The sequence below is a fragment of the Zootoca vivipara genome, chromosome 15 (assembly GCF_963506605.1).
Source record: "Zootoca vivipara chromosome 15, rZooViv1.1, whole genome shotgun sequence".
Lineage (NCBI taxonomy): Eukaryota > Metazoa > Chordata > Lepidosauria > Squamata > Lacertidae > Zootoca > Zootoca vivipara.
In genome coordinates, this window is record NC_083290.1 from 35019691 (window position 1) to 35305972 (window position 286282).

General features: G+C 44.7%; 6 protein-coding genes and 2 long non-coding RNA genes across 10 annotated transcripts; 5 read left to right on the forward strand and 3 right to left on the reverse strand.

Moving 5' to 3' along the window:
- Positions 1-6301: 6301 nt before the first annotated feature.
- Positions 6302-15387, forward strand: LOC118097113 (caspase-3-like). The gene is made up of 4 exons (XM_035139725.2): positions 6302-6520; positions 7987-8159; positions 10417-10546; positions 12723-15387. The coding sequence occupies exons 1-4, from the start codon at positions 6319-6321 to the stop codon at positions 13016-13018; spliced, it is 801 nt and encodes a 266-aa protein (XP_034995616.1). The 5' UTR covers positions 6302-6318; the 3' UTR covers positions 13019-15387.
- Positions 15388-23870: 8483 nt separating this feature from the next.
- TGOLN2 (trans-golgi network protein 2) lies at positions 23871-31270 on the reverse strand. The gene is made up of 4 exons (XM_035139881.2): positions 31041-31270; positions 28661-29583; positions 26904-26987; positions 23871-26106 (listed from the first exon to the last, which is right to left on the reverse strand). Exons 1-4 carry the CDS (start codon positions 31234-31236, stop codon positions 26101-26103), a joined length of 1209 nt encoding a protein of 402 aa, XP_034995772.2. The 5' UTR covers positions 31237-31270; the 3' UTR covers positions 23871-26100.
- Positions 31271-48393: 17123 nt separating this feature from the next.
- On the reverse strand, positions 48394-126263 carry TCF7L1 (transcription factor 7 like 1). The gene is made up of 12 exons (XM_035140045.2): positions 125918-126263; positions 125675-125738; positions 123237-123367; positions 71808-71891; positions 57974-58106; positions 57599-57701; positions 55415-55498; positions 54351-54494; positions 53105-53264; positions 51887-51994; positions 50799-50859; positions 48394-49505 (listed from the first exon to the last, which is right to left on the reverse strand). The coding sequence occupies exons 1-12, from the start codon at positions 126140-126142 to the stop codon at positions 49066-49068; spliced, it is 1737 nt and encodes a 578-aa protein (XP_034995936.1). The 5' UTR covers positions 126143-126263; the 3' UTR covers positions 48394-49065.
- A 327-nt stretch (positions 126264-126590) lies between these two features.
- LOC118096758 (uncharacterized) lies at positions 126591-138006 on the forward strand. The gene is made up of 3 exons (XR_004693968.2): positions 126591-128023; positions 135767-135828; positions 137774-138006. It is a non-coding gene; the product is annotated as an uncharacterized LOC118096758 (long non-coding RNA).
- A 12947-nt stretch (positions 138007-150953) lies between these two features.
- Positions 150954-155391, forward strand: LOC132593241 (uncharacterized). The gene is made up of 2 exons (XR_009558598.1): positions 150954-154559; positions 154598-155391. It is a non-coding gene; the product is annotated as an uncharacterized LOC132593241 (long non-coding RNA).
- Positions 155392-166055: 10664 nt separating this feature from the next.
- On the forward strand, positions 166056-206042 carry DBNL (drebrin like). Of its 2 annotated transcripts, XM_035139346.2 has the most exons (14): positions 166056-166226; positions 173336-173391; positions 177280-177392; positions 179921-179995; positions 183168-183314; positions 188019-188096; positions 190132-190283; positions 193698-193752; positions 194200-194274; positions 196459-196564; positions 198624-198773; positions 201120-201241; positions 202712-202817; positions 204394-206042. In XM_035139346.2, exons 1-14 carry the CDS (start codon positions 166144-166146, stop codon positions 204531-204533), a joined length of 1458 nt encoding a protein of 485 aa, XP_034995237.1. In that variant the 5' UTR covers positions 166056-166143; the 3' UTR covers positions 204534-206042. The 2 variants fall into 2 exon arrangements, with proteins under 2 accessions (XP_034995237.1, XP_034995238.1); XM_035139347.2 differs by lacking the exon at positions 194200-194274.
- Positions 206043-216657: 10615 nt separating this feature from the next.
- On the forward strand, positions 216658-242671 carry LOC118096986 (matrix metalloproteinase-17-like). Its single transcript, XM_035139497.2, has 11 exons — positions 216658-217246; positions 219870-220325; positions 222751-222883; positions 224957-225134; positions 227046-227329; positions 229715-229891; positions 233875-233965; positions 235723-235805; positions 237651-237803; positions 239332-239589; positions 241280-242671. The coding sequence occupies exons 2-11, from the start codon at positions 220134-220136 to the stop codon at positions 241576-241578; spliced, it is 1848 nt and encodes a 615-aa protein (XP_034995388.2). The 5' UTR covers positions 216658-217246; positions 219870-220133; the 3' UTR covers positions 241579-242671.
- A 1197-nt stretch (positions 242672-243868) lies between these two features.
- On the reverse strand, positions 243869-260563 carry CAPG (capping actin protein, gelsolin like). Of its 2 annotated transcripts, XM_060268303.1 has the most exons (11): positions 260451-260476; positions 259510-259619; positions 255597-255630; positions 253292-253464; positions 252454-252608; positions 250316-250483; positions 248538-248687; positions 247856-247948; positions 246630-246762; positions 246265-246353; positions 243869-244591 (listed from the first exon to the last, which is right to left on the reverse strand). In XM_060268303.1, the coding sequence occupies exons 3-11, from the start codon at positions 255617-255619 to the stop codon at positions 244526-244528; spliced, it is 1050 nt and encodes a 349-aa protein (XP_060124286.1). In that variant the 5' UTR covers positions 255620-255630; positions 259510-259619; positions 260451-260476; the 3' UTR covers positions 243869-244525. The 2 variants fall into 2 exon arrangements, with proteins under 2 accessions (XP_060124286.1, XP_034995957.2); XM_035140066.2 differs by lacking the exon at positions 259510-259619 and having other exon boundaries at positions 260451-260563.
- Positions 260564-286282: the final 25719 nt, after the last annotated feature.

Consider the following 286282-nt stretch of genomic DNA (forward strand, 5'->3'; position numbering starts at 1 on the left):
GCGGCCATTTTTTTCTGATTTGCCCTTCTATGGGCACAAAAAATGACCACCGCCGGCTTCAAAAGTCGCATCTATGCATGACCGGAAGTGCGTAGGCGTGACTTCCGGTGTCAGAAGCGGCCATTTTTGTGCCCATAGATGGGCAGGGCGACACTGGAAGTTGCGTCGACACACTTCTGGTCATGCGTAGAAGCTACTTTTGAAGCTGGCGACGGCCATTTTTGGTGCCCATAGAAGGGCAAAGCAACACCGGAAGTTACGTCGACGCAACTTCCGGTGTCACACGGCTGCCGGTCCCGGATTCTGCAGTCCGGGACTTGGAAGGTAAGTTTCAGGTAGGTATGGTAAAGGTAAAGGACCCCTGGATGGTTAAGTCCAGTCCAAGGCGACTATGGGGTTGCGGTGCTCATCTCACTTTCAGGCCGAGGGAGCTGGCGTTTGTCCACAGACAGCTTTCCAGGTCACGTGGCCAGCATGAAGAAACTGCTTCTGGTGCAACGGATCACCGTAACAGAAGCCAGAGCGCACAGAAACACCGTTTACCTTCCCGCCACAGTGGTACCTATTTATCTACTTGCACTGGCGTGCTTTCACACTGCTAGGTAGGCAGGAGCTGGGACAGAGCAACAGGAGCTCACCCCGTCGCGGCGATTCGAACCGCTGACCTTCTGATCGGCAAGCCCAAGAGGCTCAGTGGTTTAGATCAGGCATCCCCAAACTGCGGCCCTCCAGATGTTTTGGCCTACACCTCCCATGATCCCTAGCTAACAGGACCAGTGGTCAGGGATGATGGGAATTATAGTCCAAAACATTGGGAGGGCCGAAGTTTGGGGATGCCTGGTTTAGACCACAGCGCCACCAGCATCTAGTCCAGGTAAGTGGCAGTGATACCGGTGACAGGAGAGTGTTTCCATCCCATCCAAGGTTGCCCAAATCCTGGTTTATGGTTTGCCTCGCTCTGCACAAACCATGAGCTGCAGCCAATCATTGTTCGATGCCTTACTGCTAATGGTATCTCTGGAAGAGACAAACCATGAGCCTGAATTCAAGCAACCCATTTAAGCTGAGCCATGATGGCTCCTAGCAGCAGGGCCAGAGGAGGAACAAAGCAGTCACAGTCTCTTCAGGAGTCCACACATTCTCACTAAGCCCTCATTTGGTTCAGAGTTTAGAACTGAGCCTATAATTCCATGCCTGGTTTTTAGTTAGGCCAAGACTTAAAAGTTGGCCAATTGCCCTGCACCCAGCTGCCTCGCAACAAGATTTCTGCTCATCAGCTTCCGGTCCAGCGCCAGCGCCGATCGGCGGGGTCTTTGTCTCGCTCCGAGACAGCCCGTCTTCGCTAGAGGAGGGAGGGCAGCGAGAGCAACGCTGCACCCCATAGAACCTCGGGTCGAGCGTCCCGGGGGCAAAACCGCTCAGCGGAGCCCAAATCCGGACTCCCCAACTCTTCGGCTGCCCTAGTAAGAGCGCCGGAGCGAGAAGGGTCGAAGTCGCGGGGGCCATTTTGAGCACCATCGTCGCTCTAGCGGAGAGAAGATCCGAGCCGGAGGCGGAGAGCGCTGGATTTTTCCAAAAGAAAGAATTGGAAATTAAGACTGTAAGTAAGCCTTCAAAAATTGGATTGGATATTAATTTGGATTTGGGAGAGAGGGAGATAAAACAGAAGCCACCCCCTCCCACCGGTAGTTTAAGGAACAGTAAAATAAATACCCGAAGCTGGGAATTGAAGATTTTGGTTAAAAGGTATCCTCAAAGACACAAAAAAGCTCTCCCCTGGATGCAGGGTAAAAGGGGAGAAGGACGATTCCCTGCGGAAAGATGAAAAGGAACGAGGAAAACCTTTCATTTCCCCGGGAGCCGGCAGCCCAGACAACCCAGCGAGCTGACGAGGATTTATAAATGAACTTTATTTTAACTAGACTTTTTAGAAGTTAGGTGTATATGCTTTTGAAATGTTTGGATTGTGAAATGTTGGTTTGGATCTTTGTGAACTATGAACTGGAAAATGCAACTAGTTTGCTAAGTGACTGGGGAAAAAAGCAGTGACCATTTCCACCCCACACGATAAGCAGTGACCTTGACAAGACGGAACTATGTCAACAAAAAGGTATTCGCCTGAGTTCCAGCGGATTGTTTTGACAGCCATGTGGGAACTAAGAATAGGACTATGCCGAGATGAGACTAAACAGCAAGAACTAAAGCAGCAATTCCAGATGGTGATTGCTGAATATGGTTTTTCAGATGATGAAGGTACTGAAATGGAAGGGGAAGATAGTGACAATGACAGCGATAGCAACTTGGATGATTTTGACAATGATGTGGATTCTGATTTGGAGTGTGAAGATAATAATAATGATGACTGTGACAATACAACACAAAATGAAGCTCACCACAAAGGAAAAGTTGACACTGTTTCAGAAAAAGACAAGCGGAGTATCCCTCCTTTGAGGAGGGAACGACAGGAACCAGCGGAATTCCAGATTACCCACAAGGAGAAAGACAAGAACAATTTAAGAAGGGGAGAAACTCAGGGGGGCCCTATGGACGCCTGGAGGGCAAAACATTGGAAAAAGTGGGTGGGATGAAGGGAGAATGGGAGTGTAATCATTAGGATGGATTATTAAGATTAAAATAGGACTGTCGACTACGGAACTTGCTGGATTGGAGGGAGGTAGCCGGAAATTGGGGAAGAAAGGTTATATTGGGATTTGTTAGAGTGTAAATAAGAGTTGATTATGGGAAAAGTTAAAACAAAAGAAGTCTATTGATTTAATAATTTTAAGAAGTCTATTGAGGGGGAAAAATAGGCAAGGGAAGAAAAATTGGATTATGAATTATAGGGATTAAGAGATTTAGTGAAAATGGTATTAGTTAAATTTAAAAGTTTTATGAAGAAGAAAAGTAATTATTCTATAGATAAGGAAACTGTTAAAGAGGATAATAAAGGGATGAAAGCCGGGAAAGGGGGGAGGTAGGGGAAGCCCACAAAACATGGTTTATTAATGTAGATTTGAAAAAGATTATTTTTATTTTTGTTTTCCTTACATTTTTCTTTTTGCTGGTTTTTTTCTTTTTTCTTTTTCTTTTTGCAATTTTTTCTTTTCTTTTTTAGTATAGATTTTTTCTTTTTGGTATGAGAACGGATGGTTGGGTGGTTGTCTTCCTGCTTTCTGCCCCGATACCCTGGAGCTCTCTGGTGGCAGGAGGGGACTCTGGGGTGGGGGAGGGGGGGACATAAACTCAACCACAAAATGGACCACCTTCAACTGTTCGCCTGCATGGGATTCTCCTGTGGCAGGGGAGGGCCCATGGGAGGGGGGTGGAAAGAAGGTGGAAAATATGTTTATGCAAGTATCTTTCTTTTCTTTTTTTGTAATCTGTAAAACTAATAAATATTATTTTTTAAAAAAAACAAACAAACAAGATTTCTGCTCATCTCTGGGCTGTGAAAGACTCAATTTGGACTGGATGCCTTGATCTCCTTACCAACTGCTCCTAACGTTCCTTAGCAGTCAGAACCTAATCTCCTTTGGCCGTCAACATTCCACTGCTAACAGTTGTAAGTGCCCATGACTATACTTAGCTCAATTTCTTATTGAAGTAAAGTAAATCAATACACACCAGATGGAGTTAAGAGTATCTATGTTGGCTATTGAAGGGACCCAGGTGGCGCTGTGGTTAAGCCACTGAGCCTAGGGCTTGCTGATCAGAAGGTCGGCGGTTCGAATCCCTGTGACGGGGTGAGCTCCCATTGCTTGGTCCCAGCTCCTGCCAACCTAGCAGTTCGAAAGCACATCTAAATGCAATTAGATAAATAGGAACCGCTACAGCGGGAAGGTAAACGGCGTTTCCATGTGCTGCTCTGGTTTGCCAGAAGCGGCTTTGTCATGCTGGCCACATGACCTGGAAGCTATACGCCGGCTCCCTCGGCCAATAATGCGAGATGAGCGCGCAACCCCAGAGTCGGTCACGACTGGACCTAATGGTCAGGGGTCCCTTTACCTTTACCTTATGTTGGCTATTGCAACAGCTTAGCTAAATTGGTTTAAAATAACATCTTTAGCTAAGCTGGGCACACTTAAGTATTTACACAAGAGTTGGTGAACTTAGTGTGTCTGCAAGAGACTTGCTTCTCTTATCGAACCTTCTTTGGATTTACTCCACTCCTACCACCTTAGGATTTATCCCTTCGCAGCAGTCGTGGCCTCTTAATATTCCCCAATTCTAAAAGTTAGCAAGAGTCTCCTCTTCCAATGGCCTGTGTCTCAAATGGAGTCTTGGGTGGTGTGGCACACTGTAGAAATAGCTCTGAACTGAATTGTTGGTGGGTGCTGGGCTAAGGCATCTTAGGAGTTCCTGGTAAGATCCTAAATGGGCGTACAGCAACCTAAATGGAGGCTGCAAACTTGCTGAGGTGGAACACTGGCCTGGGAACTCTGTCTGTGCTGCCTTGAGTTCTGTTGGAGTATAAATTCAGCAAATAAATCTAAGGGGGTCTAAGCAGCTATGCTGAAGAGCCGTGTGGCTGAACTTAAAGGAAGAACTTGTGCATACCTGGGAAAAGGTCTGAAATGGAGTATGCACCTTTAAACCACATTCCAAGCACATTTTCCCCTCTCAAAGAATTCTGGTTGCTGCAGTTTGTCCCTCACAGAGTTCTAGTTCCCAGCAACTCTTAACAAACTACAATGCCCATAATTCTTTGAGAGTGTAAATAAGTTTTGATGAATGTAATAATGGAAAGCTGATTGGTATAGTTTTTGTAAAATATGCAGGGTTATAAGATATGTAAAATGAACCATGAAAAGAGAAGAAGGGAAGTCATTGATATCTTAAGTATGTAAAATGTTTATCTGAAACTGTAAAACAGAAAATTTAATAAGAAAATCATATTAAAAAATAAAATAAAAGATAAGTCTCTGCCCACAGGCTCTCAGTCTAATGCCCATGTTACAAAAGAGGAAGGGAATTGGAAACAATAAAAATAAAAGCAAGAGAAATCAGACACCGATTCTACTTCCTAAGCAATTGTCTGCACAAAATCTTCTTTGGTGGTGATGTATTCAGTACACAGTGGATGTACTAGATTTTAAAAGGAAACAATAGAAAAGGTAAATCGGAGAAGCCAAACTTCAGACTGGGGCCCGGAAGCAGCAAACACAAGCTCTTCCTAGGTGCCTTTCAACAGTGCCATTCTGGGATTGTATTGTGGAAGGGAGCTGACTTGTGGGCTGCAGGTAAAATCTCACCTGCCAGCAGGTGCCCTGAGGCAAAGAGGAAGAGAGGGCTGTGCCCTTGCATGTCTGGTGAATGGGTGTGCTCTGTGTGCATGAATGCGCAAGTGTGGCCCACACATGTATACTTGGGCAGTGCCCACTGCTGGCCTGTAGCCCTTGGAGGGACTGCGGACAATGCCAAAAGACACCAGTCATCCCTGCTACATTAGAGCTGCCATTAACACATTAGAGTTCCCAGGCATGGGCGTACCCAGGATCAAAGCAAGGGGGCACACCAGCCACGCCCCCAGCCACGCCCCCCAGCCACCCAATTGGCTAGCTGGCAATGATGTGGCCAGGATCCCCCCAGGAGGCATGGTCAACGTCAATGCCCCCCAGAGGAAAGGGGGCTGTTTGCAAGGCAGCACACGGAGCCACCCGCGCTTGCACTCCTGCCTCGCCCGCTCCTTTAACGGCAGCGGTGACTAAAACGAGGCAGCAGCAGCGAAGCTACCTCCATTGAAGGAACACCTCATTTGTATGCAAATGAGGTGCCATGGAGCATTGTGGGGCAGCACTTTCTGTGCTGTGCTCGCTGTGACTTGAAAGAGTGTGTGCTGAAGTTAGCCCAGGTCCAGGTTTTTTTCAACGGAGGCAGCTTTGCTGCCACTGCTGCCGTTTCGCTTCAGCCAAGCAGGCTGAGGCGGAGCACAGCAGGCAGCGTCCCTGCCTGTCCTCTCCAGCTGCCCTGCTTCTAGGGGGGGCAGCTGCCTCCCCCGCCCCATGCTGGGTACGCCCATGTTCCCAGGATTCTTTGGGGGAAGCCATTGGCAGTTCAAAGAGACATGTTACTGTTTTAAATGTACAGTGCATTTATGGCCTGTGTTCATATGTCCTTAAGGGGGTGGCCTTATGTGTCTAATTGGCACGTCATATCGTGCAACCAAGCCTGCCTAATGAAACACATTGTGGTTTTTCTTTCATAGCCCCACCCTCAAACTGAGTCATAGTACAGCCCAGCAGAGCAAAGATTATATATATATCTATATCTACAGGTGTGCACACTTTCTGTTTGGTGACTGCTGAGGTGTTTCCTAGGATGGCGAGCCAGACGAAGAGCAGGGCTCTGATCATTGTCAATTACAAATTCCACGGAAGAAATGCGGAAAGCGGACTCATCCCAAGACCGGGAGCCAGGAGGGAAGCAGACAGGATTTTCAAAGCATTATCCAAGTGCCATTATGCTGTGAAATTGCGTTTTGACTTGACAGCTAAAGAAATAGAAGAACTTTATGAGGAAGGTATGTGTACGGCTTGGCTTCTGTCGTGTTTGACAGCCTGGAACGTATCCAAAGAACAGGGCTTCAGTTTCTGGAAACCACAGGAGGGGAGAAAGCTCTTGCACTCAAGTCCTGCTATGAGCTTCCTATAGGTATCTGGTTGACTGGTGTAAGAACAGGGTGCCGGACCTGATGGCATACCCTCCAACATTTCTCTGATGAAAACAGTGACATCCTATTCCATCATAATAATACTAATACTTTTACTCTTTATACCCCACCCATCTGTCTGGGTTGCCCCAGCCACTCTGGCTGGCTTCCAACATATATAAAAAACATAATAAAAAACTAAAAAACAATAATTTAAACTTCCCTATTCAGGGCTGCCTTCAGATGGCTTGGGGGGTTGGATAACTCTATAACCTCCAACATTTCTCCGATGAAAATAGAGATGTCCCAAGGACATTCCGGGATCAAATCAGAAACCGGGACAGCTCCTGTAAATCCGGAATTCTGAAAAATAGGGACACTTGGAGGGTCTGATCTGATGGGCCACTGGACCCATCCAGCAATGCTTTTCTTGGGTTCTTAGAGCTGGGTATGTTTACTCTGAAGAAGTGACAATTTTGGGAAGGCATAATAGTGGTCTTTAAATATCTGAAGGGCTGTCATTTAGAATACACAGCAGATTTTATCCTCAGCTGTTCCAGAGCTGGAATAAATGAGTGGAGCAAGATTTCACTTTAGGAGAAACGTCCTAATAGCAAGTGCTGTTCAGCAGCCTTGGGAGATGGCAAGCTCTTCTTTTGCTGCATGTATTGAGGCACAGGCTTCAGGGCTACCTGTCGGGGTGCCGCATTTGCACCCTGCATTTCAGATCTTCCACCAAGCAGGGGTTAGATTAGGTGACCATCAGGGATCCCCTTTCCAGTGCTGTGATTCTAGGGCTGTGCAAGTATTACCAGCTTAATATGCAGCTACATCAAAGCTTTTTCTCTATTCAGATTGAAGCCAGTTTTTTGGGGGGGGCTGGAAGGGGAGACATCAAAACACAGTATTTCATAAGAAACAACAGGATAGATACTGGACCGTGACTAATGTCTTATATACACCACTTCCCAAACCAGCAATGGGTGCACACCGATGCAGAGTAAACAGGAGTGTGAAGCCTATATTCTGTTTGGGAAACAGACTAGCATCCCAATACAGGGCTCATTGGAGGGGATCTGCTTCCTGGTCTGCCAGATTCAGCAAAAATATATTTGTGTGCCAATGCTAATCTTTGCAAACAACGCATCTGAGAGGTTTGTCACGAACGCAGATCGTCAAGATAGCAAGACCCATCTTTTGAACTTCTTGTTTTAAATTACTGTGTGCTTTAATCCGGATCGTGAGCCAACTTTGATACAAGCCTGGAATATCAGTTTGGATATCGTAAGGTAACTTGAATGGTGGCAGAGTATTACTCTGTGCTGTGTCTTTTGCAGAATGTCACGCAGATCACGGGGAGTGTTTTGTAAGCATTTTGTCCAGCCACGGAGAAGAAGGGATTATCTATGACTGTGAAGGACAGCCGGTTCAGCTCACGCGTATTTTCCGGATATTAGAACCTGAAAGGTGTCACAAACTGGCGGGGAAACCCAAAATCTTCTTCATTCAGGTAACATCTGGAGCTGCAAGCTTGTTGACTTCAACGTGTGTAAACAGTCTGTGAGGATGATGGGAAAATTCAGACAATCTCTGTAGCTGCTGGCTTGGGACTTCACTGTTTAAACGGTCACAATGATTATGAGCACGGGGAAAGTCTTCTCTGTCCTGTAAGCTTGCCAGCTTTTCTGCAGCATGGTGTATCAAAACATAATGGTGGTGGGGAAAGCACAGTCTTCAACCTTTCAGAAATTAAACTAGGGACATATTCATAAACCCCAGATCTCTTACCAAAAATCACTGCCTGGAGCACACACATGCGCGCACACACAGAAATGGCACATGTTGCTAAAAGCTACCGATTATTGTATTCATCATTTTAGCAACCATAAGCTAGCTAGAATGTTGGTCCTGCTATAGCAAAATGTTGTGTTCAAGGCTCCTGTTCAGGTTTCCAGCCACTCCATTCTGTTCCTCCTCTCCTTCCTTGGTTAGCCACCCTTCCCATGCACTCACTTCCAGCCAAGCAGTGTTTTCCACTTATATCGAGAAACATTTTAAAAAAAAAAACCCCCACATGAAATGCTTCCTTAACCTTGCATTCTGGAAAAAAGCTACTCAGAATGTGCTTGGATTTGGTTCTAGAGTATATGACTCAAATGCCAAAAGGAAGAGGAAAAGATTTATTTTCTTGCCCATTTGTCATCAGGGACTAACTCATTTTGTTCACCAAGGAATTATCTGCATTCACTTTATTGCATTTCCTAGACTCATAGTATCAACTGTAACCTATATTCTCTGAACCTTCCCGGATGTTTGACTCATCATGGCCGGTGTCAACATGGGGGATTTCCTCCCAAAGGTTTTCAAACAGCTTAGTTTATGAAGACCTTGGCAATAGAACGCTGCAAACCAGGAAGTAGGTGTTCCGGTTTGTGAACTTTGCCTCGGAAGCTGAACATGTTCCACATCCTCTTGTGTGTGTTCCGTTTGTAACTTGAGTCCCCCGCTGCTAATCACAGGCTTCCTGTTGAGTATGTCAGCTGTTGAGTCCTGAGCACCCACATAACCCAGAGGTGATATTTGGAGCTTTTGTTTTTGCTATTTTTTGCATTTTTGTTTGTGTGGCTTTTTCATTTTTTTTGACTGTGACTTGTTCTTCATTTTGTGGGACTGACTTGTGACTGTGGCTTGTGACTTCATTTTTGTGGCTTGTTTTTTTTTTTGACTGTGTGGAACCCAGTTCAGCTACTGATTGATTGATTGTGTGACTGCAGAAATGGATAAAAGGCCCCCATCCAAACAATGACTATCATCAGTGCACATAAGAAAAAATAATACTTTTAATTTTTAACACCTACAATTCTGTCTTATTTATTTTATAGTACAATGCATTGATTATTGCTTTCATTTTATGGATCAATGGTCTTGTTAGATAGTAAAATCCATGTTAAATTGCTGTTTTAGGGGTTGTTTTTTAAAGTCTGGAACAGATCCATTTTGCATTACTTTCTATGGGACGCTTTGGTTTTGGAACAGACTTCTGGAATGGATTAAGTTTGGGAACCAAGGTACCACTGTACCAGCTTCAGAAGAGGCATCCTTCTCAAGACCACAGCAGGGAGGAAAGAGTTACATTTCCCCTTCTCCCAATAATTATCCCCTCTGGGGTGATGCTATTTGCACTTTAAAAAAACAAAAAACCTGCATGTTAAATGAAGCAGCACATCTTAAAGGCATTTGCAGTTTGAGCCCTGAACTGCGCCTGGAAACAAATGGGAAGGCAGCAAAATTGCACAGCAAAGGGATCATACTTCTGATAAATGTGTTTTGGGACAGGGGAAAAAAACCTCAAAGCAACAAATGAAGGCAGAATACAGAGGATCTAGGCTTTATTTATTCTCTGGGTTAGGCACATGGGACAATAAGGATGCTTTTAGAAGCACACACAGAAACACTGAATAGAAATATAACTGGAGGGGAAAGCACAGCCATAAACATTTCAGAAATGAAAATAGGGGCATATTCACAGGACCACCCACCCCCCGTTCTCTTACAAGTAATCACCACCCAGAACACACACCCCAAAAGACACACGTTGCAAAAAGCTCCATTGATTGTTGTATTTGTTTTACCAGTAACAGATTGTCCAGTATTGTTTGTTAAGGGCTAGCTAGGATGTTGGACCTGCTGCAACAAAATGTTGCAGCATACAAAACTCCTGTTCAGGTTTCTAGCCATATAGCGGTTGCACTTGCTGTGCTTTCTAGGCCTGCCGTGGAGAGGAAATTGATCAAGGTGTTTGGCTGCAGACAGACAGCGGTGGAGCACAGACTGAGTGTTTCTCACACTATCTCTCCGTTCCTCAAGACACTGCAGTGATGTATTCTTGCAGTCCAGGTATGTAAGTACTGTGTTTCTCTCTCTCATAATAATAGAACCCAGGGGCTGTCCACTGAAATGGAATGTTGAAAGGCTTTTTAAAACGTGTAAGGGACACAGGTGGCGCTGTGGATTAAACCACAGAGTCTAGGGCTTGCTGATCAGAAGGTCGGCGCTTCGAATCCCCACGACGGGATGAGTTCCCATTGTTCGGTCCCTGCTCCTGCCAACCTAGCAGTTCGAAAGCATGCCAAAGTCAAGTAGATAAATAGGTACCACTCTGGTGGGAAGGTAAACGGCGTTTCCGTGTGCTGCTCTAGTTCGCCAGAAGCAGCTTAGTCATACTGGCCACATGACCTGGAACGCGAGATGAGGGCCACAACCCCAGAGTCGTCCGCGACTGGACCTAATGGTTAGGGGTCCCTTTACCGTTACCTTTAAGCTATGAAATTCATTCCCACAAGATGTCAGGATAGCCATCAACCTCAACGCCTTTAAAGAGTTATTAGACATGTTGAGGGAGAATAAGGCTGTCCATTGCTCATTAGCAGGATTTTTGTAATAACCTGCAGTTTTATAAGAGTGTATATTTACAGTAGATAATTAAATGAGCAACTTAAATCAATTTGGATATGCAGAAGATATTAAAAAAATAATTTAAGGAACTGCAGAAAGAGGGGGAAGTCAAATTTCAAAATGTTAAATGCATTGTCAAACTAATGAAATGTATAAATTTGAAAAGTATAAATAAACAACAAATAAAAATAGGGGGAAATTAGGGGGGAGGCTGTCTGTTGCTACTAGCTTCAAAGCCCCTACCTGCAGCAGTACCCTAGCTATGGAGGGGGGGCTAGCTGGGTCTCTTTGCCCTTGATGAAACCGTCAGAGGGGCACCATTGAGGCTCTTCCCCCCCCCCATATGCAAATGCCTATTGGGGTGTGCGCGCCAAACTGGGTCTCTGACCTGAGTGAAATAAAGCCTAGTTTCTCCTCTTCCTGCAGTGTCAGAGAGGGCATGCCTCTGGATACCAAACTGCTGGGATTACAGAGTTGTAGAGTGGGAAGGGACCACAAGGGTCATCTACTCCAACCCCCTGCAATGCAGGAATCTTTTGCCCAACATGGGGCTCGAACCCAAGACCCTGAGATTAAGAGTCTCATGCTCTACCGACTGAGCTATGGAGAGCACTATTGCACTCAGGTCCTGCCTGAGAGCGTCCCATAGGCATCTGATTGGCTGGACTGGCTTGACCCAGCAGAGCTCTTCTTTATGTATGCCTAGCAACCCAACCCTGTACAAGATCAAAGCAAATTTCACCCAAGTATGCCCAGGTAAGTGTGCACTCTTTATAAAGATTTGAGGAGTGAGGTTACTACCCCTCTATTACCCCTCTAATGGGGGTGGCGCTGTGGTCTAAACCTCTGAGCCTCTTGGGCTTGCTGATCAGAAGGTCGGCGGTTTGAATCCCTGCGACAGGGTGAGCTCCCATTGTTCTGTGCCAGCTCCTGCCAACCTAGCAGTTCAAAAGCACGTCAAAATGCAAGTGGATAAATAGGTACTGCTGCGACAGGAAGGTAAACAGCGTTTTCGTGCACTCTGGCTTCTGTCATGGTGTTCCGTTGCGCCAGAAGCAGTTTAGTCCTGCTGGCCACATGACCGGGAAAGCTGTCTGTGGACAAACGCTGGCTCCCTCAGCCCGAAAGCGAGATGAGCACCACAACCCCATAGTCACCTTGGACTGGACTTAATCTTCCAGGGGTCCTTTACCTTACCCCTCTATTACTGTCCATGCTGGGTCGCTCAACCATTGCTACTGTGTCCTTTCTTTTAGCAGATCAAGATGATCAGGTGACAGCAAAAACTGCAAGGTTTTTAGCAGGGGGGGCAATTAGAGTAAGATTTATAATTTGATTATTGATGCAAAACCCCAGAATGGATTTTCTATAGTTAAGTTTTTACCTCTATCTTCAGTACATTTTATTTTATTGCTATGGCTAGTGGCTGATGCAAATAAAGATTCTTCCGATTCTGAAGTGTGCATATGTATGGGTAGATTTGTGGGGCTGTGGCTGAAACGTACTAGAGTAGCTCCAACAGAAGAAGCATGATTGCTGCAAAGAAATTTGTTTTCAGGGCACCACCTTGCTGAAGACGACCAGTGATCCTCATGTTCTTTTTTCCTGGTGTTCTCAGGCTACGCTTCATTCATCAATCGGTGGGAATCCATGTTCCTCAAGGCCTTACTGGAGCTGCTAGAAGGAGAGGGATGCCATTTCGAAGTTGCCCGTTTGATGACCCGAATTAGCTGCAGAGTCGCCTTGGACTTTGAAGCGAAAGGGATACACAGAGGGGGTAAAGAAATGCCCTGCTTTGTCACCAAGATGGTGAGAGAGGTTTACCCCTTCTCACAAGGAAGACAGGCCTCTCTCCAGTTCCACCAAGAAGATGGCACCGACCCTGCTCCATGGGAAATGTCTCAAGGCGTATAGCAGCAACGAAGCGTAAGGAATCAGCCGCATTCCTCGTCTGGGCAAGGACTCCTGTGAAACCAGGAAGCAGCTCCACCTTGGAAACGTGTGATTGTTCCAAACTGGGCAATAATGGCCTGTTTGCTCTCCAATGAAGGGTGAATAATGCAAGCACATCTGATAGGATGGAGGTTTGTAGTATGTGTGCCTTCTGCTCTTCCCTCAGTTTTTAAAATCTAATTTAATGAACCTGTTGCCTAACATCTGAGCTGGCCTAAACACCCAGCTTGTCCCAGAACTAAGAAAAGGGAATTCCTGCTCCCTCTGCTTCGATGAAGACCTGTGGAACAACCTGCAGCAAAACATTACAGCATGGAGTGCTCCTGTTCAGGGTTCCATGCCTTCTTCAAGGCTACTCCATTCCGTTCCACCACCCCAACATTCTGCACTCCATGCCTTCTGAGCAGGTTTAGCTACCACTGGGCTGCTTTGAGCTTCTGCTAGAAAAAGAAAATATATCTCAGCAGAATCTATTTCCCTCTGCCCCATTGATACCACCCTACTGGGGTGCTATGTTGCATACTTAAAAGATCCACACTTGGAAAAAGGCTTCATGATCAGTGTATATAGAACAAGGTGTCCCCATGTGCTACTGAGACAATTCTGTCCATGAAATATTGCCATGGGACAGTCCTCTGCAGGAAGGCTGTCCAGTCCCAGTCTAGTTTAAAGAGAAGTGTAAGATCAGAGATCAGGAGTGAACCTTGATGTTGTCCATCAACAATGAGTACCTGGACAGCAGACTGAGCAGGTATACAGCTCACCTGGGTCAGTCCTGTTCCTCACTGTGGTAATGTTTCTATTTATAATAATTATTTGCATCTGTACATATAAATTTGTTTATAGAAATGTTATGCAAACCTGTGTCTTTTTTGTGATACATAGACAGCCACCCAAATGTAGGCTTGTGTGAGATAGCCTCTTTGCAATCCCAACTTTCTTGTTTGCTTGCAGAATTCCATTTGCCTCAACCTATCCTGTTTATTACCAGCCTCTATTCTCGTTCAGCTGTTTCCGATGCCTATTTCACCGTCCCCGTTTTTCCCTTTGGAGACGCCTTGTTAAAATCATGTTGCCACGACTGTCCTTCTTCAGGTTTCAGCTTCTTCTGCACGGTCTCCAAAGAGGAGATGGACGCCTCTTATAATCATTGATTTATTATTGCCTTCTGAACAACCCTCCTGAGGCAATTTTGCACATGAAATGATTAAAACCAGTTAAAAACACAATAGCAGCAAATATCTTTAAAGTGAGACTGAAACCATAGCAAAGTACCGTATTTTTCAGTGTGTAAGACTAGATTTTTTCCCTTAAAAATAATGTCAAAAATTAGGGGGCCTTTCATACATGGATACATCTCCCCCCATTTTCTTAAATCTGAGTCCCCCAAAATAGGGGGAGTCTTATACATGGGGGTGTCTTATAGACAGAAAAATACAGTAGATATTTGTGATAAACACCCATTTTATCTAGTTGGGGAAGCCTGTCAGAATAAAATTGTGGCAAAGGGATATTAAAATTATTTCAAGTTATGATTTAAAGGAAAACATTTACAAAATGCAATTTAGGTGGTATTTGAACCCGGTGCGACTGGCCAAGATATTTAAGGGAAGCAACAACATCTGTTGGAGGTGCAAAGAAGAAACTGGAACTTTTATACATATTTGGTGGTGGTGCAAAAGAATAAGGAAATTCTGGGATGAGGTATATAAAGAGATAAAAAAGATAGCTAAAACACCATTTAGAAAAGAACCTGAAATATTTCTCCTGAGCATGCTGAATGAAGAAATAAAGGTAAAAGATAGATGTGTGTTATTCTATGCCACGGTAGCCGCCAGAATCCTAATCGCACAGAATTGGAAAAGCAATAAAATTCTGAAGATAGAAGATTGGCAGATGAAATTAATGGGATATAAAAATTTGGCTGTTAAAAATGGGATCTCAAAAGGATTAGGTAAGGAGAGAGCGGGGAAAGATTGGGAATCCTTCAAAATATATTTAAAAACTAAGGTAGAAAAAGTGAATCTTGTGGCAGATTTATGAAGGGCAAGGAAATCAAAGAAAAAGAGAAATTGGAATTAAGCATGCTTTAGATAAAAGGAAAATAATCAATATACAGGAAAGACTGGAAGTTGGGAAGGTAGGGGGTAGAGGGAGGGAATTTCACTTTTAAATGAAATAATTAAATAAGGTAGTTAAGGATATAGATGAAATATAATTTGATTTTGGGTATGAACGAATGTATGATTATATTTTGAGTTTCTTTTTTATGATTTCTTATATGTTTGCAATTATTATTATTTACATTATTTATTTAGGATTATAATTTATGTATGAATTTGATTTGGGATGTGCAAGTTTTGATTATGAATTTGTATATGATTTTGTATATTATTATTTTCATTATTTTCATTTTGTGCTATTGTTCTGCATACTATTATTTCTATATTATTGTTTCTTTAGTGTGATTGTGAGTGTTTTTAAATTTGAAATCCAATAAAGATTATTTTAATATAAATAAAATAAAATAACATAAAAGACAGAATAAAAATGTCTCCAGTTTTCCCCCCAGAAAGCTGATAGTGGGAACCTGCCATATCTTGAAAGGAATGCTAGAATCATAGAATCATAGAGTTGGAAGAGACCACAAGGGCCATCCAGTCCAATTCCCTGCCAAGCAGGAAACACCATCAAAGCATTCTTGACATTCTACGGAACAAGGGCAACCACACTAGGCACACAGTCTGGGTTACTGCATGTCTCCAATGCAGCCGTGAGGAACTGTTGGTCCTCCAGATGTTGCTGAACTGCAACTCCCATCAGCCCCAGCAGGCACAGCCCAATGGTCAGGGCTGATGGGAGTTGCAGTTCAGCAACACCTGGAAGATCCCCCCCCCCGGTTTCCCGCACCTGCTTAATGTGGGTGGTGTGTGCATGAGCACTACGACTCCAGGCACAACCTTCTGTTTAGCATGTAATGAAGGGTGATGCTCATTTCCAACAGTTGATAATAAGCCATGGCAGGACATTTTTTGTTTTTCAACAAATCTTTAACCATCCACCATGGAAAGAAGACAAAGCCCCTACCAGAAAAGAATGGCAAGTTAAGCTGATGGACTACGCTAAAATGGCAAAGCTGACTGGGAAACTCAGGAACCAAGATGTCAAAAACTTTATAAAAGAATGGGGGAAATTTATAATTTATCTAGGGGACCACTGCAAGCAGATGGAAACATTAGCAGGATTTGAAACCCACTTGTAATGTAACAAATGCTATGGATGATATGGATTGGAAAAAATATAGAATATGGAATGATATGCAGTTGTAAATGTTGACAATAGGACCCATGGAGGGGATGGGGAGAAGTCTCGAGATTCAGAGTAATTTCTATACTGTATATGGATCTGCATTTGGAATGTCATAACTTTATATATTTTTATATTATAAAAATCAAATAAAAATGATTTCCAAAAAAACACAAAACCATCCACCAGGGAACTATGGGCTTCCCAGTAAGGTTGCACTCCTGCCTTCCAGGAAGAACATTACAGCAAGGGGGAAATGATCCTGACCTCAACCACCGCCAAGGGAAGGGGCAAGTTGCAGGGAGTTTGCTCCCCTGCCCCTCTCTCTACCAGAAAGAAAACTCCGCTCCACTGGCTAGTTGCCCTAGCAATTAGATTCTGAATTACACTCTGCTCTCTGCCAACAGCCAAGAAAATCAAAAGACTTGTCATGTGCTTACTAAGAGAACAGTCCGAGTGTAGTTTTATTGGGTGTGGTGCATTATTGTAAACTGGTTTTATTGTGTTGTATATTTTAAACTGTTACAAACTGCCCAAGCCCTACGGGTGAAGCGAGATGGAAATGGATAATTGATTATTCTAAAATGCAGAACACATGATGTTGTTCTTGAGCTACAAGAATAACATTGCAAGGATGGATGTGTTCATATTCAACACTTGGCTTGGCGTCTCCAAATCTAAATTTCAATAGAAACTCCTTAGGATAAAGACTTGGTTTTTGCTTATAAAGAGCCGTGTCTATTGATCTTCCGTAGATAAAAAATGAGTGAGTGAGATGGATGGATCAGAGAGTGAATGAGTCTATTTCTATGCTATCCTTCATCACAAACAATTCCAAGGGTGTTTTACACACACAAATCAATAAAACCGTAAAATATAATAGCATAAAACCCCTAATGGAAATAGCAGGCTGAGATCTAGAAAACCTAAAGGCTTGGTAAAATTAAAACAGTTTTTGCCTGATGGATAGAGTAGGGATCAGGTGGCCCTCTCTGGGAAGATAGGCAAAATTCACAAAGGGTAGCTAATAATCTCTCAAGCAGTGTTAGAAACTGGAATATGAAAGCTAGGGACTTCCGGTCTGTCGCGGCGGAGAGAAGGACGCAGGGACTTCGAGTGCCGAAGTCCCTGGCCTCGCGGAGGGGGGGAAGTCCGCAGAGCGAGCGGACTCCCCGTAAAAGCACCGGGTAGAGAGTCCCAGTGACTCACGCGCCCAGCGGCTGCTCCGTTTTGCGGATCCCCCGCTGCCCAAGAGCTCAGTAGAGCGATCGAGAGCCGGCGGGGTGGAACCGCGGGAGCCATTTTGGGCTATATCTTACCTCCGAGAAGCGAAGCTCCGAGTCCTGACCCGGCAAGCGGCGGATTCTTCCGAATATAATTAAAGGTTTCCATGAAGTAAGTGGAATTTTGATTTGGACTTTAAATTTATTAATTGGAAAAATAGGAGAGACTTTAAAGAAACGGAAGTCGGTCTCTTCCTAATGGAAAACTGGGAGGCGCTTTAAATAAACCTAAGCCGAACGACGAAAAAGTATTTGGGACTGTGGACCCGAGAGGAAAAAAGATCTTTTCGAACCATCTCAGCTCCTGAGTCCGGCACCCCTTGAGGTACAGCATTATTAAGGGGAAGAGCGCTTTGACAGCTGTCAAAAGCTGTCAAACTGTTAAAAGACCGGGTGAATTTATTGCATTGCTGTGAACAGTAAAAATTGATTGAAAACGTGGTAGAACTATTTAAATTGGAATTAAGATTGGATTTGTGATTGAGTTAAAGAACAAAGGAAAAGAACAGCCAAAATGGAGTCGATCGTCTGAGGAAGGAATTTTCCAGCACCCTTTGTTCCCTACCTCCTGTTTGTCTGCAGTTAAGAGAAGTATGAAAACAAAGTACTCTCGAGCCTTCCAGGAGGCTGTGCTGAACTATCTACAAACATGGGAGGACATTTACAAGGAACGGCAACATCCCAATTTACCATCAGTTGAGGTTGAAGTCCAAGTTCAGGACTTAGAGAATAATTTGGATTTGGAGACTGCTGAGTCTGAGACTGTGTGTGAGGAGAAACAACTTGATGAAAGTATTAAAGAGGACTTGGACTATAACAAATATGTTTGGGATGAAGCAAAGCATGGATTTCAAAAGGAAGAAAAACAAGCAGAGCAAGAAATTGAGAAGCAAAGGAATTCAAAGATCAATGGAATTGAAGATCCTGGAGGGGTTAAAATGTGGGGTGGTTTTTTTGAGGGATGGGAAGGACAGGGACAGGGGGGGGGCAAAGGCCTGGAGATGGATTTGGGAAAGAATGGGTGTGGGGTGAAAATTTTAGTTAAAAGATTTTGTCTTGGCTTTTGAAAGACGGTTTTTGAAATTTTGGCTTGTTAACGGAAATGCTGATCCAATTGGGGGGAAAGACTTAGGGAGAGGAGATGGAGTGTAAAAAAGAAAGAAAAAAAGCTGTGTTTTCTTGAGGGAGTTATAAGAATGGCCTAGGAAAGAATTTTTAGGTTAATGCAAATTTTTGTTAAGTTAAGATAGGTGTTTAGGCAGAAAGCTGCCTACTCTCCTCTCCTTACTCTGAGATACTCAGTGGCAGGGGGTACTCAGAGGGGTGAGGAGGGGATTTAATGGAACCTTGGAAATGCTGTGCCCTACAGGTTCCTCTTGTGGCAGGAGGGGGCCTGTGGGAGGGCAGCATGGAAAAGGAGGAGGATTGAGTTAATATTATAAGAAGAGGATTTTGATTTGGAATAGAAAACCCGCCATAAGCATTAGAGTTTGTTAGGAAAACCAGGAGGAAGAGTATCGAGGAAGTCACAATTACAATGTTAAGATAATAAGAATTGGGGAGTTAAAACTCTTCCCTATTGTTGTTATGTTTATATTTGTTTATGTATGTTTTTGAAAGAGCTGGGGGAAACCAGTCCTCAGAGCTCCTCCATTCCTGTCCTTTCAGTGGCAGGGGGGGGGTGTGGGGGAGGAGGGAGGGGGGAGGCCAAACCCAACTTACAAAGGACCCCTTTGATTCTTAAAGCTCACGGGTACCACTGGTGGCAGAGGTGGACCGGTGGGTGGAGGGAAAACGAAGGGACAGTTTTATATTGTATGTTTGTTTTGTTTGTTTTGTTTGTATAAAATCAATAAAAATTATTATTAAAAAAAGGAATATGAAAGCTAGGAGCTAAATGGTACCTTAAACCTGGGTTATGGGCACCGCAATGGAGCGTCTAGGCACACTTTTTAAATAAAAAGAATACAAAGCTGAAAATGAATAAACTGCAGTTAAAATCTTACGTTCATTTTTCACATGCTCTAGTCCTCATCTGAAGACTGCAAAAAGCAAGCCCACACTTCCCCTGCCTGCCCACCCCCCTAATATTCTTATGAGGATCCCTTCTCCAGTCTTCAGAGAGTGGCTGGAAGTGGGGAGTCAGGAAAAGGTCCTCCTTTTCTTCCAGCAGTGGCGGTTTTAATCTGAAATCTTGGGCTCAGAAACTGCTCACATTAATGGAATTCCCTGTCGCCTAGAACAACGGGAACGCTGCTCTCAAATTCACTAGCCCCTTTTGCAACCGGGATGAAGTTCAAAGTTTGTGATTTGGTTTGATAATGTGATTCGATAGTATCTGTATTCCACTTTTCCAGCAGCGATGTTGAGCTCAAAGCAGCTTACAATAAAAACAATGGCATTTTTTTTAAATAGCAATAATTAGTGATGATGACAGAGAGGGACCTCCAGTTTCTACATCCTTATTTCAATGTAGAAAAGGGGTTCGTTTTTGTTTTTTAAGAAAATAACTGCATTTTGTTTGTTTGTTTATATTTTAACTTTCCTTCAAGAACTTCAAGGAAGGCTTTTTTTGAGCCAGTTCTGGCACCTCTCAGGTGGTCACCATTGCTTTTGTAAGAGAACAAGGGAGGCGTTCATGGTGAGTTCTGGCACCTTTTTCTAGAAAAATAGCACTGTGTATCTGGTTATCTAATTCTTCACCTGAGAGACAGTGAAATGTCCCAAGGTCACCCGGTGAATTTTATGGCTGGTCATCCAGGTGCTTGTTATAGGAATTCTAAGGTCTCAAATATAGAATAAATGTTGATAACTGTGCAAGGTAAACACACATACATGAGTATATAAACCACACGTCTAAAATAGTACAGGAGAGCAATCCAAAAGCCATCTTGGCTCTCCTAAAGATTCTGCAGTGTCCCAGAGAACATGGAGAGATCTTATGCACATACAACTTATGCACACTTTGGACACGAGGCACAAACTATGCCTCACCCCCCAATATCTCCTCTCCCCACATCACACATTCAGCCAGCCCTTAATTGCAGTAGTTCTCAAGGCTTGTTTTTGGCGCTACGAGGCAAGAGAGCTGCTGCTACCTAAATGCCCTTGAATCCTATGGTAAGAAAGGCACTTTCCCCCCCCCCTTTTTTGCAGTTATAAAGCTTTTGCAGTGATCAGATGCACGTCAGACACCACACTAGGATCATGCTGAAATTATCCAAGAATTATCTGGGCTCCAAATACTAGATGCCTGCAATCCACTCCAGACTTCATTCTGTAAGGCTGCCATAAACAATTACAGGAACGAGTTTCCTCTCCCTGCTATTTACTGGGGAAATAAAACCAGCAGTTGGCAGCTAAAGCTGCCGTTTCCTGCTCTGCCTTGTGTTTCCAGGAATAACATCTCGGTGATGGTGCCACTATACCAACAACAGGAGGCAAGCACCGGTGTCACCCAGGTTTTAGTGCCCTAAACTTTGCACCCTCCTGACAAAATCTGTCTGAGCTTTGCTAATCAGATCAACCTACAGGTGGCCTGGTTTGCTTTATCTTCAAGCAAATTGATAAAATGGGCCCCAGCTCTTCGTTTAAAGTGAAAGTGTGCTTTAAAACAAATTGCACGATGGCAAGTAGACGATGTTGGCACAGGCCTAAAATAGGGGTGAGTTACCGATGCCCTTTGAGGAGTGGAGCAATGCTGAATCAAGATGATTGCTTGCCCTGAGAGCTCTCTGGAAGTTATTTAAAGCTATTTCTCTTTCCAAAATAAACCAAAGTTCAGCAGAAGCAGTAGCGAAAAGTTATCTGGCAGACCGTGATCGAGATTAGAGAGAGAGAGACATAAGTCAATTGAAAGCACAAGTAGCATCTTTTATCCATTTCACCTTACAGGCAGCTCTGAAGCACAATGGCAGAGGGTGGGGAAGTGGCAGAGAGTCTGTCCAGTCCTTTCAGATCTTGCACTGCAAAAGGCAGCAGAAATTTATGCATTTAAGGACAGGTTGATTTGGAGCATGGAAGGCTCCGCTTTGCTTCAACGGAAGGAACATTAAGAAGGATGAATGAGAAAATGCAGCACGTAATGGGAGCAGGAGACGAAGCACTAGGCCAAACCAAAGCTAACGTCCTTAAAATAAAATAGCTAGACAGATTTGAAATGGGCGGAAGACCGGTGTGACAAGAATTCTAAGGTGCCATAAATAAAATGAAAGTTCCTAAGTGCACAAGGTAAGCACACACAAAGAAGTACATAAACCACATGTCCGAAATAGTACAGGAGAGCAATCCTGAATCAATCTTGACTCTTAATGACCCAAATATTTCCTCTGCCAAAGGAAATAGGTATATTGGGAAAACCTCTACCAATGGTTCTTTTGACTTACAAATCTTTCAGATTAAGGGCATATTTTGTGTATGAACAGGGTATGCCTGTGACCTGGATTCAATAACTAAGGTATTTATCATCTCAAAAGAATGACCCAAACTGGCCAGGTAATGCAGTCAGTGACCATTATCAGGTATCTCAAATTTCTGTTGCAGGCTGCCTCTTTCTGTGCCCCTAGACACCTTGAAAGCTTAAAATCCATTTGAGGTGAACATACAGGACATCCATACCAACTCTTCTTGCGAAGTGATGGTCCTCCTGTGGCACAAGGAGTCAGTGCGTCTGGCTGCTAACCCAAAGGTTTGGTAGTTCAAGCCCACCCAAGGATGGCTGTGGGCAGGATTCCTATATTGCAGGGGGTTGGATTGGATGACCCTCAGGGTCCCTTCCAACACTACAATTTTTTTTCTACCCTACCCCCCCCCTTTGCCCCCCTGGATGAGGCAGCACTGGAACTATTTTATTTTAAAACAATAAAATCAAAGGATCTTAGCTGTTAGCAGGGGCCTCGACCATTCATCATCCTGCATGTAATTTCCTAGGTTGTGGTGGAATTTCCCAGGACCCGACTGGGTTGCAATTACTGTACTCTTGTTGACTGAAACCTAACATAACCTCTATCACTTGGGCCATGTGAGATCCACATCATCGGACTTTCCACTGATGACCTATTGTCATCAGGACTTCCCTTAGGGGAGTGAACAAGCACAAGCTCAGCATGCAGGAGGTGCCAAGTTCATTCCTTACAGTGGAATCTAGACCTGCTGTGGCCTGACTTTTTGGCCCTAGAGTAGGAGCAGCAAACCAAGTGCCTGCCAGACATTGCAGACTACAATTCCCATCATCCTGACTAGGGCTAATGGGGATTGTAGTCCAAAATATCTGGAGAGTACCGTGTAGACTATGCCTGTTCCAGACCATTATCAGCTTGATCCCCCTCCGGGAAGCTAAGATCCTGACAACTAACATGAACACACAAGGTCAATGTGCTAAAACGGCACCAGGAAGTCAGCAGCTTTCGCTTTGTTATGACTTGTACATTTGTTTGTGAACAGGTGAAAGCCAAACCGATGAACCACCTGGCAAGGAAACTGCTTTCTCCACCCTACAAAGTTAATGGAGATTGCATTCACAGGACTAGAAGTAAATAGCATTATATGGTTCTGTAGGGGTGGTTTAGGGTGGCGTGACTTGCCATCTCCACAACTCCCAAGTCCTCGTTTCAGTCACAGGAGTGTGTGGTGTGTTTTCACAACAAAGACGCTTAGATCTCGTAACCTTGCAACCAAAATCAGCACAGGGCTGGAGCAGCTCCCCTGTGAAAAAGCGTTACAACACCCAGGGCTTTCCAGTTTAGGAAAAAAAAAAGGGAAGGGGAAATTGTGATAGTTGGAACAGAGTTCAGAGGCCTGGAGGCAAGATCTCATTACACCTAGCTAGGACGGTTTAGAAATTGATGAACCACGTTTCAAGAAAACAAAAGGTTTCATGTATCCATTTATTTAATTCACCACACGGGGGGGGGGGATACAAATTGATTAAGAACAAGCCTGAACTTATTTTTTCTAAAGTGTCTCTTTTTTTAAAAGCTGCAAAAACCAGAAGCACACTTACGGGATCAAATAGGGAAGGGAATTGACCTAAAAAAAAATGAGGAGAGAAAGCCCCCCTCCCGTCCCCCCCCCAACATTTGAAAGGAATGTGATCCAGCAACGGAACTCGACTCAAACGATGTTCAGCTTTTTAAAAAAGTGAATGCAGAAATAGCAGGCAAGCTTTTACCTGTTTAAAATGTTAGTCTTTTGCCCGAGGTAAAAATACCACAAAATATATGAAAGGGGAGAGGGGGAAACATTCCCAGTTTTCTTTTAGTATTAGAGAAATAAGCACGGTGACAGAATCCACCCACCAGTGCTTATTCACCAACAGCTCGGAGCTGTAAATTTCTGCACTCCATAAATTTACACTATGTGCCAGAAGAGGAACTTCAACTGCTGGTTGCAAACCAAGAGGTCATTTACTGGCCAGTTGGTGGTGGGGACATACAATATCCGTCCTCTCCATTTGTTGCGTATTTCTTATCTGTATGGCCACTTAAAAACCAAATGGTCTACAGCTGGCCCATGGACTTCCATGAGATAGCAAAGATTCATGGGCAAAGCGACTTGGGTCTACTCTACTCATGCGGCAGAATGAGGTGGTAGAATTGAACTGCACCACATCAGGCTGCTGGAGGGCTGCAAGGAGAGAATCGGGTTTGAAGGCTCCCCTGTGCTCATAATGGCCTGCAAATTTATAACTGCACAGTAGACAAAGAGCTGGGCTAGATTCTCTCCTCGACCTCCAACCAGATAAGCAAGTTTTTCGCAGAAGAGCATTCAAAAATGCAATTGCTCCATCTGAAGTGCACTCTATGCCACAGACTGGCCTCATTTCTGCAGGCAGAATCTGTTGAAAGGAACTGCAGAAAGGATGGGGAGCCCACTGCCCTTTGGAGAAGTTTTATGACAACTTGTGGCTTTTTATGACCTTTTATGACAACAGGTTTTATTCCATTTGAGAAAGCAAAGGATTTTGACTGCAAATACGCAAGACTAAATGTGACCTCAGGCAAACATCAAAATTACTTCCTCATTCACATTTCATTTCCACTTCCTCATGATGAATAAAAATAAAACTAGCCTAAATGAACACTTGCAGTGTGGTGAAAGCCACCAAACCTAAACTCACATTACGTAAAACAGGCTGTTGTGCATTACAACCTGCTCTGTGGAATTACCAGAAATTCAGATTTAGGAACGAAAACAGCACTGCTATGCAATTACACATACACACACACACACACACACACACACACACACACTCATGAACTACCATTTTCAGTGGTGCATTGGTGATCTATTTTACACAAGTGCCCTTCACAATCAAGAAGTGGTGCCTCAAATTAGGTTTCTGAAGTGAAGAAACACTTTTAGACTTATGTAACAAGCAATTAAACTCTTGGTTTTCAGAAGTGAGAGTCTCTTAAGTGCTAAGACAGTGCATCTGTGACACCAAACAGCAAATATTTACAGTTTTATTTTCCTTGAAAATGATCGGCCAAGGGTATATAATCTTTAAATTATTTGTGGCCTTGGGTGGATTGGAACAGCCCCGGACACAACTGCCATCCTCCTGTGACATTTTGGAATAGGGATATGGCACGATCGATTTACAAATCAATTGAGATTCTTCTCTAATAAGTTTGGCACAGAGTGAGGGGAGGAAAGGGATTCAAACAACCCCAACCCAAAGTCTTTTACACCAGCAGCCTTCTGATCATTTGACGTTTAGTCTCTAGTGAATCAGAAATATACCAAATCTATCAAGAATTAGGAAGTCACAAGCTGAGCATGATGATCCTGCCTTTTCATGTATTCTGACATCTCTAGCAGTTTTGTTGTTGAATAATTATTTCTCAAAATTGCCATCTACAAACAGAAGACATCCAAATGGTCTGTGTGGCAAAACATGCCTCAACTACCGCAATGGAGCACAAGGGGAACTTCTGGTCAATACCATGGACAGCAGTCGACAGCCTTCATCAAAGTCAACTACAAACTCACCAGATCAATTATTATGAAAATGCCAGGAACCTAGGAGGCGAGGAAGCCAAGCTGTGCGTTCGATAGGCACAGTGCCTCCTAAATCCAGCCCTTTGACACAATAGAAATCATGCACCACATCATTTGAGGAGATGCACACACACACACACACACACACTATCCCCTTTGGGTTCTTCTGTTGCAGTATGGGGGGAAACAGTTCAACTTCAAGTAGCCAAAAGGTGTACAAACATTGGATAGAAAGACTGAGGCATAATCATTTCCAAAGTGCACGTGCACAAGAAAAAGCACTTCTTGCTCCTCCCTCCCCCGGGGCACAGCAGCAGAGCTGATAGGCTTCGGAGCTGTACTCATTCATGACGGAAGGCAAGACTTCTTCCATGTTTTGTTTGTGCCCATAACGGGAACAAGGGTTTTTTTTTTATTCAACACAGCATCATGTAGGAATTTCTGGGTTTACTTTTAGATCTGCACAGAGAGAAAGAAAAGAAAGAAAGAAAAAAACAAATTTAAATCAACTTACAAATGTACTGATGGTACTTTACACCAGATTCAAGAGAGAAAGAGAGACATTTAATCTTACACAGTGTTGTGTATGTAAAGTTAGGTTAACAGATTTCTTACAAGTTTGAAGGAATGTCCTGAAGACCTGGGATGGTTAACCTGCAAGCCTCCACAGGTTGTTAAACACATTGATATTACAGTACAAACGACTCATTCTACTATGAACAAGGATAAACTTGTAAATCTTAATAAGCTACAGATTAATGCTGCATCTTTTTTGGCCTGCTGCATTTGTTGTAATTTACTCAATATGGAATGCTTTGACCTGGCATATCCTTTATTCCAAGACCAGACTTCTTCCCACTCTAGCTGAAGTGCAGTCCTCTGCTTCCACCATAAAGCTTTTGCCAAACTTGCACAATAAGCATTCAACTCCTGCCTCTGGTTTGGTCCTTTCAGTGTTGATTTGCTAGGACTTACTGCACAAACGCAATATGCATTCTCATGCAACTATATTCACGCGCCTATGACTCTCAGTTGGTAATCAGTAAAAGAAACACGCTATTTAAGAACAGAGAGAGCAAAAGGAGACTACAGATGAGGGGTGTGGCCTGGGGCTGCAGGTGGTGCCCAAGTTTGAGGTTCCCCATCCCTGGCTTATATTGTACTTTTGTACAGATTTTAACTGCAGTTACAATCAAATCCAATCTGGTCAATAACTTCAGAGGAGTTGCTTAAGAAGCTACAGGGCAAGAACATACCTTTGGTTCCAGTAGCTGATAGTCACTGGATTTGGGTCTTCGGGTTAACTTCGATTTTTTCCCTTCGAGAGCAAAGGCAATAATCTATGGGTGGAAGGACAAACAAGTAGATAAATTGACAGCAACTAGAGTTAATTTATCAACATTTATATCCCAATGTTTCATTAAAATGTGCAGACCTACAATTAAAACAGAAAACACAGCATAAAACAAGATGAAAAGGAAAGAAGTCAGAAGATAGCAAACAGCAGGGAAAGCCAATCCTCTGGGTGTTCTTGGACAACAATTCCAATCATTCCAAGCCAGTAAGGCCAACAGAGCTATGAGAAATACAGTCCAACAACATTCAGGCTTACTCCCTAGTACACATTTATGACTACATATGGCTTTCATAATAGTTTTCCTCTCTTCCCACTTCATTTCCTTTTATTTTTTTTCAAGAACTCTATATCCCTGACCAAAAAAATAATAATCTCATTTGAAGTTACAAAGCAACCCCAGAAAGTTAGAAAGATTAAGCATTCTTCTGGTTTCACTTCAGAACACACTCCTGCTTATACTTGACTTTGCTATACCCTCAAAATTTCCTGTGACTTTTCTTAAACGTTACAAGCATGTAGCTGGAACAAGAGCACTGCAAGGTGCTTGTTCCTCAAAGAAAGAGGAACTGCATTACACAAACCTCAGGAAATCATATGAATTGACGCAATTATACCACTACACAGTATCTGAATCAAAGTTTCAACAAAAAGCAGCAGTGGTTTCCAGAGTTTGAAATTAGCAGGAAGCCAGACACATTTTGCACCTAAAGATTCTCCATTTGCAAGCACCTCAAAAAGTCTGGGTGCCATTTTTGTCACCTGGATGACACTCAAGGATGACTGAAACGAATGTGTGTTGAAGCTTCCAAGTATATGTTAAAGATAGACAATACGTTAAGGAGTTTAACAATAAAGAGTAGAGCGTTTTGAAAACTGTAGTACCAGTATTTTTTATTGTAAATACCAAATTAAACATGCATGAACAATTTCTGCTAAAAGTGTGATATTAACAATGTGCCATGTATGTGAATTGCATATTAATTCATGCTTATCAAAATAATAAATAAAAAGTGTTGCCAACACCACCACTACCCCCATTTGGCTCCTAACTTTTCTATCCCAGTTTCTAACACTGGCAGTTTCACTTAAGATATAGTGCTGATACACAAACCAATGTATTCTGGCCCTGGTCCTCGCTGATGTATCACCCAGGCCTAAAGCACACCTCTGATTGGTCCAAGAAAGTGGTACCACAACACACCCATGATGCATATTGGAACCAGTGGTGGCTAAGTTTAGTATATTGAAACACATCTCCAAAGGACTTCCCTGGAAATGTGCAACGAGGTACAAATTCTGAAACAAAGTAAGAGAAGGCAACCCATCCCTACACGTCCCACTAATTTAATGGAAACTCTTATATTCTGCACCACTCAGGAAGATGGGAGAAAGTCAGACCAAGGAGCCAATCCTGCACAGAGCAGGGGGATAGATTAAATATGCTATAATTAGAAAAGACAACTTATCACACAAATGTCAATGAATGCTTGTTGTCCCAGCCTTCACTTGAAAATAAATTTGACATGAGAAATATACTGATCCTTCTTTTAATGATAGACCACAGCCCTATTCTGTCCAGCCAAACTTCTGTCACTACTGCACATATTCTGCCTAGCACCAAGACTGGCTCACACTCACAAAAGTTAAAACACCCACCTTCCGTTTATTGTGGTAAGCAATATATAAGGCAGCAACAACAATGGCTGTGGTCACCAAATAGGCAAAGAAGTGGCTGTTTTCAGGTCCATTCTTGGGCGGTGGACTGGCCCGGGAGTTCCCCGTATCATGCTTAGGCTGGGGGTCTTCTAGAGTCTCCTCTCCCTCTTCACCTCCTTTGTCGTCCTCTTGATCTTCTTCAGACTGATTATCTTGAAAGTTTCCAGGGACATCTTGCTGTTGGGAAGGTTGCTTGGAACCAACAGGTTTTAACTTATCAGGAGAAGACTGTGCATGAGACTCATCACCTTGGGAGCGTCCAGGGGCATCTTGCTCTTGGGGAGGTCGATCAGAATCACCAGGTTTTAGCTTATTGGGAGGCAGCTTTGGAGGAGACTCATCACCTTGGGAGCGTCCAGGGGCATCTTGCTGTTGGAGAGGTTGATCAGAATCACCAGGTTTTAGCTTATTGGGAGGCAGCTTTGAAGGAGACTCATCACCTTGGGAGCGTCCAGGGGCATCTTGCTGTTGGAGAGGTTGATCAGAATCACCAGGTTTTAGCTTATTGGGAGGCAGCTTTGGAGGAGATTCATCACCTTGGGAGCGTCCAGGGGCATCTTGCTGTTGGAGAGGTTGATCAGAACCACCAGGTTTTAGCTTATTGGGAGGCAGCTTTGGAGGAGACTCATCACCTTGGGAGCGTCCAGGGGCACCTGTCAGTTGGGGAGGTTGCTTGGAACCAGTAGGTTTTAGCATGTGGTTCTCCTCCTGTGGAGGAGACTCATCATCTTGGGAGTGTTCAGGGGCACCTGCCTGTTGGGAAGATTGCTTGGAATCAGCAGCTTTTGGCTTCGGGGGAGAAGACTGTGCATGAAACTCATTGCCTTGGGAGAGTCCAGGAACTACGCTCTCTTTGGGAGTCCCTGAAATGAAAAAAAGAAAGAACATTTTGTATGTCACACCATTTATTCTGCACACAAATGTAAATATACTGCTGTGCTGTGCACCAGTTGAACCGGTATACCATCTGGTGCAAACCTCCACTTTCTAAATCTATGAAGGTGTGCCTCTGTTGTCTTTTTCCATTCTGCCAAGCGTGTTTTGAAGCATATCTACAACGAAAACAAGCAGTGCAGCGTTCTATATTGCAGTTCAATTGTGCATTCCTCAAAGCTCATTTCATCTTCACAGCGCCCATTATGCCCTATCGCTAATATGCCATGCGTCTCCCATTAACCAACTTGCATCTCACCATCTTCCCAAATGAAAGGAGGCATTTTCCCAGAGAGGATCCAGGTTGCCAACTTCTTGGGGGGGGGGAGGCAGCACCAGGCTTTATAATAATAATAATAAATTTTTATTTATACCCCGCCCTCCCCAGTCAAAACCGGGTTCAGGGCGGCTCACACCAATGAAATTACAATAAAACATAAAAAGCAATTAATAAAAATACAGATTAAAATACAGTATTAAAATTTAAAATGCAGCCTCATTATAAGTAGTCCATAAATCCAAGCCATGAGGGAGGAAAACACAGGGGTCAGACTAAGTCCAACCCAAAGGCCAGGGTTACTTAAGGAGTAACTACTGACTAACAAGCAATTTTAGGCAATGGACTTCATGGCTGACCCAAGATTGCCTCGCTTGTCCCTAAACATGGTTGGAGAGCTCTGCTGTGGTCAGGGGTCTTCTGCAGTTTTGGCCCAACTTCTACCCCCACCCCGGGCTGGATTTAGGTTTGATGAGGCCGTAAGCTACTGAAGGTAATGGGGCCCTTTATATGTACAGGTGTCCTTTGTCAACAACAAATTGTCACTGTTTTTTGTGTTGAATATATGCTATATGGTAATTTATGGACCCAAAAGGTATCTAAAGCCATTTGCACATAACAAATAGGAGTCTACACAACACAAAACACTGTTGCTGTATGTAGGCTTTATTTAATTTGTTTTTTATCTTATATTTTGGAAATGTACATCCAGGTTTTTTTCTTTAAATTTTTTGGGGCCCCGAAGAGAGTAGCTTGTTTTGCTTATACGTAAATCCGGCACTGTTCCCAACCACCAAAAGGCCTGCCCTGACCATACTACGCCGCCGCCTCCACAACCAGTAACCCCCCCTCCCCCACACACACCTATAACACCTTCACTTGGACTTAACTGCAGGCAAATGCGGGTTCAGAGTTCAGATCCTGAACCTATTCCCCACGGAATGGCCAATGGGGCGGAGGGGGAAGAGGTGGGAATACCGTCAAACGCAGGAGGCAAAAAACTCGTTTAAGAGCGACCAAGAGCGCGTGCAGAGAGCGGCTCTCCCTCAACGCCTCTCAAAAGGGGAGGTGGCCTGGGAAAGACTGGCGGGTAACAAACTCCGCACCGACCTGGTGCTGGGTCAGCAATCCGTTCCTCCTTTGAGGCATCCTTCTCTGTGTCCGCCGGCGCCGAAATGCCGAAGGCAACCAGGCCACATAGGAGCAGGAAGCCCAGCCACGCCGCCGCCATGCCGGCCTGATGGAGTTTCTTCCGCTTCTGGCCAAGGAAACGGAAGCGAGACGTATACTTCCGGTGCGCCCCCATTGTCCGTGTTCCTGAAGCCGCTGCTCTCGCGAGATCGGGGCGGGGCGGGGCCCCGACTCTCCGCCGCGAACGCTGGGGAGGAGGAGGAGGAGGAGCGAAGGAGCGGGCCGATAGTAGAACTACAAAAAGAAAAAAAGTGTAGAGTGACACGCAGCCCGGACTTGTTGAGTTTTTTTTATTAAAACAAAAACCCTGAAAAGCTGCCCTTGAAATGGATTGGAAAGCAAGACCCAACGACAGGGGAGGGCGAGCGTGTGGGAGACCCCAGCAGTTGTTGGCCAAAGCAGCGCCTAGGGCAAGCAAAGCGAGAGGATGGGAAGAATGGAGCGGACACAGCTTCTACAACTTGCAATGAATTTGCTTTCAGGAGATTAAAATTGGCTGCTTGCAATGCATGACCATGTACCAGGATCATCCGTAAAATATCCCAGGGCTTGCTGTCATTTAAAGAACACAAGCGATTGCTTCTTGTCCGATGAGCACCCTCACCTCTCCCCCCGCCCCCCATTTGCTCTATTATATCGTCTGAATGGCTGCAGCGCTATTTTGTGGCAACGGTGCTTTTTTCCCTTGCCTCCACTTGGAGAGGGACGACGGAGGTCGATCAAGAAAAGATCGCGGCGTGGAAATTTGTTAAAAGGCTAGCCCTCCCATCAACCCCAAGCTAGCACGGCCAATGGCCAATCAAACCTTTTGCCCACAAGCTGTTTCTCCAAAATTTAGTGTTAAAAAGAGGTCTACAAGAGGAACTTTTAAGTGTATAGATATAGAAGCAGTGCTGCAAAGTCAACCTCCCTTGGAATATGAGATGGTGAGGGGCAATCTTGATGGTGTGACTACGAATTCCTGGCTGAGCTATCGGAAATTTAGCTCCAAATGAAATAGGTAGTCCTCTCCCGAGAACCAAAAAGTATACCGGGTACTAACACCATTGAATAGGTTCCCACTGAAAAGATGGATGGAAGCATTTTTTTAAAGACGAAATTGGATACCTGGACAAAGTGGAAGCGACAAGCATGGCCAATGGTTCTGGTTCGCAACATAATGGAGGGCCCCACGTTGGCTGTCCCTGAATGGGCTAAATCACAGCGTGTGCTTTTTAGCCTCCTTAGTCTTGAAAGGAGCAGTTAACTGTATACTATGGACCAAGGGGCTTAGAGAAGCTCTTCCAACGGGGTAAATGTGCTAATAATCTCTTACAGCAACGCATGCGAAGAAGGCCCTGTGGCAAATTTTAAGACTTAACAGGTTTCTGTTGGTGTGTAACCTTTTGCCAACTAGAGTCCACTGCAATACGATTGGCATCATGGGAGAGACCAGATTTAAAGCACATACTGTACACGTCTGCTATACAGTACATGAAAGCTTGTTAAGGTCTACTCTAAAAAATTACTCGTGACAATGGTAATGGAGCGCCATCTTGTGGTCTATATGCTTCCTGAGTTCTTGAAAATGGGAATGAGTGAAACGCTTAGATTTTACCATAAACTGGTGGGGTTCTTTTTTTGAAAGAGAGTTTTCAAATCTTTGAGAAGTTTGTCCTCGTGCCCCCTCCCCCCAATTCTATGTTATTCCAGGAAAAAAATAATTAACACAAGCTATCAACTTGCAAAGAGGAAAGACAATTCACATTACACGGTTTTTAAAAATGGATTAAAAAATAATACTTGCAAAATCATTTCGATCAGGCATTTACCTTTCTTTGGTTATAGTAGAGGCTCACGATTTTATTCTAAAGTGGAAAATAGAGAAGGGGAAATAACTAGACGGAGTCATTAAATCCTGGCATCATTGTACTAAGATGAAACAATGTAGTCTCCTGAGCCTTTGTTTGATTGAATAATGCTGGGAATGGGTGGAGAGACCATAAGCCTCCAGATGTTGTTAATCCTCTCATATACTATCTTAATTACAAATAATCAATATAAATGTGGGCATATTTATACTTTGTCACAATTTAACAATTATTACAGCTGGTGTAGAGTGTCGTAATAATAAAAGCATGTCTAGGGCTTGCTGATCAGAAGGTCGGCAGTTCGAATCCCTGTGACGGGGTGAGCTCCCGTTGCTTGGTCCCAGCTCCTGCCAACCTAGCAGTTTGAAAGCACGTCAAAATGCAAGTAGATAAATAGGAACCGCTACAGCGGGAAGGTAAACGGCGTTTCCATGTGCTGCTCTGGTTTGCCAGAAGCGGCTTTGTCATGCTGGCCACATGACCTGGAAGCTATACACCGGCTCCCTCGGCCAATAATACAAGATGAGTGCGCAACCCCAGAGTCGGTCACGACTGGACCTAATGGTCAGGGGTCCCTTTACCTTTACCTTTATATGCTTCACACACTCACTCATTTTTGCCCATTCTTAAGGCCAATTCAACACATATAATGATGGCCCAAACTTTGGGGTGCTTCCAGACATGGAAAATTTAGCAGCACTTCTTCATGTCTGTTCTGCTTTAAAATGGAAATAATAGCAACTCTGTTGCAAAATATCTAACAGTGTGTAGTCAAGTGAGCCCCAAATGTTGGAAGCAGGGTGACTGATCTGCACTGGGACCAGAGTTTGTGATCAGAAGTTTCAATATTCCCCCCCACTCAATTTACTTTAGATCACAATTACTCCACACTCAAGCTACTGTTTGATAAACAGTTCACTTTCCCCCCCTCATGTACATAGCAGTAGTGCTCAACTGGATGCAGTCAGGATTTCAAAAGAATTAGAATTAAATGTTTAAAAAATCGAGATAGACCCCAGAACATTGTTGGATCATAATCCTATAATAATGGAGATACGGAAAGATACTCAAGCTATTTTTAGATGGAGACTGAATGAAGAATTACAGTATTAGATGACAATTTTTTTTTTATTAAGAAAAGGCCAAAAAGACTCTGGGAGATTATTTCGAACTAAATTTAAATAATGGAACCAGATTGCAAACTGTATGGGATGCTAGCAAAGCAGTTATGAGAGGACTGTTTATCCCACAAAACTCAACCAAAAAGGAAATAAGGGGAAAGAAAAAGAGAAATTTTGGATGAATTATCAGAAAAAGAGAAAGAATTAATAAAGAAACCTAATAAACAGGCAATTAAATTATTACAAACCCAATATTCAATGTTGATCAATGAGGAAATAGGTTGGAAAACTCAAGCTACAATTTAATGTCGGGACACAAATTTAGTGTGTTCCTTTTGGAAATTTAGTGTGTTCCTTTTGGAAAGGTAAGGCTTAGAGTGGATTCCTAGAGAGCAGAGTTGGACTGTAATGAAGGAAATGGCTCGAAAGCAACCTAGAAAACGATTGAGACATTTAATATAGGCCATAACCTAGTGACAGGTTGGGTCACCTTCACCTGTTGAAGCACAGAGATATTCTATTAAATTTTAAAAGTTGTATTTTCTGAGTGAAAGGGGGAGGAAAAAGGAAGCTGTCACCATGACTGGGGTATGTAGCTTTTCTTGCTGCCGCAGAGCTTTTTTTAACAGGAATGCAGTCCCATTTTTTTTTCATTGAGGGCTGTGTTTCCTTGTGGGTAATATGTTGGCAAGGTGTACACCATTGGAGTTCATGGCCAAAGTCAGCAGTTGGCAGAGCCAAAAGTTAGCAGGCTGCCTTTCCTTTCTCTTTCTGCCACCCCCACCTCACTCATACATGATACACACATGAAATTAGGCTGAATGCTATTCCTTTGGATTGTGGGTTGCCCTCGCTTGATTTAAAGGCACTGGCAAGAATCCGAGCCTTGGTATTTTTAATTTTTAGAAATGAAGCACTGGAGCTCTTCCCATACTTTGGAGGATATACCGTATCCACATAGGTTGGGGGGGGGGGAGAGAAAGGGAGGGAGAGAATCACCACCGCATCTTATTTGAGCCTCAGGAGACTGCTAGGATTTCACTCATGACTTTGTGGTTTTGTGAAATGTCACGGTCTCTGCTAACTCTCTGAACAGCCAAGTATTCCTAAGCCTGCTATGCGAATCCTGATTTCCCCAAAACTGAAACCTTTGCCAAGATTTTTCTGCACGGAGCAGCAGCCAGGATGGGACGGCTCCAAAACAGCCCTACAAATGATATCTAATGGCCTTATCTTTGGTTTCCCCCACACTTTTTAAATGGGTTTGCCACAACCGGTTACCAAAAATATTCATTTCCGTGAACGTGACTATGGGCTATGGGAACACTCCTTTCGAAGCTCCAGCTCTTCCTTTACGATCAGCACGTTTCTTTTGTGTATGCAAGGGGAGACCCTCTTTCGTCTGGAAATAAAATGTAGAGAATTAGCAATAGATTTTATTTTGCAGCTGCGCCTAATGAACTCATCCAGAAAAGTTGAAGAGCTTGGAATAGTTCCGTCCATGCAAATATGCTCCCACATAGAGAAAACTGAGCCAGAGCAGGTGAGTTTATACTGTAGGAAAGAAATTGGTTAGCCAGAGGAAGCTAATTTGGTGCTGCTGAGTTTCAATTTGTTCAGCTACTGTGCATGATGTTGTAAGCCACAATCTAGGACACTGAATGACTCACCTAGAGGTTTATGCTGAACTACCAAGAATAGGGTTTTTTTTCCCCTTGGTCCACCACCACCAGTAAGAGAGACACATCATAAACTATTAATGCTCGAATCCTGTGCACACTTACCAGGAAGAAAGCCCCCCTGAACCCTTAACTATTTCTTACTTCTGCATAAACATAGAATTACATTGCATGATTGTGATCCCATGCAGACTTTACTGGGAATAGGTGAACAAGGAAGGAGCTGTTTCAGAGTATATACAGTATACATGTAAGCTCAGGTGGCATGACTGATATTACATTAAATGATATGAGCCTTGATGCTTGTGCGGCTGAGCCATAATCTTGTCAATGTCAGTATAGGCAATTTTCAAGAGCAGGCATCCCCAAACTTCGGCCCTCCAGATGTTTTGGACTGCAATTCCCATCTTCCCCGACCACTGGTCCTGTTAGCTAGGGATCATGGGAGTTGTAGGCCAAAACATCTGGAGGGCCGCAGTTTGGGGATGCCTGGTCAAGAGCATAGGGACCAGATCCAGCCCAATCGCCTTCTAAATTTGGCCCATGGACGGTATGGGAATCAGCGAGTTTTTACATGAGTAGAATGTGTCCTTTTATTTAAAATGCATCTCTGGGTTATTTGTGGGCCATAGGAATTCATTCTCCCCCCCCCAAAAAAATACTCCGGCCCCCCACAATGTCTGAAGGACAGTGGACCGGCCCCCTTCTGAAAAAATTTGCTGACCCCTGGTCAAGAGCCTAGGCGGAGACAGGATTAACAATCCATTATCTTATATCCTATCTTCTTAAGATCTTATAATTTATTTAAATGCTGCCTTTCAGCCAAAAGAGCCCCTCAAGACCGCTCACAAAGAATAGAAAAACATAACTGTAGAATGGGAAGGGGTCTCAAAGGACCATCTAGTAGTCGAAGCCCCCTTCCATGCAGGAATCTCAACTGAAGCATCCATGACCGATAAACATACAAATGCAAAGGATAAAAATTCAAAAACAATGTATTTAACATTTTTAAAGGTACAGTATTGAAAACCAAGTACATTCCTGTGCCTGAAAAAAGGGCAAAAAGCATTCTCCACCATAGCTGCCAAGTTTTCCCTTTTCTCGCGAGGAAGCCTATTCAGCATAAAAGAAAATCCCTTTAAAAAAGGGATAACTTGGCAGCTATGTTCTCCACAAGAGTGTTGAGAGAGCAAAAGTAAAAAACAAAACACCTGGGCAGCTGCTCTTTCTTATAAGGGTCCCAGGCATCATCATCATGATGTTATAAACTTAGGAGCAGCAACTTTTTGCAAGGTCTGCTTTGTAAATCAGTGGTCTGGGTGGGTGGGATGCCTTCAAAATAAAAACCTGAAAATCCTTGGAGCACCCATGGCTCTAAGTAAATGTTTCAGAAATCCTCGGAATCCCCTTGCTCCTCAGCTTCTCATCATTTGGGCATTTATACAGGAATTTATGTATCGTATCCTTAAGATTGATACAATAATTTAGCTCCGCGTGTGCTAACTCTTAGCATGAATAAGATTTTAACTTTTTTGTAACTGTTAGAAGCCACTCAAGCAGTGAGGGGGCTTGCTTTTCGGGGGAGAAGAAATACACACCCGTATGCGCTAACCCCAGAGTTGGTCACGACTGGACCTAATGGTCAGGGGTCCCTTTACCTTTACGCCTTGCTTATGTACTGTATTGTTCAGTCTATAAGACGACCCCATGTATAAGACTTGGGGGGACTCAAAATAAAGAAAAAGGGGTGTATAAGACTACCCCCCTTTTTAAACATTTTTAGTAAAAAAACAAAAACACACCACCTAGTCTAATGCACGGAAAAGTACAGTAAATTGTTCTAAGCAGTCAGAAAAAGAAACACACAAGCTCATTTTTATCTCTGCTAGCATCACAATGGTCATACAAATGCTACAGCAAAGCTGCCTTCCCAGGAAACAATTTTAGGTCTAATTCAGACCAAAACCAGGCTGTGCACTCACGGGGCCTTTAAAAAAGCATCTTTGAAAGGACCTTCTTTCCCTAAAAGAGTTATGGGCACTGTAGCTTACCACCCACAAAATTATGATTCTTAACTAACTATAGCGCCCAGCATTCTCTGAGGGAAAGAAGGTGCTTTAAAATCAGTGTGTGTAGAGACAGAGATTTAGTTGCCAACAACTTTCTTTCGCTTTCTCTCTCTAGGCCATCATAAAATAAAGACTAACAATGCAACAGCAGGCACAATCTGTTTCCCAGCAGGAATGATAGGTCTGAACACATGTGGAACTCTGGCAGTTAGCTTCCAAATTGTATGTAGCATTACCCCACAATATTCTGTCCACACCAGTGGGCATGGCATAGCTGCTGTGGGTAGGTGCTGGAGCAGTACAATACAATCCCAAAGTGCTATTTTTTAAAAATAAAATAAAATAAACACTTGCTAGTCACTGATGTTTTAGAAACATGGTTAATGGGAGCAACTAGAAATGGTTTTAAAACTAATTTGTAAAAGAGGGAGAGGAGAGAGAGAGAGAGAAAGTAATGAAATGATGTTATAGTGCTATACTCAATTTCACTAGATATATATACACACACACACACACACTTGTGCAAATTAATTGAAACAATGAATTTAGTACAGTAGTTTATTGTACAAACTCACATATACATACATTAGTAACGGATATGACCTCTGCTATTTTTTAAGCAGCAAGCTTAAAAGTTTCAAATAATTAAATTGACTCTTTGGTGCTTCTGCCAGGGGTGGGAGGGATTGCAGAATGTTGGCGGCTGCTTTTTGTATATGTGTGTGTGTGTGTATACACACATGTTTCTGCAGACTGAAAAACACAGGATCTCAATAATTGGATGATGGCCTTGAGTGGATGTCCCAGGGGAGGGGAAGAAGTCAAGGAAGCATGGCAATTTGACACCTGCCAAACAAATATGAGTGCTTTAGTGGACGGATTCACATCAGGGCTTTTTGGGAGCCGGAACTCACTGACACCCAGTTCCAGCACCTCTCAGGTGGGCGCCATTGCCATCACAGGAGAACAAGGGAGGCATTCGTGGTGAATTCCAGCACCTCTTCTTCTAGTAAAATTGCACTGATTCACATGATGCCACCCCCACCCCCCCGGTGTAACTAGCATGTGCTGAACCAACTCTCATAACTAATTTCGGCACAAAACTGCAGGGTTGCATCATGCATTCCTTATACAGAACTGATTTGTCCTGGCTTCCTCTTGCTTTTCTCCAAAACTACACTGAATGCAAGGAAGCCGTCCTATATCCTCTTGCAGATTCCTCTCCTCCTGCTGCCCTGGCAGCCATGTGACTACAATTGGAAGCTCTTTAAGCTATAAATTTCTGCCCAGGGAAGCTGAATTAATTGGTTCCTCCTGCGGAACCCATTCATACAGGCATTCCAGTATCAAACTACAGTACTCTGGGAGGCCACCACGGCAGGAAGCTCATGCACTAGTTTAAAGGACTTTCTTAAAGGCTAGGAGAGAGAGGCAGTCCCATGTGAATGCCGCACTGGTTAAATATGCCTCCATTCCTGTTCTCTAAAATAATAATAATAATTAATGATAATAATATTTTTATTATTTATACCCCACCCATCTAGCTGGGTTTCCCCAGCCACTCTGGGCTGCTTACAACACCTTAAAAATTGTAAAACATTAGACATTTAAAAGTTTGGGAAATGCTGATCTAGTGCAACTGCTTGCAGTTCAAGAATATGCAGCTGCCCCATACAGGGATCGAACCTGCAACCTTGGCATTAGCATCACAGTGCTCTAACCAACCGAGCTCTGTGCAAGTAACATTAAGTCATCTATCAAGGAAGAAAAATCTATTGTGCAGCATCATACAAGCACAGCATATTCGTTGTGTTGCCTCCAGTGGCTACCATGTCCAATCTGAGGTGTGCCCCAGTGTCCCTGCAAAGCATCTTGTGGTCTTCCTCTCCAACTGCATCCTCCACCATGGGCATTTTCCCCCCACCCCATACCCCACCCCCCCACCCCCCACCCCCAAGTAGCTGCTTGGCAGCCAGCTTTGCCCATAGCAGTCTCCACTCCATCACAATGGATAATGAAGTCTTCACCTGGCTGGAAGCGGTTCTAAGGCACACACATATCATCCCTTTCCTTCCCTGGAGGGTTAATTTGGTCAGAAGAGAAGATCAAAAGGAGAAACAATTAGCAAACTGAAAGAGTTTAATGATGCTAATTAAAATGTATTAAGCGTAGCCTCCGCCTCTGCACCAGCTGCTTGGGCAGGCCAGCAGAGGCTGGGGGGGGGGCTTTAGCCTCACCCCAATGTGCAGAACTAGGAAGGAGGACATCTGGCATTCCTCCCCCATGGTATGTCACAAAAGGTGGGTTCAAGGAAGCCCTCGGTTTCATCCTGGTTTTGCATCCAAGTCCCTAATTAGTTCTCTCTCTGCAGGGTCCCCCTGGGACCTCATTAAGCATCTCAGTTAGTGGAGATGGCGGGGGGGGGGGCGAGAGAAAGAGTTTGATTTGAAGAGAGGCTTAGGAGGTGGGTGGGCGCATCTCTGGCATTGACCACAAATTAGTTATGCAAGCAAAAGTGGCAGAAGCAAACCAAAAGAAAGATGCACAAAGCTAGGAGCACAAACCACAGATGCTACCCACACTCAAGAGGGCTGATAACAAGCTCTTGAAAAAGTGCTTCACCTACCCTCAAGCCGCTTAATGAGATGTCCAGTAGCTCCCCAAAGAGGTACAATAATAGTTTTAGGACCTGCCTACCACAAGCTCATTATGGCAGGGAAAGGGGGGGGGAGGGAAACAAAACAACCCCCCCACCCCGCAAACAAAGGCTTGGAGAGGGTAAAGAGAAGAGCAATAAACTGCCACGCAGGCCTGTGTGCCTTTTGACAGCCCAGACTAAGACTATTAAACTCCCAAGGGAAGTCCATTGGGTTTCTAGGAGAGGCATGGGGAAGTAACTTGAGAACTACTTCTTCTGTTATGTCTGCACAGCTGCTGGAGGTAAGCTAGAGATTTACCATTCCAGTTTCTTATAATTCCCCACCACAACCACCCCTGCTCCAGCTGACTATTTCTCCAAGTTGCTGTGTTGGCCTAATGCTCCCGCCCTCGCCCCTGCTCTTGCCAGCATTGATGCTTCTTGGAGCTAGCTACCAGAGACAGGCAAACCACAAAGATACCAACAAGAAGCAGACCGGCACTGGCAGTACCAACAGCAGGATACAAACATTACCTGCCATAACCGGCATAACTGACCAGTGCTTTTAGAGGCTTGTTTTTTTTGGGGGGGTAGGGTGGAGAGCTGGAAGGGCAAAAAGTTATACAGACATTTCACAGATGGAAATAGGGACAAACAAAAGTTCACATTCACAGCATACATCGAAAGCACTGTGATGTCACTTTAAACAGTCTTGGCTCTCCCCCCCCCCCATTCTGGGAGCTGTAGTTTGTTAAGGGTGTTGATTGGTGATCTCTATTCCCCTCCCAGAGCTACAATTCCCAGAGAGGTTTAACAATCAAGCCCTCTTCATAGGGAATTCTGGAAAACCATGCCCTGGTTTTCAGGGAGCCCTTAACCAGGGAGCACTGGTTCATGGGAAACACTGGCTTAAGAAACTAACAGGGCCATTCCTAGGCTGACTTAACCATGGCGTTTCAGAGCAGGATCGTTACAACTGAACTGAGCCAATGGGGTGGATCTAAAGAACAGTTTTCAGAAAGGACGCAGCCCCAGAAATGTGCTGCAAATGCCTGCGCAAGAATTTTCACAAGCGTATACTCCATGTTGCAATGGTATTTCTTGCACATCCACTTGTGCAAGCATTTGACAGGCAAGAATCTGTACTATCAAAGGCACATCCTAGAATTTAGTTTCACTTTTTCTTGGAGCAATTCTTATGTAGTGCAATGCAAGGTGTAAAAACAGCCCTTCCACAGCCAGGAAGCACCTTCTGTATGCAGAGGGGTACACTCTTTTTCTTTTCTTTTTAATCCATCCCATCCCCTGCATGAACAAGTTCACAAACAATGGGTTGGTAGTTCACACTTCTCAAATGCTATAAATAGCACAATCAGTGCCACAGGTTCCCTGTTGGGAGGACTAATGTTGTTAATCTGCTCTTGATGTTTTAGCATGCCTAAGAGAATAGCAAACTTCTGTGAGCTTTAGGCAGCAATCCTGTGCACATTTACTAATGAGTAGATCCCACTGAAGTCAATGGGACATGCTTATGAGTTCCCATGCGCATATGACTGTGCTGTCAGAGAGCCAACAGACACAACCTATGATGCCAAGAGACAATGATGCCTATGGTAAACATATTAAAAGAGACAGTCTAAATTTCAGGGTCAGTTTCACAAATGTTACAAGTCTAAAACCACTGTGTGCTGTCTTTTTCTCCATCAATGCCATTAAATGATGAAGAAGAGCCATAGCTCTGTAGAGCATCTGCAGAAGGTTCCAGGTTCAATCCCCATCAGTCCCCTACCTGAAAACCTGGAGAGCTGATGGCAGTCAAGTGTAGACAATACAAAGGTAGATGTCCCAATAGTCTGTCTCAATACAAGGTAGCTTCCTAAGTGGATCACCAGGAAGTGTATCCTACAGCTTCATCCGGGATGCCTCTTCAATGCCATAGGTAAAGGTAAAGGGACCCCTGACCATTAGGTTCAGTCGTGACAGACTCTGGGGTTGTGGCGCTCATCTAGCGTTATTGGCCGAGGGAGCAGGCGTACAGCTGCCAGGTCATGTGGCCAGCATGACAAAGCCGCTTCTGGCGAACCAGAGCAGCACACAGAAGCGCCGTTTACCTTCCCGCCCGAGCGGTACCTATTTATCTACTTGCACTTTGACATGCTTTCGAACTGCTAGGTTGGCAGGAGCTGGGACCGAGCAACGGGAGCTCACCCCATCACGGGGATTCGAACCGCCGACCTTCTGATCCTGATCGGTAAGCCCTAGGCTCTGTGGTTTAACCCACAGCGCCACCCGCGTCCCCTTCAATGCCATATAACCTGCCTAATTTGCTTTCATGGAGATATCACACACAGACAGTTCCTAGTGCACAGACAGACCCTGAGGTTCTGCAGCAGCTTTCACCAATCAGGTGTCCTCCTGATGTCTTGGACTACAACTCCCAACAGTCCAAGCCAACCCTGGCTGGGACTGATAGGAGTTGTAGTCCGAAACATCTGGAGGGCACCAGGCTGACGAAGGCTGTTCTACACACAAGCAGAATGCAGGAATACTAAAAAGCAATAGGCATCAGATAAATAATACAAACTAATGAGAACAATCATTCCAAAAGCAAGAACACAGGACTGTCATCACCAAAACACAAATGGTATGAGCTTTAGAAAACTCTTGTTGGAGATTAGCAAATGCTTGTTGGAGGAGGCTTTGCAAGAGAACATTTTATGTGCGGCTGCTACAGCTGCTACTAGTTTTCTGGGGCCCGCAGGCCTCTCTCTCTCTTGGTTGCTGCTGTTGAGACAGGCTCCTTACTGTGTGTTGGATCTGGCTAGTAATTCACTTCCTGAGCTGTGACATCAGAGCTCTGGCTGGGTTTTTTTCATCCTCTATGAAAACAATGAAGTGTTGTGTTTCCTCGCAACTCACCTGAGAATTGAATTCTATTCAGTTCAGAAACATAGAGAAAGTGCCTGAAGGACTACTCTCATAGGGGCATTGCAAAGCCAGTCATGAATGAAATCTTGTTATTCAGCAACAAGTGGGATATCAGAAGCGGCAGAGAAATAGCAAAGGATCTAGGCAGACCTTAATTTGTCTTCACCGGGGGGGGGGGGCAGGATGCTCCCTGCTTTGGGATGTGGTGTGAAAAAAGTCTCCAGAACTTGTCATCAAATGGTAACTAGCTAGGTTGCAGTTAAACTCTAGAGATGCTCTTTCCAATGAGAGCTGTGGACAATCCAGAAAAATCCAGGATTCATAGAATTAACATGATGAGAAAAGTGCAGTACTGCTAAAATTCAGGTGCTGGTTCTAAGCTTTTGAAAAATAACCAGCCTGCCATTTTTTTAGTATTCATTTCTGTAGGTTTCCAGCTTACCAAACAGTAAGAAAGACTTGTTCAGGCTGCCTGGTTGAAAAAATTACAATCATACTATGCCACTGTGGTGATCAGCTTAAAGGCAAGGGAGTGCCTAGAACAGCTTCCCCCAACCTGCTGGCCTCCAGATATTTTGGAGTGACAAACACATGCCTGATTATCTTCTTAAAGCCAATTAAATTAACAGGGGCAATTAAAAGATGTTTTTATTACTGATGCACTGGGTGGAAATCTGATATGTGGGCACGTACCCAGAGACAATTGTACCTGGTAGACTGGAAATTTGATTTCTTCCACTTCCTCTTCTGAAGGAAAAATACCAGTCCAAAGGTGGGGCATCGGGCTGCTCTAAGCGTGAGGAGCAAAGAGAGGAAGAATGCAGGGACTCTGTGGGCCTAGCAGCTTTTCTGAGGGTGTGAGAATAGGGAAACTTAACTAAGTGACTTCATGCCATGCTTCCTACTCCAGCCGCTCCGGAAGCAGACAATGTGCTCCTTGGCACAAAGCAGGGCTGTGAGGCTATTTTGCCTGTTGCACCCCTTTAGCTGGGGGAGAATCCAGACCCAAGAGAGCAGAGGGGCTGTGCAGAAATCATCCAAACAGATGTTCTTTTCCGTATGGGAAAATGCAGTGTAAAACAAAGAAATAGTCTCCTGCTGAAGCCCAACATCTGTTTGAAGCTGTCTGGCCCTGGGTCAGACTTTAATTATTCTGACAGGTCGCTTCATGCCCTTAATTTTCCATGAAATCTGATTCAAGAGGCTGCTTGTCTGCAGGCAGCTCTTGGGGTTCTCAGAGCAAAGTTGCACATGACCCAGGTGCTCCTTGCCAAACAGCCAATGTTTTCTTGAGACAAGACTTCTTTTTCTTTTCTTTATAAAAATCAACTTGCGCTTCTCAGGGGGAAAAAAGGCCATTGTTGAACTGTTAACAACACGGAACCCTCGAATCCTGTTTTCTGTGGAAAAATAAAAATGATGGAGACATAGTTTCAGTAGCGCTTGCTGGATGATCTTCTTGCCAAGGTTTTGATTCCTTCTTAAAGCTGCATCCAGAGACACTGTAGAAAATTCAGATAATTTGTACCTTTGCCTCTGGACCTGGCTTGTTTCTTCTTCTTTTACTGAAGATCAAGTTACTGATATACAAAGTTATTCTGCTTCCTTCTCTCTCTCTCTCTCTCTCTCAGCTTTTTCTTCTATCAGGTACTTTTCTGAGGCAATAAATCACAAGCCCCGACATGTAAGCGTGCTCTCTGCTTTCCCCCCCTGGTGTAACTGAACTGGCAATGAGCACTCGTCCTTTTCAACCTCAAAATCCTGGCTTGGGTAAGTCTCATCTTGCTCTAGGAGCATGAAGAGCTTTCAGGAGTGGCTTTCTCTTGGCACAGAATGCGTTTCAGAGTCTCACAGCCATAAGCTTGCACACCGAAATTCTTGGCAGAAGCCACTGAGATGCAATTTGGAAAAAATATCCTTATAAAAGAAGTAGCTATAGTATCATATTTGCCCATTTGCAGCCTTTCCAAAGTGCCAGGCTAATAAAGTATTTGACCCAGGTGGCGCTGTGGTTAAACCACTGAGCCTAGGGCTTGCTGATCAGAAGGTCGGCGGTTCGAATCCCTGTGATGGGGTGAGCTCCCGTTGCTTGGTCCCAGCTCCTGCCAAGCTAGCAGTTCGAAAGCACGTCAAAATGCAAGTAGATAAATAGGGACCGCTCGGGCAGGAAGGTAAACGGCGTTTCCATGTGCTGCTCTGGTTTGCCAGAAGCGGCTTTGTCATGCTGGCCACATGACCTGGAAGCTATACGCCAGCTCCCTCGGCCAATAATGCAAGATGAGCGCGCAACCCCAGAGTCGGTCACGACTCGACCTAATGGTCAGGGGTCCCTTTACCCTAATAAAGTATTTCATTAAGAGTGGAAAGGCCAATTCACCCGACATGGCCAAGAATGCAGTCCTGCAAAATCTTGTAACATTAAAGGAGGGGAACCATACCTGCAAACATGGGAGGGACTCATGCCATGGCCAATCAGGTCTCATGTGTGTGTCCAGCATGTGCCCTCTATCTAGGTAACAGGTATCTACTGGGACACGCACAGCAGACTATTAGGAAACTGACTATTGTGAAAAGTGAGGCTCATTTTTAGAGGGTTAAAACTGCCGACTCTCTCGTGGCAGGAGGGGGCTTGTGGGGGCGGGATGGAAGAGGGCGAGAGAATATGAAATGTATGTCTTGTTTTATTTTATAAAATTAATAAAAATTATTATTAGAAAAAAACTGCCATGGGGGGACTGCAAATCTCCCACCCACAATAGGCCAACTTGAGCAAAATGACTGCAAAGTTACTCCTCTCCACGCAAAACCTGTACTCACTTTTAGCCAGGAATGCCTGTAGAAGAGGTGGTACTTTACTACCGGATGTCACAATCACAGATTTCCCCCTTGCTACAGCCTTCAAAAACATTGCACGTTTTCTAAATGGAAAGCACTTTCTAGTACAACTTTCTAGTACAATGTCGGCAGATTCCCCATGCATAACAAGCACACACATTTTGCTACATACAAATACAGCAAGGAGCTCTGTGTTACCTGATGGTCCAAGGGTGGATTGTTACTGGAGAGACAGATTGAGGGTAGCTAAATGCAGCAAGTACTGAGTATGAAGAGTGGGTAAGCTGTTAACATTGAAGAGTTGGCAAGCAGTCTTGAACGTTCTGATAGCAGTTTGCTTTCATGCGTAGATTAAAGGAGCCAAAACAGAGTCTATGAGGTAGATTTCCACTGGGCAAACACTCTCTGTAGAAGCACTATCACCTGGCCAACTGCACTGGTGATGCCCAGGTGTAAATGGATAACTGGTTAATAGCTTTGCCTTCTGATGGCAGAACAAGGCACTGGAGTCTGCTTATCAGACTCCCTATTTCAAGACCCTAGGTGTCATACACTAAGACCAATTACAATTTTCCCATGTACAATAACTCTGCAAAAGACACATGTGCAATCACCCGATGTTGTAATCTACATACATTTTCCACATGCTGTTTCTAAACGGAAGTGCTTTCTGCACAAGGAAGTCACAGCATATGAAATACTCCTGCTTTGCAATTCTTCATGGTCCAGCCTGCAATTAAAATGCTGTGCAGACTGAATCCAAATCTTAAGTTTCATTTCTCAAGCATTCTAGCCTTCTTTTACCCTTCTAGTTAAGCAGCTGCGGACCAGATGAGTATTGGGATGGAAGGCCACTGGGAACCTCACAGAAAGCACTTCTTGACATTGCTGAAAGGAGAAAGAGAGATACACTGAACTAACCCAACCCAGCTTTTAAAGCAAACAAACTATTATATGCTAGCCAATCAATTATATTCATCTTTGGTACCGAGCTACATGACTTTTTAATTTAAAGAATTCACGTAATAATTTTTGTCCAGTTGTGAGACTACAGCACTGTAGTTGCGGGACTACATGTTAAGATCAGAGATAAGCCTCTGCCGACTTCCATGGATTGAACTTTGGGTGGTAATTAATGGATAGGTGCTTGTCAAAAGGGCCTGCAGAAACTGGGCCAGTTCAGGGCTAGATGCAACTACCTACACTTTCTGTAGTCAACTGAGATAAATTTTAGGCTCTGGGGTGTGCATGTGTCATTTTACTGAGGGGCACTTGCATGCAATATATTACTCACTTGATCGTACTATTAGGGTTGGAGAAGAGTGGGAATTCAAATTGAAGTCATTTTTTCTTTCTTTAAAGAGAACACTGTTTTACATTACATAAATTGAGTAACCATATTTAGTGATTAATAAAATATAGATTCTAGAAATCCCTAATGTGGCACATATTATTTAAGGCTTATAGTTCATATATGGTAAACTATTATGGCTTTGCAGTAGAAGACTGCTTTGCCAGATATACAGTTAGTGGAGCCTCATTATCTTTCAAATGCTTGGTGACTGCTCAGGCTCATTATCTTCCTATTTACATAAATAAAATGTAAACTAATGCAAATACCTATTAGTGCTGTTCATACTGGTTCAAACCTGGCTGTAGCTTTTTATTTTTTATGGCTCATTAGTACTTCCTTAAAAAACCCTGCAGGAATACCAGGAGGCAAAATCTATTCAGTGACCCTTGAGAAGGGTAAGCCTAACCTTTCCAAAAAAACATGCCTGGGTACACCTATTCTCTATTAATTCTTTCTCCTTTTATGTAGCCTTTGAAAAAGAGATTTACAGTGGTGCCCAAAGCAAGCAGGGAGAAGGATGTAACCTAGCTGTGGTTCTTGAGAATGAGGGGGAAGGGGTTCATCACTTCTGGAAAGGGATGACAAATACCCATTATCTCTCTACGACGCGACTAATGCAGATGCTGGAGAGAAAACAGTTGTGGAATATTAGAAGAGGAAGAGCAAATAAGAAGGAAAAATGCCAGTGGTCCACAGGATAAAAATAATCAAAGCTACACCTAGAATGCAAATGGAGTACTAGATGGAAACTCTTCCAAGTTCATGTCACTCTCTCATTGAACACTCGCACACAGCAAATTAAGATGCAGATTTATTTTCCTTCGTTAAAATAACAGGCGATTCCCCAAAGCCTTTTCCCCTACTTCCTGCTACACAAAATAATTCTGTAAGGAAACAGGGTGGATTGTCCTGCCATTTTCATGGATCACTCCAGAAAAATATAGGGGCCTCCCCAAGGCTGGGCAGATCTCAACATGACAGCGAGGCACTGTATTTATCTGGTACTGTGTCTTCTAGTAAACGTTGGAAGTCTTTTATAAAAAATGATGGCACTGCAGGATGGCTGGAGTAAGTAGGTAAAATCAACACTTCGCCTGGCCAAGGGAACAGGGAATAGTAAAAGCAATATAACAAAACATGCAAACACCATTGAGAGATGATCCATCTGTACAAGTCCATGTGCCCAGGGGGCTCTGACAGGAACATAAGGCTTGGCTTTCTTTCTTTTCATCCTGTTCAGGGTTTCATTTAAAAAAAATTGTGGGGTTTTTTGTTTTTGTTTTTTATAAAAATAAAAAAAAATGGTCTTTAGATAGACTACTGAAAACAACTCTGAGAGTAGAGCACTTTCTTCCTCAAGAGTCACCTTATGGAAGAGTTCAGAAAGGGTCAAATATTGACCAATAATGGCTTGTCTGCTTTGTAATCTCAATTGTGGCTTCAGCAGGGAGGCAGGATGGAAATTCTTCCTCATTCAGCCGGTTTGGTTACCAACGAGAGCGGCTGGGCCTGCAACATAGCCAAGGCAGCTTGAGAAGATGGAATGGCTGCAAAGGAAGGAGGCGATGTCAGGAGGGCAGTGTGGGGCATGGAGGCAAATGGAAGGGGCCTCGAGAGGAGTGACGATTGGCTTGTCAGGCTAGAGGAGGAAGAGGAGGAGGCAGCCTTGCTTGACAGGAAAGAAGCAGAGTGCAGAGACAGGTGGGCTCTGCCTTCAGGCTTGGTAGTCAGGGAGAGAGGCTGAGCCTGTTCAGAATGGGTGGCAGCAGGAGCTGCAGGTGATGCCAAGGCTGTGGAGGGAGTGGCTGGAGAATCCAACATGCTGCCATGAGAGGATGCAGGGCTGTCACAGGACTTGTCAGCTGGCAGGTATGGCACACAAGGCTTCTTGCTCTTTGACACCACAGAATCTGTTAGTGACAAAAAGAAAGAAAGTTATTTATCGGTTAATTTGTATCCTTACACGCCCAGTGACTTGCTCATGGCTGCCCCATGAGCGACATGACATACAACTGTTCAATTCCAAATGCGTTACTACGTTGGCAATGCTAGATTAAGCAGCAGATAAATGCCACTTCTATGGCCAGGTAGTAAAAGTAGCCAAATTGTTAGATGGGGGGAAGTTCCTTTGCTACAAAAGCCTATTTCCTGTATTTGAAAGAAGGCATTCCCAGTCAGTGTTGCAAACCGGTGTAGGAACTGGTTTGCATCAGAGCAATATTTCCACAACACCAGAAATATTATTCTCTGGAAGATTCTCTAGAAGGCCACACTGAAAGCCCCTTGAATTCAACTTCAAGGATGCTAGACAGTTTTAGGGATTTTGAGAGTTTCCTTAGTTTTATCTCATAGAATTGTAGAGTTGGAAGCGATCCGTCAGGGTCATAAGAGTCCAGCCCCCTGCAATGAAGTAATCTCAGCTAAAGCATCCATGACAGATGGCCATCCATCCCCTGTTTAAATATCTCCAAGGAAGGAGAATCCACCACTTTCTGAGGGAGTCCATTCCAGCTCATAAAGTCAGAAAGTTCTTCCCGATGTTTAGTCGGAAGCTCCTTTTTTGTAACTTCAAGTTATTGGTTTGGGTCCTACCTTTCGGAGCAGGAGAAAGCAAGCTTGCTCCACAAGTCTTTGCTCTCACAAAAGCTAAAACTGGTCTACATTTTAAAATGTACAGATCCTGGAAGTTCTTGCACGAACTCTAAAAGGTTCAGAACGACCGGCTTCTGCACCACATTCAAATCTGGTTTCTTTGGATTCTCATTTATTTGGAAGTGGCACCCCTCACTTAGAAAATGAGAGCAACTGTTCAAAAGTTCAAATGTAGGTTTTTTTTTATATTAAGGGCATATCTTGTTCATTATTCAAAGTGGGGGGGGGGAGGACTTGCTCAGTGGCCAACTCTTTTCTCTTCTCCACCTGCCTCCTCCATCTGCTTCTCTAATAATCCTAGTTGGCATCTTGCTATCCCTGTGTCTAGAAGGAAGCTATATAATGCTTGTTCTTAAGTGTTTGTCCTGTGATGGGAGTAATTTACACTTCATTTTCTATTTTAGAAGGATTGGAGAGGGGACTGACAAGCAGCAGCAAATATTAGGAATTCCAGACTCTCTGTTTCCCTTCACAGTGAGGGAAAAATTAGAATTGCCATGCCCATTATGGACTGGGGCCAGACTACAGAAGGGCAAGGCATTGGTACTTACTCCCTGTTTCTTGGATTTGTTGCTGAGGTTGTTTCTCTCTTTTTCTCTTCTTTTTCTTACCCTGAAAGAGATAAATTTACAAAAAGTTGTGAAAGGAAAGGAAAGGAAGTCAAGAATATAAGACTACTACCAAGTTTCTCTATTATGAGTTGTAAACTTGAATGAAAACAACAACAACAGTGGAGTATAGGTAAAGGAAGAAAAGCAGAGGGAAATACCAGGCCATTAAGAAGGTTTACATACTATCATAACTACGTTTATTTTGGTTATAATTATGCTTGGAAATCTAACTGTTTTTTGCTTAAATAGGAAGAAGACTGCTATGACAAAGAACCGCCATCCAACCAGCAGCATGCATCTTGAAGAAACTGCCTCGTCACAAAGACAAATTCTTCAAGATGCATCCTGCCAGTTGGATGGCGGTTCTTTGTCATAGCAGTCTTCAATGTGGAGTTCCAAGGAAGCATTAAACCAAGCATAGGCAACCTCAGCCCGCCAGATGTTCTGGGACCACAACTCCCATGATCCCTAGTAGTCAGGGATGATGGGAATTGTAGTCCCAAAACATGTGGTGGTTGCCTGCATTAAACAAATGCTTAGAAAGCAGTTAGCTTAATCCCTCTACAAAAACCCTTGGAAACGTATGTGCAAGTGTTCAGCAAACACTTAGAAGTCAAGTGGTGGCTACCAGCAGGGCTTTTTTCAGCTGGAACTCACTGGAACTCAGTTCCGGCACCTCTCAGTTGGGCACCATTGCCATTATAAGAGGACAAAGGTTCATGGTGACTTCCGCCACCTCTTTTTCTAGGATAGCTACCAGGGCTATCTCCCCCCTCTGCTACTATTCCCCCCCCCCAATTGCCCACCTAATCCCATACATCCATTTCCTTATTTTAACATTGTTGTCATTCCTCTGCTTTCTCCTTGTTCCACTTCTCTCTCTCCATTTTAAAAAATCTCTCCAATAACAACAACACCCATGAAATGCAACTTAACTTGTTTGATCACAAAAGGGTAGAATAGATTTCCTGGAGCCAATTCTTTATTTTTTTGTAACAGAATACATACACCCCTGATTATAAACTTACATAGTTATCTCGTGCAGACCAAGTTGGGTAGAGCTGAGAATGAAGTTGTCGCTCCTTCCGGGCTAGCTCATAGTACTTGGCTTGCTCCTCACGGGACAGCGAATGCCACTAAAGTATGAGATTAGCAGAAAAGATACTGTAGAAAGTCATCTAATGAAATTTGCGGTGCCACCTCCCCTCTCTAAAAATATGACTGAAATCTTTCCTTTCCTTTCTACATAGCTACATAGTTTGAAACAATATCCTATGTTTGGCTCAAGACCTACATATGTGCTATCTAACTAGATATTTGTAGTGTGTGTGTGTGTGTGTGTGTGTGTGAGAGAGAGAGAGAGAGAGAGAGAGAGAGAGAGAGAGAGAGAGCGCCACCCCCCTGCTTTTTTATTCAGGATCATCAGATCACAACAGTGCAGCAACAACTGGTAGAATGACTGCTCTGTGCAACTCTTAAAGGTACAGGAGCCCTTCAGAAGCTATATGCCTCCTTGGAACACAGTGCCCAGCCTTCCTAGTTTGTCCACATATTTCCTGCTGACAATGCAAACCTCCTCATGCCTCTAGGGCCTCTGTGAAATATTACTTCAGTCATATCTTCTTTTTGATCTCTCTTTTCTTCGATGTTGTCTCCATAGCAGGTCCCTGCTTTTCAGAATCCTGCCTGCATTGTCCCATCTTATGTAGCTAACATTTCCCACAGCACCCCTATCCCTCCACCCATAGCCTACAGGACCTCTAGACATTCCATACTGTGAAGTTTCTCCAGGGTTTCAATTTGCCCCAGTTCCAAGCATCCTCTTTTTCCTCAGGTTTCTCCCCCCAAAAAAAACACACACCTAGTTTTCCTTCAGGTTCTCTCTTTGGTCCACTGCCTCCTCCACACCCTTCCTTCAGTCATCCTGCGGTGGGTTCCCTGCCCCTGGGGACTCTGTCCTGGCCTGTTCCACAAAACCTTTAAGGCTTATATGCAAAGTCTTCATCTCAGCTAAACTGACAAAAATATGCCTTTCCCCACAAGAAGCTGGACTTCGAACATTCTAACAGCTTGGTTCCCTGAACAGTTCCTGGACATCCTAAGCCAATACAGGAGCTCAGCAAATCGGTACGTGAGAATCCATTGCTACCAGAACAACAGACTATGGATGAAACTACAAGCCAACTCTGTACACGCAGCCCAGTAGCCTAGATGTCGAGTAAAGAAGCCAATAATTTGTTTTGTACCCTTCTTCCTAGAATCTGGTTGATAGCTGCACTCTCTTTCAGTGTACACTCTGCCACCACCTTGGCCCGCATCTCCTTCATGTACAACATGAATGCATTCAATGGTTTTTTTATATGGGGTTTCTTCTCCTCCTCCTTCTTCACAATAACAGGCGTTTTTCTGCAATAGTAATATCTTTCATTACTGTCCCATAGTCCCAATCATAACCCACAGGCTCTCTCCTACCAATCATGTGCAGGCAACAAAGAACAAGATGTTCGGTGAAGAATGCTCTTTCTAACAGGCAAAGCACCTCTACTAAAAACCAGTCAGGGGGTTAGACCACGTGCATATTGTAATGCTCTTTCAATTTGTTCCATGTCTGAGTTAAGAGAGCATGTTAACAATGGAAATGGCATCTTTACAGCAAGTCCCCCGTCCCCCAAGTATTTAGGAGCTCTAGCTGTGTGAAGTGTAGCAGTCATGTTTTTGAGAATTCTTGCTCTTGGGTACAAAAGAAAAAAAACATGCTGCATAATGGCTGTAATCATATGTAAGAGTTATTAAGTGTTACAGCTGGAGTTGGGCAGAGAGATTGTGCATGTGGGCAGATCTTGTCGCAAGGATGCAGTACTTTTGTAATACCTCCATGGGAAGAGTAACTTGTGCTCCAGTTCATGCACACTGCTTCTTGCAACATATGTAGACCAAAACCCTGCTGGTGCTACCCTGTGATATAAAGTAACTGAACCAGCAGCCTGGATGAACAAAAATCTCTTCACCCACTGCCAAAAATAATAGAGAGAAGGCAAGCCTCTAGGGAGGCTATTCTATTACTGGGGTGCAATCACCAAAAGGCCATCTCTTTACAAGTCACCCACCCCACTTTGCTTTATTAGCACCTCTAAAGAGGATGTGTGTTCTGGAATGTGAATGCCTCTGCCATGTGTCAGTTGCTTCAAACATCTTGTATAGATGGATCTTTTTTGCCCAGGCTTTCCCTGAACCGTACAATTTGACCCTGTTACTACTGGATTATTATAGTTTGTTGTTTTTTTGAGGAAAAACCCAGAGTGTAGAATAAAAAATGGCAGTTACAGCAGCCTTCCACAGCTAGGCTAAGTTGTAGTGACCTTATGAAAAGGGGTGGAAATTCAAAAAAAAATAAGGTACTTTGAGAAATAATAATTACACTGCAGTGATAGTGGCCCCTTTCCCATTATATAATAAAGTATCCAGGCAGCACCTGGCTAGCCTATTACTTACGAGCTTCCTTCAGGACTCAAGCTGGGTTGTGTAGGCTCTTGTTTTACAATGGGTGACACAATGGTGGGATGTGGGATTCCTGAGGGATGAAGTCCATGACCAGGAGGAGGAACCATATGAGGAGAAAACCTGCTAGACATCAAACTGGAGCACAATTAAAAGTGAGATGCTGAAACCAAATACCTCTAAGCTTAACCATTTCAGACTCTAATCATCATCATCGTGATCCTATTTCCTCATGCCCTGCTTTCCAAAAATACTGAGTTTCCTAAACATTTCCTATCTCTCTTTTTTGTGGTACCTTGCCAAGCTTCTAGAGAACAGTGAAGCAGATGACCCAAGGATTATGCAGAAGGTCAATAGCAGAGATAGGAGGCAATACTATAAACAATCAACTTATTACTGCCCCTACTGAATCACAGATAACTTTCATCAGAGCTAACACTTGAACTACAAGGGGGGAAAGTGAATATACACCTGCACATTATATCTTTTTGCCTTTATTCTGAAGCAACAACATACATTTCTCATACTGAGTATATTTGAATGCTAATTTATTTCTGTTCTGTTTATCTCTGTTCATTATTAGAAATATGTGTTCATTTTTCCTTTACAAGCCAAGACTTGGCTTGACATTGAGTATAAACACAGATTAATGGGCTAAAAAATGTTCCAGTTTTTCTATCCCCTGTGGCTTTATTTCCCATTCAGTATGCAGTCCTTTTGCTGACATGACAACTCCATGCAATCTAACAGACAGTAGCATCTCCTGGAGAAAATGGATGATTTACACACACATGGAACAGTAACCATTTCTGTAGGTGGGAGCTCACATGTCTGAATGCTCTTCCATGGGGGAAAAACCCTTCACAGAGAAAACTAGATGCCAGGCAAGAAGCATCTGGCTTAGTCCTCTGACACACTGTTTTTATATGTGCTGAACTCTTTTTCATGAGAAAGCATGTCCCCATGTAAGCTCTTCCCTGCCATCTAAAGTGGTATGTGACAGACATAAGTTCACCACCTCAGTGAGAATTAGGCCTCTTTCTCCTACTTGAACCCACCTGGACATTGAGGCATTCATAGCCAAGGCAGGGTATGGATGTCTGAACCCACCTGGAGGAATGGAATACACTGGCTGTCCTTGCCTAAAACAAACAAGAAAAACAAAATCAAGAGCAGGTTCTTCAATGCAATTGCCAGCCACACATCCAAATACATTTATAATCCAAAATTACATTTTTTTAAAAAAATCACTGTCTATGAATTTAGGTATCAATCTAGAAAATGTTCGTGTGTTAAACTAAGATTAGGCCTGTCAAGATTCTACTCAGCCATGGAACCACTGAATATGCATGTAATCTACTATCAGGCAACAGTTTTTCTTATTGAGAATCACAGCTTTCAATGTTTTTAAAAATATAATTTTTGCAAATAGTGTGGCAGTTGTTTTGACTTGGAAAATATAATATTAATGGCCAGGGAAGGCTTTTATATACATTAACTGTTTGTTTATATATTGTAAGTTGCTTAGAGTTACCTGGGTAAAACAGTGACTAATAAATTTAATAAAATAAAATAAAATAAAAAGCTCTCCATATACTCAATGTAGTTAGTGTTGCTGATCCTATTCATCATCAGACTCCAGACCACACATCTTACCCCCCCCCCACCCCAACTTCAATCCTCTCCACAACCACATTCCATGGCCGAAATGACAAGTTAACTGAAAACCTGAATTTTGGAAACAAAACTTATTATACCAAGTAAGTGAACATATACATTGACACATATCTACACTTACGTAGTTTATTCCAAACACACTTGCTAAAACAACTATCACCTCCAGCCAAGGACTCCTTGAATATATGAGAAGCCCAATACACATACAGAGCTTCCACAGATACATACTCTATTCACTTCAGTGGAGGGGGTCATTCCCTACATGCAAAGGAATACATGCAGAGAATACTCATGGAACTCTGAATAAGGGCACTGTCTTTTAACCCTTTATGGTGTCTCGTCTCCCCTCCATTGGGATTGCTGAGGGTGTGTGTGTGTGTGTGTGTGTGCACAACACGCTCAATTACAGCTACATCAAAATATTGCATTTCTCCACTGATTTAAGGTGAACATGTCTCAAATCCTTTCTTGGGGGCATTTAAAAATAGTTTCTCACTGTGAATGAGGAAATATCCATATTAAATTGTTTATTCTGTCCTTTTTCATAAAACCATGCCTCTTTCTTCCTTTCTATTTACTCCGCTCCATTTCATTCCACCTTCTCCCTGGCTCCCAAGCTTTCAGGTTGTTTCCCTTTTAGTCAGTTAGTATCCCATGGCCAATGAGTCCTTCCCTTGATTATTTTTTCCTGACTGAAGATTTTTTTAATATTCCTGCAAACTTCAGAGTAACCCTGAGTCTGCCAATACCTCCCTCTTCTACATGGATAGTGCCATTTTTGTTACATGTGGATGAGCACAAGAAAGCTTGAATCGAAAATAGAAGAAATGATGCAACAGACTCAAAACTTACATTAAAAAAACCCCACCACTTAATTGTCACTTCTAACATTTTTATAATAATATTTTATTCTTTTTCCATATAGAAAATTACATTTGTTACTCAACAATTATATTCTAATTCAACAAAACTAATGACTTTCTGCCCACCCAACATCAACTTCTGACATTTTTATTGACAGGAAAATAATGACTTTCTTGACAGATAAGTAATTTAAAAATTAACACCTGTAGAAGGCAATAGAAAGACCACTAGCCATGTGAAAATATAGCAAAGTAGTCTTTGTCTCTAAATGCTCTTGATGATCAGAAATCATTTTTCCCCATGAATAAGGGACTGGGCTGGCCCAGTCTGTGCTGTTCCAAAGCTCTAGGGAATTTTGGAACCTTCCAATCTTCAATTACTCAGTTGGGTGAAGAAAGCATAGGATACAAATGTGATAAGTAAATAAATAAAATCTAGCTCATCATATTAATCTATAAGGTTTAGTACCTTATTCATGTGACTCATCCTAACAAAGCAAAAACCACAGAGGTCCCTTGAGCAGATGAAGAGCTAAGAACCAGAGATTGTGGTTTTATGCAACTGCAACAGAAACTTATTTCAGATTCTCGCTGATCATAAAAAAAAAACAACCCGGGGGGGATTTCCACAAGACCAGAGAGGAACAGTTCCTACTGGGCAGGGGAGCAAGAAATGAATAGATTTAAACTGGTGGTTCTTACTGTGGTACGAGCCACCCCAAGGGATGAGGAATTTGTCCAATGGCGCCAGGAGACAATGGGTAATACGGAGACAGCTCTGAAGGGTGAGGTGGTCGTGGAATTCCTGGTGATGGGAAAAAAACAGTTGTGATGCCCCCAGTCCAACTTTCAGTTTCTAACTGGAATCCTACCTTACCTGAATTTAGAAAAAATATAAACATGTTTCCCCCCCAGGAATTTCACACGGTACTGTAAGCATGTAAACTTGCATGCTTCTTTTAACTTTGTTCTGTTTTGATTCTCATAACTATCTAGTTAACAATTATCTGGCAATTTACCACATGCTGGCTGGGGGTTTTCTGGGGCGGGGTGTTTCCAAGCGTTCTTAAAACTCACCTGTCTTGGGGTCAATTTCAGGGGAGAGATGGGAAGGTGGTGAACCTGGTGAGAAGTGGTCATTACTGTAGGTGATGAGTGGCGTCAGCGGGTGCATATGATGTGGATGTTGCACTACAGGAACTTTGTTTGACTACAAGAGAAAAGCAGAACTTTAATGCACAATTGATTTGCGTTTTAAAATCTTCTGTGACTTTAGAGAGAGAAAGTCAGCCAAGAAGAGAAATAAATAACTTTTATTCATACCAGACTTCCTGTAATAATATCCAAGAACTTTTCTCAGGTAGAATGTCCATTATCAGCCTTGGCAGGGATGTGTGCACTATTAAAATGGGCTATATCATTAAGTATTTTGTCATGTATTAAATATAAAGTAAATGTTTAAGTTTTGAAAATGGCAAGGAATAGTTTTATTCAGCTAAAATCAGTAATCTAATTCTTTTCTAAAGGACAAAATTACCCAGTTTGGAGAGATCCTTCCGGACCTCTCAACTAAGGTTTTCACAATCCTGAATCTTGCCTCCAATTCCAGATAATCTATGAACAGGTTAAATACTACCAGTCCCCACATATATCCTTGGAGAACTCCACTGCTGACTTCCCTCCATTGTGAGAGCTGTCCATTTACTCCTGTCCTCTGCTTCCTGTTTAGCCAATTACAAATCCATTATCCCATGACTGCTAAATTTATTCAGGAGCTTTGGCAAGGGACACAGTCCAAAAACTTTTGGAAGTCAAAGTATATAACGTCTACCAGATCCCAGATCAGCCCTATTTATTTGCTTCATACTCTCAAAGAATTCCAAAAGTTTGATGAGCTAGATTTTGTAGAAGTCATGCTGATTCTTCCACAGTAACATTTGTCCTCCTATGTGCTTAATAATTCTAGTTTTAATGTTTTCCAACAATGTACTTCAAGTACACATTATGCTCACTAGTCTGTAATATCCTGGCTTCCCCCAACTCCCTTTTTAAAATTGTTATGTTGGCTAGCCTGCTCTGGCAATTCTTTCATTCCTTTGTCATCTAGTGTTTCATCTGCATACATTCTTTTTCCACTTGTCTTATTAATTCGAATTTACTTTGCCATAGCTTATGTTCCTGTTTATTCTCCTTGCTTGGACAAGACTTCCACTTTTTAAAGGTGCAAGCCTTCTTGGCTTTCAGTGTCTCCTTTACTTTGCTCATGAACATCACTGGCACCCTCTTGGATTTGTCTATTCCTTTCCTAATCTGTACCAGGCCTGCTCCGGAGATTATCCCCTCATTCTACTGCACAATCCAGGAGTAGAACTCAAAATGAGACCTTAAAATCACTTCATGAGAAAATCATGAAGTCAGACACAAAAAATTGAGAAGAACTTTAAACAGGTTCCTTACAACTGGAGATGAATTGAATTATATATTTTTTTAATTTTCCACCTACAAAAGAAAATCAGGATCATAACCTGAAATACTCATTCTCTTTAAATCAATCTGTTCCTGGTAAAATTTGGGTCATTTGACAAAAACTGTATAGAATGTGATGGAATAACATTTGCTTTCCAGTTACTAGCACACTGTAAAACTGGTTGAACAGTGTCAGGAGTATGGGCAGGAGTCAGGCGCTGGGGCCTGTAGTGCTTTGCAGGACTGGGGCCTGCCTCAGCTTGTGCTGGGGAAGCAAGGCGTGGCCACACAGGTGAAGACCTCAGCTTGTGCTGGAGAGGCAAGGAGTAGTCACCCAGGTGAGGCCACTTGAGATCTCACTGCACCTGGTGGCAGGAGCTGGGAGGGTTAAAAGCTCAGCTTTTCCCTTCAGCTCTTGGCCACAGCAACGCTATCCCTGCCTGGTTGCATCTGGCCTCCTGCTCCTTGGACCCTCGCCTTGTCGACGCCTTGCTCCTCGACCCTTGGACCTTCGCCTTGCTTCTTGTTCCTTGGACCCTCGCCTTGCCGACGCCTTGATCCTCGACCCTTGGACCCTTGTCGATGCCTTACTCCTTGGACCCTTGCCTTGCCTTCGCCTTGCTCCTTGACCCTTGGACCTTCGCCTTGCTTCTTGTTCCTTGAGCCTTCGCCTTGATCCTTGCTCCTTGGCCCCTTGCCTTGTTGACGCCTTGATCCTCAACCCTTGTACCTTCGCCTTGCTCCTTGCTCCTGGGACCCTTGCTTTGCCTTATCCTTGCTCCTCGACCCTTGGACCTTCGCCTTGCTTCCTGTTCCTTGGACCTTCGCCTTGCTTCTTGTTCCTTGATCCTTCGCCTTGCTCCTTGCTCCTGGGACCCTTGCTTTACCTTCGCCTTGCTCCTCGACCCTTGGACCTTCGCCTTGCTTCTTGTTCCTTGAGCCTTCGCCTTGCTTCTTGCCCCGTGGACCTTCGTCTCTGCCTTGCTCCTTGACCCTGCAACTGCCTGCTGCTGGACCCTCAGCCCTGCACCTGTTCCTGCTTCTTCACCACCATCTTGCCTCTGGTCCTGACGCCCGCCGACCGGACCGTGACAAACAGCACACAATTTACCAGTCTTGAAACAACTCTGTCTACAAGTCCATTTCTGAGCACAATTCAGTACTGGTTCTTAAAGTCTTAAAGTAACTCAGGACTTTAAAAGACACCTTCTACTGCATGAACCTGCCTAGGTTTTGAGATGGTTTTTGTAGGCCCTGCACTATATTCATCTGTCTTTGGAGGCAAGGCAGCTGGTAACCAAGTTGGGACCTTTTCAGTGGTAGTATCTTGATTTGGAAGCTTCTGCCCAGGAAGACAATCCTGGTACAATGCCCTTACAATGCTGAGTAAAGGCCCTTTTATTTGCAAATGTTTTTGCATCTTTAGTTTTACTTTACTTTTATGCAGTAGGTTTAGTTTTAATGATTTCAATAATTTTACTGACATTGTTTATTATCATTTTATTTTAAAAGCTGTTTCTAAAGCTCCTTGAGTGAAGAGAGGGTAATCAAATCAAGTAATTGTAACAAAATAAAATGAGTATCCCTCAATAACTATTCTCTTGCAGTGCTTGGAAACAGGATCCATGCCACAAGACATGCATGACTCCAGAATTGTGCCCCTCAAGGTGACTGCCATGACTGTAACAACTACTGTGAAATCTCCCTGTGATGGGGGTTTCTCCATATTATTACAAATTTCCTAATGATTATTTTATTATTACAACTTCACTAATGATAAAGGGTACAAAGGGTTTTAGGCAAGGGGTAGTACCTTGGGGAGGGGACACACTGTGCTCCTCCTGGAGTAGTTTGTCCACCTTTGGTCCCCACCATGCACTCAGCTCTCACCTGTGTCTCCTAGAAGCAACAGCGTCCACACCCTGTGAAACAGCTTTGACTGGCCTGCTAAACCAGGTGAGGGTAGCCAGTGGGTCTCAAACCCTTGGTGATTTAGGGACTTCCCCTGTATGCGAAGACAGGCTCCAGTGGATTGAGCAGACAGGATCAATAGTGGGCCCAACGGTCAAGAAGGAGGTAACTGCACATGCTGTAGTGAAAAATGAGGGGCAGATGGGGCTCGTCAACCTGGGAAGGTAGCCCATCTGGTAGATGGAAGACCTCTGCTGCCTTGCAGCTATTACTCATTCATGAAAAAGCCTTTGGGAATAAACCCTGAGGAAAAATCTGTACCTGCTACCTTGTGGGACATCTTCAGGAGAAGAAAAGGCTAAGGAGTAAACCCTATAAAAATCTGGAGTCCCTAAGACAGCTGGATGGCGCCTTGTGTGCCTCCTTCCAGGAACTCCTGCAGCCAAGCTGGTGCCAAACATATTGCTCTGCTTTCCTTTGGACCACATCAGCAAGGCTGAAAGTGGGTTGTTGTCATCTGGGCAGCCCAGGACCTCCATACATCCTGCCCAGGCTTGCCCCCCCCCCAGAGGTCACTTTGGTGCTGCTAACACAGTGGTTTGACTTCACACCCAGAGGCACACTCCATTGTTTCAAGACAGAGAGACGCCAACAACAAGTGCAAGTATGCAGCGTGAATTTGTGCAATTTCAGTTTCAATCAATGTACTGTAGTTTCAGTTTCAATCAACTTGTGCTTTCTCAAGAAGGTTGCATATGGCAACAAGATGATTTTCAAGGAAACAAACAATCCCTATATGACAGTAGTGGTAAAGCCAATGAAAATAGTTTGTCCACACATATACGGTATGCCATATGGCATTTAACTATATGCTTCCAACTTTCCTATCACCAAGAAAACATGGATGGGAAAGATGGGAAATGGATTCATGATAATGGGTCAACAATTTACCAATTTTAAAGATGGGAAAGTGCCTAGTTCAAAAGACAATCTGTTAACTGCATAGCACAGAGGTTTTCAACCTTTTTGAGTCCACGGCTCCCTTGATCAACTATATTTTTCTGCAGCACCCCTGTGGGGCTCAGGAGTCCTGTTATGTCACTGCTTGCTTGCAGAACTGTCAGCCTCTCATCCTTTTTTCAACACCCTCCCTATGGGAGTGTTTCATCAGCCTTCTCTTCCCCTCTCCTTGGGAGTCCTCTGGGCAGCCAGAGCTGCCACCCCTGGTCTCTGAGATGCTTCCCCCCCCATCCTCTCACACTGCCCCACAGGGGCCTGGGACTTGTTTGTCCATTACCAACAGCAAGGGCTGGCTGGCTGGGCTCCCTGACTCATCTGCTTGCTTACTCCAAAGGCCACCTCACCTCCTGGCAACCAACACCAGAGACACCATTCACCTGGGGAGCTTGTAGCCAGGGCTGCTGCAACAAACAACTGTGCAAACCTTTGGGAGGCAGAGATGCAAGAGGGCAAAAGAGGAGGGAAGGAAAGAGGGACAGAGGCCAGTGTTGCCCGCAACACCCATGACTATCATTCAAGACACCCCAAGGTGCCACGGCACACTGATTGAAAACCACTGGCATAGCAGAAACCTCAAAACCAATGCAAAGTAGAACCCTCAAGGGAGCGAGCCAATAAAGCAAACCCACAGCAAAAACCTCAAAGCCCAGCGATCGTTCTCCTTCCCCCTGAGAAGACTGAAAGCCCAAAAAGTCCGTGGCGTCAGAGCTGGTGGGAGTAAAAATTTGCTGCCAGTCCTCCCCTGCCTCTGACGTGGTTGACCTCGGAGAAACCCACACCTCTTCTTCAGGATCCTCAAATCCCGCTTCCCACCTCCATGGAGAGCTGCTCTCTGTGACCTCTTCCTCCGGCCCCTCCCCCTCCCCCTCCCTTTCCATGTGCCAGGGCTTGGGCCTGTGGGGGAAGAGGGCGTGGAATTCTTCCACTAAGAATTCCTCCTGTATTTCCGTGGCCGGTACCCACTCATTGTGGGATGGCGGAGTGTCTTCCCATGCCATGAGATACTCCAGCCCTCTCACACCTCTCCTGGAATCCAGAATCTCAGTGGCCACGTTGAGTTGCTGGGTGCCTCCCCTCCCCCCCCCTCCCTCGGGGGGCTGTTCGCTGTCTCTGAACCTGCTGCTTTCCCTGTACGGCGACAGCAGCGATCTATGAAATACTGGGTGCACCCTCATGTCTTCCGGCAGTTCCAGCCTGAAGGCTACCGGATTAACCTGTTGCGTGACCGTGAAGGGGCCCAACCTTCTGGGTGCCAACTTTTTGCACTGCCCTCTGGTCGGAAGGCCCTCAGAGGACAACCAAACCTTGTCCCCCACCCTGATGACCTCCCCCGGTCGCCTGTGGCGATCTGCCCCCTTCTTGTACGCTTACTTGGCCCTCTCCAAGTGCTCTCTGAGCTGCTGGTGCACCGTCTCCAGTTCCTCTGCCCAATCCTCTGCCTGTGGGCCCTCCTCCTCCTCCCACTCCCTCTCTGGGAAAGATCTGAGGTCGCGCCCGTAGTTGGCCTTAAAGGGCGACACCCCTGTGGAGACGTGCACTGCATTGTTGTAGGCAAATTCTGCCAGTGGCAGGCGATCCACCCAGTCCGTTTGCCTCTGGCTGACGTAGCATCTCAGGTACTGCTGCAAAATGGCGTTGACCCTCTCCGCCTGTCCATTGGTCTGCGGGTGCCGGGCCATCGACAAGCTGACCTCCACCTGCAGGAGGTTCATGAGCCGCCGCCAGAACCTGGAAACAAATTGGCGGCCTCGGTCCAAAATAACCCTTAAGGGTAATCCATGCAGTCTGAATATGTGGTCAACAAACAGTTCGGCTGTCTCTTCTGCCGAGACCGCCCTGGCACATGGGATAAAATGGCACATTTTGGACATGAGGTCCACCACTACCAATACTGCTGTTTTGCCCCTGGAAGAAGGCAGGTCTGTGATGAAGTCCATGGACACCACTTCCCATGTCCTGTGCGGTGTGTCCAATGGCTCCAGCAACCCGCTGGCAGGTATCACAGCCCCTTACATAGTCCCGCACATCCTCCCTCACCCCTGGCCACCAGAAGTGTCTCATGACTAAGTGAGTGGTCTTGTCCCTTCCAAAATGACCCGCCGTTGGGTTGTCGTGCATCTGCTTGAGGACCTTACCTCTGATTTGGGTGGTGGGCAGGTACAGGGCTCCCCTGTAAAAAAGCAACCCCCTTCGTTCTGCAAAGTCTTTGGCTTGCTCCCTCCCCCCTCGCAGATCTCTGAAGATGCGGGAGGCGAACTCATCTGCTGCCGTCAGTGCTGTGAGTTCCGCCTCGCTCACCACCGCCGCTCCGCAGGACCATGCCGACAGGGGAAACACGTGTCGGGGTGCTGGTGGCAACTCCTCCTCCATGTACTCTGGCTTGCGGGAGAGGGCATCCGCCCTGACGTTCTGCTCCCCCAGTATGTAGTGGATGGAGAAGTTGAAGTGTGAGAAGAACTCTGCCCACCGTATCTGCCGCTGGTTGAGCACCCTGGCTGTTCTCCAGAACTCCAGGTTCTTGTGGTCCGTGCACACCTGAATGGGGTGCTTGGCGCCCACCAGGAAGTGTCTCCAGTGTTTAAACGCAGAATGGATCGCCAAAAGTTCCTTATCAAACACCGTGTAGTTGCGCTCTGGCTGGGTCAGCTTCCTGGAGAAAAAGGCACAGGGTCTCCACTCTCTGTTGGCATCCAGTTGCAGTAAGACCGCTCCCACCGCTCGGTCCGACGCGTCGGTCTCGACGCGTAGGGGCGCGTCCTGCACCACGTGGAACAGGTTCTGGTCCGAGGCGAACGCTCTCTTGAGGCCTTCAAACGCTGCTTGCGCCTCTGGTGTCCACCTGAACTTCTGCTTGCCTCTCAGGCAGTCAGTGATGGGAGCCGTAACACGAGAGAAATTCTTGATGAACTTCCTGTAGAAGTTGGCGAAGCCTAGTAGTCGTTGGGCATCCTTGCGAGTCCTGGGGCTGTGCCAGTCCAGGATGGCCTGCACCTTGTCTTTGTCCATCGCTAGCCCCTTGTCGGACAGCTTGTAGCCCAGGAAGTCCACCTCCTTGGTGTGAAACCTGCACTTCTCCAGCTTCACATACAGGTGGTGCTCCTTCAGGCGCTGCAAAACCTCCCTGACATCCTTCACGTGTTGTACTGGGTCATTTGAGTAGATAAGGATGTCATCTAGGAAGACCAAACAGTTCTTGAAGAGGAGGGAGCCTAGGACGTGGTGCATGAAGGCCTGGAAGCATGCTGAGCCCCCTTGCAAACCAAAGGGCATCACCCGATATTCAAAAGAGCCCAGAGGCGTGAACATCGTGGTCTTCCACTCATCGCCTTCCCGGATCCTGATCAAGTTGTACGCTCCCCGCAGATCGAGCTTGGTGAAGATCTTGCCCCTGCGCGCTGCTGTCAGCAGATCGTCCACTCTGGGCATTGGGAACGCCACTGGTTCCGTCATACTGTTCAGGCGCCTAAAGTCCACCACCTGTCCTTCCTGTCCTTGTCAGGAAGAATTTCAGTTGTGAAAATGAATGTATTGCCAAGAATGTTATTTTTGTTTCAAACGTTGCCAATTATAGATAAGGTGGAATGTTTTAAAGAGTGGCAAAAGGTTCTATCCAAGTTTATATGGCAAGGGAAAAAACCGAGAATTATGGATGGCATGCTTATTTATGGTATGACAAGGTCAAGAATCATAAAAGTTTCAAAAATCATGTAATTAGGAAATCATTGTTAAAGGTGTGGATCAAATATAAAGATTTATTAGAGAGGAGGACACCCCTGTGGATTTCACCGCTGGAAGCTAAGGCTCATAAAAAACTGACCACGGAGGCCAGGTGGCCCAAGTATAGAGACATTTTGGTGGAGGAAGGAGGCCAGTTAAAGTTAAAAACATATGACCAGTTAAGAAGTAAGGTAGATGACTGGCTCCAATACCACCAGATAAATGAAATGTATAAGATAGATAAGAAAAATGGTTTTTCACAGGAAAAATCCAGGCTGGAAACAGAACTGCTAGACCCAAAGACAAAGAATCTTTCCAGAATGTACAATTTGCTGCTGCAGTGGCATACGAAAGATGAGCAGACAAAAAAGGTAATGATAGACTGGGCAAAAGATGTGGGACATAATATTATGATGGAGGATTGGGAAAGGTTATGGAAAAAGAATATGAAATTTACTGCATGCACGGTTTTAAGAGAAAATATGATGAAAATGATGTATAGATGGTATTTGACTCCAGTAAAACTTGCAAAGATGTATCATAACCAGGACAATAAATGCTGGAAATGTAAAGAGGCAATAGGAACATTTTATCATATGTGGTGGACGTGCCCATTAGTAAAGGACTTCTGGGAAAAGATTTATAATGAATTGAAAAGAGTTCTTAAGACTACGTTTATTAAGAAACCAGAGTCCTTTCTTCTGGGCATAATGGGAAGAGAATTACCTAATAAAGATTGGAATTTGTTTTTGTATGCCACAACTGCGGCAAGAGTTTTACTAGCAAAGTACTGGAAGACATCCGAGTTACCTACAGTGGAGGAATGGCAGATGAAAATGTTGGACTATATGGAACTTGCTGACCTGACCGGGAAACTACGCGACCGGGGAGAAGAGAAGTTGCAAGAAGATTGGAAGAAATTTAGAATATATTTTAAGAAGTATTGTAGACTTGACATATGAGGGAGATTTTTAGCAACTATACAGGCTGTAGATTATGAAATAAGAGATTTAAAAAGTGGAACCTGTAAAGTGGAACTGATATTGGAACCGTTAAAAAGGGGACTCGAGGAGGTCCATTAAGGAACTATGAAATCTACAATTATGAAATTTTAATATAATATTCTTTTTTGTAGGTTATATGTCATTATTGTTTTTTATTTTTTATTTTTCTTATCTGTGTTTGTATTTCCTTTTTTGCTGTTATTTTATGTTACACATTGGATGTGGTTATATGGAGCTGGAAGTATGATTGTCATGATTGATCTTTATTATTACTTGAAAAATCTAATAAAAAATAATTTAAAAAAATAAAGTCCACCACCAGGCGGCGCTGTTGCGTGTCCTTCTTGTCCACCCAGAAAACCAGGCTGCCCCTGCTGCCTTGCTTTCTCTGATGAACCCCCGCTTGAGGTTCTTGTCTATGAACGCACGCAGATCCTCCAGTTCCTGATCCGACATGGAGGACAGCTTGGCAGGGGGTAGCGTTGCCCCTGGCACCAGGTTGATCTGACAATCAAAGGACCTGTGCGGGGGCAGGTGGTCGGACTCCGCTTCGCTGAAGACCTCCTGTAGGTCCCAATATGGTTTGGGAATCGCCTCTCCCCCCTTGACGTGCATGGTGGTCACCGTGGCTATCGGTGGCCCCTCCCCTTGTTGGCGCTGCATGCAATGTTCCAGACAAAAGTCAGACCCAAACGTGATGCATCTCTGGTGCCAACTGATGGACGGGTCGTGGCGTGCCAGCCAGCTCATTCCCAGCACAATGGGGGGGGTCAGAGATGGTGGTGACGTTGAATGCCAGTGTCTCTGAGTGCCTTCCCACCGTCATTTTCATGGGGGGGGGGTCTGGTGGGTGATGGCCCCTCCCAGCAACTACCTGCCATCAATGGTGGAGACGTGCAGGGGGAAAGTCCAGCTGCAGAAGTTGGATCTGGTGTGCTTCTGCAAAATCTCTCGAAAAAAAGTTGGCAGAGGCACCCGAGTCGATTAGCGCTAAAACCGTCAGTGGGTACCCATTAGGGAGTGTCAGAGTCACTTCTAGAACCACCCCTGCTCTGGGGGGTGTGGGCTGGCGCTGCCCCTCTGTGGAAGGGAGGGTGGGAGGGGGCTGGTTTCTGTCGATTGCGCCTGGCTGCTGCCCCTTGTCTCCTGCAGCCAGGCTGTCTCGTTTCCCTGCTGTTGCGTTGAGTCTGTGGGGGCGGGCATAACAGTTCCCGCCCTTCCCTGCCATTCCCTGCGATGCGGACAATTCTTGACGAGGTGGCTGGGGGAGTGGCACAAAAAGCAGTTCCCTCCCCTTCCCTCCTTGCGTTTCTGCGTCGCCGGGGTTTGAAAAGCCCGCGCGCTCCTCCGATCTCCATCGGTTCCGGATCTGGGACGGGTCTGGGTGGGGTTTGGTGATGTGGTCTGTCCTGGGAGCGTGGGAACCAAGGTCGGACTGCGCGCGTCGCTTGTTTGTCGTTCCATCTGGATTCCTGTCTCACCCCCACCGCCAGCGCTGCTTTACTCAACTCATCCATATTCCGCGGTTTCGGACCTCTCGCGAGCTCATCCTTAACGTCTGCGTGCAAGCCCAGATAGAAAGCTGATTTCACTGGGTCACTGTGCAGATCCCACCCCAGTTTGTGCACCAGCATGGTGAATTTTGTCCAGTATTCTCTAACTGTTAATTTCTCTTGTGTCAAATGATGAAGTTCCTCTTTGGTCGCTTCCATTTCACTGTCGCTAGCGTACATTATTTTTAAAGCTTCTAAAAATAATTTTGCGTTCTTCATGCACTCATTTTTTTGCGCGATTAGCGGTCTGACCCATTCGCGTGCGGCACCGGTCAAATGCTCCACAATAAAGGAGACTCTGTGCGCGTCATCTGGGAATTCCGCCTCATGCAATTCCAGTGCATAGTTTATTTCCGTCTCAAATCCTAGGTACTCTCTAGGGTCTCCGCTAAACTTGGTGACTAGGGTCTGCCCCCTCCTCACTTGGACCAGCTGCTGTTGGGGCGCCCCCCCCCACCTCTCGCGGCTTTTTCCTCATCCAACTTTTTCTGTAGCTCCAACACCATCACCCTTAGCTGCTTCTCGGTCTCATCTTTTGTTCTCACCTGCTCCACCAGCTTGTTCAGCTCCTCCCGCGTTCCGCGTGCTTCCTCTTGAGCGGCAAGCAATTGCTGCTGGGCCTGCGCTGTCAGGTTCCGTATCTCCTGCTTCGCTGCTTCGGCCTCCAGCCTCCAACGCTCAGCGTCTTGCGCGCTCATCGCGGCAACTCCAAAGTAGCCAGAAAGATTCGGAGGTAGCTGTCAGAGATGCTTATGCGGCTACTCTAGAGTAACGACTCCTCACAGCATAGTCCTTTCAGGCTTTTATTAAGTGCTGATTATTTACAGTGCTCAGAGCGATCTATATACATGTTGTCTGTCAGGTATCAGTACCTCCGAATGGAGGTTGGCGCGTTTTCCTCCAGCAAAGAAGCTTGGGGAGACCCAGCCTCTTCCCCCGACGTTTCTTGCGCATTTCCGGGGTCGGCGGGACTGGCCTTCCCCCCTTGCTCCCCCCCTTCCTGTCCCACCTTGGTCAATGGCTCCGCTACCTTGCCTGAGCCTCGGACACCACTTCCTGATTCTCCGCTGGAGGCAGAACTCTCCCTGCTTTCCCCAGCGCTTGGGGATGGGCTGGAACTTAAGATGGGAGGGACCTCCCGGTATCCCCTGTCCCTCACAGATCCACATATGTACTCATAAAGAGGAAGGTAAGCTTGTTGTCAGCAAAAAGCATGTTTAGATTTCCATGTTACAAAGAATAAATTTAAATGGTATAAATGAAAAATATCTAATCAGCTTATTTATAAGGAAAGTATTGATATTGCATTGAATTCATGTGCCTTCTTGTCATCAGTCTGTTATGGTTGTCTTGCTCACAATAACTGCCACCACTTGACACTAAAAAGGGATTGTAAGGTGAACTGAGTAAGCTTGTCTTCATTGTCAGTGCTTTGGATGCCCATTACAAGTACAGAAGCCATTTGATGGTTTGAACACTTGGGCCCACACTATTTCCTATGGCTTTTTAACCTGTATTGAGGGGGGTTGTTTTTGTTTGCTACTATTGTATGTATTGCGTGCTCTGGTCCATGGGGTCCAGAAGAGTTGGACACGACTAAACGACTAAAGAACAACATAGTATGTAGTTTTTGTGTTTTTATATTGTGATCCTCGGATGAAGGGCAGTATAGAATATTAATTAATTATTGGTTCTGTCTCCTACAATGGTGGTAGGCATGTGTGCATAAAACAAATACAACATTTGGAAGTAAATAGGGAGTTGAAGGTGTGAAAATGGTTCAATCCCACTTTCCCAGAAAAAGAGAAAAGGGAAACAGCTGATAAAAAATCAACCAAGCAAATAGTTGCATGCCTCCCCATCTATATCATTTGGATCAGGAGGAGAATAGCACATAGGCACAGGTTGCAATATACGTTTGAATTGCATTCATGCAGAAAATGATAAAGTAGTCTTTCAAGACATAAACTACAATTCAGGCCAATGAATGTGGACTTGGGAGAATTTTGAAATAAACTGCTTGACTAGTGAAGCTTATGGGTTGCCTGAATGGGGAGTATGCCTCTTTTCACCCTTCAAGAAGGGGGGTGTTGTTGTTTTGGTTGGATCAAGCCATCAACTTTTCAAACCGCTCTTTTTAAAGGTAGAATTTGAAAGTTTTGTACCCATTCTTTCTCCACAGTAAGACATCAATAATATTAATTTTCTCAAAAGGTTTTGCTTAATTTTTTATATTGATTTTAGATTAATTATCAATGGACTACAACTGGGAACACCTCTCTCAACATGAATGCGTGGACTGCATTTGTCAACAGGTTTGCAACTGTAGTGGATACAAGCAAGCAGATAATGTCTGTGAGGATTGGCGCAAGAGGGCTGTGGGAGAACTAAAAGGTACTTTATATCACTTATATTGAGAATAGAGGGGTGGCTTTTATCGTTCATTGAAACAAAAAGCTTCCAGTGATGTTTTTGCCTCATGAATTCCCAAAGCCTATGTCAAGGTATCATGGCTTGGGAATGAAGTGCCTCAGTTTTCACTCTTTTTGAATACTTGTGCTAACTTTAAAAGTAGCACATGAAGTTAACTATTGGTGAGAAATGGTCATCAGTTATTTTCACATGGGAAACTCAGGTTCTGTCTATTCTACCTTGCTCTGTGGCAAGTAGGGGGGGGGACTGAAATGATTATCACAAAAGAGGAACCTGAATGCTTAGCAACTTATTATATGTTTTCAAGGACTTTTACTAAGCATTGGTACCTTGTACTATACAGGCTCTTGAAAAAACAGCTAAAGACTGCAAAAGAATCCTGAATATTCACCCAAATGTCTACTTCAACAACAACTTTTCTGTTTCTTCTAATTTCTTGAATTATTATTTGGTGGCAGAATGTAACAATTTAATTTAAAATAGTTCTTCTATAGACTTACAGTCCTTCTCTTTTATCCCTAAAGAATAAGGATTGGGGTGCCCTGTCAACAAAAGTAGATGCTGAAGAAAGAGTGTTTTCAGCTTTTCTGTTGCACAGTATCTGTATCTTTGTGCAAGCTCCTAATACTGTCAAGAGCCAACAACGATAGTGATTCTAATCTGACAAACCTTCTGATTTTCAACAGTCTTCTTTTTCACTCCTTTAGGCAGAAACTCCTCAAACTTTTTTGAGTTTACATAAGAGTATCCCTATAGATACTGTCTGATGAGGAAGGGTTAATGCAAAACCAAGCAACAAACACTTACTAAGTGTGCAGGAGAGGGCGACCTTGCATCCTTTAGTGTAGCTCCAGCTGGTACATCTAGAAGTGGCCACTTTACCTGCAGATACTGAAAGATATTGAGATAAATAAGATAAAGCCACAAAATAAACAAATTGACAACAGATTTCACAATAATTTCATGGCCCAAGAAACCAAACAAATGCAACTTATAGCATCATTCAGATACAAAAAGGCTGGTAGCGCAGGATTATGTTTTTCATATCAAAAACCTCCTCACTAGTTATGATGCACTTTTTGTCCATCTCACAGGTGACAAAGATGGCATCATAGTGACGGGAAAACGCTTATGGTTGCCTCCCAGATCACCTTGGTAGCATATGGAAGCTCAGATCATATGTTTCTTCTTCCAACACAAGCTACTGACACTGGATTGGAAAGAAAAACTGTGACTGGCCCAACCCCATATATTAAGAACATCTAAAATGTTGTGGGTGGCGCTGTGGTCTAAACCACAGAGCCTAGGGCTTGCCGATCAGGTCAGCGGTTTGAATCCCCGCAATAGGGTGAGCTCCCGTTGTTCGGTCCCAGCTCCTGCCAACCTAGCAGTTTGAAAGCATGTCAAAGTGCAAGTAGATAAATAGGTACTGCTCTGGCAGGAAGGTAAACGGCGTTTCCGTGAGCTGCTCTGGTTTGCCAGAAGCGGCTTAGTCATGCTGGCCACATGACCTGAAAGCTGTCTGTGAACAAACGCTGGCTCCCTCGGCCTATAGAGCAAGATGAGCGCCGCAACCCCTAACGGTCAGGGGTACCTTTACCTTTATCTTTAAACTGTGTAAAAAAAATTATTGATCAGCTATGCTGACTAACACACACACACACAAATACACACACAAAGAGAGATTTGCAAGATAAGGATGGAAATATAAAGGAAAAAAGAGGGGGGAACATATAACCAAACTTATTCCCAGCAATATTGGTGTAGATGAGCTTCTGACACTAACTTGAGAATAATACCGTCCCATTTAACTCAGTGGGGCTTCTGAGTACAGGCATAGTGTCCTGTGAATGTGCTAAGGTAACACAGTGATCCAGCAAATTCTTGTGTACCCTGTTTCTCATATTTTAAGACATACCCATAAAATAAGCCATAGCAGGATTTTTAAGCATTCAAGGAATATAAGCCATACCCCGAAAATAAGACATAGTGATTGGCGCAGCAGCAATGCCGGCCGCGGCAGGAGGAGGAGAAAAAAAATAAGACATCCCTTGAAAATAAGCCATAGTGTGTTTTTTTGAGGAAAAAATAAATATAAGACGTGTCTTATAATATGAGAAACACGGTATGTTGGAGCCTCCACAGAATTTAAGATTAGGGAACTCCATATCTCAAAGACAATAAACGTGATTTTCCAGAAGGTACTTAGTTGATTATTTTTTAATACCAACTATGTAAAACTATCTGCCAGTTTTTTGGTTTTTTTTTAAAAAAACTGACATTTAATACAGCATGGCACTAAATTTAATTTAGACCAGTTTCAATGTAGTGCTAACATGGAATTTTTATTTTCCTGACACTTTGCTAGCAAGAATACTAAAGCAATTTAAATTAACTTGCACTGTTGGATCTCTCACACAATCAGTTCCTCTAACTGTAAGAGATAATGTATCTTAGAATTACAACCAGTAGGTATTTTGTATTTTTAGCAGAAGAAGAAAATTATTCCATGCCCTATAGCTGAACGCAGTATGTCCTGTGAAATGCTGGAGATTGGGAATGTGGACTGGATGAGTTGCAGCTGTGCTCTGGAATTTCCCTAGCACACAAATCTTCATGATGTAAAACAGCTGGAAGGAAATCCCAGCATGCTCTATTTAGAGGCAGAACAACCAATAATTTAAATGGAAGATTAACCCTTCAACTTAAAACAAACCTTCACATTTCCTCCAACATATATTTCCACTATCTACTGCAAGTAGAACGTGATGAATAAGTGCTGATCTGTTACGACAGGCCATCGGAACAGATTCAATCCTAAGAAGGCCACTATCTTCTGAAAAGCTTAAGTTTGGCAATCACAGAACAATACAAGAGAAGCAAAAGCTGTTTTGCTTCATCAGATGGGCTGCATTTCTCCTGCCACCTAGCCCATTCAAAAGACCACACTCGCTATAAATTGCTATAATCATTTTAAGAAGTCAGGGCTTTCCCCAAATACATATAGAAGCTGTAGATTGTTAAGGGCACTCAGAGTTGTACGTAGATCAATATTCCCCTCACAGGGATACAATTCCCAGAGTATACTGTGAAAGAACTGTTAAACCACTCTGAAATTCTAGCTCATGGGGAATAGGGGTTTTATTATGTGAACTGCCCTGAGAACGTCGTCTTCTTCTTCTTCTTCTTCATCATCATACCTTATAGTGCTCCTGTACAACAAATTGTGCTTGTAATATACACTGACTTTTGTAGTGCCAGAGACAGTATGCCTTTCAGTATCAGTTGCTGGGAATCACAAGTGGAGAGAATGCTGAGGTGTTTGTTTCCTGCTTGCAGGTTTCCCATAGGAATCTGGCCACAATGAGAGCAGGAGGCTGGACTAAATAGGCCAGGTATGAGGAACTAGATCTAGTTTCCTCCAATAAAATCATTTCTTCCATTGAGATGCTTGGCTCATGAGATAAAAATTAAATGAAACAAGTAACAAGAAGTTGAATTAATAACAGCAATATTTTACAATATATAAGAGTTATCCTTTTTTGGTTGTGGAGACACTTTTGCTTGAAATGCAATAAAGGGATCGCTGCTGTTGTGCCCAATGCTGCCACCCACCACCACTGCAGCTCACCCTAGACTATTCCTCTGAATTTGCTTTAGTTGCTTTTATGTGTTTTATACTGCTGCTTTATTGAGTTTTGGCTATACACTGCTTCAAGATTTTTGAAATATTAAGCCTTTTATCAATGCTTTTAATTAATTAAAAATACACAGGCCTTTCTAGGGAAAGAAAAATGAGATAGAGCGAATTTCTGATGTGGCTCTGACCCCTTTTAAACCCCTCTTCCCTAACAATACCCACCTTCATGCATGAAACTATGTGGAAAATGAGAGGGCTGCAAACGAAAAACATATCAGCACATCCTTGTATATGCACAATGCTTTAGGAGACATCTAGGGCTATACAAAGGATAGCTAGCACTCAAAAAGCAAAATAATAGTTTCGCCCTCTTGCAAGAACCCTCCACGCACTGCACTGTGCCAGGAAAGGCATAAAAAGTCCAGAGGCCAAGCTAATGATCCATCTGGTTTCACTCTGTGTATTGGGACAAAAGCAGGAAAAAGACAACGGGTTGTAATGATGCAACAAGCCTACAAGCAGAAACTTCCTGAAAGGGTGAAAAAATAACCTTTGGGCTGACCCATGAAAAAAGTCCAGAAAATCAGGTGGCTGGGCAGGAGATTATCTGGGGGTTGAAGCAAGGGATTCCCATCTTGAATCAGCACAGGGAATAGGTGGAAGAGGCTGTAACAGAAGTTCCATCTCTCCACAATCAGATGGGGTAAGTTTTAATTGTGTTTCTAGTTATTTCTCAATATTTCCCCCATATATACTTATTCCACTTACCTTAACCTAAAATAAAACTCCAAAATGTACCATGAAGAATGAAGCGGCCTAGACTGGGAAAGGGACAAATGTGGCTTCCCTGGGAGCAAAGGTCAGCTAGGTAAAGGCTTGAGTGGGGCTTCAAACTTCAGACCCCAAGTGATCTGATCTTTAGGAGGGCAAGTGGAAGTTCACTTATGTCAAAGTGGATCTCCTGTATTAAACGGCCATCTACTGAAAGCAATGGATGATTATTTTGCAACTGCTGTAAACAAAGGACATCCATTCCTTTACACTCTGATTAGGGTCACAGGAGAGAAGGTTATGATACACTCTCCATTTGTAAACGTCACTCAGTATTCTGTGATGCCTATCACTTGGTAGAAGGGGAAACACTGAAAAACATTGCAGGGTGAAATATTTATCCATAAACCCTGTTCTTGTAATCTGAAATTTGGAAAGAGATGCAGAAATATGCATTTTTCTCTGCAAAAGGAAAGCGAGTCCAAGGCCAGATATGCATGGCTGTGAAATGTTCCCAAGGCCCAAACAACATTGCACATGCCATAGAGTTTGACAAAAACATCTGGTTTGGGTTGAGTTATAGCACATGAGACATATGAATGCTCCTGACATTGTCCTTACGATGTATGCATCCCTGCCATCTTCAGGCAATGAACTGACTATGACATAATATCAAGAGAGAACATGCTCAATGTTCAACTCCAGCCCAAGCAAAATTATACAACCAGTATTACTACATAAACACTATTGTGTGTACTGAGAAGCTTGATGACTGTTACAGTGCTTGAGCGTGAAAAGAATGGTACATCTACGCTGACTGATTAATAGGAGGCATGATGTGTTGGAACTTCCTGTTTTTCTGATTTAATGCAGCCTACCAGAAAGGTGAAAGGCTTTTCTATGGGTTGTAGTGGACAAAGACCTCTCTGTACTTCTGAGATGTAGTAAAGATATAGTCAACACCTCCACAGCGGTGTTGAGCTCCTATGGAAGGCTGCTTTATTTGCTAACATTTGCACCATATCCAGGCCAGATTCACATTCCTCTGCAGGAACAGAGCAAACATTTTAAAATAAAGAGCAATTGCCAAAGGTTTCTGAACACAGAAGACTCTGGATTCTCCCCCACCCTTGCTTTGGAGATTGAGAACAAAAAATTGGAAGGCAACCAATATACCAAGCACCTTTGGACAAAGGAAGCAGGATTTGTGTACGTTTGACATGGAACAGGAAGAGAGCTTATCTCATTCCTATAAAACATACAAACAGTCCACTGTGACAGACCAGTCTTGCCCACAATGCAGAACTGTTTCCCTTCAACCTTTTACATTTTAACTGTAAAACTGAGCCTCCAAACTCAAAACAGAATATAGCCAAAACTAACAACTCCATAGCAAAAGTGAATGAAACATACAAGCGAGGGCCCTTGCCCTGAGAGAAGGAAAAGACAACTGTAACAGCAGCCGCTGCCACCTGTGAGCGAAGAGGAATGTTTCCCGAGACAGAAAACTCTGGAAAATATTTAAAGAGCACTGTTCACATTTTACAAAGTCTGTCTTCCCTTGGGAAAAAGACAATGCAGGCTACTGCATTAATTATACCATATTCATATAAAATTGGAACCAGTGACACTTGTAAGCTCTGGTCTGCAAAAGTTTAAGGCAGAGCTTTCCAAACTGTGTGTCGCGACACAGTGTGTCGGCTGCAGTTTGTAGGTGTGTTGCGTGACCGCTCCCCTCACTCCTCCCGGGGCTGAAAAGGGGTTAGTTTAATCTCCGGTTTGCTAGTAAAACTGAATTACTGTGTTACAAAATGATGCATGTCTAAAAAGTGTGTCACCAACGTGAAAATTTGGAAATCTGTGGTTTAAGGAGATAGTCTCCACAACTGTATGTGTGTTCTCCTAATTCACTCACTGCAGTGATTTACAGAAGCTAGATGTCTGGCTGTACAATCATAAAAAGTAAATACATATAATCTGGCAGCCTCCAAATACTATCCCATAGTCCTTCAAAAGCTTACTTGCTATGTGCTGTTTACTCACTTACTCGCCTTAAGAAGGTATATTGTAAATGTTAAACCATAACTCAATTTAATCCTACATACATTCCCACGTAGAGTATGGAAATTCAACATGGGCACAGCACAGACACTACCTGTATATCTTATGCTTTAACCCAGTTGTTCCAGCAAAACATACATACATATATATATATATACATACATATATATATATACATACATACATACATACAGTATGTGTGTGTGTGTATATATATAATATTCTTTGCACACAAAAGGACAAACTGTGGAATGTATCCGAATCCCTACCTCAAGATGTGTGCGGTTAAAGAAAGTTCTCAACACACAGTGGCTCAAATCACATACTATTATTGTCAGTATTAGAGAGTATATTTTCCAAGTTGCCCCTTCTCCTACTACTAATTTGGTATTTCTGAAAATGGTTTTTCAATGGTTTAAGTTTGATTTATATGCTTTTTTAAAAAAAAATTGTCTATCTTAATGCTCTTTTTTAAAACAGAGTACAGCCCATAACAGTTAGGCAGAATGAAAGGAGCAAATACTTTAGGCCATTACTTTATGACAGAGTGGAGAATCTGTAGCCCTACATGTTTGCTGGACTAAAATTCCCATCATCCTTGGTCATGGTCGTGCCAGCTGCGGCTGATTTGAGTTGGAGTCCAGCTGCATCTGGAGGGTCAAGTTTCCCCACCCCTGCATTAGGAGGACAATGAAGTCAGAGAAGGAAACGATGCATTTGCACACTGGAAAACTGTGATGATAAAATGTTACTGTGAGATTCATACAGCTAGTGCTGAATTCTTGCCCTTTACATAAAACTGGGCTGAGGATCTGTAATCAGATCTTAGTCTTCAAGGCTCCCGTAACAGCCAATTGTGGAAAAGGCAGGGAGCCAGGGCTGTCATCTGTACAAGGAGTATGTTTGGTATGCAGCTGGCCCCATGACCCCCAACTAGCTAGCGCAATGACCTACAGTACACTCTGGGCTCTGAGTACAGTAGAAGTAGTTTCCTAAATGACTGCCTTTGATCTGCTCTCCAAGCCCTAAGATCAAAGCATCTGGTTAGATTGGGGAAGTCCCTGAATCTGGCTGCTGTACAGCTCCAATCTGTTTCCAAACATTGAGTGGTGATGTGAGCTCACTTGCAGTTTACTGCAGAGTCATTTTAAAAGACACTCACACCACCCATAACTGCTAGGACACAGTGTGCACCACCCCATTTGGTGAGTCAGCTTTCTAGGAAGCACTGGCAAGAGCTGAGAAGCCATGAAAGCCAAAATACCCACAGAAGATGTGCAGAAAGTTCTACCCAATTAAAAGTTCTCTGTATTGTCGTTTTCCAGCTGGTTTATTTTATGCTCCACTCTTCAACACTCTTGGTCACAAAGGGTGCTTTCTAATCCATTTGGTAAGCAGAGAAGCTGCTGGCGAATGGGGCGGGGGTGCCTCTACGAAGGTTGTATAAAGGCTCCTTCTCATTTTAAACAATTTAAGAGGGCAGCATGTGGGGGTGGGGAAACACTCTGAAAAATATACAAGCAAAGAGACTAAGCTAATGGTACAGGGGCAGTGTGGAAAACTGAGCACCCCCTCTAAGTATAAGACTGTGCCTCAAACAGACGTTCACTGTACAGCCATGTGTGTATATAAAAAAAGAAGAGTTAATGGCATATTGAAGCTATAAAAGTTTCAAAATGGTTACATTCCAGAGAGATTAGAACAAGCCCTGGTTGCTTGTTACCTTCCCTCCTCCTCTGCTAGTGGGGGAATGAAAAGGATTTTAACCATTTCTCTCCCACATGCTGTTGTGCCACACACACAGTACAATGCACCCTGCTGTCTGCACATTAACCTGCCATTTGCCAAATAGCTTCCCCTCAGCTGGGGATTAACATTCATCAATTCAAACAACAATCCAGTGGTCCTGCAATCCTAGGCAGGAACAATGGGGTGCAGACAACAGGCCTTGGCTTGCCCAGGACTGCTGTAGTCACTGCATGTCAGCAGTCTCTTCTCTAGGCGAAGAAGCCTGCAGCAAACCAGGAGGCGGAGGAAAGGAAAAACAAAAGAAGAGTTGCTACAAAAATTACAAACATTAATGACCAGATTTCCTGCCCTTGCTACACACATGGTGTAGATGTTATCTGGACATGAGCAAATTTTACTCTAGTTTTAAACACCCTAATCTAGGTTACAGTATTCGGAACTGAATATACATGTTCTTCTCTGTATAGACCAGGCACTCACAAGCACCATTCACACATCTCATAATGTATGACCTTTATTATTATTTTTTGCAAACAATTTTAATATTTCTCTCATATCTATATTCACAGTTGGGCAATACTATAGATTAACACTCTTTATAATAAAATTTATAACCAGCATTTTCTTCTCCAAATGGAGCATTCAAAACAGCTAAAAGCACAACATATAAAAAGTAATCGAGTCAATTAAAATACAAATGCATGCACTCGCACTCACACCCAAAAATGATTTTTAATATAAACCCAGAAAGCCAGAGCTAAATAAATAAATAAATCACAATTAAACAACAATAAACTTGAACTGAACTGGAAAAGAAATGTCTTCGAATGCCAGCAGAACACAAAGAGAAACGTCAGGGTGTTTTACATATGAGGTGCACCGCAGTGAAAGCCCTTTTCTACAATGCCACCAACTATGCCTTAGAGAGCAGTGGCAAGCACATGATGTCATGTTCACATGGAAGGAAGTGGTCCTTCAAGTTGCCTGGTTCTAGGTTGTTAAGTACTTTAAAAGGTTGTTAAGTAGAACTTTGAATTGCACTTGAAAATGAACAGGCAGGCAGTGATGCTGATATACTAAATGGGTCACATGATCTCAATGCTTGGCACCAGTCAAGATTTTTACAGCATCATTCTGCACTGATAGAAGTTTCTAAATGATCTACATAGAGCATGTTGCAATAAAACAGTATGATTTAAAGTTAAAATCATTCTCCTTCCTAACACCAAAAACAAAGAAGAAATGCAAATCAAGCGTACTATCAAGACATGGCAAAAGATACTGGGTTGTATTCAAAAATGGTCACACAACGATCAGTAGATCTGCTGACATTAACAGATGTGTCTAACTTGGGTCTATTAATTTCAATGGGTCTACCACAAGTGTAAGTTAGTTGGATACAGCCAATAGTCTACACAGTTTCAGAAAAATAAAAAGCAAAGTTGTTACACTATTTTCTAAAATGACAGCCACAATTTTGCAACCAAATTCTATAAAACCAAATTCCTATAAATTTCCAATGTACTAGTAGGGACAAAGAAGTGATTAGGAATTCAATAGCTTTACAAATTAAGCTATTTTGTTTTTAAGCAGCTAGCCTAAAACGTGTCCTCAGTGCCTTTACACTACCCAGCCCCCGACATCCACAAGAGGCACTTTCTTTGCCTGTTTACATAGCTACAGTATTAGCTGCTGGGTCACCAGGTTTTCACCCCCACCCTTAACAATTAAATAAAGCATTTAGAGAGGGTGGCGTAATTCAGCAGAGCATATTTGCTCCTTGAGGGATACAAGCTAAAGTTTAAACTGCAGTTTGTTTGTTGATGTAACGTGACAGATCACAGGTCTGCATCCTAACAGCTGCAAGAGTTCTAGCAGGACACTCTGCCTTGGGACTATTAACCCTAGGAATGAAAATGTTTTAGAGCTGTGAATTCCAAAAGCATAACAACAAAAGAAAAACTTTTCCAAATTGGGTTATGTGTGAGGAAATGCAAAATTCCAGGTTATAAACCCGCAGAGTCGCTTACATTCCTTAACAACAGCAAATAGACGGAATCCTTGGGCCTCTGTGGTTGTTCATATTTAGACCCTGAAGAAAAGAAGTGTGTGCGCCTTTCCCTCAGTTTTCCATTATGGACAGCATAGGCCCTTGTTTTTAGATTTTCCTCCCTGCCTCACAAGACAGTATAGCATGCATAACTGCACTTGCCTCAAATGGGAGAAAATGTTTGTCCTCCCTGCAAATTACTGTTAACTTCTAATCTAAGGCAAAACAAAAACCCTCCAAAGGTTTCATAGCAACTATCCCTGTTGCATGTCAAAATTAGGTCAGCTATTAAATTTAATATCAAATCTGCTGCGTGAAGTGAAAAGCTTGTCTCTTATGTGCAATGAAAGGGCTGCATGACCTATGCGGAGAAGATAAACTCACTGGGGGAAGGACTGGAAAAAAAAACTGATGTTGTGGCCATAAGCAGAGCTGCAGGAAGCCTCTGAAAGGCAACAGGGCCTCTCAACCCATGGGAAAAGGGAAGAGGCAGAACACTGGAGCTTCAAATCCAGGCATACCAAGGTTGAACAGGATGGTGGCAACAAGTGGGTCAAAGGTCAACCAGCCAGCCTGCTCTGGTTTCCATGGATATGTGGCCTATTCATACAGTGCACAGAGGGCTCTTCACAGCCACTTACACACAATTGAGTTACTACTCCAAGCTCTGCAGGCCTCGTCTTGGTAGCACAGCACATTAGATGGTAAAGTTTAATGGAGTCAATTAAAACAGAGAATTAGCACTGAACTAGTCCTAGAGAACTACAGAGACACTGTCAGAATTGTCTCATCACAGGAGAATGTCAGTGCAGCGTGGACAGAATAATCTGAATATCATACTCTGGTATGATATTACCTGCATGTCATCCATGTTATGTGTTAAAACCAAACCGGGTATCATCAATAGCAATAAGTGCTTGTGGGACCCTAGACTCTAGGGTCCCACAAGCACTTATTGCTATTGATGATTAGACCTTGGTAGAAAGCATTTTTCCCACCTTGAGAAAACCTTTTTTTAAAAAAAGGGGGGAAATCATTAGATTTAGATTTTTAGGCTGTTTTACAAACATAATGGCATCTAAAGCAGGAAGTATGAAGAGTGATAAAATATTGATTCTAATATACAATACCTAAACATTTCCACATTTTAGTTCACATTGAAACAAAAAGAATCTTAGTTCTAAGAAATCTTGGGAGAATAAAAATGTGTTCATAGCAAACTCAGGAAATTTCCATGGGGAGGGAATTACACAATGAAGGTACAGTAGCTTGGGGGGGGGGGAGAGCTATTTTCTATTAGATGTTAAACTTATCTTCCAGACCAGGGTTCTAGAACCCTCTTAGGCCTTGAGGTACCACAAAATACCTATTTCACAGAAGAAAAACTCAGAACAGCACACAACAGGCAGAACCCTACACAAGGGGTCAGCAAACTTTTGCAGCAGGGGGCCAGTCCACTGTCCCTCAGACCTTGTGGGGGCCGGAATATATTTGGGGGGGGTGAACAAAGTCCTATGCTCCACAAATAACCCAGAGATGCAATTTAAATAAAAGGACACATTCTACTCATGTAAAAACACGCTGATTCCCGGACCGTCCGTGGGCCGGATTGAGAAGGAAATTGGGCCGCATCCGGCCCACAGGCCTTAGGTTGCCTATACAAAGAGAGAGAGCAGGCAAACCCCACCCCCAAAAGAAAACCAGGAAGCCCACATTCAAATAACCAGTCAAAGCAAAAGCCTCAATTTAAAAAAAAAATAATAATTGGGAGGGGGGGGGTGCTTTGGCACATGCCATGAAGAATGTCTGAGAATTATGTGGTGTCCACTGATGCCATACCAGGTTCTTCAACTCCAAACAGTGATTGCAGGCAAAACATGTCTCCTGCAGAGAGGGAGGGGAAGAACCTATATGAAATCATATATTCCTTTTAATAGCCTGGGTCCATACCATCTAGGGATGGGGAATCATTGGCCCACAGATGGCCATCACCCTCAGACACAACCAGGGATGTTGAGAGTTGTAGCCCAGCAACATTTAGAAGGCCACATGTTTCCTACTACTGATTTGAGCCTACTCCTGATTTGAGCCAAAAAGCAGCAATTTCAGTTCAGGTTTCATGCAGATATTCAAGAGACTACTGTACTCCATAGATTAGGTCCGAAGCTTCAAATGTCAACATTTTTTAAGCCTACACAAAACTTTCTCCCAGGGACCATGGATCACGTTTTTAATTATACGTTTGTATTTAAGACATTAAAACAATAAAATTAAGCACAGACATATACTGTAAAACCCAATGAAAGTGTTTAAGACTTCTGGAAAAAACATAACATATACTTTAACAAGCTACTGGTGCATGTTTACCTAGTATGCCTTTGCAGCCTGCAAAATACAAAGCTCTTTAGAAGTGCCTAGTCCTAAAATATTTGCTTGACTTTAGCAAAGCTGTCACTTTTCTTGATTAATCAGGAAACAAATCTAAAGCGGCAATTAAAATTTACCTCCCCCTTCATGTCCTTTACTTATCTCCCCCTCTTTCCTATTTTAGACCATACATATGTCTACATTGCCCCCCTTCCAAAGCCTTTAATAATCCTTATCCTCTCTCTTCAAAAGAGGAGAGCTTGTAGTTGTCTGTGAAATTCACAATTTCACAGACAGCACCGGCAGTAGGGAAACTCTATTATTTCCTTTCAGAGGATTTTGCAGAGAAACATTCATGCCAGTATCATAGACCCAGTAAGACTTCATGATCCCATGACACTGTTAAGCTCTCTGCAACCTCTCTTCCTTGAGAAGCAAATGACATTTACTACCAGTGAAACAGGAGCAACAGAAAGAGCCTCCCTCCACTTCACCCCAGCTGAGAGAATGTGCAGAACTGTGGGCAGCTTCAATAAACCACTCTATTTCCAATCCTGTAGTTGTGTTTTAGGCAGTAGGATTCTTGCCATTCCAGTCACAAGATCCTCTTGAGATAAGGGGACAAAGAGAGTATACCCCTCCCACCCAAGATATAGATTGCCCCACCTCCTCCTTATTCAAAGCCTGGGGAAATGTCATTCACATAAAGAGGGAAAGTGACTGTGTTTTGCATGATTCCCTTTTGTTTTATGAAGAAAAGGCATCATGGTACACAAGCAGAAATGAATACAGTGGTACCTCGGTTTACGAACTTAATCCGTTCTGGAAGTCCGTTCTTAAACCAAAACCCTTCTTAAACTGAGCCGCCTTTCCCTAATGAGGCCTCCCGCCGCCAGTGCCCTTCCACCATTTGGGTTCTGTTCCTATCATCTGACCACAGGCCATGCTGGCTGGGACCTATGGGAGTTGTAGTTCAACAACATCTGGAAAGCCATAGGCTAGCCACCTCTGCTATAAAACCACTTCACCCCACAAGAACTCTTTAGCCTATGTAGTAGCCTATGTATGTAGCTGACAGGGCATGAGGACACAGATCTATTAGTTCCATAATCAAGTACAGGCAGCTCTTGACAGCTTGTCACTTTCCTGAAAAGCTGCTTTTTCTCAGATCCATAGAGGTGGAGGGGTGTGTGTGTGTGTGTGTTACCCCCAAAAAATATGACCAACCCCCACTCCATTTACACCTTACCTCTCCTTCTTCCATTAAACTTGGCTGCAGTAATGTTTTTGGGGGTAAGCTTCACAGAACAGCTTGCAAAGCTGTTTCCCCTGCCCAGTTAAACCTTCCTGTAGCAGCATTTAACAGGAGGGGAGGTGTTTCATACAACTTTCTAAACTGCTGGGCTCTTCACCCTTCCTTAAACCTTGCTGCAGGCACATTTAAAAGAATAGGGGGTGCTTTACAACCCCTCCATTAAACAACTTGGATGGGCTGCAGTTGGCATGGCCACCTATTGGTGACCACATGAACCAGAGCATGACAACATTTTACATTTTTCTAGGAAGCTAAGAACACAAATCAACGTTTTGTTTATGTGAACACTAATGCCACAATCATGTTCTAAGTTTCTTTAGGTATTGATGGTTCCCCATCTTGAAGGGTAACATTATTTAATCCAATTAAAGTTATTTCAGTTTTACATAAAATATTTTTGCAGCCAGAACACAGAATCAACCACACAGAGTTGGAAGGGGTCTTGTAGGTCATTGAGCCCAACCCCTTAAAATCCAGTAGAATATCTCCAAGAGATAGTTGTCCTCTACTTCAGGACCTCCCAAAAGGGTCTGCTTGCCTCCAGCTAATTGATTTCATTGCTGTGCTGCTTTTACCATGAAGATATTTCTCCCTAAAGCCCATTAGATCAAGCCCTGTCCCCTGGAACAGAAGAGAACAAGTCTTTATGTGACAGCCCTTTGTGTCTCTGAAGAATGCCACCACATCTCACCTCTGTATTTTTTATTCAGACTAACCATACATATCTAGCTCCTTTAATCATTTTTATAAGATTTGTTTTCAATATTGCTGATCATGTTGCCTTCCCCACCTAAACCCTTTCCAAATTTACATCCTTAAAGCACAGCACCCAAAACAAAACACAGTACTCAACATTAGGTTTAAGTAGTGCAGAATGAAATGGAAAGGTTGCGTTTCATGGCATGGAAAATGTGGTTCTATGAAGGCTGCCTTTTGTCTCAAATTATGTTTTTATATATGTTATAAGCCGTCCAGAGTGGCTGGGGAAACCCAGCCAGAAGGGCAGGGCATTAATAAATTGTTGTTGCTGTTGTTGCATTAGCCCTTTTTTTCAGTCACATCACACTACTGAATCATAAAGGTAAAGGTAAAGGGACCCCTGACCATTAGGTCCAGTCGTGACTGAATCTGGGGTTGTGCGCTCATCTCGCATTATTGGCCGAGGGAGCCGGCGTATAGCTTCCAGGTCATGTGGCCAGCATGACAAAGCTGCTTCTGGCAAACCAGAGCAGCACATGGAAACGCCGTTTACCTTCCCGCTGTAGCGGTTCCTATTTATCTACTTGCATTTTGACGTGCTTTCGAACTGCTAGGTTGGCAGGAGCTGGGACCAAGCAACAGGAGCTCACCCCGTCACAGGGATTCGAACCGCCGACCTTCGAATCATACTCAGCTTAAATAAACTAGATATCCCAAAAAACCTTTACATCTAAACAGATTAAACAGATTACATATGTATATAGTTCTGATTCTATTAATGTTTAATTGTTTTTAATTATAGTTTTTCCTATGTTTTTAGAGATTCTTGTTTTTATCTGTAAGCTACATTTAGTCCTGTCAGAGGAAGTGACAGGGTATATAAATATAATAATGTACTACTGTCAACCTACCGGTAGGTATTCTCCATCCTATAGCAGTGCTTCCCCCTGCCACCTGCACTAAAATGCAGAACTTCACACTTATCTCAGCTGAATTCTATTTCATTAGTTTCCACTCAGTTTTTCATTATATCAAGTTCATTTTAAATGTTATTACTTACTTCTTATATTAGGTAAAGGTAAAGGGACCCCTGACCATTAGGTCCAGTCGTGACCGACTCTGGGGTTGCGCGCTCATCTCGCATTATTGGCCAAGGGAGCCGGCGTATAGCTTCCAGGTCATGTGGCCAGCATGACAAAGCCGCTTCTGGCAAACCAGAGCAGCACATGGAAACGCTGTTTACCTTCCCGCTGTAGCGGTTCCTATTTATCTACTTGCACTTTGACGTGCTTTCGAACTGCTAGGTTGGCAGGAGCTGGGACCAAGCAACAGGAGCTCACCCCGTCACAGGGATTCAAACCGCCGACCTTCTGATCAGCAAGCCCTAGGCTCAGTGGTTACTTCTAGCTATCCCTCCTAGTGTTATTTGAAAATGTGCTAAGGATTCCCTTTGTCCTCCGATCTAACCTGTGGTGGGGAACCACAGGTCCAGGAACAAAATCTAACTGACCCTTAGGACTCTCCCTAGGCCACACCCCTCACCAGCTTTGTTCCACAACCTCCTTCAGTAGCTTAAATGGGTGAATTGTAATGCCTCTTGCTTGTCTGGGTGGTGAATGGAGAAATCTGACTTTTGTGTAGCTGGAATGTGGCCTACTCTACAAAGATAAGCATATCATCCATTTCTCCACCCACTTTTGCCTCTGGACCCACTCTCCATAGGTATATAGTTCCTGGAAGGGTCCCTATGAAGGAATGTGGCCTCCTGGGCCAAAAAAAGTTTCCCTATCCTTGGTCTAAACTGCTAATAGAGAGTCCTGAATCATCCCAATTTAAAAACACACACACCCTCTTTTGTTTAATGAGAAACCAGTGGTGAGCACTATCTGAACATGGTTTTCCAGCCATATGTGAATCCTATAAAACAAAAAAAACCTGTAAAAGCAAGATACTCCATAGTATACCCACAATCTATTGCACTAATAACTTAATTTAAAAGGGCTATTATTCTAGCAGAAGTTACTATTGACAGATCTATGGGTGGCATCCAATTATCAATGTGTTGCTATCATTGTAAAGTTCCTTAAGAAATGGACTCTCTTGCAGTCTGTTCTAAGAACATAAGCCCTGCTGGATCAGACAAATGGCCCTCTACTTTCGCATCCTGTTCCCATAGCAGTCAACCAAATGCCAATGGAAAGCCAGCACACAAGCACAACAGCACTTTCCCTACTGATATACATCAACAACTGGTATACTGAGGCATCCTATTGGAAGTAGCTCACAGCTATAGTAACTAGTAGTCACTGATAGCCTCATCCTCCATTAATTTGTCTAAGCCCCATTCAAAACTACCGGTATCAACATTGGTAGCCAATGCTACACCTTGAGATAGGGAATTCTATAATTTAACCACGCACTGTGAATAAGTATTTTTGTCTGTTCTGAACCTTTTCACATTCAGCTTCACTGGATGACTGAGAGAAAAGCTTCTCTCTATCCACTTTCACCATACCATGTATAATTTTATGCAGCATGCTGCACAATCATGTTCAAATCACAATTTAGTTTAACTGTGACATAAAAACACAAGCCAGGCCAATGCCATGTCTTACTTTTCAACTACTGTATTTCCAAAAATAACTGGGGTGAATGCATCAAGCTGTATATTACAACTTTTAATAGGCAGACTCTTTTGCTATTCTGATTGGTCTTTCAAAAAACATTTTCTTATGCAATTTTATTAAAATTCAACATTATTTTTACTGGACTTTCCTTACCACAGGAAAACTTGATCAATCTGATTAAGAGCATCTAAATAGCACAATTATTACCTAAAAATGCAAATTCAGATGATCCTGTGCCTATCAAAATGGTGCCATCTAAAAACAAGATATATACTCGAGTATAAGCCTACATTTTCAGCACCCAAAATGTGCTGAAAAAGCCGCCCTCGGCTTATATTCGAATGAGGCGGACAGCGGCGGAGAAAGGCACAGGACCGGGGGTTCAGAGAACCGCTGCGCTCACTGCAGCTCTCCAAACCCCTGTCCTATGCCTGCTCTGTGTGAGGCGGCGGGGAGGGAGAAGCGGCGAGGAAGGGATCCTTCCTCACTGCATCTCCCCCCCACCCCACCGCCGACAGCTGGGAAAGGCATAGGATGGTATTTATTTTTATTTTTGAAATTTACCTGTAGCTGCTGCATTTCCCACCCTCGGCTTATACTTGAGTCAATTAGTTTTGCCAGTTTTTTAAAGGTAAAATTAGGTGCCTTGCCTTATATTCGGGTCGGCTTATACTCGAGTATATACAGTAATTGTTTTTTAATACTTTGGGGGCTCCCTAAGTAAGAAGCAGCATGTTCGTTTATAAATTAAAATAACACATTGCTATGGATACTTCAGCAGAGGATGGCTAGCCCTATGCATTCCTGCACTAAGAAGTGGGTTGTGCTTGATCACTTCCCTTCAGAGCCTACAATTCTATTTTTAAAACTTCTGAATATTCCAAGGAATATTCCAAGTGTTTGCACTAAGAAAGAAACAGCTCAGACCAGACCAGAATTTCCAAGATTTTTTGTACAACATCAGCATTTGTAAGAATCAGTGCAGGACTTCTATTGAAGTTCCACCCCTTTTAATAGAGAGAAAATATTTTCTCTCCTAGTAAGAAAAGCCTGTATTATAGCCCCTAGAGCAGGTCTGAAATCCTTCCAAGGCCAAAACAATACATCAAGGTTGCCAAACCTTTTTTGCAGAGTTTCACAATAACTGAGACACCATCACAAGGTATGGAGGCCTGCTTGCTGATATATACAGCATATGATCAAAATGACCTACCTCAAATCTTTCATCCTTTTCTAGGCCTCAAACCACAACCTGCCCACAAAAACCTGGCCTCTGGTGTTTTTGAATATCAGATTCCTTCAACTGCACTTGGCGGTTTACTGCCTGAACAAATTACATTAACAATGCAGAGAAATGTATACATGGCCTTAAATACACGATTGAGCTGGGACCAAAACAAAAGGCAACAGTAACCTAGCAACAAGCCTGAGCCTGCTCCCTACCGGCTGAGTTTCTGGACCCTGCTATGAATTGGGAACCATTGAGTTTCACTCTTTGCTGCAAACAATTAAGGACCGAGAAGTCCCAATTACAGTTGGGATTTACAGCCAAAGAAACATTCTATAAATCACTGCCCCAGTCCCCCCACTCCTTCCCAAACCAGATAATCTCATCCAGATGTTTAGCTACAGCTGTCTAAATGTGTGGTATATTGTTAATCAGTAAGACTGATTTTCTCTGTAAAATGTCAAGTACTGAAGCACAAGAGCTTCATATAAGGAGACAAGCCTGAAGTCATCAGCTACAACATGTGGCGATGATCGAATACTTATCAGGACGGCGGAAAGGAAACTTGGTTATGTTTTCCATTCTCAAGTAACATAATGTAACTAGTCTCTGCTGTAAAGAACCCTCCTACTCTAGCCTCTTCAAAAACTATTCAATTGTGCTAATCCCTTCAATCAATGGATACAACCAGGGCTCTAAATTAAAAAAAAACAACAACCCGGACTTAAAAAAAAATCTGAATCTAGAAATCTGATTTGTGACCCAAGAAATCAGAATTTTGTAGCAATTTATGGAAGCAATTTCTTACTAATTTCTTGATTCATTTTGCACATTTATTCTGATTTTCCTAGTCATTAGAAGCAGTAAGAATATGTAGCACACTGAAACCCCATTCCCAGACACTGGGGATCTTATTCTGCAACCCCTTTCCAGTCTACCTGCAAGATCACCTTTTGCATTTATAAAAAGTCAATATTTTAGTGTTGTGGCACCTACAGGGGCGGAAGGGGGGCGGTGGGGGCAGTTCGTCCCATGTGCCACCACTGAGGGGGGTTACAAAATGCCAGGCGGCACTCACTGCGGGGCCTGCAGCGTGCCCAAGCCACACGTCTCTCCTGGGAGTGACACGGTGGTTTGGGCGCCCGCAGGCTACACACTGCCCCAAACAGTCCGTCGCCTGCCTTCCCCTCAGCTGTAGGACGGCTGAGTGGGAGGGGGCAGGCAGACTCCTCGGAGGCCCCGCGGAGCATCCTGCCCCAGCCTCCCCCACCCCCGCAGGCGGCTGGCCCCACCCCTGGGTGCAGGGCATGTGCGCAGCACCAGGCACCCAATCGGCTTGCTCCGCCGCTGCAGGGAGGCACCTTCATTGCACTCTTTGGCGCCTCCTAAAAACACTGTTGTTTGGACAAGCCTACTCAGATATTTAGAATGCTAATGTATTGCTAGTTTATTGCTAGCTTTAATTTTTGTGACTGTTTAATTGTTCCGACAGTAATGATCTTACTGTTTTATTCTTTTTGTAAACTGCTTTGAGGTTTTCTACAAGCAGTGTATAAATTTATGATGTTCTTTTAATTATAATAATTACATTTATGATGTTCTTTTAATTATAATAATTAAATTTCTATCCTACCCTTCCTCTCAAAGGAGCAGAGGGCAGCAAACATCAACATGTTAAAACAATTTAAAATAAAATAAAAAACATTTTCTTTTTCGCGCTGTTGTTGTCGTCCCCCCCCCCTTAAAACCCCGGGTCCTTCTTCTTTTTTTGTAGTTGCTCGTAGCCAGTTATTGGTTTTTTAACCCTTTTCCGTGCTGTTTTTTCTGGCACTTTGGTAGACAATGGTTGGATGCAACAGCATTCATTTTTAACCCGTTCTGTGCTGGTTTTTTTGGCACTTTGGCAGACTATGTCGGTGCTGCATGTTAGTTCCAGCGAAGGTATTATTCGTCATTTATTTCTGTTCTCTTCCCCCCCCCAAAAAAAGCGCAGCAGCTTTGGGGCACCCCCCCCCAAAAAAAGCAAAGCAACTTTTGCACCCCCCCAAAAAACCTCCAAAACTTTGGTCAGCAGCTCCCCCAAAAAAGCTCAACAACTCTGGGCACTTTGTGATAAATAAGGGGTTTTTGGTTTGATTTGGTTAAATAATTAGTTTTTGGTTTATTAAATAAAGTTACCGTATATATTACAATCATACATTTTTGTTATTTAAACTATAAATATCACAAAATTATGGGTTTTTTTTTCTCATAGTGACACACCACTCGAGTTATGCTCGGGTTTTTTGGCGAATTTTGACACACCAAGCTCAAAAGGTTGCCCATCACTGCTGTAAAATCACAGCATACGGTATGTAAGTATCTGCCTATGGTCAAGCCCTTTATTGCTCAAGTTAGTCCATCAATACAAAGGTCCTAAACACCAGCTAACTCCAAATGAACTTTAGTCTTTAGTCATTCGGTAGTTTGCACTTAGTCAGCATGTCCTGTCAGTCTCTGAGTTAGATACTTAAAATTTCACTAATTCTGCAACCAACAACTAAAAAGCTGCCCTTAAGGTGTTATCAGGTAGTAAAGTATTACCGGTATCAAAACACTAATACCAAAAGATCCATTAAATAATCCCACAAATCCCCCCCCCAGCCATAAAAGTAAATATTATGCTCCTCCTCCTCCTGCTGCTGCTGTTAATAATGATGATGATGATGTAAAAGCTAACCATTTGCTACTCCTTTGTTCACTTAACTCCATAATTCCCAAAGTGGGTGGTGCCACCCCCTGAGGGGCATCAGGATTAACTTGGGTGGTGCTAAGAGGCAAGGAAGTGACAGGGAGCACTGGAAGTGTAAATGGCTACGGTATCACTTTGAAAAGCTAGTATCACCAGATCAAGTTCATAATTTTTGTTGACTTAATTAAGCTAAATAGTTTTAATTTGATAAATGTAAAATTAATTGTAACTATTTTGAATTTTATTGTTCTATTATCTTCCTTGGAGTGTTGTGTAAACTGCTATTCTAAATAATCCTTTTTATAGTGTAGGGGGCACTGGAATTTATGGAACAAAGTCGGAGTTGTTTCAGAATCACTGATTTAACCTGTTGCAATATTACCATATACCCAATATTTGCAGCACAAAACTTCCAAAGGTTTGGAAGAGATATGACAAGGTTGGGGTTTTTGGAGGCAGTGCAAGGTATGACTGTTGCATGGTTGTGGGTGCTGTCAGAAACCTGTGGGTTGTGACTCAAAACTAGCACAAAACGTTAGCACCGATTTGGAGGCAATTTGACAATGTCGTTTTGGGGGATGGCATTAATTACAAGCCTCAATTTGATCTGTCTCTACACACTTGTTTGTTGTGGCACAAAACCAGAGGCTTGAAATGAAAAACCAGTTCAAAACTTTGGCATAGTTTTTTGGGGGGAAACCAGATGTGGGGTGTTGTAGTTAATACAGCTCTTTAAATTACTTCCTTAAGACCACTTTTTGTAAGTTAAGGGACTTACGAATTTAATCCATTCCAAAGGCACCTTCATAGGTCGAAAAATTCATAAGTCGAAAAGTGCCATTGGAAACGCGATTTCCCATAGGAATGCATTGGAAATGGAAAAAATTCGTAAGTCGAAGCAACCCCATCTAAAAATTCGTAAGACGAAAAAACCTTATCTAAAACCGCTGCGGTTTCCGTTCGGATGTCGAGAAATTCATAAGCGTGCGGCCATTTGCCCCATTTGTAAGTCAAAAAATTTGGTTGTCGAGTCATTCGTAAGTCGAGGTACCACTGTATAAGGGGAACGTCTTACAGTGGATGAGCAAAGTGAGAAAGAAACTTGGGATTGGGGAACCCAGAGACACTTTAACACACCATTCATTCATACATGACACATATGGGGGAAAGTGCTTTCTGGGGTGGGGTAGCAATCATGTGGGCAGTGTCAATGAAGTGGGTCTTTTCCACACAGCAGCTGTGCAGACTGGGTAGAAAAAACTTACACTATTAGCCTTGTACATGTAATTGTTTCATTCCATACTCTCCTTCCTGACAAAACAGGAAGATGGTGCATGTGAATGGGATTCAAGGGACAAAACTTGAAGCCAGATACATTGAGGCTGGGGGGAGGGGGCAGAAGAGGTATTGGGCCTGTGAAATGAAGAACAGCATGGAGTATATGAATGAGGCGAACAGAAGGAGGCCAGAAAGAGGGTTATTGTGAGCAGTCACAATTATGGCCTCTGTTCTCCAGTATCAGATTTAATGGCAGAGCTAAATACCGTGTTTCCCCCTTTTTAAGACACCGTCTTACAACTTTTTTTCCTCAAAAAAGCACACGGTGGCTTATTTTCAGGGGGTGTCTTTTTTTATTTAAGTGCCGGTACAACTTGGCGCTCTCTCCCGCGCGCATTTTCTGCCTCTTCTATTCTCTCCGTTTCCCCTCCTCCCCCATCCTGAATCAAGGGCTCTCCTTCCTTGGAGGCTTCTAAGCTGAGGCTGGATGGCCACCTGCCTAGGAGACAGACGTGCACACGGGGGGGACGGGGGGGACTTCACTCTGTGAGGTGGAGCAGGAGGTATACACGAAGCTGCCCACCGTCATGTCAGTGTAGGTGGGACTGCGCTGGTCGCAGTCGAAGCACTCGCGATTGGGTGGGAGCACTGGGAGGCTGCTCATCTCCCTCAGCAGCTTTAGGTGCTTCTCCTCCTGCTTCGGCTTGCCGCTTGCTGCCATGGCTTCGAAGGCAGCGGCGGCCGTGTGTGTGTGCGCGCAGAGGTATAGAGGCTGCTCCCCGGGCTCTCTCACGCTGGCCGGGGAATGAGGAGGGAGGCTGGGACCCGTCCTGCTCCGAGATGTTAGTGAGGGAAGCGCGAGGGGGACGAGGCTTGGGACTGCGGCTCTGGCGCGCGCAACCCCAACTGACGGACCGACGGAAGGAGGGGGGGGAAAGGGAAGGAGGAGGAGAGGAGCGGCGTCAGCTCTCGGCGAGGAGGCTGGGGCAGCTGAATGACGAGCCGAAGAGGAACCTGCGCGGCACCTTTTCTCTGTCGGGGGGGGGGGAGAGAGACGCGATCACAAACAGAGAGAGACAGACGCGCACACAGGGGGGGGAGAGAAAGACGCACGGGGGGGGAGAGAGAGAGAGAGACGCGCGCACACACACACACAGAAAGAGACTGACACCCACACAGAGAGGGAGAGCGGTGCTGCTTCGCGCTTTGTCAGCGCTGCAGCCGCCGCCGCTTCCGAGCGCCAACCCGACCTGGCAGGCTTCCTCCTCCTGCCACGGCCGGCATTGCAGGAGCTGGGTCCTGCTGGCTTGTGCCCTCAGTGTTCCGTGCGGCACTGCTGCACGCTTTATCGGCGCTGCAGCAGCAGCAGCCGCTTCCGGGCACCGACCCAACCCGGCAGGCTTCCTCCTCCTGTTGCGGCCGGCGTACTGGGTCCTGCTAGCTGGCTGGGGCGCTAGGTGGTCTTGCTCCGCACGTCGCGGAAGTATGGCTTATTTTCGGGGTATGTCTTACGTTTCTCAAACGATTAAAAACCCTGCCATGCCTTACTTTTTGACTACGTATTAAAAAAGGGGAAACACGGTATTGACCTTAGACTACTTTCTTAAACATCAGGCTGTTCCTTTCCTATCAGTCAGAAGCAATGAATTCCTTCCTAATTCCAGCCCAGGCCATTGTTTCCAATGCGTTTTGGCAAACCCAGTTGAGGGAGGCTGAATATCTATGAATTTCTTATACACCTGGTGATGGGGAGCCAATGAAAAAAGAGAGGAGACAACAAACACAGGGAAAGAAAGGACAGGAGAAGCCTTCAGGAAGACAGGAGAAAGGTTTATTTATTGAAAGTCCAATGAATTTTGATCAGTTGTTTTTCCTCAGGAGTATAATAAAGAAAACAATATAAAATCATAGTACAAAAGATTTGTCCAAGCTTTGCTCATAAAGCTATACACTCTCTCATGATTTCAATAAAGCAATAGAAAGGGACAGTCAAAGTATTAACCATTTTAATATACCAATATTATGTTTTAAATAATCACATTAAAAACTAATTTAAATTCAGACAACATGTACCTTACCAACAGAAGTGCCAATAAAATGACCTATGGAACAGACTATAAATAAAACAAAACATAAATGGCTCCAAATAAACAATCACTGATTGGTTTTCTTTTTTAAAAAAAATCCCCATTACATATCAATCTTATATCAAGAGTGAAAATCTTCTGAAAAGATTGAAAACCCTATTCTGAAGCTAGTATTTGCATTGGACGGAAACTTGCACTATTGTGTAGCTTGGCCAACAAGTTTGCAAGAAGCTTGCACAAAGAAGGTAGGTCTCATAAGACAATGTAAGAGTTAAATTTCCTATCCAAGCCTGCTTTCCATCTCCATGACTCTTCTGATCCAGTGAATTATCAGTGCTGCCCCCCCCCAGCTGATGCAATTTGCATTTCAAAAACAACATCTGCACCTTAAATGCAAGGCTTTTGCTGAATATATTGTCTCTGCTTCCTGAGTATCAGGTAACTTACAATAAAGACACTTGCAAACTGGATTAAGTGGGACATGTATTTTAGATTTTCTTTCATTAAGAGTTTGTCTGTCATTTCACTTAGTTGCATATTCGCTAGCATATTCGCTAATTACTGTACTTAGATGTGAAATTCACATTTTATACAGTTAAAAGTCTATACAAAAAATAGGTACCAATATAAAGTAACCAAATATTTTGAAGAATCACAGCTGACAGTATCACAGAGGTCCTCTAGTCCAGCCATCCCCAAACTGCGGCCCTCCACTGGTCCTGTTAGCTAGGGATCATGGGAGTTGTAGGCTAAAACATCTGGAGGGCCGCAGTTTGGGGGTGCCTGGTCAAGACAGCTCTTGCTACAGTGGCAACCATTTAAACAAAAATTACTAGCAAATGAATGTTTTACAGCATCCATATTGTACGGAATGCAAGGAGGAAATTATGCCACTGTGTCCAGGTGAAGCAGACTTGTAGAGATAGCAGATTGCCCCGATATAAAATTTGGCTCAATAGAATATTTTAATTGCCTCAAATTATCAGGGCCTCAATTTATCAGAATGTCAGCTTTTGGCACTTAAAACAGCTCTCAACCTCACACTACTAAGTACATTCCAAACATAACTTTTTACACCATATAACTGAGTCACTAAAGAGCTGACATATTTATAGAATAGGCAAGTTGAGTCTAGGCACACAGAGAAAAACACCTTTAAAACTACTATAGTACAGCTTTTTTGAAGAAGAAAAAAGAATAAACGGTAATGTCATTTAAAAAATCTGGTAGGTGAATTAATTCACTTACTAGAACAGTTATAAAGTTTGGACACATGTACATAAATCCCTGACCTCAGAAGAAAATTGTATTGCAATAATGAACTTCACTGAAATATTTAAATGGCAAAATGTGTTCATTAACTGTACACATTTGTTTTAATACTATCAGGATGACAAGAAAAACGGGGGTTTAAATTTACTGAAACTGATGGTCCTATTAAATGTCTTTGTTCATCTATTTAACTATTATTATTTGACTATTGCATTGTTATTATTCCTGAGATTTATTTATTTTTTTTGACTGAAGGTGTGGGGTACAAATAGTAATGTAAATAAATAAGACCCAAGTACCCTTCCACTAACAAAAGCCTCTTCCACTTATAAAAGGACTGATTCCAACCTAGTGGAAGAACACTGTGGGAGAAAAGTGACCCCAAATCCAGGAAAGCTACTTGATTTTCACCAGCTCTTTCAGAGTCTGTTTAGAGGCCTCTAGAGTTCATACACTACAGTCTATTTCTTCTTTATTCACCACATATCTAATAGGCTGTGTCTGTGCATTAAATCATGTTTAGGAGTTATGAGGATAAGCCACAACAAGCTTTGGGTGTTCATGTTCTTCTCTTTCCACATCCCAGCATGGCCATAATAATGAAACCATAAGCTTCCACTTCCATTTCAGATTGTCTTCATTTTATCAGAGTAACGGTAAAGGTAAAGGGACCCCTGACCATCAGGTCCAGTCGCGAACGACCCTGGGATTGCAGCGCTCATCTCGCTTTACTGGCCGAGGGAGCCGGCGTACAGCTTCTGGGTCATGTGGCCAGCATGACTAAGCCACTTCTGGCGAACCAGAGCAGCGCATGGAAATGCAGTTTAGCTTCCCGCCACAGCGGTACCTATTTATCTACTTGCACTTTGATGTGCTTTTGAACTGCTAGGTTGGCAGGAGCTGGGACCGAGCAACGGGAAGCTCACCCCGTCGCAGGGATTCAAACCACCGACCTTCCGATCAGCAAGCCCTAGGCTCTGTGGTTTAGACCACAGCACCACCTGCATCCCAGGTGGTACCCCAACCCAAAAATGAGTTTGATCTTAGTTACGGTTCATTGAAACAAGACAACTTCACAATCCATGGTTTGAAGCTGGTAAGAGGCTCTGGCACCTGTGCATCCAGAGATGGGCAAGATCCAGTAGAATCCCCAAACTGCATACAGTACTGTACTTGGTTCTTTAGAAGGAATGCAACCCTGTCCTTAATAGGTTGCATACCTCCATAGTGCAATATATAATCTGTTTTGCACTCAAAGCAAACAAATGACTGTTTCTCTCTCTGAAAATATAAAAGATGACTGCTGGATAGAGATATAAAGTATACCCTAAGAGGCTTCTAAAGAGGCTTTCTATAGCTTGCCCCCTGACTCCCCAAATTTTCACTTTAAAAAACGTACTCCTCCCATGGGAATCCCACTGTGATTCAAAAGATTAATATTGGCCATGCTTACTTTTACAGTCCAGCCAATAAATTTTACATTCTTGGAGGGTTATGACCCTTGGCCCAGAACAAGCTGATGTCACACCTAGTCTAAAATATAAGCTACAGTTCATCCAATGTTCTAAAGTAATTTTGGGAAATGTTGTGTGACACTCAATCGTGAATTTGCACGACATTACATTTTGGGAGATCTAAACTACTTTAAGACTTACCAATTAGCAAAATAAAAAAATGAATTAAGTAGATAAGTCTCATTGGTCTCTCACAATCAGGTGCATAAGAAATCCATAGCCATTCACAATCCACTGTCATGCTTTGCCAAAACACAATGGGAAAGGCTCAGCTATGATTAGAAAGAATCTCACTGCTTGTGTGTGATGTGAAAGGAAACTCCTAATTGATAAGGAAGCAGTCTGGGTCCAGGGTCAATCTATGCTCTGCTGTTCTTCCTTTCTTGTACTTGCTATTTTCCTAGTTCGAAGCCTCCTCTGCCCCCTCACTCTTCTTTCTCTTTCATAGTACTTTATTTTTAAATTAAACCAAAACTGAAGATGCTACACTTGGAGGTACAGACTGGGGCAGGAAAAGAGAATAGGCAAGAATGCAAGAATGTTCAAGGTCTCCAAACAAGCATCAACCTTGAGACTGGGGCTCCTAGCTGCTAACTTGCAATGTTCTGTATTTAGTAAAACTCCTCTCTGGTGACACGGAAGCTGCTCCAGTGTGATCCTATCTCAAGTAAAGCAAGACAATGGTATCTTGTCATATAGTGAAATAATCCTTTGCTCCTGCTTCCTCAAGCATTTTACATCAACAATTTCCTTTGGCTTGCAGGTAGTACTGTAGATTTAGAGAATCTGTTAACTATCTAAAAGCTAAAAGGACACACAGGCATGCAGCAGGCGCAAAGCAGCTAATCCATAATATACTTCAGATATACATACACATGTGTTCCCTCTCACAAGGCTGCACAGTTTAAGTATGATTGTATATAGTTGCTTGTTTTGTTGTCTGTGGCTGTCTCACCATCTGACATTCCTTAATCTGTTTTATGTAGTTTGCAGGAATGATCGGAACCGTGTTCCCGTGTTTCAGGGAAATCCAGACATTTAAACATTGCTGAAGTAATAGTAGAGAGTATGAGAAAAAAAATGTGAAATAAATCGGTTAGTATGAAACCTACATTTTTTCCAAGCACCCACCTACACTTTCAAGCACCTGTTTCATATTTCTTTGAAGAAAAGCCTTGCATTCCATCAGTGTGGGCAGAGAAATAGGTTTTAAGGACTTCTTGCAAAATGAACCCTCAGTTGTCATCATCCACCAACAGGTTCCACAGAAGCTTGAAAGGTGCTTCTGTTGCAGAATTACTGAAGGTTACATGCAAGGTTACATTGGCCGATACATGGAAATTTTTCAGTTCAAAAAGAAAAGGTAAAACTCAAACATTTACTCAGAGCATTAAATTTCAAATGTTAATTTTCTACTATTACATAGCCCTTGATAACAAGGAACTAATATATTAACTCCTTCAAATGTCTACCTGAGTTCACCTATTGCCCAGTTTGTACATCTCAGTCAGTAACCAACCCATAATTAATGGCTTGCCATAAACATGGAGATCACTCCTGGTTTGCTCCTATCCCAGAATTAACAGGTGCAGCAAACCACAAACCATAGCTTAGTATTGTGTTCAAACGAGGGATTGCTGTTTGTTGCTATCATCAGCACTAGGGGAGGACTAAAATGGTTTTCATCTGCATACCTATGGAAACTATGGCAGGGTTGGGAAACATCAAATCTAGAGGGCTGAATGCAGCCCTCCAGGCATCTCTGTAGACTTTCCACAGACCACATCTCTTACTCGCCCTCACTCTACACCAGGGGTTCCCAAACTAAGGCCCGGGGGCCGGATGCGGCCCAATCGCCTTCTAAATCCGGCCCGCGTATGGTTCGGGAATCAGCATGTTTTTACATGAGTAGAATGTATCCTTTTATTTAAAATGCATCTCTGGGTTATTTGTGGGGCATAGGAATTCATCCATTATTATTTTTTCAAAATATAGTCCGGTCCCCCACAAGGTCTGAGGGACAGTGGACCGGCCCCCTGCTGAAAAGTTTGCTGACCCCTGCTCTACACCTTCATTGGGTGCCCTTTGCTCAGTGGAATGCATTTTTGAACAGTGTTAACACTTCGTGCTTCAAACACACACACACACACACACACACACACACACACACACACACACACTTGACTTTTGCATGGTCGTAATGTAGTTTATTGTACAAAGGTTACATCTGTTGGTCCACCTACTGTTGCCACTGGCTGCTGAAAAATGTTCAGCAACTCTGAACTATAGTATGTGCAAACATACAGAGTGGTCTTCTTTTCCCTCCTCACACACTGTGAATGGCAAACTAATGTAATTCAGATAAATATACAGAACAAGAACAACAAAGTAATAAGGGCACAAATGCGAACTTTCCCATTGAAAGTAATGGAAAGTGGATTAATCCGTTCCAGACACTGAAAAATACCCCCTAAAACAGCAATTTAACACAAATTTTACTGTCTAACGAGACCATTGATCCATAAAATGAAGGCAATAATCAATGTACTGTACTATAAAATAAACAAGACAGTATTGTAGATGAAAAAAATTAACATTTACAGTGGTACCTCGGGTTAAGTACTTAAATTTGTTCCGGGGTGCCATTCGCACCCCGAAAAGTACTTAACCCGAGTGGTGATAGCGCGCATGCGCAAAGAGATTATAGAGCGCTTCTGCACATGCGGCGCAACCCGGAAGTAAACAATTCCGGGTCCACGGAGTACTTAACCTGAAAGTACTCAACTTGAAGCGTACTTAACCCGAGGTATGACTGTATTAGGAGCAAGTCATGTGCTTGTTGGATCTGCGTTTGCCCTATCCCTTCTCTTCTCTGTCTCTGTGCCTGGTTTTGGCAAAGATGTCCTGACTTTTTCAACTGCAGTTTCCATCAGTGCCACTGGTGTAGTGGTATCATGCAAGATTCCCATTCTTGCGACCTGGGTTCAATTCCTGGGCAGCGCAAAAAGCATTTTTTATGTTTCAAGAAAAAAACTAATCAAAGTTAAACTGCAGTTTCTAATGACATCCAAACAATCAAATTCTGATTTGGAGGGAATATTTAAACAACAGTTTCTCAATTTGGCTTTTACAAGAAAGTATAGTTTAGGAAATCTCAACCAAAGCTGGATGTACAAGCAAGGAAGGGAAGGAATGAGGAGATGAAAGCATCCAGACACATGGATTGTTCTTGTATGAACTGGGCAACAGCGTCAATTTTGCACGTCCAATGAAGAATTTTGTTCCTTTCTGTAGTAACATGCTTGACAAGCGATCTTCTATCTTCAATAAATTGTTACAGCATAATCACGCTCTTAAAACTCAGTAAAATATTATGGGGGGGGGCCTTCAATACCACCCCTTTCCTCAGGGAGACATATTATAAATACTGTAGCTTCATTCCTGCAAACTACATAAAACAGATTAAGGAATGTCAGATGGTGAGACAGCCACAGACAGCAAAACAAGCAACTATATACAATCATACTTAAACTGTGCAGCCTTGTGAGAGGGAACAATTTTTAGCGTTATTTGTACACTCAGACAAGTCCACATTTAGACTTTCAGGCACGTGAGAATCATCCCTCATCAAAAACCAAATCTCTTTTATATCACTTTTTAGTGATACATCAGGCAAACACTAATCAGCATTAGCCACAGAATGCTACTGGCAGCTGCTTTTATTTTATCAGCCACTTTACAAGACATCCAGTTTGCCCATTCTGTCCCCCTCCCCTTCCTGCGTGTGTGTGTGCGCACACACACACACACACACACACACACAGACCCCTCAGCTTCTGCATCCACAACTGATTACATCATCAGCTACCTGCCATGTCCATTGCCTTTCTGGGTGTGGGGAAATGGCATCAACTCAAAGCCCCAGTAAAGCTTGTTCACTGTTCTTTGTTGTTTATCATCCTTGCCTTGCTAAGGCCTAATGCTGAAGCTGCTAGTTCTAGTGACTGCCCAGTGGCTTTTGTGTGCAGCTTTCAGCCCTTGTCCATCAACCTGAATGGCTCTATTCATGCCTATTCAGACATTGTCACTATCCAAGCCAAACTAGATACAATCAGTTGGAAGAGCCTTGCCCAGCAAATGGAAATCCCACCAGCCAAAAATGCCTTCAGAAGTCCATGATTGTTACTCTGTCTTCAGTTTGTTAGATAAACCAAAAGGAAGTGACGGAATGAACATGTGGAACCATAAACAGTTTACAAATCATGTAATAGCTCATTAAGAATGCTGTATCTTACCTGGACGTAGTTGGGGCTGTTTTTTTGGGGGGGGGGTTAGGGGAAAACTTTATTTGTTTGCTTGTATTTGCTTGTATGTTGTTCGTATATTCAATAAATAAAATATTTTAAAAAAGAATGCTGTCAAAGCAAGTAGAAATTATTAAGAAAAATATCCCTTCACTCTAAGACAGCAATAAGGTGTGTGCTCAACCACCTGTATAAGTGTAAAACCACCTGTATATTAGAGCACAGTGATTATGCCTCCATTCCAGTAAGTGCTGAAGTGAAGTTTTGTTATCTTTCACTCACATACAATCTCTCCCTACTACTATTTAGCTCTAAAAATACAGAATCATTCAATTTTAACTGGTGCATTTGTGGGATATATTAGGCTTAAAGGGTTCTCTCTCCCCCTCCTCAGAATGATGAAAGACTTTCCATCATTATAACCGGATATATTTCTTGGATCAGTAATTGTATCCAAACTTGTCCATCAGCATTTGACATACTGTACAGGATTCACAGGCTAGCTCAGTTGGTTAGAATGTGGTGCTGATAACACTAAGGTTGCAAGATCGATCCCCATATGGGACAGCTGCATGTTCCTGTATTGCAGGGGTTTGGATTAGATGATCCTCAGGGTCCCTTCCAACCTTACAATTATATGATTCTGATTATTTCTCACAATATTTAGTTCTCAACTCTTATTTCCCTTCTACAACATACTCTTATGAGAAAGAGCTGTATCACTGTGGTTTAGCAGAAAGAGTACTAGACAAGGAGTTGGAAGATGAAGATTCATATTTTTATCCTGACTTAGATTCTATTGGCAGCCACCTTAAAATAATTACAGGAATATATTTTGTAAAATTCCTACAGTTTTCATTGAAAAAAAAGAGACAGAAATAGCATCGGGGTATCTTCCCCCACCACAGCCTTCAGTTATAAGAACAAATAAGTTATATTGAAAGTGGTCCAGCTTTTCCAGCATTGGTGTGGATTTCTATTTATGAATAGATGGATTTCTGTTCTTAGTAGAAAACACGCCTGCTATTTCAAATGAACTTTGCTTGTTTTTGTTTGTTTGTTTAATTCGTATAATGTCCTATACCTGAAGATCTCAGGGCAGTTCACAGAACAAAATCAGAATATAAAACCACAAAATATATAATCAAAATAAAAACAGCAACCCAATACCCCCCCAAAAAAACCCACATTTTAAAAGGGCATAGGATTGAGACCTACTGATCTGGTTTCCAAGCCCTATAAACAATTTTCATGCAACCCTGTTGATATTCTACTAGCAGGATTCAGCTACAAAACTGAAGTAAAGCCCTCAACCAGCACAACATTCTAGAATCTAGCCAATTCACTTGATCACCTGGCATTTTGAGAGTGTGCATTGAGTGGGACCAAGAAGAGTGAGTCATGGGTGAAGAAGTCGCATAACTGCCTCAATGCGTATCCAGCTTATAACTACTATTTTTATTTAAAAGACTCTCAGAGCCTTTTGCAAAAGCTGTGCTGTTCTAAAGGTAAAGCAAGGAGTCAAAAGTGGTAAAGATGCAAGAAAGGCCTATGGAAAAGGCAGAAACCACCCAAACAGTACACAGTATCACAATACTATGTAGGCAAGTCCCTGCTACCAAAGTCAGGTCAGGAGAGAAACAATGGCTGAGTTAAATAATCTAAACCAGCTGCACAGAACAACACACATGCACAACACTCCTCTAATGAGGCCGCTTAACGTGAGGTACAATGAAGGGCAGCCTGAAGCACTCTGCTGCTGTAAGCTGAAATAGAATTGGGGGGGGGGAATGTTGTAGGTCTTCTTTAGCCAAATGTTCAAAGCAAATTTTTAACCAACTAGCATAATGTAACAGCAAACATATGTTAAATACCAAGAAACATCTAAAAAGTATCAGCAGAAGTTTTCACCTTCTCTACAAGAATTTCAAAAGGTGACATATTTCAAAAAGTTCAGAATAACAGAAAAAGTCACAGAAAATTCAGTGTGATAAACCTCTACCAAGAGCTCTGTGCAAGAAGTTCATAGACGTGAACTTAAAATTAACATCACAGCACTCCATGAAGCAGGCATAAAGTACTGATGGGATTACCCCATGCACGCTCCTCCTCCCTCCAATGACAATGGGTAGATCACCTCCAGTTGTAAACAATGAAGCATATAGCACAGCAGTACCTGCAGTATATAATATTTGATGGTATGTAAGTCATCCTACCCTCCCCTGCTTTTCCTTTTTTCTATCCCCTCCTTATTTCTGTTTAGTTCAACTATGTGCAGTAGACAATTAAAGGATGGAAATTAAAATATGTAAAACCAAATTACTGAAGGCTTAAACTACTGCTTACCTGTGGTCACCAATCTAAATATAATATGCTACAGCACATATGGGACGCGGGTGGCGCTGTGGGTTAAACCACAGAGCCTAGGGCTTGCCGATCAGAAGGTCAGTGGTTTGAATCCCCGTGACGGGGTAAGCTCCCGTTGCTTGGTCCCAGCTCCTGCCAACCTAGCAGTTCGAAAGCACGTCAAAATGCAAGTAGATAAATAGGTATCGCTACAGCGGGAAGGTAAACGGCGTTTCCGTGCGCTGCTCTGGTTCGCCAGAAGCGGCTTAGTCATGCTGGCCACATGACCTCTGCCAATAACGCGAGATGAGCGCCACAACCCCAGAATCGGTCACGACTGGACCTAATGGTCAGGGGTCTCTTTACCTATACAGCACATCATATCGTAACTGCTCCAGCACTTTCTCATGATCCAGTTTACAAAACTTAAGACTTTAGTTTTATTTTAATTTTTCTGTGTTTGTTGTTATTTACACGCTGTAAGTTATGGTGTTATGCAACTAAGTTCATATAATTTGCAAATAAAAGCCAATAAAAATAAATTTAGAAAAATCCAACATGATGGTGTGTTCATGCTATTTCCTACCTACAGGAAAGAGAAAATCATACAGGAAAATTGTCTTGTATAGAGAAGTTGTAAGAACTTTAAAGACTTTTTTGTAACTTATAAGACCTTCTGATGCACCATTCTATCAAAAATATTCACCACAAGAAATGCAATATATCTTATGGTCTGATGGGGACAGAATGTAAAGGTGACAATTTAAATGGCTGGCTCCAAGTACGATAAAGAGTTGCTCCACCTTATTTTGATAGTTTTCTGCTGAACAACAATGGCATTTTGCTAAACTTGCAAATAGGATACACAAGTATCCAGCTTACTCAAGCTGTCTGAGACAAATACAAGAAGGACTCTGTCTGTGATGAGGATTCCGGGAGGGAGAGGTAGGCAAGCAAAAACAGCACTAGGAGCATGCTTCTGCTTCAACTGGACTGCTTTTTGTTTTCATTGTATGGCTTTAAATGTATTCATTTTATAAATGTTGTGAGCCACTTTGAGGACTCTACTGAAAAAGTGGGATATAAAGCAAAATAATATTTATTTTACTTCCCCCAAAACCTTAGTTCTAAACATCAATATTCTCAAGTTCTCTTAAACAGAAAAAGATCAGCCAGAAGGGGGAAAAGGTATGCACCACTAACAACACATACTCAAGGCTAGTAACCCCAACAGCTACTCTTGTCTAGTCTCAACCTGTTCTCTGAAAGCCAGGTCTATATTGTTCTCAACTTAAGATAATAGCAGGTGATGCCCATGTTATTCATCACTTGGCAGAGCTATGTTCATTCCCAAAGAGAGATTGTTCTGTTAACCTTACTGCCGCAAGATAAGTAAGCTAATCTACTTTAGTTGCAAGAGAAGGAAATACCAGAACAATGGAGATAGATTTGGAGAGTATAGTGTGAGTAACACAATATTTCCACACTGCCAAACACCTGAGCTCCTAAGCATCACACATTAACCCTCCATCAACAACAAATGGTGCTTTCAGATATGATTCCCAAAGGAGGATTTTTCTATTAAGCTCTTAAGTCTATAAAGTCACCATGGTACCACTGTACTCTTAAGCAACACTGGCCTGGTTTGTATGTAATGGCAAGTCAAAACCATGGTTTCCCATGAACAAGCAGTGCGCTAATGCGAGCGCCTTTATTGCGTTCACCCCTTATCTCCCTGTGCCATGAGGAAACAAACCAGATCACTAGCTTAGCATTACAAGCAAACCAGTGCTTGTGATTTCTCCCTAAACAAACCACAAGTGGCAAACCAAGAACAAATCTTGACAACTACCCGGTACTTGTGGTTTGCTTGAAAAGAAATGAAACCATGAGCACTAGTTTGCACATAAAGCTAAGGCAGTGTTCGCATTCCTTTACTCTCAGTGCAGCGCAGGGAAGAGAGGGGCAGGTACAATAAAGGAACATGCACCAGCACAAGGCTAGTTTTTTGTCTTTTGTTTAGCTAGTTTTTAGTCTTCAGCCAGATAAGTTTTTATACAGTTAATCATACTCTGGTACTTTTGGGAGGCTTTGAAAAACCTCAAAGACTATCGGCGAGGTCAAACAGCTCTGTGAGCAAGCAGAATAAATTCTCCCCTGACTTGGAGAAGACGAGCAGCAAGCCAACACTTAATTATCTGAGTTGCTTTAACATTCATATCTCTAGGCCAGGAATACACAAATCATACCAAAGTGATGTTTCAGGTGTTGATGTTTCAAAGCGGGGGTTCTGGCAGGCAAACAGGAATAGAATTGTGGGGAGGCGTGTCCCGTGACCAACAGCAGACCCTATCAATTATACACAGGGCTGGTTCAAGTCATGGTTTGTTTTAGACCATGGCTTACCATTACAGAGGTTGATTTAGGGCACTGGGTGCCAAGCCTAGGGAGGCACTACAGGGCGCCGCAACTATGACGTAGTGAATTGAGCAGAACAGAAGGCAAGAGGCAGGGGGGCACTGAATTATGACCTCACACAAAGTGCCACAGAAATTTGAAAGACAAAAGTCCACCCCTGACCGTTATGTGGTAACTGAACCACTGATGATGTTAGAGTCTGTAGAACTTCAAAATGAATTCCGATATTCTCTCTGAAAGCCATACAGCAAAAAACTAGCATTTGTACCAGACTTATAAAATGTCATGATCCAAGGAGTGAGCAGCAAGAGTCCAGGGCCAGTATGCCAGAACGAGGGTATGGGCGGTGCTGCTGGTAGCAGAGGCAGGCCAACTGGCAGATCTATGTTCAGGAACAAATCCAACAGAGGTCATGAACAAGAGGAGATCAGGATGCGGGATAACTGGACCGCAGAATCTGGACCTGGACCTGGGGCTATGGCAAAGGCCAAGGGGGAAATGCAGGCCTTATATAGTCCTCCGGAGCTCGCTCCCAGCTGCAGCGCATCTCATCACCTGACTGTGCTTGTTGGCCTGTACCTGGTTCCCATAAAGCAAGCACAGCCAGAGCCTGATTCCTGCAAACCCTCACAGGTTTTATATTATGTAAATCACCATTTCTCAGATATCCTGTGACAAGTTAAACAAAAAACAAAAAAATAACTTCCAGGTAACCAAGTAGGGAAGCTTTTAAACTGTAACATACTGTAGTTAGTTGGGTTTTTTACCTTTTAAGTTATCAATGTATAATACCACAAATTACTAGTGTAAGCCTGTGTAGGTACCATAAGTAGACATAAAACCTCTGCACACTTATTCTGCATGGCAGGTTTACACATAGCACTAGAAAAACATTTCCATTATATAGATTCTAATATGTCCTAGAACTATGCTCTTGTAGCCACTGTAGCTCAGTGGCAGATTATTTGCTTTGCATGCAGAAGGTTCCAATTTCAATCTTTGGCATTTCCAGGTAGGGCTGGGAAATTCTAGCAATACTGAGCTAGATGGACCAATGGTCTGCCTTGGAATAAGGCAGCTACATGTTCCTATGTAGAGTAGTACAGAAAAGGATTGCAAATATGACTTTGAACAATATGTAACTCTCCACACCCTTTCCCAACTATAGCCCGCATGGGATTATATTAGTCATAATCCTATGTCAGTGAAGTTTACAGAAGCAAAGTGGTTGAGTGAGGGTTGTAGAAAACAATAAAATAAATAGTTTATTATTACCATTGGCTATGCACATCCACCACCCAATTTATGTTATACCACAGAGTTACAGAAAAATATGTACTGAACTCCCTTGACAAAACTACATGTGATCTAAGGTTTCAGAAGATGGGGAGAGTTACTAGTACTGTATATTACTACCGGTAGCTGTGAGCATCATCTGCATTTATTAAAACTACTATTAATAGAACAAATTGTGAAGAGAGAGAAAGGTAAATAAGAACCATTTCCTTCCTCACTCAACCCACTACTGCATTTATGAATTGGTCCAACACCTGCACAGACCCACCAATTCTGATAACAATGAAACGGTGATCAGCATACTGTTGGCACCACACACCCAATTACTGATTATTTCCACCACAAACTAGTGTTGAAGAAGCTGTTTGAACTGTTCTCACAGTCAAGAGTCACAATTAGAATGAAACTGATCTATAGAAAATGTAACTTGAAAAAAGAGACATTGCACATAGTTCTGTAAACCAAGAAATCTTTAATAAAAATACATTTTTTAATTAAAAAAAAGTCACAATTAGGGTTGCCATATTTCAAAAAGTGAAAATCAAGACACAAAAGTTGTTGAGTTGTTGAGCTTTTTTGCAAAATCTAAAGGAAAAAATGAAGTTTTTGAGCTATTTTTAAGGAAATCTACACTTCCGGACATATGGCACCTCTAGTAACAATCGTTTTCTCTTTCCCAGTGAAATTGTTCAGCAAACCAACCAAGGAAGTTTTGATCCTCAAACCAGATCTGAACCCAGAATAAAATATTCAATTTCATTCAACAGTGCCTGAAACAGACCACCACCACCACCCTTCAAGCACTTGTCCAAAAGAGAACATAATTTTAACTACCAGCTTGTTTGCATTTTAAGGCAATTCCAAAGAACACTATTCCAGCAATGTTCCTTTCTCCTATACAAAAAGAACTACCGTGTTTCCCCTTTTTTAATACGTACTCATAAAGTAAGCCATGGCAGGATTTTTAAGTATCTGCGAAATACAAGACATACCCCGAAAATAAGACATACCTTGTTGCTTTCCTTTAGAGCCTCAGAGAGGCTTGAGACCAGGTGGGAGGGGGTGCATGAATTGAGCGCGTTGCCAGGCGAGCCGCGCTAGGAGGACTCCCCCCCCCGCTCTTCCCAGGACTTTTTTCCACTCCGGCCGAGCGCCTGAACGGGGAAACCCCTTGGCGTCGGGAGGCCTGCCGGCCTCTTCTGTGCCGCCAGAGCGTCATGGGCTGCATGGCCCAAGGCTGAGCGGCGGCGGGAGGCCCGTGGGCCCTTCCGCGCTGCCGGGGCGGCGGATGGCGGCGGGAGCGCTGCTGGCCCCTTCCGCGCCGCTGGAGTGTCGTGGGCTGCATGGCCCAAGGCTGAGCGGCGGCGGGAGGCCCACGAGCCCTTCCGTGCTGCCGGGGCGACAGGAGCGCTGCTGGCCCCTTCCGAGCCGCTGGAGCGTCGTAGGCTGCATGGCCTGAGGCAGAGCGGCGGCGGAAGGCCTGCAGGCCCTTCCATGCTACCGGGGCGACAGATGGTGGCGGGAGCGCTTCTGGCCCCTTCTGCACCACCAGAACATCGTGGGCTGCATGGCCGCCGGGGCGATGAACGGCAGCGGGAGCGCTGCTGGCCCCTTCCGCGCCGGGGGCGAGTTGGCAGCTGATTGACAGGCGGCCTCGCCAATGCCTGGAGGGAGAGGGGCGGCGAGGAGCACGTGAGGGAGACCCCACCCCACCCCCTAATGGAAACGGCTCGGGGTGGGGAGGCAGGAGCACTTCAGGGAGCGCTGCCGTGGCGCTGCCGCCGCCGCTTTGCCCAAGAAACCCGGGGGGGTGCTTGTCGGGCGGGCCATGACGAACTCTCCCCGTTCCCTCTGGAGACAGGGTGCCACCGCCACCGCCTCCTCCTGGGGCAATTCTGCGGGACTTCAGCATAAAAGCACATTTCCTCAGAGATGTCGCGTGTGTGGCTGGCTGGCTGGCTGGCTACTTGAGTTTAAAGGCGCAGAGGATTCCCGAAGGGGTTCCCCTCGCGTACCCTCGCCCGCCTCCGCACGCGTTCAAGCGGGAAAGGAAGTTTGGCTCCTTGAGCTGCCGCCCCTTATGAATGCGTGTTTCGGTGTTGTGGACAAGGGTCTCGTTTCCCCCTCATGGGACCGGGATTACGCAGGCATCTTTCCGACGACCTACTTGCCATTCACCCCGGAGCCTTTCGCGTCTCTCTCATCTCCCCCCCCCGCTCTCCCGCCTCCATTTCGCGCCCGTCGGCTCCCATGTTAGCGATGGGATGGATGGCAGCACCCCGAGCCAGTAAGGTACCGTACCGTAATAAAAACCTAATAAAAAATTAAGACATCCCCTGAAAATAAGACACCTTGTGTTTTTTTGAGGAAAAAAAGTTATAAGACGGTGTCTTAAAAAGGGGGAAACACGGTATTTACCTTACCCACTGTATATTGTATGCCACCTTTAGCTCCTTGGAGGAAAGGTGGAATATAAATGATGTAGATGTAGTAGTAATAATCCATGACATATATCTGATGACATCAGGTGTGAGGTTGGTATGCATGGCTTGGGGAAATTGCCTTACAAGTCAAATTTAGGCCCCTATCGGGCCTGCAGTTTGGAGGTGCCACACTACCGCCCCATATGTTGGGTACAGACTTCTCCCACACCTTTCCACATTTACTTCTATTGACCTCTCCAGCTAACTTGACTACAGAAACAAAATTTTAAAAATCCTTTTTATTATTTTATTTTATTATTTCATTTTATTATATTATTTTATTTTGTTTTGTTTCGACTACACCAGACCAACACGGCTACCTACCTGTAACTTGACTACAGAAAGTTAACACACTCTCCAGTTCTTTTGAGTTCACCTCCTGCTACTCCCAGATTGAACTTCTCTCCCCATTAGTCTATTCAGACAGCATTCCCTCACAACTTTCCACAACCGATACCGTGAAATGATCATCCTCTTTAGGAAGGCTTAAGTGTCTCTCACTCCCAGCTGGCAGGAAGTAAGTACATGGCCTGGATGATATTCAGGAAGCCTAATATAGCACAGCCCTGTTTGTTCACAGTGCCTATTTTAGTTATTGGGTCTGTGGAAGAAGAAGATTAGCACCATGCCTGACTTGGCTAGTGAGGAAAGTGCTGACTTCATGAGCATGCATCTCCGCAAAGAAGCACACCTCACAATTTGAGAGCCTGGTTTGTTTATTTATTTGACGTAAAGGAAACCAGAACACTAAAGCACCAAAATCCCACATTATTGTGGAAAGCTTTGACTGCACAATTTGCATTGCTATGCTGCAAATAAATATTTATCAATAAAAGAGTAGTAAGCCAGCATTATGGTACTGATACAGAACACTTTTAGAAAGTTGTTGGAAAAAATGTTAAACTACTGTATCTGTTTTACTAGTAGTAGAGGTTCCTTCCACACAAACTGACATCCATGTATCCAAATCAGAGTCTTAAGTTACAACAGAAGAACTTTCCCAGAGCACTCTCATTCTGCATTTATTAGGTAAGAAAGCAGCTGCAACTCATCCCAGAAAACAATTTTTTAAAGGCTACGCAGAACTTGGGGTTTATCTAATGCCTGAAGCAGTTACAGAAAGAATAAGAATGTAACAAAACAATAACTCTAAATAAGAAACAGACTTTTTACCAGGAAAAAAGAGAAGGCTTCCCCGGAGACAAAGCACTTAGGCTTCTATCTAACCTTCTAAACCCTTTCCCAATGCAAGGCACTCAAAAGAGCAGAATAAATTAAAATAAAGCATCCAGCAAAATCAGCTCCTCCAAGCACAGCAAGAGACTTAAAACATGGATCAATTCCAAGTTCTTCTATTACAGCTGTTTTTTTAAAAAAAACCTTTGTCATTCGCAAATGACATTCTAGTGGGCTCCAGCTACGTATCAGTGCCACACATAACATTATCACTACATCTATCCTAAAAGTTTTTTTTGAAGGTAACATTATCTGGTATCTTTGGGGAGAAAATCCTCAGAATTCTGACCTTCCAATCCTACACAAGCAACTGCTGTCCATGCACCCTGTAACAGGGTGAACTGACAGGTCAGTGGATGCAGAATATGAGCCCATTAGCGTTTCAGAGATGTGTACATTTTGCTACTCTTGTAGGCTTGGGAGCAGGGGTGCCAACTTGATTAAATATTGGGGAGCTCAGGCAAGCCCCGCCCTGCGCAGTCAATCACATGACACAGTGCACGCACACCATTTGAATGGCAATGCCATCAACTGGGGGGTCTGGCCCCCTCAAATATTTTATTGGGGGGACAAAGACCCCTCGGCCCCTAGGATTTGGCTCCTATGCTTAGCAGTGATCCTGTATACAAAGGATATGAGTTTCAGTATATGTGGTTGTTCAGTGTGGCTGGTTTTGCTATGAATGCTTGGCTTGTAGAGTTGTTGTAGGAGACAACGAATGTTGTAGTGGTTGTGTAAATGAATGATGAGTGTGACACTGTGCAAGAGATTATTCTTCATTAGACTTGTTAGTCTGCTGCAGAGTTCTCCAAGTGACTTACAACATATTTTAAAACATATATTCATTATTATATCGATACATTCATAACAATACACATGCAAGTCATAAAAATATATACAAAATCCCACCTCACACCAGTCGCAAGAAGCTTTGGCAGCCCAATGCAAGCTTTGGGGAAAGATATGTTTTTATCTGGCTTTGAAAAGATTTCAGTGAAGGGGCTATGTGAACCTCATTGGTTGTGTGAATTGTGTGTGTTATGTCTGCTGGGAGTTTGTATCATCCTGATGAGTAGTTTTATTCAGTATTAGTTATATTGATATGGTTTTATGGATATTGGGGATTTATGTATTTTTTGTAAAGTAAATCAGCTGAAATTGCACTTTCTATAAATCTTTGTATTTTGATTTTCAACCCACAGGAAGGCTTTGCAGACCTTCCAATGGCCAGAGAGGTAAAGCTCTAACATGCTTAATGTAATTTTCTTTAAAGTGAGTTTCTTCTTCTAATTGAAGGTAAGGAACATTCCAAAATCAAATAACCATGTGATCACTCAGTTTGGGCATTAACTTCTCTTCATAGTCGAGAGCAGGAGCAAAACAAATAGAGGGATTTATGCTGATTGTCAAGCTTTGTCCCTACATAGCTGGAATCTTAGTCAAGCAGTTTCCAATTACTGAGGGATAGATCCCCAATCCCTAGCCAACATCTTCAGAATCTTTTGTCATGTGCTTCTGGCTCTAATCTATTATTATTATTATTATTATTATTATTATTATTTATTAATTTTGTGAAAATGAAGGTATGTTTAACATATATTACATACTGAACAGAATTGCAGCCTTAATATTTATAACTTACACAACAGTTTTGTTTGTTTTGTCCATAAGCCATATAATGCTCAAATACTTGCAGAACAAAAAGTCTAAATGTTAACAGACACAATCAGAACCAATCTCATGAAATTTCTTTAATACTAGATGCAGTGGTTCTCACACTGGTGTGGCAGGATAGGGTGGCAAGTGTGACAGGAAGATTCAAGGACAATCAAAGAAACATTTTTTAAAAAACCAGTATAGTATATTTTAGCATACTATAGTAGCAAAATGATTTCTTTTGTTTGCAGACTATGGATAGATATCTTTTCAGAATGAGATGAAAATCATCAAGTGATACTGACAGCAATCCTAGTTGTGATCCAGAATCAGCGTTCAAACAGAGAGCTGAAGATTTGTTTAATTTGACACCAGTAGCAGGCCCAAGCAAACATCCCAAAAATAAAGATTGTAGACAGTATGTGGCTAGCTATCTGAGTCTCAGGTTCACATAGACTGGAGATGAAAACGTTCCTCAGCCTATGTGTTTGATCTGCAATGAGAAGTTGTTTCTTTTCATTTTAAAATGTATTTCTTATCAATAAATAATTCAGTGTGGCATGAGCAAGTTTTTATTTTGAAAGTGGCCCAGAGAAAAATGTTTGAGAACCACTGCTTTAGAGACTGCTAGATCACAAATGTGAATGCCCAACAACTTGTTGGGTGTCATTCCCTTCAAAATCAATTATCCTGCCTATATTTCATTTTCTAGATGAAACCAGCATTTTAAGTTTTGGTATGAATGTTTTCTTTATTTCTTTAATGCAGGAAATATAATGGTTGTACATGCTGGTACCAGGACACTCATGAGGCAGCTGATTCACTCATGCTAGTCACAGTAGAAGGTGCCTCTACTGCAGGCATCCCCAAACTGCAGCCCTCCAGATGTTTTGGCCTACAACTCCCATGATCCCTAGCTAACAGGACCAGTGGTCGGGGAAGATGGGAATTGTAGTCCAAAACATCTGGAGGGCCGGAGTTTGGGGATGCCTGCTCTACTGTATCAATAAGGCTAACCAGACATACTCCTTTATGGCAATCAAGGCAGCCAGACCTCCCTCAATTTTCAACTAAGAAAACAAAGTAGGTTCTAAACAAAGTTTAGAAACTTTATGGTACAGCAGGAACAAAGCCTTACAGTACTGAAGAGTGGTTTCTTTAAAATTTGACTAATAAAGCAGGTACTTCTTTCCAACATGAGCTACCAAAATTGTAGAGAATTGATCTTATATTATTGGACCTGCAGCAAAAAAAAAATGCATTGCAGTGTACTAAGGAGGTGCAGAACCACTATAAAACTGCTAGAATAATTAAACACACTAGGCTACCTGCATTTAAGTGATGTAAATGGCAATCCTAACACCACTTTCCTACTAGGATAAGCCCCAGACAACTTCACATGACTCACTTCTGAATAGACATGATTTTACTATACTGTATATTTTATAACTTCCTAGTGAGCAATCAGATAAAGCTGCCTGCATATTTTCACCAATATCTCTGTTAAAAATATGGCATGAGACTTAATTTATCCACAAAAACGGAACATCCATGGAAGAAAGCCTAAGGCTCTTTTTATCCCTGCTAAGTATCCTGATGTTCAAGCTTCTATCACATTTATTATATTTTTATCCCATTGTTCTACATGGAGACGTGTCTCTCAGGAGGCTAACACATTTCCATTAAAACAATTACAATAACAATACAAATAAAATCATGATCAACTACCAGCAAACAACAGAACAAAAATAGCAGTAGCATCTGATGCATGAAACTGGGGAAGAAGTTCAAAGTCTGGCTGCCATGCACCACAGAAAAGACCCAAATCACTCTGGCTACCCGCTACCCGCCTTATCTCTGAAAGGCAGGAGAATACCGTACTAGGCAAGAGCCAAGTACAGTGGGAGCTCGGGTTAAGAACTTAATTCGTTCTGGAAGCCGGTTCTTAACCTGAAACTGTTTGTAACCTGAGGTACACCTCTTTAGCTAATGGGGCCTCCCGCTGCTGTCGCACAATTTCTGTTCTCATCCTGAAGCAAAGTTCTTAACCCGAGGTACTATTTCTGGGTTAGCGGAGTCTGTAACCTGAAGCGTCTGTAACCCGAGGTACCATCGTACAAGATATTAATATACGGGCAAGTTCTTGTGGGAGCAAGCCTGATCTCAAGCCATTTAAGCATTAACAATCATGTAAACCCAATACAGTGCTACAAATTAACATAGTGTTTCCCACTAATACTCATACAAAGCTGGCAAAATTACTATAGTTTTCCAGCATCTGTTCATTATTAGGGATACAAAGTTCAATTGATTAGGTGTTTTAATAAATCGATCAGCTAAAATATGCCTGGATAACTTGGGCATATTTTGAAAATATGAGTACTTAAAATCTGTGGATACCTGCCACCATCTTAAAAGCATTCCCCCTTCTCTTACACACAGGGGCATGCTTCTGGGATTATTGCTTGCTATAACACATGCCTACATCTTATTGAAACAAAGTACTGTATACAGTAAAGCCCACTACATACACGGGGGTCACATTCCAGCGATCCTGCCTACACCCAAAACTGCATGTAGTCATTGGGTTCAGTCGCAGATGGAACTGCCAAAGTCTTTTTTCCTGGACACCCATCGCTTTTTTTCTTTCTTTCTTTTTAATTTGCCATGGCTCCCAGTACATTTCCAAGCACAATTCAAAGTGTTGGTGCTGCCCTTTAAAGCCCTAAACTGCCTCGGTCCAGTATACCTGAAGGAGTGTCTCCACCCCCATCGTTCTGCCCGGACACTGAGGTCCAGCGCCTTCAGACGGTTCACTCGTTGTGAGAAGCCAAGTTAAAGGGAACCAGGCAGAGGACCTTCTCGGTAGTGGCACCCGCCCTGTGGAACGCCCTCCCATCAGATGTCAAAGAGAAAAACAACTGCCAGACTTTTAGAATACATCTGAAAGCAGCCCAGTTCAGGGAAGCTTTTAATGTTTAATAGATTATTGTATTTTAATATTCTGCTGGAAGCCACCCAGAGTAGCTGGGGAAACCCAGCCAGATGGGCGGGGTATAAATATTATTATTATTATTATTATTATTATTATTATTATTATTATTATTATGTGCGTTCAGCTGAATGTGTACCAGTTAAAAGCGTTTAAGTTGCAGGCTTACATACTATACTTTTTGTCCCAGAGCTATTGCTTCTGCTCATAAGAAATGTATGCAAATAAAATCAATTAATTCATTTATTCAACTAATACTCATGATTGAGCTACTGAGGTTTCTTTAATTGAGTGACAGCATCATCATCATCATCATCATCATTATTATTAAACTTTCTGGCACCACCAACATCTTAAGATTTATGGATTAGTCTAAAGGGAATTTCTTACTCTTCAGAATGAAGCAGTTTCTGTTTCAGTGTATCTGAAGAAGCGTACATGCGCACGAAAGCTCATACCTAGTATGACAAACTTAATTGGTCTCTAAGGTGCTACTGGAAGGAATTTTTTTTTTGGACTACATCAGACCAACACGGCTACCTACCTGTAAGCAGTAAGGCTGGTGATCTTTGAGGGGAGAACAGATCACAGATAAAGTGTTCATGGCAGAATTCAGAATAATAATAGGTTTATGTTTAAGTATGATGAGGATGCAAGCAGGGAATCCCAAATGGCCTAAATACACAATGAGCTCCTGAGGGTTACGGCATTTGCAGAGTTTGGAACTGGAGTTGAGATATTTCAGTTTGTGCTTAGGGGGATTCAATTTGCTGTCTAACTGCTTGGTCAATTTCCTTAATCACTTCTTTTAATGTCAGTGAGGACACACAATGTCAGCCCATTAACAGCTTTTAAAAGTCTTAAGTCTCCTGCTTAAATAAGAAAAGCAGTGCAAACAAGAAAGGTTGCAGCTAAATTTGCCACTGTGTAGTAATCCTTTTGTTTGTTCCTTTCCAATCAAAATTTACAGTCAAATGATAAGTCATTGCAAAACTTACTTCCCCACCCCTCCAAAAGTGGGGGACAATTCAAAATATGGCAGAGATTTTCTCTTTTAACCACTCACTAAAGAAATATTTTAGCAAAAATAGCCAAGTCATGTGGCACTTTAATAAGGAAGAAATTCTTTATAATATATTCTTCTAAAGTATTATAATAAATTTACTATTCTTTAAGATGCCAGAAAATTAATTTGTTATTTTTGTGAAAGATATGCTTACAGAGTTGTTTTGATGGGGCTTCTTGGTTTGGTTTTTTGGCCTTTTGTTAAGCAAGTTTCTACAGGACATAAATAAAATAAAAATAAAAAATCCTTCCAGTAGCACCTTAGAGACCAACTAGGTTTGTCATAGGTATGAGCTTTCGTGTGCATGCACACTTCTTCAGATACACTGAAACAGAAGTATGTAATAAATAAAATAGTAATTGCAAATTTCCTATATAAATCAACTTCAGTGGAACACTGTACAGTTATAACTGTGTGCAACACAAGCTTTAAGGAAAGTAGCTTCTTTTAGAGGAAGAAAGCATTAACAATGAGTTTATGACAATTGAATCATAGAACTGTAGAGTTGGAAGGGATCCATGAGGATCATCTAGTCTAACCCCCTGCAATGCAGGAATCTCAACTAGGTCATAAATGACAGGTGACCATCCAATGTCTGATTAAAAACATCCAAGGAAGGAGAGTCCACCACCTCTCGTGGGAGTCTATTCTACTGTTGAACAGCTCTACATAAAACACTACAACAATATAGCCCATTCTTTTTCTATTTCTGAAGCATTTATATTGATTCATTTTCTCTTACATGAAATATGCATGATATAAAAACTAAAACTCAAATATAAGGAATGAAAACAACTTTTGAAATTCACAGAATCAATGACTTGCAACTTTAATTAAAATTGATAAAGGCAATCAGTGCATTATTTCACTTCTGTTCTTTCAAGGAAATACCCTACATGCTTCAAAGTTATGTATCATCAAAGTTATTACTGAAAAGTGTCCAAACAGTCCTCTGGAACACTGATGGTTACTCTTTGCGCGTCTATTGCTATGTTTCAATTGCTAGATTTTGGTGCTTTCATTGTTTATTTTGAATTGATAATATTACATTGAGATTGATAAGCATTTGGTCTCTTGTATTGATAAGATAGTTGTTCACTTCAAGCAGTCTTCCTTGACTTGCTGCCCCTCCAGATGCTTTGGTCTACAATTCCTATCATCCGTATGATAACCGGGGTTGATGGGACTAGTTACAGGTAGGTAGCCGTGTTGGTCTGAGTCGAAGCAAAATAAAAAAATTCCTTCAGTAGCACCTTAAAGACCAACTAAGTTTATATTTTGGTATGAGCTTTCGTGTGCATGCACACTTCTTCAGATACGATCCAAAACATTTGGAGGATGCCAGATTGAAAAGGCTGGTATTACAGTTAATCTTAAACATAGTAAAAAGCTGGGAATGGGCCACTGAGTCATTCACTCTCACCTCCTTTCTTGCATACAAATTCCTATTTCCCATCTATCAGAATGTACCATGATGTAGCATTACATCTGTAGTTAATTTGTTTTCAACTGTTTTTAATGCTATATCCCACCCTAGGACCTTCTGGTGAACAGAGTGTAATAAATAATAACAACAATGACCAGGATTAGCTTTAACAAGGACTTGCAAACCAGCTCACTCTTGGTCTATCCACGATCAGCAGAGTTATATCTGCATAAGGCCTTAGAACACTCTGCTCATCATTATAGTAGCTATAATAGTTATAAATAATTATAATAGTTCTTATTGATTGATATTAGGAGGACTGAAGCTTAGTTATACAAGGTACTTCTTAAACCCTTCTCCAAATTGCAGACCTTTAAATCCTGTTGGATGAACTTTACCTTCAATAAGCACAAATAGAGATTGTTTCACTAAGTAGCTATAAAGGTAAAGGTAAATGGACCCCTGACCATTAGGTCCAGTCATGACTGACTCTGGGATTGCGCGCTCATCTCACGTTATTGGCCGAGGGAGCCGGCGTACAGCTTCTAGGTCAGGGGTCTGCAACCTGCGGCTCTGGAGCCGCATGTGGCTCTTTTACACCTTTGCTGCGGCTCCGGAGCGGATACGAGGGGAGGAGGCGTCCGAGACATGCGCCGCCTGAGCCATGCGGCGGCGCCCGCCAGGCCCGCCAGACACTCGCGCGGTGCCCACCGCCGCCGGAGCACATAGCTGCGGCGGCGCGCTGTGCGCCTGCGCCCCGCACGGCGCCCGCCGGAGTCCACAACTCTGCTGTGCGCGTGCGCTGTGCAAAAAGGACGCAAGGTGACGTTAGCAGCCCGGGGAGCATGGTCGGCCCCCTCCCCATCGCATTTCTGCAGCCAATAGGCTCATGGGGGCGGGGGGCGGAGTTATTTATTTTTTTAAACGGGTGCGCTTCTTCCCGCCCAGCAGCAGAAAAGGCTTGCGGGCTCAGAGCGTGTGTTTGCTGCTGCTGCTCCTGCCTGCGGCCTGCCTGTGGCCTCCTGCCGGCCTGGTCAGGAGATTGAGGTAGATGTATCAATCAATGGGTTGATTCAATATGAGGAAATTTTATAAGTTCACTTGATGGGAGCAACACACATGAAACCATACAGGTGTCCTAATAAGGGAGTCAGAGTTTTGCCCATTCCCAGTAATCAAGGCAGCCCAAACTCATAAGGCAGTGGTTGCTGGTGCCCATTCCCAGTACAGTGGAACCTCGGTTTATGAACACCTCGGTTTATGAATTTTCGGTTTACGAACGCCGCAGACCCATCTGGAACGGATTAATTCATTTTCCATTACTTTCAATGGGAAAGTTCACTTCAGTTTATGAACGCTTCAGTTTATGAACAGACTTCCGGAACCAATTGTGTTCATAAACCGAGGTACCACTGTAATCAAGGCAGCCCAAACTCATAAGGCAGTGGTTGCTGGTGCCCATTCCCAGTCATAGCTGCCAAGTTTTCCCTTTTCTCACGAGGAAGCCTATTCAGCATAAGGGAATTTCCCTTAAAAAAAGGGAGAACTTGGCAGCTATGTTCCCAGTAATCAAGGCAGCCCAAACTCAAAGTTATTTTTATAATGACGAGGATGACATTGGGCCCTCATTATTAATTATTATTTACATCAGGCACTGATTATGATTTATGGTACACTGATTAATTTTCTATGGCATTTTGGGGCATTGATTATTGGGCATAGCAAATTTTGCTATGGGGCCCTCTGATTTATAATTATGTCCCTGTTTTGCGGCTCCCAGTTTATTTTTTTTCTTCGGAAACTTGCCAAGTACACGCACTCAGAATTGCATTTTTTTTCTTCGGAAACGGGTCCAAGTGGCTCTTTTTGTCTTAAAGGTTGCAGACCCCTGTTCTAGGTCATACAGCCAGCATGACAAATCTGCTTCTGGTGAACCAGAGCAGCGCACGGAAACACCGTTTACCTTCCCGCTTGGAGCGGTACCTATTTACCTACTTGCATTTTGACGTCCTTTCGAACTGCTAGGTTGGCAGGAGCTGGGACCGAGCAACGGGAGCTCACCCCGTCGCGGGGATTCAAACCACCGACCTTCTGATCAGCAAGCCCTAGGGCCTAGGCTCTGTGATTTAACCCACAGCACCACCTGCGTCCCTAAAGTAGCTATAATTTTTGTTAAATACTGTACAGTGGTGCCTCGCTTAACGAATGCCCTGCTTAACGAAAGGTTTTTTCTAGTGGAGGTTGCCTCACTAGACGAATTTGTTTTACGAAAAAATCGTCTAGCGAATCGCGGTTTCCCATAGGAATGCATTGAAATTCAATTAATACGTTCCTATGGGCCAAAAAATATCAAAAAAATTCAATGCATTCCTATGGGATTCGCTAGACGAATTTTTCGTTATAAGAAAAGACCCATGGAACGAATTAAATTCGTCTAGCGAGGCACCACTGTAAATATAAACATGTGGGAAAATCCCTTACCCTTGTGCAACTAAACAGGAAAGCAATCAGAGATTCTTATGTCATCCAGTGGTTTTTTTGTGACAATATAACAAGTGCAGGTACATACTTTCAGACACTGTCTGAGCAGATCATATTCATTAAGGATCTTTGGCCACCCGCCATGAACTAGTCTACACAAGAACCTCCATGCATCCAGTTTAGAACCCCTGGATACACAGCAGGGGATTCTAGATGGCAGGTTCTAAGAAACACAAATATTTTACACAAATCCTCAAATATTTGTTTATTAATCCTCAAATATTTGTTGAAGATTACTGTTGGGATGCAAGAACCCAGAGTGCATCCCAAATCATAACCAAAGCTCCTCTGTTGGTGCATAATGTGTGTGATGCACAGTGATAGCATAAGTTCCCAAGATGGCATGCCTAAACTAAACAAGGTTTCTTTGGAATGCAGTTTGAAAATGAGTGCTATAGAATAATGCTTTTAAGTTGGCAGATGAAATTAGCATCTCTTATTTGCACTCCAATAAAAACAAACTTCCTCTCTAAGCCTATCAGTACCTAAATAGACTTTACATGTGATTCGCTGATATTATTTACTTCAACAATGCCAAGGGTAACTTCTCTTAGATCTAATCCTTTCAACTGAATTCTAAATGGACACACACACACTCCTTTCCCTCCCAGAACTCTGATCACAAATAAATGAGATCCACAGAAAAACTGAAGAAAGATGTTGAAATTCGCACATTTCTTGAGCCTATCAACTCTCTGTAGCAACAGCCTACACACTCATTTAAACAGTGAAATTGGGTGGGGTAGGGAGAGAAAGGATAAAACCCATTAAAACAAAATTTATCTTCAACTTAAACAGATGAAAACTCTTCGGCACTGTAAATCATTAAGTTGAAAATTGAGCAGAGAAATTATTCAGGAGATTGCCTATCTCCAAACTTCCTCACTGGAAAAGAGATATCTTTAACATTCCATGTAACAAGAGTTCCCCTCAAATGATGTTTATTATTCTGTGATATCAGCAGTAATGCAGAACTCTTCAGTGGGGCAAAGGGGCATAAAGGAACACCACCAATTCGCCTTTATAGAAGAGGAAGGAAAACTTTAATCACACCATTATCTGAAACCAAAACAAAGCACTTACTGTGCGAGCACCACCTGGGGACAAGGCTCCACTGGGCAGGTAGGGACTTCCTAGCTCTGGGATCATCAAGAAGGGATAACCTGGATAGTGAGTCCCTTTAAAGAATCCTCCATCTTGCTGTCTTCTGATTACTAGGGAAGAAAAAGACACTTAGCTAAATGCACTCTGAGTACATGTTTCAAAATGCAGTCTGAGGGATTAAGGAAGGTGGGGTTAACTAGAATTACAGAAGAGAGAGAAATAAGATGTGAGATTTACAAACCCATCTAAGGCATCTTATGTGTATGTGCTCTATTTTGCAGTCAATATAGCACTCGGGTCTTACTTGAATTGACAGGATTTACCTGCAACTGAATTTATGCCCATGCAACTGATGTACACTTTTGTTTTTACTTGGGGGCAAATCCAACATAACAACAAAACTCCAAAGTAAAAACAAAAGTATACATATACCTTAGCACGTAATATTAAGCACCTACTTCATACTTGGTAAACTTCATACTTGGTAACAGTTGGGTTTCTGTGGTTAGTAAACATGACCTCCAGATGACCAAGCAAGGAAGCGTTATAAAAAGTAATGGGGTGGTTGTTGCTGGTTTATTTTTAGGTCATAAAATACTAATACTGTATGGAATGCAGGGTACTGAAAACATGTTGTGTACAAAAAGTTTACTAGAAGACAACTGCAAAGCTGACTTACATTATTAAGTCATAATGAAATCAGGAAGATATATGTGCATGTAAATATTTTATTAAAATCTGTACTAACAAGTAGATAAAATTACACCACTGCATTACAGGTCAAATCTTTCAAGAATAACTATTTTCTTAGATACGAGCAAACACTAATGTTGGTTACAACTTCTACTGCACTCACAGGTATGCAAAATTCCACTAAAGTGGAAGAAGCAAAGAGAGATGACACCCCAAAAGGGTGGCTGAAGCATAACCAAAATGATTTAAGGCAACAATCAACAAGGGAGTAATTCCCACTGAATTGAGTGGGACTAATTTCTGAGTAAAGATGCTTAGATTGGGTTTTTATTTTGTTTAAAACCCAATCTATGTTTTCTTATTCAGAAGTAAGACCCATTGTTTTCAGTGGAATAATGTTTCCAAGAAAATATGCTTTGGATTGCAATCTTTAATTGTCTATGGGTTGTTACTATTAAAAAAGTTATTTGAGAAGTACAAATATTAGTGTACAAATTCCTACTCCCCCAATCCAAGATCTCCAATCTTTTTTTTCCTTTCATAAAATTTGAGTTTCTGTATTTATGTGGAAGTATGTCCTCCTAAACCCAAAGGGGCTTATTTTTCTATGTAAACTTGCAACCCCATGTTTACTTGAATTCTGTAGGGCTTGCTTCTGCATAAACATGCATAAAGTTCTGGTGTACCTCACACTAACCCTAAATCTGTTTATTCAGTAGTAAAGCAACACTTTACTTCCAACCTGTTATAGGAAGCTCAAAGAATGGTAGACTTACTGCACACTCCTATATGTTTACTCGGAACTAAACCCCCTGTACTTAAACAGGGCTTATTCCCAGGAAGTTATTGATAGGACTGGAGTCCTCCTGTGGTATAACATACGCCACAATAATCTTGAGAAGTACCACAAGACCTTCTATTTATGTGTTTTTCCAAAGGCAAGGACCGCTAGTTCAACAGGTCTAACTCCAGAGAAGCTCTGCCACTTAATGCTGGCTAACAGTGGTCCCAACATCAACATACCAAACACGATCAGGCCCATATAATCCCATTAATACAAATACTGTATCCCTGGGTGCAATCTTGCACCTACTTCCCCCTTAAGGACTCATCTCCATACAACTCAGTGGCTGTTATCTGTGGAATCCAAAGTAAATCCCGCTAACTGGAAATTTCTCTCCCCGTAAGCAAGATCGCAGCTCCGCAGTCAGATGATAGGCGTGTTTACTCAAACGCAAAGGCCCGGCGAGAATGCCTCGTTAAATTTCATGGCAGCTCAACTTGCGAGCAGGAGAACTTTAGGACGGCGGCGGCGGCGAAAGGAGGGGGAGGGAAAGAGAGAGAGAGAAGCAGCGACACACATACAAAAGCACGTCGCCCTGATTTCAAATCTCGATTCACGATTCAGGGCCTCTTTCGAGTCAACACAGGATCAGGGCCAAAAGGGGGCAGCAACAAAAGCCAGCGAGGAGACGGGACGGCGCGGCCAAGGGAAGCTCCTCCTCCCCATTCCAGAAAAGTGAAGGCCGGGGAGGGGGGGCGAGGAGTCGTCGTCGCGGGTCCTCCGTCTTCTGGGGAGAGAGCGCCATCTCCCCTTCTCCTCCGACCCCCGCCGCCGCCCCACAACGCTGCCTCCCCGCCCCCTCATTTCGAGGGGTTTTTTTGGGGGGGGGGCGCAAAATATATATTAAATAGAGATAGATATTTAAAGAGGGTTCCTCTACCTTCGGCTGGAGAGTCCCGCGGCTTCGGAAAACTTTCCCGGGGCTGCTGAGGCGGCCTCTCCGCCTGTGGGGGGGAAAAGGCACAAAGGGGGACGGATTGAGGCGTTTTCCCGGGACGAAGCCCCCCTCCGCTCTCCCGTTCCCCCCCGCCTCAAAACAGCAACCTCTCCAGCTCTCCCCCCCCCACAATCGTTCTCTTTTGTCGCCCCCTCCCCCGCCTTCCCTCCGCCATCAACTTTTTACCTCAGAATCGGAGCCGGAGGCGCTGCCGCCGCTGCCGCGGTTCTCGGACTCGTGCACGAGCGACGACTTGAGCTCGTCCAAGTCGCCGTGCGCCGAGCCGCGGCCCCCAGAGCCCTTGTCCTGCTCGTCGCCTTCATCCTGGAAAGGGATGAGCTCGTCCGGGGCGCCCAGGTCGTCGCCCCCGCCGCCGCCTCCGCCTCCGCCGGCCGGTTGCAGCTGAGGCATGGTGCGGCGGGGTCCCGGTGCGGCGGGGGGCCGCTCCCCGCACCCCGCCTGCCTCAGCCCGGCCTCTCGACGCAGCCCCGTCCCGCCGCCGCCGCCGCCGCCCGAACAAAGTTTTGACACTCTCCGGAAGAGAGGAAGGCGCCGAAGAGCTCCTCTCCTCCTCCTCCTCCTCTCTCTTTCGCTCCTTCTTTCGGAGCCGAGGGAACGGGATAGGCGGGAAAAGGAGGAGGTCGAGGGGGAGGCGGCACCCCGGAGGCGGCGTGGGGGGGGAGAGAGAAGGAGAGGAAGGAAAAGGATCCCGAGAGTTGCTCCGATGCAGCCGCTGGCGGGGTCCCCTGCCTAGCCCACCCGGGGAGGGTCGGGAATGCGAGAGCGAGGGGCCGGGAGGGAGGAGGAGGAGGAGGAGAAGGGAGGGAGGAGGAGCTCTCGCTGCAAATTGACACCCCCCCCCAGCCAGCGGTGGAGGAGGGGGACGGTTACGCCCCCCCACACACACACAGAGTGACGGCAACTACACACCCACCCCCGCGCGATCACTTTCGCCCAGGGACCCCCCAGCTCGGCTTCACTCGGGTTACCTTGACCCACTCCTACAAACGCATGTCCTTCTTCCCTCCCCTCAATTTTTTAATTCTTTTTAACTACTATAGGGGGGTTTCAGGGGACGTACAAAATGAAGTGGGGTTCCAAAAAAAGGGGGTGAGGGGCAGGGAATTGGAGCCCCCTGTGTTTTTGTATACCCCTCTCTTCCTGCAAGGGGGAAAAGCCGCCCCCTTACACAAAAAAATGATACTCTTCTCTGCTGGGTATTTAAATGAGCCATAACCAGTGGACTTTAGTTAAAAAGGAAAAAAATGTTTGCAGACCCATCCTGGGCTCGGTTGGTTTCAGAAGTAAGGCGCAATCCTAAACACGCTTTACTCCCGTTCAGTTTAGAGAGGTTTGCAGCACGGTCCTGACCGTGCTTACTCAGAAGTAAATCCTATGGAATTAAATGGGATTTTACTCCCTTGTCAGGAAGGGTTAAGCTTGCAGCTTTGCTTCCCAGTAAAGGGAGGGGCTTTTGTTCTGCAAGTCCCACTATGGCTTTCAGTGGGACTTACTCCTATCTAAGTTTGCATAGGATAGGTGCTTGGCAGGCAGATCATCTGCATGTTTCTACAAGACTTGAAGTCTCAAAGTGAGGCTTCCTTGCCAAGTACATGCACTCAGAATTGCAGACATAATCCCACAGTACTGTACTTATACCTGAAAAACTCAAGCACATTCCCCAACATGTTACTCACTTCACAGGGGAAGGTGGTAGGGACACAGTCTGCTGGCATTTGTGCATCTTGCATGTGCATTATAATCAAGAAAATATATCCAACCTTTTACTTCTAGTTGTGGGAATGGGCTGAAACTAACTAGAATAATTCTGCTGCAGGGTATGTGTTGGAAACCAGATTTTTAAAAGACATCCCCCAAAGTCAAAATGGGCAGAGTTTTACAGGTGACAGAGACAAGAACATGAGATTGTTCCTAGAGCATGCACAAGTGTTGTCTCCCTCTCCTTGCTCTCCAAACTCGCATAAAAAATAATTATCTCTTCCCTTGCTTTGATTTATCTCTTCAGACTCTTAAAGGCTACTTGTGTGTTTGGTGCAAGCAACTGCCTCCTGTCACACCTGCATTGATTATTGAGAGGCGCCCCAACTCTAAACCTCCAGCACCTATGATTTTAATCGGATTTCCTCAGCTTTCTTGCTTTCGTTACAGTGGTTATGGGGAACCTGTGGCCCTCCAGATGTTGCTAAACTACAACTCCCATCAGCCTCTGCATGCATGGCCAGTGGATACTCGCCTCTCGGTCTCTTGACAGCCATGTGTATTAGCCTTATGGTAAGTCAGACCATTAGTCAGGGGTCCCCAAACTTCCGCCGCTGAGGGCCGGTGCTGCCAGCGCCGATTGCGGTGTGGGCCGGAGCACGTGGGAGCGTGTGGGATCGCGCGCCCATATGTGTGCACACACGCGATTTCCGGCGCACTTCCAGGTCACTGGAACACCGGAAATAGCTTGTGCACATGTGCATGGGCTTCCTCTGGCCCAGAAGTGCGCTGGAAATGACGCTTGCGCATGTGCACAAGCTATTTCCGATGCTCTGGTGGCCCAGAAGTGGGCAGCTGTGCCGTGCCATGCAGTTAAGAGTGGGCGGCAGGGGTTGCTGGGGGCCACATAAAAGAGCCTTGCGGGCTGCATCCAGGCCCCGGGCCTTAGTTTGGGGAAGCCTGCCATTAGTCCATCTAGCTCAGGGTTGTCTGCACTGACTGCATAGGAGCCAACTGCTAGAGGCCAAGGTCCCTTCAGGCCCCTCCCAATAAAATATTTGAGGGGCTGCCCTCCCCAAGTTGATGGGCAATGCCATTCAAATGGTATGTGTGCGCCATGTCATGTGATTGATTGTGCAGGGCGGTACTTACCTGGGCCCTCCCCCATATTTTATTCAATTTGGCACTCCTGACTGACTGGTAGCAGCTCTCCAAGTTTTCAGCCAGGGTTCTTTCCTGGCCATACCTGGAGGTCCCAGAGAATGAGACCTTCTGCACATACAAGGCACATTCTGTACCACTGAACTACAGTCCTTCCACAAAGACTGGGCCCATGGTAAGAAGGCAAGGTCGCGGTTCCACCATACCTTCATAGCACCCCTCCAATAATTCTGGGAACTGTAGTTTACCCCTCAGAGAGCCATAATTCCCAGCTACAGTTCCCAGAATTGTTTGAGGACGTTTGAAGTGTATGCAGTGCCTGCAGCCCAAATAAATGGACAGCAGGGACAGCAGCAAGGAGTAAAGGGCTCTGCCCCAAAAGAGGGCAATTGGTGTGTGTGTGTGTGTGTGTGCGTGCATGCGTGCATGCCACTTTTCCACATAAATGTGCCTGAACTAGCTGAAAACATGACATGTCTCTTTTGAGGGAGAACCCTTTGTTCCTTGCTCTCTATCTATCCAATTACAATAACATTCTAATTCATTTCAAAACTTAAGTTGACAATCCAAATAGATAATTCATTTTGATGATAGATAATAACATTTTAAATTGATTGTAAAATGAATAGTCATTAAAGCATATCAGCTGATATCAGCTAGTTAAAATAATCCATAATCAGATGTGATAGACATCTCCAGTGCAATCAGATATTCAGAATTATATAACCGGCAGGCAGTGTGTAGCAGTGCTAGCAATTAAAAGGAGCGTTAACAAATAATACATTGGTGGGGACAAATTGCTCAAAGGCCCCCCAAACCTGGGGCCAGCACTGCTACAGGAGTTATGGAACAGCCACCTTGTTCTCAGCAAAAAGTGCACTGGAGGCTGTGAATACGCTATACTGTACCTTTAAAGCACATCCAAAGCACATCAAAAAAACAAAACCCTCCAACAATTCTGGGCACTGTAATTTAATGGTTTCTGGGAATTATAACTGTGAGGGGTAAACTAAAGTTTCCGGAATACTTTAAGGAAAATAATGTGTGTCAAATGTGCTTTAAAGGTACAATGTTGCTCCCTATGTGCAGTGTAGAAGCAGGGTTTTTTGTTTTTTTAAGGTTTCACAGGAGCAATAGTTAGAAAGCAAACAAGGGGTCTGAAAAGGTATACATGGACACAGCCTACCACTCCAACCGTTGAAAACATGCAAGTCCAGCAGATATTGAAAAATCGCAGGTATTTTAAGGGTTGTAGTACTGAACTACCCTGTTTCTCATATTTTAAGGCATCCCCATAAAATAAGCCATAGCAGGATTTTTAAGCATTCAAGGAATATAAGCCATACCCCGAAAATAAGACATAGTGATAGGAGCAGCAGCAATGCCGGCCGCGGCAGGAGGAGGAGGAAAAAAATAAGACATCCCTTGAAAATAAGCCATAGTGTGTTTTTTTGAGGAAAAAATAAATATAAGACATGTCTTATAATATGAGAAACACGGTATTAAAAATGTCACAGCTTTCTTTCCAGCTTAATCATCAAAGTTGAGGAATTGTGTGTTTAGGGATCTGAAGCTTTCTCAGGATTGTGCCATTTAGAAAACATGTACAGTGGTGCCTCAACTTACGAATTTAATCCGTTCCGAAGGCACCTTCGTAAGTCGAAAAATTCGTAAGTCGAAAAACGCCATTGGAAATGCGATTTCCCATAGGAATGCATTGGAAACGGAAAAATTCGTAAGTGTATCTAAAAATTCGTAAGTTGAAAAATCCCTATCTAAAACTGCTGCGTTTTTTTCCGGATGTCAAGACATTCGTAAGCGCGCGGCCATTACCCCCATTCGTAAGTCGAAAAATTCAGTTGTCGAGCCGTTCATAAGTCGAGGTACCACTGTACCACCCAATCCTATGCATGATTGCTCAAAAGTAAGTCCCATTTAGTTCTCTGAAGCTTTCGCCTAAGAGTTCCCTAAGATTTATAGCCTTAGTACAGTGGATTCATTTTATTTTTCTATTTATTTTTCTTCAAAAGCCAGATATTGAGACAAAACCCTTGGAAAAGCAGTCATATTGGGAAAAAAATTATAAAATCTGTTAATGTACCACAACATTTAGGCGAATTCCACATGTTATCTGTTACCCATCTGGATTTGTGCACGTGTTGGCCAAATGGTAACCTTTGGGGTCCTGCTTGGCAGGCCTGACTTCACGCAAGCAAAATATTTTACCCCTGCACACAGGAAATCTAAGCCTGCATCATAGACATCTAGGCAGGCAGTGACACGAATACTTTTATCATGTAAATTTGGTGTCAGAATTTGATGACAAGGTGTGTGGACATTAAATACTTACACAAGCACATGTTGAACAGTGCATTCAACATGTGCTTGTGTAAGTATTGGGGTACAGGGCTGTCTTACCCATAAGCACTAGGGGCGCGGGGTGCCAGGCTCTCAGGGGCGCCAGACTGAGAAGAAGGAGGAGGAGGAGTTTGGATTTGATATCCCGCTTTATCACTACCCGAAAGGAGTCTCATAGTGGCTAACATTCTCCTTTCCCTTCCTCTCCCACAACAAACACTCTGTGAGGTGAGTGGGGCTGAGAGACTTCAAAGAAGTGTGACTAGCCCAAGGCAGTTGCATGTGGAAGAGCGTAGACTCGAACCTGGTTCAGCAGATTATGAGTCTACCACTCTTAACCACTACACCACACTGGTGTAGTCCACGGCCCGAGAGTTGAGTCTGGGGAAGAGCCCGCCCATCAATCTGAGCGCTGCGGCGGTCTCTTCTGCGCTGTGAGTTCGGGGGCGACCAAGCCAGCGAGACGCTGAGGCGGCCGGCTGGCTCCACCCTCCTGTGCACCTGGGACTGGGCAACCTGGGGGGGGGGGCGCCAGGCAGATCTTTGCACCCTGGCGCCGCATATGCTTAAGACAGCCCTGTCAGGGTACATGCAGTGGCCTGCAAAAAGCCGCTCAGCATGTGGCCAGCTAAAATACACATGGATTCACTCCATTCCAAATCTAATTTCTGGTTAGGTGAGCTGGCTCACACAGCCCCTTGGAATTCCATTGCTCTTTATTGTGTGCGCTGTTTCACTTGCTGCTGTTTGCATTCCCATGTAGGTCCTCTGAGCCACCTCATTTAAATGGCTCTCACTGAAGATTCAGGCCTAAAGATGAGCCTCACTGCTATTTAGAGCTAAATTGTATACATTTACTCCTCGAGATTACATTTCGGAGGTTTCCTACTTCGTCACAGGCTTACTTTGGTGTGTCAACAGGTTATTGTTACACAATAATCTCATTCTTTTTTTTTTTTTTTTGCCTTTTGCAGAGAACACTGAAGCCACAAATATTTATTGGTATTTCTGCCATGTGTGAAATTGCAGCACAGTGTCCAAGACAAATAGTGAAACAGTTTTCCAACCGGCAAAAGAAAGCAAACGTGGTATCCCAGCTTATCATGCTCCAGGTGTAACGATTTGCTGAATAATGTTGGCAGGAATTAGCTGACTATGTATTTACTTCATTTTGGCAATGGGCTTGTTCTAGCCTTGCCTTTTCAACCCATCTCTGAAATATTCAGGGTGAGGAGTACCCACTGAGACGCAAGGTTGTACAGGCTCTTAGGCCATGACTGTATATTTTAACTTGTACTTTCTATGGAAGACTGACTGCTACTTAAAACATTGTTTCTATAGTGTCCAGTGTGTCTTTAAACCATTTCCGCAACACTCTAGAAGTCATGTCTGTCTTCACCTGGAGAGTAAAGTGAAAAGTACTCAACGCTTTTAGAGCCTGTTAAGAGCTGGAGAGGTATCACAGCTTAACAGACCACATGCTGTGCATGCAAATAGGTTCGATTTCTGATATCATATATATTTTGGTCCTAGGTGATGTGAATGTTTGCATCTCTGGAGACAATATTGGGCTACATCGGGCATAGGCAACCTTGGCACTCCAGGTGTTTTGGAACTACAACTCCCATGATCCCTAGCTACTGTAACAGGGCCAGTGGTCAGGGATCATGGGAGTTGTAGTTCCAAAACATCTGGAGAGCCAAGGTTGTCTATACCTGGGCTAGATGGGCAAATATTCATAAAAGGCATGAGGTATAAACTCAAATGAAAACAGGTTCTGGGCAGGGCACTGAGTCTAAATGTTTGGAATTATGGTCATGAAATTATGTTTAATTGCTTTATTTTTATGTTTGAAAATCTGGCTAGACAGAATAAAGTACTTTTCAATGCAGCCCATAATTAAATGCTGGAACTTGCTCCCGCAATAAGTGGTGATGGGTGCAAACTTGGATAGGTTTAAAAGAGGATAAGACAAACTAACAGAGGAGGAGGATGTCTATGTTCTACCTCTACTGTCAGAGGCAGAATGCCACTCAATGCTAGTTGCTGGAAATCACAAGTGGGGAGAGTGCAGTTGTGCTCAGGTCCTGTTTGCAGGCTTCACTTAGGCATCTGATTGGCCACTGTGAGAATAGGTTGTTGGAACACATGGACCAGTTGCCTGATCCAGCACGCTCACCTTATGTTTTTTGTTTCCTTATTTTTTATGTGGTAGATCAGTTGGTAGAGCACGAGTTGTGGGTTCGAGCCCCACGTTGGGCAAAAGGATTCCTGCATTGCAGGGGGTTGGGCTAGACGACCCTTGTCATCCCTTCCAACTCTCAGTTCTTTGATTCTATGATCTGCCCCACCCCACGGTTTCAAAGCTCTCTACAGAGCTTGCAGTTTAGAACAATAACATGTTGGAATTTGATTTAAAAAATGGTGATGCTTTATGTTGTGAACTTTATCTGGAAAATGCCTTCTAAATATGTTTTACAACATTAAAAAGTGGATGTGCAAATATTCTAAAAATATTTTAATAATTAATTTTATTTATTTAATTTGTAGAAATAATTTCAAGTTCAAACATAAAACTTTTGCATCAGTGGTATTTGTCCTTGCCTGATAAACAAGCATACACTCAAGCTGTTAGTTAACTATAAGAGTTCAGTGATATTTACTCCTTAGTAATTATACATGGACTTGCAGCCTGTTAAGATTGGACTTGTTTCACATTTGGTGGAACTTCCTTGTTTTAAAAGTATTGATTAGTAATAATCCATATTGAATACAAAATGGCGGAGGATTATATCCACTTCTAGGTCCAATCAGAGTAGACCCATTGAAGTGAATGGTCGTGACTACCAAGTTCATTCATTTCAATGGGTCTATTCTAGTAGAATTTAGATGGATACAGTGCTATGTATACAGAGGAGTCCTATATATGTTTGTCTATGATTGCTGCTATAGATGAGAGTTCAGGAAGCGATTTTTTAAAATGTAGTTGCCGTGTGGTGGAATAGCCAGAGACAAAGCTTTGGCAATGTATCTATTTTATAGCTGCAATGATTTTCTGGGCCAGGCCCTGGACATAATCACTAGCTCTTAAAAAGCAGTAGAAGAGGATGCAGCAGTTTGGGAAACAACGGCAGTGGAAAAGCCAATCAACTCATAGGAAGGAAATGGATCAGTGGAGGAATTTTGGAAAAGTTTACGATGATTTATATCAGGTGTGGGGAACCTTTGGCACTCCTGATGTTGCCGAATACAACTCCCATGAGCCTCAGCAAGCATAGCCAATGGCCGGGGGGGGGGGAGTTGTAGTTCAGCAACATCGGCCAAAGTTTTCCCATACCTTATTCATATATTGCTGTTGCTATGTATGGTACTGTACAAAATACAAGAGGGCAGGTCCCTGTCATGAGATAATAGCAATCTATCAATCAACACAGGAGAAACAGGAAAATGAGAAGAAATGGAAGCAGGGGCGAAGGTGTATGGTCCAGGTTAGGGAATCTGCAGCCCTCCAGCCATTGTTGGACTACAGCTCCCATCATCCTTGACCACTAACCCTGCTGGTTGGGGCTGATGGGAGCTGGAGTCCAACAGTGGCTGGAGGCTCACAACAGCACCCCCCCTCTTGCACACACTTGGGAAAAGGACTGCAGCCTTAGGCTTCTTTACAACAGGGTATGGGAACTTGGGGATTGTGCCAAAGGGTTCACAAAATAGCGATCATGCTCATTATTATTTTTATCACACTAGAAGGGCAGTGTTGTTCTTGGGCCGCATTATGTTTTGCTGATTTAAAGGCTTAGTGGTTGATGCTGTAGCTTTTCTGCATTAATAATAAAGTACAAAGAGTCAGACTTTTGTGGGGAATGCTCTTTGCCCTCCCTTTTTTTGCAGGAACAGAAATCTATTTGGTTTACAACACTTTTGAAATGTTAAGTATTTTCATTTTTGAATATTTATTGTTTGTATTTGCATTTGTATGCTCTCATGAATGCCATAGCTGAGATTCCTGCATAGGAGGAAGTTGGACTACATGACCCTCGGGGGTCCCTTCCAACCCTACAATTCTATGATTATTATTATTTTTGCAAATATACAGTACATTTTCAGGCATCGTAGGCTACATGCATTTTCAAACATGCACCACTACCCCCTGCTGGCCAAATTATCCTCTTCTGACAGGCCTTGCACACACACACACACACACACACACACACACACACACACACACACGTTCATAATGCATACAGTATATATTTTTAATGTATACCTTGCCTTTCTACTGTTTAGGTGTTCAGGGTGACTTCCAAACTTATTTGAAAATAACTGGTATCAATCTTAGTGGGGCAGGTTTCCACAAGTGAACATTTGTACTGCCCTGGAACAAAGGAACAAATTCCCTTAAGTCCATACCAAATGGATCAGACCCACTGAGACTTTCTTCTGGTGCATAGTGCTTGTGCCACCTCAGTGTTAGTAGCAGGGCAAAGGCGTAAGACAGGCACCCCCAAACTGCGGCCCTCCAGATGTTTTGGCCTACAACTCCCATGATCCCTAGCTAAGAGGACCAGTGGTCAGGGATGATGGGAATTGTAGTCCCAAACATCTGGAGGGCCGAAGTTTGGGGATGCCTGGCGTAAGAAACCCAGTTTTGGAGCAGAGCACATGCAAATGTCTGGGTTGGATTAGTTGGGCAGTGATTAGAGGCCCAGCTTGGCTGCCACCCATTACTTCCTTCAGACAACTGTCTTGATGTCAGGTATTTATTTATGTATTGCACTTAAATTCCACCTTCCCAAGGAGCTCGAAATGGCGTACATGGTTCTCCCATCCTCATTTAATCCATACAGCAACCTTGTGAAGTAGGTTCGGTTGACTGACCCAAGGTCATGGCCAAGTGGGGATTTGAACCCTGGTCTCCCAGGTCCTAGGACCTAGTCTGACTCTCCAACCATTACACTACACTGGCTCTGCAATTGCCTTCTTCCTTCCCCAATGCCAGTGACAGCTCTATCTCTGTTCTGTTTTTGCACATTGTGCAGGATGCTTGGTTTTGCTTCGTTTAACCCTTTCCATGGGATTCATTTGGATCTTCTGGTACTCTGTTGGACCTGCTGTATGAAATGCCAGTACAGGTACTGAAAATCCCAGTTCTTGCTCAGATGCCTTCCCAGATCACAATTGCACCACAGCAGCCTTTCCCCAACCAGTTTCTCCCGAATTCACCCACATGCTACTTAATCAACTTACAGATGTAAACTGGTTTAAAAACTGGATTCTCTTAGGGAATCCTGAGGATTGCATGAAGGACGGAGCCTGGGGTTCTTAGGAATTTAATGGGACTTGCTTCTAAGTTGTTCTATTGATTTCAATGGAACCGAAAGAAAGAAAGAAAAAAGATTCACAGGAACTGTAGTTTGTTAAGAGTGCTAGAAGCTGTGGCTCTGGGAGTGGTAAACTACAGTTCCCAGGATTATTGGAAGGTTACTTTAAATCAGGCATGTCCACAGTCCATTTCGGGGGCTTAATTCGGCCCGCCGGTCAGTTAATCCGTCCCCTGTGGCTGTTTATTTCCTGGGGTAAAATCCTAAAAAAAGCTCAACAACTTCAATCCTAAGAAAAGGTCAACAACATTGGTCAGCCATCGTGCATGTCCACTTCATCAAATCTGGCCCTCTTTGAAAAAAATTTGGGAACCCCTGTTTTAAATGTATGATGTGTACACAGTCTATATCTCTGGATGCTTTCAGCTTGAAATACAGCACAATTTTTTTTATCAGGAAAGACTAGCCACACTCATTTTTGCAACAAAGCATGTTATCATTGTACATTGGCCTCTAGTTTTTGAAGCTTAAAAATAGGAAGTCCAAGGAGAAGTGAATTTTAATCAGCTTCAGCAGCCCAGAGTAACCTTCCACCCCATTGTAACCATTTTGGTCACTGACCTCAGGTTTGAAATAACTATTTTCTCTGCCCCCCCCCCCCATTATTCTTTTCTTCTTCTCCTCTTTGTGCTTAACAGAGTTTCCATAATGGACAGGTTCTGCAAATAGTGCCCCCTTCCTCTGCAGATGCAAATATAAGTTTTAAGAGATTGGGGGGGGGGGTAGTAACATATGTAGCACTGACTGCGTCTTTAACTTGATAAGCACTCTGGGGAGGGGGGGTGGAAGGGAGAATCAATTTCTGTTCCGAAGGTTATTTTGTGGTAGGTGGGTGTGAGAGAGGCACTCTCGTAGAGCAACCGAGCGACAGCTTGAAACCACGCTATCGCTTGATCTCAGGGAAAAGAACAAGACAGGAGTCCCAAATCCCAGCTGTGCAGAGCAAGGATCAGAGTGCTAATAATATGACTGTAATGATACATGAGGGAGCCTCTTCCTGGTCTCAGAGAGTTCAGCATTCCATCAGAGAAAGCAGCTTCTGAATCCCAAACATCATGTACACCTTTGGCTGGCTGCAGCGGCTGCTTTGTTACATGGACTGTTTTCTTATTTGGGGTGCGTGTGTGAGTATGGCCGGGGCGGGGGGGGGGGGGGGAAGAGATAGGTTTTAGGCACTGTTTATCTGCACTCCTTCCATATCCAGAGGCTAGAGTCAGGTAGAAAAAGCATTTGGTATTGGGGCAACTGTCAAGAGCGATTCTTGATTGACAAACTGGGGCCCCAACGGAGCTCATTAAACCCAACCTCGGTTCTCTCCTGGGAAGCCTGAATACTAGCCCCCTGTTTTTCTGCTATTAGAATATTTTGACTCCTCCGTTGATCAATTGAATGTGCCTTTTCTTTTCTCCCCCCCCCCCTCCAGTATTAATTCAGTTTGGAGTCGCAGATGATTTTCCTGCTAATGAAGAAACTCTGCATGCGGTCATCGGGAAAGGTGAAGCCGCCTTTGCTAGAAGGCCTCAGGCAGAATACAGCGTGATTATTCATGAAGACCTCTATGCCTGCAAATACCCTTCTTGCCTTCTCTCCAGCAGGTCTCTTTCACCCCATCTCTTGCCAATTGCATTTTTGTTTTAACATGAACAAAAAATAAATGAAGAACAATGCAATCCGGTTTCATTTCAAAATAATTTTGGTTAACATTCTTGCTGCTAGCAGCAAACATAGCAAGCATAGCAGGGGGTTGGACTAGTTGACCCTTGGGATCCCTTCCTGCTCTACGATCCTATGATTCTGTGAAATGGGCTACCACCAGACGGCGTTTAGTTCACACAGGAAAGCAAAGGTAACTGTGTTGGCCTGCACAAAAGATTCTAAAATCCACAGGAGGCCAATACATTTATTAGTCTCACCAAAATGTTGTGAGATTGAGAGCCAGGAAGAAGAAACACGTAGTTAATGCAGCACATAGTTGAACTTTGGAACTCACTGCCACACGGAGGCAGTGATGCCCACCAACTAAGATGGGTTTAGAGCAGGGGTAAGCAAACTTTTTCAGCAGGGGGGCGGTCCACTGTCCCTCAGACCTTGTGGGGGGCAGACTATATTTTGAAGGGGGGGGGAGAATGAATTGCTATGCTCCACAAATAACCCAGAGATGCATTTTAAATAAAAGCACACATTCTACTCATGTAAAAACACCAGGCAGGCCCCACAAATAACCCAGAGATGCATTTTAAATAAAAACACACATTATACTCATGTAAAAACACCAGGCAGGCCCCACAAATAACCCAGAGATGCATTTTAAATAAAAACACACATTCTACTCATGTAAAAACATGCTGATTCCCAGACCGTCCACGGGCCAGATTGAGAAGGTGATTGGGCCTCATCCGGCCCCCAGGCCTTAGTTTGCCTACCCCTGTTTTAGAGGATTAGGCAAGTTCATGGAGGATAAGGTTCTCAATGGCTACTAGCCACAGCTGGAGCCAGCAATGCTTCCAAATCCCAGTTCATAGAGTGGGAGGGGATAGGGCCCTTGTGCTTGGGTTCTTGCTTGCGGGTTTCCCACAGGCATCTGGTTGGTCACCAAGAGGATGGGATGCTGCACTAGGTGGGTCATTGGCCTGATCCATCAGGCTCTTATGTTTTTGTGTTTTCATACAGCAAAGGGCTAAGGGACCTTGCCCAAACACCAGTTCATGGTACTTATCAAAGTGCAAACAAGACCATAGCTGGATGGTTGGAAGTAAGGGATTGTGGGAAAGTGTCCACATTAGCCCTTATGGAGGAGGAAAATCTCAAGGCACACTCTTACTCTCACTCACACACATGCACAGGTTGAGCTCAGTTCTCCAGTGAAGATAGTTCAGCGGCTTCCTGTTCCCGGTCTTCCCTATATTCCTCACATATTGTAAGCACAGTGTGCAGGAATATCTAGACTGACTAAATCTGTATGTGAGCGGGAAAGCAATTACCGTAATACTTATATGGAACAACGGCAAAAAGAGAACTCAAAACTAATGCTCGTTCACTACTTTGTGACGTTTTAGTTGGCCTAATAATAAACATTGTCTTATTTATGTTTTGCAATCATTTGATGTTGGCTTAAGCCTTAACATATAAGAGTGACTGAGTGACTAGGAAGTGGTTTTTTAAAGGTTTTCTTTTTGTGCTCCTCAGGACACAACCAAAGGCTCTTTTAAAACATAAATCAATCTTTTATAGGTATATTTGAGTCTCTGTAGGTACAGACAGATAGATTTATTTTTTAAAAGAGCCTTCGGTTGTGTCCTGAGGACTTGGATTCGGAGGTATCTAAAATTAACTCAACATGTACAGCTGTGTTTCTCAAACTTTAGGTCACCATGCCCTAATGGGGAGGTCAGTGGCAAATCACATACTTTCCATGTAGAAGGCCTCAAAGTCAACCCCGGCATCTCCTGCTAAACGATCCCAAGCAGCAGGCTGGGAATATCTGCCAGATAGCGTGCTAGGTTGTTTTTAGGCAACTTCTTAGAATAAATTAGCTGGGTGGGTGCCTAGGAGTCTCAATTCAAAACACACTAGGCCTTAATAAAAATAACTAATCCCCCCACACCTTTTATCTAAGCCTTCCCTTGATGCCAGTAATAATAAGCTTATATATTCTCCCTACAGAGGAAAGTACGCCTGGCACCATCATTAAACAGCTTCCGGTGGATGCCAAAGACTCACCTGTTTACCCTGACTTTGGACACTCGAGGTGTATGTTTTTAGGGCCCACATTATTTTTGTGATCATAATTTGTTTTAAGCTGCTTATTAATATTGTGTTTTGCGGTTGTAACCCACCCTGGGACCTTAGGGTGAAGGGTGGGTGAATAATAATAATAATAATAATAATAATAATAATAATAAATCTGAAAAAGTCTAAGGAAGCTCCTTATAGGCTTCTGTTGTACTAAAACATTTTGTGCCCCATCTACACATCATGGTTTGCACCTTCTCTCTCAATCTGCCTTGTACCACCCTGTATTGCTTCACCTCCAGTCTAAGGGGCTCATGGCCATCAGGGACTTGGCAGTCTCATTCTAGCAGGAGGGAACTGATTGTTTCTGAGACACGAAAGTGGCTTTAAAAAAAGTTTTGCTTCCTATGCCCCACACATACCTTTATTCTGTCTTGTGGTTGCTTTGAGTGCAGTGTGAAAAACCTGCTTACCCAAAAGCAATGCAGAAACCAATACAAAATTGGGACGAGTGTCCTTACAGGAGGCACCAATCCCGCTTTTACACCACCTTTAACTCTCTAAAAGCAATCGCTGCCTTTGTTTCCAACCTCGCACTAATACTGTGTACATGCTTTTGGAACATGCTCTGGCTGTTTGAGGCCCACTAATGTAACCTCCAAGTGTAATCGGAAGTCCCGCAGCTGGTCTGTGGAGGCTGCTTCCCATTGGTGGAGGAGGTAGGGAGGGTGACAGTAGGTGGCGCCAGAGCCAACCACGGGCAGAGCCAGCTAGTTCTAGTTTGGTACCCATCACCCTGCTGAGCTCCACAAGGGCAAAACTGAAACCAAGGGGGAGGAAGGAGACAGGCATTGTCACCCCCTGGGCTGGTGGTAAGCAAGAAGGCAAGCAGGTAAGGGGTGGCTGAGGGCAGAATGAGTTTGGTGGGGCAATGCCCTCTTCACCCAAGTGGACCAGCCTCTACTGCAGCTCTCTCTCTCTCTCTCTCTCTCTCTCTCTCTCTCTCTCTCTCTCTCTCTCTCTCTCACACACACACACACACACACACACACACGGAAGCACCAAGGAGGGGTGTCTGAGGCTGCATGGTGCTCACCAGCACCACATTTGGGGACCCCAGAAGTAGACAATACTAGGCTAGATGGACAAAGAGCCTGATGTGCTATAAGCTGGGTTCCTGTGTTTCCATTTTTAAACCCTTTTTCTGTTCTCACATTTGTCATCCACCACCAGATTGCTTCATCTTTCAGGCGCGACATCCCAGGTGTCCCCTGACAACCTGTTTGGCAGAGAACTACCATGAACCTTGGGAGGTTGTGGAACTCTCCTTCACTGGAGTTTTTTTTAAAGCAGAGCTTGGATGGCCATCCACCATGCATTCCTGCATTGTGGGGGGGGGGGTGTTGGCCTGAATGACCCTCAGGGTCCAACTTATGATTCTACGAGTCCCGTCTCATGCGGGAGGTGCGCGGTGAGGCGGCGGGGGGGGAGAAGCGCTCCTCCCCCCCGCCGCCTCGCCACGCAGCGCCGGCATGGGACGGAGCTTCGGAGAAGGTTTCCGAAGCCCCATCTCATGCGGGAGGTGCGCGGCGAGGCGGCGGGGGGGGGGGGAGAAGCACTTCTCCCGCCCATAGCTGCCAAGTTATCCCTTTTTTTCAGGGATTTTCCATTATGCTGAATAGGCTTCCTCGCGAGAAAAGGGAAAACTTGGCAGCTATGCTCCCGCCCCCCCACCGCCTCGCCGTGCACCTCCCGCATGAGAAGGTCTCCGAAGCCCCGTCCCATGTCGGCGCCGCCTCGCCGCGCACCTCCCGCATGAGACGGGGCTTCGGAGACCTTCTCCGAAACTCCGTCCCATGCCAGCGCTGCGTGGCGAGGCGGCGGGGGGGAGGAGCGCTTCCCCCCCGCCGCCTCGCTGCGCACCTCCCGAAGCTCCGTCCCATGCGAGCACAGAGAGGGAGGGAAGTCTGCGGCCCCGCCACTCCTCTCATGGGCCAGGGAGCGTTGTGAGGAGGAGGCAGCGGCGGACAAAGATGGCGGCATCGGGCTCTGGGATGCGGCGGCTGCAGGAGCCGGACCGGGCTCCTCAAAGGCGCCCTTCCTCCCCCCCATTCACCTCCGCCGGCCTCCACACTCGCTTCCCCAACGCGCTGTCTGGCTGGGAACGGCAGTTGGAGGAGACAGAGGGGGGGAGGGCACGCGCGTGTGCGTTCTAAGTCTCTGGTCCAATCCCTGTGTCCCTGGGGCACATGCGCAGTAGCCCAGGGACACACGGGAAAACTGGACGCAGAGACACTTGCATATTATTATATAGGATTAAGCCTCAAGATATGCTGTGGCTCAGCGGTGGAGCATCTGCTTTGCAAGTAGGAGGTCCCAGGTTCAATCCCCATCAATTCATAAGTCCTGGGTGGAGTGGTGATGTGAAGGGGGAAGTCTAGGGGGCCTGAGCCCTAGGTCTTTGGCCCTAGATCTCCTTCCCCTTCTCACTTTTCTTTTTTAATTCTCGCATATATATTTGCTTACAGAAATCCACTTGTACAATAGCACATGCCATGGGTGTACCCAGTGAGGGGCAGGGGGGGCAGCTGCTGCCCCCCCCCGAAGCAAAAAAAAATATATTAAATGGTTATAAAGTGATGAAATGAAACAAAATTAGGTAGGGTGATGGCGAATAATCAGTTGTTTACCACACTGAAATGGTGTAAAAACTGAGAAGTATCTAGACTAGAGCCACCTAGAGACTGGTAGAGGAATCTATGTCAGCCAGCCATTGGGATTGAAGGGAGGGAGAGGTCCCTAGCGGGCTCTAGCAAAGAGAAGAGGGAATCTTCTAGAGGGGTCTAGTGAGTTCCACGTCACTAAACTGAGCCGCCCGCCGCTAAACTGAGCCGCTCGCTATTAGTTTACCTTCTTATTTACATTTAGAAGACATCGAGGCTGCCTAAATGGATATAAGAAACTGGTTCCAAAAAGGTAAGTTAAGTAATTTCTGTAGAAAATTAAATTTTAAAGAGTAAAGACCTGGCTCAGAAGTACAATGGAAGAGGACAGACTGACTGGGTTGTGTTTGATGAGCGTCCATCGGAAATTCTTCAATGAAATTCTTTGATGAGCGTCCATCGGAAATTCTTCAAGGAAAATCAGGACTGGATTGAAATGAAAGTTTTGAACAAGTTTTCTTCGAACCCAATAAAAATGATATTAGTATAAGACATGTAACTAGAATATTTTTTTAAAAAAAAATTCAAGCAAATAATTGTAATAACTACCGTAATAAAGCACTGCTATAATTATATATAATTTTCTTAAAATTTTGGTTTCATTCACCTTTTCCGTGCTGAAATGTCACAACCTGAATGACCATGGCTTTCCCCCCCTAGTTTTGATCCTGGGGACGCAGGTGGCGCTGTGGGTTAAACCACAGAGCCTAGGGCTTGCTGATCAGAAGTTCAGCGGTTCGAATCCCTGCAACGGGGTGAGCTCCCGTTGCTCGGTTCCAGCTCCTGCCAACCTAGCAGTTCGAAAGCATGTCAAAGTGCAAGTAGATAAATAGAGACCGCTACAGTAGGAAGGTAAATGGTGTTTCCGTGTGCTGCTCTGGTTCGCCAGAAGCGGCTTTGTCATGCTGGTCACATGACCTGGAAGCTGTACGCCGGCTCCCTTGGCCAATAATGCGAGATGAACGCACAACCCCAGAGTCGGTCACGACTGGACCTAATGGTCAGGGGTCCCTTTACCTTTACCTTACGCCCCTGGCACATGCATATTTTATTCAAGTTTTATTTAAATTTGTGTCATGGGCCGAAGTGCTGAGCCGGTTAAGTACCTACTGTACCTAGCAATGCCCCTGCCTGGGGGGATTGTTGGAGGTGTATTTGAATAGAAGAACATGATAGGAATCAAATCCCAATTCTCCTTTAGGCAGTGCTTTTTTTTTCTAGTGAAAGAGGAGCCAGTGTTCTCCATGAAGCTGTTACAGTAAGTGCCACACTTTTTAACAACGGAAAGGAAAGAGGTGCCGGTATCCCCTGTGGGAGGGAAGGCACTGCTTTTAGGCATTATTAACTCTAGGTCCCTCCGGATTTCCTTTCCATGATGATTTGTGTTCATGGGACTGTACAGAGGATTCCTATGGGATTCCATTTCCAATGCTTTCCCCCCTGCACAAGGCAACCAATGCCTAGCTTGCAACTTCCTGCCAAAATGCTGGAACTTTTCATGCCACAAGCTCACTCCTGTCCTGCTTCTGTTGTGCCATAGCCCCGTCGGACAACAACAACGTTGTTAGCAGTGGAGAAGCATTGCTGACTGAACCCGCCACTAACGCACGGTTATTGTGTCGAACACATGCTACAGCATACACCTGCAATAAAACACCAGACTGGAGGGTCACTCTGTGGGTGGCATTAATTTTCGGATAACTTGTTATCTTAGGACATGGTGACGTTGGCTTGCTTGCACATTTAGAGCCTGCCATAGTGTAGGGACTAAGAGACGGAGCCATGAACCAGGAAGTCTGCCCTAGCTTGAAACTCTATGAACACAATGTACTTTAAGTAAGCCCTTAAGCAAGCCGTTCCCACTAAGCCTCAGGTCCCTGCGTGCGCGCACACACACATACACACACACAGAATTATAGAACCACTTGTTTACTGGATGACATGAAATATAGGTAGCACTTCACTCGCTGATGGCATTACACAACTGCACTTGATTTAAACTTTCTAAATAGCGCCCAGGTGGAATTTGCGGAAATCAGTAATACTGATGTAATGTATGGGAAAACCAGGGCATATGGCACTTCCATGTCGGAAGTGTTTATTTATTCATTTATTTTCGCGAATCTCCTAAAAAAATAGCTCCAAAACTTCAGGGGGGAAAATTGGCTCAACAGCTTTTGTGCACGGATGTTCACTCTTTGAAATACGGCAACCCTAGGTTGTAAACAATGTCTGGGTTCAACTGCAGCAAAAAACAACGCGTACAAAATGCTCGTCCATGCGTCAGAGTTCTGATCTTTATGAATTTCTGTGCATAGCACCACCTTGTGGCCACCCAGTCACATAGCTTTGTGGTGTCACACCGCTTTATGGTACTGTATGTGTGTGTGCTTGTGTCTCCCAGTGTCCTTTACTCAGATCCCAGGCTTTCCTTTCCCTCCACGGCTTTGTAAACCTTGCAGATGGCCATCTCTCATTATTCAATCCTTGGAAAGCGCTGCGCAGGATGTTGGATTTATTTTTTGATAGGTATATATGCCCAGAGCTTTGCCTTCTCTGCAAAAGCAAACTCTGAGGGCTCTTAACCTTTCTTGTTTAGGAATACTGTTTGAATAAATATCGCCACTTAGCAGCTGTTTGTGTCTGGTGGTTCAACTGTCCCCCAGCTGTGTGAGAAGGCAAAGCATTACCGTAGGAATGTTAATCCTTTCAAAACATCTTGTCAGCAAGAAGAATGTGCCTTTTCATGTAAGCATTGCAGCAAATTTGTCTGGTATTTATGAGGGGCTGGAGACTTTCCCAAACAAAAACCCTGGCCTTTCAGAAACTTCAGGCCAGACAGGAACCTAATTCTCACACCTCCAGCATCACAAGCAAGTGGGCAGTGTGTGAATCAGCTCCTTCTGCGGCAACTATTCTTTCTGTTGGGTTGCGGGACGGACTCTGCGATTAGTATTCTAAGAATTCTTGGGCGAAAAATATGAGCAGGGAGCGCTAGATGTCTTTTTCTCAATGCTATACCATTTGAATGTAGCTTTTAAGATTTTGAGAAACTGTTTTAAAATTATTACCGGATAGAATTCCTCTGTGGAGTTCTGAATTTGCCCTCTCCCTTGCGTGAAAAGTGAAAAGAGAGGTGTGCGTGCAAAGCACCTGCTAAACTAGGGTAGGAATCTGAGATGTCAGAGATTTGGGCTGCAATTGTATGCACACTTAGAGCATTTCCAGACTGCCGTTCTTTTCAGGTAGGGTTCAGTCACATCCTTGGAAATTTAGGTTGTGCAATTATATTTGTTTTGGTGCTGCTGTGCAACAAACTGACCTCCCCAAAAGATCGGACTTCTTTGACCGCAGGGGAATGTACTGGAAAGTGTGGGATAATGCTTCCTTTGATGCAACTGTCATGTCACTTCCCCCTAAACAAATCAGAATGGATGCTCATTAAATAGCCAAATTTGTCTAATCCAGGGGTCCCCAAACTTACTCGGCTTCGGGCCGGTACCCACTGTGCCGATCGTGCGGTGGGCCAGAGAGTGCGCACCCGTGCGCATGCGCAACACTCTTACAGGCGCGGTGGTGCGCTTCTGGGTTGGAAAAAGTGCCGGAAATCGTTTGTGCACATGCACATGGGCCTCCACCAACCTGGAAGTGCACCAGAAATGATGTTTGCGCAAGCATGCAAACGTTATTTCCGGTGCACTTCCGGGTCAGGAGAGGCCCATGCGCATGTGCACAAACGATTTCCAGCATTTTTTCCCTGACCCGGAAGTGTGCCGCCATGCCAGTAAGAGCGGGTGGTGGCAGCGGGCAGCGGGGGTCGTTGCTAGCCGGATAAAAGAGGCCTTTGGGCCGTATGCGGCCCGTGGGCCTTAGTCTGGGGACCCTTGGTCTAATCTTCCTGCAAACAAATAAGGATGAATGCTCAATAAACAGGTCATTTGCAAGTGCTTTGATCTCAGAATTACTCCTACAGGGTTCTGTGAGCGCACTGTACCCCTTAAAAGTAAAGATAAAGGGACCCCTGACCGTTAGGTCCAAGCACAGACGACTCTGGGGTTGTGGCGCTCATTTTGCTTTACTGGCTGAGGGAGCCGGCGTACAGCTTCCGGGTCATGTAGCCAGCATGACTAAGCCGCTTCTGACGAACCAGAGCAGCGCACAGAAACACCGTTTACCTTCCCGCTGTAGCGGTACCTATTTATCTACTTGCACTTTGATGTGCTTTCAAACTGCTAGGTTGGCAGGAGCAGGGACCGAGCAACGGGAGCTCACCCCGTCGCGGGGATTCAAACTGCCGACCTTCTGATCGGCAAACCCTAGGCTCTGTGGTTTAGACCTTACTGGGCTACAATTTCCACCACCCTTAACAAACAACAGCTCCCATGATTCTTTGGGAGAAGCCATGTGCTTTAAATGTTGGTGTGTACTCAGCCCTGGTCTTTGGCTGTGTACACACCTCCATTTACTCTGCATCCAGTGTACTCCCAAAACTGGTTTCGGAGGTGGTCTGCATGAGATTAGCCACAGTCCATACCTATTGTGCATTTTTGTGTGTGGGAGGTACAGAAGGTGGTGACACGAGAAAGGACCTTTTAAGTGGTGGCTCCCCATTTATGGAATACTCTCCCCAAGCCTGATTTTATTAATCCGGGCACTTAGGAAGTATATGGCCTTTATTTAGAGCTCATCCATTAATGCAGGGGTCACTAGCCCTCAAACCAATCACGGCTCACCGGCCCTCTGCATTGGGCATGCTAGGCTGCTTTCAGGTATGGGGCAGGTACGGTAAGATCCCTCCTCTTCAGAGAGGGGGGAATTTGTGGGCGGGACCCGCTCTACGCACCGAGCAGGGGGGCGTGTTCGCCCCCCTGCTCCACCTATATCTGCCGCGCTCAGGGCCCTGGCTGGCCAATAGGGCCATCTGTGGACAGGGTTACCTGTTTCAAAAGAGCGTGGCAGCCTCCAGTTTGCCCCTTTTCGCACTGCTCCTCGTCGGATCTCCCCGCCCACCCTCCCTTTAGGTCTTCCCACTTTGACCTTGCTATGGACTTCGGTTGGTCGCCTTTGGTTGCCCAAGGGGCCTGGTAGGAGTTTTTTATCCAATTGGCTAATTGGCACCGGCCTCTTGGGTTTTTCGCCTACCTCAGAGCAATTCATCACAACCTCTTCGGTATTTGGCGGTAGGCATTGGAATATGGAGTCGTCTGGTGTGTTCGAGGACTGGTTGTGGCCATCATCCAACCCTCCTCTTATAGGGGTATCCCCTTAAGGGATCCGGCGGTCATGGATCCCGTCCGACGCCCTGCTGGTGGCTAGGGCCATGGCACGACCCCCGGTGACACCAGGGGGAGCTTTCAGTTGTATTTGCATCAACAGGCTCCTCCCTTGGGGTGTTAACCTGATATGACCCCCCGCTGAGCGGGGTGGAGTCACGCTTGCTAGCGAGTCCAATGCCTAAGCCAATACCTCTCACTTGCTCTAACCAATAAAGTTGTGACCTTATTCTACCCATTAACTCAAATACCATGTTCACTGTGTCTTTATTTCTCACGGGGGGGAAGGGCGGGTCCTCGAACCGCAAGGGTGGGATTTCAAAGGAACAATTGGGAGCTTAAAGCTCCCGGTTGTTCCTTGGATCCAGGAAGGCACGCTCCTTATCAGCCGGTGAAAGGATTGGACCATGTCTTCAATCCCGTCCCTGCCAAGCATCTCTTTCAGATGCAGGGAGAGGCGTTGGGTGCTGAAATACCTTTGCAAGCGGCCCGGTGGGGGAATCTTTTCAAAGGGAAACATAATCTGACATAAGGTGATAAGACAGGTCAGCTTTGGCTTGCCAGGGTTGAGGGAGATAATAATAAAAAAAGCTCTAGCCCTCTGGACAGAAAAGGGTCCCTGATCTGGTTCTGTGGGTTGGGCGTGTCCTTTTTCTTTTGTGTCCTTTTGGATCAGCACTTTAGGTTAGGTCCTTGTTTCATTCTTGCCCTTATGCATGGCTTTTAGTTTTCTTGTTCCTCCATTTCTGTCCTTGCCTTGTGAGTCGCTTTGAGACACTTCTGTGTGAAAAGGAGCAAATGAATATAAAATTTGAGCTGATGGGAGGAGCAGTTTCCAAGCTCCTCTGCTAGACACTTCCAGAGACAAGGCTCACACACAAAGCCATCAGAGCTGCTGGACCTGAATCAACTTCATTGATGTGAATTTTGGGGTGGAGGGGAGAGAGAGAAAGAGAAGTCCTTCAGGGCAAGGCAGTGGAGGCTGCTAGGGTGAACAAAACCCTGCCCTGTGAACCTGTGTCTGCCCTCAGCCAGTTCCCACCTGCTTATGTACATCCAGTCCACTAGGGGGCACTGCCAGTCAGCTTCCCCCTCCTTAGTCTCCTTGCAGAACTCAGCAGGGAGCATAATGGGAAGAAGAGTAGAATTAGTTGGCTTCTGCCTGCCATTGGCTCTGCCTCCACCTACTCTTGGTCTTCCTACCTTCCACTCCACCAGTCTCACTGGTTGCCAGCCAGCACAGTGGAAAAGGAAGCTGCCTTCGCTGAGTGACAGGTGATCGAGTGCAGATCTGATGATGAGTGATCGAGCTGCAGATCTGATGATGCTCAAAAAATCAAGGGTGTGCCCTGTCTTAGTTTTCACCTTACGTTTTGAATCAGCATACACATTTCAGCCAACAGTGGCATTTCCACGTCGATAATATCCACCACTGTATAATTTCCAATTTTTGGGTTTTAACATCCAGAATTTCCCTCCCTCCCCCTTTTTTCTTCTTCTTTTGCTCTCTTACATTGGTGATTGTGTGCATCTGACTTGGCCTCTCCTTGGCCAGGCCAACTATTCCAGGGCTAGTTAACTGCATTTCCAGATGGTATTAACTGCTGGGACCGGAAGCGTTCACACAGTTTTTTCCCCGTAGTGGGGATATCCCTAAGAAAAAGAGAGAAATTCCTCCCTTTCTCCTGGGAAACATCCTGCAGTCGGGCACATAGCCAGAAACCTGGGAAGCAGCTGCGTGGACAAGTCTGCAGAGCAGGGATGGCTAACCTTTTCTGGTGGCTTGAGGGCCACAATTACCCTTGGGTGTGGCCACCCCACATTTTCTCTCTCACACATGCAGGATGCATGTGAACACACAGCACCCTTCCCACCCTAGGTGATCCCTGCAGATCGACTAAGGGTGGGTGCTACTGCCCCCTCCTTGCCTATGAAATCATTGATGACTGGGGAAAGGGATGCTTAGGGCATTGAGTGGAGAGGTTTAAATCTCTCTGCACAGCCTTGTGCCATGCCTACTTTCAATCCCCTCCCTTTCTTTTTGCCATCAGCCCCACCAAAACCAGTGAGATCATGTGGGGCCAAACACATTTGCTCGGTAGTTCAAATCAGGCCCCTAATCCTACTGTCGAGAGAATGCTTTCATTTTACTAGCGTGGTTGAGTCACTGCTAGAATCTGAAGGTTGGCAGCAAAGCTTTTCTCATGTAAATTTCCCAATTAAAAATGAAATGTCAGAATATATTGCAAAGGCTGTAGATATTTGGATAGGTATTAGGCTGCAATCCTATATCCATTTATCTGGCAGAAAGCTCCATTAAGCTCCATGGGACACTGGAGACATACTGGTTTAACCGTCATTCCTTCGCCCAGAGAATCATGGGAATTAAAAAGAGTAAAGGCAGTTGTGTTGGTCCATGGAGGGTGGGAAGGTGGGTTAGTATAAAAAATCCACAGGCAGGCAGCATGTTAGGACCAGCCAAACTAGCAAGCAAGCGTTTCAGTTCTTATGAGTTCTCCATGAGGCTGGATGTTAAAGCAGGAAGAAGGGAACAGGCTTGATGTTAAATACATGTTAAAGTCTGGTCAGTTTCAAAACAAGCTAACATTAAACCACATGTTATGAAGCTATCGTGTTAAACAAGCCAGAGTTTGTTATAAATCCACAACTCCTGGTTTGCACACAGCAAACCATTGAACTGCTGAAATTATCATCTTTACGGTGTGTGATATGAGAATATGGCAATTCTTTCCTCCTCCTCCTCTAGTCCAGCTAAGCCCTGGTTTAATGTGACATGAGAATGCAGCTACCCTCTCTCTCTCCTGTTCCTCCAACTCTGCCTCTTCGTATTTGATTTTTATATATATATTATAGGGTGGCAATGACCAGGGCCAGAATAATCCTGGTCAGGCCATAAAAGCAAGAGGAACTCCATTTTCTAAATCTCTCTGCCTCTGATAGAAAGTAAATTAGACAGCACTTTGCACACAGGCACAGCATGTTTGCACATCTAATGCAAAGATCTAACCACACACAGCACTTCTAAGAAATTCTAGCATAAACCACAAGAGCAAGAGGATGTAGCCCACCGCAAATTATAAGTAGAGCACAACCACAATTGTGCCTGTAAAATTCCACATAGACACGTGTATGAAGGTACCAGGTACATAACGCCACCTAGTAGAGTTGGGCGGGTGACTTTGCATCTTGGGGTGCTCTCTCTTGATTGGTTGATGAAGTACTGCAGAAAGGCTGATCTTCACTTCACTCTGTCAAAAAGGTATAAAAGCACTCTGTGTATGCCCATGGGTCGGGCAGAATGAGGAATGGTTTTTTCCCTACTGCTCCATATTGTTTTGCCGACAAACCAATAATAAAATTGTTCAACTGCCTGAGATTTCGTCTGGTCAATTTGGGAAGCCAGTCATCCACCTTACATTTCTGGTGCCGTGCGTGACTCGGATGAGGGCATTTCCCTGAACCAGAGGCAGTCCCCTTTTGCCCCACTGGACAGGGCGCAGATTCCTAACGGCGCCTCTGGTCTGGTGCACACCGGCAGACTTTTTCCGGAGGATCAGAGGTGGCCCTTGAGTTTCCGTGCCCTGGACGAAGAGGCAAAAGGACCGAGGTTGGAAGGGAAGAACAGGAAAAGCCGGCTGGGGTAAGTAGAAAGGGAAAAGGTACCTTGAAGGGAATTGGCCCCCTTTAATGAGGGGAAGGGAGATCCTGATCACATCTCCAGCGTGTTGGTAGTACTCAGTTAATCAGAGGTCAACTGGGAAAACCAGGCGCTTTGGGTAAGAGGCAAAAGGGAGGAGGAAAATGTGTATGTTAGTAGTCAGTAGGGAGGAGGTCCCTTGACAAATAGATACTTAGGAAACAAGGAAAAACTGGGAGGTAGAGTGTGGTAAAGTGTCCAATGCATGGTATGTGTGGCAAAGTTTGCAGTGTGTGCTGTGAATGAGGGGATACTTTACAGGGCCATAAATGGGAGGAGTATGGTCAAGAGGAGGGAAAAATGTGATTTCCCTAGAATTCATGATAGATAAATTCAGAATGTCATAAAAGAAATTTAATTTACAAGTCCTGCCAACAACAAGTTCAGAGAAAAAGGGTGGCGCAAACCAGTATTCCCCCCCCCCAGAGAGAAGAAAGGCATTTTGAGAAAGAAGATGAAGAGAAAGGCAGTGGTTAAACAGCAACAAATAATGGCTCAAGGACCAGTGAGGAACCAGAAGGGGTTCAAAGGTCACTGGTGAAGGTCAGTTGCTAGGACGGAGATGTCTCGGTCAATGTAAAAGAGGAAGGAAGAGTGTTCGGAGAAAGATGGGACAAGGGGGTCCCAGCAGAAGAGAGTTCGTCGGTTTGGCAGGCATGGCAAGGAGCCATGGTCAAGGTGACTTAAGAGTTACCTGCATCTGGACTTTGTTATAAACATAGGCACCCAGTATTCTGTTTTTAAATATCCTTGAAACAGCCCCAAAAAGCCAAAAGAAGCATCAGACTGATTTTATGCCTAAAAGGGCTGTACAAACAGACAGCGGAGGATTGGTTCAGAAAAATCATCTCTGCAACCTTTAAAATGCTATTCACCACACTAGAAATGAGGCTACCGCCGCACAGGATACTGACAAAATGCCAGTAATGGTGCTCAGAAAATGTTTTCATATGCTTCAGCTGGCTTCAAAAGAAAAGAAAAGGAAAAAATCATGTACTTAAGTAGTTCACAACGCAAGAGACAATAGATTTTATTTGAACAATTAACATCTTTTCCCCAAGTCCTGTTGGAGCTGTGCAGATTTTAATTTTGGGGAAACTTACAAGAATGGGGAAAAAGAGACATTTGAGTCCTTCAAAAAGCAAACTACGTTTAAAAAGGGTTTTACCCTCCTACCTGCAACCCCATTTCATATGTCTTTGTGACAGCAACATGTTGGAAAAATTGTAGAACTGCATATTTTAATGAAATGAATGTTTATCAACTAAAGAATTCAGGATAAGGTAGAAGGAAGTTATACTGAATGGAGATTTGTGTGTAAAGACATTGTCTGTTTGAATCTAACACTACCATTGGAAGACAGGCTGCGAAAAATCTCAAGCAGTCTCTCAAACCTCCGGCAGAGATGTGTGGCGTAACCCCCCTTATTTGGTTACACAAGCGATTCTGCATGATTTGTATTTGCACAACTTGCTTTCTCCTGCAACCTGCACTTAGAGACTGTGGCTGTGCCTGGCTGGTGTTGCCATTTCGGACATTCTATTGTGTGACATTGTGTGACCAAGACCGTTGCTGTGAAAGTAGGGAGAAAAAGATGTTATGCTTTGGAGGTCCACATTTCAGCTTACAAAAACACTACTGCTCTAAATGCTTTGACTTTAAAAATTTTATGTCTCACGGAAACAGCCCGTTGCTACAAAGCAGCTGTAAGTTTTTTCTTCTTCTAGAAACCACAAGACTTTGCATAATTTGAAAAACAGGCTTCAGTATCCTAGCAGAACTCAGCCGTCGGCAGCTGGATGGGAGGCAAATACGGATTTAAAGGACCCCTCCTTAACCCTGCACATGCATGAAGTTCTGTGGAAGGAAAGAGAAACCACGGGGAGATCCTGAAAGATGGACCAGACGTGGAATCCTGTTGCAAGCCTTGTGAAATTCGGCAAAGACTGCTGTAAGGCACTGCTGCTATATCCCAGAGATGACTTCTCAACTAACTGCTGCTACATCCCAGAGATGACTTCTGTGTGCCAGACACACCTCAATGTCCAATACGTGGGACGCACTACCTCGGAGAGTTTGGTGGTGGACTAACCAGCAAGAAGTTCTAAAACAGCAGCGGCAGCTACAAGGACAATCTCTCTCTCCCCCCCCCTCCTTTGTTTTTTATCTACAGGAAATCACTCGAGCGAAGAGCGTGTAGCCTTGCGGAGCCTGACACGATGGTTCCAGCCTGACGCTAGCGAGTCCCTGAGTGAATCCTTGAAGGAAGGGAGACGAGACCCTCTTCATTCCTAGGTGGTGAGGTATCCATTCCATCCGGTGAAAGTGCCTGAGATGACCCCCTGGATCCACACCCTGCTGTACCTAATCAGGAGTGGGTACCCAGCGCACGGTGCACCAGTTTCCCCTTGCAGCGTCTGACCGGCAAAAGACGCCCAGCGCATGGGAAACCGAAGTAGCCCCTGCTGTGACACTCCGGACGCTGTCACTCGACGCACGGGTTGAGGAATGTCCATCTTATGCAGCACCAAACATCAAGGAGACAAGGAGACGCAGTAAATCTTAGACCCTTATATATGTATGTATGTATGTATATTTGTATGGGAGGCATCAATTGAGTGGGACCCACAGTAGAAGTCTACCTGCCCCCAAAGCAGTATCCTTAATTTGGAAGGAAGGGCAGTGTACCTGCCTCACTTGAGCGAACAGACCCAAAACAGTTTCAGAAATTGAACCATGGGGTGGGTTCCAGCAACTCCCTAGGTCATACAGATATGGGGAGGGTTCCAGCAACTCCCTAGGTGATACAGGGCTATAGCTGGGTTGGGGATGTAACTGGAAGAGCTGGCCAGGTGCACCCCTCAGTTCTGGCTTTGGAAATGATGGGAGAAGCTTCTGGTAGTCCACTGATATCTAATGCAAGCCTCTCCTGATTCTGGCAAACTGGAACAATAGCCATTCTTTCTGTAGCCAAATGCTCAGCTAGGACAAACCTCCAATTGTTATATATATATATATATATTCCTGGCCTTTAGAACTGTGTAGGAACTTTTGAAACCCACTGATTTGCATTGAAGCCCAGTACTGAGCTGAGAGAGAACTGTGTATTTTCCTGCTGACATAAAGTTTTGGAAACAGTGGCTAAAGCCCCTTGGCTTTTAGATTTCCAGCAACTATAGTATCCTAGTATCTCTGAAGACTAGTGTGGCCATTATAGATTCATGGCCCACCTGAGAGAAAGAACCCTTTGTTGCCAAAAGTCTGTATTGCGATTTTTTTGTGTGCCTCAAATGGAAATGCAATGTAGTAGAAAGTGGCACTTGTGCTTCGACAAAAATGATGTTTGTATAATGCAAATATGTGTTCCCAGTTAGGTCTAACACGAAGGCTAAAAACTTCAACAGAAAATGCTTAGGAGTTATGGAAATAGATTAATCAAAAGCTGAACCAGGCTTAAATTCAGCAAGCATTTTTACTCTGCTTTATAGCATCAAGCTGAAGCAGAAAAAAAAAAAACTTTCATGGTTATTTTACACTGACAGTTCTGCAGACTGAATGCCTTAATCTACAGGCTCTCAGAGTTTGTGTATAGCCCTATGAATTAGCTGATGGTGTCTATCCTAACAATGAATTATCCTTTCCCCCTTAGGAAAGTTTCCAACCCCATGTGTATGTGTGGTAGCATTTTTAAGAAACTGCTTAGTAATGCACGTTATTCACAAGTTTTAGAAACACTAGCTTGTATACCTTAAGTTAAGAAGTTTCAAAATGAAGGTCTGAATGTGCCAGGTAACAAAATTTAGGTCAGTTTGTAAAATATTTTGCTATTTGATTTAAGAAAAGCAATGTACTATGTCTTTAATGACTGCTAGTTCCTGATCACAGCCGGAGGTTCCTGGAACCTTTTTAGTTCTGGTGACACTAAGAAACATTTAACAGCCTTGGTCAGGTATTTTAACTGTTCAGTAGAAAAGGCAGCCCCCACCCCGAAGTTCTCTATCTGCCTTGCACTATTTCCCTGGAAGTCAAAACCTAACATTTGAGCAAGCTTCCAGTTAGCCTTCTTCTGCCCTACATACCTCTTTGCAGCCCAGCAATCTTCTGAGGGCTCTGAACTAGCATCTGTATACAACCAGAGTAAACGTGTTGAGAGTGATGTTAAAAACATTAAGAAGCAGGCTGATTTGTACCACAAGGTTAGCCTAGACGGTGCAGGTCTGCCCAGTGTATGGAGTTAGATTAGTTCTTGGCTCCCAGGTTGGTCATAGTTAAAAGAGATTCTGCTCATAATATTAATTTTCTTTCTTATTGTCTTAGCCCTATGCAGAACCTTGGTCTGTATAAAGCTTCTGGTAGCCCTTCTGAGACAAGCTGAATAACAAGCCTGGGAAAAGTCAGCAGAAGCTTCCTCACTTACTTTGCTCTCTGTTGCCCATCCTTTGGCCTAACATTGGAGCATGGGAAGCTGCTGGCTCCTCTGTAGAATCATAGAGTTGGAAGAGACCACAAGGGCCATCCAGTTCAACCCCCTGCCAAGCAGGAAACACCAGGAAACACTGTAGTGCGATGGGTCAATCAAATGGAGATGCAGAAACACACCTGTTCTTCATCTCCATATTGAAGAGGAGGGAATATAGGGTGGCAATGACCAGGGCCAGAATAATCCTGGTCAGGCCATAAAAGCAAGAGGAACTCCATTTTCTAAATCTCTCTGCCTCTGATAGAAAGTAAATTAGACAGCACTTTGCACACAGGCACAGCATGTTTGCACATCTAATGCAAAGATCTAACCACACACAGCACTTCTAAGAAATTCTAGCATAAACCACAAGAGCAAGAGGATGTAGCCCACCGCAAATTATAAGTAGAGCACAACCACAATTGTGCCTGTAAAATTCCACATAGACACGTGTATGAAGGTACCAGGTACATAACGCCACCTAGTAGAGTTGGGCGGGTGACTTTGCATCTTGGGGTGCTCTCTCTTGATTGGTTGATGAAGTACTGCAGAAAGGCTGATCTTCACTTCACTCTGTCAAAAAGGTATAAAAGCACTCTGTGTATGCCCATGGGTCGGGCAGAATGAGGAATGGTTTTTTCCCTACTGCTCCATATTGTTTTGCCGACAAACCAATAATAAAATTGTTCAACTGCCTGAGATTTCGTCTGGTCAATTTGGGAAGCCAGTCATCCACCTTACAATATAAAAAGCAAGCAAATGTTCTGATACTACTTTTTCAATCAGGCTTCAGTAAAGCTATGACTCACTGGTAGGTCCAAGTCCACTGGCTGAAGAGCAACAATCTGTAATATCTTCAGGTGTGTTGTGTTGGTTTCCCTAAAAGTGTCCTGCTGTTAGTGTAAGAATGAAAGGTTGTCTTCTGATAAAGGGATTTGTCTCACTCAGACACATACTGGTAATGAAGCTCTTTGGGTTCAGGCCAACATTTTGACATGGAAGCAGAAGAGAAAAAACTACTTTTGCCATTCCAGTGGTATCAGCAGGTTGCAATTTATTGTGCCAGTGTTCAGAGAGCATAGTACCATAGTACTGACCCAGTACAGACCATTTTCTCCCTTGGAAAGTACATAGGGCAGGAGGCAGAGGCTGTAAAAGCGCTTTCTTACTTCCTCTTTCAAGGCTCAGATTAATTCTACTGGATCGGACGTTGACCCAGATCTTTTGGGAAAGTGAAGGATTCACACACTTCCTTCCTTTGTCTCTGTTTCAGGGAGGAGGAGGAGGTGGTGGGGATGGTCTGGGAAGGGAGAGAGAAGTGACCAGAAGGCGTGGTGCCAACAGCAGTTGGTCAGATATCCAAACATGCCCATGGGCCTAAGAAAGTTGGTGACTCTGCCCCTCCACCCCACATTTCTTCCCATTCATAATTTGCTTACTGCAACCACAGTATCTCTAAACTGAAGGCACCAGCTAACCTCAGTTCTGAGGGCATGTCACTTTGAGGTTCCCAGTTTTACTACCACAGTGACTAAGGAGAATATTGCAAAACTTAAATTGTTGCCAAACTTGCTATTTTCGCTTGCTGGAAAATAAATAGCATGACACCGTAGGAGCAATTCTGCCACCTAACGGACAGTCCAAAAATTGCTTTCAAAATAATTGGGTGTGTGTGTGTGTGGGTGCTATGGGGTGCATGGCTGGATTTCCATTCAGTTTCCTTAGATTAACTCTCTTTAGGCTAAGAGGCACGTTCAATAATTATACAACCATCCAGCAAGAAGACAACCTTTTCTCTTGAGTTTTTAATTCAGCTCCTAGCCAAAAGATGTTTTCTCAAAGGGCAATGGTGGCTAGAAAAGTTTGTTTCATCTGCTTTTGAGGACTCTTGACTGCTTCGCTGGGAGTTAAGACTGAAACCACTGGACCATTGGAATATAGTGGGGGGAAACTAACTGATTTGTAGAGGAAGTGATGATGCTTTAAAGCAGCGATGGGGAACCTCAAATATACCACCCCCCTGGCCTCTGCATCTAGTCCTTGAGACTTTCCCCAGGTCACACCTCTATCTGTCATGGGCTTGTGACACCAACCAGGATGAGGTGGTCGGATCTGTCAGAATGGGAGGAGGGTTCCAAGATAGGGTTGGTGGTGCAGAAACAGAGTGACTTGGATTCTCACCCTGCCTGTTAAGAAAGATGTTCTGGGGTAGTTGAGGAGCTGTTGGCCAATTGGCTGGCCAGCAACGCACGGGATCCTTTGGAATGATACTTTTATTTAATGAGTGAAATGACTGTAAGGATCCTTTATTTCAGGCATAGGCAAACTCGGCCCTCCAGATGTTTTGGGACTGCAACTCCCATGATCCCTAGCTAACAGGACCAGTGGCCAGGGATGATGGGAGTTGTAGTCCCAAAACATCTGGAGGGCCGAGTTTGCCCATGCCTGCTTTATGTTAACAGGGTATTGGACTTCTGGGTGGGGTGCGAAATTCCTTTTGTTGTTACTCCTCCTCCTTGTATTATTTTCTGCAGGGCAGGGGTGTGTGTCAGAAAAAGAGAGACTAGCACGGACTAGGGGCACGCATATTCAACTTGTACATTAGTAAATAAACCCTGTAACAGGGGTGCCAACTTGAAAAGAATATTGTGGGGGCCCAAGTAGGCCCTGCCCCGCATAACTGATCACATGATGCAGTGCACACACACCATTTGAATGAGAATGCCCATCAACTTTGTGGGGGCCCAGCCCCCATATATATATTGTTCTGGGGGGGTCAAAGCCCTCACGGCCCCTAGGAGTTGGCTCCTATGCTCTGTAATATTCCAGTGCCGCCGTCTGACAATAAAATGGACCTTGTAGTTAACACCCTTGAACTTCCTGCTACACTAGGGAAGTGGAGAGCTCGGAATAACAACAACAACAACAAATTATTATTATTATTATTATTATTATTATTATTATTATTATTATTATTATTTATACCTCACCCTTCTGGCTGGGTTCCCCCAGCCACTCTGGGCGGCTTCCAACAAAATATTAAAATACAGAAATCCATCAAACATTAAAAGCTTCCCTAAACAGGGCTGCCTTGAGATGCCTTCTAAAGGTCTGGTAATTGTTGTTCTCTTTGACCTCTGGTGGGAGGGCATTCCACAGGGTGGGTGCCACTACTGAGAAGGCCCTCTGCCTGGTTCCCTGTAACTTGGCTTTTTGCAGCAAAGGAACCATCAGAAGGCCCTCGGCGCTGGACCTCAGTGTCCGGGCAGAACGATGGGGGTGGAGACGCTCCTTCAGGTATACTGGACCGAGGCCATTTAGGGCTTTAAAGGTCAGCACCAACATGCACTATGTACTGCCCCAAAAGTTTAAAAGGCTTCATATTTAAATTTTTACAGTGTGTCTACTCAGAGGTTGGTCTTATTTAATTTAATGGGGCTAACTCCCATGTAAGTGGGCACAGCCTTATTGCGTATACAGCCTTTGCAGCCTTTAAAATGGCTCATATATCCTGAATCCAGCAATTGATTAAAGCTAGATCCAACAAGGAGTGCAAGAAAGCAGACCTTGAATTTGAATGCCCTTGAAAATTGCTACTTCTTGGGCAAGTAGAGAGCTGTGCAATAAAATCATCATAATCCTAACAATCACCATCATCATAGCAGCACAATCACTGTAAGTTGTCCAAAAGTTAAAAGGTAAAGGTAAAGGACCCCTGACAGGTAAGTCTAGTTGCAGACTACTCTGGAGTTGCAGCGCTCATCTCGCTTTACAGGCCGAGGGAGCCGGCGTTTGTCCGCAGAGAGTTTTTCCAGGTCATGTGGCCAGCATGACTAAACTGCTTCTGGCGCAACGGAACACCGAAACCAGAGCAGCACATGGAAATGTCGTTTACCTTCCCGCTATGGTGGTACCTATTTATCTACTTGCACTTTGACGTGCTTTCAAACTGCTAGGTTGGCAGGAGCTGGGACCAAGCAACGGGAGCTCACCCTGTCGTGGGGATTTGAACCGCCGACCTTCTGATTGGCAAGCCCAAGAGGCTCAGTGGTTTAGACCACAGCGCCACCCGCGTCCCTCCCAAAAGTTAAAAAGGCCCTTTTTAATATTTACCCTGCAATCCTGTTCATGTCTGTTCCATTCAGTTCAATGGAACTCGCTCCCAGGCAAGTGGGGCTAGGACTGCGGCCTTATTGCATATAATATTACAGCCTTTGAAAAGGCTCTTGTTTCTTGAATCCGACAATTTGTTAGAACTAGATGCAACAGAAAAAGCAGATGTGCAAATAATTCATGCACCTCCTTTTGTCAGTGATGTTGTTGTGGCCAAATAAAGAAGTCATGTGCTTCCCCCAGTGAAGAAAAGATGCAGTAATATGTTGCATATCCCAACTTCCCTTTTTCATAGTTGCACCAGAAGTACACAGGGCAAATGAATTGAACATTATGACTAACTGAATGAAAGGGGTTGGGGAATTCAGGGGTGCTTTATCATATATCAGCTAAATTTAGGGTGGGGAAAACTGGCCGATCACCAAAAAAAAAAGCTCAACAAGTAACTTTGGCCTCTTTAAAAAAAAAAAGTTTTGCCCCAGGCGCTGCCAGGGGTTGCTACACCGCTGGATTAAACTAACCCCTTTCCAGACCCGGGCACTTGTGTGACATACATGACACACTAATATGTTGCGACACACTGTTTGGAAAGCTCTGCCCTAGACCAACTGTGTATTATTAATGAGCAATGTGTGGCATTTTAATCTTTGGTTATTACTATGCTTGCCACGAATTACTATACTGCAGTGTGGAGTGCTTCTGCCCTTTTCCAGGATACTCCATTTCATATCCGCATCCTGGTGTTTCATTACCCCACCCCACCCTGTCAGTCAATCAGCAATCCATGCTACTGAACATGTTCGGGCCCAGAGTGCTTTAAATGTATGTTGCGGGTGTGACCAAAGGAACCACCAGCTGTGTCTTGCACAACCGGAACTTGTAACCATTCCGAGAGGGTCCAACTTGAATAAACTGTTCTAAGCAAAATCTGCTCTTATTCCCTTATGGGGTACACAAGAGCCTTATTGGGTTCTCCATCGGTCGGAGAATATATAACAGAGGCCAACCAGAGAAGTTTGAGAAGCAAAGCCTTTATTTGCTGTTGCAACAGGGTCCTTCCCCTCACGCAAGAGAACAAGGAAGGAACCCAGAACAAAAGAGAACCTCCACTTTTATCAGTTTTCCCATCACCAAGAAACGCCCCCAATACATCATTCCTACATCACAGCTATGTAATCAATACCTCACAAAAAAGGAGGGTTCAAGGTAGAAATCTGAGCACTTTTGACACCTCTCCTAGTCCTCCTATCACCCCTCCCAGGTGTGAATTCCTAAACACAAAGAGAAATTAACATTTTTATAAGAGTTGATCACTGTCTTTTGTTCAGAGGAGTCTTCCATTGTGAATGAGATACCACTGACAGCGAATTATGGCTCCCAAGTTGCTAGTCATGTGGAAATGTGCGCATATGCTGATCCTTAAGCCTTCCTTAAGGCAGGGTTGAGTCCAAGCGGGAGGGGTGCGGGTCTCTGGAGTGGAGCAGAGGTGAAGAAGGTGGTGTTGCGAGGGATTCTGGGTAACTGCAGCTGTCAGGTTCGGTCACCCCTCTCTGTTCATTAGTAATGGTGTCCTGCAACCCCCCCAATATTATTTTATAACAGTCCCCTCTCTGAGGCAATATTGTTGTGTAACAACCAATCATTGCCTCACATAATCGACAGTGACGTATTCTCCATTTCCCAGATGGTACATTGGCACAACCTCAGGGTATGTGGTGGCGGCTCGAAGGGGGGCTTGGGAGAAGCATTTTATAAGAAATGGTCTATGCCTTACATTTACCGGGAAGGTCCACCAATGACTGAAAAATGCAGTTTCCTTGGAGTTTGCCTTTTGTGTGTTCTCAGGTGTCAAAGTTAGCTTTCTGGTCCCACACCTCCATCATGGCACAGCAGCAACAATCCCTGGTGAATACCCTTAGGGCTTTCCTATTGACCATGTCACCTGGCACTCACCATAGCTGCCACAGGTTTGGACATGTCATGAGAGAGATGCCTTTGCCTTTGCCTTTCTATGGGATTTTTTATTATAGGCTCTGGTCTTGCACTGTAGGGAGTTGCTCAGTTGCTCTTAAAGGGAGAAAGCTACTTGCACCTTGGATACACTTGCCCAATTAGAATTGACCCAATTAGAATTTATACAGCCCCATAAAAACCATTCTGAAAAGGGCACATGTCCAAATTGGTCAATTTAATTCTATAAGGAATCATTCCTGGTAAATCAAGGCATATACACCTTCTTGTATCTGTTGTTTTCATGGATCCTGAAACTGCTTCTTGGTAAAAAGAAGGCTGGCTCACTACAAAGTGCCAGGTGAGATAAGGAAATGTGGTCATAAATTGATCTAAATCTCAATAATGGACTATGCAATAGCCTGATCTATTAGAAAACATGAGTCCTCCATTGGGCGTATAAGGAATAATACCACCATACAATAACTTACTATACATTAAACATGAAAACAATTACACACAAAAATGCCCCCCCCCCTTTGTGGAAATAACATATACTTGTCAGGCATAGGTCAACGTTTCTGCATAATATCACGTAACATAAAACATAATTATATATCAGTTGCATATCTTGAGGCCAACTCTTAACAGGGCACAGAGTCTTCCTTGCAATTCACTTTCCCCCCTTTGTCAGCCCTCCACCCCCCTACATAATAACACATAATACACAAAACCTACAAATTAGTTATTCCACCCCAGTTGGATGTCTTTGAGGAAATCATGTGGTTTTGAGGCAGTTCTTGCTTTTTCTCACATCCTTAACCATTGGGCGAATGGGCTTGAGGTCAGAAAGGGAAAGAAAATGTCCTTACAATTCAACTCCCTCCCCTTTGTAAATTTCCCCAATCCCCCCTTTTGTCAGTCCATATCCTTTTGGAATGAGATTGTTGTGGCCAGTTTGAAAACTCTGGTGTCTGTTGTTGTGTTCCGGAGGATTTGGGTTCAAGGTTTTTTCCATCATTGCATCTGTAGTAACATCTGTAGAAGGAGTATGCTGTAAGGGGCAGGGTTTGGGGTACTTAAGGGCACAGTTAGAAGAAGGAAAGGGCAAAGGCCAAAGGGAAGAAGAGGGAAAAAAGGGGGGGGGAAATATCTCCTGGAGTTTTCTTGGGAAGCTGCAAACAATAAAATCTTGATGCATTAAGTATTTTATTCATCACATTTCTATATAATTACTACTGTTGTTAGCTGCTAAGTCTGTTTTCCTTTACCTAGGGGTTGTTTATTATTATTATTATTATTATTATTATTATTATTATTATTATTATTATTATTATTTTATTATTATTATGCTTTCCCTCTAGTCATTAGCGGAACAATGACCCGCCCCCATCACATGATGTGGCACATGCACACCATTTGAATGGCAATGCCCATCAGCTTTGGATGTTTGTGTGTGTGTGTGTGTGTCCCTCAAATATTTTATCGGGGTGCGGGTGGGGCGAAGGGACCTTGGCGCTTAGGAGTTGGCTCCTATGTAGACATAAAAGCTATACCAAAAACGGTAAGAAATGCTATTTTATTATAGCTGCCAGATTTGACAAAGCACCAACATGGCAGTGTAACCATGGATAAAACCTCCACCCCACATTAGAGGCGTAATTTGGGATGATTTATTTGGAAAGTGGCTCCCATTACTGCAATGGAATAGCTCAGTGGGTGGAGTGTAAGTCTCTTAATCTCAGGATCGTGACTCTCCCCCCCCCCCCGGGTGAAAGGGGCTAGAATGCTAGATGACCCACATGGTCCCTTACAACTCTTAAAATTCTTTGATTCCTTAACTACACGGAGGCCACCAGAAACAAAGCTCAACCTCCAGTTACAAGGGCTTGCTTTGCTTTGCGGCTCGATTATAATTTGCCGCCTGAAAAAGAAAAGAAAAGATACTGTAAAACCAAACCCTAAGGACACCGCTTCCGCTTGGCTTGAATTATGTCCAAATATTTATTTTTCTCGTAGGGGAAGGAAAAGGAAAACAAAAACACACATAAACTGCAACCATGGAGAAAAAATATTTTGGGAAACTGAAACACCCCCCCATGGATCAAGCTCAAAATGGAATACTTACAACACTCCGATGCAATGAGGTTGAGGGCCAGTTTTTTCATAGGTGGTGGACCTGTAAAAGGGTAAAAGAGTACGGGTACATACTGGGAAATAATTCATAATGAATTGGAAAAATAAATAAATAAAAGCAAAAAGCAAAAAGCAAAAACAAAAAAAACCCAGAGTCCTTTTCGTTGGGGATAATTTTATTACATTTTGTTTGCATACATCCATATACATTTCCATCCTTAATTCAGGCTAAGCCTAAGAATAAGCAAATACATAAGAGAAAACAAATTTACATAACCACTTAATCTCTTTCCCACCACCAATAATCCATGTTTGTTGTGTTTAATTATCAAACCTTAAAAATTCTAAACCTTTATTTGACTTCTGTCTACCACCTCAATTTGAGTCAATTTTCCCTTTCCTTAACTGCCTTCTTTACATATTGTCCTTTGGGGGGGGATAATTCAGATGCAAATTCCTAGGTGTCAAAAAAGGTTATTTATGTATTCCACTACTGCAGCCTGTTGTTCTGTTAGCCCCAAAATGGAAAACAAGCAAGGTCTCAACAACAAAAAAATGGCAACGTTAAGTTGACAGAATATGCACAGCTTGCGGACCTGACATATAGAATAAGAGAACAAGAACATAGGTTTAGAGAAGATTGGGAAATGCTTATTGAATGTATGGGGGGAAATTGTGTACACCTGAAAACGTTGGCAGCATTAAGATAAATTCAACAGCGTAAATAAGTTTTGATGGATGCGATAATGGAATACTGAATAGTTTAGTTTATGTAAAATATGCAGGGATTTATGTTATGCAAAATGAACCATGGAAAGAGAAGGAAAGTCATTGATATTTTAAGTATGATTTCCAACCCCCCCCCCCAGGATGTATAGTTTATGTAAAAGAACATTGTCAAAAGATCAACATGTTGGCAGGTTTTGATTGAGCTTCAGTGTGCAAATAGGATAATTGTATTAAAATTTTTTTACAGTAAGTCAAATAATATGGAGAAAGTAAAGTTTAAGCGCGCATTCAAGGAATTTAAATCGGGAATGCAAGGGGAAAATCTGAGAGGTCTTGACACATTTAATCACAAATGGATGTACAAAGCAACCATTGGTTAAAGAATAACCGTTTATTTACTCTTCTGTTTCAAGTGTATCTGAAGAAGTGTGCATGCGCACAAAAGCTCATACCAAAATAAAAATTTAGTTGGTCTTTAAGGTGCTACTGAAGGATTTTTTTTATATTTTGCTTCGACTCAGACCAACACGGCTACCTACCTGTAACGTTTATTTTTTATTTCTCATTCTGCGTGCAATATCTTTTGTGCCCTGCTGCTATAAAGTTTTCAATCAACAAAGCACTCAAAAGCAAAAAAAGAAGAATATATTTTAAGGACGTTTAAATAGGTATTCTAAATTGTAGAGCAGAATATTTAATAAAAGTTAATAAATATTGGAATAATTTAGGTCTCCCAACCCGAGAGCTCCAGGCGGCGCACTGAAGCCGGCAAGGAGCCGGCGCCGACCTGCCCGCCTCCTGGGCCGTCCCCGCCCCACTGAAGCGGCGGCGGCAGCGGCGGCGGCAGGTCTCCCTTTTCCGAGCGCCAGGCCAGGCGGAGCCGGAAGCCGACCGAGCCTGAGCCAGCAGCGGCTGAGGAGAGTGAAGGGAGGCGGCGGCGGCGGCGGCTCCTCTTTCCTCATGGCGCTGAACCTGAGCCGGAACGGGAAGGCGCTGCAGGAGGCCTACGAGCAGGTCGTGGCGTCGGCCAGCCCCACGGACTGGTGAGTCGCCCCTTCCCTTCGCCGGGGACCCTCGCCGGCTGCACCCCACCCGGCGCTGGGCTGACGGGAGGGCTGCCTCGCTGCTTGGCGCCGGGCCTGCGAGGCGGCGTGGGGATGGGAGGATGGCGGGCCTGGGGGTGTGTGTGTGGTGAGGCGGGAGGATGGGGCGCACGTGAAACGGGGTGGCTGTTGTTGTTGCTGTCGGGGGGTGTCTTGGGCAGAGGGAGGCACGGGTGGGGTTGCCTAGGTTGCGGCTCCCTGGGGCTCTGCACCCACACAAGGGGCCGGGCACCCACACTTTCCGGCACGTGGGGCTCAGGTGGGGCTGGCTAGGTTGCGGCTCCCCGGGGGGGGGCGGGCACCCACACATTCCGGCGCTGCACGGCACTCAACGCCCCCTGGCACCCACGATCGCGGTTTCCAAGCAGTGGCACCCCTGGCATCCATGGCGTGGGGCCGGGCGACGCGAGCCTCGGGCTGTGGGTGCAGGGAGGAGTTGGGTGCAACTCTGCACGCCAGGAAGGGCGTGGTGGGAGAAGGAGAGAGGAAGGTAAGATCGTGCAAGATCGTGGTTTTTCTTTTTCTTTTTTGGGGGGTGTGCAATTATGCACAGAAGGGAGCTGGAAATTTATACACCGCTCACTTGGGAGGGGGACAACAACACACACCCCCAAAGGGAAGATGGAACAATACTATAGTGTGGCATGGCATTGTGGGTGCTGCAGGGAGGTTGCAGGGTGTGGGGTGGGGCAAGAGAGACGCATGGGCTGGTGCCTTTGGAGTGGGGAGTGGCAGCGGGGAAGGTTTAGCCTCCGCAGGGATTGGTTTGGGGATGGTGTCCTTCGGAGAATGGGTGAGGAGCTGGCCAGGGCTTGACCTATGTGAAAACTCCAGAGATGCTAAAGGTGAAAGGACCCCTGGATGGTTAAGTCTGGTTAAAGGCAACTATGGGGTTGTGGCACTCATCTCGCTTTCAAGCGAGGGAGCCGCAGACAGCTTTCCAGGTCATGTGGCCGGCATGACTTAACCGCTTCTGGCGCAACACAACACCGTGATGGAAACCAGAGCGCACAGAAACGCTGTTTACCTTCCCGCCACAGTGGTGCCTATTTATCTACTTGCACTTTGACGTGCTTTGGAACTGCTTGGTTTGCAGGAGCTGGGACAGAGCAATGGGAGCTCACCCTGCGCGTGGGAAGCCCAAGAGATGCTGTAGCATGTGGTGACAGGCTAGAAGATGGGGCGGATATAGCCTAAGGCTGTGGGGAGATGCAGGTTTGCACAGAAATAGGTGAGAGAGAGTGAGGAGCATGTGGCTTGCGTACCCGGAGGGTGCCTTGCCTTGCATCTACAAGATCAATAGCTGCCTGCACCTGTTTCTTCTCCTTAATTATCCCAGCTTTTTATTAGTCCTTTAGAGCAGTGCTCCCCAACCTTTTTATCACTGCGGACCAGTCAACGTTTGATCATTTTACCGCGGCCCGCTGAGGGGGGACGTTGATTGTTTATATTTTATTTAGATTGTTTTGATTTAATAATTATAATTTAATTGTATTTAAATGTTTCTTGGGCGACCCAGTACCAATTGATCCACGGTTGAGGACCACTGCTTTAGAGGATTAGGCCTAGAGCACGCATTCCCAAACTGCGGCCCTCCAGATGTTTTGCCCTACAACTCCCATGATCCCTAGCTAACAGGATCAGTGGTCAGGGATGATGGGAATTGTAGTCCCAAACATCTGGAGGGCCGAGGTTTGGGGATGCCTGGCCTAGAGGGAGATGGTGAGCAAATGCCAAAGCAGTGGTGAGAGTGACAAAGGAGAGGGACATTCAAGTATAGGTGCCCACTGATGCCCCACCCCTCAAAATCTGCAGTTGATCCTGTTCTTAAGTAGAGATGTAAAATTTCCGAAAATTTTGAAGCTTGGGGGAAAAAAAACCCGTTTCCCCCCCGGGGTTTTTCAGAAAAAAACCTGAAATTTTCAGAAATATTGAAAACAATGCTACATTAGCACTTCATTTTTCTTTTCCAGATTGAAAGTCATTCTGTTACTTTAGAAACATAAAATATAACTATGGATAATTTTAATGGGCATAAAATGATCACAACTAGCATATTAAAAATATAGTGTATCCAAACAGGAACTGAAATTTAACTTGTCATTCATCACTGTTTGCAATGCAACATGCTTACTCCCATGTTTTGCCCATGAGACCTTATGTATTTCCTCACACTGATGTGTGTGGTCTGTTAACCACTTTAGCTACTACTATATGCTTAAATTATTTTATTTCACTTTTTAAAGACTGTTTTACAGCATTTAATGTTTAAAATATTTTCATTTCTTTTTTTCTTTCATAACACTTCTCTGATTGCCACAACAACACATATACTTTAAGGCCCTTTTTGTTGCTCTATATTTTCTTCCAGTGCTTTGAGGCCTAGTGAAGAGGAACAGAACCAATGCATACCACATGTATGCATAAACAAAACTGAAACCTTTTTCTTTTCTGGTGACAACAGCACCTCCTAAAGGAAGAAATGTATCTTGTTCTTGCATTGGAGAGTTCAGTTTGTAACCTAGGACTTGCTTGTCCTCACAGAAATTTGAATACAGTAATCTGATACCATACATATTATTAAAAAATGATTTATAAAATATTTGAAACCCTTATCTTAAAATATTTTATTCATCATGTTAAAATAAAACATTCCATAATCTATTTTTTATTTTTTCAATTTTTCAGAAAAAAACAAGCCTTCAGGGAAAAAATTGGGGGAAACCGTTTTTCCCCGAATTTTTCTGGGTTTCCCCCCGGGCCTTCACATCTCTATTCTTAGGGTACATTATGCAATTGCTGATCTTCTAACAAAGTTACTTGCCCCTCGGGTCAGCTTCTATACCTGAGGGCAGGAAAGTGGCCAGTGAAACTCCAGTTTAAAAAACCAACAAACTGGGGGAGCCTGGAAATTACAGGCCAGTTACCTTTACATCTGTCCTGGGGAAACTGGCAGAAAGTATTGCTCAGGCATCCCCAAACTTCGGCCCTCCAGATGTTTCAGACTACAATTCCCATCATCCCTGAGCACTGGTCCTGTTAGCTAGGGATCATGGGAGTTGTAGGCCAAAACATCTGGAGGGCAGCAGTTTGGGGATGCCTGGTATTGCTCAAGATAAAATAAGCAAGCATATAGAAGAACACGCTTTACTGAAGCAGAACCAGCATGGCTTTGGTAAGATCAAGTTCTGTCTCTTCAACTTACTAGAGTTATTTGTGAATGTTACCAAGCATATAGAAAGAGTTGGTAGGTTTGACAATAGTGTATTTGGACTTTCTAACTGTGTTTCTCTGAAAATAAGCCACCGTCTTATATTAACTTTTCCTCAAAAAAACACATTATGGCTTATTTTCAGGGGATGCCTTATTTCCCCCCCCTCCTCTCCTCCTCCTGCCGCGGCTGGCATTGCTGCTGCGCCTATCACTATGTCTTATTTTCGGGGTATGGCTTATATTCCTTGAATGCTTAAAAATCCTGCTATGGCTTATTTTATGACTACGTCTTAAAATGGGGGAAACAGGATACTTACCGGTACCCAAAGGCTACTTAGTAAGCTTAGAAGTCGTGGAATAAGAAGAGGGGTCTGTTTGTGGATCAAGAATTGGTTAAGTAACCAGAACCAGAGAGTAGGAATAAATGGATACATCTCTAAATGGAGAGATGTAGGAAGTAGGGTGAGCAGTGAGGCGGCCAAGTTTGTTGATGATGCTAGTTTGTTCAGGCCTTTTAAAGCAAAAAGATATTGTGCAGATGGCTAACCTGATCCAAAACACTCACCCACCCCACTCACCCACAAAACAAAGACCACCACAGCCAACCACAAATGAACAACCATACCCTAGGCCAATCCCAACATCTCTCACCACCAAAGGAACACAAGCGAACAGCAGAGAACCTTCACAAGCAACGCTGACAAAAAACCCCACATATATTAAGTTAAATAGAAACATCGTCACCCGACCCCACCCATCTTTACCCCATCTACCTCTTTTCCCCTTTTCTTCCCAATGTCTCAACAAATGAAACTGATTTGTAAAAATGTTATGAGAGACATTGCACATATTTTTGTAAATCAAGAAAATCTTTAATAAAAAAGGGGTTATCCTTGGCCACTTATGACCAAGTGAAGATGTGGCCAAGTTAAAAATATGACTTTCGAGCCATCTGGCCCCCAAATGGGCAACTAGGCATTCTGTTTTGTCAACTGTACCCCTGGTTTAAGGAGGTATTTGAGGCCTAGCTTATGTATCTTGAGTTTGTAACACTGAGTGAGTGAACGGGAAAATAAAATCTTAATTTCATATATATGTTTATGGGATCTCAGCTGGTGGTGACTGACCAGGAATGAGACCTTGGGGATATTGTGGAGAGCTCTGTGAAAATGTTGCCCTAATGAAAAAAGGCAAATTCTATGCTAGGGATCACTAGGAAAGGAATTGGAAATAAAACTGCTGATACAGTGCAAATCTATGGTATAACTGCATTTGGAAATACAATACTGTGTTCTGTTCTGATCGCCTCACCTCAGAGTGGATAGTTGGAAAAGGTTCAGAAAAGGGCAACCCAGATGTTCAAGGGGGTGGAACAACTCCCCTATGAGGAAAGGTTACAGCATCTGGGGCATTTTAGAGAAAAGGCTAGCAAGAACTGACATGATGGAAGTCTTTAAAATTATGCATGGCACTGAGGAAGTGGATAGAGAGAAGTTTTCCTCTAATAGCATTATAGCTCATGGACATGCAATGAAGCTGAATGTTGGAAGATTCGGGACAGCTTTTTTAAAAGTACTTTTTAATGCAGTGCATAGTTAAGCTACGGGAGGCAGTGATGACCTCCAACTTGGATGGCTTTCAAAGATGGTTGGGTAAATTCATGGAGGGTAAGGCTCTCCGTGGCTCCTAGCCATGAAGGCTAGCAGCATCCGTGGCCAGAGGCACTAATGCCAGTTGCTGGAAACCACAGAGAGGCAGAGTAATCTTGTGCTCGGGTCCTCTTTGCGGGTTTTCTAGCAGGATCTGGTTGGTCACTGTGAGAGCAGGATGCCGGGCTGGATGGACCATTTGTTTGAAACTAAGTGAGGTTATGCCTGTTTTCTTTGTCCACGGAGTTTTCTTGGCAAGGATACTGGAGTGGCTTGCCAGTTCCTTCTCCAGGTGGATCATGTTTAGTCAGAACTCTCCACTATGACCTGTCCATCTTGGGTGGCCCTGCATGGCATAGCTCATAGCTTCTCTGAGTTATTCAAGCCCCTTCGCCACGACAAGGCATTGATCCATGAATTGATGCTTTTGAATTATGGTGCTGGAGGAGACTCTTGAGAGTCCCATGGACTGCAAGAAGATCAAACCTATCCATTCTGAAGGAAATCAGCCCTGAGTGCTCACTGGAAGGACAGATCGCGAAGCTGAGGCTCCAATACTTTGGCCACCTCATGAGAAGAGAAGAATCCTTGGAAAAGACCCTGATGTTGGGAAAGATGGAGGGCACTAGGAGAAGGGGACGACAGAGGACGAGATGGTTGGACAGTGTTCTCGAAGCTACGAACATGAGTTTGACCAAACTGCGGGAGGCAGTGCAAGACAGGAGTGCCTGGCGTGCTATGGTCCATGGGGTCACAAAGAGCCGGACACGACTAAACGACTAAACAACAAGAAGTGAGGTTATGAAGCAGGTGAAGACTTGGGTTGAGGCTGTGCCACAATGTGATGTGGCCGGACAAAAGGCAATTCTATTTCACTCGCAGTTGGGTGCAAGCCCCTTGAGGCTGTTCCAAGTCAGCAATGCAGAGGATTTCTGCTGTTCAAGATTAGAATTCCATCTTTTTTTCTAGCCTTGCTAGAAAGCTTCTGTCATGCGCAGTTGGCTTTCTAAAGGGACTTGCTCTGTGTTTAATATAAATTGCAGTGCAGCACAGTTGCAGTTGAATTATGGCTGAGAATTGATAACGCCATGTGCATATAAGCATACAGTCCATTGCTGTCTGAGAATTATTTGCAAACAATATAAATCAAAGCAAAAAAAACCCCACACGCAAACAAAAGCATGTGCTTTGTACATTTTTTTAATGTTTGTGGTGGGCACATTTTTTAAATGTTTGTGGTGGGGAGGGACCTGCTGACAAACCAAGTAACTTCTGAGGTAGATTGTCTGGTGTAATGTGTTCAGTAACACAGGATGCAGGACTGGGAAAGGTCAGACCGCTTGAGCCTCATCGGAAGGTAGCTGTTACTTCGTATATGAGTGCCTTTAAGAGCTGCACAGCAGGAAGAAATGAAGTGTGTGGCGCTTTACCCTTTGAATTTTTGCCTGCAATGCTGAGAGCTGCTGAGAGCACACGAATCCTGTCAGAAAATGTGCAAGTCCTGCATGGGAGCATCTTGTAGCTATACAGTGGGATGTTGCCCTGGCCATGTCTATAGTCACAGTCTTAGGTCTGGTTCACACAAGCGCCAGGTGTGTAGTTCATCCATGTGTTGGGGTGCAGGAGTAAGCCTGCAAGTGAGAACTGGCAACAGGTCATGCACTGGCCTTTAGATGTCCAAAGCTGCTGTGTCAGGCAGTTCAGACGCCCCCCGCGGTAACTACACAGGATGGGTGGCATAAAAGTTTTGTTTGGAATTACACATGGTGAGGAGATGCAGTAATAACACTGAATAGGAAATCATCATCATCATGTATTTAATTTGCACTCCATCTTTCTACCAAATGGTACCCAAGGTGACTGTAAACTGTGGCAGTGCTAGAGAAGTGGGGATTTGTCAGGAGGAGGTAAGAAAGGTATGAGGCAGAGAGGTGATGGAGTAGTGGAAATGATGCAAGGAAATGCAGATCCACAACTGGAATAGGTCTGAAACCAGGGATCAACTTGAGATGGGGTGATAATGAGTTTGTGATTGAATGGAGTGCTTTGCCAGAACCTTAAAGACAAAATAAATTTATTTATTTTCATGAGCTTTCATGGAGTGGAATCCTCTTCATCAGATACATGAAATGTTATCCTGAGTTAAGCAGTTCCCTTTAATCTCATCCTTTGCCTTGTTGTTTTCAGGGCTCTGTTTACCTATGAGGGTAATAGCAATGACCTGAGAGTGGCTGGAACAGGAGGTGAGTGCATTTTGAGAAGTGTACTTTTTACTATATAAGTGACCTGGGGATTTTATTTTTGTGTTTGTCTGTGTTCCTGTGTTTATAGAGAAGATTGCATTTATTTCTAGAGGAGTGTCTGCTTGACAAGCCGCTTTCTGTTACTCAAATGCAACTTGCCCTGTGGCCCAGTTAGTCTTATCTCTCTTGACATTGTTCTAAAAGCATCTCCCTTTTCTGCATGCACCATGAAAAGACCAGTTTCTTGAGTATTTTGTCTGTTTTTGCTCATTCAGAAACAAGCAGGATTCTGGGAAGTGTTCAGTAAAATGGAGCGTGGGAGGCAAAGTGGAACGACACCTCCATTCTGTCAAGGGAAGGGAAGCAAGATATCTCGAGCGTGTGTTTTCAATACAATGTGGAAGTGAAGCACTGAGGTTAATAGTTTACATGGCCATTTTGAAAATAAATTAAACCTTTGTGTAGTGCTTCAGTATCTGAAACAGAAACTCCAGAGGAAGAAAGTTAACTGCTAGGCAGAATGCCTGCCTTAAGATTAAATACAGTATGTGAGGAATTCTGTATAAAATGGCAATTTCAAACAACTTAACTCCCTGGCAAGCACACTCATTTTTCAGCAATGCCTGCAAAGAAACCTTAAAGTAATAGTGAGGAGGCAGGCTAGGATATGTTTTTGCATCTTTTCTCTCGCCGTAAAGGGATCAATTGTCAAAACAGTGTAGATGTCCAAAGTTAAAACATTTCTGTTGCTGGTGAAATTTTCACTTCTCTTCCCAATACTTATGCCCTGCGGCATGAATTACATGCAGTAGTGGAGGTTAAGGAAGCCTATCTGCATTGCCATGATTTATGAATTTGTAATCCATGGTTTGTCATCAGCTAGCAAATCCAGTTGGTTCAGCCTGGGTTTGCAAGCTGTGGCATACTTAAAAGCATTCAGGCTCCACCCCCCCAATATTTATTATTGTAGTTTATTTCATTTATTGTAAATTATAGTCATGGGAGAGTTAAAGTTAAAAGTTAGCTGCCTTTCGATTAGTTAAAATATAAGTTTAGAAGAGAGTAAGGCTGTAAACCTATCCGTACTTAGTAAGCCCCATTGTATTTAGTGGGACGTACTTCTGAGTAAGTGCCTCCAGGGACCCAAGTGGCGCTGTGGTTAAACCACTGAGCCTAGGGCTTGCTGATCAGAAGGTCGGCGGTTCGAATCCCTGTGATGGGGTGAGCTCCCGTTGCTTGGTCCCAGCTCCTGCTAACCTAGCAGTTCGAAAGCACGTCAAAATGCAAGTAGATAAATAGGAACCGCTACAGCGGGAAGGTCAACGGCGTTTCCATGTGCTGCTCTGGTTTGCCAGAAGCGGCTTTGTCATGCTGGCCACATGACCTGGAAGCTATATGCCAGCTCTCTCGGCCAATAATGCGAGATGAGTGCGCAACCCCAGAGTCGGTCACAACTGGACCTAATGGTCAGGGGTCCCTTTACCTTTACTTCTGAGTAGACAGGGAAACCAAAAGCAAATACATTTCTAAATCACAATTTGCTCAGTGTTTTCAAGCCATGATGTGGATTCTAAACTATGGTTAGGGCTAAGCCATGTTTTGGTTATGTCTGAACCAAGTCAGAGTTAGGCTTTCAAGTCAATAACTCTTGATGGTTCCAATAAAAAAAGTTTCATTTGTCTGAGACCAGTCTTTCTTGTGCTTTTAATAGGTGTGTGGGAAATAGAATGATGGAAGGTGCACTTTCTTCATTAGTGACTGTTTTATCTATCATAAAGCTTCAAGGACAGAAGCAATTTTCCTTCTGTCTAGCGATGAAGGGCAGAGACTACAGTTCCTGGAAATCTTAATAGGAAGGCAGTAGAAAAGGAGAAGCTCCATGTTGAAGACAGCTCATCTAAAACCTCTTCTCCTTCAGCTGTAGAAAAAGGGAAGCAGCTGAATAGCTTGCTTGACTTGGGGTGGGGGGTGGATTTGATGGATGAGAAAGAATTAAAGTTCAGCTGTGGTCTGGGCCTGAGAAGTTAGCTTCTTCATATTTGACCTGTGTTTTGAGATGACTGGTTCCTACATAAGGGAATTAAAATATGTGTCTGTCAAAAGAAAACAGCTTTAAGAGGAACCTGTTACAGTACTGTTAAATTAAAAAGTTTCTCAAATAAATGGTAGCATATCTGATGATGAGGGCATAAGGAGCACTTCTTGGAAAAGTGAACTTTGCCTTCGAAATTGTTGCAGCAGCAAAATTGCAGGGGCAAATTATGAGTGGATAGACTTGCATTCTGAAGTGTCAATGGAACATGTTTTTGCTTTGTTCAGTGTAATTGCTGTTCAGGGCACAGAATCTCCATCTTGACCCTATGCTTTTCTAAGGGTTCAACTCCTGAGATCACTTAAACTGGCAGTAAGTCCTATTGAACATGGTGAGACTTGCTTCTGCCAAGCTCTGCAATGCAAAGATGCACACACTCCAGGTTCTGAGAAAATGCGAATGCACAAATAATAGAAACCATCCAAATAGGTAGAAGGTGTGCTTTCTTGCTCTAAACTTTTTGTTAGTGGTGAGAATTGGCAGGCTTAGTGCTGAGAGAGAATAGGACAGGGTGGTGTTGGAAGTAAAAGGGCAAGATCCTGCACCTCCTGAAGCGTGTCCTTAACTATGTTCTGGATTGTAGTGTTTTGCCCAATCTCCAAAGTATCTACAGTATAACTGTTAGATTCTGCTTCTGAGCTGAGTTCCCCAAGCATTCTGCAAGAATTCTGGGGAAACAGCAGGATCCTAAATGTCTTCATGCTTTCAGCTAATGTGCTTCCTGAATATTTTATGGTGGAGTAATATTTCTAGAGACGAATGTTCTGTCCTTCCTCAGTGGTTCAATTTACCAACAATGTTCCTTTGGTTACCTTGGAACTTGTATTTGCTCTTCCGATAGCAGCTTTCATATTGGCTTATTATTCTGGTAGAAATCCATAGGAGATAGTGACTCTGTTATCTTTTGTTTTCATTGTATGCTGAAAAGAGCTAAGGAAACAACATAATTTATGATTCCTAATACCATTGTTCTATCAAATTTATGTGACGGTCTGGCCTCTGAGCAATTCTTGACCCAGCAGGGAGTCCATTGTGACCCATAAAGCAGTTTTTTGCTCAACCATGCCTGCTTGTCAATATGGTGACATCACCTACACCACCTGTCAATCATCTGTGGTCATTTCTTTGTTTCTGCGTTGCTGCAGCAATGTCCGGTGTTGATTGCCCTTTCTGCTGCAAAAGAATGAGCCTTACTTTTTCAGCCGTGTGAGGTAGATTAGGCTGAGAGAGACTGGTTTATTTTTGGTATCTTCCTGTGAGGTTTGTAATTGAACAGGGATTTGGAGCAGAGTTTCCCATGTCCAAATCCCAACATTTTGTCTGCTACATTACCTCTGCATGTTGTAGAGGGCCAATTGTGTTAGTAGGTTTATATAAACAAAGGCTAGGCTCCAAATAACCATGGAACTAGTTTTGTGTATCCAATGGGCTTTAGACTTGGGCTTTCTTGAATAGAGGTCGCCCTAAATGCTGCATATCAAGCATTTTGAAACTGAATGGAGTTTCGAAAGCTTCAGTGAGGGCAGTTTTGTGAGCTACATGGGGACCAGCTTTTCACAGCAAAAAAGAGAAAGAAGCTACGCATTTCACTGCACTAATGGAAGTATGAGCAGTCTTAATGCGTGACATTGTATTTCAGCCCCTACCTTTATAAACACTTTGAGCTAATGGATGTTACCCCTTGTGCAGTTTGGTTTAATCTTTGTCCTGTCCTTGCATACTGGATTTTGCTGACAAAGTTCATTGGTTGCTTTGACTTTTACCTGTTACTCTTCTTGTCAAACAATACTATACAGATGGTGGCCTGGAGGAGATGGTGGAAGAGCTCAATAGTGGGAAAGTGATGTATGCTTTCTGCAGAGTGAAAGATCCGAACTCCGGCTTGCCTAAATATGTGCTCATCAATTGGGTATGTGGAATATGGTTCTGTTTGGCTATGGAAGTTAGGGGATGTATCCTACGTTATGAAAAAGATGAAGCCCTTTCACAGTAAAGCACCAGTGTTAGAAAGTCCAACACCTAGTTCCCAGCTGTATCACACGTACCAATGCGGCTGTTCAAGTGCAACCCTAATCGAGGGTCTTTCCTCCTTCCCCTCATGCACAGAGATCAGTACCAATCCTAGTTTGTGACTGTTGTTTGCAGATTGTCCAAACAGACTCTCTTTTTTTGTGCCTGCCTGCAAATGAATGTTTGGTCCTCCTTTGCAGGCAAGTGTGCTTGCTTGTGTGAAACATGGCTTGCCACAAATAGGGAACTGGAAATGTCTAATCTCCATGTGCAAGGGGAGGAGAGAGCACCCAGCATTTGCCTCGATGATGAAAAAGGCTCCAACACGGGCTGCAATCCTGTGCAAATTTATCTGTGATGTTAGTCCTATTTTAACTTAACTTTCTTAACAAAGATGTATAAAATCAAATGTTTTAATCACAGTCACTTTATATAATAATAATAATAAAAATTATTTATACCCCGCCCTCCCCAGCCAAGGCTGGGCTCAGGGCGGCTAACAATGGATATAAAACAGCTGATTGAATTACAACATAAGAACAAAATTAAATAAACATTAAAATTTATATATATATATATATATATATATATATATATATACACACACACACACACACACACACACACACACACACACACACATATATATATATACACACACACACACACATACACACACATATATACACACACCCCGTGTTTTTCTGTGTATAAGACTAGGTTTTTCCCCTTAAAAATAATGTAAAAAATTAGGGGGGCGTCTTATACTCTGGGCCATCTCCCTTCGTTTTCTTAAATCTGAGTCCCCCAAAATAGGGGGTGTCTTATACATGGTGGGCGTCTTATAGACGGAAAAATACGGTGGGGGGGGAGAGAGAGAGAGAGAAAGAATTTAAAATATAAGCATTCAATTTATATTGCCAAGTGGGGCCTTGCAAAGCTGCTGCAAATTCTCTGCACAAATGTTAAGGAAACTTCAGTGAAAGAGCAAACAGCTGACTAGAAGGAAAACAAGATAGCAGAAAGTGGGGCAGAAGTTGCAGGAAGTATGATCAGCCTTATGGAAACTGCCAGCCACTACCACTAAGACTTCTCTGGAAAAAACACATTAATATGAAATGTGTAGATGATGTCATAAACTAGGTTTTGCTTTTTTCAGTTTACTTATATTGATAATTGGGGTGTTTAGGTTAACATTTAGATTGGCAGAAATTATTAACTAAAAGTGTTTCATTAACATTTTAATCTGAGAATTTAGTGATATTTAGAAGTCAGGCTTTCCAAACTTTCCACCTTTTTCGACTCCTAGTTCAGACAGCTTTGCATCCTTTTCACCCCATTCTTCCTGGTCCACAGTCGAGGAGCTGGATCTCGTAATGATAAATGGCTCTCTTAGAATAGTTAACATAAACAGTTTGTAGAGAAGTGCCATTGGAGTCCAGTCCCTTCAGTAATTCTGGTCAAACTTCAATGTCTATACTAGGACAACAGCTTTATTAGACCAGCCAAAATCTCACAAAATAGTTTTAAAACTTCCTAGTGCACAGTTTCCCAAGCTTCTCAGTTCATGGACCCCTTGATCAGTTTATAAAGTTATCATCAACCCCAAACCAAATTCTTAGGAGCATAGATGAAATGATGCCAAAAATATCAATATATAATCAACATTTATTAACCATAAATTACCATTGCTAAGAGTCATAACTTGAAAAAATAAAGTACAACTAAAATAAAAAAGTAAAAGTGCACATGTATACATTTTCCCCCCAGTAAAGCAGCATGGTCTGAGAAAACTGTTGTATTACAGAATCATTAAGTACAGAGGTTCCTCATTGGCAAGAGGGGAGCTCTTTGTACATGAGCATATTCTTTATTTATGAGGCTTGTGATTCTCATTAATTTTTTGCACTGTATCTTGCAAACTTCCTTTCTACCTCAGGCCCTTTTTGACCCTATTCACAGTCCCATAGACTCCAGGGTGTCAATCTCAACTGCAGTACTTGGGGAAACATAGTGCTAGATGATAAACCAAGTAGGATGGAGGTGAAAAAAACCATGCCTGCTGTTGAAGCCATGGCATTTGTGTCCGGTCATGTCCTCAAGATGGAATGCCACAAGAGGCACAAGACTCATGGAAAGGAGGCTCTGTTAGATGATATTCTGGTTTCGGTTTACACCAAGACCTGTGGAGAAGAAGGAACATAAAATGATTTATCAGCAACTCCCCCCCACCCCCAAAAGCTCCCTGGAAATATAAAATCCAGCTGTTATCCAAGTCTGTCTCCATGTGTGTTCAAACTGTTTCTTTCCTCCTCCCATCTTCAATTGCCAGTTGGCAACTCTGTTGGAGTAAAGTAAATAACCCTTGATATGTGGTGTGCCCCCCCCCAACTCCCCACTTAAGCTCCTCATGTTTTCTTTCCATAGTTTGGTGAAGGCGTTAATGATGTGAGAAAGGGAGCCTGCGCCAACCATGTCAGCTCTGTAGCAAACTTCCTAAAGGTATTTAATCTTCAGTTTTATTTCCCATCGTTGCCTTTCCTTTCAGCTGAACGCCCTCCCATATTAATGGCTCTGTGGTCAGGTTGTATCAGGAGTTTGGGGCGTGTGGACTTCTGTGCTCCCTGAGTGGTAGGAGGTTTTGTGGGGTGACCTCCTATGAGTCACTTTTGGGGTGGGGGAGAGCACCGAAGGACTTAACAGTGCTCTGTAATTCCCGATTAGAAATCAAGGAGTAGGGAATAGGCAGCTCCCAGACAGGCAGTGCTAGTCTTGAAACCTAATTGGACCCCAGCTGCAAAGTAGATGGAACTATAATCTGACCTGGCAGCAGGGTGGATTTGATTTAAATCAAACTGATTTAAATCACGATTTAAATCACGATTTAAATCACTAGTCAGTAAGGCTTGATTTAAATCATAGTTGATTTAAATCATAAAGACTAATTCTTGCTGGTATAACTTTAATATGCAAGTAGATGAAGATTTTTAGAATAACAACTTTTCATATTAGTTTTTTTTATCCCCAGTTTAATAGGTTAATCATTCATATTTGGACAACTTTACTGTTGTACTTAGGAAGGAGAAAAATAATCATTACCTTAATAATAACAATTTAAATAGATTTATTCAACTGAAACAATAACATTTCAGCAAATGTTATTTGCTTAAACAAACATCCATGTTTGTTAACTAATTTGGCTAAACAAAAACAAAATATATATATTTTAAGAAACATAGACTGTCAGCCCAGCCTACACATGAAAAACTTAAATACTGTCCACTCCAAACAATCAGAAAAATATTGTTTCTATTCTATTCACTGAACTTCTTGAAACTTAGCACTGAAGGGATTGCTTCTGTATTCATAGGTTTGTAGAACAATAGGATTAAGGTCTTTTTCTCAACTCTGTTCATGTTATAACATTTTTGCTGTGAAGTAGAGGCATGTGATCTCTGTTGAGTCAAATTCAGTTTTGAGAACTGCAAAAGTAAACCAAGCACCTGTGATAATATCTTGTAGGCAGAGAAACTGCCCAATAATCTTACAAAAACCTCTGGAAGAGCATGACATTGTGAATGGATTAATGGAATTTATTTACCCCCAAAATTAAACATATACAACCTTATACTACATAATTAAAAAACTAATCTTTATTTCATGATGGAATAACCTTTGGATGGTAATATGTTTTCCTCAAAAAGCATTTTATTAAAAAAAATCCAATTTAAATCAAAAAAATCGATTTAAATCAAAAAAATCCGATTTAAATCAAAAAAATCCGATTTTTTTTAATTTTTTTAAAAAAATCATTGATTTTTATCCACCCTGCCTGGCAGCACTGCTCTTGCAACTTGGAATTAGGGTTGCCAGCCTCAGTAGAGGACAGGATTCCTGTGCCTTTAATTGCCCTGCTCTCTTTTGAGTCTGGAAACCTTAAAGAGAAACCAGCAGACCCTTTGCTTGGAAATTTAACAAAGGGTCTGCTGGTTTCTCTTTAAGGTTTCCAGACTCAAAAGAGAGCAAGGCAATTAAAGGCACAGAAGTCCTGTCCTCTATTGAGTCTGGCAACCCTACTTGGAATACCCACTAACCAGTCAGAAGGCATTCAGTAAGCAGTGAGCAGTATCAACCCATACCAGAGTGAACATCCTTCCTGCAGGACAGCAATCCTCCATATATTTCCCCATTATCACATCCACGCAATTTGGACTCCTTGAACCTTTCTTGTATTCACCTGTTTTTATTTTCTGACCCACATACAAAGCACTGGGGGTAGGGCAGGATTTATCCTTACATATTTTTCTCCTACAGCAGGAGTGGATTAGACCAAGGTTTTTAGTTAATTTATATGTCTGAGCCCAGTTGTGCCCCTACCCCCCGTTGTCTTATGCTCTGGTAACCTCTAGGTTAGATTACTGTGGTTTGTTATACATGGGACTGGCTCAAGAGATTATTCAGGAACTTCATCTGGTGCGGAATTCGGTGGCCAGGCGGAGCAAGATGGTTTGAGCATTTGACACCAATCCTGGCCCGTCTGCACTGGCTTCCAATTAGTTTCCAGACCCAATTCAAAGTGCTGGCTTTGACCTATAAAGCCTTAAACAGCTCACGACTACAATACCTCCAAATACATATCTGCACAAGATTGACATTTGTAGGAAATAGCTTCGAATGTAGTGAGGTTCTCAGACCATTACATACAGGCAACTCGCAATTTGCATTGGCTGGCTTCCTGGGTCTTCCTGCATCATGATTTTTGCCAGTGCCTGCTCTTGTGATTCACTTACCCCTGCTGAGCCGGCAGAGTTAACAGGGGTTGCATGAATCGAGAGAAGCATTGGCTGGCTTCGCGGTTTTTCAAACATTGTGATTTTTGCATAGCACACACAGAAATTGCCAGGTCAAAAATTACGAAACAGTTATCATTATATGGACTTCAAACGGTTTTGGATGATATAGCAATAACCCAGCCCTACTTTCATCGCCCAGCAGCTCACCTAAACCACAACTTGAACCTTCTGATTTCTCATCCCCAGTCTCTGCACAGTGCAGTCCTAGGGGATATGGGTGGTGGAGACTAAGAAATTTGCAGCTGAGTTATTGCTTATTGCCAGAAGTCAGGAATGCAAGATGAGATGGGGAGGCCGGACTGATTAAAACTCACACAGGAGAATGAATATATGGGAAATCTCGTTTGATGCTTACTTCAGCAGCGGTGGAAAAATTGGATGAAAGAAGAAAACATTTCAGTGATTGCAGGGGAAAGATCGGGATTATCATGGACTTTGAGTGACTATTTGGACTTTAGAACAAAGACGGCAGTAGACAGTTGCGAGAAAACCCCAATTTTTGAAGCATGGGAACTCCAAAATTTTATATGATTTGGCATAATATTTGGTTTAATTGATATGGATTTGTATAATTTGGAATAATGGATGTGATATAATTGTGTTTTAATTGGAAAATTAATAAAAATAGATTATATATATATAAAAAAGGAATGCAAGATGAGATTAAAACCACCGGGGGGGGGGTCCTTTTGTGTTGGAACGTTCTGGTAGAAAATAGAGAGAGACCCCAGATTGCTCTTCGCTAGAGCAGGATTTAGTCTTGTGCTGACTGATGATGCTCTCCTGCCCTCTAGCTCTCCCTTCTCTGCATCTCATTTCAGGGTGCTCATGTGACAATAAATGCTCGGGCCGATGAGGATGTGGAGCCAGATACCATCACAGAGAAAGTGGCCAAGGCTTCGGGAGCAAACTACAACTTTCATAAAGAAGGCAGCAAGTTCCAGGAGGCAGGTCCTCAGACTCCAGTGGTGAGTTGCTCTGAGCTCTTGGTAGCATTGGTTGTGGCATACAGGAGGAGGAACATTGTGGTGAGTGGACTGGTTGGGCTGCTGAGAACTTATTGTTGGCACTTGAGCTAAAATAAATACCCTACACCAGGGGTCCCCAACCTGCGTCCCAGATGCGGCCCAATTGGCCTCCCAATCCGGCCCGCGACGACCCCCGCCGCCTGCTCTCATGGCGCGCAGCGCGGCGGCGCACTTTCAGATCGGAAAAAGCGCCAAAAATCGTTTGTGTGCATGCATATGGGCCTCTCCCAACCCAGAAGAGGTCATTTCCGGTGCACTTCCGGGTCGGAGGAGGCCCATACGCATGCGCACAAACGATTTTCGGCGATTTTTACGACCTGGAAGCACGCCACCGCTCCAGTAAGTGTGTGTGCGCATGCGCACGGGCGCGCACTCCCCCGCCCTCCTGCCCGCTGCGCGCACACTCCCCTACGATCGGCGCGGCGGGCACCGGCCCAAAGCCGGGTAAGTCTGGGGACCCCTGCCCTACACCGAAGGTTAATCGCAAGGCATAGTTTGTATGGCCTGTGCTGCTTCACAGAAGCAGCTTGTCTTGGAGCCTTAACTTAGGAGCTTGTGTTGCGAAGAGACAAGGGATTAAATTTTGTCGGTTTTTTAAAAAGACATTGGGGAATCTGGGGGCTCACAGTACCTCTGGCAGGCCCGCCACTTCCGTTCCAAGTCATTCCCAGTGAGAAGTGGGGGTCATGGAGAGGTTTTTGGAAGGTGTCCCAGGGAGAGCAGGCATAGGGAAGAGCTCTTTGCAAGGATGGAGTCTTCAAAAGCAATGCTTTAAATAATAATATTATTTTGTTTCAATAAGCATGCAAAAACAACAAACTGAAAGTGAAGAATAGCCATTCTACCATAAAGCCTGTACATAAAGGATATCCTGTATAAAGAAATCCCTAAGGTAGCATTTGTTGCAGAAGGTTTAAATGAGGCAACTGATTTATTAACGTAAGTGACAAAGAAAACCCACCCCGCATAGTCTCAAATCTCACCTTTTTAAAGCTTAGAGACCTCACAGGGCTATTTCCCAGCCTCTTGATAACGTTATTCAATGTAAAGTCAGCGCCCATTTTCCACTTAGCTGCTGCACGGTTGGAAATCTCAGCTGATAAAAATGCCACCAGGATTCATGCTTTCAAATGGTATCTGTGCTTGAGGAGGGGAGGCAGCCCTCGCCCTGCTGGATCAAGAGGGCAGAGTGGATCTAGTTTGGTGTGTATGAATTGTATGTGTGTTATGTTTGTGAGGCTGGGTTGAATGAGGGGGTGGATGGGGTATACATGAACGACTTGAAGGAATGCCTCCTCCCACATCGACCGGTTGTTAGTGCCATTGCCCTCTGTGGTTTGAGGGGCAGTGGTGCACAGGAGGGCTTTTTGTGTGGAATGCCTTTGCCTCTGATGTTTGCCCCCTGCCATTGTTGTTTGTTTTTTCGCCGTTGGTCAGGGTGCACTTCTTTACCCAGGCCTTTTGGCGGGTGTGTCCCTTCCTCCTGCGATGATGATGCTGTTTTGTCATTGGTGGGTTTTGTGTTTTCATGGGTGGGTTTGCATTTCATTTAAAAACGTTCCTTTTTAACCAGGCTTTGGTTGATTTGATTGACATCTTATGCCTTTTTAAAATGTGGCTTCTGGGAGTGGGGGTATTGGGTTGTTGTTGTTATTGTTATTATTATTATTATTAGGTATTTTGTAGTTTTATATTCTGATTTTATTCTGTGAACCATCCTGAGACTTGCGGGTATAAGGCTGTGTAGAAATTCAGTTGTTAATAATAATAATAATAATAATAATAGTGCAATCTTAATTTGTTTTAACTGTGACATTTTTGCAACACACTCTTTGGTGCAGAACAGGCTATACATACAAGTAATAAAAAATAAAATAAATGTGTGGGGCGGGGGTGGTGTTTTAAGTAGAGCAGGGGTCCCCAGACTACGGGCCCCGGGCCGGATGCGGCCCAATTGGCCTCCCAATCCTGCCCGCGACGACCCCCGCCGCCCGCTCTTGCGGTGTGGCGGCGATCTTCAAAATCGGGAAAAAATCGCCGGAAATCCTTTGTGCGCATGCGTATGGGCCTCTCCCGACCCAGAAGAGGTCATTTCCGGTGCACTTCGGGGCGGGGGAGGCCCATACGCATGCACACAAGCGATTTTCGGCGATTTTTTCCCAACCGCGTGCGTGTGCGCATGCGCACGGGCGCGCACTCCCCCGCCCTCCGGCCCGAAGCCCGGTAAGTCTGGGGACCCCTGAAGTAGAGTATCACCTTAATTTAAGAACACCCTCCATGTGCTCTCATTTTCTTAAGAATTTCTTAAGAATCTTAAAAAGAGAAATTGTGTGAGATAGAATGTGTGTTTGTAGGACGGTGTTAGTCTCACTTCCTACCCACATGCAACCTCTGACAACCACAAAGGAGACAATGCCTTCAGTGGGGGGTGGGGAGTCTCACCATTCCTGGTTTTAAGGAAAACTGGTAGTTTTCAGATCTCCAGAGAAATATAGACTGACACAACAAATTATACAAGAATACGTGGGGATCTGATAGGTAGCATAACCTTATTTACTGTATAGAATTGGTTGTGAAAATCACCTTTGTCAGAGATTATGTTTTCATAAAAATCCAAGGCTGTAACTTCAGACTGGTGGAATAAGGGTTGCTATCCTCTTCTTGAAGATGCAGGTGAATGTGCTATTGAGAATACAGTCATACCTCGGGTTAAGTAAGCTTCAGGTTGAGTACTTTCAATTTAAGTACTCCGCGGACCTGTCTGGAACGGATTAATCCACTTTCCATTACTTTCAATGGGAAAGTTCGCTTCAGGTTAAGTACACTTCAGGTTAAGTACGGGCTTCCAGAACCAATTAAGTACTTAACCTGAGGTACCACTGTAAGTGTAGAAAGATGCAGGAGAACATGGGATGCCTCCGGACCAATATCTTCAGTTCAGATACTCCTGTTACCTCAAGACTACCACTGGGGCAACCTATCTGTTTGCTGCAGCACAATCTGACTTTTCTCACTGAATTATCAAACTGAATAAATAATAGTGCAAATAGCTAATATTCCAGTAACACATTAGTTTGTTATTGGTATATTTTTGTTACAAAACTGTAGGAAGTGGACTTAGAAAAGACACACAAAAGAGGGCACATGGGAAGCCCCTGGAATTCAGTGTATTAGTATTCTTAAACTGGAACTCTGCCTCTCCCCCCCCCCTCTGACATGCTTCTAGATAGCTGCTGGCATGTTAACACCAGCAAGTCTTAATTAATTAGTCATAAAATCCTCTCTGTGGGAAACAGTGTGCACCTAGAGACCTTTCCTTCCACCTTTTTAGGGGGGGGGGCAGGGCAGGCATAAGTGCCCCATAATTCTTGCATCCCGGTCCTTTGTTGGAAAAATTCATGAGGAAGCTTTAAAATGTCAAATGCAATACATTCCTGAAAGGTCTGTCCTTGCATTTCGTTGACCAGGATTACCCTATGTATCCACATCACTCACTAGATGTTGGGAGCATTTAGCTATGCAATAATTAAGACATCAGGTTTAGGAAGCGCTTGGTCAATAGTAAATTGTCTTTTCTTCTCTGTTAGGTTTCTATTTGTAATATTTTTTGGAAGACTTTAGGTTTTAAAATTAATTGCCTGTTTTAATCAACTTCTCACATGCTCTCAGATTAATTTATTTAATATCTGGATGAGTTATTTTTGAGATTGTGTTTATAGGAGTTAAATTTGGCCTTCCATAAACTGTTTTGGAAGATGAAAGTGATTGTAAGGGGAAGAATGTGGGAATTAAGTAGAAATTTGCAAAAAGAAAATGGACATTTACCAATTTCAGTACCTGCATCCTAGAGAGAGTGAGAGTTTAACCTTTTGCTATGTGACTTCTGAATGGATCTGGATGCTGCTGCTGATCCTGTTTGGAGTTTACAACTGCCATTGCCCCACATGTGTGCTCTGAATCGGCCGCTGATATGACTGCTTGCATTTTTTAAAAAACCTTATTTGTACTGGAAGATTTGCAGAAAGCAAAGATACTTTTTCTTGATCATTGATCAGTGAAACATTTTCTGCTGCAAATATTTCCTTCCTCCTTTTCTTGCTCTTTTGAAGTTCTGTTGCCTCTTCCCCTTGAAAAATCTTATTCTCTGTTCTTTTCCTCTTTAGCAGCCACATTTTCACATCCTGGCAAGCCACTAACCATCATTTACTGTGAATGACCGTTGTGCTAATGCATACTCTTGAATTGTATTTGTTTGCAATATCTAACCAGTCAGATGGGTGGCATATAAATATTACGACTACTACTACTACTACTATTATTACTTTTTACTATGTAGATGGGCAGAGTGGCTAGGAAAATTACTTGGCCTTGTAATGCTTGCACTTTCCTGCGTAGGTGAGCTCACAGATGGGATTTAAAAAGTTACCTCCTTCCCCAAGACCTTTGCAGCCAGGGAATAGTCTCAATTTGAATGTCCTCTGTAATGGTTTGAGTAGAATATACGAAGTATTTTGTTAACACTTCCCAAATTCAGTATAATGCGGCTCTAAGAAGTGTAGACTTCGCAGCTTCCATGCATTTTGTTTAACAACTAAAAGCAACTAAGGATGTTTTTTTAAACTCTGTGATCCTCTTACACAACAGGGCTCAGTCTACCAGAAAACTAATGCCATGTCCGAGATCAAAAGAGTCAGCAAAGATAGCTTCTGGGCCAAAGCAGAGGTATGTACTTAATTTGAACAACTTCCATGTGGTTGAGATGCCTGTTTTTGCTGGGGTGGTCTTGCAGTTCCCTCATGTTTTCATTGCATGCTTTATCTCATTCCTTGCAAAGCAAAAGCAATTAGTTTCAAACCAGTGGAGCACAGTCTGTGTTTGTAACTAATCTGTATCAGAGAGGCTGTAAAGCGTTTTGGTTACATTTTCATTTATATTGGTGCTTCCTGCCCAAAGTATTTCCTGGCATTCGCAGAAAGGGTGTTGTGCCAGCAGTCCCTTTGCACTGGCTTTCTGTTCACTTTCAGGCACAATTAAAGCAGCTGGGTATGACCCATGGAGCCCTGAATGACTTAGACTCCATTAAAATCTCTGAGATCCACTCAAGGCACCCTCTCTTAATGACAACAACTCTTTGTCTGGTTCAGATCAAGAAGGTGAGAACAGCAGTAGGCTGTTCACTACTGACAGAACTCCCTTCTCAATGCAAATTCTCCAAAGTCCAAGCCCTGGACAATTTTCGGAACAACGATTTTCAGAGCGGTCTACTGAGCTAAGTTTTAACTTGGGCTTGGAGAGAGAAATCAAAATGTTGTGCAGATAAATTACAGTATCTGAGTGGTGGCTGAGGATGGAGCATTGTTATGTTTGTATGTCCTGAACCTTCAGGACATTATTTGTCCTACTGTGAAAGAGGCACGTTGAAGCACCTTCCAGGGGAGGGCCCTGGAAATAAAGAAAATACCATTCATGGTGGAGTTCTGTATTGCGCTGACCTCATAGAGCTGCACATGAGTTATTTGTAAGGTGCGTTAGAATAAGGAGTACAAGGTGATAAGTTGACTTGTCGGCATTAAAAATGGAAAAGAACTAAGGTGCAACCATTGAATACAACATAATTTTGAACCTCTAACATGGCCACCGAAGGCAAACTAGATGTTTCACCAAGGCAAGTGGCCCAGGCTGCCAGAAGAGGTATGGAAACGCCTAGCACAGGCATCCCCAAACTGCGGCCCTCCAGATGTTTTGGCCTACAACTCCCATGATCTCTAGCTAAGAGCACCAGTGGTCAGGGATGATAGGAATTGTAGTCCAAAACATCTGGAGGGCCAAAGTTTGGGGATGCCTGGCCTAGCACTTTCTTCTGCAATCCACTGTATTTCTGTGCCTGGTAGTGACGAAGGAAGGATCCCTCCTTTTCATCTAGCAGGCTAACAGCGAAGACAGAAATCACCCCATCCTTTCTCCAGCAAGACACAAAGCGGGTGAAGCTCTTTCCTCCAAATCAAGCATTGAAACCAAGAGGGCTTCCACCAGCCTGCTTTGTTACTACGCTAGACACCCACCAGGCGAACCTCTTGCACATCAAATATAGAAACATACTGGGCTTTTGCCAAAGGGACAGAACAGTCTGTTCCTTTACCACTAGCCCACTGCCGCTAGTTAGTGTAGGCCAGACTTTCCCAAACTTGGGTCTCCATCAGTTTTTGGACTGCAACTCCCATCATCCCCAGCTAGCAGGACCAGTGGTCAGGAATGATGGGAATTGTAGTCCAAAAACAAAACAAAACGTGATGGAGACTCAAGTTTGGGAAACCCTGGTGTAGACAATACTGAGCTGGATGGACCAATGGTCTGACTTGGTATAAGGCAAATTTTCATGTTCCTGTACTGGACAAGCAGGATGCGACTTCACCTCATGCACAGCTGCCATAGAAACCAGGCAGGCTAGTGGAGAAGGGATCGATAAATCCTTTTCTTTGTTTCTATGCTGGATGCACAAAAAGGTGAAGCCCGCATAAACAGCACAGAAACTCAGTGGGCTGGTTGCAGAGGCGCAGATCCCTTCCTCCATTCTTCCTCCATCGTGCTTCTACATTAGACATGACAGAGGCAAAGCTAGTAGTTTTGAGGGGCTGGGTGAATGTTTTAACATAGAGTGTGAGTAGACTATGATTCACGTCTGGTGGAAGGGGAGGAAGTAACTTATTCTTCAAAGGTGGATGCTTTTAATTCGGTCTTGTTGCACTCTCCCTTTCAGAAAGATGAGGAGAACCGCCGACTAGAAGAGAAGAGGAAAGCAGAGGAGGAGCGTCAGCGTCTGGAGAAAGAGCGCCGAGAGCGGGAATTGCAGGAAGCAACTTTGCGCGAGCGAAGATTTAAGGAGCGAGCCAGTGAGATAGATGCTCAGAAGTGAGTCTGTTTAATTTTAACAAAAGCCACATTAATTGCCACCTCAATTGAGCAAAGATATATTGGCACTCTAAGAGAAAATTGCTGTGGAGAAGTACCACTTACGCCTCTGTGAATCCAGCCTGAGAATTTACAGCTTCAGTTTAATGATATTTGTCTCGCAAGATTGGAGTCAACTGTATTCAGGATATATGTGGCTGGGGTGCTGACCTTGCTCATTCATATCATTGCTCCTTTTCCCTCAACCCCCACCCCAAACCACACAGGAAGCCCCAAATAATGAGGCAAGCAATGAAGTTTGTGAACCCAAGCAAACACATTGCATTTTTTCATTTACTTGCCTAAGTGTGTTTCCTGTGAGTTCTGTTGTTACAGATCCGGAGGAAGTCGTCAATGCAATGGCCTTTGCCGGTCTTTCTGATGCATTGCTTTCCTATGACCATAAAAGTCCTAGTGTTGTCCTCCTAGAGCAGTGCTTTAGCATCTCAACAATGATGAGGCTAGTTGGGCTGAGAGTGTGACCTTCCAAGGGGCCATACAGTAAATTTCATAGTTGGGGAGGTGATTTGAACCTTCACAACACACTGCAGAAATATTTCTTTTCTCTTTGGAATAGCAGTGAGTGTTAAATATTTAAAAAGATATACAGTATAGCCCTGGTTTGTTTTTGTTTTTTTAAAAAAAATCAAATTATCTCCAGTACAGATAAAGTAAGATACAGTGGTACCTCAGTTTTTGAGCGTCTCGGAGGCTGAACATTTTGGTTTTCAAACGCCAAAAACCCAGAAGTAAATTCTTCTTTTCTTGATCGTGCCTCGGAAGTTGATTCCCCCTCCCCAATTTTCTCCATTGAAATTGCAGGCCGCCCTTTGCACCTTGGTTTTCGAACATTTTGGTAGCCAAACGATCTTCCAGAACGGATTACATTAGAAAACCAAGGTACCACTATACTTTAAAGAGGCGGCAGAATAAGCCACAAAAAAGAGAGAATCTCACACTCTTCAGAAAATGGAGCACTTACAGCACTCTCAAAACAGTAGACCCCTTGAGGACAAGTGTGCCCTGCCAACACCAGAAGTAATTGTCTCTCGAGAGCAGGACTTAGGTCAGTTGGTATGATGTTTCTGGCTTACGTCTCAGTGATGTGGCAGCAAGGAGATTTGGGGTGGGGGATATGATGTTAAAAATCATCCGGTGTTCCTGTCACCAGACTTCAGTGAGCCCAGGGGAAATACCCCTGAAGTGTGCAGACAAAATTAACCTGGTTCTGTAGAGACAGGTCTTTTAGGGGGACTTCCTTGTAGTTCTTTTCAAAAAGTATTTCTGCTCCAAAGGTTGAGAAGACTGTTCTGTGGCATAATGCGCTAAAAATTAAATTTGAGCTTGCTGATTGTTTTCCTGTTTCACTCTTTTAAATTTAGTTTTGAGAGAGCAAAAAGTTAAAATAAACACGACATACACCACTAAATACATGCGCACTACATAAAAATAGCAGAATACATAAAAACCTGAAGTATCTGGAAAAGGCAGAGTATAACTTGGTATAATATTCCATATAACCATAAAAATGTATTTTTGGGTCATAATAATAGGTTAGCATTGGAGTTAAGTGCGGAATGGGATATGGGATTATTACTGTGTGTGTTAACTTCAGCTAAACGTGCACAGCTGCCAGTGTAGGGTGATGTTTTATGGATGATATGGATCTATTATGAAAGAAAGAAGGAAAGAATTGCCATGACGTTTGCAGTGTACGGGATTTTATTCATAAACCATTTTAAATGCTAGTTTTCAGGATAGCATTCTCTTTTTACTGTTAAATATATGTCTCTCTCTCTCTCGTGTGTGTGTATATGTGGTTTGTCTTCTTGGAATTTGTATATTATGAAAACAAAAGGTCTGAAGCATCTTGGTTAAAAAAAGCAGCACTAGCAAATAAAATCCTTCTTAAAGATCCAGTTCTGGGTGGGAGGCTGGTTTTCCTTGGGAAGGAATTCTATAACCATGGCACTCTCTAACTGAAAAGTCTTTTGTGAGCACTCACTTCATTTCTGAATCAGAGTTGGAAGGGACCCCAAGTGTAATCTATTCCAATACTCTGCTAATGCAGGAAATCTGGAATGTAGGAAGCTGCATTAACAGCGAGTCAGATTTTTGGCCTGTCTAGCCCAGGATTGTCTTTCTACCCCAGCAGCACTGGGAGGTGCTAACAAATTAAACCTGGGTCTTACTACGTGCAAAGCATTAAGAAAAGGTTTATCATTACATTTATTATATTCCTCCTTTTTTTCAAGGAGCTCACAGTAGTGTTATTCTTTCAGCACCCCTCCAATTTATACTCACGGCAACTTGTGAGGGGTAGGTTAGGCTGAGAGAGAGTGACTGCTCCAAGGCTACCCAGTGAATTTCAGGGCTGACTTGGAATTTGAATCCTTGTCTCCCAAGTCCTAGTCTGATGCTATAGTAGTAGTAGTAGTAGTAGTAGTAGTAGTAGTAGTAGTAATAAAAAGGTAAAGGGACCCCTGACCATCAGGTCCAGTCGTATCCGACTCTGGGGTTGCGGCGCTCATCTCGCTCTATAGGCCAAGGGAGCCGGCGTTTGTCCGCAGACAGCTTCCGGGCCATGTGGCCAGCATGACAAAGCTGCTTCTGGCGAACCAGAGCAGTGCACGGAAACGCCGTTTACCTTCCCGCCGGAGCGGTCCCTATTTATCTACTTGCACTTTGATGTGCTTTCAAACTGCTAGGTGGGCAGGAGCTGGGACCAAGCAAGGGGAGCTCACCCCGTTGCAGGGATTCAAACCGCCGACCTTCTGATCAGCAAACCCTAGACTCTGTGATTTAACCCACAGCGCCACCTGGGTCCCTAGTAGTAGTAGTAGTAATAATAATAATAATAATAATAATAATAATAATAATAATAATTTATACCCCGCCATCCCCAGCCAGGGCCAGGCTCAGGGCGGCTAAACACCAAATATAAATTACAATAAAACAAAATAAAAAAATTCCTTCAAGCAGCACCTTAGAGCCCAACTAAGCTTGTCATTGGTATGAGCTTTTGTGTGCATGCACACTTCTTCAGATACACTGAAACAGAAGTCACCAGGCGCTTATATATAGTGAGAGGGTGGGGAGGGGTATTACTCAGAAGGGTGGTGGGAATGGGTGATTGACTGACTGATAGCTGTTGATGACTATTAACGCCTGCAGTTGGTCTTACAGGAAAAAGCAAGGGGTGAGATGGCTAACGATTGGCCGTTAACAGCTATCAGTCAGTCAATCACCCATTCCCACCACTCTTCTGAGTAACGTGTCTGGCAACTTCTGTGCACTTCTATGTTGAATATTTGAACCGTCATTGACATAACTTCGTTTAACTGTGGAGGTTTTTGTTTTTGTTTTAATTTGCAGGAAATTCCAACAACAGCAGGACACGGAGTCTGTCAGTAAAGAAAAACAACAATGGGTAAGGTCTGAAATCGTAACTTTTCCTGTTGGTCGAAGTGTTCTTTAAAAAAAAACTTATGAATACAGAAGGAGCTGTGTTGCCTGCAAAGATCACACAGAACAGCACCGTCCTGTCTTGATACTTGCAGGCAAGCACTGGGCTCTTAAACTGTGGATCTCTAAATGCTTCTTATGCTGTTCATCATTCACAGCTTAAAGGTCTATTTCATTTTTAAGTGTGGTACGGAGAGCTGGATTCAGTGGTGTCTGTTGATCATCATTTTCTTAGGCAGGCTGCATGACCGGGCAAAGCAGTTCAGAGCCAAAGACTGATCTTTATGTTCATCATATACCTAAGTCTCATTTCTCTTGAGTTGGTTCCATCTTCCAGAGTGCAGACCTATAGACTGAGAACTGCCTCTGCTTGACCTTAGCATGGGTGTAAGGGAGTCATCTTATATTACAGAAGGAGCAGGAAGAAGATCTCAGCAAGATGCAGAAGGGTTTCCGAAGGAGGAGTGAGTCTGTGGAGAAAGCTCAGGTACATGGGAGAAAGATCCTTGACAGTCCTACTTCGTGCTTACACAGGCTGCATCTCCAAATTTGTTCTTTTTACATTGCTTCTCAATACTGGATCAAAGCAGCAATAGCAGCTGCTTTTTTGACAGGACTATAATCCATCTGTCCTGGTACACTCACTGTTTTCTACATGCATGCTTCTGTCAAAAATTTAAAAAATGCTTTATATATGGATCAGAAAGAACCTACGTACCTTTGCAAAACCTCATTGGTTTGGAAAGCCTGATCATTCATATAGAATCTTCCTTTCTTTCTTATTTCTTGGTCTTCAGCACATCTTGAGTTCCAAAATCTGCCTATACTCAGGTGTGGGGATTTCTATGGAGGTGGTAGCTTCCAGTGTATTTTCCTGACCACTTATGATTGTATATGCCTTGTATACAATCAATCACTACTTTTTCTTGATTCACTTCTGTGGCCTCTACCTCTACTCAGTTTTGCAATTGCTCTCCTGAAGAAGCAGGGTACTAATAGTCTTTCAGTGCTCAAATCAAGACACACACATGCAATTTCCACCATACACTTCTTGGCCTTCGTGCCTTCCAAAAAAACTTGCATTTAAATTTTTGACTGGTGTTGCAGAGAGCTGCTGGCCAGACCTTCACCAAGATTATGGAACCTTGGTTCTGTTCTTAAGAGTGACCACAGCTATTGAGCACAACTATTTCTCACCTCATGCATTACTTGTAAATAAATCCACCAAAGTTACCAGCTTCCAGAATTCTTGCCAGCCTGCTTTTACCCACAAGAAGGTCTGGCTAACAGAGCTCTCGGTCCCTTCTCTGCAAGCCCACCTTGAACTTTTGCAAGGTTAGTTTCCACACTGAGTGTGCAGGAGGAAGAGAGCGCTTTGCTTTCTTCACGCCCAGTAAGAAATGTGGTGCCCAAGGGAGGAATGGAGCATTCTGTACCATCTCATCCTGCAACTCACTGGTGGCCAGGCAAGTAGTGAAATACAAGACTGTGTATAACTGCTGGAATGGCAGCATAATATTTTATAAACCATAACCTCTGGTTTGGGGATATTCCACAAGAAGTTATAATGCAGTAGCTATGCATACACACATGTCCTTTTGCACACACGTGCTTTTGGATGCTTGTTTGTTAGCATGAAGGTCCAGAATCTGTTATTAAAGCCATCCTCCAGTCAAATGGCTCTTGCAAACTTGTCAGCTGAACTCCCTGTAAGGCTTACTGCCTGCACTGCTGTTCCGTTAGAATGACATATGCTGGGTCTTCTCCTCTGGTGGCAGTCCTGGATGATATCTCTTAGCTGGATCCTCTCTTCATCTCTTGGATCTTTTCTTCACCTTTTTGGAACTCTGACTTGGACTCTCTTAAGACTTGCCCAGTTGCATGTGGGGCTCCTGATAACTTCCTTGTTCCCTCTTTCCCTTTCGGAGGAGCATGGACTGTTTCTTGATAAATCCCTTTTTAATGCAAGATGGCTGGTTTTCTCATGGGCACCTGTACTCCCTTTGAGCTTCTTGAACTGCATAGGTTATGCCTTCTTGCTAACAATATTCCACCTCAGCAAATTTGTGAGGGTCTTTCTCTTTTTTGACAAGGTTGCTTCTGAATCTTCCTCATAGTGGAACTAATTCAAAATCCAGATTGCTGCATTAAACAACTCCAGGTCAATCCTCAATAATGAGCGTAGTTAAAGATGGTTGTGTTTTGCATGGGAACCTCGCATTTCTGAGCGGCCTTACTATCTGACCTTGAAATAGTGAAATATCTTTGCAGGGCCAAGATAAGTGTGTACCACTGTAAAAACAAAGCTAGAACTGTGATGCATAAAAGTTTGCTTTTCATCAGGGTAACTGATTTAACCTGATAAAAATGTCCAGGGAATTTTAGCCAATCAACCCATAGAAGTGTTCCCTCATTTTTTTCCTGTGACGTGCAGAGTCTTCTAGCCCTAAAAGAAACCATGAAGACTTTCCTAATGTACAGTATTCCTGTATCCCTGGATTTTGCCGGTGAATTTGTTAGTGATGATGAATGAAAGGTAATATATTGGCAGCCAACGACAGCACTTCCCCTTGCATGTTGAAGTCAGGTGGAAGCATTGATGCTATTTCTAGACACCCCCCCCCAATTGCTATGTTTCCTCGGGACTCAGTAAATCTTTCTCTCTGCACAGGAAGCAGCATCAATAATAGGACAAAGATCAGTGAATCCTCGTGATATCTTCAAACAAAAGGAGAGGTCCATGTCCACAGATGGGGCAGTCGTCAGTTCCCAGCCAGGTATCTGAAAGAGCAATCCTCTACTGGTATTACGCTGGGGCTGGAGATTCATTGCAGATATACCAGCGGAATGGCCTTTGTATCTGAAACATGCTTAGTCCCTTCAGCACATTGTGCGGTATTTGTCTCCTCCACCCTCACAGTGAGCAGGAGCCCCTACATGAGTCAACAAGCCCCTTTTGATCTCCTCTCCCACTGTTGGCTATCAGGACCAGTTCAGTCCCCTGCTGCTTTGCAAAGTATGTCTTCCTCTCTCCTTCCTTATGCTCTATCCTGCCCCCCCCCATCCTATTTGCTGGTGTGGGGCTGGCTGTGGAGTCCCAAGGCAAGGTACATGTTGAGGTTCTAGGATGAGGTGTGGTTTCAATGTGCTCGGCCCTCTAGGCGTGTTCTGGAGACTAGTATGTTTTGTGCAAGTGTTCTCCCTTTCGTTCTCTCCCTTGTGAGCTCAAAGTATGCACAACATGGGGACAGAAAGAGGGCACCCCCTATATCAAATCTGAGCTATGACCTCTCTGTCCATTGAGTTTATATAGTGGTGGTGGTGTCCTTTGATTGGGTGATGAGTTACAGAGTATTCTATATTCCTCTGGGTGATGTGCATGGGGCAGTCCCTGCTGCTGGGGCAGCTGCCTTTTTCTCATCTTTCCATTGAAGTCGATGGGAGAGAATTTTCTAGGCATTAGGGAATTGGGCTGATGCAAAGTCACAACATTTAGGAAGGTGTGACACTGTATTGAAGGGGTATACCAGGGGTAGGCAACCTAAGGCCCGTGGGCCGGATGTGGCCCGTGGGCCAGATGTGGCTCGCAGACAGTCCGGGAATCAGCGTGTTTTTACATGAGTAGAATGTGTCCTTTTATTTAAAACAGGCATCCCCAAAGTTCAGCCCTCCAGATGTTTTGGACTACAATGTCCATCATCCCTGACCACTGGTCCTGTTAGCTAGGGATCATGGGAGTTGTAGGCCAAAACATCTGGAGGGCCACAGTTTGGAGATGCCTGATTCTCGGTTATTTGTGGGGCCTGCCTGGTGTTTTTACATGAGTAGAATGTGTGCTTTTATTTAAAATGCATCTATGAGTTATTTGTGGGGCATAGGCATTCATTCATTCCCCCCTGCCCAAAATAGTCTAGTCTACCACATGCTCTGAGGGACGGTGGACCGGCCCATTGCTGAAAAAGGTTGCTGACCCCTGGGGTATACAAGTTGACATATGTGTACTTCACCCCTGTAACTTCCAAGCCTTACCTACGACCGTTCCATTTCAGCTGTTCTCTTTGCCAGTGGAATGTTTTCCTTGGTAGACTGTTATACCAGCATGGTATAACTGGTATAGCAGGGGTTTACTCCAAATCCTTTCTCTAAATCCTGTAGTTCCTCAGTATAGGATTGCACCCTTAAACAGGATCAGAAGAACGTGGAGGCAGTTATTTCCCAGGACAGTTGCTTTCCAATATGCCATGCTGCACGCAATTATACTCTGATCATTTTGTATGAAAGCATAGATCATTGCTAAGGAAACTTAACTGTGGTTTGGCACAGATGTTGTTGGGCTGGTGCTCCCACCATCTCCCATCGGGCATGCTGGCTGGGGCTGATAGGAGGTGGTGTCCAACAAAATCCAGAGCATTGTATGTTCCTTATCCCTGAATGGTTAAACCAGTATTTAAAAATGAAACAAAACAAAACAAAACAACAAAAAAGATGGGTTTTTTTAGACACAGTGTCTGAACTGGCAAGCCATAGTTATGGGACCAGAGTGCAAATAGTAATTAAAAGAGCAGCATTCTAAACCATTCTATTTTTCTGTCTGTCTGTTCATTACAAACCTGTGGATTATGTGTCTCTCTGTAATAGCTGACTGAGACGACTAACAGCTATAAAATGATAACACCACAATAAAAAAGTATTACGGCATATACTAAAATTATTATCGTGAAGGCAGTAATGAACTAAATCACATGGGTTGTCTTAAGGGCTGCTTAGTGAATGGTCGCCAAAAGATGTCTGTATCTCACCATTTTGTGTGTTGTATTCATGTGCCCCCTTTCCTAGGCAAGTTGCGGAGCCCCTTTCTCCAGCAGAACAGTCAAGCAGAGGCTCCTGTATCCCCTGTCCATCCTGCCGTGCAAGATGTTCACCCTCCTCCTGTTGTCCGTTCGTCTGTACATGATACACCTCCAGCCTCTCCTGTTCCTGAACTTGGTAAAGCTAATATAAGAGAGCTTATGGGTTCAGTTCCTTGATTATGGCAGGTTTTCAATAGCTGAAGATGTTTAGGTAGTCACCCATGATCCGTTTGTCCCAACCATAGTGAAGGAGGAGTGCATAACAAACACAACTTGAAATCTAGTTTCGTTGGTAGGTGTATACTTAAAACTCTTTTTGTTTCCATTCCATTAAAATTAAATATTTCTCCGCTAAATATTCCTTGGGCTACCTAGCTACATTTTTAAAAACTGGGTGGGTTTCCAAATCCTCCTTGCTGAGGCCCATATGGCTAATTCAAGAACAATAGGAGTTATATTTCTGCCCAGCTCAGCACTTTTACCTATGGAGGACAACATATGCTCAGGGCTGTTCAGTGTCCTTCATCTTGTATAGCAGCTTCATAAACTTCTCCCACAGGTATAGGTGTAAGCCAGTGTTTCTCAAACTTGGGCCCCCAGCTGTTGTTGGACTACAACTCCCATCATCCCTGACCACTGGTTCTGCTAGGTTGGGATGATTGGAGTTGTAGTCCCACAGCTGTTTGAAAAACTCTCGTGTAAGCCATGCACATTTTTGTTTGGTTGTAAGTTGCTTTTGGATGCCTTGGACAAGGTAAAGCGACTAATTTTTTTTAAAGAAAAATAAAATAAAAACAATCTTTTCCCATGACTACTTGCCCTATGTTCCTTTTCCCCATCCTCATTTTTTTCTTTTGGAAGGTATATTATCAAGACCAGGCAACCCCAAACTTCGGCCCTCCAGATGTTTTGGACTACAATTCCCATCATCCCTGACCACTGGTCCTCTTAGCTAGGGATCATGGGAGTTGTAGGCCAAAACATCTGGAGGGCCGCAGTTTGGGGATGCCTGATCAAGACATTTGTGTATCTCAGCTCCCCAAAAGCTTGCCAGCTTCGGTATGGACCTGGGCTCCTGTCTTGTCATCATTGTTTAGCATTCTCATTGGCCTGTAGATCCTCCTTTAGTCACCAGCTATTCTGATGTTATAAGAAGTCTGGTGGATCCAAATTCTGGTACGACATCTCTAGCCTTTTTTATTTGCTCAGAGTCATCTTTCCTTAATCTAAAGCAGGTATATGGATGCAGCTATTACTGAACTGCAACTCTCATCATTCCTGGCCATTGATCATGCTTGCTGGGGCTGATGGGAGTTGTTGTTCAACACCAGCTGGAAGGCCAAAATTTCCCCACACCTTTCTAAAGAGACAGAAGTTTTCCCTCTGACTTCTCTGTGTTTTGTTTTTGTCTGTAGAGCATTGTTGGGGGTGTATACACACACACACACACACACACACACACACACACGTGCTCGCTGCTTGTATAAAATGTCCCTATACCACTGTATGTAGATCTTTTTATTTTGCTCTAGAAAAGACAGTAGCTTTTGTAACGGGCAAGCTTAAAAAAGAGCTGATCCCCCCCCCAAGTTGATTCAGGGAATCCCCGACATTTGTAAGAGTTTTAGTGGGTAGCTAAAGAAGAGAGAATGGGGAAGCAAGTAAAAAGTTACTAACCTGCCCAGAAAGGGATATAACTACTTAGGCTATTGTACTAAATCATCTGAGAAAGCTCATATGCTCAAATACTACCGGTATGAGGTAGGCACTGCATGTTAAAATGGAAACTTGGTGGTGCCCATTGAATCATTGGACTCATAATTGAGGCCGAACATTGTCTACAATCGTCTTACATTTCGCTATAAAGATCTGCACACTTAAGAATTAGATTCACCATATAGTGGTATCAGAATAATATTTTTTTAAAAAAAAAGTTGAAGGATAATCTCATAAATTATTATTATTATTATTATTATTGCAAAAGGTAATGTTATCTTCATAAAGTACTAAAAAAATGAAGAGTTGCTATACAGTACATTTTGAAAAAGACAGTTCCCTGGTGACAGGCTTGCAATTTAAATACTTAGTCGAAGATAGGACAGGTGACAGGCAAAAGTCACAGCATGACTTTAGTTGATAGGAAGAAGTGAGGTGTGGCAAAGGTGAATCCATATACCTATAGGGTGATCAGAACTGCAAAGAAATCCTGCAAAAATCCTTTTAAGGTTTTAAAAAGACCATGTCTGGACTGCTGCTCTAAGCATGGGACGACTTTTACATCCATATCTAATATCTAATAACGTTAGGGTGCCACCATCAAGCCATTCATTAATGGATCCTAATCACTCCATTTGAGTAGCAGACTTTCTCCTTTGAGATTGTGTGCAGTATTTGTGGCTTCTCTGAATGAAGACCTGTTCGGAAAAGATGAAATTGATAGCAAACCTAATGGCTGAAACAGAAGGGTGTGTTGTTCTTCCAGGTGATTCTGTCAGGCAGAACAACTACAAATCAGGAGCTCCGACCTACGAACCAGAAGAGAAACACGAAGCTGTGTACGAAGAACCCCCTAGTGAACGGGTGATCTATGATGAACCCCCTGAGGTTAGTCTTCATGCACACGAGATCATTTCCTGCCTTATTTATGCCGATCTGCTTCTTACATTCCGCTTGCGAGTGCTGTTGCTTATGTAGCCAGAGCTTATGCGCAAGGGGAAGGGATCGGTAGGTGTGAGGGAACCCAGAGGTTTGCATAATGAGAAAAATGTTTGGGGTGGTGGAAAACTAGGGGAGAATCCCTAGTTCATGTCCCTGTGCTCAGTTCATGTTCCTGTGCATGTGTATAACAGAAAACCGAAAGGGGGAAGGGAAGATTGTGGAAGACGGCATGGGTAACTTACTGGAACAGCCAGCATTGTCAGTGGTCAGGGATGATGAGAGCAGAAGTCTATGGCAGCCAGAAGGTTACCCTTGAGATAGTGCTTCAGCTCATATGCTCGGAAGAACAGACTGAATTCTTTTATTCAGTATGTCAGTGATGGTGTCTCTAAAGACCCACCCTTCACACATTCATCAGTCCTGGGATGCGTTATTGGGATACCTTTACACCACTTGCATTTTGTATCCTATGCTCAATTTTTCTGTTTCTGTTTTGAGTAGACCATATGTTACCTGTATCTTGATGGAAGGTTGTCATTGCTGCTTGGGCTTTTAAAATTTGTTTTCCTTTAAAACATCAATAAATTTAAATGTGATACACTTAGTATGCCATAGCCTTTAGTCACCCTCCTCCGAGATAATGATGGTTGACCTCATAGTTTGAGCAAGCCCTAATAAACTCAGTAATAGGGAAAAATAGCCACCAATCTGTTTTGCTCCAGCATAACATTGTTGTGCAAGGGAACGTAGAAGCAGATTGTGGATTTTGTATTTGTGCAATAGTTTGCTCAATCAGTTGCATGACAAGTTTCTTCTAGTGTGCTGTTGCTCTAGATTACCTGTCTGTTAGCACAAGAAGCCCTGCAGTAGCAGAGGGAGAATGTTTGCTCCAGACCCATATAAATGAATAAAGCTTGTATTCACATTACATCTGAACCCAGGATTGTGGTTTGTTTCTCCCTAACAAGCCAGGATCTCTGGCCACCCTTAAACCACCCTGGGTTATTAGGGAGAGACATGGCACCACCTTGGGTTCAGAAGTTGATAAGTGTGACTTCCTGGTTCATTTCTCCACTCGCAGAAAGGGAGAGATTAAGCAGGAGCTGTCTGGAGTTCAGGCTAGTGCACTGCCCATGCCTAAGAAACCATGATAAGCCGAAACCCATGGTTTACTGTGGCACATGAATGCAGCCACTGTTGTTCTATCTGCTTATTTCACCTTTCCATCTTCTTGCTCTGAATCCCCCCCCCCCAAAAGCAAACACCTTTAACATGTATAAACTGGCGTATATTTGACGCATGGATTTTGTTTGTTAGAATTTAGCTGGAAGATTTTTTAAAAAAACTAATGACCCTTGGTAGCTGTCAGTACCATTTGACATATCCTACTTAATTCTGTTAACTCTTCATTTGCAGGAACAGCCCGAAGATACTAAATATGACTATGTTGATAATTACCAACAAAATCTTAACTTGGAGGGAAAAGGCTTATGCGCTCGAGCTCTCTATGATTATCAAGCTGGTATGTTTTGTGTCGTTTGTTATCTTCCATTCACCGAAATGCTTGCCTCTGGGCATAGTCTGTTCCCACTCAGGTTAGATAGAAATTACAAGATGCATTTTTCTTACATTGTGCCCCATATAGAGTAGATTAGGTACTGTCCCAGTTAAAGGATTGACAGGTGGCTGGTGTGATGGCCAGGGAAGAAGGAACCAAAAATGGTGAAGCATAAGTATCCTTTATTCTGGCTATCAGAAGCCCTGCTTGAAACACACTCTTTCCTATAGTTGTTAGCATCTGTTGTCTAATCTCCTTTTTTTTAAAAGAAAAATGTTGGGGAGATTCTTAGGAATTCTGATATGTTCATTTATTCTACAACAGGAAGATCCCTTCCTGTGCTGCACAGTGACAGCCACAGAGATGGTAACTGGGGGAAATAGGTTTTATTCACAGCACAAAGCATGTGATGTAGGAAAGGGTCAAAGAGCACTTCTCTGTGAACACTTGCTGTCTCTACTTGATTCATGGCTGGTATTTGCAGCTGATCTCAAAGCGCTTGGCAGCGTGGGGGGGGGGGGGAAATGCAACCTCTTGCATATGTTGAATGAAACCTTTTTCAAAAGAGGGTTTTGAAACCAGCCCTGAAAGGTAGCACAGACACCAGTGCACTAAAGTAATGTTTCAGGCTATCCCCTGGGAGTCATGACTGCTGTGCAGTAGGACATCTAGAAATCTTTGATGGTTGTCAACCGCAGTCCCATACAGTCCCAGTATTACAGCAGCTTAGCTTCAGCATCATAACTTTTCTAACAACTGCAGGGCTACTTCACAAATGAAGCCTCAGCCCGCACTTGCTTTGGTATCGAAAGTTCTAGCAGAATCTGGTACCAAGACATCAGCCACCTTTCTAAAGGATGATGGACATTCCTACTTCAGGATGTAGATAAGTCAAAGGAACGTACCTCTGTGGTAGAGCTCTGCAGGCAGAAGTTCCCAGGTTCAATCTCTGGCATCTCCAGTTAAAAATGGATCAGGTTGCAGGTGATATGAAAGGTCTTCACATGAAGAATTTCTGGCCATTGACTCAGTCACTACTGGGCTTAGATGGACAAGTCGTCTGTCATGGTATAAGGCTTTTTCCTGTTTGGGTGGGTTAAGTTCCATTCTATGTCATTCCCCACCACCACCACTAGAATCCCTGCAAAGACAGATATGCATTAATGTTGCCAAGCAAGGTGACATAGCCAGGATCTCTTAGCAGTTAAGGTCAGCAACCTTTTTCAGCCATGGGCCGGTCCAGACCATGTGGTGGGCCGGACTATATTCTTTGGGGGGGGGGAACCTAGAGATGCATTTTAAATAAAAGCACACATTCTACTCATGTAAAAACATGCTGATTCCTGGACCGTCCGTGGGCTGGTTTGAGAAGGCGATTGGGTCGCATCCGGCTCCCGGGCCTTAGGTTGCCTACCCCTGAGTTAAGGCATAACTAAACTGTGTCAACGTGGTCCTGAGTATGCACTCTTGCTGGGCTATATGCTCTCCTTAAACAAGTATTTGTTTTTCCCCTGAAATCCTGTCTGTTCCCACCTTTCAGCTGATGACACGGAGATCTCTTTTGACCCTGAGAACATTATCACGAGCATTGAGATGATCGATGAGGGCTGGTGGCGTGGTTATGGTCCCGATGGTCACTTTGGGATGTTCCCTGCCAACTATGTAGAACTCATTGAATAACTGGCCTTTGCCGGAGGAAGAATGCAAGCAATACCTGAAAGAACAACAACTCCTCTTATCAAATCCAATTCTTCAAGGTGGAATTGTGTGGCTTTTAAGAGTGAAGTGCTCGTTTCTCTGTGCCCCTGTTGCTGGAGCAGTATCTGTCCCTGCCCAATGAAGCAGACCTCTTCCTTTCCCTCCTTTTAATTTTCCTTAATGGGTACTTTTCAAGTGAAGGTAGGGAATCAGTCTTGACACTGCATAACACTTTCCTTCACTTTTTTTAATGGAAAAATTGCCCTTTAGCGCATCCTCTTCAAACACACAGCCCTCTGAACACCAGTGTGCAGTATTTAGAAGATAGTGCTTAGCAGAAATAGATTCCTAACCTTCCCGTCTCTTCAATGCAAACTGATTTTTTCATTCCGTGTGTTGCAACTTTCTAAGATAGCATAAGGAGGTATCTTAGGAAACACCTACTGTGTTTACTTACTAGCCTATGTAACTTGTCTGTGTGATTTGGGCCTGCAGTCCACAGTTTTTCCAGAGCATTGCTTTGGAGAAAATGGATTGCGAGTTGGAGGCTTCTCCGCTCCCTTTGAGATGCCAATCTACTAGGAACTGCTTCAGGGCAAGCCCTGTCGAAATGAATGGTTTTGTACGATCACTCCCCAGTGTTCTTGTGCAACTCACCTTCCATTTCATTGGAGTCATTCCTGAATGGGAGATTGTGCCCTCAAACTACTCTAACCTTTGTGCAAGGACCAAGTTGCCTGGCTTTTAGGTTGTTAAGTCTATGTGGAAATTTCCCCCCCCCCCTGCTTTTAAAGTAAAAGCTTGCCCTGTTTCTTGAGACATGGCTTCAGAGACAAACACCATTAAAGCAGGTAATAGACAAATGCCCTGCAAGCAATGCTAGCTTTCAGCTGTGGTGCACATTGCTTTAAATACAATGCTGTGTCTGTACATGTTTGTGTGGTTTGGTTCATATGTGAGGGACTTGACTTCTGCATTATCTTCTCTGGTTTTTTGTTTTTTTTAATAAAAAAAGCCTTATGTTGCTTTTACATAATAATTGGATTAATTCCTCCCCTCCCCTTTAAAACAGAACCTGAAAAGAAACCTCAGACACAACTGAGCACTCAGGAGTGTCCCAGATTTGTGCTTTGTAATTGTGTGACACTGTTATGACGTACTAGCTACAGGTGTATGGTTTAAAAAAAATAGCCATTTTTACATTCCTTTTATTTGTCTTGCTCAAGGCAGCTTTGATAGGATTCTCAAGGAACTTCAAAAATGCATCCTGTGCAGGTACCTGAGGTAGAGAATGAGTATTATAAAGGTTAATCTGTTTGCTTAGGATGTAAAAGAAATGGCATTGCAAGGTCCAAGTCCTGTCTCCCCTGCTTTTATGCAGGATGTGGGGGTGATTATGGAACCAAGAGATTCTAAGGCAGTTCTCTGCTGATCTCCCAACTACGTTGTATTCAGTGGCATTTTAGAAAGTGACAGGTTTGTGTGGTTTTTTTTTAAAAAAAGATAGGGAGCAGCTTCCAGAAGGTTTAATTTCCATATGCTTCTCCATTCTGGAGAATGGAGAATTAGCTAAAGCTAAAGTATCCATTCCATTTTAATTCAGCATTTCTGTCTTATGCCCCCACTCCAGGTAGTCAAAGTGGTGTTTTCCAGATGCTGTTGGACTGCAACTCCCATCAGCCCCTGCCAGCATGGCCAGTCGTCAGAGCTGATGGGAGTTGTAGTCTAGCAGCTCCTCGAGGGCACCATATTGGTTCGAGATGTACTGTAGTGGAAATCTTTTCAGAAGCGCTCCCCATGGTAACTCTCCATTACAAATCAATATGGGACCTCTTTTGCCCTGACAGCTTTGGGGAATACTTTGAAAGGACCATACTTTAATTTGTTTCCTTAATTCTATCTTTCCCATTCAGGAACAATTAAGGCATGTTCCCTTTGGGATGTTTGCAGCAGGCCAGCCATGGCTTCACAGGGAATTCTTTAGAGTTGATTCTTATTAGAATTGCTAATCATGCTGGAGGGTCATTGCTGTTTCGGTTGCTGCTGTTCACTGCATCTCCTGTTCAGATCCTCCTTTTTGCCAGCCTTCTGCCGTGCATGAAGATTTGGGAGTGGGGAAAAGCTTGTGACTTGTATCAGGGTGATCTGAATAATAATAATAATAATAATAAAATGAAGTGATTTAAATTACTCCAGTGAATTGTGTTTGTTTGTTTCATGTGCGGTTTGCTCCCTGTCCTTTTCAAGGTCAAAGAAGGGCTTTGGTCTCAGCGGAGTATCTCATGTTAATACTGTAATGCATTGGGGTGCAGTGTGCGCGTCATTAATTATCTTTGGCTTTCTGGAGTCTAGTCTTGGTTTCTATCAATTAGAGGAAGCGTCCCACTGTAATTGCTTCATCCCTCTGTGCTCAAGTGCTTCTCTGAACAGGCTCTTCACATTTTTCTGCTACAGAATGAAGCCACCGTATAACAAACAGTGGGGTTACTTTATGTAAGGACAGGCAAATCGAACCGTTGATTCTCCCCATTTTTACATACCCTAAACATAACATAAGGGACCCAGGTGGCTCTGTGGTTAAACCACAGAGCCTAGGGCTTGCTGATCAGAAGGTCGGCGGTTCGAATCCCTGTGACGGGGTGAGCTCCCGTTGCTTGGTCCCAGCTCCTGCCAACCTAGCAGTTCGAAAGCACGTCAAAATGCAAGTAGATAAATAGGAACCGCTACAGCGGGAAGGTAAACAGCGTTTCCATGTGCTGCTCTGGTTTGCCAGAAGCGGCTTTGTCATGCTGGCCACATGACCTGGAAGCTGTCCCTCGGCCAATAATGCGAGATGAGCGCGCAACCCCAGAGTCGGTCACGACTGGACCTAATGGTCAGGGGTCCCTTTACCTTTTACCTTTGTAAACATAACATAACATCTTGTGAATGGGTCTGCCGTGCTTTGGATTCCTAACCCACTGTGCAAATGGTACTTGTCACAAAGTAACAAATGAAATTAAGTTCACTTATTGTAAGGTGCTCCGGAATCCAAATGCAAATTGGATATATTTTCAATATTAACAGCCAGGTTGGCTGGAAAAAAATCACTTCACTAGGCAATAGTTCAAAGCATCCTTCCGTAACCTGCTGCCCTTCAGATACAGTATTTGGACTACAGCTTCCATCACTGCTGACCATTAGCTATGGCATGATGGGCTGATAGAAGTTGCAGTCCAGAACATTTGGAGAGTACCAGGTTGCCTAAAGCAAATCCTCTGTGAGTGTTGTCTGCTTATATGTTCCTCTTATTCTTTGCCCCCAAAGACTGCCTGGACTTCCCTCAACCTCATAACATAGATCTGGGGAAGCTGCCTTCTGGCATGTTGATCATACACGAGACCTCTTGCTGATAGCCAGAATGCAATATTTTTTCCTTCAGAGAGTGGACCAGTTGATTACAAAAAAAAAAGGTTGTGCATGGGGATGGCAGGAGCTGTGATGCAGGATCGAGTTAACTGGGCCAGGCAGTCACAGTGGCAGAGACAAGAGATGCATAATCGGATTGCAGTCTGGACCTCAAATTCATTTCCACTCTACCCCATTCCTTTAGCTTGTCTCCCCTGGGACCTTCTGCCACCAGCTGAGGAATCATTTGTCTTAACATATAGCTGGCTTGGGATGTGCATCTCCACACAATCTTTCCCCCTTGCTTCTGAAGCACATTTAATGCTATTTGGAAAGATTTTGTACTATTTCCCTGAGGGGGAGCAGTAATCTCTAGGTTCCCTAGAGTGGAGACAGCTCAGGGGCAAGTAGGCATTACACTGCACGGGCCAATCCTGACAGCTGCCCCTTATTTTCCTTGCACTGTAGTTTTTAGCCTGCATTTACAGTGGACATCTTCTGACCTGGAAACGTGGGCTTATTGTGCGGGCTGTTGACCAATGAAGGACTTGACTACAGTACAATCTTAACCATGTCTCTTCAGAAGTAACTCCTGTTGAGTACATTGGGGCTCACTCCCAGAATGTTAGGATTGCAAACTTAATTAACAGTCCATCATTGCATAGGAGTAAAAATAATTTACGAACCTGAAAAGCATACTTTATTTTTAGGTGTCTCTGCATTTTATTTATTTTTGCATTTCCGTTTGTTTATTTATTCCACCATTCTTCCAAAAATTCAAGGTGATTTACGTGGTCCCCATCTCATTTTGTCCTCACGCAACCCAGAAAAGTAGTGACTAGTCCATGGTCACGCAGTGAGTTGTGTGGTTGAGTGGAGCTTTGACCCTGAATCTCCCTGGTCCTTGTCCTACATTAACAACCATGTTATACTTCTGCTGATTCGGCAAGCCTATTGCACCCAGCATTCATCTGTATACAGTGGTGCCTCGCTAGACGAATTTAATTCGTTCCATGGGTCTTTTCTTATAACGAAAAATTCATCTAGCGAATCCCATAGGAATGCATTGAATTTTTTTTGAGTTTTTTTTTGCCCATAGGAACGCATTAATTGAATTTCAATGCATTCCTATGGGAAACCGCGATTCGCTAGACGAATTTTTCATAAAACAAATTCGTCTAGCGAGGCAAGCTCAGCTCGAAAAATCCTTTCGTTAAGCGGAAATTTCGTTAAGCAGGGCATTCGTTAAGCGAGGCACCACTGTAAAAGGTAAATGACCCCTGAACGGTTAAGTTGCAGTGCTCATATCACTTTCAGGCTGAGGGAGCCAGTGTTTGTCTGCAGACAGCTTTCCGGGTCATGTGGTCAGCATGACTAAACCGCTTCTGGCGCAACGGGTCACCATGACGGAAGCCAGAGCGCATGGAAACACCGTTAACCTCCTCGCCACAGCTGTACCTACTATTTATCTGCTTGCACTGGCATGCTTTCGAACTGCTAGGTTGGCAGGAGCTGGGGCAGAGCAATGGAAGCTCACCCCGTCGTGGGGATTTCAACCGTGGGTGGCGCTGTGGTCTAAACCACTGAGCCTCTTGGGCTTGCCAATCAAAAGGTCACCTGTATGAGTGTCTGTTGAACCCACCTTCTAGGTATCTTAAATGGTATAAGAAGAACCTACTGGATCACCTAGCCAAGCATCCTACTCTCACTGAGGTCAACCATATGCCTATGGGAAACCTGCAAAGCGGGACCTGAGCACAGCAGCTCTCTTTCCTGCTTGTGATTCCCAGAAATGGGCATGCCCACTGTGCTTAGCTTTCTGGTAACTTAATGGCACACTTTAATAATAATAATAATAATAATAATAATAATAATAATAATAATAATAATTATTTATGTATTTATTTATACCCTGCCCATCTGATTGGGTTTCCCCAGCCACTCCGGGTGACACCCAACAGGATAGTAAAAACATGATAGAACAGGCATCCCCAAACTTTGGCCCTGCAGATGTTTTGGACTACAACTCCCATCTTCCCCAACCACTGGTCCTGTTACCTAGGGATCATGGGAGTTGTAGGCCAAAACATCTGGAGGGCCGAAGTTTGGGGATGCCTGATGATAGAACATCAAACATTTAAAACTTCCGTAAACAGATATACAGTGGTACCTCTACGAATTTAATGCGTTCCGAACACACATTTGTAAGTCGAAAAAAATTGTAAGTCGAATCCCATAGGAATGCATTGGGAGAAAAAAATCGTAAGTAGAAGCAACCCTATCTAAAAATTCCTAAGTAGAAAAAATCCTATCTAAACCGCATCCAAGATGGTGGACGGAGCTCCATTCGTAAGTAGAAACATTCGTAAGTAGAGTTATTCGTAAGTAGAGGTACCACTGTATTCTAAAAGTCAAATAGTTGTTTATTTCCCTGACATCTGATGGGAGGGCGTTCCACAGGGCGGGCACCACTACTGGTTCCCTGTAACCTCAATTCTCACAGTGAGGGAACTGCCAGAAGGCCCTCGGAGCTGGACCTCTGTCTGAGCAGAATGATGGGGATGGAGATGCTCCTTCAGGTATGCTGGAATCTTCTGCTTTAAGATTATTTATTGTTTTCCTCTGCTCCTGACTTGTAGCCACCCTGAAATTTTGCATTGAGGGTAGATTTATAAATGTTATATCACTTGTGACAAGCTGTTCCTTTGTAGCTGGAGCTCTTGCAGAACAAACCTGGAAACCTTCTCTTGCAAAATACGTGCTCTGGGCTATACTGTCTCTCCCCCTCCCACCCCCAGTTTCAAGATGCATTGGTCGATGAGTGACAAGTCCCCTTGGGAGGCTTCTGCCCTCCCACTCAGCTGGGGCCAGGGCCTAATGAGGCGGCCGTGAAATCATGTATGTTGCGAGGCTTCCTGACACCGGCTCTGCAGCAATCCTCTTAAAGGGATGAAATGGCATAATCCGGCGGGGGCGGAGAGGGAGGGCGGTGCTCCTCAATTGTGGGGGCTCAAACATCTGGGATGAAATTGTAGTTATGAGTCACACAGTCCAGGCTATTTTTATTAGTGGGGGCAGAAGGGGGCACCTTCTTTTTGCATTAAGTCTTTCTGAGCTGTCCGTCAAGAGAAGCCTTGGTCTCAGTCAGGCCCTCTGCAAGAAGTTGGTATGTCTCAAAGATGCTACCATTGCTTCATTAATTGTGTTACTTACCTGCTGGGCTGGTAGAATGCCATCTACATCAGATACACCAGTTTTCGCATCCCTCCTGTGGCCTTTCCTGTTTTCAGTCTATCCTTCCCCCTCTCATTTATTCTTTGCTCACCCCCCCCCCCCAAATCACAAACAAGTGATTTGGATACCCAAATCTCCTGTCCCGGGATGAACTCAGGGCTTGAATCTAGGCTGCCTTATTTCCCCTTTCTCTGTGTGATAACCTGCCCCCACCCCGGAAATTATATATATTTATTGAACAACCTTTTGATATTGGTCACAACCTTGGCTATTTGAGGTCAGTGTTCAGAGAAACTCTTCTCCGGGTCCTAATTTCCCCTTCTGTGGCTCTTGCTACCATCCCATCTCTGACTTCTATGCCCGCAACTGTGACCACACAATCCTTCTCCAGCTGCCTCTTTCTCCAGCTGCCTCTGTACATAACCATATATTTAAAGCACATTGCTTCCTCTGAAGAATCCTGGGAACTGTAGTTTACCCCTCACCAAGCTACAATTCGCAGCATCCTTAACAAAATCTGCTTCCCATAATTCTTTGGGGGAGTCACGTGCCTTCTATGTCCGGTGTTTATGCACCATTGATTTCTTTTTTAGGTATAGCCGTCATATAAAAATACAATATAATTCAAAACAAAATGGATCGATTTAAACAGCAACAGTAGAAGTATTTAAAGAGAGAGGCTACCTGTTAGTTAGGACGGATACTTCCATACATGCTGGTTTTCTTTTTTGTTGTTTTATTGATATAAATGAAAGCAATTTAAAAAGAGAGGTCATGCCATTGTGGTCAGAGTGTCAGACTGGAACCTCCGAGACCAGGATTCAGATCCCCACTGGGTCATGAAGATCACTGGGGAGCCTTGGGCCAGTCACCATCTCATAGCAGGTCCTACCTCACAGGGCTGTGAGGATGAAATGAGGAAGAGGAGAACCATGTACATCACCCTGAAATCCTCGGAAGATAAAGGTAGTACATAAATGTAATAACTAAATAAAAATAAATCAAGAGTTGAGGTCCATCTACCCTTCTGTGGAGCAGGTGTTCCATTCTCTGGGGGCCACCACATAAAAGGTCCAGTCTCTATTGCCTGCCAACTGAATCAACCTTATAGGCAGGCACTGAATTGACCTTCTGACCTTTATTTTTCCACAGATGCTCTCTCTTGTGCTGGCTTGCTGTGTAGAGCAAGAGCAAAGGTATTTCCTCACTCAGCGTAAAAAGCAACTGCAAAACAATGTTCTTTTGGGCAGGGCTGTCTTAAGCATATCCGGCGCTGTGGTGCAAAGATCCCTCCAGCACCCCCCTCCCTGTTTCCCAGAGTTGTTGACCTTTTTAAAGGGGGGGACCCTGAAGTTGTTAACCTTTTTTAGGAAAGGCTGCTTCCACGCTCACGCTGCTGCCCTGTGCTGCTCGTGTGCAGCCAGGCATCGGCTCCCACGGCGGGATCATGGTGTGGGGCTGGGCAGCCGGGTGCGATGAGGGTGGCACAGGAGGCAGGCGGGGGTCTTGTCCAGGCAGGGACAGGTGAAGTGAGCTGGGCTGTCCGCGTTGCTGCAGCAGAGAAGTGTGCTCACTCAGTCGCAGTCTCGCCGTCCTTGCTTGGGGAGGAAGGGGGGGGAGGAAAGAGCATGACTGGGAGGGGGTCGGGCATGGGAAGGAAACGCGGTTCGTGTGGAGGAGTGCAGAGGTGGTGGGGGCAGCGGGAGGAGGCAGGCTCCGTGCAAGGCGGTGGGGAAGCAGGGGAAGGAGGGAGGGGCGCTGGGGGCAGCCGTTGCAGCGTGTAGCCTCAACCGCGGGGATCTTTCGAGGTAGAGTGGACGGGGGGAGCGGTGCTAGAGTCATGTTTATTATGCGCAGAGCTTGGTATGCAAGCACACACCACGCAGCCGAGGAGGTGGTGTGTCGCAAAGCCAGCGGAGAGGGCTCCGGACTACCGTAAAGCAGCCGGAGCCTTCCTGCCTTCGATGGGCGCTGGAGGCACGCAGGCACCAAGCCCCCACTCCGCCTTGCTTACTTCCCCGCTTTCCCCTCCCCAGACTCTCTGCCTGGTGCCCTCCACTGCTTGGCGCCCTGGCTCGCCACGCCACTACGCCCAATGGTAAAGATGTCCCTGCTTTTGGGATAGCCATGGCCCCATCAACAGTATCAAAATTCTGTGTGTCACAAATGCACACACATAAGCACACATCCTGCTTTGGTGGTTCGTGCCTACTCTTCCCAAAACGTCAAAGGATGTTCCTTAGGTTTTGGAAACAAAATAAAAAAATTCCTTCCAGTAGCACCTTAGAGACCAATTAAGTTTGTCATTGATAGGAGCTTTCGTGTGCATGCACACTTCTTCAGATACACCCAAAAGCTCATACCAATGACAAACTTAGTTGGTCTCTACTGCTACTGGAAGGATTTTTTTTCATTTTGTTTCGACTACGGCAGACCAACACGGCTACCTACCTGTAACTATTAACCTTAGGTTTTGCTACAGCTATAGTAGTTTATTTGAAAGCAGTGCCAACTGGTGCTCCATCAGTACAATGAGATTCGAGCAAATTGGATGCATTGCCAAGCACAGGCCAGATGTATATTTTCCACTATATCCCCTCCCCCCTCCCCATGAGCTTGGCTTCTGCGTTCGTCAATAGCACTCTGTTGAAATTGGCATGCTATGCTGTAGCAAAATATGGGTGCAATGGAAGTGACTCATATGCCGCTTATGTCCTGGGCATTCTGCCACTTCCTTGTCCATTCAGTTTACTCCCCTGCAGCTCCTTGAGCAATGCACAAGTCATAATAAGGAGACAGAAAAGAATTGGCTGTAAATCTAGTCCAGCTTCAGGGCGCTTGCACAAGATGAAAGGTGGTCTGTTGGTCATCCCAAGGAATTGTGCGCTCCTCGATATGGCAGGCTAAAAAATGTCCCAATATTGTCGATTTGCTGATCATATACTCTTTGTCTTTGACTTCTCTCCCCAAACAGGAGCAATAGGGCATCACAAGACTCAGGGCTCTGTGTTCCTGCATAAAGTGTTCAAGGTTGTCAAAGTATGGGGCATTTAGTTTGGCATTTCACAATCCAGTGAGATGAGATGCTGGGAGATTTTATTTTATTTATGAGAATGATTAAGAATAAATTTTAAAATCCAGAAACAGAAAAGTCCAGGAAGGGGCCCAAGACCCTGAACCCGTGGCTATATCCCTGCCTACTGTGGTCCTTCAGTCAGTCGTCCTCAGAAGACCACCCAGTTTATCACAATCTGGTACCCAGAGGCAAAAAGCAAGCTCCCATTTCATAGCTTCCTCAACAATCTGCTTTAAGAATTATTTGGGGGTGGGTTTTGTGTCTACCCCTTCCCCGCACTGTTGAGAGCCCAGTGAAAAATAAGAGCCCCATAGTCTCGGTAACCATGGCCACGACCCCCAGTCTAGCCGGGCAGAGCAAGCCATCGAGTAGATTAATGGCTGCTTTGTCTGTCAGCATTGTCCTGCCACAGAGCTTAGCGAGGCCCCGGCTGACCCTGTCACCCAAAATAGCAGCACCGGCCCCATCACTTCCTAAACAATCTCACACACCCCAGCCGAGTCTCACTACCAAGGCACCCGAAAGGCGTCTGCTCAGTTGCCATGACATCCTTGGGGGTCAATGTGTGCAGCCAGTAATGGAAGGGAAGGAGACTGGACAAAAGGGACACGCAAAGCGCTCTTCCTGTAACACCTGATTCTGAGGTTGCACGTTCGGAATGACAACTCCAAGCACTGGGAAAACTGTCTGGACAGCCAGCCAGTGGCTTAATTTTCAGATGAGGCAGAGGAGGAGAAAAGGAACCAGAAATGATTTACGTGGATTGGAAATCATTACAGAGTTTAATTGTTATGTGGTGGTGATGGTGGGGGAGCTAAGATCATTTTAGAACAAAGACTGTAGATTTAGGAAGCTAATATAATTCATCACAATCATCTCTCTTTTTGAACATAATCAGCATGGAGATTTAAAGGAATTTGTCATGCACATGTTCTGTCACTGAAAGAGCATGAATGAAGCATTTTCTCCTTCCTCCTTTACTTCAAATAGAGTCCAGGCATAGGCAAACTCGGCCCTCCAGATGTTTTGGGACTACATCTCCCATGATCCCTAGCTAACAGGACCAGTGGTCAGGGATGATGGGGATTGTAGTTCCAAAACATCTGGAGGGCCGAGTTTGCCTGTGCCTGAAATAGACAGATTCCTAGAACAGGGATTCCCAGGCTGTGGCCTACAGATGAGCTTCATAATTGTAAGGAACACTCACAATTTGAACACTATGGAATTCACAGTGTAATACAACAAAATACAATATAAGAAATAAAAGAAGCAGTTAAAAATAACACAGCATCTTACACAGTGTGTTACAATTGTTACAACAGGCAGAAAAAGATCGTTATGTGGCCCACCAAAACTGTTTGCAACTTTCAGGCGGAAGAACCACCCTAGGACCCCTGGGTATAGGGCTGTATATTAATAATAATAATAATAATAATAATAATAATAATAATAATAATAATATGCACTGTCCTAGAAGACCGCAACATCTAGGTAAGAGGATGTTGATATCTAGGTAATACGTTCAAAGCATCCATTCTAATGCTCAGTGTGTGTCTAATATCTTAATCCAGGAGCGACCAACTGCCCCCCTTTCTGATTCTGTACAGCTTGTGTCCCAAATTCACCCAGGAAATGATGTCACTGCAGGCTGTATCTGACTTCGCCAGTGCAACTCCTCATATGATGTAATACATCTTAGATTCAAATCAGCGCAATATGAGATATGGTCAATATCTCACATTTCCTCTCTTTCCAATGTTCAGAAGTGATTGTGTTTTCCTGTGTAGACAAAACAGTACCATTTGTGCACAAGGAGGAAGTATAAGGAGATTTGGAGGGAATCCAAGGTATACAGAATATTTAGAAAGTATTTAGAAGAGGAGGAACCTAATGAAGACATGCTCAGTGGCCATGCAACATTGACTGACTGTGTGGTCAGTCTCCTACTTGGAGAAGGGCGCGTCTGACTGACTGAAGTGCTGAACTGAGCACTCTATGCTGCAACATTTTGTTACAGGCCCAGTGCTTCTGTTCTTGGGGTACTCAAGAGTACACAGTACTGACACCATTGTTGTTGTTTTTTAAGGTTAAAAGTGTGGCATTTACTCCCAACAACTTCATGGTGAGTACCGGCACCCTTTTCCCTTAAAAAAAATAAATCTCTTTTTTTTAATAACACTGGACAGGCCCTACTTATTCTAGTGTATAGAATACCAAGTTCAGTCCTCAGTATCTCCAGCTGAAGGGTTGAGAAGGCTTCTCTGTTCAACTGCCTCTGCAATCATGGTCAGGTTAAATGTTTATTGTGCCCCTACATAATATTTCATACAATTCAGTTAGTTTCTTAGGGAGTAGCTTTTCCGAACAAAAATCTCAACAAGATCACAGAGGATTTTTTCCCCTTTTTCTTTTAACGATTAACTGCATCCTTCCAGGATACAGAGCTGGTGCTTTCTGATGCTTTCAAAATACTCACCCCTCTCTCTCTGTGTGTATACATTTCCATTCATAAAATACCGACCCTTTAAATAACCACAAGGAACAGAACATGAAAATAGCTCCTGACAATATTAATCTGAAATAGGCTTCCTCTGAAATCTTCCAGCATCCCATCTCTAGGCTATTAAGGAAGCATAAAAAAGAAAAAAAAACCAAAGAGGGAGAGGGAGGGAATCAGCAGCCAGAGGCAATAATAGTTAAGTGCAAAGGCAGGAGATGCTTGCAGCTGTTTATTAAGTTGTGCAAAGCAGATTACAGTCGCCGCCAGAGTCTCTGCAGAGCTAGCTGGGCTCGGCTTGGATGCAGTGGGATTGGATGGGGAGGGGTCTTAGCTGCTGAGATTTAGCCCCATGCTAGAAATGGGTGGTTTGAGCAGCCCTCTTCCAGAGGGACGGCTCTGCCAGCGGATTCCCTCCACTGAAGGCAGAGCGGAATTGGAGCAAAGTCCTTCTTGGGGGACCAGTCAGGAGGAGGGGAGCGTGTTGGCACTTCTGAACACGTGAGTAAGAGCTCCCGTTTTAGGATCCTAAGACGATACATGAAGATCTACTGCTTTGGAATGGATATATTGATGGAGAAGGTGTAAAACGTGCAGGGGAATATAAGATAAGACTGATGAAATGAATCGGAAGATAAATAAATAGTAAATCAACACAACTGAAGGGGGGGGAGAAAGGATATTGAGATCACATATGGGTGAGCGGGAGGGGGAGGGGGAATGTATGAATTTATTGGTGCAAATTTTCTAACTGTGATGATATTGGAATTTTGAATTTAAATTTAATTTTTTGGTATTTGAGGGTGTTTCCTTGGTAATGTGAAGTTTGTGTATTTATTTGTAATGTGTCTTTCAATAAAATATTTAAAATAAAATAATAATAATAATAATAATAATAATAATGGTAACTTCTGTAAATGCCCAAGCGCTTCCAGTTGGAAGAGGTGAATTGGAAACCGGAAAAGACAGAAAGAGAGGAAAGCGAATCCTGTGGGAATGAGGGAAGGGGGTTGGTGAGCCTGAATGGCTGCTTTACTTCTTGGGAAATGATAGTCACACACCCAATAGCAGGAGTGATATTTTTGGTCAAGGTGGAGGGGAAACATCCCTCTCTAATAGACAGTTCCTTAAGAGCACCGGCAGGGTGGGTACCAACCTCTAATGAATGAGGTGAGCCCCTGTGTATATTAAAAACAACAACAACTATATATGTAGCCTAAATGTCTCAATAGGTTTGCCTTTGCAACAAGCCTGCTGTTTTGCAGATGGGAAACAGAGGCAGACAGAGAGCGATAGGGGCTCCTCCTTAGATCTCCTAGATGCACGGTCCATGAATCTGTGCTGGAATTTCTGGCCTTTATGAAGAGGGGCGATTGTTTCAGAATGGCGATGACCCACTGAAACAACACCAGGCACCTGTAATCCCAGAGAGGGGAAAACTGACTGGAAAAGGCCACACCAGGGGTAGCTAGAAGAGTGCTGTTCAGATGTCGTTGCCCTACTCTAGCTCCCATTAGCCCCACTCTGCACAGCCAGTGGTCAGAGATGATAGCAGCTGTGGTCCAACAACATCTTGAGGACTCCATGCTGGCTGCCCCAGTGCTCAGTCTCTGAAATCAGGGGTGCTTTGCCCACCCATTGCTAAAAGCTACAGGGCCAAACTAGGTGTCTCCGTGTGGCCTCTAGTTCTGCTTTTGTTGTTGCTGGGGAGCAGAAATGGTGAGGGTTGGTAGGCAGGCAAACAGTTCTTTTGCAGCTTCTGCCAAGGATCAACTCACTTGTCTTTTGGGACTGGCAGAGACTGTGCAGAGTTGGCCCTAACAATTCATTCACTCATAATCTTTTAAGTGTTTGTGTAGTTGTGTGCGTACGACTCTGCGGACACAGTGTGGGCACTTTCAGACTTTCGCTAATTTGCCGTGCGATTCAATCACATCCTAGCAAATTCAAATTGCTCTATTTTTTTGATTGTGCAACAAATGTGCTTCGCATAAGACTTTTTAACACTTAAGAAAGGTGTTAGAACACGGCAGAACCGTGTTGGAAACCGCTTCCTTTGATGCAATCTCATCTAACCTCCCCACAAACAAATCAGAGCAATTGCTCTCTGACTATTTAATGCCATCTAATCTCCCTGCAAACAAATCAGGATGGATGCTCAGTAAACAGGTTGCCTGGGAGCATGTGGGCATGCAAGTAGGAAAGGGGTCTCTCAGCTTCCCTGTCCACCACACCCTGAATCTCATGGCTCCAGGCTCAGTCTGTTTGCCTTGTCTCCGGTTGTCTCTTTGTCCATTTTTGCTGCAACGGCAGCAACAGGCAGAACAGGACAAAAGCAAATCTTCATATGGTCCTTGTTGACTGTGGACCTTCCCCAAACTCTAAAAACAAAACAAAACAAAACCAAAAGTGGAGGTTTATTGGCAGTTCTTTTTTGCAACCTTAAAATTTTTTTTTTAAGGAGCACATTGTTGCTTTTTAAAATAAGCTGGTTCTAGCAACATTTAGTAGACATAAGAGAGTGTGAAAAGCACAAAGGATTTTGTTGTAGCCGAATCCTGATATTTTATCATGTGTTGTTATTGGATGCTGCCAAAAGTCCCCATGCTGCTGGATAATATGCTAAGAGCTGTGCTGGCAACTCTGACTAAAATTTCCTTGCAATTCAGCAGCTTTTTCTCTTGTAGATTCCTTTCCTTATAAATCTCCCCTTTCTCTACACTCTACCCAGTCCAAGCCAAACTAAGCACTCTGCTCTCAAAATGCACAAGGCCTTTCATGAAGATCATTTTGATTTAAGGCTCATCCACACTTGTGCTGTACCTAAAAAAATCGTAGGTCTGAGTTGTTTCAATGTGCTCGGATTCAGAGATAAGGAGCAGGTTTTTCCAGGGGAAAATGATGGAATACTTTGTATTCCACACTTCCTCACACTACTACCGGTAGTTGTGAAGATAAAGGTGAGAATCATGTATTTGCTGCCCTGGGCTTCTTGGAGAAAGGATGGAGATGCAGGGATGAGTTTGGATATGTTGATGTGAACTGCTAGAAAGAAGTACGTAGCCTAGTCTGGTTTACTTGTCGAACGATTCCATAGGAAGACTCTGACCTCTCTCTGTTTCAGCCATTTCCTCCATTGAGGCTCTGATTTGGGAGGTGAAGTTTGCAGCTGGAGAAATGCATTCGTGCCCACGTCCCAACCTCAGGAACGAAACGGCAGCTTTCCTAGATCGCCAGCCTGGAATCGGAGCTGACGGCAAGGCTTTTCAAACAAAATCAGCAAGATTGGCTGGATTGTGAAGGCTGCTTTTGGAGCCGTTCATTTTGGACTTGGGAGAATTGGTGAGCCAGGGAGGCCTACTCAAAGCAGCGTGTTTTTGCTAACTGGATGGAGACTGGGAAAGGGCATTTGCCCAAGAAACATCGCATGAAGCAACACCGCCAGCTGGAGTGCAGGCAGGAGACAAAGCTGTTGCCTTTCCCCGGGTTCTTGGTTCTTCTTCTTCTGCTGCTGCTTCTGGCTTTGCCATCCTTTGCCCATCCCAGACCCACTCCCACCGATGAGAGCGGAGAGATCGTGGTAAGTCGTTCCTGGAGTATGCTCCACCAGATCTAATGTTCTTTGCCTGCTAGCGTGAGTTTTGAGGTTGTACAACCGAAGAATCCAATGCAACATTTGCTCGAACGGAAATTTGTGCAACAGACTGAAAGCAGATTGATTACGGATTATTTTTAAAACATGCACTCTCTGCCTTTCCATTTTTTAAATTTTTTTTAAGAAGTGCAAAATATTGGTTTCATTGCTCCATATTCTTCACGTATTATATTTGAAATATTAATGGCAGAATTTTAATTTTTTACATTTGTAGTCGAAACTGGAGAACCGGGATTATAGAGATGCTCAGGAATTTGCAGCTGATGTCAGATTGATGTTTTCCAATTGTTACAAGTATAATCCTCCTGATGATGAGGTGGTTGCTATGACACGGAAACTTTCAAGCTCAGAGCAGTTGTGTTGTATTCCAGCGCTGTGTATTTAATCTCTTGCCACTGTTTTGCACTGGGAGCTCTCTGAGTTTCCAAGTAAACCCTCTCAAGGTAGGGTTCCAACATTCTGGAGCCCCGAAACCCGGACAAGTTTGGGGAGCCTCCCCATCATCATCCTGCATCTCCGTTGTTCGCCCCCTCCCTGCCGATGACCCCTCTCTCGTCCGCCTGCTCGCCCCCTCCTTCCCTCCCCTCTCTTACCTTTGCTGTCTTTGGTCTCCTGCCCTCTGAAAGATGAGGCTGAGCGGCCCTGGGAAGGGTTGTGCCAGGAAAGGCCTCTGGAGGCTCCACTGAGTCTAGCATCACCCACGGAGGGCTGTGTAAGGCCTGGTGGCTGCCAGAAATCCTACTGGCCACCCCCCCCCACCCAATTTTTTTTTAAAAAATTACAAAATACAAAAATCCCTTGGGAGGGGCATGCTGGCCCCCCAAAAGAGGACATGTCTAGGGAAACTCATATGTATGGCAGCCCTATCTCAAGGTGACTTACATAGTAGTTTATGAATCAAAATACATCAGTGTTTATATACATATATAAGACAAGATTATGATTATGATTTATTGAATTTATATACCACCCTATACCCGGAGGTCTCAGGGCAGTTCACAGAAAAGATCAACATAAAAACCACAATATATATATATAATCAAAATAAAAACAACAACCTAATAACACCTGCCCCCCCCCCCCAAATGAGCCACATTTTAAAAGGGCTTAGGATGCCCTTTCTAACCAGGACTGGTTAAAAAGGAATGGTTAAAAGGCCTGGTTAAAAAGGAATGTTTTTGCCTGGTGCCTAAAGGTGTATAGTGAAGGTGCCAGGCAAACTTCCCTGGGGAGAGCATTCCACATGCAGGGAGCCACTGCAGAGAAGGCCCGTTCTCATGTTGCCGCCTTCCAGATTGCTCAAGAAGGATGACTTCTACAGAAAAACAACAACCTAGCAGGGGCGGAGGAAGGTGGTGGTGGTGGTGGCGGACCGCCCCGGGTGTCTTCACTGAGGGGGGTTGACATTCGGTACACCGCCCACCTGCAACTCTCAAGCCTACCCTGAGCCATTGGGGGAAGAGGGGGAGCTGTGCCGCTTTGCCGGCGGCATTCTCCCCTTCCCCCTTCATTTTGGCAGCTTGGGAGTCACGGGTGGGCGGTGCGCCGAATGTCTGCCATTGGCGCCGTGCTCCGCCCCCGTGGGCAGTTCACTCCGCCCCCGGCTGCACGGTGTGCGTGCTGCTCTGTGCACCCAAGCAGCTACCCCACGCCTGGGTGGGCATCCTCTGAGCCCCGCCCCCCTCAGGAGCGCATCAGGCCCGCCTCTAGAGAACGCCCGCCCTAGGTACCGTGGGCATATGCTTTGCTGCTGCAACCCAGGAGTAATAAAGTACACACTTAGCAGATACTATAAAATTTAATTTCCACAAATCCAACTCTTATCAAGGGGCATCATAGCAAAATATGTATCAATGTGCAGAACCACTTGAAACAGAGAAGTCTTCAAAGACTTCCTAAAAGACTGGAATGTGGTACTTTCTGGGCTTCCCATAGGCATCTAGCTGGCTGCTTTGAGAATAGGATGTTGGATTTGACAAGCCTTTTTTTGCCTGGTATATTCCAGCCTTCTCTGACTTGGTCCCTTCCAGATATTTAAAACTACAACTCCCATCAGCCTTGGGAGTTGTTCAGATCATCTGATGATATATTCTGCTAGTGAGTTTTTCCGCATGGGCATGTGCCACGTGCAATTTGCAAAGAGCTGTTTCAAGTGCCTGCTTCCTGCGCCTCCTGCTTTTTCCTGCTTTGCATGACATGACTATTGATTTCAGTTCCCGGCAAATGAATCCGTGAAACAGACAAATAACACAAAGGGACAGTACTTTGGCTTAGAGGGTTTGAGATCTTGGAAAGAACGGTGAGAAAGCTACACTGACCAGAGTTCTTTACCTATTGTGTTTTCCCCTAGGAGTGGCTGACCCAGTATGGATACCTTCCTCCAGCGGATCCCGTAACAGGCCAGTTGCAGACTTGGGAGGCAGTGACCAGTGCCATCCGTGTGATGCAACGTTTTGCAGGCATTGCGGAGACTGGGATTCCAGGTATAGTTATATTTTTTTAAAGCAACTCTTAAGAATTCTAGTTCCTGCTATTTCTCACTGGCTGAGTGTGCAACCCCAGAGTCGGTCATGACTGGACCTAATGGTCAGGGGTCCCTTTACCTTTACCTTTTTATGTTCACGCCAGACTTGTATTGAAGCACTAGCCTTGTAGATCGTAACGGCATGCTGGCCAGTATGTGAAGTTTCACCATAGCTCAAACAGTAGAGCATGAGACTCTTGGTTATGAGTTCGAACCCCACGTAGGGTAAAATATTCCTGCATTGCACGGCCTTGGACTGGCACCTCCTTTGGCACGTTATGGTCTTTCGGGTGGGAGATTAAGACCTCCCTCCCAGCCCAGCCCTTTTAAATTCCTAACTTTAAAATCTAAAATCAGTTTTCATTGTTCAGTTTTCCTGGTGTTGTTGTGCAATTTCGTTACCCTGATTTTGTTCTCTGCTTTATAGTTTGTTATTTATAGTCATCTGTCTATTGATTGATTGATCTCCCAACTGGGATAGCTCAGTCAGTGGAGCATGAGACTTTTAATTTCAGGGTTGCATGTTCAAGCCCCACACTGGACAAAAAAAATTGAGCATTGCAGGGGGTTGGACTTGATGACCCTCGTGGTCCCTTCCAACTCTATAATTCTATTTGATCATTCTATTCTATCATATATATATATAAATAGTTGCCCAGAAAACTTTGATATTGTTAGTAAACATACAGATAGATAATGATAGATAATGAACAGCTCTAAAGCCGGATTCCAAAAAACTCCAGTTGCATCCCATATAAGTAAGCTCTGAAGAGTCTGGAATTGATCCAAGCACAGATAAGACCAGGATTTATGCTCAGAAAGGCTAGGCTAAAGTAGCATTCCAGGGGGTGGGGTGGATCAGAATATGCACCCCCCAAAAAACAAAATCTCCTAAGGCAGGCATAGTCAATATGATTCCTGGCCAACCAACTTTTGGGACTACAGCTTCCATCATCCCTGACCATTGGCCTTCTGTCTGAGGCTGGTGGGAATTGTAGTCCCAAACTACATATGCTGCCTAACCCTGTTTGAAGAAAACTGCGCATAGTTATCCACTGTTACTCCAAGCCTGCAAGATACTCTTGAGGCCAAGTTGAATCGATGCGTTTCAGAGGGCTTTCAGAGATGACCAGAATCTTAAATATCATGGCATCCAAATCCAGACTTGTGGTCTGTTCCCCTCCAGACAAACCACGGCCGGAACACAAGTTTTGTTCTTGGCTTATTGCTTGCGGCTTGTTTGGAGGAAACAAGCCCAGATTTGGATACCAGAACACACCAGACTCTGGGAGCAAAATGAGCTGTGTTTGAGCACACTGTATGAGCACACCCGTAATTTGCATTAAACCACAGTTTACGCTTTTTGCATGCAAGCCAATTCTGTGCCTGGGTTGTGCCACTTCAGATTTTATGTGGGCGTGCACACAATAAATACTCCTTGGTCCCAAAATGTAACCGAGAGCATTCGCTTACAGTCTGATGTGGTACGGTAAGTCTCGGGCACTGATTCCCTACCTTGGGAAAAACTAGGCTGAGGTAGACAACATGGAGACCTCCTGATGAGTGCATTCCCATCTGCCCCAGCCATTTGTACATATGCATGATGGGAGCTGTAGTCTATTAACATCTGGATGGTACCATATTGGTGACCCCTAAACTTGAGGGATGCAAGATTCTGGACTAGGAACATAGGAAGCTTCTACTGAGTCAGATTGTTGCTCCATCTAGCTCAGTATTGTCTACACTGACCGACAGCAGCTATCCAGGATTCCAGACAGCCCTGCCTGGGGATGCTGGAGATTGACCCTTGGACCTTCTGCATGCACCGCAGATGTCCTACACACTGAACTACATTTCTATCAGCGCCGGGTGGTTCCCCTGCAAAGGGCACCAAGCCCAAGGGGCACAAAACAACAACCACCATCTATATTTATATTGGTACCTACTCAAAGTTTGGGGTGTGTGGGTGTGTTGTCCTTGTTCATGGCACCATATTACGAAGTCCTCCCCTGTTTCTGTTTCCCTTAAACAGACGATGCCACGTTGGCTCTGATCCAAATGCCCCGCTGTTCGCTTCCTGACGTTATCAGCACCTTCCCAGAAAAGCTTCCTCTGCGGAGGAGCAGGAGCAGGAAAAGGCGGAGGAGAAGGAAGAGTCGGAGCAAGAGGAGCGCAGGCTCGGTTTGGACGAAGCGGAACATTTCCTGGAGGTAGGTATCCACATTGCCGTTGCCAATTTATTTACTTACCCCATTTCCCACTGGTAATTGCCGTTGCACTGTGTCTCCCATCAGCCCTGGAGGAGACTGATGAAAGCCCAGCAATACCTGGAAGGCTTCAGGGCCCCCATCCTTGTTTTGTTATGCCTGAAAGATGAAGCAAGTGAGAGGGAAAGAAGATAAAGTCCCTATCAGGGAAGAATGGCAGATCAAGTTGATGGATTATGCAGAAATGGCTAAAATGACCAGAAGAATCGGAAATCAGGAAGACCAAAATGTTAATAAGGAATTGGGGGGGGATTTATAACCTTAAAAACTATTGTAAACAATTAAAATTGTCAGTAGGATTGGAATATTGCTTGTAGCTTAATGGTGAATTTTAGATACAATGGAGATTTGGGTTATCATAAAAGATGCAGGAGGAAATGATTAACAATAGGACCCACAAAGGGGAGGTGGGAAGTCCAGGAGATTCCTTGGAATCTTGTTTTCAGGGGCGTAGCCAGGATGAAAATTGGGGGGGGGGCAAGGGGCGGTGCCAAGGGGCAGGGCCAAGGGGCGGGGGGAGGGGCCACAGTGGGGCAAGGAAAGCTCCCTTCTCCCTTGCTGGCTGTGGGGCGGGCGGAGGGAAAGCCAGGCAGCCGCTTTGCGCGGTTTGCTAGAAGGGACGTCTCCCTTCTCCCTGGCTGGCTGTGGGGCAGGCGGAGGGAAAGCCAGGCAACCGCTTTGCCTGAAGGGCAGGCTGGCCAGCGGCCCTGCTTCTAGAGGGGGGCAACTGCCCCCTCCTGCCCCCCTGCCTACGCCCATGCTTGTTTTTATGTTGGATATGTGATTGTAAAACTTTAATCTGGAAAACCGAATAAATAATTAAAAAGAAAAGGGAAGATGAAGCAAGCTGGCGGTGTGTGACACACATGAAAACAAAGAAAGGTTTTCTGCATGCTAGATAGTCTACAAGTTCACTATGTGGGCCTTCACTTGTAACTTGTAACTAGTCTTTTATTGGCATAAGTTAAAACAGTATAGGAGCACTGTAAACATTAAACAACATTAGCAGGCCTAGAGTAACATTTGTGATGTAATTAGGAAAATATATTAATAAGGGCAGTGAATGAATTAGATAAAGGTACAAAGACGCAGAAAAGATCAGAGACAATGATTGGAAACCGGGGTGGGGGGAGTCCGGGGGTTGAAATAACCTCTTAAAGATATCGCTTTGTGTTTTGGAATGAATGCAAATATCAATGTAAGCAAAAACTTTTAAAATAAAATATTTTAAAATAAGTTAAAACAGTATAATCATAAAATCATACAAAGTCATCCAAATACAGTCAAACTCGGTTCCCGAACGCCTCCCTTATTGTACGTTTCGGCTCCCGAATGCCGGAAACCCAGCTCCAGTTTTCAAATGATTTTCGGAAGCCGAACGGTGCTTCACGACTTCCGTTTTGAGTTCCCCTATTGTATTGAGGCTTCCGCTTTCAGTTTTCGGTTGTCGAATGTTTCGGAAGTCAAACAGTCTTCTGGAACAGATTACATTCGACATCCGAGGTTTGACTGTACATTGATCATCCAAACACATAAAATATATAAAAGACTAGATAACCGCCATTGAATAAATCAGGCAACTTTAGATTTAGCTTTAAAGATCTTGGCTAAGTACCCCGAAACAATCTTGGTAGTTTTGGGTGTATCACCCCTCAACAAATATTGGCTTACAGACTCTTTGCAAATCAATATTTTGAGCTGTGAGGGGGTCAGTAGGAGATCTCTGCGCTGGGCCTTCCCCAGTGGGCCTTCTTAATCCAAGAAGGGTCTCCTCACCTTCCATTCTGTGTCTGGTCCAGGCCAAATAGGTGATGGATCTGGTTGCTTCCCATCTGTCTGTTGTCTCCAACCCAGAGTGAAGACCTACCCACGGGAAGCCCGCCTCAGCCGAGAGACCATGCGCGTATTGATGTATTACGCCTTGAAGGTATGGAGTGAAGCCACACCCTTGAACTTCCACGAGGTGGGCAGCCACACGGCTGACATCTCTGTGGAGTTCCTCCGCCTGGACCACCACGACGGCTACCCTTTCGACGGGCCAGGTGGAATGGTCGCTCATGCCTTCTTTCCCGGAGACCCTCAGAGGGCCGGCAACGTCCACTTTGATGGCGACGAGGAATGGACGTTCCGTTCACCAGGTGAGTTGGCTTTCTTTGCTTGGTGGGTTGGGGATGGAAGAGGCAAGGTGCATTTCACCATAAAGCGAAGGGAAACAGTGACAGTGGAGGCAGGACCGTTGCCACAACTAGAAGAGGGATTTGTCTTCCCAATTTCCTTTTGGTATATTTAGTCAATAGCCACTTGATGGTTGAGGCTTACAAAGCGCTTTGCACTGGGCTTTGTGAGCACAGACCATCAGTGGACATCATTGTAACGTCACAAGATGGGCCTTCTCTGCAGTGGCTCCCCGTCTGTGGAATGCTCTCTCCAGGGAAGTACACCTGGCGCCTTCATTATACACCTTTAGGCACCAGGCAGAAATGTTTCCTCCTTAACCAGGCCTTTCGTTGATCTTATTGACACCCGACACCCTTTTAGAATGTGGCCCTAGAGCTGGCGAAATAGTCATCCACTTAGAATCACTTAAACTGGCTGGGGATTTAATTCAGTGCCAAAGTGACAACAGGGTTGGTGTCTGTTGCCTTGGGAAGGTTGATGGAGGCTTCCTGTAGACACCTTTAAACCGTTCATCTGCTCTTGATTGTTTTGCACCTGTCTGGGACCCTTCAGGTCTTCCACTGGTGCTTGTGAGGACTCCGAGCCCCCTATCCGCCACCCTCTTAGTGGTGGCGGTTACCTTTTCCTTCCTCAAAAAGCACAGAGAGCTTCCTCGTTCAGCTCTATACAGTTTTCAAGGCTCATATCCCTTCTAGTGCAGGGGAAGTAAGTCTCTAGGTGCATGCTTTCTCTCCTGTTTTTGAGGGGTAGGGAGCTGCTCTGGGGTTAGGGAGCAGAGAAGTAACCACACGGGCAGGGCCGTCTTAAGGATACCCGGCGCCAATGTTCAAAGATCCCTCCGGCGCCCCCCCTTCACCTTTTTACAGTGGGGAAGAGGCAGAGGCTCTGGGGCTCGCCCTCGGCGGCCGGCCGCCTCCTGGCAGCCCTCACGTGTTGCAAGGGTTTGGCGAAGTGTGCACACGACATGGTAGGCCTTGGCACTTCGGCAGCTCCTGCCGCCATGCCCTGAGGGCCCCTTCGCCGAGGGGGAGATGGGAAAGACAAGAGGCAGCCCTCCGGGTGGGACAGGATGGAGGCTCCGGGCGCCGCTCGGCATGGCAGAGGTGGGCGAGGGCGGCGAGCTGATGCGGGGAGGCGCCGTGTCCGGCCTATGCCTCTTCCGTGGCGCCCTCCAGCGCCCTCCAGAACTTGGCGCTGTGGTTCCCCGTGCCACTAGCCTCTATGGCTAAGACGCCCCTGCACATGGGGTGGTGCCTATGGCGCTCACTCAAAAATCTAAACATGCCCACAGACCTGAAAAGGTTGGTGATCCCAGCCATGGTTAGATTGGTACTGAATGGACATGTTTGCCTTGTGCAAGCGATTGGGCTAAATGGACTTCTGTTTTCTTTCTTTCTTTCTTTCTTTCTTTCTTTCTTTCTTTCTTTCTTTCTTTCTTTCTTTCTTTCTTTCTTTCTTTCTTTCTTTCTTTCTTTCTTTCTTTCTTTCTGGCTTTCTTTCCAGTTTCCATTTTATTTATTTATGCTTTTCAAGTTTATACTTTTCACTAATTTTATCCATTTCACTAATTTTACAATCATTTTGACATTTCAAAACTTGAGTTCCTTCCCCCTCATTCTGCGGTTCCTCAAATTTATTTTTTGTATCTTCTGCATATCCAAATTAACTTAATTTACTCATTTATTCATACTCTTATAAACCTGCAAGTTATTGCAATAATCCTGCCAATGTCCTTATCTGTTTACAGTTTGTTTGTAAATATTCAATAAACCATTTCCATTCTTTTATAAAAAGTTTGTTATCTTGATATCTTATTCTTTTGGTAAGTTTCACCATTTATGCATATTCCATAACACTAGTTACAGGTAGGTAGCCGTGTTGGTCTGAGTCGAAGCAAAATAAAAAAATTCCTTCAGTAGCACCTTAAAGACCAACAAAGTTTATATTTTGGTATGAGCTTTCGTGTGCATGCACACTTCTTCAGATCAGGTATCTGAAGAAGTGTGCATGCACACGAAAGCTCATACCAAAATATAAACTTTGTTGGTCTTTAAGGTGCTACTGAAGGAATTTTTTTATTTTGCATATTCTGTAAGTTTTTGTATCCATTCTTCCTTCGCTGGGACTTCCATAGTTCTTTCCATAGTTGGGCAAGTAACATTCTTGCCGCTGTAGTTGCACACATGAATAAGTTTCTATACATTTTAGGTAGTTCTGTCCCTATAACTCCCAAAATAATGGTGTGTGTGTGTGTTGTTGTTTTTTTACAAAGGTTATTCTATGGTTGTTTTTGCCTGGCAATGTGTTTGTGATTCTCTCGATAAGTCACGCTCTTCTTTTGGCAGATGACTTTGGCACCGACCTTTTTGCTGTGGCAGTTCACGAGTTTGGCCATAGCCTCGGGCTGGCACATTCACCCTCCAAGCATTCGATCATGCGCCCCTACTACCAGGGACCAGTGGGAGACCCATTGCAATACCAGCTGCATCCGGATGACCGGACTGAGATACAAAAGCTTTACGGTATGTGCAGTGGGGGGATCGCTGAGCAGCATGGACCTACTGTAGGGAGGGCTTCATCTAAGTCTCTTAGATCATTGGGACCTACTGAGAGGTCTCTGGGTGATTTGCAGTAGATCGGCACAGATTTCTGACTCCCGGCTGCTGAGCATTTTGCGACAAAGGCCACATTTGCACCACACATTTAAAACGCTACGATATTGCTTTAACAGCTGTAGCTTCTCCCAAAGAATCATGGGAACTGTAGTTTGTTAAGGGTGCTGAGTTGTTAGGAGTCCACTGTTCCCCTCGCAGAGCTGCAATTCCTAAAGCTGTTTAACAATCAATCTCTGGGAATTGTGTGGGCGAGGGTCTCCTAACACCTTTGTAATGATACCAGAAGTATACAAAGGTACAGTTAATTTTCACGATCTTTACCTTTAACTAGATAACAAGCTTACCCAAATTGATCAAAACAGATGTCTTCATCTGCCTGTCCTAGATAGGGTTGCCACATTTTTTTAAAAGTAAAAACAATCAGGACACCCTGAAAGTTTTCAGCTTTTTGTGGACAAACCTCAAAGTTGTTTACAAAAATGCCCCCAAATCGTGATTTTTCAGTTTGCTCACCATAGATCCAAGACAAACCATCGCCCTCGTCCTGGAGAATGAGGCTGGATCTAGACACATCAAAGAAGCATTTCAGTTAAATGTGTTGTAAACTTTGTAGGAGAAATTGAATTAGCAAAAATGGACCTCCACAGCGCCATCTGGTGTCACAGTGTCAGAATGCATAAACAGAGCATATAAAGCGTTTTTTCTTTGCCATTGTAGCTGAGTCCTGACTTCTTCTTCATCATCCTTTACTGCCAGCACTGGAGCAAATCATCCCAATGCTGCTTGCAGAGGCAGACAGAGGCAGAAGTTTCAGCATAGCTGCCAAGTTATCCCTTTTTTAAAGGGATTTTCCCTCATGCTGAATAGGCTTCCTCGCGAGAAAAGGGAAAACTTGGCAGCTATGAGTTTCAGATCCATTCCAGCCTTTTTATTCTGCCTGCGTCTCTCTCATGACTGCTTCCTTCTTCCTCCCTTCATCTTTCCCCCACTGCTACTTCCCTACAGGTCACAACCACCGATGGGGGTGCATTGCCCTTTGACACTCTCTCCTCCTTGCCATGACCCCTGGCTTTTTGAAACATTACAGTGTGTCTGGGCACCCGCAGCACTCACCAGTGCATGTCTATGTACACTGCTTAGAGACTTCAGTAATTAAGCAGTATATAAATACCTAAAATAAATGCATCTTGGGGTTCTGGGAAGAAACAAAACAGATCTCACTGGACTGAAGCCTGTCCTCTCCTTCTCTAGATAACAAATTGCAGCAAGTCAAATAGGCCTCTTAAAGAGGATTAGGGGCAAAGAGTGTTAATCGTGCACATCTCTGATCCGTCAAACTGTATGCCCATATTTGCTCCAGCTGGGCAAATTCCTAACAGAGCTGCACTTAGATTAATAGACTTACCATTTTTTTCCTAAGATCCATGGAACGGCCTGTTAGGATTGCCCGATCTGTCCTTCTATAGTCAGAGAATCCTGACAGCTCCTTCTGTGAGTCGCAGAAAAACACAATGCAGGCTGGGAAAAACTAGTCCCAAATCTGGATAAGGCAGTGAGGTTTGGAAAACGAAATCGTTGGGCTTTTGCAAAGACGCCTTTAGGGATGTGAAAAAGTGGAGCCGGGCTTGTATTCCAGAGTCAACTTCTTGCACTCTGGCAGATGAAATGGGATATTTTTCCTTTGGCTGTATCTTCTTTTATTTTCTTCTTTGGCGATCACTCGTAGCTGAGTAAGATTGTCTTCCATAAACATGGTCTTAACAGTGATTGTGGAGGCCATTTCTGGATCCACATGTCCTTACACAGTGGGGACATAGGTTTCCAGGCAGGAGTTGATCATGGTGAGGGTTTGCCAAGCATGCCTTCCTCTTAGCATGTTTCTCCCTTTCGTCTTGAGTTCGAGCGTCTTCAAAGTCCATGACACCTTTGGTAAAGGCTGTTCTTCAATTGGAGCGCTCACAGGCCAGTGTTTCCCAGTTGTCGGTGTTTATACTACATTTTTTTAGATTTGCCTTGAGAGAGTCTTTAAACCTCCTTTGTTGTCCACCAGCAACACACTTTCCATTTTTAAGTTCGAAATAGAGTAGTTGCTTTGGAAGACGATAATCAGGCATCCAGACAACATGACCACTCCAACGAAGTTATAGCTGTATCAGAACCTATCAGCACAGAGGCTGTAGCTCAAGGCTAGAGTGTCTACCTTGCATGCAGAACTCCCAAGGTTCAATCCCCTGTATCTTCAGGTAAGGCTGAAACAGAAACTTGTCTGAAATCCTAGAGAGTCACTGTCAGTCAGCTAGATGGGTCAATGGCAGCTCCCTGTGTTCCTGCGTGACTGCAAAGTTTGCTCTGAGAATCCTGTTTCTATGATTTTACTGCATCAGAATCTAGAGCAGTTCCAACGCAGATTTTAGCAATGGCTGTCTATCTCCGCAGGCCATACTTGGCCAAGCAGTAAGGCTAGTATCTGATAGGCCTCACTCTTTCGTTTGCCCTGGACCTCTTCCAGATAAATCAAAATATTTATTTGAACTGGACATCTCTCTGCATTTTCCTCTTTCTATGAAATATACCACATACTGTAAATCGGGGAGCAGGAAACCCTTTTCCTAGGAAGGGCCCATGAACCACAGGAAACATCACCAGCCAGTGTGACCAATGGCCAGGGATGTTTAGAGTTTTAGCCCAGATTTATCACTCCTGTTTGGGCTCACTGCTTTTCAGGTGCGCTGTTGCCTCTCAGACAACAATCCTATGCACATTTACTTGGGGGATGTCCTAAGAAATGCAGTTTTTACGAGCAGATATCACAGAATGGGTGTGTGTGTGCCAGCAGAAAATATGTGCTTTGGATGTGCCTGGTAAAAGCACCTCTGAAACCACCCTGTGATAAATTCATAACCGCCAACGCTGCAACCAGCCTTTAGATTCCCAAACAAAATAAAGTGATCCCTCACATTTTGAGATGCAGACTAAAAGCAGTCTGAGTTTGGACAAAAAATAAGGAAATCATGAGCCATAGCCGATGATGGGCAGTGCTAAAGTAAGGTGATATTTAAAGCTCTGCAGGACTGCAGAATTCAACCTTCACCAACCTCTAAAGCAGGCTTCCTCAAACTTGGCCCTCCAGATGTTTTTGGTCTACAACTCCCATGGTCCCTAGTTGCAGGACCAGTGGTCAAGGGTGATGGGAATTGTAGTCTCAAAACATCTGGAGGGCTGAGTTTGAGGAAGCCTGCTCCAAAGGTTTCTGAATGTTTTCCAGTGCTGGGCTGGCTGATGGGACTTAGGTGTCCAAAACATCTGGAGGGTATCAGATCACATGATATTAGGCCAAGGGCCTGCATGCAGCTCAGGATGTGGGCTACCCACTCCAGTTTGGTGTAGTGGTAAGCTTGGCCATGAAGCTCGCTGGGTGCCCTTGGGCCAGCCGCCAACACTCAGCCCAAACTACCTCACAGGTTACAGGTAGGTAGCCGTGTTGGTCTGGGTCGAAGTAAAATAAAAAAATTCCTTCAGTAGCACCTTAAAGACCAACTAAGTTTTTATTTTGGTATGAGCTTTCGTGTGCATGCACACTTCTTCAGATACTTCTTCTTATCTGAAGAAGTGTGCATGCACACGAAAGCTCATACCAAAATAAAAACTTAGTTGGTCTTTAAGGTGCTACTGAAGGAATTTTTTTATTTTACCTCACAGGGTTGCTGTGAAGATCATATGGAACTGGGGGGGGGGGGATGCAGGGCACTCTGACCTCCTTGGAGGAAAGGTGGGATAGAAGATGCCATAACAATCAATCAATCAAACAAAAATAAATAAATAAGCAAGCAAGCAAATTGTGTATTTATGTTTACACATCCATGTTATCTCTCTCTCTTTCTCTCTGCCAGGAAGTCGAGTTCTTCATTCTACGGAGAACCCAGAGATAACCTCGCTCCTCCCAGATCTTCTCTCCTTGCCGCACGACTTCCCTGCCCTCAGGTTAGAAAGGGCCCTTTCTGCCCCATACCTTGGGGGAAAGGATAGACAAAGGGTTCTTTACGGCATATGCGTGCGCTGGACCCCGCTCGACTCCGCAGGTGCTGTTCCCAGCGCCTATACATCTGCAGTGTCGAATGTGATGCTGCAAATGACGGCACAGTCACAGAACAGGTGTGGGGAGCATTTGGCCCCCCCAGATGTGGCTGAGTTACAGTGCCCATCATTCTTGGCCATTGGCTGTGCTTGTAGGGGCTGATGGGAGTTGTAGTTCAGCAACATGAATTACATATAAAACATGTATGGCTAACTGGCAACCCAAGTATAGCTCCCTAATTGATTTCTGGCCCACATTCACATACGATAATTCAGCAGCTGTGCTGGCAACACACACACACACACACACACACACACACACACACACACACACACACAGTGGAACCTCACGCTGTAAACCCAGAAGTAAATGCTTCCATTTTTGATGGCACCTCGGAAATCGAACTTCTGAGGCGGCTACTGTATTGAGTTTTTCGTATTATTTTTCCCCGTTTTGAGGCTTCCATATTGAGTTTTCGATTTTCGAACATTTCGGAACTCAAATGGTCTTCTGGAACGGATTACTTTCGAAAACCGAGGTTCCACTGTACACACACACACACACACACACACACACACACACACACACACACACCAATCCTCTGTAGAAAAGTTAAACTCACATTTGTTGTTCTGCCCACTTTTGGTTCTGGCCCTGTCTGCCATTGGCATGTGGCCCCCAGGAGGGAATTTTGGCCTTCATGCTAAAATAAGTTTATCTATCTCTTCTTTAGATAGTTGAGGGTTAGGAGCCATGCATGCTTCTCATATCGCAGCAGGAGAAGTTCTACGGACCTTCTGGTTCATGTACAGTATGCCCCTGTACTGAAGTGAGCCTCTAGGTTTGCTGTGTGAAATGTTGAACTGCTGTCTGTTGAGCACATGGCATATAAAAATAGGCATTACAATGTTTTTCATTGGGCAAGCATCTTGCCGTTTCTTGTGTTAACAGAGAATTCTGCATCATAAATCTTCCTCGTGTCTGAGGGTTTTATGCAGCTCAAAATCATACCCAATCTGACATTAACAAAAGCAGACCCAGGCTTTTTACTTGTTTTTTGTTTAGAAAATCACTTTAATAGTATGTAGCTTTCCCCAGTGGAATAATCCTTGTTTCCTATGGTGCTGTGTACGGGTAACTTCCCAGGCTCCTCTCAGTAGACTGGGAGATGATCAAATGGGCACCTTTTAAATTTTGGCTTCGTCCATATGTGCCATTGAAGCTTTATGCCTTTTGCAGAGTCATCAGTACATCTGGACTGTGGAAGGATGCAAATCTATCCTCTTCCTTTCAAAACCGCTGTATTGATTCACTGACCAACAGTGTTCGCAACCCACAGTGTTCGCAACCTGCAGCGCTGCGTCTGCGCACGTGCGAGTCACAATTCGGCGCTTCTGCACATGCGCAAAGTGCAAGCACTGAAACCCGGAAGTAGCCCGTTTGGGTACCTCCGGTTTCAGCGCGGGACGCAACCTGAAAAGACGCAACCTGATGCGTCTGTAACCCGAGGTATGAGTGTATATCCCTTGAGGTCCTATTGCCCACAGAAGGGATGTGAACATGAATGGAAAAGGAGAGGCCAACTTTTCCTTCTTGAAGATAAATTTTAAAATACCGCACTGAGAAGTCACATTGCTGCCTTTCCCCCACTTCTTCATTTCAGGTCCGGGAAGGAATTCCCCGATCGCTGCGCCTCCAACATTGACGCTGTCACTCAGATCAGAGGTGAAACGTTCTTTTTCAAAGGTCTGTGGCGTTTTCTGTGACCTTGTTATGTGAAGTCAATTTTTTCCAGCAGTAGCTGAGTGGTATCAGAACATGCTTGCTTTGCATGCAAAAGAAGAAGAAGAAAGCCCCAAATTCAAAACCTGGCAATGTCAGGTCAGGGCCGGCAGGAAAAAATCCTGTCTGAAATCCTCGAGAGCCAACCGCAGTCAGCCAACTCTGGAGCGGCCAATGTGATGTTGCTGAACTCCATTTCCCAACAGCCCCAATAGGCCTATATAAGAAGGTAAAGGATCCCTGCTTTACCTTCCGGCTGTAGGGGTACCTATTTATCTACTTGCACTTTGACGTGCTGTCGAACTGCTAGGTTGGCAGGAGCTGGAATCGAGCAAGGGGAGCTCACCCCGTTGCGGGGATTCAAACCGCCGACCTTCTGATCGGCAAGCCCTAGGCTCAGTGGTTTAGACCACAATGCCACCATCGTCCCTATGGCCTATATAGTCAGGAATAATTGGAGCTCCAGCCCAGCCACAGTGGTCCAATCCATTGTCCTGTAACCAGATTCCAAAACAGTGTCTAGTCCAAAGCAATGCATGTTGGGACAAAAACAAAACAACAATAAATAAATCCAGCAGGACCTGCAGCCAAACTAAGTTCATTGTAGCTCACATGCGCCACCTTGCCCCTGTGATTGAGCCCCCCCATGGCGTGCTGATGTCACTTGTGCACCTCACAAGGGTTGTGGATGGCGCTGTGGTCTAAACCACTGAGCCTCTTGGGCTTGCCGATCAGAAGGTTGGCAGTTCGAATCCCAGTGACAGAGTGATCTCCCGTTGCTCTATCCCAGCTCCTGCCAACCTAGCAGTTCAAAAGCATGTCAGTGTAAAGTAGATAAATAGGTACTGCTCTGGGGGGAAGGTAAACGGCATTTCTGTGCGCTCTGGTTTCTGTCACGGTGTCCATTGTGCCAGAAGCAGTTTAGTCATGCTGGCCACATGACCTGAAAAGCTGTCTGCGGACAAACGCCGGCTCCCTCGGCCTGAAAGCAAGATGAGTGCCACAACCCCATAGTCACCTTTGACTGGACTTAACTATCCTTACCTACTTGTGCACACTATGGGGCATGCTCATGTGTTGCATAGATGCTCTGTGGCTTGTGCGTATGACGTGAGCACGCCACGCGCCGTGTGTGCACAGCTGCCATGGAACTTTGGACGGCTCAGCGCCTTCATTGAATTTTATTTTTGCGGGGTCTGCCCCATCCCTTACTTGGCATGCCTGTTGCAGCTTCTGGGAGCTCGTGACCAAGAGCTCAAGAACAGGCCTTGCAAACGGGCCATTCCAGCTCTACGATTCTATGATACGGAAGGCAGAACACCACACCAGAAAGGAAAAGAGATAGAAAGAGAAAAGTGAAAACCAGGCTCCTTCTGGCCTTGCTATTATAGTCAGCATGACCTAGCCAGAAGAGATAACAGAACCAGTTTAAACCAGCTGTACTTGGCTTCTCTGAAGGAATAACCCAAACATCATGAACCTTCTGCTTGTTTCTTCCACACAGAGAAGCTTCCAGAACCCTCTTGAATTAATTAGATTAGGAAAGATCTCTACACATCAGATCAATAATTTCTGTACTAAGAAATGCAAACTGATAGTGTGTTATGTCTGAGGCAATCCTAGCTGTTCTCTCGCAATCTGTAGCAGTTAGAATGGTGTGTGTTTATGATAGAGTGCTTGGAAAAGTGGTAGGTCGGCTCGCAACATTCTGTCATGTTGCAGAGTGACCAAGAGATATCAAGCTACTTCTCCTTAGCTGGGATGTGACGTTGTATTTTTCCTACCCCTACCCCCCCCCCAATATGGCAGGTCAGTACTTCTGGCGCCTGACTCAAGGTCGGCACCTCACCTCTCTGCGCCCAGCCTTGATCACCGGCTTCTGGCGAGGCCTCCCTTCCACCCTCCGCAAAGTAGACGCCGTTTATGAGAGACACATAGATCATCGCATCCTCTTCTTTAGCGGTAAGGGGGTGGGTGTTCCTGTGTGTGAGGCAACTGGACTGGCTTGCATAAGAAAGTCCAAACTAGGTCCATCTCCCTAGAGCAAGTCCTTTGAAGGAGAACTACCTGAACATGATTGACAGATGGTATTTGACTCCGAGTAGGCTTGCTAAGATTTACAAGACAGAATCAGATAAGTGCTGGAAGTGTAAAGAGGTGAAGGGAACATTCCTTCATATGTGGTGGACGTATAAAAGGGTAAAAGAGTATTGGGAAATGATTTACAGTGGTGCCTCGCTTAATGAACGCCCTGTAAGACGAAATTTTCGCTTAAAGAAAGGATTTTTCTAGCGGAGGTTGCCTCGCTAGACGAATTCATTTTACGAAAAATTCGTCTAGCGAATCGCGGTTTCCCATAGGAATGCATTGAAATGCAATTAATGCGTTCCTATGGGCAAAAGTAAAAAAAATTCAGTGCATTCCTATTGGATTCGCTAGACGAATTTTTCGTTATAAGAATAGACCCCGTGGAACGAATTAAATTCATCTAGCGAGGCACCACTGTATAATGAATTGAGAAAAATGTTTAAAAGTACTTTCCCTAAAAAACCCCAGAGTCCTTTCTGCTGGGGATAACTCAGACTGAAATTCCCAGGGGTCAGAAAAGATTATTTATGTATGCAACAACTGCGGCCCGTGTTTTGTTATCCCCAAAATGGAAAATGAGCAAGGTTCCGACCAGAGAGGACTGGCAACTTAAGTTGACAGAATATGCACAACTTGCAGTCTTAACATATAGAATAAGAGAACAAGAAGAACACACGTTTAGAGAAGATTGGAAAAGGTTTATTGCATATGTGGAAAATAATTGTGTACAGCTGAAAACGCCAGCAGCGTTAAGATAAATTCAACAGTGTAAATAAGTTTTGATGGATGCAAAATGGAAAACCAATTGGTATACCGGTAGTTTTTGTAAATTATGCAGATATGAGATATGTAAAATGAACAATGGAAAGAGAAGAATGGAATTCATTAATATCTTAAGGATGTAAAATGTTTATCTGAAATTGTAAAACAGAAAATTTAATAAAATCATTAAAAAACAACTAGGTCCATCTCACATCCTGTTTCCAACTGATGAGAGCGGGATTCGCTATAATAAAATTGTTAGTTTTTGAGACACTACAACTTGTTGTGTTTGCTGGAATATATATATATATATATATATATATATATATATATATATATACATATATACATACACACACACACACACACACACACACACACACACACACACACATATACCCTTTACATCCCATGCTTTCACAGCTCAAGGTGCTGCACATGGCTCTGCCTCTCTCCATCCTCACAACAATCCTTTGAGGTAGGTTAGGTTGAGAGAGACAGACTGGCCCAGGATCACTCTGTGAGCTTCATGGGTAGGTGGGGATTTGAACCCTTGTCCCCTAGGTTCTGGGCCAACACACTAGCCACTACACAACACTGCCTTGCTATTGATGTCCTCTCTTTCTCTTCCCTGCTCAAGGACCTCTGTACTGGGTATTTAAGGACAACAGTGTGGAAGAGGGCTACCCCCGCCCTGTCACAGACTTTGGGCTGCCCCAGGGGGGCATCGATGGTGCTTTCTCGTGGCCTGTTGACAGGAAAACCTATTTCTTCAAGGGAGACCTGCACTGGTGCTATGATGAAGCCACAGCACGTATGGAAGAAGGATTCCCCATCCTCAGAGAACCCTGGGAGCACTTCCCCGCCTCCGTGGATGCTGTGCTGAGTGAGAGTAATGGTGAGCTTGTACTTAATTTATATATATACCGTACTTTTCTGTGTATATAAGACTAGGTTTTTTCCTTTTAAATTATGCTAAAAAGTGGGGGTCGTCTTATACATGGATAGCACGTAGTGTGGGTGTTTGATTGGTTGCTTCCGTGGCTGTCAGCGGTTACTGGGCGTGTTATTGGTTGCTGCGTCAATGGCTGGTGTTGCTTGGCTGACACTGCGGCAATTGGACGGGCGATTGGCAGCTTTTGCTGGCAATGGGACAGGTGAGAGGCGGATTTTGCGACGCATGCTGGTGAGCGATTTTCAGCAATCCTCCCCAAAAGAAGTTCAACAACTCTGTGCCATCTCCCCCCATTTTCTTAAATTTGAGTCTCCCAAAACATGGAAAAATACGGTAATTTTTATTAAGTTTTCTGTTTTACAATTTAGAATACTCATTTAAACATCCTTAAATGACTTCCCTTCTTCTCTTTCTATGGTTTATTCTGCATATCACAATTCCCTGCATATTTTACATAAACTAAACCATTCAGTATTCCATTATTACATCCATCAAAACTTATTTACACTGTTGAATTTATCTGAATGCTCCCAAAGTTTTCAAGTGTACACAAATTCCTCCCATATATTCAATAAACTTTTTCCAATCTTCTCTAAACATATGTTCTTCTTGTTCTCTTATTCTATATCAGGCATCCCCAGACTTCGGCCCTCCAGATGTTTTGGACTACAATTCCCATCTTCCCTGACCACTGGTCCTGTTAGCTAGGAATCATGGGAGTTGTAGGCCAAAACATCTGGAGGGCCGCAGTTTGGGGATGCCTGCTCTATATGTTAAGTCTGCAAGCTGCACATATTCTGTCAGCTTAGGTTGCCATTCTTCTTTAGTTGGGACCTCGCTCATTTTCCATTTTGGGGCTAACAAAACATGGGCCGCAGTAGTGGCATGCATGAATAACCTTCTTTGACACCTGGGAATTTCCATCTGAATTATCCCCAACAAAAAGGACTCTGGTTTTTGTTTTGTTTTTTAAGTATTAGCTTGTACTTAATTTTTCATTGCATTTCACTGGAATTCCCTGCAGTCCTGTCTAGTTGCTTCCAAATGACGGAAACATGTTTCGATAATAATGCAATAGCGTTGCCAAAGCAGCGCAGCACAACTAAGGAAGTGGAATGATCAATCTGTCACTAATGCGTTATTATCGCATCAATGACATGTTGCAGAATTTGTTGTTGTTGTTTAGTCGTTTAGTCGTGTCCGACTCTTCGTGACCCCATGGACCAGGCACTCCTGTCTTGCACTGCCTCCCGCAGTTTGGTCAGACTCATGTTCGTAGCTTCGAGAACACTGTCCAACCATCTCGTCCTCTGTCGTCCCCTTCTCCTAGTGCCCTCCATCTTTCCCAACATCAGGGTCTTTTCCAGGGAGTCTTCTCTTCTCATGAGGTGGCCAAAGTATTGGAGCCTCAGCTTCACGATCTGTCCTACCAGTGAGCACTCAGGGCTGATTTCCTTCAGAATGGATAGGTTTGATCTTCTTGCAGTCCATGGGACTCTCAAGAGTCTCCTCCAGCATACAACCCAGAATGCAACCCATAAAAAACAGAAACCCTGTCTGGCGGGACCCTTTTTCCTGTCCTCTGAAATATCCTGCTTATTTGTTGCTGATGCCGCCCTTTGTCTTGCTGCAGGAACACTGTATGCCTTTAAGGGCAGGGAGTACTGGAAGTTTGAGCCACGCAACCTCAAGCCCCAGACTGGCTACCCTCGATCCATAGCTAAGGACTGGCTGGATTGCACAGGCGAACTGTACCCTCCCCGGAGCCTGCCTACCAGCCCCGCGTCAGGAGCCGAACGCCGGCCGGATTTGCGGGGCCCACAGCTGGAGGTGGAGCGATGTGTGTGCTTTTGCTCTGCCTTCCGTGCGATGCCATGGGGCTTGCTCAGCTGCCTGCTGGTGGCTCTCCTGGCACTGCAAGGATTTGCCTAGGAAGGACCACAGAACCTTGCCCGGTGTGATCACTTTGCTCCACAAGGGTCCTCGGCAGCACCGACCCCAATCGCCACGTTGGACGTCCGTGGGAGGGAAGGAAAAGAATAGGAAGAAAGAGGGGAAAGGGAGAGGGATCCCCAATGAAGCATGATGTGGGGAAGCAACGTTGGTGCAAGGATGAGATTGCAGTCCTTCAGCCACAGGGGCAGCGGCTCTGCCTGTGGTTAAAGGAAATTCTTCAAACAGGAATCCTTTGGTGCAAATGCAACATGAAAGGGGACACAATGCAAAAGGTTTTTCAGGATCTGAGAGCATCCTATGTGGAACGCCGGCAGTGCTGCAGTGTTGACATCTGTCTGTCTCGAGAGACAGTGGAGTGCGCTTCCAGGGTGAAGTCAAACCACTATGTTAGCAGCACCCAAGTGACCTCCCCAGGGCACAAGCCTGGGCAGCATATATGGAGGTCCTGGGCTGTCCCAGACGAGAAGGCCCACCAACCAGCCTCGGTGGTGTGGTCCAAAGGAAAACAGAGTAATATGTTGGGCACCAGTATGGCTGCAGGAGTTGCTGAAAGGAGGCATGCAAGGCGTCATGCAACCATCTTTGGGACTCCACTTGGATTGGTGTAGGGTTTACTTTTGAGCCCCTTTTTTCTCCCAAAGATGTCCCCCAAGGCAGTGGAGGTTTAGGGCCAGAGTTTTTCTTCTCCTAGATGGGCTACCTTCCCAGGTTGACAAGCCCCAGGTTGACCCTTATAGACTGTCAATATTTTGCTGGGGGGCGGGGATTCAAGAGCATAACTGGGAAATTTAAGTTTGCTCAATTAAACTGGATTAAACTGCTCTGTTGCCTGTCTGCAACGTATCCACTTTAAAACAACACATCAAAACAGACTTTTTGCAGTTTGGAAAAAGGTTGGGAAAGTGGGGTGAAAATATGATTAATGGGAAGACTTTTAAATGCCCCGTGAGCAAAACAGGGTGAATGCAGGACAAATGCTTATTGACATATTAAAAAGGTAAAGGGGCCCCTGACCATCAGGTCCAGTCGTGTCTGACTCTGGGGTTGCGGCGCTCATCTCGCTCTATAGGCTGAGGGAGCCAGCGTTTGTCCGCAGACAGCTTCCGGGTCATGTAGCCAGCATGACAAAGCTGCTTCTGGTGAACCAGAGCAGCACACGGAAACGCCGTTTACCTTCCCGCCGGAGTGGTCCCTATTTATCTACTTGCACTTTGATGTGCTTTTGAACTGCTAGGTGGGCAGGAGCTGGGACCGAGCAATGGGAGCTCACCCCGTTGCAGGGATTTGAACCGCTGACCTTCTGATCGGCAAGCCCTAGACTCTGTGGTTTAACCCACAGCGCCATTTGGGTCCCTTATTAACATATTAACGCTCCATAAATGAATCAGAATGAATACTCAATAAAGATTGCATATAGAAGCTTTGTGAAAGCAAACCAGGTTGTGTGGAGGAGCCCTTAGAGCTTGAAGATGACCATCCCTAGCTAGCCTTTCGTAGAATTTTTTGTATGACACAAGGCAAAAAGGTGGCCTCGCCATGGGCTCCTTCTGTGATGCCTTCACCCCCAAGCACTTCACTGTGAGCCACTGGCACCAGGGACAGAATTTGTTGTTTTGGAAAGGAAACCATGAGTCACTTTTCACTCAGAGGAGCAGCTCGTCGGCAGCCTCTTCCTGTGGTTGGGCCATTAGCACAGCTGTGGAATGATTCAGAACCGCTTGCCGGGGCCTGCCGGGCTGACTGACAAAGCATCATTGTAGGCTGAAGACCACAGAGACTCTGTTGAAAAGAACAGGGCTGCCTAAGGCGAGGAGGGGTGAGGAGAGAGAGTGTGCAGGATTTGCTGTTTTTGAAACAGGAATCCCAAAGGGAGGGAGGGCCATTCAGCACCCGAGTCACTAGACATTCCAGACTCTGTTGTAAATTGAGACTTTTAAGAGGATGTAGATCTGGTGTCCAATCCCCTCCACCCAAAACACACAGAGACCTGCTTGCCCGTTGCTCACCTTTTATTGGATGGGCAATAGGGGCACCTAACCCAGGTTCCGCCTTGCGAGAGGCACAAAATGGGCACAAAGAGCCTTGGGCATTTACCAGCAGTTATTAAAATTAATATCAAATCATGCCGTTGTGGGGGTTTGTTTTGTTTGTTTGTTTGTTATTATTCATTACAGTTCTGGAACAATCTGAGCCTGTTTTCGTGGTATTTTATGGGGGGGGAATTGACACTCCTGGAAAGCAGCAGGGGGTGGGGTGGGGTGGGGCAACAACCTTAGGACATTAGTGTGAATTTCTGCTATTTTTTTTTGTATGCCTTTTTACCTAATATGCACAGTTTAGCAAAGCGACTTCCCCCAGCACCATTCATTTTGTATGCTATCCTCGTACGCTTCCCCCGACTACAGTCTATGCATTCTTGTACACATTATTTGTCTGGACATCTGCCTTGCAAAATTCAGAGAAGGGCAAATTTTGAAGGCTTGCCATGTTTCAGTTCCTACATTGCTTCAGGAAGTGTGGGTTAGATAGGTTCACCCTCAAATGCAAAGTGAAATAAAATTTCCTCCCATCCATAGCAGAGTCAGACCATTGCTCCATCTTGCCCAAAATTATTTACTCTGACCAGCAGATGCTCTCCAGGGTCTTGGACAAGTGGAGGTCTTTCACTTCTCCTTCGGCCTGAGAGCCTTTTAAAGAAGAGATGCCAGGCACTGAACATGGGGTGTTCTGCATGGAGAGCATGTTCCCGGCTATGTGCCCCTTTTTCTGTGCCTGGAATATTGTGAATGAGTGAAAACGTAACTTCAGTCCAAAGAAGAATCTTAGGCCACAGTGGCTCCCTTTTAATAAGGCATAATGGTCGAAAACAGGCTAAGTGAGGCACATGAACGGAATATCGCCAGCTCAGGATGTCAACTCGGTTTCACTTCCAGTTTACAAAAAATTGTTTGAAGAGAGGACTTTCGCGGCCTTGGGGCAAGATTTCCACCTGGAAACAGGATAAAGGTGCGTGAGAAAAGGACACCTATGGCAGGCAGCCATCTATTATGGGTCTCCCACTCCTTCGTCCCTGAACACTGGCCATACTGGCTGGGGCCAATGGGAGCTGCAGTTAGAAACATCTGGAGGGTACCAAGTTGGATAGCCCTGGTGTAATGGTACACAATCATTGGCTTTATTCCAACCCCTCCCCTCTTTTCCCTTTTTGGCTTAAGAGCGGGGTACAAATGCTCTAAATAAATAAATGTTCACCAGTTGCCTGGAGCAGAGGAATCTGGCTGGGCAGGGGCATAGGAAGGGTGGTGCGAGGGCTGTGGCCTACCCCGGGTGTCATCCTTGAGGGGGGTGACAAAATGGCACACCGTGGGGGGCGGCACTTACTGTGGGGCCTGGCCTGCAGTGCGCCTGAGCCACGAGTCTCTCCTGGGAGTTACGTGGTGGCTCGGGGCCCCACGCTGCCTGAAATGGTAGCGTGGGGCCTGGGCAAATCGCTGGGGGCCACGGCACTTCCGTGGGTAGCTTGCCCCACCCCCACTGCTCCAGGTACCGGGAGCAGCTAGCTACGCCCCTGTGGCTGGGCACTGTGTGAACCAGGCTCCCTTGCTAGAGGGGCATTTGGTCTGTTCCATCAGGGCTGCTCAGGGCTGCTTCACCGGTGATCAAGTACATTGCAACATTCCCAGGTCTCATTTGGTCATCCTAAGGTGATGCACACATTAAGGGCTTGAAGTGCAGCTAATTTCTTTTACCCCACTGCATTTCAAGTTGTATTTGCACACTGCTGTGCACACCAGAGGGGGGGGTCTTCACCTGAAGCACATTGCAAGTTTTGTTTCCTCACACCTGCAACCCTTCCCAGCCACTGGCAGAGGAAGAGGAGTGCGGGGGGAGCGCACTGCCCCCGGCAGTGCAATCCCGGTAAGGTGCTAATCGTGGCTGCCCCCCCAACCGCGCTGGGCACCACGCCCCCAGGATGCGCACCAGCCATAGCTGCCAAGTCTCCCGTATTTCCCGGGAAACCCCCGTTTTTCCGGCTGTTCCCAGCCAAAAAAACGAACTTTTTTTGTTTTCCCCTGGTTTATTCTGGCACTGCGGCCATTTTGGAACTTGGCGGAGCATGCTCAGAAGCGACTTTTGATGCTGCTTTGCCCAGTTCCAAAATGGCTGCAGCGCGACTTCTGGTGCGGCGGCCATTTTGGAGCAGGGCAGAGCAGCATCAAAAGTCGCTTCTGAGCATGCTCCGCCCAGTTCCAAAATGGTGGCAGCGCTACTTCTGGTCTGCTACTTCTGGCCCCGCCCCACCTGCTCTCCGCCCCCCGGTGCCAGAGCATGAAGCTCTGCCACTGCTCCCAGCTCCCATTCACGAAGATGTTGCCTGCACACATGCAAAAGCTCTCTCAAATGTGCACACCTCAAGCTTAACGACGGCTTTTGTTTTCAAATCAGATAGAAGGTGGTTTGAGGGAAAATGCATCCAGCAGCAGCATTCCTCAATAAACTACAGGATAAATGTGGGTTGTGGCTAATGTCATGTGTGCAATACCCGGGGTAGGAGTGCACTGGAATCTGAGTAAATTAATTGCCTAAGTTTGGGGATATTTCCTTCATTTAGTAGAGCCTTCTGGAAACTTTGATAATGCTGCACAGCCTCTGCTTGCTTACCTGTGTGTTCAGGGGATACTTCATCTGAGTGATGAAGTCCTCAGCTACCTTAAGGGCTGCCTGTTGTTCCTGCTCATTTGCTCGGAGGCCTGCTCGAGGAAAGATGGAAAGATGGAAAAGGACGGGTCAGAAGAGCTGAGAGAGATCCATGTCTAATGCTGAGCAAGCAGAGAAGAGCTGGTGTTTACTGGGAAGGATGCGGCGGCGGGGGGGAAGCTAATATTCTTAGGAAGGAAGAAAACCGCCACTAAACCATCATGCCTTTCTCCAAAGACTTCTGGGAACTGTAGTTTGCCTTTCTGACTCACAGAGTCCCAACACCAAGTGTTGAGGCTGCTCTCATAGCAGTGTGTTTTGTGTCTCACCTTTCCAAACGTAGATTTTCCCACATAGCCCGTTGTCCAGGATGAAGCAATCATCTGTGATGAGGTGGTCCTGATGGAATGGACTGGACTCCGAGACCTTAGTCAGGCTCATTTTCCCCGTCATGTCCGATACCTGGGAGATGAGAAGAAAAGAGGAGCAAGTGCCTTAGTTGACATGAGACCATCCATGTGCGGCAGGACTTTGAGATGGTTGACCTACTTTGTTTACTACCAGAAGCTTAGGATCCACCAAACAGAGCCAAATGGCAGCTGGGGTGATGGTGGAGTTAGATGGTGGCTGCTGGGAAATAATGGGAGAGCCAGAGAAACACCTGGCTGAAACATTGTCATTAGATAGCATTCCAGCCCCTTCATCTCCCAGAACCCAGTGAGCCTTAAAAGTAGGAGAGCAAAGAGCTCAAAGATAGAGGGCAGGTAGCAGCACCCATAAAGGAGAAGATGAGAATGACACAGAGGTCCGTTCTGCCCGGACACTGAGGTCCAGCGCCGAGGGCCTTCTGGCGGTTCCCTCGCTATGAGAAGCCAAGTTACAGGGAACCAGGCAGAGGGCCTTCTCAGTAGTGGCACCCACCCTGTGGAACGCCCTCCCACCAGAGGTCAAAGAGAACAACAACTACCAGACCTTTAGAAGGCATCTCAAGGCAGCCCTGTTTAGGGAAGCTTTTAATGTTTGATGTTTAATGTCTGATGGATTTCTGTATTGTAATATTTTGTTGGAAGCCGCCCAGAGTGGCTGGGGGAACCCGGCCAGATGGGCGGGGTATAAATAATAAATTATTATTATTATTATAAATGAGGAAGTGGGAGAGATGGGGGGTGGAGATTCACTCAAGACAACGACATTATCCAAGAGTAGGGTTGCCAGACTCAATAGTGGACAGGACTTCTGTGCCTTTAATTACCCTGCTCTCTTTTGAGTCTGGAAACCTTAAAGAGAAACCAGCAGACCCTTTGCTTGGAAATTAAACAAAGGGTCTGCTGGTTTCTCTTTAAGGTTTCCAGACTCAAAAGAGAGCAGGGCAATTAAAGGCACAGAAGTCCTGTCCTCTATTGAGTCTGGCAACCCTATCCAAGAGGCTGGGTTCTATAGCCTCTCTCTGTAAAAGTTTGAAATAAAAAAGGACAGTAAGAAACTTTCCCTTGCCTTTATACTTTCCTGAGCAACTAGCCAGGAGCTACTGACAGCAGCGTGACAGGTTTGTTACCTTATAAAGTACAGCGGCAACTGCATTTTTCCGATCAGCCATGACATCTTCCTCTGGACTGCCCTCTTTCAGAGCTGGTTTAGGACCCAGGACCTAGAAAAAGACAGCGGCAGGTCATGCTGACACCCAGCTTCCAGACGTTTCATTTCTGGGCTCATTACCCCACCTGTGTGCTTTGCTTGGCAATGACAAAAGGATGAGTTGCAGTGGCAGAGAGAAGGTCTTCTGCTCAATCCCCAGCAGGAGAGAAGGAGGGGTGGGATCCTGGAGACAGTACTAAACTAGATGTACCAATGGACTGAACTAGCATAAGGCAACTTCCTAAAATTGGGGAGAACATTGTTTGCACACAGAAGGTTCGGGTCCAATCCAGTGCATCTCTAGTGTTGCTGTTTTTAAAGGGTCCAACTCCAGTCAGCCCAAACAAAGCATTGCCAATGAGTAGGAATGATGAGAGTTGTAAACCAAAAACTTCTGGAGGGCCGCCTTTCAATATGAAATTAAGAAGCCAAAACTCGGCCCATATCTCAGACCCTCCTCTGGCATGGGCTTTTATATCCCACCAAGCCAAGACAGGCCCCAGCTCCAGCTTGATGCCAAGAACTTAATTAATGCCCATCTGCTTCCTAGACACCAACCCACAGCTTCCCCAAAACTTTTCCCTCTCTTACAAGGAACTTACCGCTATCATCTCAGCCGGCTCTTCGCCATCTGCAATTATCTCCACTTTGGCTTTCCCCTTCCTCTCGCTATCCCGAATTGCTGTCGCTAAATCCCGGGCTTTGTTGCGCTCTAGAATGTTGGATTTGCTGCCACACCAAGTGAAGATGTTCTGAAAGGAGAGGCCAAGAGGAGAAACCTTCTCAATCCATTTGCGGCCAGAACACCTTGCCTCATGCAACTCATCCATGTGCTTCCCCCGTCCACCCCACATCCAGAACACCCACCACGATCCCACACAAAGGAGCGCATTTCTTTCCGCCCAATGCATGTAGCTGTGTACTCTCCCAACTAGGGATGTTTGAGAATTATGTTGGAAATGGAAACAGGAGCGAGACTTGCTGCAATTCTCCTTTTTGACAGGGGTCAGAAATGAAAATGACCCAAGCGAGTATGAGCATTTGCTATCGTTTTCTTAGTTTGTGAACATCATATAAATAATTGCATTGTTTTCTGCTTTGTCTTTGATGCTTCCCTTCCACTGAAATTGATAATGCAATTAATTGCATTAGTTTCAGATATAGCAAATAGCAAGACAAACTATGTAGGTCTTAAGGGAAGCTGAATTGCGGTGGGAAGAGGGCTGACGGTGATGAACACAGAACTGGGGTGCAAAGAGCTGCCTCCTTACATCCCTATTCACAGGCCATTAGCAGAACATGCTAGCCCATATTCCAAACATGTATGTTCCCTCTCTCTTCCCCACAGCACCATCAACATTGTCCACGAGGGAGGCAGTAATGCTTCTGAATACCAATTGCTGGAAACTGCAGGAGGAGCATAGCTGCCAAGTCTCCCGTTTCCCCCAGGAAATCCCCGTTTTTCCAGCTGTTCCTAGCTGAAAAAACAGATTTTTTTGTTTCCCCCCGGTTTATTCTGGCGTGGCGGCCATTTTGGAACTGGTCGGAGCATGCTCAGAAGTGACTTTTGATGCTGCTCTGCCCAGTTCCAAAATGGCTGCAGTGCGACTTCTGGCGTGGCGGCCATTTTGGAACTGGGCAAAGCAGCACCAAAAGTCACTTCTGAGCATGCTCCGTCCAGTTCCAAAATGGCGGCAGCGCTACTTCCGGTCTGCTATTTCCGGCCCGGTCCCTTATTTCTCTGACAGCAACTTGGCAGGTATGAGGAGGAGAGATTGTTCTTACACTCCGGTCCATCTTGTGGGTTTGCCAGGGGCATCTGGTTGGCCACTGTGAGAACAGGATGCAAGACTAGATGGGCCATTGGGCTGATCCAGCATGCTCCTCTTATGCTCTTAACATTATTTAATGTATGTGCCACTGAAACGCCAAAATAGTGGTTTACGTGCGAAAAACAAATGGAGCAAACATTAAAAGATAAGCAACCGTAATTAACACCACACACACACACACACACCATAAAAATGTTAAAACATAAACGTTTGTACAGTAATTAGAATACAGTGGTACCTCGGGTTACGAACCATCCTACTTACGAACACTTTGATTACGAACTCTGCAAACCTGGAAGTAGGTGCTCCAGGTTGCGAACTTTGCCCCCCGGAATACGAACGTAATCTACTTCCGGGGCCGTGGGAGGCCTTTGTAGGGAATGCATGCCTCGGGTTAAGAACGCTTCAGGTTAAGAATGACTTCTGGAATGAATTAACCCGAGGTACCACTGTATGAAAAAAAAATCACACATTAAAAACAACACAGCAATTATAAATAGGAGACACAGGTCAAGAGAGGTTTCCACTCCTCCTCTTTTCAGGCTCACCTCTCCTAGATCCAGGATAAAGCAGTCGCCGGTGTTAAAACTAGCCCAGTTCAGTTCTTTTTCAGTGGCCCGGATATTCTTTTTTCCCTTCACCTGGTAGAGTTTGCGAATAGCACTGGGTTGCTGGCTGGCCTGGGTTCTGTTAAAGGCAGATTCCACACCTCCTTCCTGTGGAGCACAGACAAAAGAGGTTGAGGTCTACAAGGAAGCAGGAGGAGGCTGGACTTTGGGGTGGTGAAGGGGATAGGTTCCTTGAGATAAGCTGCTTATTTGTTTATCGCGAGAGGCAGTGACTGGCCCGAGTCACCCAGGGAGTTTCATGGACAAGCAGGGATCCAAACCCTGGTCACCAAGGTCCAACACTCCAACCACTACACCACGCTATTTTATATGTTTTTAAAGATATAGCCTTTTTAAAGAGGCAATTTCTGAGTCGTTTACAGGTGGCACTGCTGTTACACTATTCCATCCGCCCTGAATTTGGCAGATTCAGCTAGAATGAGGCTACTGCTTTCCACAGCTTTGTACGTTGTGGTTTTTGTGAGTTTACTAGACCACAGAAGAAGACCAGTTCCTGGTCAAAATGCATCGGTTGTTTGTCATTTCTACTAGAGGTCTTCAGCTGTTTTTGGACTACAACTCCCATCATCCCTAGCTAGCAAGACAGGGATGATGGGAATTGTAGCCTGAAAACAGCTGGAGACCCAAGGTTGGGAAACACTGCTCTAGAGCAACCATTGCCCCCCTGGACCCCTCCAGGTGTTTGGACTACAACTCCCGTCAGCCCGAGCCAGTGTAGGGAGTTGTAGTCCAAAACATCTGGATGGTGCCAGGGTGGCAAAAGGCTGCTGTAGAGACACAAGAAGCTGCTTGCTTTTAAGGTTTGCGATTGTAAGCTTTGTCATATGAATTTGTACGGTGTTTGTGAAATTGTTATTTACTTACTGTATTGGCCCGAATAGAAGACGCGCCCTCAAATAAGCAGCACTTTTAAAATTCAAGAATTCTTTGCGGATGTGACCCGCCTCCCGGCACTACCGCCCTGAAAAGGGAGGGGGGCACCAGCACTTGGTTTCGAGCATGCTGCATGCCCACCTCCTGGCACTCCCTGCTCTACCTCCCCCAAGCCAGCGCCGGCCACCCCCCACCCCCCGTTCAGGGCGGTAGTGCCGGGAGGCAGGCGCACAGTGCTCGGTTTCGAATATAAGCCACACTTTAACTTTCAACAGTCGGAATTTGCGGCTCATATTTGGGTCAATATGGTATTTTGATTCCACATACCCAGTGCTCCCCCGGGGGTATTCAAGGGCATGCAGTACCGACACCTCCCCCCAGAAGAAAAGCACTCTGCACCTAACTTCTCTGTTGCTCTTGAGCATCTTTATGCATAGCTGCCAAGTACCCTGTTTTCCCCGGGAAACCCCCGTTTTTACTTACCTTTTCCCGGTGGTCCCCCGTATCACTTCGTCTACCGTTTTTCTCCATTATTTTCTCCTGCCGGCGGCCATTTTTTTCTTTCCGATTTGCCCTTCTATGGGCACCAACAATGGCCACCGCCGGCTTCAAAAGTCACATCTACGCATGTCCGGAAGTGCATAGACACGACTACCGGTGTCGGCCATTTTTGGTGCCCATAGATGGGCGGAGCGACACCGGAAGTTGCATCAACACACTTCCTGACGTGCGTACAAGTGACATTCGAAGCCGGCGGCGGCCATTTTTGGTGCCCATAGAAGGGCAAAGCGACATCGGAAGTTACGTCGACGCAACTTCCGGTGTCACACGGCTGCCGGTCCCGGATTCTGCAGTCCGGGACTTGGAAGGTAAGTCTTTATGGCTTGCCTGTCAAGGTGGTAGATATGGCTTTCTTGCTTCCCCACATCGTGCTTCATTGGGGATGCCTCTCCCTTTCCCCTCTTTCTTCCTATTCTTTTCCTTCCCTCCCATGGACGTCCAACATGGCAATTGGGCTCATATGCCTCTTTATCCAGCCTGGGCAGATAAACGTGGAACAAATGAGCACGTGATTTGTTGCCTAAGCCTTCTTTCATAAGATGACTGTGCTGACGATTGGCAGGGGTGCTCCCAGGTGATCGAAGCAGCAACCTGAAAAACTGGTTAGGTTGGGCCTGTCTTACCTGGTATTTGATGCCGTGGGGGAAGTACTCCATGAAAATGTCGGACTCATTGCCCTGCACCTCCCGGTACTGGATAGGTTTTTCTTTCAGGAAGAAGTTGAGGTTGGTGGAGAGCAGAGCACAGGCTCCCTGTTCATCCCGGGAGGAGTTCTGGCCTGGTTGACAGGGAGAGAGCAGTTATTTGATAGGAATCATTCCAGCTCCACTTCTGATGGATATTCCCAGGATAATTCTTGTGTAGACCACTCCCTCAAATAGCAAACTTGGGTGCTGAGCACTGACAGAAATGAGACCAAAATAGGGCCACTGGAAAACAAGAGGGTAGCATGAGCATGCTCAGATAAACCTTCAGGCTTGCAGAAGTTCAAAAGGAGCATTTGAAAAAACCCAAGGGGGAGGCAACAGCTCATTGAGAACTAAGAAGGACTTGGGGTGCACACAGGGAGAGGAGGAAAAAGTCCTGTTACACAAGCATAAATCCTTCTGCCGACAGGAAATGTTATTTGGATACTGCCTAACAACAACAACAACATGGAAGAGAGATTTCCCTAAACTCCAATAGGTACAACCTGCGTCCCACATGTCATGGTGTGTTAAGATCTAGTGTTGCCAAAAAACAAAACAAAATAAACCAACTCAGCAACTTTGGGGGTGATCTTGAAATATGGCAACCCTATAAGATCACTTTTTTCATATCCTGATGTGTGTCACTTCCTCATGTTTTAATATTTGGCTCAGGAGAAAGTGAGGATGGAGGCTGCTTTCCTACTGAATCAGCCCACAGATGGGTTCTGCATATGGATAATTCGTCTCAACTGTGCCAAGCCTTGCTGCTTACCAATCCAGATGTGCACACTGGACTGCTCCTCCGGTCCATTGTGAAGAACCAGGTAAGAATCCCCAGAATAGAATATGCCTTTCATCTCTTCTGGTACCGACACGGGCTTCATCTTCTCCACTCGCCAGATGTGGAGGCCTGGCTCCTTTACCGAAGCATCGAAGGGCGAGCCACTGCCATGCAAAAAAGGAAGAAAGCAATGAATTGCAAGACAGAAGGGACAGGACAGGATGAAATCAAAGGAACAGGCAGTAAGATGCAAGTAGAGAAGGAGGAGCGAAAAGGAAGAGAGACTTCAAAGAGGACAAGATGAAAAGGGATGGATCAGTGCTGGGGAACCCGTGCTCCTCCAGATGTTGTTGGACTACAGCTACCCTTCATTCTTAATCATTTACCATGATAGCTGGGACAGATGATGTTGGAAGTACAACAGCAGGGATCATTCAGTTTGTTAAGGGTTAATTCTGTTGACAGTCAGCCGACCAGGGGGTGGTGGAGGAAATGTTGCCTTGCAACCAGTCAGAATGGCATGATCCTTGCTGAGGTCATTTGTGCTCTGTCTGTTTAGTTCTGAAGGAGTTCCCCACCCCCTGTATGTGCTTAGGAATGTCTGGCCCTACTCTGAACAAGGCCTGTAAATAAGGCAAGAAATCTCTGTTTATTTCTTCCCATATTATTTACTGCTTTTTTGTTGTTTCTTTTCTCAGCATCTTTTCTCTCTGGACTCCATCTGCATTATTCAAGTAATTCTGATACCAGATGAGAGCTGGAGTCAAACCATGACTGGATCGAGACTCATTAAAAAAAGAAGAAGAAGTTTCAGGAAAATCTCCTAATGGGAAATCACGTTGGAGAAAGACGGAACTCCACAGCACCATCAGGTGTCACAGTGTTAGAATGCATTTAAAATGCTTTTTTTTTTTTTTTACTAATGCAGCTGAATCACGTGTCTGGAGAAGCAGCATTTCTCTGCCCTTGAGATACAAGGTGAATCCAGGTGAGGAGAGAGGATGAGGGAGGAAAGAGGGAGACCAGACTGTTTACACGATGCATGTTGGGATCTACTTGGTTGTTTGTTTAACTAGCATCTCAAGGTCCATGAACTGGAGGTCCATGAGCTGGAGTCAGATGCAAAATGGTAGCATAGTGGTAGAGCCAATTACCTTCTGAACCTCAAATTGGGGAACCTTCCACTGAGGAACAAACTAGTATGGGTGCTTCCTGATGACCTGTTTATTGAACATTCATCCCAATTTGTCTGCAGGGAAGCAGGGGCGTAGCCAGGATCAAAATTAGGGGGGCAAGGGGCAGGGCCAAGGCACAGGGGAGGGGCCACAGTGGGGCAAGGAAAGCCATGGTCGTTCAGGGGCGAGGGAGGGGGCGCCAGGATCAGCCCAAAATCGGGCTGCTCCGACCCCCTCCTCCCCCTCCTCGACAGGCAGGGGCGAGGGGGCAGCAGGATCAGCCCAAAATCGGGCTGCTCTGACCCCCTCCTCCCCCTACGCGATAGGCAGGGGCGAGGGCACGCCAGGATCAGCCCGAAATCGGGCTGTTCCGATCCCCTCCCCCCCCTACGCGATCGCCGGGGCAGGTGGAGGGAAAGCTGGCTTTCCCTCCACCCGCCCCACAGCCAGCAAGGGAGAAGGGAGACGTCCCTTCTAGCCGGCTGGCTGTGGGGCGGGTGGAGGGAAAGCCCCAGAGCCGCGCAAAGCTCCCTTCTCCCTAGTTGGCTGTGGGGTGGGCGGAGGGAAAGCCAGCCAAACGCTTTGCGCGGCTCTGGGGCTTTCCCTCCACCCGCCCCACAGCCAGCCAGGGAGAAGGGAGACGGCAGCGGGCGGCGGGGTAGGCTGGCCAGCGGCCCTGCTTCTGGGGGGGCAACTGCCCCCTCCTGCCCCCCTACCTACGCCCATGCAGGGAAGTTTGATGGCATCAACCATTCAATTAGTATTTCTTCTGATTTGTTTGCAGAGAGGTTAGATGACATTGTGTCAAAACAAGAGTTATTCCACACTTTCCAGGGCATTTCCACATCATTTTCATTATTGCAAAAAGTCCAGCATTTCGGGGGAGTGGGTTTGTTGCGCAAGACCTCCCAACCAATTATAATTGTGCGAGCTAAATTTACCCGGTTTGTGATTCCATCCCACCCGAAAACAACAACAGTCTAGGAGTGCCCTACATAGTAAACAAGCTTTTTTTTTTTTTAAAGGTGTTTAAACTAGCCGATTTTACACTAAATAAAACACAGTTCCAGGGAGCCTGTCTGGAACATGCTGGTGGATGGGAAGTGAAAGAATATCATTACCTTTTGGGCAGTGATGTGTACATGGTTCTGGGATCTGCAGAGAAAGAAAAATCTCAAGGTTATCACGCTTGGAACAGAGCAGTCCACCCACAGATTGCTACCACCCTGAATGAGACAGGGGACATAGCTCAATGAGAAGTACATGCTTGGCAAGGAGAATATTGAAGGTTGACTGTTGAATCAGTGGTGCGGTTAAGCATTTTTTGATTTTGGACCAGATATCTCTTTGGGTGTTTGGGGGCGCTTGAAAGGACAGTGTATCATATATCCGGGGGGGGGGACTACGTCCTTCCCTATATTCCCTCTTGTATGTTAGGATCAGCAGAGGGCACCTTCTCATAGTTCATCTGCCCTTGAAAGCTCAGGGATGGCTGACCTGGGACAGGGCCTTCCTTGTGGCAGCCCCTTAGCTGTGGAATTCCCTACCTACAGAGTTGTGTCTGGTACCTTCACTATACAGCCTTTGTCAATTTCTGGAGATACAGTTCTCTTACTGGCCTTTGACACCTAATATATATATGTGTGAGTGGAAACTGATTGCAAATGGCTTCAACTGATTTTTAATACCGTGTTTCCCACATTTTAAGACACCGTCTTATATTTATTTTACCCAAGAAAATAAGCCTATGGCTTATTTTCGGGGGGTGTCTTTTTAATTTTTTTTTAACTGTAATTACGGCAGCCAGCGTTGCTGCTGCTGGGTTCCGGAGGCAGCCTGCAGGGTCGGTGCCCAGCTGCGCCGGTGCTGGACACTGGAGAGAGCAGGAGACTGAGCAGCCACTGCGGCATCGCGCTGCCAGAGACTCGCAGCCACTGAGGAGCTTGCGGCGCCGGGGCTTGCGGGCGGCTCTCGCCTTTCCGCCCTTTCTCCTGCTCCCGGGGGAGACGTGGCTTCTATTCCCCATTGCCAAGGAAACAGCCCGGGGGAGAGACGCCAGAGCTGAGGCGCCCCCCGCCCGCGGATCCCACGTGCCGCCGAAAACGGCAATGCTTAGGGCCCCCCACTCCTCGCCCGAAGTGGAGTAAGGCCCCCCGAGCGGTCCAGGGCTTGCTTCCGAATGCGCAGGGACAGGACTGCGCTGTTAAACTCTTTGCAAACTCCTTGCCCAAAAGAAAGCTGTCCTGCAGAGTGCCGGATCGAGGAGCCGGTCTGCAGAGTCAGCGCCCAGCAGCGCGGCGCTGGATTGAGGAGGCGGTGCTTCGTGCGGAGCTGCTGGGCGCCGACCCGGCAGGCCGCTTCCTCGATCCGGCGGCCTCCCGGGTTGGCGCCCAGCAGCGCCGCGCGGAGCACCGGATCGAGGAAGCGGCCTGCCGGGTCGGCGCTGGATTGAGGAGGCGGTGCTTCGTGCGGAGCTGCTGGGCGCCGACCCGGCAGGCCGCTTCCTCGATCCGGTGCTCCGCGCGGCGCTGCTGGGCGCCCACCCGGGAGGCCGCCGGATCGAGGAAGCGGCCTGCCGGGTCGGCGCCCAGCAGCTCCGCACGAAGCACCGCCTCCTCAATCCAGCGCCGCGCTGCTGGGCGCTGACTCTGCAGACCGGCTCCTCGATCCGGCACTCTGCAGGACAGCTTTCTTTTGGGCAAGGAGTTTGCAAAGAGTTTAACAGCGCAGTCCTGTCCCTGCGCATTCGGAAGCAAGCCCTGGACCGCTCGGGGGGCCTTACTCCACTTCGGGCGAGGAGTGGGGGGCCCTAAGCATTGCCGTTTTCGGCGGCACGTGGGATCCGCGGGCGGGGGGCGCCTCAGCTCTGGCGTCTCTCCCCCGGGCTGTTTCCTTGGCAATGGGGAATAGAAGCCACGTCTCCCCCGGGAGCAGGAGAAAGGGCGGCAAGGCGAGAGCCGCCTGCAAGCCCCGGCGCCGCAAGCTCCTCAGTGGCTGCGAGTCTCTGGCAGCGCAATGCCACAGTGGCTGCTCAGTCTCCTCTCTCCCATGCCCAGCGCTGCTGGGAGCCGACCCTGCAGGCATGGCTTATTTTCGGGGTATGTCTTATATTTTACAAAGGCTTTAAAATCCTGCCATGGCTTATATTATGACTCCGTCTTAAAAAGGGGGAAACACGGTATTACTACTACTACATTTCTGTTTTATTACAATATTGTAGTTTTATATTATTGTAACAGGGACCTAATAGTGAAGGCCTGGTAAGAAATCCAATTGATGCTGATGCTACAACTGGAACATCCCCGGTTCCCCATCCTTGGTCTTGTCTCTTCCTTGGTCTTCCTTCCTTCGTCCGTTATGTAAAATATTCTGTGTAGCATGGAATACCTGGCTGCTAACATTGCTGGCAAATAAGCTTACAGAAGGTAGTGAGGGCCACTGGCTCAGAGGGCTTTCCAATGGGGCTTAGACAACTTCCTGGAGTATTGGTTTACTTCCATTAATTGATTCATCATTCATTCATTAATCGCTTCCCATGAAACATTCCAAAGGGATTCAACAATTAAAAAACCCATCAACAATAAAAGCATATATAAATACAGTTCCTAGCACGATGAAGAAAAAAGCTAGGATAATAAATCTCCACTAATTGGGAATGGGAGGTCCAAAAGGCACCCAAAAGACAAATATGGCCCTGTCTGAGATATAATGAGAGGGAGTTCTGAAGGGTGGGTTTCACCACACTAAAAGGTCCCATAACTATATCATACAGAACAGGCTTCCTAATATGATGGTATCTGAGGTGGCCTTCTCTCCTGCAGAGCACAGTGATCAGTTGGGTAAATAGGGCACGGTATTTTAGGAATCCTGCTTCTGAGCTCTATAAGGCAGCATTTCTCAACTGCTGTTCCGCGGCACACTAGTGTGCCGCGAGACGCTGGCTGGTGTGCCGCGACATGCCGCGACGAGAAGGGCGATTTGCATTGTCATGTGCCTGGCGGCCGCCAATAAACACCACTAACCCGCCGGAAAGGAAGCCGGACGGGTCACGACGCGGAGCGAGCGCAGCTCTCAACAGCCACCACCACAGGAGGATGAGCTGGATGAGCTCAACCTGAAACTTGCTGAGCAAAGGATTGTGCTGGCAGAGAAATCAGCGGCTTGTGAAGCCTTATTACAGGAGATTGCAACCAACACAGCAATTGGCAAGTGTTTCTTACAGTCATAATTATATAGTCAATATAGGGCGGCACAGAGTTAAGTTTTTTAACTTTTTAAATGGTGGTGTGCCTCGTGATTTTTTTCATGGAACAAGTGTGCCTTGGCCCAAAAAAGGTTGAGAAACACTGGTATAAGGCTTTGGGTACCAGCATTAGCACCTTGAACTTAGCCCAGCAAGAAATTGGCCTCCAGGGTACTTTCAGCAGTGCTGCAATATTCTGCGCCAATGAGCAGTCAGAACATGCAATTTTGTACTAGGTGCAGCTTCTGGGTCAACCTAAGGGGCAGCCCCACATAGGGTGCACTACAGTAGTCCAGCCTGGAGGTTACTACAGCACACAGATGACAGTGGCCAGGTTTGTTTGTGATCACTGGCTACAATGGCTAAATGTCAAGGTCAAGGGGAGCATTTTTTGCACTCCATGGGGGCGAGATGATCTTCATGCTACCCTTAGAATTTCTTTGAAGCATTTGACTGGTTGCCATGGGAGGCAAGACTCCGGGCCAAAAAGACCTTGATCTAATTCAGCAGGGCTCCTCTTCCTAAGTCCTTGTTTAAATACTGCCTTTCAGCCTTATTTGCAAAGTTAGCAGCCAGCTGTGGCTGATCATGTCCCAGGGGCATGGAAATGACTGAAGCAACCAGCCTTGGGTTTTGCAATGCGCTTTAAGCTCAGAAAAGTATGCTTAGGTCACATGCTCCCCATTGCCACATTGATAGCTTCTGATTGGGGGGGGGGAGAGAAAATGCCAATCTGTTGCAATGGGGAAGGGCAGTTGGGCCAGTTGATGCTAACTTCCCCATTTACTTACCGGTATTTACTTATTTAAAAGCAAGAAAGTTCTCAGCAAGAACAGACGCCTAGATCAGGGGCAGATCTCATGCTCTGTGCATTGTATTCAGGCAAAGATCCTCTTCACACCTAATAGGGGAAGGGTTACTGGAGGCTGGCACATTAGGGCAAAACTCTTTCTCTTCATCTCCTACCTAATCCTTTTAATACAGCGGGGAAAGGCCTACAGGAATAGGAACAAAGAAAACTGGTCCCACCTGATCCCATCTGCAATGGGCTAAGAGGCTCCTCTTGTTCCAAGCTACTGCTTGGAACTGGGGATATACTGCAACATTTTGCTGCAGGTCCCCACTTGTTTCGATCTGTTCTAATGAATCAGCCAGCCACAAAAATGGAAATACAGGTGGAGGTTATGCTAGTACAGGTACTTGAATTACCAGGGGTAGAGAAATGACAGGGGTGGGCAGCCCCCTTTTTTGTGACGGTCCCATTAGCTACTGTTTTTAGAAAGCTTAAAGGAGGGAGGAATGATTGACTACAATTGGAAGGAGTTGCAGGGCGGCTTGTGAATTAAATTGCCCCACCCTAGACACGCACAAACACACACCCCTTTCCCCTCAGAATATTGACTGGCAATTTGCTGAAGGAGGGAGGTGTTGCACACACCAAACATTAACAGTGCACCCCCTGCAATGAATCCTGGGAACTGCAGTTTACCCCTCCCAGAGGTACAATTCCGAGAATGCTTGGCAAGCTACCACTCCCAGGATTTTTGGGGAGGGATGTGCGAGGTGTGGAGAGACAGAACAAAGCGGCCAGGAACTGCTTGTGCAAATTCATCTGGGCTGCTTGCAAATATCTTTGCCTGCAAGCCTAATCTTTTCCACAAGCAGCCTTTCAGCCCTAGCATAAGTTTTAAACATCTGCACAGCGCAGGAGAAGAGGTTTTCATCCACTCACCAAGACGGGTCCACTCCCCGGCAGCCTCTGCTAAAGCAAAACTTTTCAGAAGAGTAATATTAGATTTCCTGGGCGGGGACTTTCCTGCCTATTGAAGCTTTTCATTGCCTCACTTCTTTCATGGCTGCAGGGGAAAGGAGAAAAAAATGTGGGCGCGGAGAAGAATGACTCACTTCACTTTTGATCTGCCACCATTCTGCTCTTCCTGTCCTGCGTCCCGTGGGCTTCGCTTGCTTTGCTGATGCCCTTTGACCCTGCCAGCATCACTTTGCCATAGGGCAGCCACGGACAGTGGTCAAGGGCGCCTTGGACAATGTCCAGCCACAAAGCCTTGTCGTTTGCCCGAGCGGAGACTGGGGCTTGCCTCTTTATGCAGGCCACCAAAGTGGAACAGTTACAAACATCCTGCAATTTTTATGCCGGGAAATGAGACACTTCTCCCTCGCAAAGCCAAGAGCGGAAACCCAATCGGCTCGCGTTTCAGGTCTCCTCTTTAAGCGTCACCACATTCCAGGGTTGTTGTTGTTTAGCACACCTATATTCCAAGCCGAGCCCCACCGTAGATAACATGAAAATATTTACAGAGAGCCCGTGGGCATAGCTGGGGCGGGGCATAATTTATTGAAAATATTATTGAAAAAAATGAAAGTGCTCAATAATCTGAGGTTCTATGTCCCCCCCAGCAGAAACCTGCTCCCCACAATGTCCTATTTATTTTTACTTGTGATTTCCCAGGAAAAGCTCAACAACTTTGGCTGCCCCCCCCCAAATCCCATCTATGTCCATGAGAGAGCCTGGCCAAAGATACCACCAGGACTCATTCATTGCCTCAGGAAAGTTGACTTATGTTTCAGTAGTTCCTGCTCACACAATAAACGAGAGGTCCAGTAACAAGAACTGAGCCCACAGAAGGTATTGACTTACGTGTTTTGTTGTCTCTCTTATTTTCTGGGCTCAACACCACATCAACATTTGCTGCCCAGGGCTGGTTCAAACTATTTTGCTGCCCGAAGCAAAAATAATGGGTTGTATACAACCTATTTCATATTCTGGGTAGACCTATTCAAATTGACGGACATGACTAATTTGGGCCTATTTGTTTCAGTGGATTTGCTCTGAGTAGGTGTTAGTTGGATACAACTCTATAATTTTACTCTCCTTCATCTTCTTTGTGGGTAAGTGTCAGGCTCAGGGTTTGGGGTGGGTCAGGGCAGGCACTGACCAGGACCCCTAGGAGCTGCCCAGGTTACCTCCCTGGTCTGGCCACCTCCCTGGGCCCCCAGAAGCGGTGTAGGGAGCCCTGCCAGCACCTGGGGTGGGGGGTGAGCGGGTGCACTGCCCCATGGGGACAGGGCACGCATGAGAGTGGGGTGCGTGCCAGAGCGACTTAGCGTTCCTTAGCTCAGCTGGCGTAGCTACATTGACAGGCAGCTGTCGCCTTTGTAGGCATGGTGAGGGTTGCATTTTCAGCACAGCAGAGAGATTGGGTCAATCTCAAACTTGGGTCTCCAGCTGTTTTTGGACTACAACTCCCATCATCTATAGGTAGCAGGACCAGTGATCAGGGATGGTGGAGACTCATGTTTGGGAAACACTTCACTGGGCCAATGACTACCTTTGTCTGAAAGTTCTCCTGGTGGTGCTTGAGGGAGTAGCAAGAGACAGTCCAGATCCTGCTGCCTAGAGTCCTTTTGTTCCTGTGATTTATGACAACAACCCACAAATTTCTATGGCTTTCGGTTGCCGCCATAGAAAGATGACTGCTTATGTGTTTCTCAACACCATGAAGGGCCAAATGCTAATCTAATTGCTGCAATGATATCAGGGAATCAAATCTCCTGGGAGCCATATATCTCTGTAGCTTCGTGCCAAGGAAACCACACAGTTTTAACTGTAAATGTTTATCTGATACAATGTTATCTAAGTTTTTGTTGTTTAAATTTATTTTTGCATTGCAGGCACCCATGACTGCTCCTAAGGTAAGTATAAGGAATAGTGCCAAGCTGGCTTTTGCTTTGTGAATAATGTGGCACATCAAAGACGTTTTGTGCCAACGTTGTTCCAGGCCAGCTCTTCCAGTCCTCTCAACCGAGGGTGGGTACCAGTAGTGTAGTGGCAAATTCAGAAATGCAGATAATCGCAGCCATGCTTCCATCATCATCATCATCATCATCATCATCATCATCATTATTAAAATTTATATACAGCCCAATACCGGGGTGTCTCAGGGCGGTTCCCAGAATAAAATCAAGATATAAAACCACAAAATACATAATAAAAGTAAAAACAACAACCCAATAGCCCCCCCCCCAGTTATACAACCTTCTAAAATTTATACAATATCCTTATAATTATACAAGAATACTTCTTGTTTGGGATGCATTGCAATGATCGGTGCAGATTGCCATGCAATCTTTGACTAGATCTACTATTTTCTCTGCACATAAATGCACAAATGCTTTGGAGTGCTCCTGCATCTTCTTTTTTTTGCAGTAAATTGTTGCTTTTCCATTGATGTTCCATTGTACATAACCAGGGCCGTCTTAAGCATATCCAGCACCGTGGTGCAAAGATCCCTCCAGTGCCCCCCCTTTCCCAGAGTTGACCTTTTTTTAGGGCTAGAGGAGGCGGGCAGTGGCTGGAGGGTGGCTCCTCTGGCGGGGAAGAGGCGGAGGCTGGACGTGGCGCCTCCTGGCTCAGCTGGCCGCTTCGTGCCACGGTGGCCACGGCAGACAGCACACCGAGCGAACGGGCCTGTGCCGAGTGAGGGTGCGTGCACCGCTCCCGCCAAGTGTCGGTTCAATTTTTTCCCTTTTAGCCTTCTGGCACCCTGCAGAATTTGTTTTTTTTTATAATAATTTTTATTAGAATTTTTCAAAATACAAAGAAAAAGACACAAAAGAGAAAACACAACAATAATAACAATACAAGAAAAATAAACACAAAATCGAATTACATATTCCTTTTTCCCTTCACATTGTCTATAGGGACCCCCTCGGACTTCCCTCCCTGTGGTTCTTTAACACATTTATAGTTAGCAAATTCTATATCATTTTAATCACCTTATATGTCTTATTTTCTAGTTATCTTATCACATATTACTAATTTCCACAGTTTATTTACAACTTAATTTCTGTTCTAATATGTTACTTTAGCATGTTGGTGCCTGCAGGCTAAAAGGGAAAAAACCAAGCCAATGCTCAGCAGGAGCGGCACACGCACCCTCGCTCACTCAGCGCACTCGTTCGGTGTTCCCCGGACTCTCACCTGGCGCCCTCCAGAACTTGGCGCCCTGCGCCACTAGCCTCAATGAATAAGATGGGCCTGTACATAACAGAACTTGTGCCCCATCCACTAGAAACTGAAACACCTTGTGTTTTCAGTGTCCCTAAATGCTGACCATTGGAGCATACACAACAACAGCTCCTTGGTGTTCCTCCTGCGCTCCTTCTCCAGAATGACCCCAGGGGCCGATCCTCACTGCCTGACTCGCTTCCTTTCACTCTGATTGGCTTCAATCAGCACAAAGGGTGCAAAGACCCCCCTCCTAGTGGCTTCAAAGCTCCCCATTTGTGCTGACCAGGTGGCTCTTGGATGCTGGAGCAAGGGACTCTTCTGGGACCCTTCTGCAGAAATGGTAGCGGGTCTTTGAAAGGGAAAGAAACTAAAATTAACAGATTTGCCCTTCCCTATGTTAAACAAAGAGGGGGAAGTTTGTAAGGCAGAAAACGGGTCCCTGGACTTGCATGTGGATCGGAATGCACTTAACAATTAAACTGTGTTCTGCTCTGAATTTTGCAATGCACACTCAGTTCAAAAATACAAAGATATGTGTTAAAATGCATATTTTAGGGGAAAGTGGGTACAAAAATGTGTACAATTTAAGTGTGATTTTTTTCCCCTTTCCATTTTTTTTAAAAGCTGCAATTGCTACAGAACAGGCTTTTGACTGATTGCAGGTAAAGCTTACATGGAACAGAAAGATCCTGTTCTAGGCATCCCTGGCCTTGTCTTTAACCTGAAGCCTTTAAATCTTGAGAGGGCGATGAAAGAAACTCTTGCAGTCTTACTAGGATAAGACCTGAGCCTAAGCCTGCTTCAACAACAGAATAGTTGTAATTGTAGTCGTTGTCGTTATCTAGCAACATCTGGAATGCCGCAGGTTCTTCACTTCTTGTGTAGGCATGGACTTCGGAAACAGCAGCTCAGGAGGGAACAGTATGCAAGAGGTTTAGCCCCCAGCATCTCCAGGTTGCGGGGGGGAAATGATACCCCTTCTGAAGCCCTGGAGAGCTGCTGCCAGTCAGTGCTGACAATACAGAGCTAGGGAGCTTCCCGAGGCTTCTCCCACACTTGCCATCCTTCAGCTGCCTGGAGTTCATCACGTCACATTTCCACCCACGTGGTCATATGCATTTCTGAGAAGGAGGGTAAAACCACATACTGTAATTATTTCCTCCCCTTTAAGTGTACTGAAAAGCTGAGCGACCGCATCATGACATAGTGTATCAGAACAACAAAACATACTGGTGGCACATCTCAGCTGTGGGTATGAACTTCCTTGTACAAAAATCAAGCACAAAATTCAGTCCTCTTCCCAGACATCTTTAAAAGGGCTGTTCACATCATGGCTGTGCTACTATCCTTTTTAAACAAACAAACAAACAAATATTATTTTTACTTTTCAGATTTATACATGTCACTGATTTTACAATCATTTCGACATTTCAAAACTTGACTTCCTTCCTGCTCTAACTGCGGTTCCTTAAATTTATTTTTAATATCTTCTGCATATCCAAATTAACTTAATTTGTTTATTTATTCATCCTCTTTAAAGATGAAACTGCAGGTTATTCCAATAATCCTGCCAATGTTCTTATATGTTTACAGTTTATTTGTAAATATTCAATAAACCATTTCCATTCTTTTATAAAAAGTTTGCTGTGCTGCTATCCTGCGACCACGAGGTGTCGCCCTCCCCCTAAGGAGAAGAGCTAGGCCAGTGAAATCGATCTTGCCTGATAATGTCAGGACTGTCTGTCTGTGTGATGGATGCGATAGAAGAAGACTCTGTCTCTTTTGCGTTTGAGGACTGTTCCTTATATTACCTCAAATCCACGGTGTCTCTCCTCTTTGCTCCATGACCCAAATGCAGCATCTAGTGTGGCTCGCTATTTGAAACCTCTGAACGCAGATCTGGGTGAACTTACTCTGATAATTCCCAGCTTTCTTGCATGCAAGGCCGCCTGAACTGTCTCATGTCTACATGTGCACTGGATCACCTCCAACCTTTGAAATTTGGGCATCCTCTTAAACATAGTCTGTCTTTAATTCCTCTTCCATTAAGAGGTGTGCATAAGTGAGAGCTGGACCATGAAGAGGGCTGATCGCAGAAGAATTGATGCTTTTGAATTATGGTGCTGGAGGAGACTCTTGAGAGTCCCATGGACTGCAAGAAGATCAAACCTATCCATTCTGAAGGAAATCAGCCCTGAGTGCTCACTGGAAGGACAGATCCTGAAGCTGAGGCTCCAATACTTTGGCCACCTCATGAGAAGAGAAGACTCCCTGGAAAAGACCCTGATGTTGGGAAAGATGGAGGGCACTAGGAGAAGGGGACGACACAGGACGAGATGGTTGGACAGTGTTCTCGAAGCTACGAACATGAGTTTGACCAAACTACGGGAGGCAGTGGAAGACAGGAGTGCCTGGCGTGCTATGGTCCATGAGGTCACGAAGAGTCGGACACGACTAAATGACTAAACAACAACATAAGCACTTCACTGCAACATTATAATGGTTTTTTTTAAAAAAAGGTAAAGGATCCCTGGATGGTGAAGTCCAGTCAAAGGTGGTTATGGGGTTGAGGCACTCATCACGCTTTTCAGGCCGAGGGAGCCGCCGTTTGTCCACGGACAGCTTTCTGGGTCACCTGGCTAGCATGACTAAACCGCTTCTGGTGCAACGGGACACCATGACGGAAACTAGAGCGCATGGAAACACCATTTACCTTCTCGCCGCAGCGGTACCTATTTATCTACTTGCACTGGTGTGCTTTCGAACTGCTAGGTTGGCAGGAGCTAGGGCAGAGCAACCGGAGCTCAGCCCGCTGCGAGGATTCAAACCACTGACCTTCTGATTGGCAAGCCCAAGAGGCTCAGTGGTTTAGACCACAGGGCCACCCACGTCCCTGTGCCACCTACGTCCCTGGGGTGCAAGCCTGGGCAGCATGTGTGGAGCTCTTTGGTTGAAAGGAAAGCAGAGCAATACGTTTGGCACCAGCATGGCTGCAGAAGTTGCCTAAAGGAGTCGTACCTGACGCCATCGAATTGTATTAGGGACTCCACTCTAGATGTGTGTAGGGTTTATTCCTTAGTCTTCTCTCTCTCTCTCTCTCCCCCCCCCCCAAGATATCCCACAGGGCAGCAGAGTTTTAAGATCAGAGTTTTCCTTCTCCTAGATGGGCTACCTATCCAGGTTGATGACCCCAAGATATCCCATCGGCCCTTTACTTCCCTCTTTGGCACATGCAAGAACTGCCATAATAATAATAATAATAATAATAATAATAATATTTTAATACCCTGCCCATCTGGCTGGGTTTCCCCAGCCACTCTGGGCAGCTTCCAACAAAAGATTAAAAATACATTAAAACATCGGCCATTAAAAACTTCCCTAAACACTTCTTGGCCATTGGACACTGATCACTTTTATTCTCATCCACTCAATCTGCTGGAGCCTGTCTTCACATGCAGGGCAAGTCCCTAACCCACTGAGGGTTCGAGACCCATTGGCTACCCTCGCCTGGTTTAGCCGTTCCTAGGAGAAATGGGAGGTTCTGTTCTTTGGAAGAAGGGTGATTATTTTAAAAATGTGACAAGTACTTTTTATCAGGTGTTGGGAACCAGATGCAGGGACAGCCTCCGGTTCCCCACCCCAGCTCTGATTTAAATAATGGCTACCCCATTGTCAAGAACATAAGAAGGACCTGCTGGGTGAAACCAATGTCCCACCTATTCCACTGCCCTCTTCTCATTGTCACCAACAAGATGCTTCAAAGCAGGACCTAAGTGCAGGAGCTCATCCCCCACTCAGCACCATGCTCCTGGATATGGAGGCTCTGTAGCTATTATGCTGAATGGCTGGCTATTGACAAACCCAATGTTCTTATAGGCTGTCCCAGTGGCAAAGAAGCAAAGAAGCCATTGGCAAAGGAGGGTTTGAAAGTAGGTGCTAATCTACACTGGTTTGGATATATTACAGACACCCCCAAACTTCGGCCCTCCAGATGTTTTGGACTACAATTCCCATCATCCCTGACCACTGGTCCTGTTAGCTAGGGATCATGGGAGTTGTAGGCCAAAACATCTGGAGGGCCGCAGTTTGGGGATGCCTGGGATATAACATTAACAATGTGTTATAAAAACATGACACTAGAGGGCCCTGCAGAGCAGCGATCCACCAGCAATTGCATTGAGAGCTATGTGATTTTTTTATATATAGCCTTTAATAGCATTTTTACAGATCAGTGTAGATCCAGCCTAAGACATCTGGCAGGATAATAGGAACCAGATGGGAACACAGCAGCAGCAGCAGCAGCAGTGAGAGGGGTCTGGGTTCTCATAAGGCCAGGTGCAGACTCGGGATTAAGAGCAGCTGGCACAGAGGGGGATGCCGTGTGGATGAGAAAGGCAGGAAATTAGATGACAAGTGATCTGGCTGGTCAGATCAGGTCAGCTGAGTACCCCATTATATCTGGAGCCCATCTCAGGAGGAGGAAGCTCAAGCAAGATCATCCACCCAGGGCTTGAACATGAGATCTGCTGGGAGATCTAGCAGGGAGATGTGACAGGGAGGGCAAGCAGCAAGATGCTTCTCTTCCCACATCACATGCAGAGCAGCATCGTGGTAAGGAGGGATGCGGGCATGGAAACGTTTCATGTGGCTCGAGTCGAGAAGCCTTTATTAAAAGCAGGCACAAACAATGAACGTTAAACTGCAAAGCAGCTGCAGGGCTGAGATGGAACCAGCCTCCTCGAAGCAGAAACGTAAGTGGACCCACTTATACCTATAGCAAACATCTGAAGCACATTTCCTCCCCTCAAGGACTTCTGGGCGCTGCAGTTTACCCGTCACAGAGCTACAACTCCCAGCAATCCTTAACAAATGACAGTACCCAGAATTCTTTTGAGGCTGGGAGGTAGTGCCTCGAATGTGCTTTAAAGGCATGGTGCTTTAAAGACAGTCTTACCTACGGAGTGCATCTAGCTCTGTATTGTCTGCACTGACTGGCAGGAGATGATCCAGGGTTATAGACAAGGTGTGTGGATGAATTGCTGAGGCCTGTGATACTGAAGGTAAAAAACAAAAAGTAAAGTAAAGGACCCCTGGACAATTAAGCCAAGTCCAAAGGGACTATGGGGTTGTGGTGCTCATCTCTCTTTCAGACCAAGGGAGCCAGCGTTTGTCCACAGACAGCTTTCGAAGTCATGTGGCCAGCACAACTAAACCGCTTCTGGCACAAGGGGACACCGTGACGGAAACCAGAGTCCATGGAAATGCCGTTTACCTTCCCGCCACAGCGGTACCCATTTATCTACTTCCACTGGCGTGCTTTCGAACTGCTAGGTTGGCAGGACTGGGACAGAGCAACGGGAGCTCAGCCCATCATGGGGATTTGAACCACCGACCTTCCTATGAGCAAGCCCAAGAAGCTCAGAGGTTTAGACCACAGCGCCACCCGCTGGTGATACTGAACCAGCACCTTGATCCCCTGCCCAGGTACTGTCTGGTCTGCTGTGGAACCAGGAATGTCTGACCTCTCCTGGATGGCTGGCATCCCTAGGACTCTTGTGAACTTAAGGGGACGTCTTTTTCATTGTTATCCTCTGCCCTTTAATGCAGAGTAGCCTGGGTCCAACGCAGACCCTTGCAGAGTCTGACTGGGAGGTGACCTGTCATGAGTGGCATGCCTTTGCTTCTAAAACAGGGGGCGGAAAGGTTTGCCTTGCCTGCGCTGGTTCACTCCAGCGGAGGGAGATCCCTCCATGGGCTGGATCGTTCGCCCGCATGAGCGCCCGCCCGCCATTTCCGGTGTCTGCGTCTGCAGAGACACGGTTTCCAGTGGAAGCAAGTCCCCGCGCTGCGCTTTGCTGGTTAAGCACAGCGCACTGGGATTTGCCGAGCAGGTAGCTCTGTTCGGGGCTTGCTAGGCGGCCGGTTAAATGACCCCTGTGGGCTGCTTGTGGGCCATGGGCCTTAGGTTGCCGACCCCTGTTCTAAAACCTCCTGTTCCCTAGTAAAAAGAACTATATCTGCATATTTCTTCTGCCTGCAAGGACTAGCTGGCTTTGACTCCAGACGGATCAGGGGGCACTGTGAGCTCTTTGGGAGAATGAGCCAGAGCCATGTTGGCCAGAAGTTATGAAAACAAGCATTAGGATGCAGGAGGAGGTGGCATCGCCATTGCCTTTGACCAGCACTGCAACAGAGCAGTCATACATTTCTCTTTCAGACCTTTCGGCTTATTCATAACCACCCAGAGGACACTTGCTGAGATGCATCTGAGAGCGAACTCAAATGTTACTCTTCTTTAGCAGAGCAGTTCCACACCGCCCCCCTTCCTTCTAATTCCCATGACTGTATACATGGAAAAATGTTCTGCATGAATTTGTGAGACACGCGACTGAGTCATCCACAGATCCACAGATCATGATTTCCCAGCCCATTTGGAGATTCAGATTTCTGCAAATGTGTCCCATGTGAGTCTGGCCTAGGACTGCTCTCCGCCTTTCAAAGATACCCAGTAATGCTGTCAGGGTAGGACATTGGGCTCAGGGCCCCACTCAGCAAAATGAGCTGACGGGCCCCGCAAGTGGAGAAGGGCTGCTTACAGCAATTTGAAGTGAGTGGAGTGCTGTGCATTGCCATCTAAAGAGGGAGACGCCGGTGGAATCTAGACACATTTTTAAAAAATAAAACGCTGTGAAAATAGGTTTCCTAAAAAAACATTTTGAAAAATATATTGATTTTGCCATAAGCTCACCATCGCCATCTAGTGTCACATTTGAACAATGCACTTAACATGCACTTAAAATGTTATATTTGCAGCTGTAGAGCTCAAATAAGGGAAGCCTTACATTGAGTGCAGGAGACCTCAGGACTGGGGACTAAATGTCACCCTCCAGAGCACTCTGTTCCTAGGCCACTCCCCCTTCTGCAGGCCACACCCTCATTGAGTTATTTCGCCTGGCTGGAATATAGGAAGTTGCCTTACACCTGGTCAGGCCATTGGTCCATCTAACTCAGTATTGTCAACACTGACTGGCAGCAGCTGTCCAGCGTTTCAGACAGGGGACAGCTCCAGCCCTACCTGGAAATGCCAAGGATTGAAACTAATTATTATTATTATTATTATTATTATTATTATTATTTTATTTATGATTTTCAATTTTATACATTTCAATGATTTTACAATCATTTTAATATTTCAAAACTTGACTTCCTTCCCCCTCTTTCTGCAGTTCCTTAAATTTATTTTTAATATTTTCTGCATATCCAAATTAACTTAATTTGCTCATTTATTCATCTACTTTAAATATATACTCTTATAAAACTGCAGGTTATTACAATAACCCTGCCAATATTCTTATCTGTTTACAGATTATTTGTAAATATGCAATAAACTATTTCCATTTTTTCATAAAAAGTTGTTATCTTGATTTCTTATTTTTCTGATAAGTTTTGCCATTTCTGCATATTCCATAAGTTCTTGTATCCATTCTTCTTTCATTGGGACTTCTTCTTCTTTCCATTTTTGGGAAGAAGCATTCTTGCCAATGTAATCACATACATGAATAAATTTCTATACAGTTTGGGTAGTTCTGTCCCTATAATTCCCAAAAGGAAAGCTTCTGTGTTTTTTTTTATAAAAAAAACAAATGTTATTTTAAACATCTTTTTCAATTCATTATATATCATTTCCCAGTAAGCTTTAACCCTATTACAATGCCAAGGACTGAAACTGAAACCTTCTGCATTCAAAACATGTGCTCTAACATTGAGCTAGGAACCTTCCCAATTAATGTATTTTGTTGTCATTGGAATTCTCTGACTTCCCTTCCAAGAGCTGCTAAAAAGATAGAAGAATAGTATAATTCTGTATCAGCTCTTTTAACCATATACTTTATCCCACCCCCTTCCACACCTCCTCTTATCCCTTGACCCTGGTCATTATGTCTTGTTCTTCTATTGGACAAAGAAACATTAGCACAGATGTTCAGTTAGGCAAGCAAACAGCTCATGGTGTCAATGAACTGTTTATAGACAAGCAGCGTTGCTGGGTTTTTTGTTTTCTGGGTGGCAGTGGATTCCCTTGACATTCCATTCCTCCCAAAGAGCAACATGAAATGTTGTGTAAAAAAAATAAATGCTGCTTTCTGCTGTGAACAAAGCACATCTTTATATTTTTAGGTACTGCAAAACATCTGTCAATTCCAAGCATGAGTTTTCTTGGGAAATGTGAGCCTGGACTAAGAGAAGGATATGGCTGGTGGATCAAGCGACTCTGTGAAGGCTCCTTTAATAATAATAATAATAATAATAATAATAATAATAATAATAATAATATATTTATGCCCTGCCCGTCTGGTTTCCCCAGCCACTCTGGGCAGCTTACAGCACATTAAAAATTGTAAACCTTTAGACATTAAAAATTTCCCGATACAGGGTTACCTTCAGATGTCTTCTAAAAGTCAGATAGTTGTTTATTTCCTTCACATCTGCTGGGAGGGCATTCCACAGGGCGGATGCCACTACCAAGAAGGTCCTCTGCCTGGTTCCCTGTAACTTAACTTCTCACAGTGAGGGAACCACCAGAAGGCCCTCAGAGCTGTCCGGGCTGAATGATGGGGGAAATCTTGGCCCTCTTGGATTAGCTTATAAAGCTCTAGCTTCATAGCTCCCTTATTAGCCTGGACAAGTTATTCCTATATACATATTTTGTGCATGGTGGGGGAATCTTTGGCCCTGCAGGTGTTTGTGAACTACAACTCCCACCAGCCACAGAAAGTAATACCAATGACCAGGGATGATGGGAGTTGTAGTTCAAGTTTCCTCACACCTGCCATATACCAATAGGCAACCCAGACTGCTCTAATAATAATAATAATAATAATAATAATAATAATAATAATAATAATAATAATAATTTATTATTCATACCCCGCCCATCTGGCCGGGTTCCCCCAGCCACTCTGGGCGGCCTCCAACAAAACATTAAAATACAGAAATCCATCAAACATTAAAAGCTTCCCTAAACAGGGCTGTCTTGAGATGCCTTCTAAAGGTCTGGTAATTTTTATTCTCTTTGACCTCTGGTGGGAGGGCATTCCACAGGGAGGGTGCCACTACCGAGAAGGCCCTCTGCCTGGTTCCCTGTAACTTAACTTCTCATAGCGAGGGAACCGCCAGAAGGCCCTCGGAGCTGGACCTCAGTGTCCGGGCAGAACGATGGGGGAGGAGACGCTCCTTCAGGTATACTGGACCAAGGCCGTTTAGGGCTTTAAAGGTCAGCACCAACACTTTGAATTGTGCTCGGAAACGGTACTGGAACACCCTGACCTTCCTTTTCTCCTGCTGTCTTGCCTAGGATTAGTCCAGAGTTCAGTACTTCAACCAGAATGCTCTTCAAAGTTCAGCAGAAATGCCTGGAACTGATCATGTTCCTTTCTTCTTCTTTTTTTCTTCTGTTGCTTTTGTTGCATGACAAAGTAAACAGCTTGGCCTGCAGGATTTTGGAGCTGGTTGCTGTAAACAAGAGCGCCTCTGAGGGCAAGGCTCCCGACAAGAATTTCTAGTCAGCAGGTTCCCCATCGCGGGCGCAGCGGAAGAGGCTGCCAGCGCTGCAGAAAGCAAGTGTGTATTAGTAACTTCTCAGTCTGTAAGTATGCAAATCCCACATCCCATAAGAATATAAGAATATAAGAAGAGCCTGCTGGATCAGGCCAATAGCTCCTCTGGTCCAGCATCCTGTGGCCAACCAGATGCCTGTGGGAAACATCAGCAGGATCCAAGCGCAAGAGCACTCTATCCTCCTTCCGACCCAAATGCAGACATGCTGCAGTACCAGTTGGTTGTTAACCCCCCCCCCACACACACACACAAAAGAAACCCTATATCAGGCATCCCCAAACTTTGGCCCTCCAGATGTTTTAGACTACAATTCCCATCTTCCCCGACCACTGGTCCTGTTAGCTAGGGATCATGGAAGTTGTAGGCCAAAACATCTGGAGGGCCATGCTTTGGCAGGAGCTGGGACAGAGCAACGGGAGCTCACCCCATCACGGGGATTCGAACCGGCAACCTTCCAATCGGCAAGCCCAAGAGGCTCCGTGGTTTAGACCGCAGTGCCACCCGCATCCCACAGGAGGCAGGGATGGCCACCAACTTCGATGGCTTTAAAAGAGGATTGGGCAAATTCATGGAGGATAAGAATATCAATGGCTACTACCCTTCATGACATGCTCTGCCTTCAGAGTCAGAGGCTTCTGAATACCAATTGCTGGAAACCATGGGACGTTGGGGGGCAGGAGCTTGCTCTTCTGCTCAGGTCCTGTTTGTGGATATCTACAGGCATCTGCTTGGCCACTGTCAGTACAGGACTCTGGGCCATTGACGTGATCCAGCAGGGCTCGAGTTACATTCTTATTGTAAGCTTGCTATCATCTTGTGACTAAATGCAGAGCTTGTGGCTTGGATGTCAATGTCGTTCCCCCCCCCCACTCTCTCTCCCTCCCCTGTTCTGACGAAGAGCTCTGGAGAATTTGAAACCTTGCACACTCTGTTTGTGACAGCTCTGGTGGTGCTAATGAAGGTGTTGCCTACCTGTGGCTTTTGACATTTTTCTTACAGAACTGACACAACTTCTTTTGCCTCCTCCTCCTCCTCCTCCTCCTCCTCCTCCTCCTCCTCCTCCTCCTCCTCCTCCTTCTTCTTCTTCTTCCTCTTCCAAGGGAATCTGCTCCTTATCAGAGAGGCCCTGCCTGAAGGGGTTTAACTTGCATATTGGGACAACATCCCCAAGCTCCCGAAAGGAAATTATGGAGTGGTTCCAACTGGACCCTGTGCCGATGCTAAGCCAAAGACTTAGTTCTGGGCTTGAAGCCAAAACATCCTCCTCCTCCTCCATTTTTCCTGGTGCCTCAGGCCAGAGCCAAGCTCTCTCTACCTCAGAGGAGAGAATGGACTTGCCATTCACACCCAGAGAGCCTTCTGGACTCTCACTCCTACGACGATTGTTCTGTATTTAAACTGCTAGTGCTTTCTGCAGGGATGGAGGCCCCTGAGTTGTGGCTGCCCCTCTGATTGCTTTAGCTGATGCTCCTGTTTGGCACCAAATTCCTTTGGGGGTCTGGAAGGGACTGGGATCTGCTGCCATTGTCCCGATATCTATTGTTTACATTCCAGCTCCTTGGCAGGGGATCAGGAAGGAATTATTTTTGCATGTCCAGTAATGTAAAGCCAGAAGTCTCAGGCTTTGTTATGCATTGCTGAAAGAAAGAAAGAAAGAAACCAGTCATTTTCTTTCCTTCACTTTCCTCTCTCTGGACAGCAGGGCTGGATCATTCAAGTGACACCTCTGGTATAAGCATAGCTGCCAAGTTATCCCTTTTTTAAAGGGATTTTCCCTTATGCTGAATAGGCTTCCTCGTGAGAAAAGGGAAAACTTGGCAGCTATGGGTATAAGCGCTGAAAGAGACCGGAAGACACACAGGCTTCCCTCTCTTGTGAAAATCTCACAGCAAGGCTTGCTGTGACACCTTGAAGTCAAGGAGATTTATTGTGGCATCAGTCCACTTCGATAGATACAGGAAGTGCAACGCAGCCCGTGTCAGCACCCAGCAAACTCTGGCCCCAGCTCCTCAGTAGGACTTGCCTGACTCAAATATTCCTCTTCAGTAAAGGAGGCAAATGGGGAAAGCCTTCCCATTGTCTTTTTTGCTTACAAGATCCCTCCTCTTCAGGGAGGGGGGACTTTGCGGGCGGGACCCGCTCTACGCACCGAGCAGGGGGGCGTGTTCGGCCCCCTGCTCCACCTATACCTGCTGCCACGCTCAGGGCTCTGGCTGGCCAATAGGGCCAGCTCGTGGGCGGGGTTACCTGTGTCAAAAGAGCGCGGCAGCCTCCAGATCCCCCCTTTTCGCGCTGCTCCTCATCGGATCTCCCACCCACCCTCCCTTTAGGTCTTCCCTTAGGGTGTTTGCTTTGACCTTGCTATGGACTTCGGTTGGTCGCCTTTGGTTGCCCAAGGGGCCTGGTAGGAGTTTTTTATCCAGTTGGCTAATTGGCATCGGCCTCTTGGGTTTTTCGCCTACCTCATAGCAATTCGTCACAACCTCTTCGGTATTTGGCGGTAGGCATTGGAATATGGAGTCATCTGGTGTGTTCGAGGACTGGTTGTGGCCATCATCCAACCCTCCTCTTATAGGGGTATCCCCTTAAGGGATCCGGCGGTCGTGGATCCCGTCCGACGCCCAGCTGGTGGCTAGGGCCATGGCACGACCCCCGGTGACACCAGGGGGAGCTTTCAGTTGTATTTGCATCAACAGGCTCCTCCCTTGGGGTGTTAACCTGATATGACCCTCCCGCCGAGCGGGGTGGAGTCACGCTTGCTAACGAGTCCAATGCCTAAGCCAATACCTCTCACTTGCTCTAACCAATAAAGTTGTGGCCTTATTCTACCCATTAACTCAAATACCATGTGTCACTGTGTCTTTATTTCTTGCGGGGGGGGGGGAGGTCCTTGAACTGCAAATCCTGTCTTAAGGGCGTATTTGTGTATGAATAGGATGAGCTTGTGACCTGGCTTCAGGAGCTAAAGTATTAACCATCACAAAAGAATGGCCAGGCTGCCCAGGTCATGCAATCAGTGACCATGATCAGGTATCCTGGCAAACAGGATTTCTGCTGTAGACCGCCTCCTTCTGTGGTAAAATAAAAAAAATTCCTTCAGTAGCACCTTAAAGACCAACTAAGTTTTTATTTTGGTATGAGCTTTCGTGTGCATGCACACTTCTTCAGATACGAAGAATACTTCAGATACCTTCTGTGGTGTATGTGTGATGTTTTAGGGGGGCGCTTTTGGGCTACAGGACGGGCAATTTCAAAAGTCTATATAAGTGTTTGTGCACCATTGTTCAGGGTTCTCCTCCCTCCTGTATGTGGTGAGTGGGGACCCTGTTGCAACAGTTCCTTTAATAAAGGCTTACTAGCCGCTTTGCTTCTCAATATACTCTGGTTGGCCTCTGTTATTTTCTCCTCCTGATAGGGAACCTACTTAAGGACTCGATATGGGCTCCGGAATACCCCATAAGGGAAAAGGAGCAGTTTTTCTTATAACAGCTGGAAACTTAGACCAGTGATTTACCAACTGTTTGCCTCTCCCACCAAGTGGTGAGGCCCAGGTGGTGCAAGGGGACCCACCAGGTGGCACTTTTCTAAGGCTTCCTTCAGCTCCAGCCCAGCCCACAGTTAGGAGATGTATCTATAAGGCTTAAGCCAAGATTTATTAGTCAACCAACCATAATAGGGAGATAATTGGTCGTATCCAATGTTAGTCCTACTGAGAACAATGGACTTAGGTTCATTACTATCAGTGAGTCTGACTAGAACTTAGTTGTCTATGTTTTGATAGGCGTGGGTGCTGTTTTGAATTGGGTTGCCATATTTAAAAAATTAAAAACCAGGACACTCTGAAAGTTGTTGAGCTTTTCTTAGAAAAATGGAAAAATGCCTCCGAACCACGATTTTTCGATTGGCAAAGCGCCGACTTTCGGAAATCCCCCCTGGATGTTAATTCCGCCTTTGAAATCCCAGTAATGTCTGGGAAGATCTGGACAAATGGCAGCCCTAGTTTTGAGTCAAGATGGCATACCCTCCAAAATAGGGATGACCTATTTAATAATAATAATAATAATAATAATAATAATAATAATAATAATACCCTGTTTCTCATGTTTTAAGACATACCCATAAAATAAGCCATAGCAGGATTTTTAAGCATTCAAGGAATATAAGCCATACCCCGAAAATAAGACATAGTGATAGGCGCAGCAGCAATGCCGGCCGCGGCAGCAGGAGGAGGAAAAAAATAAGACATCCCTTGAAAATAAGCCATAATGTGTTTTTTTGAGGAAAAAATAAATATAAGACATGTCTTATAATATGAGAAACACAGTATTTATACCCTGCTCATCTGACTGGTTTGCTCCAGCCACTCTGGGCAGCTTTTAACATATATAGAAACATAATGAAACATTAAACATTAAAAACTTCCCTATACAGGGCTGCCTTCAGGTGTCTTCTAAAGGTTGTATAGTTACTTATCGGTTTGCCTCGCGGGTCGCAAAACTCCACTCCATACCCTCCAACATTCTTCTGATGAAAATAGGGACGTCCTAAGGAAAAGCGGAACCTTCCAGGATCAAATCAGAAACAGGGATGGCTTCTGTAAATCTGAGATCGTCCCTGGAAAATAGGGAAACTTGGAGGGTCTGCAAGTTGGCAGACTGAACCTTTGCAAGCCCAGGCGGAGACCCCCCCCCCGGCCTGACCCCGAGATACCACCAGAAGGAATAATGACTTGTGACAATGTGTTATGGAATTAAAAATTGGCCACAACTTTATTATACCTTTCAGATGTAGGAAGACCTTGGCTTAGGCACTGGGCATGTATCCCCTCCAGCCCCACAGCCAGGGCCATCTTAAGCATATCGGCAGGGCCGTCTTAAGCATACCTGGCGCCCTGGCGCCGTGGTGCGACGGATCCCTCCGGTGCCCCCTCCCCGCCCCGTTTCCCAGCTGCCGCCTGGAGGGCCGGAGCCCTGCACAACCCAGCCTGGCCGTAGGGCTGGCCCTGGGCCAGGGGGTGCTGCCCACCCCCTGTTGCGACGCCCCTGCGCGCGGCGAAGGCGGCCCCAGGCCCACGCGCCTCTGGAGAGCGGCCTGAAGCTGCTGAACAGCTGAGAGGCACGCCTGGGGTGGCCTCCGCCGCACCTCTTAGCGGGCGCAGCGGCGCCCCTGGTGGCCTGGCACCCCGTGCCACCAGACCCGGGCCTAGAGACGGCCCTGCATATCGGGTGCCCTGGCACCGTGGTGTGGTGATCACTCCGGCGCCCCCCGTCCCGTTTCTCACCGCGGCGGGCCACCCGGGCTTGCCTTAGAGCCGGCCCTGCCCCCAGCCAGGGGAACTGGGGCTCCTCAGGGTGAATGGGATATGGGAGGGTGCACAGCAAGACGCTTGTGTTCGTTGGCAGCCCACCCCATATCCCCGCAATGCAGGGGAGTTCGCTGACAACCTTTCAGTGTATGGCCAGTGACTCCCATATACAAACCCCTTTAAGAGGAGACCCTGGAATCACCACCAAGGGGAGAGAGAGAGAGAGACCACTTCACGCCCCCTCCTCCATTTAGGGAAGATAGACTAAAGGATTATGCCCAAGCTCTGGCTGCCGCCTCCGCCTCCTATTTAAGCAGCTGGCCCTGCCTCCCTGCAGGGCTGATTGGTTAACTGAGGTTTGGTGGGATCCTCCAATGACTAGCACAGGGAGGCAGCCCAGCCCAGCCAGCTGGTGGGTCCCAAGGGACCACAGTCCTGCAAAGGGCACCCACAAGGAAGGTGTGAGTGCTCATTATCATCTCCTTCGCTTGCGAGCCAAAGTAACCGTTACCCTGACTCACCACCATCCCTGCTTTGAAAAATAATAATAATCCCAGAGCCACTGTCCTCTCAATTCCCCATCTTTCTTTCTTCTTCTTCTTCTTCTTCTTCTTCTTCTTCTTCTTCTTCTTCTTCTTCTTCTTCTTCTTCTTCTTCTTCTTCTTCTTCTTCTTCTTCTTCTTCTTCTTCTTCTCCTCCTCCTCCTCCTCCTCCTCCTCCTCCTCCTCCTCCTCCTCCTCCTCTTCTTCTTCTTCTTCTTCTTCTTCTTCTTCTTCTTCTTCTTCTTCTTCTTCTTCTTCTTCTTCTTCTTCTTCTTCTTCTTCTTCTTCTTCTTCTTCTTCTGCGATCACTTGTAACCGAGTAAGATTGTCTTCCATAGACACTGTCTTAACAGTGAGTCCGTAAGTGACTGTGGAGGCCAATTCTGGATCCACACGTCCTTCCACATTGGGGACATAGGTTTTCAGGCAGGAGTTGATCATGGTGTGGATTTGCCAAGCGTGCCTTCCTCTTAGCACGTTTCTCCCTTGAGTCCTGTTCTTAAATACCGGTAGGAAGCAGATTTCCCTCATCTCTGTGCCGTATAGGGCTGCCATATCTCTAGAGGTAAAAATCTGGACACAAAAAGTTGTTGAGCTTTTTTAGGGCAGTTGCCCAATAGCCCCTCTGCCGCTGCCAGAGCCAGAGTCTGAGGCAAAGCGGCCCACACACAATTTATTATTTTTAAAACCCCAAATCCAGGATGTTTGCTTTAAAATGTAAAATTGCCCCCGGGTGGGCATGTGGGACCCCCAAAAGAGGAATCATAGAATCTTAGAGCTGGAAGGTACCCCAGGGGTCATCTAGTCCAACCCCCTGCAATGCAGGAATTTCAGCTAAAGCATCCATGTCAGATGGCCATCCAAGCTCTGCTTAAAAACCTCCAAGGAAGGAGAGTCCACCACCTCTCATGGGAGTCTGCTCCACTGCCAAACAGCTCTTACTGTCAGAAAGTTTTTTCGACTGTTAAGTCAGAATCTCTTTTCTTGTAACTTGAAGCCATTGATTCAAGTCCTACCCTCCAGAGCAGGAGAAAACAAGCTTGCTCCCTCTTCCATGTGACAGCCCTTTAGAGATTTGAAGATGCCTGTCCTATGTCCTCTCAGTCTACACTTTCCCAGGCTAAACATACCCAGCTCCTTCGACTGTTCCTCATCAGGCTTGGTTTCCAGATCCTTGTATCATCTTGGTTGCTCTCCTCTGCACACATTCCAGCTTGTCAACATCCTTCTTAAATCGTGGTACCCAGAATCAGACACAGTATTCCAGGTGTGGTCTGGAGGTGTGGTCACGCCTGGGATTCCCCAGGTGCCTACTTGTTGAATTTCTACATGTCACAGCAGGCTCAAGAACCTGGCAGGAAAAATACTGGAAGAAACTCTTGGTTCATTTTGTGGTCTGCTGCCGCAGTTCAGAGTCAAAGCAGTTTAATTTGTTGCTGTCACTGCTGCTGTCATATTTCTGGCTGAAGGTGATCTGAAATAACACTCCGAGTGGCTTCTGTTTTGACAAAGGCAGCTTAGACGTTCCCTGGAAGTAGAAACCGGCCAAATGGATTGCCGGTCCCTGAATTTACTTACATTTCCTGCAAATGGAGGCCTAGCCCGGCCAGTGTGTGCGGAGAGACCGGGTCCTTCCTAACATGAGGGCACGTGTTGCGGTGCAACCTGGCAACCAGGCCCTGTGTTGTGGGTGGGAACATTGGAGCGGCCACAACACCCTATTGGTGGTCCCTCAATCTTGGGTGAATGGGCAAGTGGGACGCCAGTCAAAGTGACCGAGGGACCACTATTTAAGCCGATGCACGTGTCCCTGAGCTTCCTCTTTCGGACTCAGTGCATCGGAACACCCACCCACCTCTCCCTATATCTAGGGCTTGCGCTTGACCTTGCTATGCCGCCGTGTGTCATCTGTTATTGGGACATGGGCACGGCAGGAATTTTCCCCACTTGGCTGATTGGCTGATGCCACTTAGCGCTGCCGCCATTTTGGAACTGGGGGGAGCATGCTCAGAAGCGACTTTTGATGATGCTCTGCCCTGTTCCAAAATGGCCGCCGCACCAGAAGTCACGCTTCCAGCCATTTTGGAACTGGGCAAAGCAGCATCAAAAGTCGCTACTGAGCATGCTCCGCCCAGTTCCAAAATGGCCGCCGCGCCAGAATAAACCGGGAAAAAAACATTTTTTTGGCTGGGGACAGCTGGAAAAACGGGGGTTTCCCGGGGAATACGGGAGACTTGGCAGCTATGGGCAGGATGCCTAGTCATCCCTATGCGTTGGGTATTCCTTTAAGAAGGAATCCACGGACTCATGGTTGGTCTTCCCTGTGAGGGGTTGTGCCCGGAGCCTGAGTCCAGAGCTCATCTGGGTGGAGGCCGAGCAGGGCTCCTGCTTGCCACTGTCCCAGGTGTTCACCTGAGGGTGACCTATGGTTGGTGCCCAGGGCCAGCGCTGCCTGCAAGGGTGCAGGGAGCTAGTCAAACCAGAGCCTATGCAACCACTCACTTGATTGTAATCAATAAAGTTGTGGCCCAAATTCTGCCCAAAACCAAACCAAAAATTTGAGTCTTGTCTGAATTTATTTCTGGGGGGTGGTTAAAAGGTCTCCACACGCAAATGCCCGAGTCATTTGGAAAAGGTGTCAGCTTTGTGTCTGCATGTAAAGCACATTTAAAGCACATGGCTTCCTGCAAAGACTCCTGGAGACTCCTAGTTCACTCCTTACAGAGCTACTGTTCCTAGCACCTCTATCAAACCATAGTTTTGAGGATTCATTGCATGTACTTTAAATATATAGTATGGACATCTCCCAAGTTTACTGTGGTAGCCAGAGGGAAAACCAAGATAAGGAAGTTATCGGTGGGTATATAGTGGAATATACCACTATATTCCACTATATATATAAGGGACCCAGGTGGCGCTGTGGGTTAAACCATAGAGTCTAGGACTTGCTGATCAGAAGGTCGGCTGTTCGAATCCCTGCAATGGGGGGAAGGTAAACGGGCGCTGCTCTGGTTCACCTGAAGCAGCTTTGTCATGCTGGCCACATGACCTGGAAGCTGTCTGCGGACAAACACCGGCTCCCTCAGCCTATAGAGCGAGATGAGCGCCGCAACCCCAGAGTCGGACACGACTGGACCTGATGGTCAGGGGGCCCTTTATATAGTGGAATAGCAGATTCGTTGCGCAAGACCTTCCAATTGCCTTCAGTTGTGCAACTTGAATTTGCTGGTATGTGGTTGAATCCCACTGGAAAACATTGACAGCAGTGGAGTTGCCCTCAGTCTCCTAGAACATAACTGGGCCCCTTAATTCTCACTAAATGATCCACTGTATTTTATGTCCAAAAACGCTCCCTGGGCACCAACAATATGATGCACTTACGTTGTACTGTTTCGACTGTTTCAAATAAATTTTGTGTTTCAGATTGTTTGCCAGCAATAAAACGCATTTACTAGGTTCTATTTTTATTTTACAGATGTCTTGTACTGCAGAACCCCAAACCCCAGAACTGCAGTCTTTCTTTTTTAAATAAATAAATAAATAAATAAATAACTGCTTGCTGTGGTAAATGGATGAAATAAGCTTACTTTAAGGGGGACAAAACAGTGCATTACTGGGAGGAGGGGGAATAATAATAATAATAATAATAATAATAATAATAATAATAATAAATTTTTATTTATACCCCGCCCTCCCCAGTCAAAAACCGGGCTCAGGGCGGCTGACACCAACAGAACCACAATAAAACATAAAAACAATTAATTAAAATACAGATTAAAATACAGTATTAAAATTTAAAGTGCAGCCTCATTTCAAGTAGGCCATAAATCCAAGCCATGAGGGAGAAAAAACACAGGGGTCAGGCTGAGTCTAACCCAAAGGCCAGGCGGAACAGCTCTGTCTTGCAGGCCCTGCGGAAAGATGACAAATCCCGCAGGGCCCTGGTCTCCTGGGAAAGAGCGTTCCACCAGGTTGGGGCCAGTACTGAAAAGGCCCTGGCTCTAGTAGAGGCCAATCTAGCCATCGTATGACTCGGGATCTCCAGAATATTATTATTTGTGGACCTTAAGGTCCTCCGCGGGGCATACCAGGAGAGGCGGTCCCGTAGGTACGAGGAGAGTGGTCCCCATTTGTGGGCACTTCTGGAGTAGTTTACTGTGGACTTGGACTGTATACACACCATATGTTCAAAGCACCTTTAAAGAACACTCTCCCCCAAATCCTGGGCACTGTGGTTAGCCCCTAGCAAAGCTACAATTCCTAGGCACTAGTGGTGCCTCGCTTAACGAATGCCCTGCTTAACGAAATTTCTGCTTAACGAAAGGTTTTTTCTAGTGGAGGTTGCCTCGCTAGACAAATTCATTTTACAAACAATTCGTCTAGCGAATCGCGGCTTCCCATAGGAATGCATTGAAATTCAATTAATGCATTCCTACGGGCAAAAAAAAAAATCAAAAAAATTTCAATGCATTCCTATGGGATTCGCTAGACGAATTTTTCGTTATAAGAAAAGACCCGTGGAACGAATTAAATTCGTCTAGCGAGGCACCACTGCACTCTTATCAAACTACAGCTCCCGGGATTCTTGGGGGGCCGGGGGAGCCCTACATGTTATACCTGTGTGCATGTAATTATATTTATTTTGCTTCATTTAACATCATGTGGATTGTAAATAGAACCTCTAAGTGGTTCACAATGATCCAGTTCTTTGCTCGGGGGGGGGGGGGAGGATGTAACGTTGGGAGGGAGGGATTTGAAGCAGAGTGGATGGGATGCTTTACCCTTCCTCTGCCCACTGCCCACCACTTTCCCTTCACAAATCCCAGGCATGTGTGTAGCCTAGTAAACTGGCATTTGGAATCTTATGGGGGGAAGGGAGAGGTTTAAGCGGCCAGAGGAAGAGAAAGCAGAGGGGGGAAGCAACTGGTGGGGAGAGGGATAAGCACCCCTCATTTCCTCCCCCAACTGCTTTTTCTAAGGGCTTCAGAAATCCAACCCATCTTGTTTTGCGGTCTGTGATGCTGGATGGCAGCCCAGTCAGTGTGCCTTCATCCTAAGAACTGTTTCTCCCAGCTGTTTATTGTTGTCTTCCCTCCCCCGCCCCATGCTAAAGAAAGCATTCTTTGAACTTAAAAAAATCAGAGAAACCGCTCTGGGAATTGGGGAGGGGTGAAATGTGATGTGCCAAAAAGTGTGTGTGTGTTTGTGTGTGTTAAAGATTATTTTGATGTCATGAGCCCTGATCTTTTGTGCTCTTAAAAAAACCACACACTATTATTTCCCACCCCACCCCATCCTAATAAAGTAAAGGGAGAAAAACTAAAAGGCTTATTAAAAGAAAAAGCAATTTCTTACTCAAAGTATGCTTACATTCACACAAAGGTGGCAAACCTGTGCAGGGGCTATACCACTGGAGACTACAGGTAGACACTCACATTGCCAAGTGCTGCTTCATACTGAAAATAAAACAAAATCCTTGGACTTGTATGCCAGTGAGAATGGTGTGCTGGAACCATTTTCCTTGAACATCTAGTTTTCTATGTGCAGGGAAACCACCCACCTTGCAATCTCAAAAACACAGGTTTACAGGTGAGAACTAGGCTTATTCCTTTTTAAAAAAGGCTTAACTCATCCTTTAATTTAAGCTTAGGTCCGATGTATTAATTTTTCCAAGGTAAACCCATTCCAGCTTTTTGGGTATCGCGGAGCTAGGATTGGGAATTGGCGACTGCAAACCACCAGCATTTTGCAAACCCCGCCATTCTTGCAGTCCTCACAACCCCGGAGGATGTTCTGCGCTGGAGGACCACTGCCGAAATTCCTGCTTCCTTTCTTTAGTGGATCTTGATCTCTGCTGCTGTCTTGGTACCCAAGCTTTGCCTGTTTTAGACCAAGGGTCTAATTGCATGAATGGCATCTCATTGAGTTTGGGAATGAGTGAGAAACTAACTTGGGTAATGGATGGTTGTAGAAACTTCAGGCCTCTCTGACCCCAGGCAGGATTGTGCAAGATTGAGGATTATTTAGCAGACGTAAATGGAAGTTGATGACAGCATCTGCTTCTCTCCCTGTGGTCTGTTTGGGCTAAGGCAACTCTCCACTAAGGTAATTTTTCTTTTTTTCTCTTTTTAAGAAGTTTTTATTTATACTTTTCAAGTTTATACATTTCATTAATTTTACAATTATTTTAACAATTCAAAGTTTGACTTCCTTCCTCCTCTTTCTGCAGTTCCTTAAATTTATTTTTTAATATCTTCTGCACATCAAAATTAATTTAATTTACTCATTTACTTATCTACTTTAAATGTATACTCTTATGAAACTGCAAGTTATCACAATAATCCTGCCAATGTTTTTATCTGTTTGCAATTTATCTGTAAATATTCATTATACCATTTCCATTTTTTAAATAAAAAGTATGTTATCTTGATTTCTTATTCTTCCGGTAAGTTTCGCCATTTCTGCATATTCCATAACATTTTTGTATCAATTCTTCTTTCTCTGGGACTTCTTCTTTCCATTTTTGGGTGAGTAACATTCTTGCCGCTGTAGTAGCATACATAAATTAATTTCTATACAGTACAATTTAGGTAGTTCTGTCCCTATATTTCCCAAAAGGTAATTTTTCAGATGGGGTGTGTGTGTGACAATATATTCAAACAGGGAAAACATATCCCACCCCAGTCACCCATTCCCCCTGCCCCATCAGTTTGTGTCATCGACTGTGACCCCCACTTTCTCAACAAATGTCCAGAATTTATCACGTTGTCTTTTGTCCTATTAAAGATCTTGCCAGAATGCATTCTCACTGGTAATTTCAAGGGATTTCACACGGAAGAGGGCAAATATTAAGATCACATCCACACCATAAATCATAGCTGTCAAGTTCTCTCCTTTTTTTTAAGGGAAATTCCCTTATGCTGAATAGGCTTCCTCGCGAGAAAAGGGAAAACTTGACAGCTGTGCCATAAATGTAATCAAAATTAAGAGGGGGAAAAATGTCCAGTAGCACCTTAGAGACCAACTAAGTTTCTTCTGGGTATAAGCTTTTGTGTGCATGCACACTTCTTCAG

Excerpts from the sequence above, each read along its gene's own strand:
- LOC118097113 (XM_035139725.2), top strand. The coding sequence starts at position 6,319 with ATGGCGAGCCAGACGAAGAGCAGGGCTCTGATCATTGTCAATTACAAA. Across the intron at positions 8,160-10,416 it reads CCAAAATCTTCTTCATTCAG|GCCTGCCGTGGAGAGGAAAT; the intron begins GTAACATCTGGA and ends TGTGCTTTCTAG. Across the intron at positions 10,547-12,722 it reads GATGTATTCTTGCAGTCCAG|GCTACGCTTCATTCATCAAT; the intron begins GTATGTAAGTAC and ends TGGTGTTCTCAG.
- TGOLN2 (XM_035139881.2), bottom strand. The coding sequence starts at position 31,236 with ATGGGGGCGCACCGGAAGTATACGTCTCGCTTCCGTTTCCTTGGCCAG. Across the intron at positions 29,584-31,040 it reads GATTGCTGACCCAGCACCAG|GGACTCCCAAAGAGAGCGTA; the intron begins GTCGGTGCGGAG and ends TTTTCATTTCAG. Across the intron at positions 26,988-28,660 it reads CTTACCACAATAAACGGAAG|ATTATTGCCTTTGCTCTCGA; the intron begins GTGGGTGTTTTA and ends TTCCACCCATAG.
- TCF7L1 (XM_035140045.2), bottom strand. The coding sequence starts at position 126,142 with ATGCCTCAGCTGCAACCGGCCGGCGGAGGCGGAGGCGGCGGCGGGGGC. Across the intron at positions 55,499-57,598 it reads TTGGGGTGGCTCGTACCACA|GCAAGGACAGCCAGTGTATT; the intron begins GTAAGAACCACC and ends TGTTTGTTTTAG. Across the intron at positions 50,860-51,886 it reads GGTCTGCACGAGATAACTAT|GGTAAGAAAAAGAAGAGAAA; the intron begins GTAAGTTTATAA and ends TATCTCTTTCAG.
- DBNL (XM_035139346.2), top strand. The coding sequence starts at position 166,144 with ATGGCGCTGAACCTGAGCCGGAACGGGAAGGCGCTGCAGGAGGCCTAC. Across the intron at positions 194,275-196,458 it reads AGTCTGTGGAGAAAGCTCAG|GAAGCAGCATCAATAATAGG; the intron begins GTACATGGGAGA and ends CTCTCTGCACAG. Across the intron at positions 196,565-198,623 it reads AGTCGTCAGTTCCCAGCCAG|GCAAGTTGCGGAGCCCCTTT; the intron begins GTATCTGAAAGA and ends CCCCTTTCCTAG.
- LOC118096986 (XM_035139497.2), top strand. The coding sequence starts at position 220,134 with ATGGAGACTGGGAAAGGGCATTTGCCCAAGAAACATCGCATGAAGCAA. Across the intron at positions 220,326-222,750 it reads ATGAGAGCGGAGAGATCGTG|GAGTGGCTGACCCAGTATGG; the intron begins GTAAGTCGTTCC and ends GTTTTCCCCTAG. Across the intron at positions 225,135-227,045 it reads AAGCGGAACATTTCCTGGAG|AGTGAAGACCTACCCACGGG; the intron begins GTAGGTATCCAC and ends TCTCCAACCCAG.
- CAPG (XM_035140066.2), bottom strand. The coding sequence starts at position 255,619 with ATGTACACATCACTGCCCAAAAG. Across the intron at positions 248,688-250,315 it reads TTATCCTGGATCTAGGAGAG|AACATCTTCACTTGGTGTGG; the intron begins GTGAGCCTGAAA and ends CTCTCCTTTCAG. Across the intron at positions 244,592-246,264 it reads AGTATCCCCTGAACACACAG|GTGGAAATCTTGCCCCAAGG; the intron begins GTAAGCAAGCAG and ends TCCTGTTTCCAG.